The sequence below is a fragment of the Mytilus trossulus genome, chromosome 7 (assembly GCF_036588685.1).
Source record: "Mytilus trossulus isolate FHL-02 chromosome 7, PNRI_Mtr1.1.1.hap1, whole genome shotgun sequence".
In the NCBI taxonomy this organism is placed as follows: domain Eukaryota; kingdom Metazoa; phylum Mollusca; class Bivalvia; order Mytilida; family Mytilidae; genus Mytilus; species Mytilus trossulus.
The window spans coordinates 67255514-67543871 of record NC_086379.1 but is presented as its reverse complement, the minus strand read 5'-3'; the positions used below and the strand labels follow the sequence as shown (position 1 = coordinate 67543871).

The 288358-nt window shown below is 32.4% G+C and overlaps 6 protein-coding genes and 1 long non-coding RNA gene across 9 annotated transcripts; 3 read left to right on the top strand and 4 right to left on the bottom strand.

Annotated features, from left to right (window-relative positions):
• Positions 1–34301: 34301 nt before the first annotated feature.
• On the top strand, positions 34302–49165 carry LOC134726610 (uncharacterized). Its single transcript, XM_063591021.1, has 20 exons — positions 34302–34443; positions 34928–35101; positions 35296–35505; positions 35712–35754; positions 36336–36493; positions 36948–37115; positions 38027–38245; positions 38881–38923; positions 39393–39553; positions 39798–39971; positions 40599–40811; positions 41052–41094; positions 41982–42145; positions 42681–42851; positions 43442–43513; positions 43702–43911; positions 44316–44399; positions 47080–47122; positions 47671–47834; positions 49008–49165. Exons 1-20 carry the CDS (start codon positions 34302–34304, stop codon positions 49163–49165), a joined length of 2814 nt encoding a protein of 937 aa, XP_063447091.1.
• A 16143-nt stretch (positions 49166–65308) lies between these two features.
• On the top strand, positions 65309–71301 carry LOC134725647 (uncharacterized). Its single transcript, XM_063589637.1, has 2 exons — positions 65309–65466; positions 66084–71301. Exon 2 carries the CDS (start codon positions 66097–66099, stop codon positions 70459–70461), a length of 4365 nt encoding a protein of 1454 aa, XP_063445707.1. The 5' UTR covers positions 65309–65466; positions 66084–66096; the 3' UTR covers positions 70462–71301.
• A 52107-nt stretch (positions 71302–123408) lies between these two features.
• LOC134726609 (uncharacterized) lies at positions 123409–197059 on the top strand. The gene is made up of 53 exons (XM_063591020.1): positions 123409–123417; positions 123583–123892; positions 124366–124782; positions 125489–125612; positions 126074–126168; positions 127020–127202; positions 127981–128161; positions 129053–129219; positions 130003–130130; positions 130618–130864; positions 131088–131259; positions 132707–132950; positions 133334–133451; positions 133848–134026; positions 136568–136727; positions 137023–137220; positions 142405–142641; positions 142923–143082; positions 143429–143664; positions 145469–145599; positions 146121–146274; positions 146715–146936; positions 150686–150779; positions 151149–151266; positions 154753–154901; positions 156112–156245; positions 157783–158049; positions 158693–158977; positions 159801–159952; positions 160405–160546; positions 163200–163303; positions 164010–164213; positions 166721–166895; positions 167113–167387; positions 168296–168451; positions 168814–169003; positions 174118–174266; positions 174952–175444; positions 176121–176329; positions 177505–177691; positions 178485–178655; positions 179202–179606; positions 183232–183382; positions 183871–184004; positions 184943–185031; positions 185636–185825; positions 186584–186695; positions 186896–187097; positions 187620–187814; positions 189139–189361; positions 190289–190586; positions 195791–195825; positions 196968–197059. The coding sequence occupies exons 1-53, from the start codon at positions 123409–123411 to the stop codon at positions 197057–197059; spliced, it is 9852 nt and encodes a 3283-aa protein (XP_063447090.1).
• A 5700-nt stretch (positions 197060–202759) lies between these two features.
• Positions 202760–209079, bottom strand: LOC134725646 (evolutionarily conserved signaling intermediate in Toll pathway, mitochondrial-like). Of its 2 annotated transcripts, none has more exons than XM_063589635.1 (5): positions 208973–209079; positions 205702–206349; positions 204405–204628; positions 203636–203849; positions 202760–203052 (listed from the first exon to the last, which is right to left on the bottom strand). In XM_063589635.1, the coding sequence occupies exons 2-5, from the start codon at positions 206333–206335 to the stop codon at positions 202781–202783; spliced, it is 1344 nt and encodes a 447-aa protein (XP_063445705.1). In that variant the 5' UTR covers positions 206336–206349; positions 208973–209079; the 3' UTR covers positions 202760–202780. The 2 variants fall into 2 exon arrangements, with proteins under 2 accessions (XP_063445705.1, XP_063445706.1); XM_063589636.1 differs by lacking the exon at positions 208973–209079 and adding an exon at positions 207621–207727.
• Positions 209080–211609: 2530 nt separating this feature from the next.
• On the bottom strand, positions 211610–242255 carry LOC134725644 (eukaryotic translation initiation factor 4E-like). 2 transcript variants are annotated; one of them, XM_063589634.1, is made up of 7 exons: positions 242150–242255; positions 224272–224477; positions 222686–222749; positions 221472–221585; positions 217525–217664; positions 216738–216792; positions 211610–215499 (listed from the first exon to the last, which is right to left on the bottom strand). In XM_063589634.1, exons 1-7 carry the CDS (start codon positions 242171–242173, stop codon positions 215440–215442), a joined length of 663 nt encoding a protein of 220 aa, XP_063445704.1. In that variant the 5' UTR covers positions 242174–242255; the 3' UTR covers positions 211610–215439. The 2 variants fall into 2 exon arrangements, with proteins under 2 accessions (XP_063445704.1, XP_063445703.1); XM_063589633.1 differs by lacking the exon at positions 242150–242255 and adding an exon at positions 225349–225462.
• A 7647-nt stretch (positions 242256–249902) lies between these two features.
• Positions 249903–253092, bottom strand: LOC134727228 (uncharacterized). Its single transcript, XR_010108741.1, has 3 exons — positions 253057–253092; positions 250993–251138; positions 249903–250176 (listed from the first exon to the last, which is right to left on the bottom strand). It is a non-coding gene; the product is annotated as an uncharacterized LOC134727228 (long non-coding RNA).
• Positions 253093–261415: 8323 nt separating this feature from the next.
• On the bottom strand, positions 261416–285417 carry LOC134725643 (glutamic acid-rich protein-like). The gene is made up of 11 exons (XM_063589632.1): positions 285305–285417; positions 282075–282194; positions 281379–281439; positions 278430–279074; positions 276075–276665; positions 274867–274905; positions 273543–273678; positions 269427–269572; positions 268737–268866; positions 267889–268049; positions 261416–263036 (listed from the first exon to the last, which is right to left on the bottom strand). Exons 1-11 carry the CDS (start codon positions 285344–285346, stop codon positions 262885–262887), a joined length of 2223 nt encoding a protein of 740 aa, XP_063445702.1. The 5' UTR covers positions 285347–285417; the 3' UTR covers positions 261416–262884.
• Between the last annotated feature and the right edge of the window lie 2941 nt (positions 285418–288358).

Below are 288358 nucleotides of genomic sequence, written 5' to 3'. Positions count from 1 at the left end.
CATGATCTTATAACAAAATACTCAACAGTTAAAACTGTTTCTAGTTAGGGCAACATTTTTGGAAAAAACAGCAGAATTAATGGACAATGGTAAGTAAAGCTACACATACAGGTGACAACGAACTTAATGTCGATTGATTATGTAAACAAATGAACTTTTTAAATCTAAACACTGCTTAATGACTCATCACATGAAAAGGTAATTCTAATGCAACAACGTTTGTAACGTTCATATTGATTGGGTAACGTCACATGACAATTGATGCTATGGGACGTACGTGCAAGCTCAGACGGCATATGACAGATTTTGAATACATGTTTTTTTGTTGTTTGTCAGTTTCATTAGAATGGAGATAACAATATTGTATTTTAAGCTCCGACGGCATCAATTGGGGATTTGATGGTTGCAAATACCCGTTTACTGTCTCCGCTAACGCGTCGCCAGTAAACTTAATTTGCGACCATCAAATCCCCATTTGATGCCGTCAGAGCTTAAAATACAATACAGTTATCTCCTAAATGTTATGGGAGGATTGGGCTTATTTCCTTGAAGAGAAGATACTTCATCGATACAACATCTTTATTTAAGGACTGACAAAGAATAGCACACATTATGTATTTTATACATTTTATATGTTAAAAATCAAATTGTATTACAGGATGTCCTTGGATGGCAATATCCACGACAGGCAATATCTTCTGCATGTATGATCCAATGTGTTTAGGTGTAGAATGTTGTCTTAATGTCAAACTGTTCATGTTCCTGTACACTGTTAAAGCCTACGCCAGATATGACCCATGTGACTACACATTGAATGTTGGATTACAAGGTTACAATTATACCATCAGGCTTAATATGGGACATGATGGTAAGTGTTAAGTATATTTTAACCTTGATCCGTTAAGACAACATTTGCACTTGTGATTACCCTGTTGTATACTGTGTTTACATTTTATGTTTCCCATGAATATGGAGAAATAAATGTTTTACTCCTTTCCATCAAAATTGAAGATTGGAAACGGTAGTATTCAGTAGAATAGGAGTGCAGCAAGTTCCAAAATAACGTCAATAAAATCTTGGAAATATAAAATGACAGACAATGTTTGAATGGCCTTTTTCATTAATATCAGATTTTATATTTTATAGCAAATAAAATAGGAATGTCATTTCACGATTGCTTTCACTGTGCTGTGTTCATAACATACATTTTGATGGTTTTTGTTAGTTTGTTGTATATAGAGAAGGTTGTTTATATTGTTGTTTGTTTGTAATTCTACTTAACGCCATACAAACATAATGTTTTTTTATTCATTTCAGGAATTTCGAATGTAATACGAACAGGGTTTAATGTTGACTTTTTGGATCTTGTGTGCTTAATAAAGTAAGATTCTCTCAAAATAAATATTGTTTTTGAAACAGGTTTATAACTCAACATGCTATTTTTATTCAGAGTTTGTTTTTCATAGACCAGGTATCATATTTATACTCTGATTCCAAGACTTTCTAGAAAAGCTATAACATACCATGAATATGCAGATTCATCACTTATATTGTCCACTGTGTATTTGTGAAAAACAAATATTTTTTATAACCTACAACAAAACATTTTTTTTTGGCAATATAATCATCACAGCCTCTAATCTCATTGAGCTGCCACAAATCAACACTTAACAAAGTCAACCAATTCTTTTAATTTCCACTAAAAGATATCAGTGTCTCCCTAAGCAACAAGTACCAATTATATCACAGCTTTATTTAAAACTTTCTGTATAAATAGTTTATGGTATATTTAAATAAACTAGATTATTATTATGTTTTTACAAAATATTTTATAGGTATAAAATACAGAAATCAGATATTGGACTGATTGCCTCTATTGGCGTAGGCTTTTGTGATCACAAGGACACAGATGACTGTGTAGCCTATATAAATCTTCTAGATAAGGCTGTGTTGCCAATACCAATCTGTAAATCAGATGGAAAAGTGTCATGGCCTCAAGGTAGGGTTCAGAGTTTTTATCTTCTAGATGAGGCTGTGTTGCCAATACCAATCTGTAAATCAGATGGAAAAGTGTCATGGCCTCAAGGTAGGGTTCAGAGTTTTTATCTTCTAGATAAGGCTGTGTTGCCAATACCAATCTGTAAATCAGATGGAAAAGTGTCATGGCCTCAAGGTAGGGTTCAGAGTTTTTATCTTCTAGATAAGGCTGTGTAGCCAATACCAATCTGTAAATCAGATGGAAAAGTGTCATGGCCTCAAGGTAGGGTTAATTTTTATGATGCTCCTCCCATAGTTATACCAATTTCTGTCATTTTATCCAATTAAAATCAAACTGTTGCCCATACTTCTTTTCGGTTACACATCCATAAATTTGGTACATCAGTGTATAACAATAATTTACAGATTGAGTTTGCATTTGGTTCCAATTACCATACTTTTAAAAGGGTTAATTTTCCAAGAATGTATCACTTCAGGACAAATTTCAAATTATATTTCTCCTTATACTGAAGCAAAATATCACAGCTCCATGTGTGTTCATGTAGGTTTTCTCAAAATTGTCTCGTATTTCTTATTATCAGACCACAGATGAATTATCACGTTGTGATTGGTTGAACGCCGTCACGTGGTGACCCCCTATGAGACCGTATGGGGTTAGTAAGTTTCATATGGGGTTCATGACGCGTTAATGGCGACGTCATCTATTAATGTTGTTGTGTTTCATTGTTTATTTTTCAACAAAACTTCGCACAAAAATTCCAGATAAATTCGTTATATGGTTAACTACTGACCCCCTACTGATCCATAGAGGGTGAATAAAATTCATAGGGGACTCGGCTTACTGCCTCAACCCCTATGGATTTTACTAACCCTCTATGGATCCGTATGGGGTCAGTGGCAACCATATAACTTTTAATATGTAACCAAATTAAGAAATTTATATGAATGGCTTTAAACTGGTTTCATTTATTTTTTCTTTTCGTGACTTCTAAATTTCTTTGATTGAAAAGTAATTGTTCCTTTGTGGATATTAAGAATGTGTGGTTTTGCTACTAAGAGTCTGTCTGCATGCATATAGATAGTGTGTACTTAGCTGACCATTTAAATTGTTGGTTCACTTATACCCAACAAATCCCCAACAACATTGTATTCTACAAATAAAAATGGATTCACAATAAAGTATCAATAACTATTTCAGATTGTAAGAAAGTTATCCCATTAGATGTCATTTTTGTTGTTGATGAATCAGAGAATGTTGGAGAAGACCATTTCAGAGATTTGATGGATGCCTTGGTCGATTCTGTGGAAAAACTGGCTATTGGTGAAAACTTAGTTCATGTTGGGGTTAGTTTGTTTTCAACTGCCGGAACATCTCGTTCATTGTTACAACTGAACTCAAAATATGATGTAAAGGGTGTTAAAGAAGTCCTGGATGAAGCAGTCTATCAAAAAGGTTCACACTCAGAAATAGATGATGCCATCAAGTACGTCTGTGATGATATGTTTGTAAAGAACAAAGGAGACAGATCAGATGCCCAGAACTACCTTGTTCTTCTATCAACAAGCAAATCTAATTCTGGTGCAGATCCTGTCAAAGTTCAGGCTGCAGCATGTAAAACTAAAGGAATAAGAATTGTTACTGTAGGGATTGGATCAAATACAGATGAAGTTTTACTGAAGGAAGTTGCCTATTCTATGCCTAATTATTATCTATCAACTGATTATGATAAACTACCAGAAACTTTACCTAATCTGGTTATTCAAATGATGGACTGCAGTACAGGTATGTTCACCTTTCTACAGTGTATGTATGTATCTTGATGCATTTTCACTAATGTCCTCTTGAAATCATCCATTATCAAAACTGTTATACCTAACAACAGGCATTGAAAAGGGTTTAAACAGCATTCAAGGACATAGATGCTCATTTGAAACTATAGCATATAAGATTTATTATACTTATTATTACGGCTCTTTTTTTATAACATCCCTCCTACTTCACCTTTTATCAGAAACTTCACCAAACATATACTTACACTATGAATATTACTTTTTTAGCTCACCTGGCCCGAAGGGCCAAGTGAGCTTTTCCCATCACTTTGCGTCCGTCATCCGTCGTCCGTCGTCCGTCGTCGTTAACTTTTACAAAAATCTTCTCCTCTGAAACTACTGGACCAAATTGAACCAAACTTGGCCACAATCATCATTGGGGTATCTAGTTTAAAAAATGTGTGGCGTGACCCGGTCAACCAACCAAGATGGCCGCCATGGCTAAAAATAGAACATAGGGGTAAAATGCAGTTTTTGGCTTATAACTCAAAAACCAAAGCATTTAGAGGAAATCTGACATGGGGTAAAAATGTTTATCAGGTCAAGATCTATCTGCCCTGAAATTTTCAGATGAATCGGTCAACCCGTTGTTGGGTTGCTGCCCCTGAATTGGTAATTTTGTGGAAATTTTGCAGTTTTTGGTTATTATCTTGAATATTATTATAGATAGAGATAAACTGTAAACAGCAATAATGTTTAGTAAAGTAGGATTTACAAATAAGTCAACATGACCGAAATGGTCAGTTGACCCGTTTAGGAGTTATTGCCCTTTATAGTCAATTTTTAACCATTTTTCGTAAATCTTAGTTATCTTTTACAAAAATCTTCTCCTCTGAAACTACTGGGCCAAATTGAACCAAACTTGGCCACAATCATCATTGGGGTATCTAGTTTAAAAAATGTGTGGCGTGACCCCGTCAACCAACCAAGATGGCTGCCATGGCTAAAAATAGAACATAGGGGTAAACTGCAGTTTTTGGCTTATAACTCAAAAACCAAAGCATTTAGAGGAAATCTGACAAGGGGTGAAAATGTTTATCAGGTCAAGATCTATCTGCCCTGAAATTTTCAGATGAATCGGTCAACCCGTTGTTGGGTTGCTGCCCCTGAATTGGTAATTTTGTGGAAATTTTGCTGTTTTTGGTTATTATCTTGAATATTATTATAGATAGAGATAAACTGTAAACAGCAATAATGTTTAGTAAAGTAGGATTTACAAATAAGTCAACATGACCGAAATGGTCAGTTGACCCGTTTAGGAGTTATTGCCCTTTATAGTCAATTTTTAACCATTTTTCGTAAATCTTAGTTATCTTTTACAAAAATCTTCTCCTCTGAAACTACTGGGCCAAATTGAACCAAACTTGGCCACAATCATCATTGGGGTATCTAATTTAAAAAATGTGTGGCGTGACCTGGTCATCCAACCAAGATGGCCGCCACGGCAAAAAACAGAACATAGGGGTAAAATGCAGTTTTTGGCTTATAACTCAAAAACCAAAGCATTTAGAGGAAATCTGACATGGGGTAAAAATGTTTATCAGGTCAAGATCTATCTGCATTATAATTTCAGATGAATCTGACAACCCATTGTTGGGTTGCTGCCCCTGAATCAGTAATTTTAAGGAAATTTTGCTGTTTTTGGTTATCTTAAATTTTATTATTGATAGAGATAAACTGTAAACAGCAATTATGTTCAGCAAAGTAAGATTTACAAATAAGTCAACATGACCGAAATTGTCAATTGACCCCCTAAGGAGTTATTGTCCTTTATAGTCAATTTTTAACAATTTTCATAAAATTTGTAAATTTTTATTAATATTTTCCACTGAAACTACTGGGCCAAGTTCATTATAGATAGAGATAAATGTAAGCAGCAAGACTAGTAAAGTAAGATTTACAAACACATCACCATCACCAAAACACAATTTTGTCATGAATCCATCTGCTTCCTTTGTTTAATATTCACATAGACCAAGGTGAGCGACACAGGCTCTTTGGAGCCTCTAGTTTAAATTTTTAAATCAAATATCATTTCAGATTTTGTTTCAAATTTTGACTACACTGACTATTTAAATCATGATGTAATCACGGAGAGAATAGAAGAGACTGGAAAGAAAGTTGTGAAGAGAGCATGGAAGAAAGTAACAGAGGAATTTTTAAAGATGCTAGGTCTTCCTGAGGTATGGTATTGAATTGTTGGATTAACTTGAAATAAAGAACAGATGTTTTGGAGACAGAAAAAACTGTTTTAGACAGACCAAATATCTAACATATTTGTATTACCATGACAGACATTTTAGCCTTAATTATTTAATTGTAGATATTATCATCTAGTTTTTATGAAATACAGTAGTTATTTTTATGAAGAAGTGTTACAAGGTAATCCACTCTTTTGAGCTCACCTGGCCCGAAGGGCCAAGTGAGCTTTTCTCGTCACTTGGCGTCCGTCGTCCGTCGTCATTAACTTTTAGAAAAATCTTCTCCTCTGAAACTACTGGGCCAAATGAAACCAAACTTGGCCACAATCATCATTGGGGTATCTAGTTTAAAAAATGTGTGGCGTGACCCGCCAAACAAAACAAGATGGCCGCCATGGCTAAAAATAGAACATAGGGATAAAATGCAGTTTTTGGCTTATAACTCAAAAACCAAAGCATTTAGAGCAAATCTGTCAAAGGGTAAAATTGTAAATCAGGTCAAGATCTATCTGCCCTGAAATTTTCAGATGAATCCGACAACCCGTTGTTGGGTTGCTGCCCCTGAATTGGTAATTTTAGGGAAATTCTGTCCATTTTCACTTATTATCTTGAATATTATTATAGATAGAGATAAACTGTAAACAGCAATAATGTTCAGCAAAGTAAGATCTACAAATAAGTCAACATAACCAAAATGGTCAGTTGACCCCTTTAGGAGTTATTGCCCTTTATAGTCAATTTTTAACCATTTTTCGTTAATCTTAGTAATCTTTTACAAAAATCTTCTCCTCTGAAACTACTGGGCCAAATTGAACCAAACTTGGCCGCAATCATTATTGGGGTTCCTAGTTAAAAAAATGTGTGGCGTGACCTGGCCAACCAACCAAGATGGCTGCCATGGCTAAAAATAGAACATAGGGGTAAAATGCAGTTTTTTGCTTATAACTCAAAAACCAAACCTTTTAGAGCAAATCTGACAAGTGGTAAAATTGTATATCTAGGCAAGATCTAACTGCCCTGAAATTTTCAGATGAATCCGACAACCCGTTGTTGGGTTGCTGCCCCTGAATTGGTAATTTTAGGGAAATTTTGATGTTTTTGGTTATTATCTTGAATATTATTATAGATAGAGATAAACTGTAAACAGCAATAATGTTCAGCAAAGTAAGATCTACAAATAAGTCAACATAATCAAAATGGTCAGTTGACCCCTTTAGGAGTTATTGCCCTTTATAGTCAATTTTTAACCATTTTTCGTTAATCTTAGTAATCTTTTACAAAAATCTTCTCCTCTGAAACTACTGAGCCAAATAAAACCAAACTTGGCCATAATCGTTATTGGGGTTCTTAGTTAAAAAAATGTGTGGCGTGACCTGGCCAACCATCCAAGATGGCTGCCATGGCTAAAAATAGAACATAGGGGTAAAATGCAGTTTTTTGCTTATAACTCAAAAACCAAACCTTTTAGAGCAAATCTGACATGGGGGTTAAATTGTTTATCTAGGCAATATCTAACTGCCCTGAAATTTTCAGATGAATCCTACAACCTGTTGTTGGGTTGCTGCCCCTGAATTGGTAATTTTAGGGAAATTTTGCTGTTTTTGGTCATTATCTTGAATATTATTATAGATAGAGATGAACTGTAAACATCATTATTGTTCAGCACAGTAAGATCTACAAATAAATCTACATGAACAAAATTGTCAGTTGACCCCTTTAGGAGTTATTGTCCTTTATAGTCAATTTTTAACAATTTTCCTGAAATTTGTAAATTTTTACTAACATTTTCCACTGAAACTACTGGGCCAAGTTTAATATAGATAGAAATAATTGTTAGCAGCAAGAATCTTCAGTAAAATAAGATGTCCAAACACTTCACCATCACAAAAACATAATTTTGTCATGAATCCATCTGCGTCCTTTGTTTAATATTCACATAGACCAAGGTGAGCGACACAGGCTCTTTAGAGCCTCTTGTTTATTTATATGTGAAATATTTATATTCAGGACTTTTTACAAAGTACAGGACCATGTGTAAGACCAGACAAGATGAAATCACCAAAGCTGAAAGAAGAGTTAGAGAATAGAGGACTGAGTATAACTGGTTCTCATGGAGATCTGGTATCCAGGTTACAAACTGATGATAGAAGTTAGTATTCTGTATTGTACACAATAGTACTTCAGGTATGGATGTGATCTATTATCTTCTTCCCACCTAAAGAGATATTTCTGATATCACACTGAACAGGGTATTATATAAATAAGTGATACGATAAAATTTGGTTGACCTTCCGTGGCAATGTGTTCTGAAATTGCAACATTTCAAATGGCTATTAATAAGCTGTTAATGATGACTTTCTTAACTCCCAACTGACCCATTATTGGCAACAAAGATTTGTGTTTTCTTTAATGATCTTCAAACACTCAAATGTTTTCTTCCTAAAAATGACCTTTTTCAAATTTGATGCCACTCTGAAGCTTACAAAAATTTTGGAAAGTCTGATTTAACAGTAGCTGATATTCTCAATACCATAGTATTCAAACTAATATTTGAATTGAAGCTAGCAAAATCCAAAATAGTTTACCAGAAATTTGTTTTAGCCATAAGAGAAATAGATGAATAAGGATGGATACCAAGTATGCTGCTGTTGTCTTAAAACCTCGAGAAAATGTAACTTTGCATCATGAACTTTAAACCTGTTTATAATGGTTAAATGTTGTTGCTTCCCTTAGTTATTGAATTCCCTATAAATGTGACACTTATTTCATACGTTTCATTGCAGGTTGTGAAATCCTGAATACCACTTTGTCTTTGCCAAAAATTACCAATTCATGGTTGAAGGATCGTCTATATTATTCAATTTCTAATGATTGTCTACATTTAAATGTGTGTATAGATGTTAGCTTCGAAATTGGTAGCTTTAACTATTCCAAAGCTTTCAATGCCTTCCTTGTAGCAGACTTCTGCAAGTTTGTGCTGACCTATGGAATAGAATCAGTAGAAAAATCTATCATTTTGATCAACTACAAGTGGGGTAAGTCTGTGTTAGCTATTCACCTTACTTGGTGTATGCCAACTGTCATCATCTGTCCTTCATCAAAATATTATCCCTTATATCTACTTGGCTGATTAAGGATAAAATTCAGGTGTTGTCTTGTCTAATTAAATAAAATCTGACAGGGCAGAAATGTTCAGAATGTGCAGTTCCAACTGCTGTCCAAAATTTTAAGATTACTTATTGTAGAGTTATTGCTCTCAAATGAGAATTTATACCATTTTGTTTGTGTTCTTGGCTATTATATTGGAAACTATGAACAGTGAAAAATAAATAAAAGTACAATATTATCAGAAATCCACTAGTTTATCGAATGGCAGCTAGATATTGTCTTTCTGCAAATTATAGGAGCCCTGAAATTATGATTTTTGTTTTTGTTTACCTTTCTGTTTTTTTTTATTACTAAAAGTAATAACAGACCTGTATGTTGATCACTATTAAGCCTTTAAAATCTCCAACTTATTAACTAAAATTTGCCAAAAATGCAAGGATAGTGAAACAAGCTCTAGTTCACACCAAGCATTCGGCTCTATCAACCTCTCAGCTATTTGTTATTTATATAATTCAATTGGTGGAAGGGAAAATTTGATTTAATACGAAAAGTTATATTTTTATTTTTAGGTAAATTAGAGACGTTGACAATAACAAAGAATTTTCAAGTTCTGTGAGTTTTTATTTATAATTACACCTTATATAAGAATGCCAGATTTTGATTGGTTGACAGCCAGTGTATTTTTTCGCATATTCTAACATTTTTTCCTCATTTCAAACCAATTTGCCTGGTTTTCACCACTGCCAATGAATTTGTCTCAAATACCATGGTATTTGTCATTTTGGATGTTCCTTTTTGCTCGAGCATCTTCCTACCAAAACATTTTGGATATGACGTAACATAAAGAAATCTAGCTAAAGCATATTAGTACATGTATAATTCCAGTGGTTCTATGACAATATCCACTTATCCTCAAAATTTTGCATAAACCTGTTTATGAATTACAGCTTACAAATTAAAATCTAACATGATGTAATATGTTTAACACACTACCTTCTGCTATCTATGTATACTTTGTGTAGTTTATATGTTGTATGCCTATAGTTGTTATGACTTTGGTAAATAAAGATACTGTATGACATCAATCAAGTAAAATAAAAATATCTTCACATGTATAGAGAGTTTCAACTTTATCCAAATCTATTTGGTGTAATTAGACAGATATTTCATTTTATGGAGGGAGTATTTGCTAAAAATACCAGTCTTGGGACTGAAATTTCCCTCGCCTTCCCAAGTCGGATGGCGAGGGAAATTTCACAGTTCCTTGACTGGTATTTTTTGCCAATACCCTCTCCATAAGATTTGGGTTTTGTTTATGTAAATTCCTGACATTGATTATTATGTTGCAGCCTTAAAATTGATAAAGACACAGACAAGAAAGTATTTAAGCTAGATTTTGGTTTGAGAATATGTTTTGAGGGTGACTGTGTGATAGACGAGATGTATTTAGAGGACCATGAAATGCCTATCCCTATTTGTAATGAAAACTTCACATTCTCAGGTAAAAAAAAACTTGTGAAGTCATACTTTGGTAATGACATACACTATTGGATTAAAAGATAGTAATGGCCCAGCTGGTAAAACAAGGGAATATCTCAAAATTTCTATCAATTGTTTTAAAATACACATAGGTTTTATAACATAACGGTACTATGTACGTTGGCGCTCAAATGTCTTGTTTTATCATTCTAATGTCCTAATATTTTGGTTGAATTTCCATTGCCAAAGATTATAAGGGCTGACATTGAAGTTAATAAAAAAAGGTGATTGACAATTTTTCTTAGACTGATTTTTTTAAGAAGAATAAAATGGAAGATTTGAATTATAAATGGGAAGGCCTGAAGAGGGTTTCAAATTCGGGAGATTCTAACTCCCGTATGAATAATTTTATTTCGGCTGATTAGCTAAAAGTATTTTGGATCACTTAAATGATCTAATTCAATCTTAGCTATCAAAAAAAGAGCAGTTGGCATTTTTATCTGTTGATAATGCTTCATTTTGAAAACATAGTTCTGCTAGAATATAGTCTATAAAAGTAAGAGGCATTTTAAGTTGCATGTATCTCCACTTCTGTACTTGAAAAGAAATCTTCCAACCACTGCTGTAATAGTTTACATTGTGGACATTCCAAATCAGATTGGCATGATGACAGCACCCATAATGCTTTGATTTAATTGTAATTATTGTTTTTGTCTTTAAAGGAGAGTCTATACCAGATTTAGTAAAATCAATTGGAGGTAAAATGACAGAAGATGCTTTTGATTTAGTACTGAAAGTCTTTGGACTAGATGTAAGTACTCTTACTGATAATTAAAATGATGTTTTATATAAAGATCAAAATATGAGGTTTGAATGCTATTGATATAACTATTCTCTAAAGTCAAGAAGATGTGGATGTATAAAATTATAGGTCACTCTACAGTCTTTAACACCCATACTGTAAAGTCCACAAGAAAAGAAATTGAAGTCACAATATGAGAAACAATTCACACATGATAAAAAAACAATTGCCTGATTGACTCCTAACCTGAGACAAACACATATAAATTGTGGTTGGACTAAACATGTCTGTGAGTGCTCAACTATGGCGTACCTTGAACAGTGCTTCAATAGCACAACTTATTCTTAATGTGCCAGAGCCAACTCAATTGCTTACGATCACTTTGTTTGAACTTTGATATCTCCTTTGCAATCAAACAACATCTCTTATATTTTTATATAAGAACAAATTGTAAAAATCAGTTTGTCAGTTTGGCATGGTTGGAGAGGTTAATCAGAAACAAATATAGTACATAGGAGGCATACATATAATCAGTGATTAGATTCTTGTTTGTATGTATATTCTTTATCTATCTTTGCAGAAACACTTCAAGACAGGACCATGTAAAGTTAAGGAAGGACCACAAGGTATTAAAATTTTATTCTATTATTTAACATTCTGGATTAGAGTCTTCTATTTTCTATGTATCAGAAATCCCTTGGTACACTTTTCTTAGGAAATTTTGAATGGAATGCCTTCATATTTGGTTAGCAGCTTGACAGTTTTACATGTGATGAGATTTAACATGTTTTTGTTTGAAAAAATTCTTGTAAATTTGAAAAACTATATATGAATTGGACGAAGAGTATACAGTCAAAATGTGCATTAATGATATGATGATACATATAAACATTACCACCACAAGCTTGCAGCATGAAAATTATACATGGTTTGTTTTTGTCTTTCAGATTGTCCTTTGACTATTAACCCACAAAAGTACCTACCAGCCAGCATCAGGACTATGTTACAGTGTGAGATGACAGATAATTGTTTTGGCTTGGATTGCTGTATAGACTTAACATTCAAACTACCGCTTGGTGATAAGAATGTGACCTTCCACATACCATTCTGGTTCAAGTTTAAACCATGTGAATTTGAAGTTGATGCCAGATTTGGAGGATTTACTTACCATAAATATATTTTGGATTACAATTGGGGTAATAAATTTTTCATGTTATTAAAAGCTAGGAGAAAAAGTAAAAGTTATCCTTTATAACCATAAGGACAAAATGTCATATGAACAATTGCATGTTCTGTTGTGGCCTCAACAATTAGTAGGACTTAGTCTGTTTAGTGAGCTATAAAAGAGTCACATGCAGGGAATTCTTATGAAAAAGTAACCATGTCTGATTCATAACTCAACAACAAACAAACAAAAAATATGACAGACAACTCCTGAATTCCAGGTTCCTAGTTTTGGACAGGCACATAACAAACATTGTGAGGTTTAACATTTTAGTGAGCATTTAACCCTTTCATAACCTGGGAAGTTGGTATGACAGCACAATTAATCAGCAAACTGTAAAAATCAGATAGGAACGATTTGCTCACCAGATCGGACAAAAATAAAAAATTAAAAGAGAAAGACAAAATACTCCTAGTGCTACTTCAAAACCCAATTTAAACTTGTTACAAATCCTGTTTCCCCAGACTAATATAAACAAATACTGTTACACCTCGAACAGTTTTAGTGTAAGACATCATGAGCAATCTGAGAATCACATTTTCATGTGCAATAACAAATATAAGTATGTACAAGATAAGGGACATTCAGTGTTATAGTGACTTTAGTAACGCCAGTATCACTCAGATTACAATTCTACCTTGACATCTAAGTTTGTATTTAGCCTATGAAGTACTTATTTAGTCTTGAGAATTGAAAGGTCTTTTGATAACATTTGTCTTGATTGTCCAACAATTACAATAATAAATGCACACAATAACTTTTGAATTTACAGCATCCAAAAGTTAGTAATTAATTCTGCTACTATTATATTTTATTACAATGGTTTCATTGAATAGATTTCCGTAGTATAATTAGAAAAAAAATGATTATTTAAGACAAACAAATTGTTTCAGCAATTTTCAGTTTTTTGTTTTCGATTTCAAATGTTGATATCAACTAAACATACATAGATGTTGACTACATTCAAAGCAAGGCTTTGTTTTGTGTAAAAGAAAATAATAATTTTAATTTATTCCAGTTTGAAAATTTATTTCAGGTGAAAAAAATGTTTTGTCTATAGGAAATGGTGACCCAGCACCTGTTTCTATTGAGTAAGTTATGTAGCAAGCATTTTAACTTAGTTAGAAAATATAAGCTGATTAAATACAGTTTTGCATACAAGAAACAGCGAGACTTCGGAATAGACTTTACTGAAAGAAATCTATGCTGGACAAGTATGTCACATTATGGTACTGTGGATTCATTCATTTCGTAGAAACAATTGTACATACTTTTACTATTTCAACAATTGATATGGTTTGGTTTTTATGCCCCATTGATGAGCATTATGATTTCTGGTCCATGTGTGCGTTTGTCTTCGCTTGTTTATTCCTCTGTTCCTTTCGTCCATTCGTTTGTCCCTTATCAAGTTAAAGTTTTTAGTCAAGGTAGTTTTTTAATTAAATTGTAGTCCAATCAACTTGAAACTTGGTATACACGTTCCTTATAATATGATCTTTCTAATTTTAATTCCAAATTAGATTGTTTACCTCTTTGTAGCTCACCTGGTCCGAAGGGCCAAGTGAGCTTTTTTCATCACTTGGCGTCAGTCGTCGTCCATCGTCATTGTCCGTCGTCGTCGTTGTTAACTTTTTACGTTTTGAACTTCTTCTAGAGAACCACTGAATGGAATAAAACCAAACATGGCATGAATGTTCCTTAAGAGGTGCTGACCAAGTGTTGTAACTTTGTAGCAGATCCATCATCCAAGATGGCTGCCAGCAGGGGACTTAGTTTAACATAGGACCCTATGGGAAATGCATACAAATGACTTCTTTTATAGAACTATTGAATAGAATCAAACCAAACATGGCATGAGTGTTTCTTATGAGGTGCTGACCAAGTGTTGTTACTTTGTAGCTGATCCATTTTCCAAGATGGCCGCCAGCGGGGGACTTAGTTTAACAGAGGACCCTATGGGAAATACATACAAATGACTTCTTTTAAAGAACCACATAATGGAATGAAACCAAACATGGCATGAATGTTCCTTATGAGGTGCTGACCAAGTGTTGTTACTTTGTAGCCGATCTATCATCAATGATGGCCGCCAGCGAGGGACTTAGTTTAACATAGGACCCTATGGGAGATATATACAAATGTCTTCTTTTAGAGAACCACTGAATGGAATGAAACCAAACATGGCATGAATGTTCTTTATGAGGTGCTGACCAAGTGTTGTTACTTTGTAGCCGATCCATCATCAATGATGGCCGCCAGTGGGGAACTTAGTTTAACATAGGACCCTATAGGAAATATATACAAATGTCTTCTTTTAGAGAACCACTGAATGGAATGAAACCAAACATGGCATGAATGTTCTTTATGAGGTGCTGACCAAGTGTTGTTACTTTTTAGCCGATCCATCATCCATGATGGCAGCCAGTGGGGGACTTAGTTTAACATAGGCCCTATGGGAAATATATACAAATGTCTTCTTTTAGAGAACCACTGTATGGAATGAAACCAAACATGGCATGAATGTTCCTTAAGAGGTGCTGACCAAGTGTTGGTACTTTGTAGCCGATCCATCATCCAAGATGGCTGCCAGTGGGGGACTTTTGAATGAAATCAAACATAGCCTAAATGTTCCTTTCCTTATGAATGAGGTTGTGTTGTTACTTTTAGCTAAATTTTATATTTTTTTTATATGATTTTAAAAACCAAAGTAGAATCAGGTGAGCGATACAGGCTCTTGAGAGCCTCTAGTTCACAATCCACAGAACATAGAAAATGATATTGCGGATGGTGCATCTATGTACTAGGGACACATTCTTGTTTAGTTAATGAGATTAGAATAGAGAAAAATGAGGCTTAATTATTAGTGTCATATTGTTATTAACAATTTTTCTCAATTAGATATTTTTCAGTCCATACAATTCCAATAGTTATAAATCTTCCAATTTTCTTCTGATTATAGCTGTGATCTTCATAAATTCATTTTAATTTATTTAGGTATACACTCGACAAGATGAAAGGTGGTCAGGGCTTCATTATAGATGCTAAGATTATTATATGTTTTCCTATTGATGGTGAATCATTCTGTGCTCCTGATGGGGGAATTCACATCTTAAAACAGCAAAAATTTCCAGTTTGTTCTAAAGATTTTTATGACTGGATAAAAGGTATGAATACCTCAGATTTAGGGTTATTATTTAGTTGTATGAAATTTATACATTATAAAAAATTGAAATCATACAAGATACAGTTTAAAATTGTTTTATTTTTTTAATCTTGCTTTGATATAAAATAGAACAAATTGTTTATGAGAACTTTATACATGTTCAAGTACACTTTTGTTCCAAACGAAATTTATTTTGATATTATAGACTGTGAAACTGCATTGCCAGCCGACATTATATTTGTTTTGGATGAGTCTGGAAATGTCAACCAAGATGTTTTCACTGTGTCATTGGAAGCTATATCAGAGACCACAGGCAAGCTAGCCATAGGAGAAAATCTTATCCGTATTGGAATGTCTATGTTTGGTGGAACTGGTACCTCTAGAACAAGTTTTAATCTAGATACTAGTTTTGACAGAAAAACAGTACTTCAGAATATACAAAAAACATCATTCAACGAAAAAGAAAACACAGATATTGGTGATGCTTTGAGGTATGCTTGTGAAGACATGTTTGTTTCCAGTAAGGGAGACAGAGGAGATGTAAAGAACTATGTTGTGTTGATGACCGATGGTCAGTCCAATAGAGGGGTCACACAGACAGGAGTAAATACCTGTAGAAATAATGGTGTAACAATCATAGCTGTAGGGATAGGGGATGGTATTAGCAGGACAGAGTTGTTATCTGTTGTACAGGATCCTAATCATTTCATCAATACAACTTATGAGAATCTGCATTCAAGCCTTCAAGATATTATTATTGAATCCATTAAATGCAGTGCAGGTATATATCAAAAACTTGTATCCATCATTATTTATCAAAAATAAATTAACCTTTAAAAAGAAGATTTTACAGTTACTTGTGCAAGCAAGTCTTACTTATTGAATTGCTTACTTGTTTCAGATATCTAAATTGTGCAGATTTAAGCGAAGAATAATACAGATTGTGTACTTTTTTTTTTTAAATACACCATATGGGTATTTGGAAATCTGAGCCTGTTGATCTGAGCATCTGCAGCGCTTTAACTAGTGAAGTCTAACAAAAATCACTTTTCTGTTGTGGTTTCAGATTATTTTCTATTATGATGTCAAAATTTTATGGGAACCTTTGTGATGTCCAGTAATGGCAGATTAAGAAAGATGAGGTATATCCTAGATGGATGTATAAGTTAATTTAGAAACAATTCTTACTTAAAATGCTTTATATATATATGCTTTATCTGAAATTGCCAGCAAATTTTCAAAGTTCAAATTTGCTATTTTTTGTTTTAAAAAACAATACTTTTTTACTATTAAATAAAATTGTATTAAACACGTATGTAAATTATATTTATTTCAGACGTTTCATCTTTTATTTCTGGATGGTTAAAACAAGCTGGTATGGAGGTTTTGGATGGAGTGAAAGAAGCTGGGAAACAACTGATACTAAAAAGACTTGGCCTGGAAGATTTTTTCAGTGGACCAAAGTGTGACATGGAGAGAAAACCCTTCACTCCAAATGTTGGAGGATGGAACAATGGTAATTGTTTTGTCAGTAATTGTTAAAGGAGACACACCTGTTCTTTCATGACCTTGTCTATATGAAGTTGTCGGATAAGAACTTTTATGAGAATGGTCATTGATATATTATACGAAGTCTATTATATGAATTAACAAGACCATATGTGCTTTGATTACATTTGTTATTCAAGAACCACAATGGATTTTATATTTTTTATCTTTTTTAGAGTGTCCTTTAGGAATACTTGGTAAACCAGAGCTACCAGACAAGATGGCTTGTCATTTTAAGGATACCTGTACTGGAATAGAATGCTGTATAGAAATTCCTTTTCTAGATGTAACCGTACATCCTTTCCTTATCATAGATCCATGTGAATATACAGTAAACTATGGCATCAACACAATTAATGAAACTATCAGGCTTATTAACTATGAATGGGGTATGTTTTTGATACACATATTAAAAAATAAGTTGTGTTTTAAAGCAAAATTGAAGCATTATGTTTCCACTGGATATGCTATAAATGCAATGTGCACTACCACCAAAATGATTTTTACAAGTCTACTTAAAATGATAGTGTGTTTTGAATACCTCACTTTCACTCTTTGCTATAATATATCATATTGCCCAGCTTTTTGGCTCACCTGGCCCGAAGGCCGCCATGGCTAAAAATAGAACATAGGGGTAAAATGTAGATTTTGGCTTATAACTCTGAAACCAAAGCATTTAGAGAAAATCTGACATGGGTTAAAATTTCTACTAGGTGAAGATCTATCTGGCCTGAAATTTTTAGACAAATCAGACAATTTGTTGTTGGGTTGGTGCCACCAAATTAGTAATTTTAAGGAAATTTTGCAGTTTTTGTTTATTATCTTGAATATTATTATAGATAGAGATAACCTGTAAACAGCAATAATTTTCATCAAAGTCAGATCTACAAATTAGTCAACATGTCCAAAATTGTCAGTTGACCCTTAAGGAGTTATTGTCCTTTATTGTCAATTTTTAACCATTTTTCAAAAATTTTAGTATTCTTTTAAAAAAATCTTCTCCTCGTACACTTCTATTCGTACAGCAAATGTGGAATTCCCTCACACAATGTTATCACACACTATAGTTAAGGTTTTTAAAACATTGTGTATTTTTACCAAACTTGAACAGAAGCTTCTTAGAATCAAGATAGTATCAAGAGGAATATTTTTATTGATTTTATTCCTCTTTTGTTGAACCTGTGATTAACAGCATTAGTAGGTGAGACACTGGGTTCCATGGAACCCTTAAGAAATTTTAGTTGAATGGTTTCAGACTTTGTAGATTATAAAAGAATCATTATATGCAAATGTCAGGCCAGATTTGTGTTGCCCTCGACCATTGTTCAGTTTATCTTTCCATCCTTCCTTCCATTCATTCCATTCATTCCAATAAGATTTTCACATATTATAAGCAAGCTGATTGTGTCTTAGTCTTTTTGTGTGTCAAGATGAGGATTTATGAATTAAGAATCATCTTGAAGGTGAATTGTATCTGAAAAGGATGAGCCATATATATGTTTTATCCCTATATGCAGGAATTCTTTATGGTTTTGTTAACCGAATTTCGGGGGAAAATACCTTGATTGACAATTTGTAGTTATTAAAATTTCTCAATATTTATATTTTATAGGAAAAACAGAAAAGATAAACCTTGCAGGTGGTGTTTTGCGATTACAGTAAGCTTCTTACAGTGTCTTTAACTGTTAGTGTTGCTGTCCAACTATTGGAACTCATTTAAATTTTGACCAAATTGCAATTTGTTTTATTAAACCAAATTGTTTAACTTGTCAGAATTTTGAACAAATTGTTTAGTCCAAATGTGAAAGTGCAAGGGGATAAAATAAAACATACTTACAATCCTAAATGATTTTTGTGCACTTTAATGTTGTTGTGACAAAATGGGTCTATCAGTTTGTATAGTTATACTACAGCTTTTACCGTACTAAAGGTGAACTGTTGTTATTTTGAATTGCTATAAAAATGTCAAAACTAAGGTTTCATATAGTTTTTCTTTCTAAAAGTATTCTAAAATGATTGATATTAAAAAAAAAGTTTCTTGAAATAACTAAAGACTTAAAAGCTTTAAATTAATTTATTACATGAAAGAACCAGGAAGCAACTATAATTTTTCTAACAATAATATGAAACATAAGTTGTTTTGATTCAGGAATAATTCTTGCATGTAATACTCATTTTAACTTGGAAAGATATTATATTGATGAATATCTTTTTTGTTTTAATTTTATCATCTCATCAAAGAAAGTATTAGGTTTTGGAATTGAATATTTTTACCTTAACCATCACCAAAGACAGGTTAGTGCTAGGTAGTATAATAAATATGCCAGATTTATTTTGAAACTACATACATGTGAACCTCCCGACGGGAGTACAAAACTCCCGTTTTCAGGGGTCTCCTCCCGTTAAGGAGAAAAAACTCCCGTGTATGAAATATTTCATGAATGAAAATTTTCAGACGCCATATTTGTTCAATGTCTTACTACTGTATGGGTGTAATTGACACCTGTGTTAAATTTTACCTGTACATCAAAGAAGATGTATAATTATATGTCTTCACTTGACAGCTTGGGTGTCAAACCTACTGGTAATCAACGATGTTTACCTTTGGCTAACTGCCGTTGTGTAATAAAAACGATGTGTATTGGGAATATTGAAATACATTTTTGTTACTTCCCTTTGCTTTATCCTGTTTTCAATTATTTTGCTTTTAAAAATGTAAATTGTAAAATGACTTTAAAAATTAATAGTTTAATCAAATAATCATAAAAGGATGTTGATTAAATGAATTTAAATGTTTTTGGGCAAATAAAAAAATATAAATTTATAAATCATTTTAGCAATCTAGACCTCCTTTCAAGGATTAAATTGAAGTTTATATGATAAATCTGTTTATATGATGTGACTAGAACAAACAATATGTACATTTAGACAAATAAAAGCTCTAGTTAGTTTAATTCCTTATAACCTTGAGATTGAGAATTGTAAATGTTAGTATATACAAGATTTTAGTATGTAAGCTTAGTAGAAAGAGCAAAACATTTTACACTGTTTAAGTCTTTTTAAGTTTTCTACAAATATGACTTTCATAATGCTTAAAAGTCATGCAGTACTACTGTTAGTGTTTGTTATTTTTTTGATTAATTTATGATGTTGCAAATATACATGTAGAGCTTATTTCTTTCTTATTTGTCTATACATTTACCAATGATAAGGAGATGGAGACATGAATAAAAATCTTTACAGATAAGATAGAATAAATATAATGATTTATTTGCAAGCAGTGAACAATCATTTATCAAAAACAAAACAAAACAAAACAAGAAACGGATTCTTCTTAATATTTTATTTTTATATTCAAATAGAAAAGCAAATTGCAATATTAACATATTACAATTTGATGGAAATTTGAAGAAAAAAAACCAATTTCTACATCATATGGTTACATTTACGACAAAATTTATGTTGATAAAAAACCTCCTGATCTGAGTCCTAATCTCCTGACCAAATTTTCCAAATCTCCTGATCTGAGTTTCACAGTCCATCACATGTATGAAACTATCAAATTTGCATTTGTTGAAATTTTGTTTTAGATTTGTCATAAAGAAGCCTGCTGAGATGAAAAAGTTTATAGTGTATCTGTCAGCTAAAGCTTGTTTTGAAGAAAGATGTGTTCCAGATGTTAAGATATTTGATGGAACAGAGATTCCCCAACCTATCTGTGATTTGTATGCTGATTATAACTTCAAAGGTAGAACAGATAGATCAATCAGATCAATCCAGTCACGTCTCAGTCCTTGCAGCTGAACGGACGTGCTGGGTCAGCTCTCCTTTACCCGCTATCTTCGATGAGGGTATACAGTTAGATGTTCAACGACTTTCTACTTAAGATGACAGAAGCCAATCCATGCCGTACAGAGAGACGTAGTAGTTGGCGTACCCGCGTTAACATGCCTCCAAAACCATTGTCTATTATGGGGAGTGTCATGCCGATTAACGTCCGAGGGCTGTATCCTAGGCTGTTGGGTGATACGACCTTCATTTTACTGCCTCACGGCTTTGGTCCTGATAACGCTTCCTGTCATCTTCTGAACTACGTCCGAGATCATCTACCAGTACTCCTTCATCGAGGCTAGCGGGCTGCCAAGCTGACCAAACTGGCCCTGAAAGCAGCCGTTAGTGAAGAAAAACATCAAAATAGTAAACAAAGAAAAATCAACTCACCAAAACCAAGATGGCGGCCTACATATTGCGACCTCCACTTCTTGTTCCTGACCCATGGCATCAAATCATTTAAAGCTCACCAAACGCCTTCGGGCACCGAGCCGACCGTGCGAGGGCTGAAAGGCCAGTCAAGGTCGTTAAACACTTCCATATATATATATAGATCAATCAAAATCTGTATTTTTGACTGAACTATGCAGTCTACTTTCACTTTTCTTTCAGTGAAGATTTTTAGTTAGAAATATGAAGAGAGAGTGTAAAAATATAAGGCATTATTAACACTTGGATAGTTACTGTTTCTCAATTACTTTAAAACTATTGTAAGGGTAGATATAATTAAATATTGTAGGAGTTTATCTCACCTGAGATGAATGCTGCAGAATGTGAAACACAAGAATTGTAGTTAACTTGATGAAAATGGCAGGGTTATCTAAGTTCACTAAGTATTATAGTTCAAATGTGGAAGACCTAGACAAGCCAAATTGTGTTTATAGATATTAAGATTAAAGGATTAAAGTTTGTAATTCCATCTGGCTTATAGCAGTTAACCTTGACCTCATTTTCATGCTTCACTAACTTACTCAAGTCTATAGAATAGTTGGGATGTGTTAGATTAATTCTAATGCAATATCGTTTATAACGTTCATTTTGATTGGATAACATCACCAATTTTTATGGCATCAATTCACAATTAATGCTATGAAAATTTACGCACAAGTGTAGACAACAATTTTCTTGAATATATTCTTCAGAGTTTTCACTTTCTGAATGGGCAGATCGTGTTGGAACAAATATTAAGAGCCAGTTGAAGACTGAATTCCGTACACTTTTACTGGAACAGTTGGGACTGGATGTATTGTTGAAAAATCCATCTTGTAACAGAAGTGATGATATGTATAGCCCAGCTGTAAATGGTTGGAATAATGGTAAGTCATGATAATAAAAATGTTGAACTATTTTAAGATATATACTTAGTCAATAATACTATAACGTTCCTAGTCAAACACATTTACAGAAATGATGATATAGCTCAGATCTAAATGGTTGCAATTATGGTATTCTGTCAAAAGTCCAAAGAATATAACTAGTTTACAATTTAAAATTCTGACAGGGTATTCTCATTTTCCTGTATCCATATCTCCTTATTTGCCTGGTAATTATAATTTTCAGAATGACCAGCACTCACAAACTCTTCTGTCAAGTCCTGTAATTAGCTATTTACCGGATTGTTGTAATTTTTGAATGTTGAGCATTGACTTTCAGATTTTTTGGCCGTGTCTCCTGTTATGAACACATTTTTAGCTCACCTGGCTTCAAGGGCCAAGTGAGCTATTCTCACCATTTGGCGTCCGTCGTCATAAACTTTTTACATTTTAAACTTCTTTTACAACACTGAATGTAATGACATCAAACACAGCATTAATGTCCCTAATGCGGTGTTGATCAAGTGTTCTTACTTTGAATCCAACCTATTATCCAAGATGGCCGCAACCTGAGAACCTATTCTAACATAGAAACCTATGGGAAATTCATACAGTTTCTTGTTATATACCTGATTATTGTAATTTTCAGAATGTTCAGGGCTGACTCCCCCAGATTTGTCAGACCTAGTCTCCTGTTATATACCTGATTATTGTTATTTTCAGAATGTTCATCACTGACTCCCCCAGATTTGTCAGACCTAGTCTCCTGTTATATACCTGATTATTGTTATTTTCAGAATGTTCAGGGCTGACTCCCCCAGCTTTGTCATGCCTGGTCTCCTGTTATATACCTGATTATTGTTATCTTCAGAATGTTCCACACTGTCTGCCCCAGATTTGTCAGACCTAGTCTCCTGTTATATACCTGATTATTGTTATTTTCAGAATGCTCAGTGCTGACTCCCCCAGATTTGTCAGACCCAGTCTCCTGTTATATACCTGATTATTGTTATTTTCAGAATTCTCAGGGATGACTCCCCCAGCTTTGTCAGGCCAGGTCTCCTGTTATATTCCTGATTATTGTTATCTTCAGAATGTTCCACACTGACTCCCCCAGATTTGTCAGACCTAGTCTCCTGTTATATACCTGATTATTGTTATTTTCAGAATGCTCAGTGCTGACTCCCCCAGATTTGTCAGACCCAGTCTCCTGTTATATACCTGATTATTGTTATTAGCTCACCTGGCCCAGAGGGCCAAGTGAGCTTTTCTCATCACTTGGCGTCCGGCGTCGTCCTGCGTCCGGCGTTAACTTTTACAAAAATCTTCTCCTCTGAAACTACTAGGCCAAATTTAACCAAACTTGGCCACAATCATCATTGGGGCATCTAGTTTAAAAATTGTGTCCGGTGACCCCGCCAACTAACCAAGATGGCCGCCATGGCTATAAATAGAACATAGGGGTAAAATGCAGTTTTTGGCTTATAACTCAAAAACCAAAGCATTTAGAGCAAATCTGACAGGGTGTAAAATTGTTTATCAGGTGAAGATCTATCTGCCCTGAAATTTTCAGATGAATTGGACAACCTGTTTTGGGGTTGCTGCCCCTGAATTGGTAATTTTAAGGAAATTTTGCTGATTTTGGTTATTATATTGAATATTATTATAGATATAGGTAAACTGTAAACAGCAATAATGTTCAGCAAAGTAAGATCTACAAATAAGTCAACATGACCGAAATGGTCAATTGACCCCTGTAGGAGTTATTGACCTTTGTAGTCAATTTTCAATCTGCTTCCTTTGTTTATTATTCACATAGACCAAGGTGAGCGACACAGGCTCTTTAGAGCCTCTAGTTTTCAGAATTCTCAGGGATGAATCCCCCAGCTTTGTCAGGCCCTGTCTCCTGTTATATACCTGATTATTGTTATTTTCAGAATGCTCCACACTGATTCCCCCAACTTTGTCAGCCCCAGTCTCCTGTTATATACCTAACTATTGTTATTTTCAGAATGCCCATCCATGTCTCCTTCTGATTTGTTAGGCCCATTCTCCTGTTATATCCCTGATTATTGTTATTTACAGAATGTTCAGGGCTGACTCCCCTAGATTTGTCAGGCCCAGTGTCCTGTAATATACCTGATTATTGTTATTTTCAGAATGCCCAGCCATGTCTCCTTCTGATTTGTCAGGCCCAGTCTCCTGTTATATACCTGATTATTGTTATTTTCAGAATGTTCAGGACTAGATCCCCAAGCTTTGTCAGGCCCAGTCTCCTGTTATATACCTGATTATTGTACTGGAATTGATTGCTGCCTTGACTTCGATTACCTGGATTTACACCTGAATTTTTACCTGTATGTTGACACCTGTAATTATGTCATCAAAGGTGGAATAGAAAAGTTTACGTTTGAATATCAGCTACTGGATTACCAATGGGGTAAGTTTTACTCCTTTTTCAGTATTTGAATACAAGAATTTATGGTACTTCGATTAGAGGCTTTACCTCTCCACATCTAATACAAAATTTGCTACAATTGTAAAAATCACAAATCAGTAGAACTTTATAGCTCTTGGTCATATAAAACTTTAAAAAAAAATCTTATGATTATTTTATTATGATGATGTTCAGTGTGTATATGAATTTCAGTCAATATCAAATGAATATTGATATTTTTCAAGGAATGACTGTAACATTTTTTTCTGTCTATGAAGTACATGTAATGATATAAAAAAAATGTGGTACACCAAATTAACTGTGTCTATTTCAAATAGACAGAAACAATATCAAAGTCATTCCTTATTATTTAATTCTATAAAGGAGTGGATAATGATGAAAACGTTGATGGCATGGCGGTTGCATGACAAAATTATGTCTATGAGCTGATAGACAAAACACTTAAAGCCAATCAGAAGACTTGTTTAATACAAAATTAAATTGTTTACAAATAGAACTTTGAACTTAAGATTAGTATAGTTGTTTCTTTGATAATTTACTTTTCTTTTTAAACTTTTCTTTTAAAATAAGGTGAAGTAAAGGAAGAAAAATTATCAGAAATAATCAGAATAATGTAAGTATTGTCAAAATTGAAATAGCTGTGTTTTGGTTTCATTGATTGTGAACAAAATAAAACATTTTCACAGTAATCTCCTCTTGGTCAATCTATTTAAACTTTTGTAAGTTCACTTTTCCGATTGAATAAATACAATAGCTATTGTTCTATGTGTAGTCTATTAATTGAGATAAAACTTTTTAGTGTGTAAATTAAGGACTGATCCAAAATCGTTTCAAAGTGTTTGCATTGGATTCAAATCTATCTTAAGTGAACTGATATAGTTTTAAGTAATGTCAATATGCGAACAGGGTCTAAATTGACTGTGATTGCCTCAATTCTATTGTTTTCTGAGGTTTTTTAGCTTTCTCCAGCAAAAAGTGGCCACCGTGAAGATATACTAATAGTGCTTTAGTGACGTTAAACACCAAAAATCAATCAATGAATTATTGCACTATTTACAAATATATAATGCTTACCAGGGGTAGTTTCCAAAGATACTAGTTGAGAGGGAATCAAATGTTTAATGATAAAATTAATTCTACCTTATAGAACAATGTTATATTTTCAAAAATGGTATTTTTCATCAATTTTCTAAATATTGAGATTTTTTTTTCTTTTCTCATGTATTTCATTAGGGAATTCCATGTGCCATGCCAGGTTTATTTGCTTGCAATACATTGGCAGATGGAAAACGCCATGTCTAAAAATATTGTAATGTCCAAAGACCTCCAAACATTTGGTTGAAATCGATACAAAGAACATTCGGTGAAATAAAACAAATATATCATCAAAAATACTCCTTGTTTTTGTTATTTGTATTAAATACTTTTCTATGCCTCTGTCCTTTTGTCTTTCTATCCTGCTTCAGGTTAAAAATAATTGATTAATTTTGAAGTCCAATCATCTTGAAACTTAGTACACATGTTCCCCATGATATGATATTTCTTATTTAAATTCAAAATAGAGTTTTGACTCAAATTTTACAATCCACTGAACATAGAAAATGATAGTGTAAGTGGGGCATCTGTGTACTATGGTCACATTCATATTTTTTTTAAAAATCAAATGGATTTTTTTTTTCATCAAATATAATTGTCTATTGTTTGACTGTTCTAAAACACCCACTTATGTTGCTTTTATTACCATATACATTGCAGGTATAAAATAGACAGACTAGAAGAACAAAAGAAACTGATAGTAGATGCTGAGTTGAAGATTTGTTTGGAGAAAGAAGACTGTAGTACAACAGTTAAACTATTTGAGCAACAACTTATTTCACAACCTCTTTGTGACATGGAGATGGGCGGTCAACTATTAGGTATGATGTTTAACCGTTTATTCTATATTATTTGTAGGGTGATAATTACAATGAATTTGATATATTTCACATAAATAATAAGACAAAGATTCAATTTTGATTTTTTTATCAATAGATAGAAAGAGAGTTATTGAATAAACCTAGACACAAAAAAAAAGAGCAGATTGATTTGATAATGTCTTATCTGGTGGAGAGAGCAATCATACCATATCTTTTTCAATATATAAAATGCTTTCTAATTTCCAGATATATCATTTACTGACTGGGTAAAGAAGCAAGGAGAAAACATTGGCAATACTTTAACCAGTGCTGTAGCTAATAAATTACTGGATGAATTGGGTCTTACTAAGTTCATGAACGCTGTTCCCTGTGATAGATATGCTGGAATATTTGCTGACTCTGTAAATGGCTGGAATACTAAAGGTAGGATTCATATAGTATTTCAAAATTGATCAAAGACAAGTAATTAGTAGTAATTTAGTATCAATTCCTCTCTATGACTTCTTACTTTCTACTGGCACTTTAGGTCTCAATGAATAAACTACACAGAGAACAGTAGCTATTGTATTCATTCAATTGGTTAGATGAACTGACAAAAGTTTAAATACCTTGAACAAGAGGAGATCACTCTGTGGAAAACTTTTATTTGGTTCACAATAACACAATTATTGTCCCTCGAGTAAAACGTGTTGCCTAGGACATAAATAACTGGGTGTCCAGCGTCCCTCCAACAGCCTTGTTAGTGCTCTCACCGGTATAATTTTGTCAGATTTCTATAAATTAACATCAGCATTATCTATGACAAGTTTTATAATGACTGCCAATCAACTTTTTTATTAGAGTTATGACCCTTGGAAATATTAGATTTATGGAAAATGGCCTTGTTAGAGCTCTGAAGGGCAAAATTGTTGCCAGATTTTTATAAAACTTATTCTATATGTTTATATGAGTGATTTCTCAAACAACTTCTTTAACAGTTGGCGATTGACTTTTTTGTGAACAAAAGACTACTTTTTTTTGCCCCTTGGAAATATAAACTATGTTCAATTCGGGGAATAATTCTTTTATTGTCATTCTGACACTGTTTATTTTTTAGATTGTCCATCTGCAACTAACCTACCTCCAATAGAAGCCTCAATGACTTGTTTCATACCCAGTTATTGTACAGGAATTAACTGTTGTATAGAGGTGGATCAGATCGGTAAAACTTTCAATGTCTATGCTTTTTTGGATGGCTGCAACCAGAAGCTTACTTTGGGTATTGAAAGGAGAAAAATCGATATTTCACTGCTAGAATACAATTGGGGTAAGAACTTTATATCGTAAATATAAATTGATCTATAATGAGAAAATCTGTATTATTGCTGTGTTCTAAGTGAGCTTTTCTCATCAATTGGCGTCCCGCGTCTTTGTCGTCTGTTAACTTTTCCTCTCAAACTACTTGGCCAAATTTAACCAAATTTAGACCACATTTATTATGTGTCAGAAACCAGTGTTGTGTCAACTATTTAATCACAATCCAAATTCAGAGCTTAGCTTGAATGTTGTGTCCATACTTGACCCAATGTTCAGGGTTTGAACTATGCAGTCGTATAAAGCTGTGCCCTGCAGAGCATCTGGTTGGTTATTCTCTTGAATATTATTATAGATAGAGAAAAACTGTAGACAGAAATAATGTTCAGCAAAGTAAAATCTACAAAGAAGCCAACATGACCAAAATGGTCAGTTGACCTCTGAAGGAGTTATTGCATTTTTTTATAAATTTTTGTAACCTTTTACAAAAATTTTCTTCTCTGAAGCTACTAAGACAAATTTAACCAAACTCCAAACTTCTCCACAATCATCATGAGGGTATCTTGTTTTAAAAATGTGTTCGATGACCAGGCCTGTGAACCAAGATGTCTGACATGGCTAAAAATAGTACATAGGGTAAATTGCAGTTTTGGCTCATATCTCTGAAATCAAAGCATTTAGAGAAAATCTGTAAAATAAAATTGTTCATTAGGTCAAGATCTATCTGCCCTGAATTGGTAATTTTAAGAAATTTTTGCAGCTTTTGGTTATTATCTTGAATATTATTATAGAGATAATCTATAAATTGCAATAATAGACAGCAAAGTAAGAGCTAGAAATAAGTCAACTTGACCAAAGTGGTCAATTGAAACCCTTAATGTGTTATTGTTCTTTATAATCAATTTTTTACAATTTTCATAAAATATAAATTTTTGTTAATTTTTTCCAAAAATTTCCACTGTCACTCCTGGGCTGATTTTATTATAGATACAGTTAACTGTAAACAGCAAGATTGTTCAGTAAAGTAAGATGTACAAACACATCACCATCACCAAAACACAATTTTGTCATGAATCCATCTGTGTCCTTTGTTTAATATGCACATAGACTAAGGTGAGCAACACAGGTTCTTTATAGCCTCTAGTTGGTATTTGAGATGTTCTTTATATCAGGGAGTAAAAACTCAACCAACTATTGTAGCTTCATTATATATTCAAAGAAAAAATAGAATCCATTTTACTAAAATTGAGGATTTATTTAAATGTTTCAATTCAGAATTAAAATCTGCATGTGGAGGTGCTAAAAAAAAATAAAAAAAATTTTTTTATCCCTGGACTTGTTTCATCCATCGGTAAAACCAATTTACAAAAAATGTTACACGTCTTTGGGTGTAAATGCTGCATATGCATAACTATGGAGCCATGATTAGAAGGCATTGGGACATTACATTTGACACCTTGTATAGAATCAAAATTTAAGTGCCATGCTATAGAATTCTATCCAACATATACCATTATTTACCTTTGGCAGTCAACATTCTGCTCCTTGTGTATTCATCTTTCTGTAAAAAAAGAGACAAACTGCCTTCTGATTACTTTTATTTAACATTTGATATAAGATTTATTGTAAATGTTTATTTTTAGGGGAAACAAAAACATTCACACTGATGGACATTATTTTATTTGAGTAAGTACCTATATAAGTAATATAGTATAATGGCTAAATATTAATGAAAGGAAATGTGCACTAAACGCCATTCTAATGCAACAGCGTTTGTAACTTTCATTTTGATTGGATAACATCACTTATTTACATGGCTTAAATTGACAATTGATGCTATGGGACAGACGGCATATGACAGATTTTAAATAACATGTTTTAACATTGTTTTCTATCAGTTTCATTAGAATGGAGGTAACAATACGTGTTGCCAGTAAACTTAATTTGCGACCATCAAATCCCCAATTGATGCCGTCAGAGCTTAAAATATCCTAAATAACAAAGCATGACAAGTTTACTAGACTTGAAGATAGGTGTTTTTTGATTGCTCATTATAGTGTTTACTACTTAAGAAGGTCTGAGGCCTAGGACCTGCCTGTAATGGATTTCAGGTTGCAGCAACAAAAAATGTTTTTCTCTTTGAATCAATCCCCATTGAGTGACTATCATGTTGTAATACACACATTGGGTTTCAATTTCAATTTCCATTGACATCAGTGTTCTGTATGCACAGTTAAAGAGCCAGCTTAATAAATTGTGCATCATCATGGACAATGATCATATATATGTTGTATTTACTTACAACAATGTTCAGGCTTATCTGACAAATAAAATAAGCTGTCCAGTGCCAACAAAAATGCATGAAAATGCTTTTCTTTGATATTTGATTTTGTTGCTTTGCTAAAGTCTGAATACAATCCTTTACTTATTTGGCTCTTCCTTTCATATCTAAATATTTGGTCAATCTTTTACCCATGATATCCACAAAAATTGTAATCCCATTAATATGAATCCACGGTAATTATTATAATAAAGTAGAATTGTGTGTAGAAGATCTTACTTTGATCTATAATGTTTTACTTTTTCAAATTGTGACTTGGATGGAGAGTTGTCTCTGTGGCACTTATACCACATCTTCCTATTTCTTTAGCTTCAATAATAAATAAGTTTTCTTTGATTTCATTCAATATTTTAAAATTATTTGATCAAAATCCTGCTCTTAGACCTGGCTAAATAAATGTTGAAATGACTATAAAAATCAGTTAGAAATTAATCTAGCAAGACAACAAACACCAAACGATATGGAGGGATATTCAATAATAGACAATAGTCTTTAGGGTAAGTCTGTTGCAAGCTTAGAACGAACTACTGTGGATTCATTTTTTGTTCTTGTGTACCAGTATTGTGGATTGAAGAAAACTTGCACTTTTGTGGATAATTGATTTTGTGGTCTTGCCAAAGTCTGTATACATGCCAATACAAAGTTTTTAATTGGTCCTAAATTTAAATTTGTTGTACCCAGGAAATCCACGAAAAATTGGTATCACATGAAAAATAATGAACCCAAAGTAATGTAGAGAAACAATCAACTCTAATAGCTCGCTCTAACAAGACGGACAGACTTTGATCACATTTATTTTGTTTATTGATCTAAACTAAGTTTTGGTGGCTAGTGTAAAAAAAGAAGAAAATGTGCTATAATTGCAAAAAAGACAACTGTCCTCTAGGGAACAGATGATTTGGATATAAGGTCAGTTTTAGAATAGATTTCATTGTTAGTCCTAACATTTCTTACCTGTTAGCAATTGCTCCTTTGTCATGTTGATACATTGTACTTTCATCTTACAATTTCAAAATTTTATTACTCATTCATTAGATTTTACTGAAATGAGAAATATTTGCAAAAGGCTTTATAATGTGTATTATTTATCTATTGTAGGTACTCAATATATGACTTCAAAGGTGACAATAGTTATATGCTGAATGGGAAAATTAAAGTTTGTCTCCAGAAAGAAGGTGGATCATGTTTGTTTACAAAGACTCTGTTTGAAAATACTAAGATACAAAAGCTTGGATGTGACTGGTCTCATAGTGAATTTAAAGTACCAGGTATAATTATTGCTTTTTGTTCTGTAGGCACAACCAAAAGATCCCGAATTTTACTTATGAAAACCTGAATTACTATGTCCCTTGATAACAATTTTATCTTGTAATTTGTTACAAAAAAGTAAAATCAAAGTATAAATTCTTTTTTTTAAACATGAGTTTTGTTATTATTGATTTGAGAAAAAATTAGATAATATTTATTTTATAAATACATTTCAGATTTTTCCCTTCAAACATTTCTAACAGACAACAATGTGGTTGGCAATGCAGATAGTTTAGATCTGTACAAGTTAATGGATGAATTAGGAGTAACCAGAGAACTTCAAGATACACAATGTAGTAGATCAGTGTCCCCTTATAGTCCTAGGAATTCAAACGGCTGGAACTTAGGTAATGAAATATAAGAACTTTACTCATTTTGAAAGAATTGCATACAATATTTGAAAAGCGCTTTACTCAACAATTAAACATCTAAAATTTGTATGGATTTTTTTGCTGGAGAATTTCCTCACTTGAAATCCTTACCCCTTTTCAATTCTGACTTCTATAAAACACTGCATCTCACTGGGTTGTTCCAAAAAAGATTGGTTATTTTTGATTCCCCAGCTATGATATAGTAGATCTGCAATATGTCTTTATGTCTGTGTATCCTTTTATAACGAGAGTGACAGGGTTAGCGCTATAGAACCAGGTTTAATCCACCATTTTCTACATCTGAAAATGCCTGTACCAAGTCAAGAAAATGACAACTCTTGTCCATTCGTTTTTGAGTGTTATGTTATTTGATTTTGCCCTGTGATTATGGACTTTCCAAATTGATTTTCCTCTAAGTTCAGTATTTTTGTGATTTTACTTTTATTTTGGGTGGTGCGTTTGTTCTTCAGTCTGTCTGGCTTCAGGTTAAATATTTAGTCCATTTTTTGGTCAAGTTTTCAAGGCAGTTTTTGATGAATTTTAAGTCCAATCAATTTGAAAATCACATGTTCTGTATGAAATGAACTTTCTAATTTTAATGCCAAAATTTTAACCTCAATTTCACAGTCCACTGAACAGAGAAAATGATAGTGCAAGTGGTGCATCAGTGTGCTATGGAGATGGACACATTCTTGATTGATTACATTTTTTATAGAAGCACTTTTATATGTGTTTAAACAAATTTGTATTCTATACTTTTAGGATGTGAGAAAGCCTTACCATTTAGTTTACCTTCAGTACCTAACACAATGAGTTGTCACCTGTCTGATACCTGCACAGGTATAGATTGTTGTATAGATGTGGAACAGATCAGTAGATCTATCAATGTTTACATCAAACTGGATTCCTGTAACTACAAACTAACAGCAGGAATAGAGAAACTCACATTTAATGTACCTTTACTGAATTATGAGTTTGGTCAGAAACAAAGCTTCAGGTTGATGAATATCTTCAGGATTGAGTAAGTTTATACATTGGAAGGTTTAACCTTAGATGATCTGTTTTAAACACTGTTTAATGTCAGTGAATAAAGGCAACAGAAAGTATTATAGTGCTTTTCAAATTCATCAAAATGTCATTTAATTTCAACTGGAATATTTTTCAGGAATTTAAGTGAATATACCTAGCTAACAAAAACACTTGATATAAATATCTATACAATCATGAAATGAAACTGAAATGAACATTTTATGAATTAGTGTTGCTTCACTATGGATGAAATTGATTGATTGATTGATTGTTGGTGTTTTGTGCCACTTTCACATTATTTGCTATATCATGGAATTCAGTTTATACTGGTAGAGAAAACCAGATTGCCAAAAGAGAACACCCAAGTATGGTAAAAAACTTAACACTTGTAGTAAATCAAGATTAGAGTTGATTGCACCTGTCACATACATGTTTTGAACCTACAACTTTAATGTTGACAGGCTATTGATACTTGAGTTAATTGTGTCAATTCTCGTGGTCATTCATTTTCTCATTTTGTTGGGGATGATTTTTTTATGGCCCCCCAAAAGGACCCTGCAACGAATTTGTTGTTGCCATATAGTTTTACCCTTGTCCGAAATTCTGTCTTTCCATAATTCCGTCATTCCGTCATTCCACAACAAACCATTATATGGAGTTTTTTTCTAAAAGCCTTCAAATATTGGGCTGATTTTTGTTATGTGAGTTAACCATGATAATTAACAGATCAAGTTTAAGATTCATTCCGCTCCACTATTTTTTGCCGAAATTACGGGCTTTGGACTTCAAGAAATTGTTGAACATCACAGTTATACAGACTCTTTTTCTAAATGCTTTCAGATATTCGGCTGATTTTTGGTATGTGAGTTTACCATGATGAGTTACAGATCAAGTGTAAGTTTCGTTCTGCTCCACTTATTTTTGCCTAAATTACAGGCTTTGGACTTTGCGAAATTGTTGAAAATCACAGTTATATGGACTTTTTTTCTAAAAAAAAATGTTGACTTGTAAAGAGAATGGTCGAACTATTGAAAATAAGTTCCCATTTAAATTGCTTTTTTACAGTTATACCATTCTAGATTTATCCATGGAGAAACAGTTTGTAGTAGATATGGATGTCAGTGTATGTTTTGAAGCTAATGCACCATGTGATTTTACAACAACAGTTATGAAGAATGCTAGGTTACCTAAACCTATATGTGACCTGAGTAGTAATTTGTCTTTTGAAGGTACATCATCTTAATTTTTTATCTCTAGCACACCTAATGAAGGTTATTCTAGAAACATTTTTTGCATACCCATTTTGTCAATTGAAAATTCATTATATGATAATACCTGTCAATTCCAATTGAACTCTGATATTATTGCTGTTATTCATTTTGACAGTCCCAGACAAGTCTTCATTGTTCATATATAGAATTGATATAACATTGATGGTCTTTAGTGTTGTTTTCTATCTTTTTTTATTTACCCCTAATTAAGATAAACGGGACAAACCAAATAGTGTTAGATTATGCAAATGCTATTAAATTAGAGATTACTTTGGTTCATCAAATACTTAAAATTGTTATTAATATGTATGAAATATTTGCCACTATGAACTTGATTAAACATTGTATAGATGCACACTTTTAGACAGCATTCAATTTATGATCTAAACCTCTTATATAAGTCTATGTAAGTTATGTTGGGGAAAATGCCATTATATTATAGACATATCCTTGAAAGAATTATCTGAGAACCTCCTGTTGGATGTGACACAACAGTTACCATCCTACGCTGCTGACATATTACTGGAGAGACTTGGTATATCACAATGGATGCAGGATGTACCATGTAGTAGACAGTCATCACAGTATACACCTAATGTCAAAGGATGGAAAATAGGTAGTTTATTTCATTAACATCCAAGTTAAGAATAGTAAACACAACTTTTTTAATATTTTTTAATGATTTGCAACATATCAATCAGAAACTATCCTAAAGTTGTCAAGAAGATTTTTACATATAGTTGAGACCAATCAATCACTTGTTATTAGGCAATTCTAAGCTACTGTGATATTGATGCTTCTATTTTTCAGTATGTCCTTCAAATGTACCTATTCAAGATTTGACAGGAAGTTTAAGTTGTACAATTCCCGATTACTGTACTGGAATAGACTGCTGTGTAGAAATCCCACAGATTGGTCGTACCTTCCATGTCTACTTGTTATTAGATGCTTGTTTACACAGACTTAAAATAGGAATAGAAAACCTGGGATTAGATCAAGCCTACTTTAACTTTGAGTTTGGTGAGTAAAATATTGGGTTGTCTTAAGGTAAATTGATACATTTTTACCTTCGTTATATATTTGTGAAACTCTTGATATGAATAATGTTTATGACCTTTGCTTGATGCCTCTCTTGTTGAATTCACTTTTTCTTTTTTTCCAAAGATAACATGATTTATAAATTGACTTTTTATAAAAGTTTTAATTTTTTTCACCTTTTTTTGCAGATAAAATAAATGAAGTAAAACTTAGCCAGCTTATAAGTTTAAGGTAAGATGAACACGAGATTGATTAGTATAGCTTAGTTTGCAGTAAGCTTAGAAAAATCTTTCCAAACTACTTTAGTTTTATTAATATATAATCAGGTTAATATAATCTGGACACATAAGTAAAGAAAGGTCACAAGTGATGTCACTATGTCATCATAAACATGTAGAAATTTAATTTACGTATTTGACCTAAAATTGCCATTTTATGCTTAATCTTTAGTAAAAGTATAAATGAGAAATATTTTGGGAAAAACGTTGTGGAGCAAAATATCTGGTAAAACTGGTGATAATTATATCTAAATAATCAAATGACAAGATCTCAAAATGAGGCTGTTTTGGCAGCCTTGTCAGTATTTGCTGTCTTGCATTAAATGTAAGAAGTATGTTGCCAACATGTAAGACTACAGAACAGTCAAAAATAGAAAATTGATGTGAAACAGACTAGTTAATGTCTCACAAATACATATGAATGAAGGACATTATTTGGTAGATTAATAGTACTTTTTGATTTTCAAATCAAGGGACCAAATCAGTGGTATTATCATATATAACTTTTCCTTTTATATTCATTCATGTTTCTAGGTATTCAGTAAGTGATCTTGAAGAAAAGAAGAAGTACATTGTAAACATGGAAATAACTGTTTGTTTAGAACCGTCTGGAGCATGTATCTTTACATGGAACATTCTTAAAGATGTTTATTTACCTAAACTTGGATGTGATTGGAATGAAGATTTCTCTGGTGAGTTTTGTGTTTTACCCTTTCTGAGTTACTATGCAGCTATTTTAATTTCACAATTTTCTCATTTACATGGTGAAATTTAATTGCCCTTTTAGTAGTAGAGGGGCATTATGTTTTCTAGTCTGTACGTCTGTTCGTCTGTCTGTTCGTCCCGCTTCAGATTAAAGTTTTTGGTCAAGGTAGTTTTTGATGAAGTTGAAGTCCAATCAACTTGAAACTTAGTACACATGTTCCTTATGATATGATCCTTCTAATGTTAATGCCAAATAAGAGTTTTGACCCCAATTTCATGGTCCACTGAACATAGAAAATGATAGTGCGAGTGGGGCATCCGTGTACTGGGGACACATTCTTGTTAATCAATGATTTTGATCAAATTTCAGCTTTTTTGTATGAATTTATATTATATCATAGAAGTGATTTAGTAACTTTGATTAATTATATTTATTGATAGATTTTTCGCCATCCAAAGTACTGCATGACAATGGACAAAAAGTATTAGATGATGTATCAGATTTGATCCTATCTCAGGTCCTAGAGAAGATGGGTGTGACTGACTATCTGTTAGCACCACAGTGTGATGTGGGGGATTACACACCAAATGTGAATGGATGGGTTAACAGTATGTATTTATGGCAAAATACAAAATTAAATTAAGATATGAATAAATATTTATTTGTTATAATGTATATTCTTACATGACGTCCTTCAAACGCTTTGAGTACACACCCGTGGTAAAATATGAATATATTGGCTTGGCTGTTCGGATTGTACTCCCACGTCACATGATTGTTTATGAATGAAGTACACGACGTCATAGAATAATGACGTAATAATTTAATCATGTTACGGGAAAATACACGCTTAAAATATTTGTCATAAAGGGCCAATCCGTGGTAAAATCACGATATATTCAAGCCCCCATGAATTATTTCTTAAATATAATGTACAAGGAGTCATATTTGCAGTGATAGCAATTGAAATCCTACCATATGAATTATTTAAAGTTTTGTTTTTTTTTACTTATGCTTGGTTCATATTTGTTTTAAATTTGCTGTAAATATGAGAGAAGTTGAACATGTGTTTTCATATTGAAAAGAATAAATTCTTGATTTTGCAGATTTTAAATGAAGGGAATTTCCCATCAGGTGATACAAATTTAGCATGTTTTCCTTGTTTATACTTGGTTATAGATAATGCTGAAATCTGTTTGTCTGTCTGTCCAGAATTGCCTAACTAATATTTGAAAGATTTCAATTCATGACGTTAAATTACAGGTCAAGGCTGTTTCAATGGCATGACATTTACCATTCAAGAGTTATGCGTCTTAGTTTCCTAAAAAAAATGTTTTTCTTAATGAGAAGTAAAAATACTGCTGGACCAAATATTTTGAAGCTTCAACACAATGTCACTATTATAAGGAATATTCATTTATCCTTTGTAGGCTGAACATTTTGTTTCAACTACAAAAAAAAGTATAATTCAGATATTTTTAGTTGTAAAAGTGTCTAAAACATGTTAATATTTTTGCAGATTGTCCAGCAGGTATAATCAACATGACTTTACCAAATCTTCCAACAAAGATTACATGTAAAATTGATGAGACCTGTACAATAGTTGATTGTTGCATCAGTGTAGATTTTCTGAAGAGGAACATACATTTAGAAGTAGTTGTTGATATCTGCTCAAGACAACTTTCATTTTCAGTTGAAAAACTGACACAAGACATGTTCATCTTTGACTATGCTTTTGGTATGTTAGAATTCCATTCTGTAAAAAAAACCATTACCTAATGCAGGAAATTAAACACACTAAAACATTTGTTAAATTGAATTTTCAGGCAATGTAGGCTTTTTGGTTAAATAACAGCATATAACAGCATACATTATAATGACCCATGTTATTTCCCATGCTACCTAGTATCATGACATTAATGTATTTGACCAAATCAAATGTCTGTTTTCAATAAATTTGCCTTTGAATGATTACTGTAAACCTTTACTTGGGATTGGAATTCAAACCATCATATGTAAAAAGATGAAGATCCTATTGATTTTTTGGCTAAATTATTAAAGGTCATGTCAAATGCACTTAAAGCAGTTTAATGTATAAAAAAGAAGATGTGGTATGATTGCTAATAAGACAACTCTCCACAATGCTACTCAAAGCTGTCAATGAGCTGTAAATATTATGTTGATGTTCTTGATAATTATACTCCTAATCGTTGGACACACATGAATTATTTGCCCCTGTTTGTTAAGTTACCAACAAACAACCATTGAACTCGTTTGTTAATTAGAGCTGAAGAAAAAAATTTGTAACATAAAAAACCTGTTTCTGTTATGTGTTTGCTCATCAAGTTAAAAAAAATCATTTGAATCTTTCAGATATTGGAGGGAAGCTGAGGCTTTTAGATTTTGTTTCAGTAGAGTAAGTTAGTTTCATTTCCCTTTAGCTCTTTTATAAAATTTAGGAGTAATGGAATGTTATTCTTTGAAAAAGTGATAAGCATATCATTTGCTCATGGCACAGCTGTTTATTCTATTTGATGTCTCTAATAAATGTTATTGAAACATTAGTTAATATGTTTACCAAAGCTTGTAAACAGCAAAAAGGGGTGAAAATTTGACTGGTGAACTTATGTCAAATATTAAACAAAAGATAAATTCTGCTTTTTGTTTGGAAAAGTGACATTGTTATAAAGACTAATAGGGAGAAAACAGTGGTGGTTTTACTCCATCTGGTAAATTGTTCTTTACAAAATTGTAATTCCTTTGTGTGATTTACCCTCTTTGATTTGCAATATGAATTTTAAAAAATGGAATGTTATAAATGAATGATTGGAACAGGTGTATGGTGCATTCATGACACAACTGAATATTTCTTACTTTTTTTTCAGTTATACCATAGACAATACAAAAGATATGAATGAATTCAGAGTAAACCTCAATGTTACTATACAACTAGATGATCAGACAATCCTTTATCAATCTGTAATAATGAAAGATACACCTCTTCTGAGAACACATTGTGATTGGAACACAGGATTCAGTGTTAAAGGTAAAACATTGAAGTCTTAAACCTAAGAGTAATGCAAATTGAAAACAAATCTTGCAAGTTGGCATCAAAGCATTATATTAGATAAATGATGAATTCATAAAAAACTGCCGTTACATTTGTTGTTGGGCTAACTTTTGTTATGAAAAATGTATTTTTTTAAAAGCTAATTGACATACCCCTATAACAATTAAACTGTCAAAAATATCTTTAAATTGTTCAATATATTTACCATTGTATTTTGCAGATTTTTCCTTGCAGTCTTACATAAACCAGTTCTCTCTACCCAGCAAAGATCAGCTGACTGAGTTAATGGCTGATAAATTGATTGAAGAGTTAGGAATAGGGGGCTTACTTCAAGATACTCCATGTCAGAGGTCAAGCTCTGTTTATAGTCCATCTTTAAATGGTTGGAAAAATGGTAATTATACAACCACAAAAAAATTGCAGTGATATATTGGTATCACATCATCGTCGTCCCAAGACATATGGTTTCTGGACAATAACTTTAGTATAAGTAAAAAGTAATATTTGAAGTTTAAGGTTATTAAGCTCAAAAGGAAGTTTTGGATTGATTTTGGGGGATTTGGGGCCAAAAAAGGGCCCAAATAAGCATTTTTCTAGCTTCCAAACTTGTGGAACAGTTTATGAGTCTGTATGAAATTATACCTCAAAAGGTTAGTTAGGGTTGACTTTGGGGGGGGGTTATGGCTCAATCTGTTTAAGAATAAGGAGTGAAAAAGGGTTTCCTTGGACAATCAAAAGCAGTGTATGGGAGGTAATCCAAACACATTAAAAGTTCATAAAGTAAAAAAAATGTCTTGATTAGATTTTAATATTGCACAAAGATATAAGTGCAGTTCACAAGGGATAACATTCATCAATATTCATGCAATAGCCAAAATTTTAAAAACTATTTTAAACTTAATTGTGCAAGTGAAAACAAAGATAATTTGAAGCTGTATTTACACTTGTGCAATATCATAGAATATCTCTCTGTAATGTTCTGTGGAAAATATTACATGCTATAAAATAAATGTATTTTCAGAATGTCCACTGAGTGTTAATTTTCAAGACCTGACGATTCAAGCCTCCTGTTTCATGCCATCTCACTGTACAGCTGTAGATTGCTGTATTGACGTGGATTTTTTACATCGTTCATTTCACACCTACATTGATCTAAACACATGTGACAACACATTCAAACTGGGAATAGAAAAACTCAAGCTGGATCCCATAAGTTTGACGGATTATCAGTTTGGTAAAGAAGCTGTTTACTCATGATTAGAAAAATAATTATATGTAAAAAGTTTATTAATTGAACATTATAATGATTGATAAAGTAATTTTTGATTGCAGTTTTTTACTGTTTCGTAACTTGCATAAAAAAAAAATCAAGGATATTTTTTTTATCTTTCCTACCAGAACATTTTGTATGGTAACCAGTTTTTAGGTCAACAATGAAACTATTTCTGTTTAGCTATATCTTCTTTCTTTTCAGGAACTACTGAGCAATTCAACCTGAAAGGGATTATAAGAATTAGGTAAGTGCACGTTTTTAGGGGTTCAGCATTTTTTATGAACCACCTAAGGGCATCATGTTATTTAAACTGATCCATTCATTCCTTCTTCAAACTGTCTGTCCCGCTTCAGGTTAAAGTTTTTGGTCAAGGTGGTTTTTGGTGAAGATAAAGTCCAATCAACTTGAAACATTGTACACATGTTCCCTTTAATATGATCTTTCTAATTTAAGCGTTTTGACCCCAATTTCGCAGTCCACTGATCATAGAAAATGATAGTGCTGCCCACTATAGGTTAAAGTTTTTGGTCTAGGTAGTTTTTGATGAAGTTGAAGTCCAATCAACTTGAAACTTCATAAACATATTCCTTATGATATATTATCTGTCTAATTTAGTGTCAAATTGGAGGGTTGACCCCAATTTCACAGTCCTCTGAACAAACAAATAGAAAATGATAGTGCAAGTGGGGCATCCCTGTACTATGGACACATTTTTTGTTGAATGATTATAATAAACATTTTCATTTTAAGATCATTCAATAGTTTAAATGCAAAAAATATAGAATGATAGACCTTATAAAGCCAGGTACATTAGAGTCTGTAGATCTTCAGTGAATTTTTCTTCTTGAGGAAGCATTTTTGAAATTTATTTTCTTGCCCATGATAACATTTATTGAGAAAATGCATTATATATTAATGCAAATATGAATAAAGTCATTGTACTGAAACATCTTTATGGATAACTGCTTCAATGGAAATTAGATCAAGCTTATACTATAGAAAACAGGTTTGAAGTTGTGTAGTAGACGTTGTTGCAGATTGTAGTATACACTCCTTTCTTTCAGGCAAAATAAATGAACTGCAAGGGAATGAGTAGCAATCTTGTAAAATTAAAAATGAATTATTTTGTAGTTATAAAATAGAAGATTTGAATATACAGAGAAAGATCCGTGTTGACTTGAACATGAGTATTTGTTTTGAGTCAAATGAACCTTGCCTTTATGAGATTGTCCTGTTCAAAGATGCTCTGGTACCTAAAATACTTTGTGATTGGGAAGCTGATTTCTCTATTCCAGGTTAGTTGTAATCTAAATATTTATATATAATCAAATTACTGTGTTATGAGCTATGAATGATGTCTGTTCAAGTCGCAAGTCCTTGAATGCTTTGAAAATTTATTCCGGCCAGCAGAGTCAATGTGTCAGACTTTGTAAATGGCATGTCATATCAATCCCTATTGTTGAATTTGTCAATCATAAGACTACTTTTGCAAATGATAACGATTGATATTATTCTGATATACAGACCGAGGAATAAAACTCAAAAATTTCCAAACAAGTTCAAATCTTTTCTTGATTACCCTGCCCCATAAATCAAAAGATGAAAAAGTGATCACAAATGATATGGATTTTGATTGGTTAATTATTACTGATCAAGATAGACTCCATAGGAAACGTAATCAAAATCCAGCTACAGCCAAATTTTTGTATAGATTTTCAAATTTCATTTCGAAAAGTTTCAAGAAGTAAATGATAAAGCAATAAATTTGACAGAATTCATGAATTCTCTTTCATATAGAAATGAAAATGATAATTATTTGAGTTATTATAGACTTTTCTCTGGATAAGTATGTGACTGATGCTGGGGAACTAATGAACAGCTTGACTGAACCATTTATACAGAAGTTGATGGAAGATTTGGGTATATCCAGTTACCAGAGTGATAAATCCTGTAACATCACATCAGACGACTACACACCTAATTATCAGGGGTGGAAATCAGGTGAGTATATCTAGTTATGGGTGCTATTATCCGTGTTACATTACAGTAATGTCCCTACCCACCACATCATTAGATAGTACTATATCCCATTATTTCTCACCATATCAGTGGAAATTCAGATGAGCAATATTTGGATAGATGGAATTTTCTTCATCCTCAGAATTGAAAATCATTTGTCAGATTGTACTTGGATATATTTAGCTTTTGTAGTTATTCTTAGTGTAAATAAGATCTCTGATATGCCATATCTCCTATTAAAAAGCAACTCACATAACACTACTTCTGATGACTTTAAAGAATTTTCCAGTTTGTTCTATGTTTAAACTTCTGCCTTACGTGTACTTGTTTAATTGATATACATGTATATGGAACCTCAAATTTCATGTTATCGTAACAAATAGTGTTATAAAATCATTATCACCCATGCTTAAATAAATTTTCATATTTTTGTCCATTTTAGAATGTGACCAGGCCTTTTCATTGCAAGCTCTACCAATTACAGCTGTGTGTGTACTAGAGTATACTTGTACTGCTGTGAAATGTTGTATGGAGGTTGGATTATAAGTTCTTGTATTTTTTCTTTCCTTTAGAGTGTGACCAGGCCTTGTCATTGCCACCTCCACCTAATACAGCTGTGTGTGTTCTAGAGGATACGTGTACTGGTGTGAAATATTGTATCGAGATTGGATAATACATTCTTGTATTTTTTCTTTCCTTTAGAGTGTGACCAGGCCTTGTCATTGCCACCTCTACCTAATACAGCTGTGTGTGTTCTAGAGGATACGTGTACTGGTGTGAAATATTGTATCGAGATTGGATAATACATTCTTGTATTTTTTCTTTCCTTTAGAATGTGACCAGGCCTTGTCATTGCCACCACTACCAAATACGGCTGTGTGTGTACTAGATGACACATGTACTGGTGTGAAATGTTGTATGGAGGTTGGATTTCTGAAGAAATCATTTTCAGCCTTTGTAGAGATAGACACTTGTAATCACTACCTTAAGTTTGGTATTGAGAAGTTAACAGAACACATTGATCTTTTTGACTATCAGTGGGGTAAGTGTACTTAATTATTTTAACCTTCCTTCACGTAGTAGAGATAGATACCTGTAATCACTACCTTAAGTTTGGTATTGAGAAGTTAACTGAAGACATTGATCTTTTTGACTATCAGTGGGGTAAGTGTACTTAATTATTTTAACCTTCCTTCACGTAGTAGAGATAGATACCTGTAATCACTACCTTAAGTTTGGTATTGAGAAGTCAACTGAAGACATTGATCTTTTTGACTATCAGTGGGGTAAGTGTACTTAATTATTATAACCTTCCTTCACGTAGTAGAGATAGATACCTGTAATCACTACCTTAAGTTTGGTATTGAAAAGTCAACTGAAGACATTGATCTTTTTGACTATCAGTGGGGTAAGTGTACTTAATTATTATAACCTTCCTTAATGTAGTAGAGATAGATACCTGTAATGGCTACCTTAAGTTTGGTATTGAGAAGTTAACTGAAGACATTGATCTTTTTGACTATCAGTGGGGTAAGTGTACTTAATTATTATAACCTTCCTTAACGTAGTAGAGATAGATACCTGTTATCACTACCTTAAGTTTGGTATTGAGAAGTTAACTGAAGACATTGATCTTTTTGACTATCAGTGGGGTAAGTGTACTTAATTATTATAACCTTCCTTAACGTAGTAGAGATAGATACCTGTAATCACTACCTTAAGTTTTGTATTGAGAAGTCAACTGAAGACATTGATCTTTTTGACTATCAGTGGGGTAAGTGTACTTAATTATTATAACCTTCCTTCACGTAGTAGAGATAGATACCTGTAATCACTACCTTAAGTTTGGTATTGAGAAGTTAACTGAAGACATTGATCTTTTTGACTATCAGTGGGGTAAGTGTACTTAATTATTATAACCTTCCTTAACGTAGTAGAGATAGATACCTGTAATCACTACCTTAAGTTTTGTATTGAGAAGTCAACTGAAGACATTGATCTTTTTGACTATCAGTGGGGTAAGTGTACTTAATTATTATAACCTTCCTTCACGTAGTAGAGATAGATACCTGTAATCACTACCTTAAGTTTGGTATTGAGAAGTTAACTGAAGACATTGATCTTTTTGACTATCAGTGGGGTAAGTGTACTTAATTATTATAACCTTCCTTAACGTAGTAGAGATAGATACCTGTAATCGCTACCTTAAGTTTGGTATTTTAACTGAAGACATTGATCTTTTTGACTATCAGTGGGGTAAGTGTACTTAATTATTATAACCTTCCTTAACGTAGTAGAGATAGATACCTGTAATCACTACCTTAAGTTTGGTATTGAGAAGTCAACTGAAGACATTGATCTTTTTGACTATCAGTGGGATAAGTGTACTTAATTATTATAACTTTCCTTAACGTAGTAGAGATAGATACCTGTAATCACTACCTTAAGTTTGGTATTGAGAAGTCAACTGAAGACATTGATCTTTTCGATTATCAGTGGGGTAAGAGCTGATCATTCAATTTACTTATTACTATCTTTATTATGTGCATTCTTCTGAATTCATAATTGATTTTTAGAGAAAGAAAGGACTTCAAATTTTAATAGTTTTAAAATGTGAATGAAATTTCTGTTTTTTTTTAAGATTGAATATTAATTTGATACGAGCCATAGCTTGCTACAGTTTTGAATTTTCATAAAGAATTAATTCCTCAAAAATACTTTGATGGATCAAAACAAACTATCTAACCAATATATGGCATATGGTCGTAAAGCAAATACTTGGAGTACAGAGTTTGTGATTGAAAAAACAAATCAAGATTTTTGATTGGTTGAATTCTGATTGGAGTTAAATCTGGTAGCAGTCGTTTATTGAAATCAATATGACCCTTTAGAAGCTAAAATTTTGAAAAAAGTTCTAACTTTTAATCATAATATGTTGTTATGGTTGAGTTTCAAAATATTTGATGTCTTTTTCTTCATACATGTGAACCTCCCTACGGGAGTACAAAACTCCCGTTTTCAGGGGTCCCCTCCGGCCTCCCGTCGAAGAGGAAAAACTCCCGTGCAGTAAAAATTTCATGAATGAAAATTTTCAGTCACCATTTTTACTATTTTGTTTACAAAATTTATCATTGAGATCGTAAAGACACGAGATTTTTTAAGAAGTAAAAACCCGAGGTTTATCAAACATATCCGGTGTAACCTGATTATGCAACATGTGGAGATTTTAATCCTTGCTAAAGGCTTATTAATAGTGATAATAGTTTGATTGAACAATCATAAGGTGTTGGATAATCAATTACTCTATGTGGATTCTGTTTATTGCACACGCCAAGGATGATTAAAGTTAAATACCGATAAATACCAGCACTGATAGAAAATAGAATGTTGTTGTCTAAACATTTATCAGAAGTTTTTTGATGCAGAGAAAAAACATTCATTGTATATGAAAATACTGGAAAAAGGAATGGTTTCAGCTCAATGTGAGCTGTTTGCTACACAAGCTGACTGAAAAATTATATAAGCAAAATGATATTTTTTTACACCATTTTGTGTTCAAAATGCCAAAACGACAGTTATCTTCGTCTTCAAAGACACCAGTCTCAAAACAACAGAAATATATGACAAAGTTCAACAATGCCTGGTAAGCTGACTTCAAGTGGTGCTTTGAGTTAATGTAAACTAGACAGTGCTTTAACTTATATATTGTGAAAGAGACTTAGAGTTTAAACAATGACAATGATCAGTTTTCTGTCATCATATTAGACTGGTGCTTTTAACCATGCATACCCATTGTTATTATTTGTTAATTTATTATTTATTTATTATGAAATAAATGTATGGCATATATCTCAAGCCAATACCAATGAAAAACAAATAAAAAAAGATCATCATCAGCAATCAACAATGTAAAACAAAAGAAAAAAAGATTCTTATCTCAGCAATCAACAATGTGAAACAAAAGAAAAAGATTCTTTTCAATTATTCCTTAATATATGCAGACTTTAACTAATGCCATTCACAAGGAAAATTGAAGAAAGAAAAAAAACACAAAAAAGACAGTTTTTTACTTCATATGGTTAGTTTTACGTTGAAAAATATGTTGATAAAAAACCTCCTGATCTGAGGTCCAAACTCCTGATCAAAATTTCCAAATCTCCTGATCTGAATTTTACAGTCCATCACATGTATGTTTCTTTTTTGCTCATAGGCATTCAAGAAAAGAAATACCTAATGAATGTGATAAGATTAGAGTAAGTAAGACAATTTTATTATAATTGGTGTGGATTCTTTCTCCGACATTTACTGTATCGTTAGATAATTAAAATTTTAAGTTATGATAAATTATCCAGGAAAACCAATGTTCAGCAATCCTAGGTAAGTAAAATAAGCAAACTTAAAATAAATACTCCCGTGAATAAATGATTATTTCTTAAAACCATCTTTAAGTTCATGCTTTGATTCTGTTTATATAAATAGTAGTTAAAATATAAGTGGTGAAAAGAAGAAAAAAATTACTCATATATAGAGCAGAAAAGAGGTTGGAACTAGGTAAATGATATTATAAGCTCTGCTAGTAAGTACAAACTCAAAATGATTACTTCTGAAAATGGAATACACAAAATGAAATACATGTTTTTGATCAACAAGTCTGTTTTTATTAGTGACTGCTAGAAACTGGATTATTTTATAGACTGTGGCCAGTCTTAAAGATAAATTGTCAAAAAAGCATAAGAACTAAATTTCCTCTTGGTTTATATAAAATTTTATTTTCATAATAATTTTTTCATATATTTTATAGATACAAGATAGAAGACATATCAGTTGATCAAGAGTATGAGATAGATATGAACATGAGTGTTTGTTTTGAGTCACACAAAAGTTGTTTCTTTACCATGACTGTGTTCCATAGGTACAGATTGCCTAAAGTGTTCTGTGATTGGGGAACAGGATTTAGTATTCCAGGTATTTTCATATGATCTTGTACCACCAAATCATTTTACTTCACATAAGGGTTGCATACAAACAAGGGTAAAAAAATAATCTCCTTTGATTTTGACAGTTGTAGAAATTAATCCTTTGTTTCAATACAGTATAAACAAGAATGTCTCTCCAGTACACAAATTCCCAATCTGCACTATCATTTTCTATGTTCAGTAGACCATGAAAATAGGGGGAAATCTCTAATTATACCCCCGCTTAAAAAAAAGGGGGGTATGCTGTTTTACCTCTGTCTGTCCTTCCGTCAGTCAGTCCATCCTTCCCATGAATATTTTTCGTCGCATTTTTCTCAGGAACTACAATACAAGGATTTCTGAAATTTGGTTTCAGGGTTTATCTAAGTCAGCTATACCGTGTGATGCGTTTTTAGATTGATCACTTGACAACTTCCTGTTTACCAAACACTTGTATGATTTTACACATGATAGCCAAGTTGCAAATTTTCCTCACATTTTTCTCAGGAACTACAATACAAGGATTTCTGAAATTTGGTTTCAGGATTTATATAAGTCAGCTATACCCTGTGATGTGTTTTCAGATCCATCACTCGGCAACTCCCTGTTTACCGAACACTTGCATATTTTTACACTATTAATATTATCCACTTGCTGCGGGGGTATCATCAGTGAGCAGTAGCTCACAGTTTCACTTGTTTGGCAATAAAATAGAAAGATCATATCAGGGGGAACATGTCTATTAAGTTTCAAGTGGACTTCAACTTTATCAAAAACTACCTTGACCAAACACTTTAGCCAAAACATTAACCTGAAGCTGGATGCATGGACAAACAAACGGATGAACAGACGAACGAACGGATGGATGAACAAATGGATGGAAGAAAGAACAAACAGACAGACACTCAGACCAAAAAACATAATGTCCATAAATGGGGGATAAAAATTCTATCATAATCCTATATCTTGGGGGTTTTAAAGCACCATTCTTTTTGTATTTTGTATTTCTTTTTGAATATTTTGGAAACTTGAGATTACATGGTTAAGAAAGCTTAATCACAAGAAAAAAAGGGGTGAAAACTTGAAGCGCTAATGTCTGGTAAAATGTTACTTATCTAATATGCAATGAAATGTTATTTGAAATTATAAAAAAAAATTATGTTACCTTTTTGTACATTTTTAGAGTTTTCCCTATTGAGGTTATTGGAAGAACAGAAAGAAACTTTATCTGAGCAGCTACCTTCAGCAGTTAGACAGATTTTACTAGAGAAACTTGGACTGAGTGATTTTCTTCTGGATTTTCCGTGTATTGTAACTTCTAATCAATTCATCAACGGTTAGTTTTTTTCTGTAGAATAAACATTTTTGAAGATTTAAGACCAATGCATTTAATTGTGTTTTTGTTCAAGTCTTAAAATAAGAACTATGCCCAAAAATATAGATTAACCAATATACGGGTAACTGTAGACATGCTACAATTCCCTTTCTTCTATTTGCTTTCTTACTAATTTATATGTTTCCTGATAACTGCCAGTTTACTGACTGCCTCCTGCAGATGTCAGTATAATGGTATTCTCCTAGTTATAGCAATAAAATTGTTAAAGGGGCAAAATTGAAAAAAAAAAACATTATAAGGAAGAGACATGTAGCAAGTCTAGGGTAACTGCTGCTAATTTGCAACTTTTACTTATTATAATTATTTAGTTTATAACTATTGCTTTTTGTTCTGTCTATGAAAGTTTCTAGAAGTCACAAATGTATGACAAGTTTTCTGAAAATGTTGAAACAAATCTTCTATTTGAAGTTTTTAACTGGTTGTCATATGAAATGAATAATATCAAATAAACATATCTCAAAATAAATTAAAAAAAACTTGAAATTATAATGTTTGATGTCAGTTTTAAAGTCAGCTGTTTTTAAGAAACCAAAGAGATTTTTCTCAGATGAATTTAAAATCTTGTCTTATTATTTATTACAGAATGTACCAGTAGTGATTTGACCTTGACCTTACCTTCATCAGTGTCCTGTGTAATATCACCAAGCTGTTCTGCTTTATCATGCTGTATGGACGTCCAGTTAATCAGTCGAGCCATCATGTATGAGATCCATATAGATCCATGTACATATACTCTGTCCTTAACTATAGAGAAACTACATGTGAAGATATCTTTGCTGAAATATACATGGGGAGAAACTCACAAGTTCTCACTTCAAGGTGGAATTATCATAAAGTATGTATTGTTAGAGGAAAAATGGAATTTCTAAAAGATATCTTCCCCATTGCAATGAACTTTTTTCTTTAGTTGCTTTGGTATCGTACACTTCATATTATACTAGATTTTTAGAGGGGGAAAATCTCCTTTCATCCCACTTTTGTTTTCCCAACTGCTCCTGAACTGCATTATAGAACTATTTGAAACTTTTACAGTTTCCTAATCCCATGGTGTACTTTTGCACCTTCAATTTCAATATTGTTTTTCTTTATATTGTATTGTATGTTAAAATTTTAAAGGTTTCCTGTACATTATAGTTAGACTTAAGATATTTGACTTAAAGAGTGAGAAAATCATGTTTATGGTAGATTTGAGTTTCCATATTTGTATTGTTTCTAGGTATAAAGTTTTTGACTTAAAAAGTGAGAAGATGTTCATGGTAGATTTGAGTTTCCATATTTGTATGGAGGAGAAGGACCCAGATAACTGTAAAGTGAATTTACCAATCTTAACCAATGCTAAATTAGCTAAACCTTTTTGTAACTGGAGTATGGGATTCTTACAGTCAGGTAAGCTTTATTTTACTTGTGTAAAAAATAAATGTTAATATTTGTTTAGGTTGATGGCTGATATGTTAATTTTGTAGCTACCATTTTCTATACCATTCTGTTACATTTTGTGATAATTAGCTGATTTTATGAATACTTTGCTTGATTGGATTATACTAGAATTCATTTGATTTTTACAGTAATCTCATTTTAATGGTTCATTGAAGTTCAGGAGTTATGGTTCCTGAAAGATTGACAAAATTGTGTTTCCTGTCCTGTCCATACATTTACTCATGAACTGTTCAACCAAAGCTTTCAAATTTTAATATTTTGTTAGTGATGACAAAATTGAGGTCAAGTTTAATAATAGTGATTTACACTTTTTCTGTTCAAGAGTTATGGTTCTTGAAAGATGGAAACATTGTGTTTCTTGTCCCTATCATGATGTTGCATTTACTCATGAACTGTTCAACGAAAGCTTTTTTTTTAATTTTAAGATGTTGTTACTGATGACAAAATGGAAGTCAAGTTCTATAATGACAATTTTGAATTTTACCGTTCAGGATCGATCGAGTTATAGTTTGTGAAAGATAGAAAAAAAAGTGTTTCCAGTCGTGCCCATGTATTAACCTATGAACCTTTCAACCAAAGCTTTTCAAATTTAAATATGTTTATTTGTTACTGATGACAAAATTGAGGTCAAGTTTTATAATGGCAATTTTCACTTTTTCTTTTCAGAAGTTATAGTTCTAAAACGATGGTAAAGTAGTGTTTCCAGTCATGTTGTTGCATTTATGTAATCATGATCCATTCAAGCAAAGTTTTTCAAATTTTTTATGTTGTTACTGATGACAAAATGGAGGTCAAATTTGATATTAATGATTTTCACTGTCAATGTTCATCAGTAATGGTTCTTGTGATATTGAAAAATGCCAGGACACAAATAAATGTTAATAAATCAGGTTTGCTGTTGCTCCGACAGCCTCTTGTTTTAACTTATTTTGCAGGTTATTATCTTTCAATGCAGATTTTGATAATTGTTTTTATTATTTTTTTCCCCAGATTTTTCATTAACAACATGGATGACAGAGAATTTAATAGCTGATACAGAAACTTTAGAAGAAGGGTTTATTAGACAGCTACTGTATAAACTTGGTGTGCATGAATATATGAAGGATCCACAGTGTGACCGAAATCAGCCTCCATATCAACCTGCAAACAATGTGGGATGGAATCTGGATCGTGAGTTTATTTGTAAATTTAGCAATTTTTATCTAGTTCTGAAGTTATGTACCTTTTGAACTCTTTAAATTTGCAAAGCTTTAACTAGGGAAATTTTGCTCTCAAATACATTCTTCTATATTTATTGCAACATTTTTATGTTCCATTAATAGAACACTAAAACTGTTACTTACATATGAATAGTAAAAAGATCCTATCCCAGACAACATGAGTATGTTGGCCCAACATTGGCACAACGTATATCATTGCATTGGCCCATCGTTGTATTTTAATGTTGGCCCAACGTATAAGTGCAAAGTGGGCCTACGTTGGCCCAACATGATGGCTTCATGTTGGCCCAACGTTGTACGGTTATATGCAATACATAGGGCCAACGTTGGCCCATTGTATGAAAAACGAAATCCATGTTGGCACAACGTTGGACCAACGTAGAAATATCTTTTCTTATGTTGGCACTATGTTGGTCCAAGGTAGATATTTCTCATTTTTGTGTTGGCAATACGTTGGTCTATTGTATCAACAAAATTACAATGGATGCTGCATGATAAGCTGGATATGATAAATACTCCGGAGCACATTTGATTTTTTTATATGTTCGAAACTGCCAAAGTTTAAGGTAACAATTCTGTATTTTTGTATTACCCATTGTTGTTACTGTCCTTGTTTTTTTCTTGGACTTTTCCTCTTTAATTTTATTTATTGTGTGACGCTAAGATATTTCTTTGGCAATGTTTGATGGATCGACCAGATAAACTCTGTGTCATTTGGTGTCTTGTAAAGAGTTGTCTCATTAGCAATCATACCACATCTTCTTTTTTCATATCAATTTCATTTATTCCTTTAACAGAACAAATGACGTATGGCTTATGGTTAGGCGATCATACAAATAGTTTTTTCGGAGATGTAATTTTAGTTGTATTGGTTCCAGATCAAGAATAAAAATTAAATAATTCAGAAGATGAAACTTTATTTATTTTAAATTTGATATCATTTGTTGTCACCTCGAGGAGTGGCCTCCTCAATATGAACTTCAACAGTGTCATTATTATTTATATATGTTATTCTGTTTTCCCTTCTCTGTTTCTTGCCACCTTCTCTGTCAAGGCTTAAGCGCAGCCAATCTTTAGCTGCATCATCTATCTCCTTATCCGAAGACTCTTTACAGCTATGTTTTTTTTTCTGACCGACTCTGTAATAAAGTTATACAATGTAAGTAAACTTGAATTGTGTATTTGCCTAATGCATGCGTGCGTAATCTCCCTTCTAGATATGTAATATAAATTAATGTATATTCTAAATATTTTAAACACTATTTAATACAAAATAAAATCTTAAATTTTAATATTGGTTATTTGTCTAATGGTCAGAAATTCATTAGTCAGACTTGCCAACTATCCCGATTTTCGCGGTATCATCCCGATTTTTAGCCCTCAACCCGAATCCCGATATCGGGATTGTAAAATTAGTCAAAAACCCGATTTTCAACAAATATACCCGAAAAAATTATTGTTTACCGATTTTGAAGTTTTTCTGATCAATTTTAAAAAAATCAATCATTTTACCTGGGGACATATTATGACAAGTTAATGACCCCACTCTAATCAACAGTCACAACAGGTGTCATAATTAGTGGTTGTATGTAATCAGATAATACCTAATGGGTCGTAACAATCCTCAAAATTAATTTGTATAAATTTGGTCAAACAGTCTTTTAATTTTATTCAATTTATCATACAAGCACAATTTGCAACATTTGCCGTAGTTCCACAGCAAAATCATAATTAATTAAAAGATGAGAACTGTAAAGATCTCTCCAGAAAACATCGTTTATCTTGAAATTTGTTTAATTTTTGAAACCAGACATCGTGTGTCTGTTGATCTAAAATCGACGCCATTTTGTATACACTTCTACTGTGTTACTGTATAAGCCTCCGCAGGTAAGAGCACCTCTGAATACAAAGAAAGATAACTCAAATTTAATCCATTTTCTCATTGATACTGATGTAAAGACCATGAGTAAGACTAAATCAAAATCTGTCTTCATCCTTCTTACTTTAGGACATGTAGTTTTAGGTGTTTTGAGTCAAGGTTCATAGATAAGAAGGTCTTTGGAGGGGGAAAGGGGGGGGGGGGGGGGGGGGGGTGTCTCTACTTTGAATCCTTTATTTTTAATGCCATTTTCTCTAATCCTCAATTATTTTGTCAATTTTATAATTTAATAGTACAAGAATCATGCAAATAAAAGTAACCAAGGCGTACAAGCTCATCATTAGTATACCAAAAGAAAAAAGAAGAGAACTTAGACTATTTTAGGAGTAAAAAACAATGCTCACAGAAAAGTCGCTAAAATTGTAACCCTTAAAAATCTTGTCGCGCGCTAAATCCCCCATGGAGATTTTCCAAAGTTGGCAGGTTTGATTAGTATTAGAAGGATTTGTGGGTATAACAAACCCTTATTATTATTATTTCAGAATTCGGTATCATACTTTATATATTCGTAATATACATGATTTATAAAGAATAATTTAGATGTGTATTAATGAACAGTTAAATATTTGATATATATAAAACACTGTCACACATGCAAGTGTGTATATGATCAGGTTTAACAATAAAACAATAAAACTAACAAATTCATTTATATTTTAATGAAGTAGAAATCATTATACCACATTTTTGAAACATTACGGAATAAGGTTATATTGGTAATTTACAATTTGTTTGAAGATACTAATGTTCAGTGGCAAATATTTCATGATAATTAATAGGATTGAAATGATTTAAAATCTAGAAAATATTTCGACCGAAACATATAAACTTCAAGATCAGCATTATAAAATGATAGAAATTAATATATGTTTTGATTTTTAACAACATCCCTCAGATTAAAAAGTCATATTGTATTTGTCATTCTGAATTGTATATATATATCAGATTTTTTAAAATTACAACTTACATGTTACTTTCTTTCTCTTTGAATTTCAGATGACATGATTTTCTCTTTTTGTTTTCTTCGTATCACTGCTTTTTTACAGATACACAACAGGAAATAATCACAAAAGTGACCATCCCATTACATTCAGATTTCCTATAAACTTAATTACCATAGCAACTATCTTTGAAATTTGTCGAACATATGGTCAACCTTATCAGAATGGGCTTGATTAACAGACAGGCTGTATCAAATATCCCTCTGCATATAATTGCTATTATTATGTTTCACAAAGTTTAATGAATAAAGTAATTATAAATAATGATTGCAATAAATTTTAATTTTTAACCAGGCAATCTATGTTTACGATATACATTTTGTTATTACAGTAATGATATTCCAGTATAAATTTTACCTGACTTATATATAGAGTATAATATAAGATCAACGTTGGCCCTTATTGGCCCAACATAGAGTTGTAAATGTAATTTCAGTTGATAAACACTTTCGGTATAACATTAACTTTTCATTAAGCCTGCTGCAATCGAAATTATCCGCCTCCCAAGAGAAATAAAGCGTAAAATATCATATAATCAATTCTATTAACAAAATTTCATATCGGCCCTATGTTGCTACTAACATAATGCCAACAGTTGCCCGATTATTTATAACCAACATGAGATAATAATATGATTAACAACAACAGAACCAACGTTGGGCCAATGCTGTGCAGCCAACACCAACGTGCGACCAATGTACCGACAATTTGCCAACGTTTGACCAATGTTGTGAAGCCAACATAAACTTGCGACCAACGGACCGCTATTTGCCAACGTTGGGCCAATTTTGTGAAGCCAACATGAACTTGCGACCAATGTACCGACGATTTGCCAACGTTGGGTCAATGTTGTGCAGCCAACATAAACTTGCGACCAACGGACCGACAATTTGCCAACGTTGGGCCAATGTTGTGAAGCCAACACCAACGGTCGACCAACGGGGCGACCATTTGCCAACGTTGGCCCACTGTTAGTCTGTTGACTGGGATACTACTAAATAAACAAATCTGAAATGTATTGTAAATTAAAGCCTCTTAGTCTCAATATGACGGCTATTTAGCTTGATTGCTGCAATCACATACCCAATAGACTTATTTTGGTAATCTCAATATAATTTTAAAATGAGAAATTGACAAAATTTTTTGCTTACAAAATTTGAAAAATACTATATTCACATTGCTTTGCTAGTTTAAACATATTTTATTTTATTGTTAAAAAACATTGGAAATAGAATGAGACACAAGTTTTGCAACTTTGCTTTGCTGTAAACATTTCTTTAACATTTCAGAATGTAACAGTTCTGTAGATTTACCTGTGTCACTATTACCTACGGGGATCTCCTGTTACCTGTCTGATACCTGCACAGGTATAGATTGTTGTATAGAGGTAGATAAACTAGGATTATCTGTCAATACCTATGTAGTACTGGATGCCTGTTACAACACCTTTACTGTTGGTGTAGAGAACTATAAACATACTACTACCATGCTGGATATAGACTATGGTGAAATACAAACTTTTTCTTTGATGGGATTGGTTAGAGTCAGGTAAATTAGTTATTGTGATGAAATACAAACTAAAATGATTGTTCGGTTTCACATTTCCCATCAACTGCTTCAAACATTCTTTGAATTATCTCACATTTTCGGTTGAATTATTTCATGTTCATACCTGCCAACTTTCACGATTTAGGCGTGTACTACACGATTTTGACCCTTTGTCACGATTGCACGATCGTGTTCCTGAAAAACTCTCTAAAACACGATTTGGTGAAAATCTACACGAAAAATATGATTGTTCCCGATTTTGAACTGTGTCCAATGGAAGAAAATCGTGTTCAGCCAATCAAAATGTATGTTTCTCATGATCAAATTAAACAGCTAATCAAAAAACGTTTTCTCTCAAGATTATTTTAACATGCTAGATATTGAACTTGTGTTGTGTATTCCTGTCTGTTGGTCAGAATAGTAAAATCGTGAACATGGCAAATGATTTTTCACCTGCAAGGAGGTTCTTACACAGATTAAGAATAAAATCATGGCTGATTGACAAACTTCAATCATGTAGTACTTCCTTAAAGATAATAAATAGTAGTTTATTCACTAATTTATTGACATTACACTTGCTTTAAAATAATTTTATTTATGTATTCAATTAAATTACCAAATCATTTAAAGTAAAATGTATAATGTACTATTCTTTATTTTTCACATGGACACCCCCCTCACATCATCATGAGGAATCCCTAAAATGAGGGGACTACCCTTAGTCCAGGGGTGATTTTACTCTTGTAAAAAGTAAAATAGGAAAAAGTAGATTTATTAACTAAAAAATGGAAAATTCTGACATTATATTTGGAACAGGTTTTCTAAATGAAGGGTCCAATTATTTTTAATAATCAAAAAGATATAAGGCCTAGAACATAATTATCAAAATTCTTGGACATGTGTTGACCATATAATACCAGATAGATCACAAGATGTATAGTTCTTTGGGAAAAGTTTCTTCAAATAATATAAATGTGTGCTCATTTGTACTTAAACAGTGGTTTTTATTGTCCTAACATTGAGGGGGTATCCCTAGGTGTTGTTCCCTACCTGATAAAGGTCCTTCTTTGTGTATAATTTTGAATTGGAAAAGTCAACCACTATTTTGTATTCTTACACATGAAAACAATTCCTGGTCTTACAGCTACATGTTCATATTTTCTGCTGAATCATGCAAATAAACTTAAGAAAAAGGCATGTAAGCTCATCTTACAAATATGACACTTTTTCTAGACCACAAAACAACATGTGCAAAATAGTCATCGCAAAGAATTGTAACCTTTGCGCGTTAAAACCTCCATGGGCATTTTCAAAAGTTGGCAGGTATGCATGTTTTGCATACCACATCTTTTTGTTTTAAATGATATGCTATTTTAAAATATCTGTGAAGTATTCAGTTAAGTGTATTCTAAGAAATCTTCATACAGGTGCATCAAATAGTTGTCATTTTAAGAGATCCATTCAATATAAGTTACTTGTTGCACCTTGTGTTCCCAAGAATAGAAGTTATTATTGTATAGCAATATAATATTTCCCACAGAAATTAACCAAAAGTTAGCATGCAATAAATATCATTATTGCACTAGTGCAATAAATCTTAAAAATTTATGACGTCATCAACGACAAAACCTGAGTTTATACCAATTTTTAAGCAGTTAAGCTGCTTTATGCGAGCACCCTAGATTTATGTTCTACCCAATAAATGCTGAAATATGTGCCACTTTTATTATCTGGCTGGCTATCATGTTATTTATAACTTATTGGACACTTTTTTCATACTTTTTATTCTGGAATATAAAAAATATTACCATAAAAACGTTAACTGGTCGTCGATTTTCCCAAAAGTTTTGAAGTTGCACATAGGAAGTAGTGCTCGATAGAAATCCTTCTATAGTTTATTGTCACCTGTGCTGTTGGCTAAGATGTCAAAGATCAATTGTATGAAATATTTGATCGCCGAAAATCTATAAAGATGAGTTGTTTACAATTCATATATGGCAAAAGTCGTAGGAATATTGTTGGTCATCGATACGTATTACATACGTCAGTAGTATATTAATCAGCTGATATAAGTTGGCGGTAATTTCAAATTACACAATGTACATAGAAGACGAAATTTATGTACCTTTTAAATTGGGAGAATTCTGATGATACCTACATACATCTGAACATCCTGACGGGAGTACAAAACTCCCGTTTTCAGGGGTTTCCTCCTGTCGAAGAGGAAAAACTCTCATGCAAAAAAAATTTCATGAGTGAAATTTTTTAGTCGCCATTTTTACTATTTTGTTTACAATATTTTTCATTGAGATCGTTAAAACCCGAGATTTTTTAGTCGTAAAAACCTGAGGTTTATCGAACATATCCGGTGTAACCTGATTACGCAACATGTGAGATTTTAATCCTTGCTAAAGGCTAATTTACAAGTGATAATAGTTTGATTGAACAATCAAAAGGTGTTAGATTATCAATTACTTTATGTGGATTCTGTTTATGGCACACGCCAAGGATGATTAAATACCGATAAATACCAGCATTGATAGAAAATGGAATGTTGTTGTCTAAACATTTATCGGAAGTGTTTTTATGCCGAGAAAAACATTTATTGTAAATGAAAATACTGGAGAAAAAAAATGGTTTCAGCTCAGGCCGTAGTTTTTTTATTTTTAGTTTTACGAACCCTCCTACCCTAATTTTTGCCAAATAGGAAAAAAAATAAAATTAAAAATGATGATTTATTTTTTTTTCTCCTCCGACCCAGTGTTTTTCATGCAAAAAAAATAAATTTTTAGTTCATAACTGCATGAAAGAATCTAAATTTATGCTCTTGGTGATTTAGTAAGTTTGCTACACAAGCTGACTGAAAATTATATAAACAAAATGATTATTTTGTACACCAGTATGTGTTCAAAATGCCAAAACGACAATTATCTCCGTCTTCAAATACACCAGGTTCAAAACATCAGAATTATTTGACAAAGTTTCACAATGCCTGGAAAGCTGACTTCAAATGGTGCCCACCCAGTTCCAAGGGCAAAGACCAGGCATATTGCACCTCTTGCAAAGTAGACTGCATACCCATTGTTATTGATTGTTAATTTATTATTTATTTATTATGTAATAAATGTTTAGCATACATTGTATCTCTCTAATATCTCAAGCCAATGCCAATGAAAAACAAATAAAAAAAGATCATCATCAGCAATCAACAATGTAAAACAAAAGAAAAAAAGATTCTCATCAGCAATCAACAATGTGAAACAAAAGAAAAAAAGATTCTCACCAGCAATCAACAATGTGAAACAAAAGAAAAAAAGATTCTCATCAGGAACACTGTGGGGATTATGAGGTAGGGATTATTAGCATTAAGTTGAAGGGTAGAAAAAGCTTCTGAAGCGGAGACTGTCGTGACCTAAAAAAAAAATTCGTTAGCCATTTTGTCTATTTATATGGATATCATAGTCGACCTTCCTATGGATAGAAACAAGTGTCTGTGGTAAACATGGTGAAAAATGGGAAATGTGTCATAGAGACAATAACCAGATCTTAGAGCAGACAACAGTCGAAGGTTACCAATATATCTTTAATGCAGGGAGAAAATCCTACATCCACTGGATTGCTTTTGCTGGCCCCTTAACATAATAACAAAAATGTAAACTATTTCAACCAGTCACTTGTTCCAGTGGAACTTTTAAACCAGAGGAAGAACAAAGTAACTACAATGTAGTTAATAAGTTCTGGAGAACTTTTCGACTAGTTAGTTCTTTCCGCCTGGAACTTTCCAACGTTGCAACAAAGCAGCATTTACAATAACTTAAACATCATACTAAAATCAGAAGTATATACAAGAAATTAATCAAATTAAAAAAAATGTACAAAACAATTATGAAAAATTAATATGATATACAGCTACAATCACCACATTAGTGGGTCCTCACCATGGACAGGTACATACAGAATGTGGCGGCTTAAACATCTTAACTGGCACAAAACTCTCCCCTAAAATAAGTATGTGTTACTGTATAATCTCAGACATTGAATCTTTATAAATATAAATTGGAAATAACTTTTGAAAGTGGAAGGATTGCATAACATAAACATTACTGTACAAACATTATTTGGTACTTTAGAAATAGCTGTGAACAATGCCTGAAATAAATATTTTGACTAATTCTTTACACTATTCATCTGATCGTGTCCAAGTTTGCCTTTGGGTTTTTGATTAACTGCCTATAGCACCCTTTGGTGCTTTGATTACTTTCAAATATTATATTGCTATACAATAAAAGGGTTATTGCATGAATATTGGGGAATATTGTCCCTTGTAGAACATATATTGCACTTGCAAGCTCGTGCAATATAAAATTCTACTCTGGACAATATTCCCCCATATTCATGCAATAACCCTATATTATTGTATGTTCTCATCTTTTTTTAGTTACAAAATCCATGAGTTTTTCCATGAAAGGATGTTTGTTGTCAGTGTGAACATCAGTATTTGTTATGAAGCTAACGGTCCTTGTGCTTTAGACCTGATAATACTGGAAAACACAAAACTACCAATACCTTTATGTGATTTCAATCAAGAAATTCCAGGTAGGAAAATCAAGGTTATAAATACATCAATTGAAAACAATATGAATGAAAAACTATAAAGTGTTCTTTTGTTACTATTGGTTTTGTAGACATAAAAAAAGAAGATGTGGTATGATTACCAATGAGACAACAGTACACCAGAGACCAAATGACTTTGATTTAAACTCTATAGGTCACCTTACGGCGGTTAACATTGCAGTTTACTAATTTTTGGAATTTCCTCCATGTCCAGTTTGTTTATGCCGTAAAGTATCCAAACTCTAAATGATGCTTGAGGGATAGCTATTTGTATTAGTTTTGAGACAGATAAGAAAAGATTATAGAATTACCAAAGATCTGATTGAATTGACCACGGAACATAATACAGGAGCTGTAGGTTCCTTTTGAAGGATAGGCAAAAACTAATGAGGTTTATATCAGGCTTTTATATTTATAAAATAGAATATATGGCAAAACTGTTATCATATGATACAGAAGAACTTTAATTTGTATACATAGGGTTTTCCTTGGCAGCCTGGCTAGATAATAACAAAATAGATCTGGGACAACAGCTTCAGTCCTATTATGTTGATATGTTGATGGAAGAATTAGGTATAGCTGGCTATCTACTGAATCCTCAATGTCTAGTGTCTGCCTATCAAGCTGATACTAACATATGGAATGCTGGATGTAAGTATTTTCTTTAAAAAATGTTTGTCAAATAAGGACTTATCATTACTTGTGAGATTTCACTTTTAATAGATTATCATTATTTGTGAGATTTCACTTTTAATAGATTTTATGGTTTCTTTATAATTTGATAACACATTTGAACATTCAACAAACTACCAAATTTTCTAGAGGCTTGCCACTACTATAATGCAGACTTTTATAAGTTAGATATATGGTGTTTATTTTCAGCCTGTGTTGCAGACTTATCATTGCCAACACTACCGTCCAACATGGCATGTCAGTTACCTGACTACTGTACAGGGATACAGTGTTGTTTATAATTGTAATATTAGATATCTCTGTTTTATTTTCAGCGTGTAATGCAGACTTATCATTGCCTACTTTACCATCCAACATGGCATGTCGGTTACCAGATTACTGTACAGGGATCCAGTGTTGTTTATATATACCACTCCTGGATATGTCAGTAGAATTGCATGTGCTGATTGATATCTGTAATCTTAAACTTAGTATTGGACTAGAGAACCTTGTCATCAATGAATCTTTATCTGATTACAACTTTAATGCACAGAACAATATATCTCTTGGGAGCATAATCAAACTAAGGTATTTCATGTAAAAGACCTCTTTTCATACATTTGTAAACAAAAGGTAGATGATTAGCTTCATAGCCTGGCTTGGGCTGACCCAATTTTGTTTAGGAAAACATAACATGTAAAACATGTCGGTTTTGGAAAATGATGCTATCAGCGGTATGTTTCCGATACCATTGACCAGAACTTAAGGAAGTGGATTATATATCCGCCTACTGCACTCAGTTACATATTTACTATTTTACATACCAACTCAGTCTGCTTGTATTACGATACACTTGAACAAAGTGTTGTAGTCAGACGGGAACCAGTTTCCATACCTTGTGTTATTTACAAAAAAAATTCTTGACATGTCCATAGAAAGGCTTGTGTAGTCAGCAGTTTTATTCTCCAAAATTGGTGGTTAGTTTACATTCCCTCATCTTTGTTATTGATATTGTAGTGGGCGATCCCATCTTTGAACTTTATATTTGTTAAAAAGTACTTGTATTAAAAATAGATATTTTATAGGATTTCTTAAAACAGTAGATAAAAAACTAAACATGTATTTGTGTAAATAAAATATTTAATTTTCAGTTATTCTATAAAAGATTTGAAAGCTGAAGAGAAGCTGTCTTTCGATTTAACAGTAAACATTTGCTTGGAGAGTGATGGAGACTGTATATATAACTATGTAATATTTGAGGATTATAAAATATCTAAACAGCCATGTGATTGGACAGGAGGATTTGCAGTTCCCAGTAATTAGAATTTATTAAATTCTTTTTCATATGTGTGCATTCTTTTTTTTCCTCACTAATGTTATAACTGTTAAAACAGGTATGCATTTAAATTCTGTATTTTTTAAACTCTCAAGGTACATTTTATAGATACTTGCCTCTATCTATGTGACTTTAGTCAGTACATCCATCCACATTTATGTTGATGATATGCATTCTACACCCTTAGAGCATCTGTGGTAAACATCCAGAACTTAACCAACTTTAATGATTTTAAACATTCATGGCATAATGGAACTATATATATAAGACCTGTGATTTTTTTATTGAAGAAGTATTGAGTTGATGATTAATAACATACTTTAAAATGTTATTAATTACTCTGAAAATTTGTAAAAAAAAAGTATGATTTATAAGTAGGATATATCAGGGCTAAATTAAATTCCTGCCCCTGTTTTTTGCCAATTCAAGGATTTTATTAGTTAGCAACACTAAGTTCTTTGTGGTTCAAGAACATTGCAGATATAAAAGTATTATCATTCAAATCTAAAATTTCAGATTTTCAACTCAATTCCTGGCTGACAGATCATGATTTATCACCAAGTTTATCACAACTCTCTGATTTAATGGCATCAAAACTTCTAGAAGATCTGGGTATAGCTGAATACCTACAAGAACCAAGCTGTAATCCTGTAACAGATATAGCATTCAGTAATGTACAAAGTAATGGCTGGAATTCAGGTATGAATATTTAAGATACTTTGATTGATACTACACATCAGCTATCTGTTATACACCTTTGTTTTTCAGCTTGTCCAAGTGCTGTGTTACCTGATTTGTCTGATGATGTAGTATGTCCCCTTGACTCTATTTATACCAGAGTTAATTACTTTATACCTATATATTTTTAGCTTGTCCAAGTTCTGTGTTAACTTATTTGTCTGATGTTGTAGTATATGTCGCCTTGATTATAGCTGTACCAGAGTTAATTGTTTTATACCTATATATTTTCAGCTTGCCCAAGTGCTGTATTACCTGACTTGCCTAATGATGTAGTATGCCACCTGGATTCTACCTGTACATCTGTTACCTGTTGTGCACATGTAGGCCTGATCAACAGAAATATATATTTCTTCCTCACTGTTGATCCATGTAACCAAACATTTACCCTTGGTATAGAGAAATATCAGTTTGAATTCTCTCTGTATGAAACAGACTTTGATCTGCCAAAACAATTTCATGTTGGACGTGTTTTAGAAATAGAGTGAGTTTTGACTTTGTCTTTGAAGTGTGTAGATTGATTTTGTGTTATGAATTTATAATACACCACATGCAACTTTTTTCAATTCTATGTGTACAATACTATTTTCTTTATGCTAAAATTGAAAATAAGGAAATGTAATATGATTGCCATTGAGACAACTGTCCTCTGGAAACCAACTTCTGTTAATTTAGCTAGTTAAGGTAATTGTTTGGTAATCAACAATAGAAAAAAAAAATGTTATTATAAAAAAAAATTGTAAACACCAATATAATATAATACAAAAATGACCTTCACTGAATAACTGATTCTTCGGATCCATAGAGGGTTAGTAAAATCCATAGGGGGTGAGGCCGGAGGCCGAGTCCCCTATTTAATTTAGGACATGCACATATAGTCTAGTCTGTCTACAGATTCAATCTAAACAAATTGCAACAGAAAAGATTTTTTATATATCATATGAGATTATCATAGCACATTACCGTTAAAAAAGTCTAACAAAATCGTACGGTCGGAAATCGGTGAAAATTGAAAATAAAAATATCGGTGATGTGCCTGCCGATTCGTGTCAGAAATGGTCCGCCATATTGACAAAGGGAGAAGACTCTTACATATGTGAATTTATAGAAACCAACTTATAGAAGCTGATATCACTGAAAGAATCGCTTACATAAATTTATATTATTATAAAACTATGCTGGTAAGTGATTTTTTAACATACACTTATGTTTTACGTGTATTTACATATTCGAAAATGCGTCAAGAAATGAATTAGACATACGAAAGTTCTTGACGCAGGTCAACCGACAAAGATCACTATATTTTTGTTATTTTAAAGAAAATAAATAAAATCAACTACCTTTACATAGAATCAATTAAATTTAAACTAATAAAGTCCAAAATATATCAATAAAATTAATTTAAAGGGACGTAGTAAGACTCGTCCCTAACGAAAACAAAAAAGTATGGAACGCCAAATTAACAAAAATGGACAGTAAAAATTGCAATTTTGTCGATTTTGAACTAATTACTATAGCCAAAGCATTTATTCTTATCTTCTATTGCATTTTCTTCAAGTAAATAATTTTAAATAATTGTTTCCTTCCTTTTTTAATGAATTATTGTCGAAAATAACTATTTTGTAATTTTATTTCAGCTTTCACTTGAAGAAACCTATGTCCAATTTAGCATCATGATTTTATTGGAGCTAACCACAGTCACTGTGCTAATTGTTAAGCACACGGATAATTTCTAATTTAGGTACTATATTATATTTATCTGCATTGCCTATTTTATTAAAAATATTTTATCACAGTCGAGTCAAAAATATTTGATTGCATATCTTGTTCTATCAAAAGTCAATTCAAACCAAATTCAAAATGAATGGTCAACTAAACAAATGTACGGAATAGGTTACAATAAAACACAATCGAAAATTTCCAAGAAGGGGAAACATTAAACATAGTATACTTTTTTTAATGCTTTACAATAAAATTGTACTTAAGTTCAATATGCTCGTTTCTGTGTGTACTTCGTATAGTTTGTCTTGTTTGTCTTAATGTCCTTTTCGTTTTCTCGGACGCAATTTAAGCCTATTGATTCAACTTTTCTTGTCACCCTTTTTGGCACTTTTCAAATGATTCATTATCTTCAGCTAGAATCCATAAAAAGTTGAGAAATGGACAAATGAATTACAGTGTATAGACACACTAAAAAAGAAACATCACACGGACAAGAAAACATTATTCATTAAGAGTCGATGTTGTTTATTCTTGTTGTTCTGAATAATATTTTAATGTGTTTTGATATGTTATATGACATATACTATAATGATTAAATATGTAACAACAAATGATTTGTGTACTTTTTCTTTTCAGCTTCATCTATACTATGGAGAAATGTATTGTGTGTCTAAAAGATGACCACCCAACAACACTGATCAAATTGCGACAAAAAGGTTGTCTTGGAATCATCAAAGCTAGCCAGGAAAGAGGAGACTGTTTGTCCGCATTAGAGGGTAATTTTGTCCATCAACTCTGCAGGAAAACATATACCAATCCAAATGACATAAAGAAATACAAAAAAGAAAAACTTGTTTTGAGAGAAATTCATACAAATACTCCAAAATTACGATCAAAGTCCCATTTTGATTTTAAACATCATTGTTTATTCTGTGGAAATGAAGCAACAGACTCCAAGAAAAAAGACAAAAATGTATTTCAGGTTCGAACTGATGATTTTGAGAGTCGCATACAAGATGCTTGTGATCTTCGGAATGATGATTGGGCAGCCGAGGTTCGCGGAAGACTGGAGAGCGTAAGCGACCTCCATGCAGCGGATGCTGTTTATCACCAGGCATGTAGTGTAAACTTCCGCACGTGCAAAAACACTCCTGTATTCCGTTCTCCCATATCACCAGACGCAAAGCCTGAAAACAAAAGAGGAAGGCCAGCTTTGCAAGAAGACGGCTTCTACAAAACAGTCGACTTCCTTAAACATCATGACGACGAACAGATTTCCATATCAGATCTTGTTGAAAAAATGGACGAGATGTGTGATGGGAATGCTTATAGTCAGATGTATTTAAAGAAAAGATTGAAGCAACATTTTGGAGATGAAATCATTATTACAGACATACCAGGTAGAAAAAGTGTTGTAACTTTACGTGAAACCGTGACCTGTATTCTTCAGGACTATTACCAGAGACCAAGCAACTTAAATCCAGATGACGAAAAGAGAGCTTTGATCAGAGCAGCTGCCAAACTGATAAAAAGCGACATCCGATCTGTAGATACCACAAAGTCTATCTATCCAACTCCAGCCAACATTGCATCAGTTGATAATAATTTATCATACTTACCCGAAAGCCTGCTGTTATTTCTTTCTAACATATTTTCTGAGAAAGACCCATCGGTGAAAATAGCTTCCATAGGACAAGCAGTAATGCAAGCCTCACGACCTCGAGCACTTATAACACCGCTTCAACTCGGTCTAGGAGTACAGGTGCATCACAACTTTGCTTCACGATTTCTTGTGTCCACATTGAACAGCTTAGGATTTTGTTCCTCATACTATGAAGTCCAGAAGTTTGAATCAAGTGCTGCAGCTGTACAAGGAGTTGATCTTCCAGGCGATATAAGCAACAGCTTTGTACAATTTGTAGCAGATAACGTTGACCACAACACAAGAACGATAGATGGCCTCAACACTTTTCATGGCATGGGCATAATAGCTGGAATTACGCCTGGTACGAAGAGAACACAACCCATTCCTAGAATAGCTTTTTCTACCGAGGAAATAAAGGCATTAGCAAAGATAGAGATCAAATATTACAAACCTCAATCAGATCGTATGGCTGAATTAAGTTATGCTGAGTTGAAAAACCTAAACACACTGGATAAGACTTTCCGTCTTGACCTGCTGTCGGTTATTATTTGGCCTTTAAAGTATCCAATACCAATGTGGTCTGGCTTCATGCAGATGGTTCAGACGGGAGACTACCCAGGAAAATCATCAGTTTCATTCCTACCTATGATAGATTTGAATGCTTCGGACATGACATGTATTTATTCTACATTGAACTTCGTCGCCAACCAAGCAAAGCGTTATGACATAACAGCGATCTTGACTTTTGATCAACCTCTGTATTGGAAAGCCTTATCAATTGTTGAAAACGAAAATCCAGGAAGCACCTTGAAGTCTATGGTTTTACGATTAGGACCATTCCACACAGAGATGAGCTTCCTTGGCTCAATAGGGAATCTTATGAGTAATACTGGTTTGAAAGAGATGTTAGAACTCATATACGCTCCGAATGCCGTCACGCATATCCTTAGCGGAAAAGCTGTAGCTAGAGCGTTTAGAGGTCACATGTTGGTGGATACAGCACTTTATTGTTTGTTGATTGCAGATATATTTAATATTGACGTATCTAAACTTTTGGAAGAACCCAATTCAACCCTTGAAACAACTGAAATGAAGGAAATTGATGAATTATATTCTCAATTATCCTCTGGAGAGCTGTCAGCTTCAGAAGCGGGTGAATCAGATGTCTTGAAAAACCTAGAAGCAACGGTCCAGAGAAAACAGGAAATGTTAAAGCAAAGTCGTACAGCAAAGTTGTGGCTGCAGTATTCAGAAATGGTCCAGGTTTTAAGACAATTTATCAAAGCAGAGAGAACCGGTAACTGGCCTCTTCATTTGCAAAGCATCCAAGAAATGTTGCCTTTTTTGGCAGCATCTGGACATAATCTGTACACGAAAACAGCATACGTCTACTTAATGACAATGCAATCTTTAGACGAAGACCATCCTGATGTTTATGCTAGTTTCATCAATGGGAATCATGTCATCAGACGCAGCAATAGGTACTGGGCTGGAATATCTTCAGATTTATTCATAGAGCAAGTTCTAATGAGAAGTGTGAAAACAGCGGGTGGATTGACGAGAGGACGAGGAATGACTGAAAGCCAGCGTTCACTTTGGCTTATGTCCATGCCAGCATGTGCTGAGATCAATCAAGCTATGCAGGATTTGTCCGGAGTAGGATACTTTTCTAGTGAACAACACAAAGACGAAACACATGCAAGACAAAAGAAGGACACTAACGACATTCAAGCTCTTCTCACGTTCTTGAAAAGTCGTAATCCATTCATTGATTCAGAGGTAGACCGTTCACTACGAAACATTGAGACAGGAGTAGTAGCTGATAAAACCGTGAATGTAGATGATGCCAAAAAGGTTGGAACTTCCATTCTACAAGAACTAGTAGGAAAGAATATAGCTGACCACACGTTTAGGAGAAAGAAACAAGCCATTACACTAGGCAACAAAGTTCAGGCAAAACTTGACGGCGAACCTCTTAGAATCGATTCACAGCTCCTTTTTCAGAGATGCACCACTGCGGCACATGGTATTTTCGAAGATATTTCAGAGATATTTCAATTTGAATTATGTGGAGTTCCTTCGTCAATATTTGAAACCACTGGCCTTCCAAGAGAGCCTCAAAAATCAACCCTTGCCGAATATATGTGGAATTTGATTGGACTTAAACCAAAAGCACCAACTGAAACCCACTTTGTACTTGATGGTGGTTCTCTTATACACCGTTTACCATGGGCAAAAGGAGCTACAGTTGACACCATATGTATGACTTACGTCAATTATGTTAACAATCACTATACAGATGCAACTGTTGTGTTTGACGGATATCCATCAGTTCCAACTACAAAAGACGTAACTCATTTCAGACGTACTAAAGGAATCCTATCTCCAAAAGTCAATTTTAACAATGACACACCAATCAAAACCAAAAAAGACGAATTTCTTTCAAATTCAGAAAATAAACAGCACTTTATCAATACCCTTGGAGAAAAACTTAAAGACGGACATGTTCAAGTTATTCATGCAGAAGATGATGCTGATCTTAAGATTGTGCTTACAGCAATAGAAAAGTCGAAACAACATACAACTACCGTCATAGGAGAGGACACTGACCTACTCATACTGCTTTGTTATCATTCAAAAGATGCCATAAACAAGATTTACTTCAAATCAGAAGCCAAGCAAAACACTCAAAAAATAAAGATTTGGGACATAACAGAGACAAGGAGAAAAATTGGACCACTTGTTTGCTATATTTTGCCATTCATACACGCCTTTAGCGGATGCGACACAACATCTCGTATTTTTGGTCAAGGCAAGGGCACTGTTTTCAAGAAAATAAGTACTAACATTAAACTACAAGATCATGCAGCTGTCTTTTGCCAGGAGTCCAATGTTGAGAGCATTCATAAAGCAGGTGAACAAATATTTGTTGCATTATATGGAGGGTTACTAGATGTTGAAACATTAGATATGCTGCGTTACAGAATATTTGCCTCTAAAGTTTGCGTTGGAAATATATATGTACAAGTGCACACTCTCCCACCAACATCTGACGCTGCTAAGCTACATTGCATGAGAGTGTATCATCAAACGCAAGTTTGGATTGGGAAAGGTGATAAATTAGATCCAAAGGACTGGGGTTGGCATGTTGAGGACAATAAATTGCTTCCAATTAGAGCATTACTACCACCGGCTCCCGAACGGCTTCTTAGGATAATTAGATGTAATTGCAAATTGAATTGTGACACAAAACGATGCTCATGTTGTAAACACGGAATAGACTGTTCCCCAGCATGTGGGGAATGTCGTGGAATGAATTGTTCCAATACAAGTAACATTACAGAACCCGATGAAATTGACGATATGTGAATGCATCAATATGCATGTACATTGCAGAGACATTTAACCATACATTAGGAAGACTTATTTCAAAATTGTCTGTTTTTTTGTTAATTTGAAACAAAATCAAATATTTTCAAAGATAAATTTTTCAGAAACTGTATTTACCATTCTTATACTTTTTGATGATAACGAAAGTAACCAAGTTAAAACAAAGTAAACAATTATTGAACAGTTTAGGCAATTTATAATATTAATTCAATGAATGTTGTAACAAATCTAACATTAATACATTTTATTTAGAAATTCATTTCATTTTTATTTTGGGGGAGGGGTAATTTTGGGCTAATTTCGATGATAGATAAATAGATTTTCATTTAAACTACTGTTTGTTTTCTTTTTCCTATTCGCAAATAATTGTAAATAATTGTGTTTAATGTCTTTACTTTAAAGCTGCCGACAAAATAAAACGTTTGACAACAGCCATATATGAATCTTAAATATATCGATTTTTTTGCATTTTTTTTGTGATTTTATCATTAAAAGGGTTAATTCTACCAATAAGTTCTTACTCTGGATTGTAAATTTTACTTCGGAAATGTTCTTTGAAGTTGTTTTAGTCATCTTTATTCGTTTTTGACATTTGTCTGGCTAACATAGTGCTAAAATTCCGATTTTTTTATTTTTTCACAATTTTCATCGATTTTTGGTTAAAATTAATGTTTTTAGCCCAAAAATGGGGATTTCCGATCGTACGATTTTTCTAGACTTTTAATATATGATTGCGTCATGCTTTGGTATTATAAAACTGTTGAAACCATTTCTGTTGCAATTTGTTTAGATTTATGCATTATTTGCCGTAGACAGACTAGACTAATATAGAATGTTGCTTGCATAGACATGTTTGCCCATGCTCAACCCTCTATCATGCCTGGCACAGTGATGAGACAGCACATCATAAGAAAGAAGTGTACAAATCAGTTTTGAATTTTTATCAATCCTGTTTGAAATTACTTTCAATAGATGATCATGCCATATGATATTTGGTTGTAAATATATATGATAGTGTGGTCTTTTAGATTCCAACCAAATAAAGTCACCTTTGCCTATATTTTAGCAATTCCCTTGAAAAAATTATCTAATAGTTATCAAAGGTACCAGGATTATAATTTGATACATCAGACGTGCGTTTCGTCTACATAAGACTCATCAGTGACGCTCAGTTCAAAATAGTTATAAAGCTAAACAAGTACAAAGTTGAAGAGCATTGAGAACCAAAAATTTTCCCAAAAGTGGTGCCAAATACGACTAAGGTAATTTTCCTGGTATAAGAAAATCCTTAGTTTTTCGTAAAATTCAAAGTTTTGTAAATGGAAATTTATAGAAAATGACCATATAATTGATATTCATGTCCGAAGTGCTGACTACTGGGCTGGTGATACCCTCTAAATCATTCTTTATGCAAATAAAATTGCAAAAAGTCTGTCCTTGCATATCATCTGCTATGTACTACCTGTTTTTATATACCTAATTTTATTATAATAGTGTGTGCAAGAGGCAAATTTAATTTCTTGGAGAGTCAGATTACAGACCAGTGAAATAGCAAAAGAGACAATTAACTGTGTGAATTTCAGTATAAGAGTCTGTTTTATTATTCTTTAATGTGTTACAGTTATAAGATCAGTGATATGGGTGGAGAGAGAGTTTACTTTATAGATCTCAGTATTAAAATTTGCTTTAACGATGGAGGACCTTGCCTGATACAAGCCAATATATTCTCAAATACAAAGCTTCAGAAAGCACAGTGCAGTTGGCAAAAAGGTTTCCTTGATCCAGGTAAGTACACCATAAAAAAAAATGATTGTGAGTTATGTGTGCACTTTGAAATTGAATCATAGTCCAATACATTGTTCTTCACCACTTTTGTATTTAATTTTAGGCATATTGTAATATAAAACAAATGAAGCAAGTTTTTACAACCTTTCTAAATTTTGAGCAGATGTAATTGCAAAGAAGATTACTAGAGTGCAAGTGATCAGTTGATGGTTTTATGGTATAACATAATACTTTACAGGATACTGTAATTAAAAAAAGTATTGAATAATAATGGTATTAAGAGATGATGGATAGTGTAAAGCACTTCACAGTAGAAACTCATTCATTAGTTATGAAATATTTATAAATTATCTTTGGTTATCTCAACAAGATTGATTTTCAAGGCAATCGAGTTGAGAGGTTAATGATAATCTGTTTATCGCTTTTTTTACCTATGATGACCGTGTCAATTTCATGTCAATTTCCTTAGAAATGCCATGTGGTTCCTTAGTTTCTAGCAATAATTTTCCATCTCAAACGAGCAGAATGATGTGAAAAATTATCACAAAAAAAGATCAAAGGAAAAATGCACAAAATAGCGATAATCCAGTTTATATAAATTTCTAAGAGCACTTAATGACAGAATTTAGATTTGAAAAGTATTGTTGTTATTAATAACAAAATGTATTTGATGGAAAATGCCCGTCTCTACCTAGTATATAACAGATTACAAAAAAGAAATAAGAAATTATCCTGGAGCTGTTATGTTCATATTCAACTTTATTCTTACAGACTGGTCCTTGTCAAACTGGTACAAACAGACTGATTTCAAGCCTAATTTTACCTTAACAACAGATGGAGTAGCTCAACTGATGTTAGACCTTGGACTGTCAAAGTTCCTGTATGACAATAAATGTGATAATACAAACCCAGCATCTGTGTTCGTCAATGCATACAAAGGATGGACATCTGGTAATTGATTGGTCCTCTTAACAAGTTATTTGTATGCCATGTTTACCTGATTACCTAACCTGTTACTTTGATTCTACCTATTTATTTTGTAGATTCCTGACAGTTAGATAAATTTACCTGTCTTACCGATTACCTTACCTGAATTATACTTGTATATATTCAGATTGTCCTGACAGTTAGATAAAGTAACCTGACTTACCTGATTACCTTAACTATTACCTTGATTCTAATTGTTTATTTTTAGATTGTTGTGACATTTCGATAAAGATACCTGACTTACCTGAATACCTTAACTGTCACCTTGATTCTAATTGTTTATTTTCATATTGTCCTGACAGTAAGATACAGCTTCCTGACTTACCTGATTCCTAACCTGTTACCTGTATTTACCTGTTTATTCTAAGACTGTCCTGACAGTCACATAGACTTACCTGACTTCCTTACATGTTACCTGTGTTCTATCTGTTTATTTTCAGATTGTCCTGACCAGTAAGATAAAGTTACCTGACTTATCTGATTACCTTACCTGAATTCTACTTGGTACTTCATTGTGGATATTTCAGGATGAAAAGTGTTTCAACTAATAGTGATCGTTTTTAAAATTAGTAAATAATTTAAGTTAGTTTTTAAAGTTACACAAAGGTACAGACATGGAGTTTCCGCCTGTTTTAAAATTTAAACATTTTCATCTATATATATTTCTAGAATTTAGTGATTTTGCATAATGAAATGGACTTCTTGCTTGAAATCCGACTTCCACCTCATCGTTGGTGAGCAAGGGACTAAGACTAACAGAATGAGTACTTATACTTGTAAATAATTGAACAAACTATAAATAAATAAGTATTATTACCTGTATTTTACCTGAGTTTACCTGTAAAAAAAATTGCACGCAATTGTAATCAAAACAGCGCAAACGTAATGATTTTTGTGCGCAATCGTAATGGTAATACACGCAAACATTATGCACCATCCTGACTACCTTGCCTGTTACCTGGATTTAACCTGTTTATTTTCAGATTGTTCTGACAGTAAGATACAGTTACCTGACTTACCTGTTTACCTTACCTGTTACCTGGATTCTATTTGTTTATTTTCATATTGTCCTGACAGGAAGATAGAATAACCTGACTTACCTTACTACCTTACGTGTTACATGTACCTGGATTCAACCTGTTTATTTTCAGATTTTACAGAGTTACCTGACTTTCCTGATTACCTTGCCTGTTACCTTGATTCTACCTGTTTATTTTCAGATTGCTCTGACAGTACAATACAGTTACCTGACTTGCCTGATTACCTTACCTGTTACCTGGATTCGACATGTATTGGTATACAGTGTTGTTGGGATGTAGACTTTATCAGCAGATCATTCCACAGTTACCTGACAGTAGATACCTGTAATTACATCCTAACATTTGGAGTGGAGAAGTTAGAGTTTGAAGTGACTTTAGATGATTATGAGTGGGGTGAATGGAAACAGTTTGGTCTTTATGGAGTTGTTAGTGTCAGGTAAGATGATTATGTTTGAAAAGAAGCAGTTTGAATTATTTGCCAGTATTATGGTAAAAAAAGTAAGGCTTGTGATGAGAATGACAAAATTTCACAGCTAAGTTTTCTCAAATCTAAAGTAGTAATTTTACAATATGTTTATAATAGCTGGATGATCAAATTTGCAAACATTTTTTTGAAAATTAAGCAAGAACCATCTGTTTTGGCAAGACTTTCCATTGTTTTATGGTTTAATCATAAGTTGTTGCAAAAAGGGACAAAAACTATTAAATATACATTTTACCACCACATCAAGTGCGATACAATATTTATCCACTCAAGACAGTTAAAGTTTTTAATTTTAAAAGGTGAGGCTTGTGGAAAGTTTAAAATGTATAATACAAATTTAACTGTTAAGAGTGGATAAATATGGTATTTCACTCTAATGATTTGTAAACAATATGCAGGCAAACTCATTCCTTCTTTTCTGCATCTTCGCTAGCCAAGGGTAACGATCCACTCCCGCTCTCTTCACCCTTGGCGGATTGAGATAAAATTTCGGAGACACAAGGTAAGGATTTTTATTGGTTGCAGTCAAAACTCGCTGCATCCAATCAAAATGCGCCTATAACATGATCATGTGTAAATATAGAAAGTGTTTGTAAACAATTGCCACGTGTTTTTTGTACAACAAGCCTTTACATCCCTAAACATACGACTATATTTAGTGAAAACTTGAATGTTTTTAATCAACAAATAGAAGTTCCTGTGTATGTTTCATGCACAAATGCATGAATGTTGACGTATGCCTTAATTTCCGGCTTTAGGAAGTGTGTAGAATCTAGACGCTACCGTGTTTTTACCTCCAAATTGAAGAGTTCAAGTGCTACCATTGGTCAAGACTAATGTATTCGGAATTGGCGTGATTTTTATCTTCCGATAGATGGCGCAACATTGTTATCACAAATGTTGGCTCATTCCGCGAGGGTGAAGAGAGCGGGAGTGGATCGTAACCCTTGGCTAGCGAAGATGTCTTTTCTGTTGATCTGCACTAAAGATAGTGTTCTATCAAAGCATCATCATCATGCATGGTCTCCTTTTTCATGACGTCACAATAGGAAATTCAGAGGAAAGCAAGGAAACTTGACGTCATAATAGAATTATGACCAATGAAAAACAGATCAAATTAACAAGTTGATTAGATAAAAATAATCCATATGTAAGGAAAAGGATTAATCGATTAAGAATTAGAGAAACCATATTTAATGAATGGCTTTTATTTATTTTGAATTTATTGAACCATAAAACTAATTTTTAGTGGAAGAAGACGTCAAGTCTTCTGAAGACTTAAGGGGCTGACCATTGGCATTGAGTCTCCGTATGCCGCATTCATTTCGTGTATTGCAATTTCAAAACAACTTAAGATTCCTGACACCGATTTTTACACATGATTAGGCATCTGAATCATTTAGTTTGTAAATTATGATTGTAAAACAATCACTATCGTAAATATGACCCTTTTATTTATGTAAATTATTAGATTTCATCTCATCCACATGAACGTTATTTGTTTACTTGTAACAGGATGTTTTAACTGTAGATATTTGTATCACGCATGCATGAATTTGGTATCGGGACAACTCGCCCTGTTTACAAGTTCGCCCTTGAAGTTGCGAATTTGCAATCCTGCAGACAAGAAGATTTTGTTTTTATATAAATAAAAAGGATATATAAAGTGTTGTCTTTATTCATGGTTTTCCTTTGTCATGTGAATTAGATGCCCTTCGTATTACATACATGTGAACCTCCCGACGGGAGTACAAACTCCTGTTTTCAGGGGTCTCCTCCCTTCCTCCCGTTTAGGAGAAAAAAATCCAGTGTATGAAATATTTCATGAATGAAAATTATCAGACACCATATTTGATCATTTCTTACTACTGTACGGGTGTAATTGACACCTGTGTTAAATTTTACCTGAACATCAAAGAAGATGTATAATTATATTGCTTCACTTGACAGCTTGGGTGTCAAACATACTGGTAATCAACGATGTTTACCTCCGGCTAACTGCCGTTTTGTTATCAAAACGATGTGTATTGGGAATATTTAAATACTTTTTTGTTACTTCCCTTTGTTTTATCCTGTTTTCAGTTATTTTGCTTTTAAAAATGTAAATTGTAAAAAGACTATAAATGATTAATATTTTAATCAAATAATCATAAAAGGATGTTGATTAAATGAATTTAAATGATTTTGGACAAATAAAAAAAAAAAAAATTATAAATTTTGCAATCTAGACCTTTCAAGGATTAAATTGCAGTTTATATCTTAAATTTGTTTATTTGTCAATATACCGACCTTGTAAGAGCTGTATAGCCAGTCAAGGTCGTTAAAAACTTTCATTTGTTAGAAGTCAACATATAATATGTGCAACTAGACTAATAAAAGGTCTAGTAGTTAGATTAATTCCTAGTAAAATCTTGAAATTTAAATTTGTAAATGTTAGTATATATTAGATTTTATTGTGTAAGCTAAGAAATAGCAAGACATTTTACACTGTTTTTAAGTCTTTTTAAGCTTTCTACAAATATGACTTTCATAATGCTTAAAATCCATGCAGTACTAGTGTTAGTGTATGTTATTTTTCTCATCACTTGGCGTCCTGCGTCCGGCGTCGTCCTGCGTCCGGCGTCGTTAACTTTTACAAAAATCTTCTCCTCTGAAACTGCTGGGCCAAATTAATCCAAACTTGGCCATAATCATTATTGGGGTATCTAGTTTAACCAACCAAGATGGCCGCCAAGGCTAAAAATAGAACATAGGGGTAAAATGCAGTTTTTGGCTTATAACTTAAAAACCAAAGCATTTAGAGCAAATCTGATATGATGTAAAAATGTTCATCAGGTCAAGATCTATCTGCCCTGAAATTTTCAGATGTATCAGACAACCTGTTGTTGGGTTGCTGCCCCTGAATTGGTAATTTTAGGGAAATTTTGCTGTTTTTGGTTATTATCTTGAATATTATTAGCTCACCTGGCCCTTCGGGCCAAGTGAGCTTTTCTCATCACTTGGCGTCTGTCGTCCATCGTCCGTCGTCGTTAACTTTTACAAAAATCTTCTCCTCTGAAACTACTGGGCCAAATCAAACCAAACTTGGCCACAATCATCATTGGGGTATCTAGTTTAAAAAATGTGTGGCGTGACCCGGTCAACCAACCAAGATGGCCGCCACGGCTAAAAATAGAACATAGGGGTAAAATGCAGTTTTTGGCTTATAACTCAAAAACCAAAGCATTTAAAGCAAATCTGACATGGGGTAAAAATGTTTATCAGGTCAAGATCTATCTGCCCTGAAATTTACAGATGAATCGGTCAATCGGTTGTTGGGTTGCTGCCCCTGAATTGGTAATTTTGAAGAAATTTTGCTGTTTTTGGTTATTATCTTGAATATTATTATAGATAGAGATAAACTGTAAACAGCAATAATGTTCAGCAAAGTAAGATCTACAAATAAGTGAACATGACCAAAATGGTCAGTTGACCCGTTTAGGAGTTATTGCCCTTTATAGTCAATTTTTAACCATTTTTAGCTCACCTGGCCCGAAGGGCCAAGTGAGCTTTTCCCATCACTTTGCGTCCGTCGTCCGTCGTCCGTCGTCGTTAACTTTTACAAAAATCTTCTCCTCTGAAACTACTGGGCCAAATTGAACCAAACTTGGCCACAATCATCATTGGGGTATCTAGTTTAAAAAATGTGTGGCGTGACCCGGTCAACCAACCAAGATGGCCGCCACGGCTAAAAATAGAACATAGGGGTAAAATGCAGTTTTTGGCTTATAACTCAAAAACCAAAGCATTTAGAGGAAATCTGACATGGGGTAAAAATGTTTATCAGGTCAAGATCTATCTGCCCTGAAATTTTCAGATGAATCGGTCAACCCGTTGTTGGGTTGCTGCCCCTGAATTGGTAATTTTGTGGAAATTTTGCAGTTTTTGGTTATTATCTTGAATATTATTATAGATAGAGATAAACTGTAAACAGCAATAATGTTTAGTATAGTAGGATTTACAAATAAGTCAACATGACCGAAATGGTCAGTTGACCCGTTTAGGAGTTATTGCCCTTTATAGTCAATTTTTAACCATTTTTCGTAAATCTTAGTTATCTTTTACAAAAATCTTCTCCTCTGAAACTACTGGGCCAAATTGAACCAAACTTGGCCACAATCATCATTGGGGTATCTAGTTTAAAAAATGTGTGGCGTGACCCGGTCAACCAACCAAGATGGCCGCCACGGCTAAAAATAGAACATAGGGGTAAACTGCAGTTTTTGGCTTATAACTCAAAAACCAAAGCATTTTGAGGAAATCTGACATGGGGTAAAAATGTTTATCAGGTCAAGATCTATCTGCCCTGAAATTTTCAGATGAATCGGTCAACCCGTTGTTGGGTTGCTGCCCCTGAATTGGTAATTTTGTGGAAATTTTGCAGTTTTTGGTTATTATCTTGAATATTATTATAGATAGAGATAAACTGTAAACAGCAATAATGTTTAGTATAGTAGGATTTACAAATAAGTCAACATGACCGAAATGGTCAGTTGACCCGTTTAGGAGTTATTGCCCTTTATAGTCAATTTTTAACCATTTTTCGTAAATCTTAGTTATCTTTTACAAAAATCTTCTCCTCTGAAACTACTGGGCCAAATTGAACCAAACTTGGCCACAATCATCATTGGGGTATCTAGTTTAAAAAATGTGTGGCGTGACCCGGTCAACCAACCAAGATGGCCGCCATGGCTAAAAATAGAACATAGGGGTAAACTGCAGTTTTTGGCTTATAACTCAAAAACCAAAGCATTTAGAGGAAATCTGACATGGGGTAAAAATGTTTATCAGGTCAAGATCTATCTGCCCTGAAATTTTCAGATGAATCGGTCAACCCGTTGTTGGGTTGCTGCCCCTGAATTGGTAATTTTGTGGAAATTTTGCAGTTTTTGGTTGTTATCTTGAATATTATTATAGATAGAGATAAACTGTAAACAGCAATAATGTTTAGTAAAGTAGGATTTACAAATAAGTCAACATGACCGAAATGGTCAGTTGACCCGTTTAGGAGTTATTGCCCTTTATAGTCAATTTTTAACCATTTTAGGTAAATCTTAGTTATCTTTTACAAAAATCTTCTCCTCTGAAACTACTGGGCCAAATTAATCCAGACTTGGCAATCATCATCTTTGGGGTATCTTGTTTTAAAAATGTGTCCGGTGACCCGACTATCAAATCAAGATGGCCGCCACAGCTAAAAATAGAACATAGGGGTAAAATGCAGTTTTTGGCTTATAACTCAAAAACCAAAGCATTTAGAGCAAATCCAACACGGAGTAAAATTATTAATCAGATCAAGATCTATCTGCCCTATAATTTTCAGATGAATCTGACAACCCATTGTTGGGTTGCTGCCCCTGAATCGGTAATTTTAAGGAAATTTTGCTGTTTTTGGTTATTATCTTAAATTTTATTATAGATAGAGATAAACTGTTAACAGCAATTATGTTCAGCAAAGTAAGATTTACAAATAAGTCAACATGACCGAAATTGTCAATTGACCCCCTAAGGAGTTATTGTCCTTTATAGTCAATTTTTAACAATTTTCATAAAATTTGTAAATTTTTATTAACATTTTCCACTGAAACTACTGGGCCAAGTTCATTATAGATAGAGATAAATGTAAGCAGCAAGACTAGTAAAGTAAGATTTACAAACACATCACCATCACCAAAACACAATTTTGTCATGAATCCATCTGCTTCCTTTGTTTAATATTCACATAGACCAAGGTGAGCGACACAGGCTCTTTGGAGCCTCTAGTTAGTAAATTAAAGTTATCTTTTACAAAAATCTTCTCCTCTGAAACTACTGGGCCAAATTAAACCAAACTTGGCCACAATCATCTTTGGGGTATCTTGTTTAAAAAATGTGTGGCGTGACCTGGTCAACCAACCAAGATGGCTGCCATGGCTAAAAATAGAACATAGGGGTAAAATGCTGTTTTTGGCTTATAACTCAAAAACCAAAGCATTTTGAGGAAATCTGACATGGGATAAAAATGTTTATCAGGTCAAGATCTATCTGCTCTGAAATTTTCAGATGAATCAGTCAACCTGTTGTTGGGTTGCTGCCCCTGAATTGGTAATTTTGAGGAAATTTGGCTGTTTTTGGTTATTATCTTGAATATTATTATAGATAGAGATAAACTGTAAACATCATTAATGTTCAGCAAAGTTAGATTTACAAATAAGTCAACATTACCGAAATGGTCAGTTGACCCCTTTAGGAGTTATTCCCCTTTATAGTCAATTTTTAACCATTTTTCATAAATCTAAGTTATATTTTACAAAATCTCCACTGAAACTACTAGGCCACAATCATCTTTGGGGTATCTAGTTTGAAAAATGTGTCTGATGACCTGGCCATTTAACCAAGATGGCCGACACGGCTAAAAATAGAACATAGGGGTAAAATGCAGTTTTTGGCTTATAACTATGAAACCAAAGCATTTAGAGCAAATCTGACAAGAAGTTAAATTGTTAATCAAGTCAATATCTATCTGCCCTGAATTTTTCAGATGAATTGGACAACTGGTTGTTGGGTTGCTGCCCTCCAATTGGTAATTTTTAAAGAAATTTTGCCATTTTTATTTATCTTGAATACTATTATAGATAGATATAAACTGTAAACAGCAAAAATGTTCAGCAAAGTAAGATCTACAAATAAGTCAAAATGACCTAAATGGTCAATTGACCCCTTAAGGAGTTGTTGCCCTTTATAGTCATTTTTTATCAATTTTCATTAATTTGGTTAATTTATGTAAATTTTTACCAAATATAGTTCTCTGTTACTAATGGGCAAAGTTCATTATAAATATAATTGTAAGAAGCAGAATCGTTCAGTAAAGTAAGAACTTCAAACACATCACCATCACCAAAATACAATTTTGTCATGAATCCATTTGTGTCCTTTGTTTAATATGCACATAGACCAAGGTGAGCGACACAGGCTCTTTAGAGCCTCTAGTTTGTTAATTAAAGTAATCTTTTACAAAAATCTTCTCCTCTGAAACTACTTGGCCAAATTAATCCAAACTTGGCCACAATCATCTTTGGGGTATCTAGTTTAAAAAATGTGTGGCGTGACCTGGTCAACCAACCAAGATGGCCGCCACGGCTAAAAATAGAACAAAGGGGTAAAATGCAGTTTTTGGCTTATAACTCAAAAACCAAAGCATTTTGAGGAAATCTTACATGGGATAAAAATGTTTATCAGGTCAAGATCTATCTGCCCTAAAATTTTCAGATGAATCGGTCAATCGGTTGTTGGGTTGCTGCCCCTGAATTGGTAATTTTGAGGAAATTTTGCTGTTTTTGGTTATTATCTTGAATATTATTATAGATAGAGATAAATTGTAAACAGCAATAATGTTCAGCAAAGTAAGATCTACAAATAAGTCACATGACCAAAATGGTCAGTTGACCCGTTTAGGAGTTATTGCCCTTTATAGTCAATTTTTAACCATTTTTCATAAATCTAAGTAATCTTTTACAAAATCTTCACTGAAACTACTAGGCCACAATCATCTTTGGGATATCTAGTTTGAAAAATGTGTCCGATGACCTGGCCATTCAACCAAGATGGCAGCCACGGCTAAAAATAGAACATAGGGGTAAAATGCAGTTTTTTGCTTATAACTATGAAACCAAAGCATCTAGAGCAAATCTGACAAGAAGTTAAATTGTTAATCAAGTCAATATCTATCTGCCCTGAATTTTTCAGATGAATTGGACAACTGGTTGTTGGGTTGCTGCCCTCCAATTGGTAATTTTAAAAGAAATTTTGCCGTTTTTGGTTATCTTGAATACTATTATAGATAGCTATAAACTGTAAACAGCAATAATGTTCAGCAAAGTAAGATCTACAAATAAGTCAACATGACCTAAATGGTCAATTGACCCCTTAAGGAGTTATTGCCCTTTATAGTCAATTTTTAACAATTTTCATTAATTTGGTAAATTTATGTAAATTTTTACCAAATATAGTTCTCTGTTACTAATGGGCAAAGTTCATGATAGATATAATTGTAAGAAGCAAAATCGTTCAGTAAAGTAAGAACTTCAAACACATCACCATCACCAAAATACAATTTTGTCATGAATCCATTTGTGTCCTTTGTTTAATATGCACATAGACCAAGGTGAGCGACACCGGCTCTTTAGAGCCTCTAGTTATAGATAGAGATAAACTGTTAACAACAATAATGTTCAGCAAAGTAAGATCTACAAATAAGTCAACATAATCAAAGTGGTCAGTTGACCCCTTTAGGAGTTATTGACCTTTATAGTCAATTTTTAACCATTTTTCGTAAATCTTAGTAATCTTTTACAAAAATCTTCTTCTCTGAAACTACCAGGCCAAATTTAAACAAACTTGGCCGCAATCATCATTGGGGTATATAGTTTAAAAAATGTGTGGCGTGACCCGGCCAACCAACCAAGATGGCCGCCAAGGCTAAAAATAGAACATAGGGGTAAAATGCAGTTTTTGGCTTATAACTCAAAAACCAAAGCATTTAGAGCAAATCTAACAGGGAGTAAAATTGTTTATCAGGTCAAGATCTATCTGCCATGAAATTTTCAGATGGATCGGACAAACCACTGTTTGTTTGATGCCCCTGAATTAGGAAATTTCGCCGTTTTTAGTTATTATCTTGAATATTATTATAGATAGAGATAAACTGTAAAGAGCAACAATGTACAGCAAAGTAAGACTTAAAAATAAGTCAACATGACCTAAATGGTCAATTGACCCCATAAGGAGTTATTGCCCTTTAAAGTCAATTTTTAACAATTTTCATAAAATTTGTAAATTTTAATTAACATTTTCGACTGAAACTCTTAGGCCAAGTTCAATATAGATAGAATGTTTGTAAGCAGCAAGAATGTTCAGTAAAGTAAGATGTACAAACACATCACTATCACCAAAACACAATTTTGTCATGAATTCAAATGCGTCCTTTGTTTAATATTCACATAGACCAAGGTGAGCAACACAGGCTCTTTGGAGCCTCTAGTTTAATTAATTTACGATGTTGCAAATATACATGTGGAGCTTATTTTTTTCTTATTTGTCTATACATTTACAAATGATAAGGAGATGGAGACATGAACAAAAATATATACAGATAAGATATATAAATATAATGATTCATTTGCAAGCAGTGAACAATCATTTGTCAAAAACAAAACAAAACAAGAAACAGATTCTTCTTATCATTTTATTTTATTCAAATAGAGAGGCAATAAGGGAACTATAAACATTACAATTTGATGGAAATTTGAAGAAAAACACAATTTCTACATCATTTGGTTACATTTACGACAAAATTTAAGTTGATAAAAAAACATGATGTTTTGACCATTCAGTACTTAATAGATGCATAGTTCTTGGGGAAAAGTTTCATCAAATAATATGAATATAAATGACTTTTTTTGTGCTCATTTTTTACAGTGGGTTGTGATGATCTTCCAGTTAGGTTACCCTCATTTGGAGTGTTGTTCCCAACCTTTTAAAGGTCCATCTTTGTGCATAATTCAAAATTGGAAATTTCAACAAGCATCTAATATTCTTAATCTGGAAAATAAACCCTGGTCTGCTAGCTTCATGTATATTTTTTCTACCGATTTAATATATAACTAGAATCATGCAAACAGACTTAAGGAAAAGGTATGTAAGTTCATCATACAAATATGACACTTTTTCTAGACAATCCAGATCTTGCAAAATACGTCGCTAGAAATTGTAACCTTTAAAATTGTTGTTGTGCAGTAAAAACCCATATTGGAACTTTCAAAAATTGGCGGGTATGTAACAAGTCTTACTATTTTTATGCTCCATTTATGGGCAATATGTTTTCTAGTCTGTCCGTCCGTCCTGCTTCTGGTTATAAAGTTTATGGTCGAGGTAGTTTTTGATGAAGTTGAAATCCAATCAACTTGAAACTTAGTACACATGTGTTCCTCTTGATATGATCTTCTTAATTACTGCCAAATTAAAGATTTTACCTAATTTTCATAGTCAACTGAACATAGAAAATGATTGTACGGATGGGAAATCCATGTACTTATGACCTTTTCTTGTTTGAAGAAAAAAAATACATTTTAACGATAAAGGAACAAAGCAGCCTGGGTAAGTGGGGCTGCTTTTATGGTAATTCAAGTTACCTTTTATTCACCTTCTTCCACTTCAGAGCTATCAGCTCTTTGATTTACTCTTCACATTGAATAATCCGCAAAGCGGATTATGTAAAATGTGAAGAGTCAAAAATTAGTTTTATGGTTCAATAAAATCAAAATAAATTATTGCCATTCATTATAAATAAATTTCTATCAAAAATAAGGCTCAAAGAACTTTTTATATTATCTATCTTGACCATAACAACGTACATGCATGTTGGCGTATGAATACACAACGTCAGAGTGGGCGTGTCGTCATCAAAATTGACAACATTGAAAATAAAACTAATAATTTTAACCAATTAGAAGACAGTAAATACACAAAATTTATTTATTATCTAATAGAAAACTTATTTGGGTTTGTACTGCTGGCAGATCTTGTTAGTATCTTCAAGCCATTTCCATGTGATACCAAAGAGAAAGTTTATCCTCTTCTTTTTAAATTTAAAAATGTTCTGTATATGGTCTCCATTCAACAATTTGAAGTATGTTCCACAAATTCTTTTCAACTTAAATAATGCTGTTATTGATGCCAAAAATGTTAAGAATACCATTTATAACTTAACAATTTTGCTTCCTGTTTCTTCTGTGCAGGAACTTTTGGGCCCTTCAACCAATGTAATTTTCATATAGATAAATGTTCAAAGAATTAGGATTCACATTACCTTATTGAATTGATTGTTGATTTCTTCTTTTTCCATAACTTCAGATATATGATAGATGATTTACCAGCACAACACATGTACTTATTCTCCATGACCCTGAGTTTGTGCTGGGAGTCAGATGGACAAGACTGTGATCACCATGTTATATTTGATAATGTACTTCTACCCAAACCCAACTGTAACTGGAATAAACCTTATACTATCCCAGGTAAGATAAATAGTTGAATATTGCATCAGATTATTATTCAAGTTCAAGAAAATGTTGAAAAAACTAATTGAAGGAAAAATACACTTCAGATGTGTTTCAAGCAATGAGTTTGAGAAGAACTATAATATAATATGCTGAGATATTGCAACAAAAGAATATTTATAGCCTAAAAATAAAGTCTTTATTTACTCAAAGGCAATGGTTTAAAGGACAATTCTTATACTTGTTTGCTTTATATATAACATTTCCATATGAAAGTGTAATTTTTGGTGGAAGAAGACGTCAAGTCTTCTGAAGACCTTAGGGGCTGAACATTGAGCCTCTGTATGCCGCATTCGTTTCTGTGTATTACAATTTCATAACAACTTAAGATTCCTGTAACCGATTTTTACACATGATTAAGCATTTGAATCATTTAATTTGGAAATTAGGATTGAAAAACAATCACTATCGTAAATATGACCCTTTTATTTATGTAAATTATTAGATTTCATCTCATCCACATGAACGTTATTTGTTTACTTGTAACCGGATGTTTTTACTGTAGATATTTGTATTACGCATGCGTGAATTTGGTATCGGGACAACTCGCCCTGTTAACAAGTTCGCCCTTGAAGTTACGAATTTGCAATCCTGTAGTCAAGAAGATTTTGTTTTTTATAAATAAAAAAGGATCTATTTCTTATTAAATTGTTGTCTTTATTCATTGTTTTTCTTTTTTCATGTGAATTAGATGCCCTTCTACTTCAAATGGTTTGAATCTATTTATAAAATTATTCAAGACTCAGTTGACAAGAGCAGTTCGTTGCTGTTTGGAGAATTTGATTAAACTCTAAATGCTCACTATGACATAGAAAAAGAAATATAATTGAAATTGAATGTACCTTCTTCTGAATAATTTATTGCAATATAAATATAAATCCCCTTTGACAAGAGAAATCTGACTTTTGTCAGAAATATTGTTTTCACGTGTGCAAAGGTAATCATGTGTGGTGGCCATATTGGTTTGTTTACAACTATGTGAAGAAGTCTCTAGAACCATGACCTAAACATAAATAATTTCTGAAAGCGTAAACTTTAAGCAACACTATTTTATCAATCATGAATATTTTCATAAATTTAAATTTGATTGTTTAAAGAAATAAAATTATAACAATTACGATTTTAGATTAGAGATTCTATACAGACATGCTTTGATCTATTTATAGCCGAATTAGTTTACCTGTGTGAAAATGTAAATAATTTAGTCCAGTCAATCTAGCATAAATTTGACCCTAACCTGAAAGTAATTGCAACAGAAGATTTTTAAGTTTTAATCTTTAGCATTATATCCCAAATATACACAGAAAAAAGTCCCAAAAAATCTAACTGGAGGAAGACTAAAAAAATCACCATTTAAAATTCCTATGGAGTTTTGCATTGAAAAGGGAGATAACTCTTGCAAAAAAGTCAGAAATATCAATAAAAATTGATACAAAATTATAACTTTACCACTTCTATTCATCAGAATGTATTGATTCTTGATTTTTGTGGTCTTTAGAGTATAACAAACAACTCTAAAGGTGTTTTCATATATTTTATCAAGCTATAATTTAGATTTCGTAATTCATTTGTTGACCATTTATTGCATTTTTCAACGTGTCAAGGTAAAGAATCTCAAATTTAATAAAAATAATTAAGCATGTATTCTTCTTTTTGTTGTTTAAAGTTCTCTAGATAAGTAAGTTGCTGAATAAAATTTAATATACCGATATAAACAATACCAAATGTTCACATTATTTTTTCAAAATGGTTACAAAGCTTAAAATTTGCAATTTCTTTTATGAAAAATGCATGAAAAAACAAAACTACCCATAACTATTCAGTTTTTTACATTTCATGAGCAGAAGATTATATAATTTAGTCAAATACAAACTTATAACCCCATCAAAGTATCATACTTTACATAAATTTCAAGAAAAACAACCAAAGACTGACCAAAAAAGACTCATTTTTGCAAGAGTTATCTCCCCTTCCAATGTTTTTAATTTCCATAGGAAAGAAAAAATGCTGATTTTGAGTTTTCCTCATTATAGATTTTATGGGACTTTTTTCTGTGTATATAAAGGGCATAATGCTATAGATTAGAACTTAAACATTTTCTGTTGCAATTAGTTTGAGGTTAAATCTTAGTTTGACTGGACTAATTTGTTTACTATATATATACAAGTAAAGACAAACTATGGATGGAAGATAATAATTAATATAAATACTTCAGGACATTTGATTGATTTTTATAAATATAGGACTTAAAAACTGCAAGTGGAAACAAATTTAATCATTAGCTGATAATTTTTTCTGTAAACATCGTGATGATGTTATTGGTAAAAATCACTCCATCAATCCTCCAGCCCTTTCACATATTAAGCAATAGATCTACTTATTATTGAGAATATTCAATGAATATACATTCAGCCGACGTCTAATTGAATATATCGGGTAATCAGATATTTTTAGCTAACAATTTGGGTATCCCATTGGCCGGAGTCTACTGTACATGCTGTACTACCATAAACATGATAAAGATAGTAAATAGTAATTTTTTTTCACTAATTTATTGACAATTTATTGAAATAATACTGGTTGTAACATATTTTATTTTTGTATTCAGGTTGGGACCATAAATTATGAGTGGTGTCCTTTAAATGAGGGACTGTCCCTAAAACAAGGGGTCAATTTACTGTTGAAAAAAAAAGAACATTTTTAAGATTTTTATTATTTAAACTCAAAAGTGGGAAAATTCATTATATTTGGAACAACCTTTCTAAATGAGGGGTCAAATTACTAAAGAAGATATAAGTTTAGAAACAACAGAAAATTCTTTTGACATGTGTTGACCATTCAGTACTTAATAGATGCTTAGTTCTTGAGGAAAAGTTTCATCAAATAATATGAATCTAAATGACTTTTTTTGTGCTCATTTTTTACAGTGGGTTGTAATGATCTTCCAGTAAAGTTACCTCTCATTTGAAGTGTTGTTCCCAACCTGTTAAAGGTCCATCTTTGTGCATAATTCAAAATTGGAAATTTCAACAAGCATCTAATATTCTTACTCTAGAAAATAAACTCTGGTCTGCTAGCTACATGTATATCTTTTCTACCAATTTAATAACTAGAATCATGCAAACAGACTTAAGAAAAAGGCATGTAAGTTCATCATACAAAAATGACACTTTTTCTAGACATTCCAGATCGTGCAAAATACTTCGCTAGAAATTGTAACCTTTAAAATTGTTGTTGTGCAGTAAAAACCCATATGGGAACTTTCAAAAGTTGGCGGTTATGTAACAAGTCTTACTATTTCTATGCTCCATTTAAGGGCATTATGTTTTCTAGTCTGTCCGTCCGTCCTGCTTCTGGTAATAAAGTTTATGGTTGAGGTAGTTTTTGATGAAGTTGAAATCCAATCAACTTGAAACTTAGTACACATGTGTTCCTTATGATATGATCTTCTTAATTTTACTGCCAAATTAAAGATTTTACCTAATTTTCATAGTCCACTGAACATAGAAAATGATTGTGCGGATGGGAAATTCATGTACTTATGACCTTTTCTTGTTTGAAGAAAAAAAAAGTACATCATAACGATAATGGAAATAAACAGCCTGGGTTAGTGGGGCTGCTTTTATGGTAATTCAAGTTACCTTTTATTCACCTTCTTCCACCTCAGAGCTATCAGCTCTTTGATTAAAAAAAATTGTTTAGTTTTAATTCCTTGCTAGCATAGGAGATAATCTTTGGTAAAATGATATTTATTAAAGGTTGCCAGACTGTTACAATAGCTGACCTTGTTTTTGTGGTTGATGAATCTGGCAGTGTGGGTGAGGAAAATTTTAGAGATACAATGGATGCCATTGCAGAAACCATAGATACATTGGCCATTCGTGAAGACTTGATCCGTGTTGGCATGACATTATTTCAAGGAACTAGAACATCAAGGACATTATTTGATCTGAATAGTAGTTATAATAAATCTGAAATAAGATCATGGCTTTCGTCAGCAGACTATCTTAAGGGAGCTACCACAGATATTGCAGATGCATTCCAATTCGCTTGTGAAGAAATGTTTCAAATAATAAAAGGGGAAAGAAGGAATGCTGAAAATTATCTTGTACTTCTTACGGATGGTAAATCAGACAGAAACAAAGCTATAGATAAAGCAGCTTTGTGTAGCAGTAAGAATGTTAGAATTATAACAGTAGGGATAGGATCTGGCATTGATGTAGATCTTCTCAATACAACAGCTTATCAACCAGATCATTTCATCAATACAGAATACAGTGAACTCAATAAAACTTTGCCTCAGCTTGTTACTAAATCTGTAGACTGTAGTAAAGGTAAGAATTAATTACCCATCTCTCTACCAACCGTGCAAGGTCGTTAAAAACTTCCATCATAAAACCATCCATCCAATAGACATATTTACACTTGTATGCAAATTTGTCAGCCATTATGTAGAATCACACAGGTTCCCGTAAACTTTGACTTAACAATTCAAAAAAATTGACGTCACAATAAAAAAGTGATTGTTGCTTGATGTCAAAAGGTTATTCGGAGGTCATTTGGAGACAAAATTCAGCTAAATACCACAAGTGTAAATACTTTTATACAGACTTATACTAATGGATATCCTATGTCTGCCTGGAACATATTTGTATTGCATTTCCAAGAAGTTATAATTCAAAACTTCATTGTATATAACACCAAACTTCATCTGGTAATGCCATATCATGTGACACATTTTATGTTCCTATGATGTTCTTATCTTGTTTAAAAAAAATCTTTAAAATGGCTTGACCACATACAAGAAACTACTTGACTTTTTCTTCAGATATTGCACCAAATGGGAAATTTAGTTGATTAATATTCCTGAAAAATTAAAAAACATAATTCGTGAGCAAAAGTTCAAAAAATACATCCTGTTTCAGTTCATAAAAAAAAATCTAAACCTAGAGGAAATTATTATTGGACATTTTCTGCAGTAAACATAAAAGGTAATTTCTCTCAAGTTGATCAAGTTTTATTGTCAAATAACAATGATATTATATTATAAAAGAAAAATATTACTTTATAGATTTCTCCTTAGCTGAGTTTGTGTCTGATAGTGGATTATCTACCCTTGATAGTTTTGCTGTATCAAAGTTAATGGATTATCTAGGTGTATCTGAATACTTACTCCAAAAACAGTGTGATGTGACACAGCTACCATATAACTCTTCTGTGAATGGATGGACTGATGGTTTGTGTTACATTAAGTTATTTGATATACAAATAATTTAATTAAATAATATAAGTGAAAAAATAGTACAAGTATGATAGATTTTGAATTACCTACAAAAAAGTGAAACATACCAAACATACATGCCAAATTTTATTAGTGGAAAGAAAAACTGATGCAGTATTTGAGAACATACATAAAAGATGATTTCTCCTTGCTTAATATTTTGAAGGATTTATGATAGTAGTTCCTTCTTCAAAAGTTTATTGAAACTTCAGAAGGTAAGGTCTTTTTCTGACTGATTATCGCTCTGTCGATCAAATATTATTGCTGTTAAAAAATTATGTCAATATTTCATAAATGCAAAACCTGTCCACCGTTATGAAAGTAATTTGCCATTGGACATTAATAGCCATCCATCATCAGTATATTTTGTAAAAACAAACAAATGCAAAATATATATTTCTGTAAAATTATTTCAGATTGTTCAACAACGATTTCTGACAAGACTGACCTCTCACCCTATGGTGTATGTTACATACCACACACTTGTACCAGTATAGACTGCTGTGTAAATCTGCCTGGATTACACAAGAATATTCATGCTTCTGTGGACATAGACACTTGTAATTATAAATTGACTGTGGATATTGAGAAAGTCCATCTGGAATACTCATTGGTTGATTATGTATGGGGACTGGAGGAAAAGTATAATTTGTTTGGAATCTTCAGTTTGGCGTAAGTATTCAAATAATATTTTCACATATCTAGAAAATAACTTTAAAAAAATGCATTAGGAAAATACCTAAATTTTGAATCAGCAAGCTTTTATACTGATAATAATATCTATCAAATGAGCCATTAAGTTTTACCCTTGTTCATCTGTACTTCCCAAAACTGGTTTCCATTCTCTTTGGTTTGCCTCAACCAAATGTTACGAGACTTACACGCAATGCTTATTACCATTAAACACAAATCAAGTTAGAATTTTGATGGCTTCACTTTTCAATTCCTGAGTTAAATCCCCTTATAATTGGGAAATGTGGAATATACTGTTTTCACACTCAAACATTACTTTGCCTGAACCAAATGTTATAAAATTGATACACAATGCCACCAAACACAGATCAAATTGGAATTTGGGTGGCATCACAGTCACTTTTCTTTAGTTTTATCTCTTTATACCAAGGCTTCCAAAACAGTCATATATGCCGGTCATTTGTATAATGTCCGGTAAAAGACCAGCAGGGCAAAGCATGAAACGGTCATATACTTTTTAGTTTCAAAGGCTTTTTCGGTCATTTTAAAATATAAATTCACGATCTTTTTGACCCAACATTTTGCCTTTAACAGCCATACATTTCCGGTCATAAAAGTGACATGATGATTAATTACTATCAAAACAACCCCTACTCCAATACTTTCTAATTATAATCAAGGCTAATTAGTTGTTGGACAGCTGAAAACTACCTATTCAGGTGACAGGTAAACTTTCAGTTAGTTCCGCCTACCGGACATCGTATAAATTAATCGGTCCATTCCCAATTATTTTCGTACATTTCAGCAGCTTGTATCTAACTGATTTAAAATATAAAACGTTTTAAATGAAAAATCGTCAGCACTACGTTGTATGAACAAGAACAAGTGTGCGCATGTGCACAGGTAGGAAATTCAATTATGCATCCTACATTTCTTCAAAAATGCTAAAAGTATCATTGATACCTGTATCTAACGTTCATTTCAAGTATTTTGTTGAAGAAATAACGTGGAAAGAGCTTCTTCGCTCAGTAGTTCTATGTAACGTACACGGATTTTACGTATCCGTTTATGGTCCATGTTTTACCATTGTCAAGTCAACATCCGGTTTTGAAAAATGTGACTTTAAAAACGAAAATAAAGTTCTAGACAACTTCATTTTGCACTAATAAAGAGTCTAATGCAGATATGAGCACGCTGATGTGCACACTTTGAATGATGCAATGCCAATTTTAACAGTTTATGTCAGAACATCAAATTCATATCAAAGTAAAGTTTAATATCGATTTTAATTTAATGTCAATCATTGGGATGGCCATCTGATTACCATAATTACATTTTGTGACTTTGTCTTAGGAATTAAAATTTCGGTTCAGATATAAAATGTCCGGCTGGCTCAGAAATTTTTTGGAAGCCCTGCTTTATACGTGGAAAATTCTGTTTTAACACTAACTTCTCTGACACAACCAAATGTTATGAAACTTATACACAATACTTATAACAACAAAAGACAGTTGGACAAAAAATTAAAATGTTCACATCAAGAAAGATAAATTTGTTTTGTTTCAGATTCACAATTGAGGATGTTGTTGATGACAATGAGTTACTGGTTTCAATGAGTATATCTGTATGTATGGAAAGAGCAGGTCCATGTGAAGTAATTCTTAATGTATTCAAAGATACCAGGTTACCTCAACCAATCTGTAACTGGAAAACAAACTTTTTTATCACTGGTAAGGAGTGTTATTATTCTCTGATTTTGTCTGATATATCAAAGTAAAGTTGATTTTCTGTCAAGACTTTCTGGTTTAGTCTAAGTTTTAGATTACCAAGTATAGTCTGAAAGAATTCAATAAACTTAAATCCCCATTAGTTTCATGTGGTACTATGTATTTTGGTTGAATTCAAGTTTTGCTTCCATATCTTAAAATCATTGTAACACTTAAGGTTCTTTTATTGTCAAGACTCATAATTCAAATAGAATCTATGAAGCAGAAGAGAAATTTGAGCACATGTACTTTTGTTGTATGTTTGAATTGCATATATGTATTATTACAGCTGTCAAATGCTTCATGCTATGTCCCTTTTCAAGAGAGAAGCGGGTGTTTCTTTATATTTAAATCAAGGTTATCAATTTGATTTGAACATTTTACTGTCTTCAGATTTCTCGCTAGAAAACTTCCTATCCAGTAAAGGGTTAAGACCAACTTTAAGTGAGATACCAACAGAAGTATTATTACAGTTGTCAAACAAACTTGGTATAGCTCCATTCTACTTGGAAAACCAGTGTAACAGAGAAGATACTCCATATGTACCTAACCAGGACAGATGGAATAATGGTAATGTAGAATATAGTGAATTATTGTCCAGTTATTTACTGCATAGCTTCACCACAGATAGTCCTTCTGTCCCACTGGTCAATGTAGTTTTGATGAAGTTGGAAGTCTAATCAACTTGAAACTTAGTACACATATTCCTTGTGATATAATCTTTCTAATTTTAATGCCAAATTAGAGTTTTGACCACAATTTTACAGTTATACAAGAAAATGTTGTCTCTTGATTACTGACAATCTTATGTTGTTTGAACACAGTATGTGTAATAATAAATTGATTTATACTTCCTTTTAACTGATAAATTAACTTGATTTTGAGTTATGTCTGATAATCATTTTATATTGCAAAACAATCACAAGAACTATATTTCACTTAAAGTTTTGGTCTGTTTTGATCAAATTCAATATATACAACTTTAACTTTTACCGTTCAAGAGTTATAGTCCTTGTGATATTGAAAAATGCCAGGACAAAATAAATGTTCAAAAACCAGTTTGCTGTAACACTGACAGCCTCTTGTTTTAAAATGCATGGTTGCAGAACTTTGTGATCTTGTCAGAGTGGGGCAACAATTCCCATAAAAATACTCTTTTATTAAATCCTTGTTTTATGAATTAAATAATTGCAACAACATATCAATAAAGTTCAAGGATGTATGATGACCTGTAGTTGTTCTTATTCCATTTCATTGGTCTCTTATAAAATCAATAGCAGATTTTTTTGGGGGGGTCGCAATTTTTCTTATTTTTAATGCATGTATTAGTTTGTGATTAGGTCAGTTAATGGGGAACCACAAGTGGTACTCTGGTAGGTCAATGATATTCGATATGCAGTTGTATAAGCATTGGCAAATCTCATTTCCATGGAGATAATTTGGCTCCGCCCCCTTAGTCATGGTCTATTGACTTTGATAATTAGCTTAGTTATCATATATTTGTTTGTAATTAGGTCATTTCAAGGGGAACCAGAAGTGGTAGGTCAATGTTGATTGGAGATTGTTTAGCCATGTAACTCAATCATGCTTCATTGACTTGGAGGGTTGCCTTCGGCTGTTGTTTGCTCTATGGTCAGGTGGTTGTCGCTTTGACATATTCACCCTTTCCTTTCTCAATTTTATTTTAAGATGTTAAAGTATTGCTATTTTGATTTCAACATTTGCATTATGAAAATTACAAAAAGGCGAGATATATCTCTGTGATAACAGTTTATGATTAAAACAATGTTTTCGGTTAGTCTAATTTGAAGAAAAATACTTTTTACCATATCATAAGATGGTGTTTTTTAGAAAATGACACCTGCTGAATCTGTACCTAGTGCTCAAATGTATAGCATTCTAAATGAAACTGGAATTCACCTAGTTCTTTCTTTTCATAAATGAGAAAGTTAAAAGATGCTTCTAATATGTATGGCTGCAATATCCCCCATGGATTGTATATTCAACTTCAAAGGATGGAATTTAGTACTACTTTTGTGCTTTGTTCGCTAGTAACTGACGACAACCCCAGACAGTTTTTGAATAAAAATACGTTCAGAATTGGGTAAAGCAAATGGTGAACACAGAATGTTAATCTCACAAACAAACAAAAAAAGTGCTTTCTAACAGCCTTATTATACCCCACACAACGAGTTGCAGAGGGTATAATGTTTTTGACCTGTCTGTCCGTCAGTCCTGTTTCTTGTCATCTCAACTCCTCTCAAACAACACAACAGAATTTCACGAAACTTTGTAGATTAGAAGGACATACTATTTAGATGTGCATATTGGCAGGAAATTAATTTTTTTTATACAATTTTTTTTTTCTTACACTTATTTAATTTCTCCAATGACAATGTGGGGACGTGGGGTATGTGAGCGTGCTCACTAAGGTTCTTTAATTAAGATGACAAGACTTTACTAACACACATGATAAGACGGTTAGTGGTATAGATGCAAGGGCTGATACAGCAATTGCAAAATGGGTAGATACAATCTGTAATTAATTAATTAAACAAATCTAAAAAGTTTATTTTGAGTAACCATATGCCGGGAGGAACAAAAAGTGTGCCAATTATTGAAAAACATATGGTTTGGTAAAACAAGAAAACCTCTTTAATGTTCAAAAACATTTCTCACAATCATGACTCAATTTTATTGTTCATGTATCATTTCATTTATATAATTAATTTTTCAGACTGCTTAAAAAAGGAAAGTCTCTCAGCTTTACCTAATCGTACCACTTGTCACTTATCTAATGACTGCACTGGAGTTACCTGTTGTACAGATGTAGATCTCCTCAGTAGATCTATCAGTACCAGTCTAAAACTGGATCCCTGTCAATATACCTTACAAGTAAAGATAGAGAAACTTATTGTCAACATTAGTTTAGTTGATTATCAGTTTGGTAAACAAGATGGTGTATATTTATTGGGAGTTATACGTCTTGAGTGAGTATAATTATGTGGATATGGATATTGCAACTTATTTGAAAAAGAAAAGAGGGGTAGAGGTCTATTAAAAACGGCCCCAAGAAACGAGGGAAGCATAAGAATCATTTTGTGACACCATATTTAAATAAGGTATAGATTGAATCTGAAATTTTTTTGTGAATTCTTAATAATTGTTAAGAAATGTCAAATGAAAATTAACAATTCTGAATAGGCTTACCCATACATGCAAGGCTATTTAAGATTACTTTTAATTTCACCGATATTTCAGTTTGAACTAACTAACCCCCTTAACCATGCATGTATTGGTATAACTCCTATATTGGGTTAGTTTTCATCCTAAATTTCTTTTCAATTTTCTTGATGCTTGAAGTAATGCCTTATCCAAAAGAGGATCCACTATTTACTAAAAAAAAATTGATAAGAATTAGATGGTTGTATACAGGGGTCAAATTTAAGCTTTCTTGTACTGGCCAGCCAGACCAGTGAACTGAAAAATCTACTGGTCCTGCTCCAAATCTACTGGTCCTGCAAAAATGACATTAATTTGACAAACACTAATATAAATGACAGATGTATAATTTTGATGCTTTCGTTTACATAAGTTAGACAGTAACAAAGGAATAGTCTTTATTCTGATTTTGATAAAGGCTTTGGTAATCTCAATGATTTTCTTTATCAAAATCAGGATCAAGGACAGAAAAAATATCAACATTGTCTTCCACGTCATCGAAATCCTCACGATGACCATAGGGTGTCTGACTAGGTCGTCTGGAGCGCTGTCCAGAAATATTTCACATTTCAATAGCCGGGACTGGATCAAATGATGCTATATCTTCAGTGTTAAACATAATGAATAAAAGATCTGATAAAACAGTTGGACGCAATTTTGATCACCAATCATTCTTTACAAGTTTCATCTCCAAAAAAAACCCTTTCTGCATCAACAGAATGAGCAGGAAGGGACAGGATTAAATTATCTTATCGACAAATTTTTTCTGGTCCGCCGGACCACCAGCTGATAAGATCTACTGGTCCGAGGCAAATTTTACTAGTCCCGGACTACCGGACTTGCGCTAATTTCGACCCCTGGTTGTATAAGGGAGAAACAGAAACAGGAATAATTTCTGTAAAGGCAACATTTTGTCATGGTGCCAAATAAAAAGATAAAAAGCTGGAAGATGGAAATTGGGAATGTGTCAAAGAGACAACAACCTGACCAAAGAGCATAAAACAGCCAAAGCCCCCTAATGGGTCTTCAACACAGAGAGAAAATCCTGCACCAGGAGGTGTGCTTCAGCATCAGATTTATTTGTTACAGTATGAATTGAAATTTAGAACTCTAGTTATATTTATTATAGCTTTATTTATCAGTACACATAAGTACTTCAGTATCTGCTAGCAGCAATTATATACCTATATAATTACCTTATAGGAACAACATATATTGTTGATTAATAATACCTGATTGTATTTTATAGCTATGACATAGAGGACCTGAGATACAAGAGACAGTATGTTGTCAATATACATTTGAGTGTTTGTTTATTGTATTTTATAGCTATGACATAGAGGACCTGAGATACAAGAGAAAGTATGTTGTCAACCTACAACTGAGTGTTTGTTTTGAAGCAACAGGACCATGTACAATAAGAATCCCTGTACTAACTAATACCATTCTACCCAAGTCTGTCTGTGACTGGAAAAGTAACTTTATAGATCCAGGTACATACTTGTTATTTTAAAGATAAGTAACCAGTTGTTTTGTATATACAGAACCTTGAACAATCAGTACCCCTTATCAATGTGATTCTACTTATTTATTTAGTAATAAGTTAATGACCAAATAATTTAGCAAATTTTTTTCGATCTTGCTTATTCTCCTTAAAATTTTGATAGATATACAGAAAGTATGCATAGCCAAAATTACCATTTAAACAAGATCTACAAACGTATCAGCATGGCTGAAATTGTTGATTTCCCCTTACTAGGAGTATTTGACCCTAAATGACAAGTGTTTCCATTTAATTTATTTTTTCATTTTGACAAAACTGAAGGAGATATAGAAAAACTGTGAACATCAAAACGTGCACATAAATCTAGTTTAGAGACATGACAATTAAGATCCTCTTGTTTATGTTGACTTACTTTAATTATTATTATAATGGTGTAGACCATGGTATAGAGAATTTAGATTTAAAATAATAAAACCAGAAAAGGTGTTTAGAGGTTGACATGTGGTTTTCAACAATGGACAAGTGTCTATATTTTATTTGTCAAACTCTTTAAGTCGCCCAATTAATGTTAACCCCACCTAATGTATTCATGGGTAAAAGTTATGTTTGCTCAATATCAATTTTTATTTTTTTAGCTCACCTGGCCCGAAGGGCCAAGTGAGCTTTTCTCATCACTTGGCGTCCGTCGTCCGTCGTCGTCCGTCGTCGTTAACTTTTACAAAAATCTTCTCCTCTGAAACTACTGGGCCAAATCAAACCAAACTTGGCCACAATCATCATTGGGGTATCTAGTTTAAAAAATGTGTGGCGTGACCTGGTCAACCAACCAAGATGGCCGCCACGGCTAAAAATAGAACATAGGGGTAAAATGCAGTTTTTGGCTTATAACTCAAAAACCAAAGCATTTAGAGCAAATCTGACATGGGGTAAAAATGTTTATCAGGTCAAGATCTATCTGCCCTGAAATTTTCAGATGAATCGGTCAATCGGTTGTTGGGTTGCTGCCCCTGAATTGGTAATTTTGAGGAAATTTTGCTGTTTTTGGTTATTATCTTGAATATTATTATAGATAGAGATAAACTGTAAACAGCAATAATGTTCAGCAAAGTAAGATCTACAAATAAGTCAACATGACCAAAATGGTCAGTTGACCCGTTTAGGAGTTATTGCCCTTTATAGTCAATTTTTAACCATTTTTCGTAAATTAAAGTTATCTTTTACAAAAATCTTCTCCTCTGAAACTACTTGGCCAAATTAATCCAAACTTGGCCTAATTCATCTTTGGGGTATCTAGTTTAAAAAATGTGTGGCGTGACCTGGTCAACCAACCAAGATGGCTGCCACCGCTAAAAATAGAACATAGGGGTAAAATGCAGTTTTTGGCTTATAACTCAAAAACCAAAGCATTTTGAGGAAATCTGACATGGGATAAAAATGTTTATCAGGTCTAGAACTATCTGCCCTGAAATTTTCAGATGAATCGGTCAATTGGTTGTTGGGTTGCTGTCCCTGAATTGGTAATTTTGAGGAAATTTTGCTGTTTTTGGTTATTATCTTGAATATTATTATAGATAGAGATAAATTGTAAACAGCAATAATGTTCAGCAAAGTAAGATCTACAAATAAGTCAACATGACCAAAATGGTCAGTTGACCCCTTTAGGAGTTGTTGCCCTTTATAGTCAATCTTTAACCATTTTTCATAAATCTAAGTAATCTTTTACAAAATCTCCACTGAAACTACTAGGCCACAATCATCTTTGGGGTATCTAGTTTGAAAAATGTGTCCGATGACCTGGCCATTAAACCAAGATGGCGGCCATGGCTAAAAATAGAACATAGGGGTAAAATGCAGTTTTTTGCTTATAACTATGAAACCAAAGCATCTAGAGCAAATCTGACAAGAAGTTAAATTGTTAATCAAGTCAATATCTATCTGCCCTGAATTTTTCAGATGAATTGGACAACTGGTTGTTGGGTTGCTGCCCTCCAATTGGTAATTTTTAAAGAAATTTTGCCGTTTTTGGTTATCTTGAATACTATTATAGATAGCGATAAACTGTAAACAGCAATAATGTTCAGCAAAGTAAGATCTACAAATAAGTCAACATGACCTAAATGGTCAATTGACCCCTTAAGGAGTTATTGCCCTTTATAGTCAATTTTTAACAATTTTCATTAATTTGGTAAATTTATGTAAATTTTTACCAAATATAGTTCTCTGTTACTAATGGGCAAAGTTCATGATAGATATAATTGTAAGAAGCAAAATCGTTCAGTAAAGTAAGAACTTCAAACACATCACCATCACCAAAATACAATTTTGTCATGAATCCATTTGTGTCCTTTGTTTAATATGCACATAGACCAAGGTGAGCGACACAGGCTCTTTAGAGCCTCTAGTTCTGGATGTTTTTCTTTTGGCAGAATTTACATTTACCAAGTTTATAAAAGAAGAATTTGATTTGAACTCAGAAGATAAACTGACTGATTTCCAGCGAAAAAGGTTAATGGATACCTTAGGACTTTCTGAATTTGTGATGGATGTACCTTGCAGTTTAGGACTGACACCATACATTAATAGTGGATGGAATAATGGTAAGACCAAATGCTTTATAATAGTCACAAAAAAAAATACATTTGATGGCTTTAACATTTTTTTTTTTTAAATATGTCACCCTAAAATTGGGATATCTTGAGTTTTAAGAAGATGTTTAGAGTACAGCTAACCAGACCTTCTGAATTTGAACACGATATTAGTGACTACAAAATTCAGTTCTATTTCTATTTTAAGGGTTATGTCATTTCTTTGTCAATTTTTTTTATTAGATCCTTTTATAGATATATTTATATTGACTTTTTACAGATTGTGATACTTTGACCTCTGACCTACCTCTGTTACCAGGGACAACAGTATGTCATATCCAGGAAAGCTGCTCTTCAGTGTCCTGTTGTTTTAGTGTCGACAAGATAGGACAATCATTCCAGGCCTCTGTTGATATTGATCCATGTAGATCACTGCTGACAGTATCTATAGAAAAATTTACCCTACAGAAAAATCTGTTAGATTTCCAGTGGGGAACTCCAGTGGAAATGTGGCTGTTTGGTCTGCTGAGAATAGAGTATGTTTTGTTCCTGCATTCTTATACCAGATAATGTTAAATACATGTGAGCTTGTTCTAGTACCTAAAGTTTGCCTCCACCAAAATGTATGTTATAAAAATTTTAAAACAATACTTATTACAAAAACAAATGTACTACAAAACTTAAATTAAGTTTAAATTTGGGTAGGGTTACTTTTTTGGTTCTTGATTAATGTTTCATACAAGCAGCGGCATCATCAGTGTCCTATGGACACATTCCCTATTTATTTATATTCTGGTTTAATATGCTAGAGTTACAAAACTTCAGTTGTAAGATTTTAGGTATTTTTAGTGCCACAACTGCAGTTGAAAATAAGTGATATTATAGAACATTTGTCTAGAATAATTTTATGTCATTTCCAGCCTAGCAGTGAATGACTTGGAATCTGAAGGAACCTATCTGGTAGACATGACATTGAAAGCCTGTCTTGATGCAGATGTATCTAAACCTTGTTACCAGTCCATTGTAGTGTTTAAGGATTACAAACTAACCAAACCTGTGTGTCTTCATAATAACAGTTTAACAGTACAAGGTAATAGTTTTGATTTTCTTTAAATTTTATCCTGTATTTAAAAAATAACAGTGGGAGAATGTTGAAGAAGCCTAAACAAGAAATCTTAAGAATATATTTTTTTATGCATTGGTATGTTCTAGAGATTGCGTTTCTGTAAAAATAGACATTGCAATTTCGCACTAATATGGCTAAAACTGAATTGCTTTTACTATGAAGTTTCATAAAAAATAATATTCAAGAATGGAAAGCTTATATGCACCAATATTTTTTTCAAAGGTAAAAGTATAGGGCTGTACAGCATATTTTCAATATTTATATGCCCTGAACTTCTAAGAGTTTAAACTTATACTAAAATTGTGTACTACCTCTTCCTTCTCTTTTGGTCTTCCTCAGGATTCAATTTTTTTATTTTCAATTTTATCATCCATCGGTTAGGAGAAGAAAAGCTAGAGTGAAAATGGCCTGTCACAGATTGTTGACCTCTACCTCATTGTTGCTGTATCATTGTATATTTATATTTCAGACTTCAGTATTGACTCCTGGATGGTTAACAATGGTCTGTCACAGAATGTTGATCAGTTACCACAATGTTGCTGTATCATGGTATATTTATATTTCAGACTTTAGTATGGACTCCTGGATGGTTAACAATGGTCTGCTACAGAATGTTGATCGTTTACCCAATGTTGCTGTATCATTGTATATTTATATTTCAGACTTTAGTATGGACATGATGATTAACAATGGTCTGCTACAGAATGTTGATCAGTTACCACAATGTTGCTGTATCATGGTATATTTATATTTCAGACTTTAGTATGGACTCCTGGATGGTTAACAATGGTCTGCTACAGAATGTTGATCCTTTACCACAATGTTGCTGTATCATGGTATAATTATATTTCAGACTTTAGTATGGACTCCTGGATGATTAACAATGGTCTGTCACAGAATGTTGATCAGTTACCACAATGTTGCTGTATCATGGTATATTTATATTTCAGACTTTAGTATGGACTCCTGGATGATTAACAATGGTCTGCTACAGAATGTTGATCAGTTACCACAATGTTGCTGTATCATGGTATATTTATATTTCAGACTTTAGTATGGACTCCTGGATGATTAACAATGGTCTGCTACAGAATGTTGATCAGTTACCACAATGTTGCTGTATCATGGTATAATTATATTTCAGACTTTAGTATGGACTCCTGGATGATTAACAATGGTCTGTCACAGAATGTTGATCAGTTACCACAATGTTGCTGTATCATGGTATATTTATATTTCAGACTTTAGTATGGACTCCTGAATGATTAACAATGGTCTGCTACAGAATGTTGATCAGTTACCACAATGTTGCTGTATCATGGTATATTTATATTTCAGACTTTAGTATGGACTCCTGGATGATTAACAATGGTCTGCTACAGAATGTTGATCAGTTACCACAATGTTGCTGTATCATGGTATAATTATATTTCAGACTTTAGTATGGACTCCTGGATGATTAACAATGGTCTGTCACAGAATGTTGATCAGTTACCACAATGTTGCTGTATCATGGTATATTTATATTTCAGACTTTAGTATGGACTCCTGAATGATTAACAATGGTCTGCTACAGAATGTTGATCAGTTACCACAATGTTGCTGTATCATGGTATATTTATATTTCAGACTTTAGTATGGACTCCTGGATGATTAACAATGGTCTGCTACAGAATGTTGATCAGTTACCACAATGTTGCTGTATCATGGTATATTTATATTTCAGACTTTAGTATGGACTCCTGGATGATTAACAATGGTCTGCTACAGAATGTTGATCAGTTACCACAATGTTGCTGTATCATGGTATATTTATATTTTAGACTTTAGTATGGACTCCTGGATGATTAACAATGGTCTGCTACAGAATGTTGATCCTTTACCACAATGTTGCTGTATCATGGTATATTTATATTTCAGACTTTAGTATGGACTCCTGGATGATTAACAATGGTCTGCTACAGAATGTTGATCAGTTACCACAATGTTGCTGTATCATGGTATATTTATATTTCAGACTTTAGTATGGACTCCTGGATGATTAACAATGGTCTGCTACAGAATGTTGATCAGTTACCACAATGTTGCTGTATCATGGTATATTTATATTTCAGACTTTAGTATGGACTCCTGGATGATTAACAATGGTCTGCTACAGAATGTTGATCAGTTACCACAATGTTGCTGTATCATTGTATATTTATATTTCAGACTTTAGTATGGACTCCTGGATGATTAACAAGGGTCTGCTACAGAATGTTGATCCTTTACCACAATGTTGCTGTATCATGGTATATTTATATTTCAGACTTTAGTATGAACTCCTGAATGATTAACAATGGTCTGCTACAGAATGTTGATCAGTTACCACAATGTTGCTGTATCATGGTATATTTATATTTCAGACTTTAGTATGGACTCCTGGATGATTAACAATGGTCTGTCACAGAATGTTGATCAGTTACCACAATGTTGCTGTATCATGGTATATTTATATTTCAGACTTTAGTATGGACTCCTGAATGGTTAACAATGGTCTGCTACAGAATGTTGATCCTTTACCACAATGTTGCTGTATCATGGTATATTTATATTTCAGACTTTAGTATGGACTCCTGGATGATTAACAATGGTCTGCTACAGAATGTTGATCAGTTACCACAATGTTGCTGTATCATGGTATATTTATATTTCAGACTTTAGTATGGACTCCTGGATGATTAACAATGGTCTGCTACAGAATGTTGATCAGTTACCACAATGTTGCTGTATCATGGTATATTTATATTTCAGACTTTAGTATGGACTCCTGGATGATTAACAATGGTCTGCTACAGAATGTTGATCAGTTACCACAATGTTGCTGTATCATGGTATATTTATATTTCAGACTTTAGTATGGACTCCTGGATGATTAACAATGGTCTGTCACAGAATGTTGATCAGTTACCACAATGTTGCTGTATCATGGTATATTTATATTTCAGACTTTAGTATGAACTCCTGAATGATTAACAATGGTCTGCTACAGAATGTTGATCAGTTACCACAATGTTGCTGTATCATGGTATAATTATATTTCAGACTTTAGTATGGACTCCTGGATGATTAACAATGGTCTGCTACAGAATGTTGATCAGTTACCACAATGTTGCTGTATCATGGTATATTTATATTTCAGACTTTAGTATGGAGTCCTGGATAAGTGACAATGGTCTGCTACAGAATGTTGATCCGTTACCACAGTGGGCAGTTCTACAACTGATTCAGATGTGGGGTTTATCCAGATTTGTTGCAGACAATACCTGTTCTGATGTGCTGCTGGATACAAGTTCAGGTCTGTACTTGTTTTAAGTTTTGAATTGTTTTACATAGTCTGTCTTCATCAATACCAACCTCACAAGTTATAAAGAAAATATTCACTGGATTTTTTTTTTAAATGTCATTGAAATGATTTCTAGATCATATTGTTTTTTAATCTTTTTCATAATTACAGTACTATAAACCACATTACTGTAAATTCAAAAGATCAGGCATAAAACTCTATTTTATTAATTGACAATACTATTCTACTACAACATTTATTAGAACTGCATTTTTTAGTCTTATTTTATCCTCCATTGTTTAAGATCCTCAATATGTGATAAATAATTAAATTATGAATTTATTATTTCTAGCAAGCTAGGTTATGCCAGGTTCCTTCACATAGTCTGTACTGCTGGTACATAAATAGTGTAGAATATATACCATTAAATATACAATATTAGGTCAATGTCAGAAAAATATCAACTTTTTAGCTCACCTGGCCCGAAGGGCCAAGTGAGCTTATGCCATCACTTGGCGTCCATCGTCGTCTGTCGTCGTAAACTATTTCAAGAATCTTCTCCTCTGAAACTAATGGGCCAAATACTTCCAAACTTCAACTGAATGTTTCTTAGGGTATCTAGTTTATAAATTGTATCCGAGGTTTTGATTTATCAACAAACATGGTCGCCATTGCTAAAAATAGAACATAGGGGTCAAATGCAGTTTTTGGCTTATAACTCAAAAACCAAAGCATTTAGAGCAAATCTGACATGGGGTAATATTGTTTATCAGGTCAAGATCTATCTGCCCTGAAATTTTCAGATGAATCAGACAACCCGTTGTTGGGTTGCTGGCCCTGAATTGGTAATTTTAAGGAAATTTTGCTGTTTTTGGTTATTATCTTGAATATTATTATAGATAAAGACTGTAAACAGCAATAATGTTCAGCAAAGTAAGATTTACAAATAAGTCAACATGACCGAAATGGTCAGTTGACCCCTTTAGGAGTTATTGCCCTTTATAGTCAATTTTTAACCATTTTTCTTAAATCTTAGTTATCTTTTACAAAAATTTTCTCCTCTGAAACTACTGGGCCAAATACTTCCAAATGTTAACTGAATGTTCCTTAGGGTATCTAGTTTATAAATTGTATCCGAAGTTTTGATCTATCAACAAACATGGTCACCATTACTAAAAATAGAACATAGGGGTCAAATGCAGTTTGGCTTATAACTCAAAAACCAAAGCATTTAGAGCAAATCTGACATGGGGTTATATTGTTAATCAGGTCAAGATCTATCTGCTCTGAAATTTTCAGATGAATAAGACAACCTGTTGTTGGGTTGCTGCCCCTGAATTGATAATTTTAAGGAAATTTTGCTGTTTTTGGATATTATCTTGAATATTATTATAGATAGAGATAAACTGTAAATAGCAATAATGTTCAGCAAAGTAAGATTTACAAATAAGTCAACATGACCGAAATGGTCAGTTGACCCCTTTAGTAGTTATTGCCCTTTATAGTCAATTTTTAACCATTTTTCGTAAATCTTAGTAATCTTTTACAAAAATCTTCTCCTCTGAAACTACTGGGCCAAATACTTCCAAACTTTAACTGAATGTTCCTTATGGTATCTAGTTTATAAATTGTATCTGAAGTTTTGATCTATTAACAAACATGGTTGCCATGGCCATAAAAAGAACATGGGGGTCAAATGCAGTTTTGGCTTATAACTCAAAAACCAAAGCATTTAGAGCAAATCTGACATGGGGTAATATTGTTTATCAGGTCAAGATTTATCTGCCCTGAAATGTTCAGATGAATCAGACAACCTGTTGTTGGGTTACTGCCCCTGAATTGATAATCTTAAGGAAATTTTGCTGTTTTGGGTTATTATCTTGAATATTATTATAGATAGAGATAGACTGTAAAGTGAGCAATAATGTTCAGCAAAGTAAGATCTACAAATAAGTCTATCTGACCAAAGTTGTCAATTGACCCCTTAAGGAGTTATTGCCCTTTAAAGACTTTTTTCACAATTTGTTCATCATGTTGACTTACTTTAAAAAAATCTTCTCCTTTGAAACTGTTGTATCAATTTCAGCCAAACTTAGGCTAAATGAGTTTCATAGTATCTAGTATAAATTTTATATTTTATTTCCTTGTATGTCAAGAAACATAGCTTCTATGGCTAAAATAGAACATACGAGAAAATGATTTTTTTTTTGCTTTTGAAGAAAATAGGTTGATCCAAAAACATTTAAATAAATTGAAAAGCCAAAATAATCATTGATGAGAGATTTAACCAAAAGAATTAAGGTGAGCGATTCAGGCTCTTGAGAGCCTCTTGTTTGTATGAGTCTGAGAACCTGGAGAAGGGCAAGGTTCTACTATATAACCTCCTTAGTTCTACTGAGCCCTTCCCCAGTTTCGTGCCGTGTACAGAAAAGTTGATGTTTTTCTGACATTGACCCAATATTGTTTTAATACTGCAACTTATATAAATAAATGCATAGCTTTTTAAATTGTAACACAATATTCAAACTTATTTTCATCCCTTAATGGACCCCTGATTGTGGAGAAAGTGTTCCATGATGAAATTGACATTATACAAAATATAGCGATGTTACTATATTAAGGAAATAAACACAGATAATTGCAGTATACACTGTGATATTTGTACATTGTTGATTACATATTTTACAGATTGTAGTTTGTCAGTACCAGATCTACCAGATTGGTTATTTTGTTCGATACCATCAGCATGCAATAGTATAGAATGCTGTGTTGATCTGCCAAGACTGAATAAATCTGTAGCAGTTTCTCTAAAGATAGATGGTTGTAGAAATACATTACAACTACAGATTGGACAATTAACTACAAAGATCAAGCTAAATCAGTTTGTATTTGGTAGGTAGTCAACTATAATTAACACTACTGGTTAGGAAGTTGTCTGTAATGGAAGTTAATCGATTTTCTGAATTTACGATTAACAAATGATTTTTTGCAAGAAATTTTAATCAAGTTGAAAATAAAAAGATGCTTAAAAATAGAAACAATTTGTCAAACTATGTTTTTCTATTATCAATACATTAACAAAGTTAAGAAAAATCATGAAAATAAATCTCTGGTAATTGACTGGAAAGGGTTGAAATAGTTCCCTTTAAAAAAAAACTGGTTTACAGTTATTTACTGTCCAATGCTAATTAGTGTTTTCCCCAAATACCCATCTTTATGACAGAATTATGTGAAATATTAGCAATCAAACCTTTAAACTTTAAAAGAAATATTATTGTTTGATTTGTAACTTTCTGTTTGTAGGTAAAGACCACACATTTTCTCTATTTGGTGTTGTGAAGATCATGTAAGTGCAAATGAATGAAACTGTGTCCTTCATCATTGTATGTTCTCATTTTCTTATTTAAATAAATGATATACCAGAAGTTCAAAATTTGATTTCCTCCAAAGGATGCACTCATACTTATGTATAAAAAGATGAATGATGTGAACTCAAATCATGTAGTAGACAACAAAAACTATCAGCAAAGTAATTTTTCATTGATTTTTATTTTAAATCTGTTGATTTTGACAGCAAATTCAGGACACAAAAGAAAGACACAACCTCATGGAATGCTCAGGAAAAAACATAAAATAATAGAATTACGGGGTACAATGAAAATTTTAGTCTTGCTTCAAAGCTAAATAAGTAAATTATAAAAATTGATCACACAAAATCTTTACTGTAAAAAGAATTATGTAACAAGAAAACATTTCAAGGAAACTCACTCTTTTTCAGATATAAAATAGTTGATATTGGTAACCAGTATCAAGTAGATCTGAATATGTCTGTTTGCTATACAGATTCACAGCTATGTGATTTTAATATACAGCTATGGACAAATACACTGATGGACGAAAGCAATTGTGATCTGGCTGCAGGTTTCCTTGATTCAGGTTGGTCTTTAATTTTAATTATGTGAACACTTTTGTTTTCCTGTTTTCTTGTTATCCCCTTTCAAGAAAATTACAGGTTAGTTTTTGTGTATTTACAATCCATAAAAGGAGAGTGCTAAGCTTGAAGGCAACATATATAAATGTGAAAGTACTTTTATTCATGAGATACCAATTTTCATGGTTTCTCTTGATGAATTTATACATGAATTTAAATGTCCAATGAAATATCAGAACTACTGTCCAATTCAAGACATGGAAATATCCCTTTGAAAGTGTGACTACATGGATACTACTGAAAATCAAAAATAAACAAATCACTTTCTGATTTATGAGACTGGTGTCAATTTTTTTTATTTTCAAATCAAGATATTGGCTATCTCTAGAATATAAAATGTATACGGTTTAATTTTTTTTATCATTCTTTTTAATTTAGATCACTTTCTGAGTTATGAGACTGATGTCTTTTTTTTTTATTTGCAAATCAAGATATTGGCTATCTCTAGATTATAAAATGTCTACGGTTTAATTTTTTATTATTCTTTTTAATTTACAGAGTTTTCTCTGAACACCTGGTTAGGGAACAGAGGATTAGATTTGAGCTCTAGTCTCTCAGATGTTGAAACAGATGACCTGATAATGGAGTTAGGTTTATCAGATTACATGGATTTCTCAGACAAATGTAACTTGACATCCACACATTATATGGGCAGAGACAATGAGCAGAATAATGGTAAGTGTGTTCAAATTAGTAATTTGTCTTGAATGAAGTTATTTTTATTTGGTAAAATTTCAAAACATCAGTGTGGTAAAAGTACAGGTAGTTCATATATGAATTGATCATCCAAATTTCTGTCGAAATGAAACCTCAAGTAGTTGTAGAAATAAAACATATAGCAGAAAGTAAAATTTGAACATTATTTTAGTCTTCAATTCAAAAAACTCACTTACCCGTACCAAATAAGTCGGTCATTAAAATTTCTTTTGAAATATATGGTTTTTCATGCTCAGGTCCAAATATGTTATTGGCCTATGACATTGGACATTTGATTGATCATAAAGACTGTACAATGTTTTCTGCAAATCATAATATGATATAATCATAGTTGTTTGTTTGTTTCTTGCATGCAATGTTTGGATTTTGAAAATTAAACCCACATAGAAATAGGAACATATGAAGATGTGTTTTATGTGTCAAATGATACAACTCCCCATTCAAGTCACAATTTGTAAAAGTAAACAACCATAGTTCAAAGTACAGCCTCTATATGGAGCCCTGGCTCATACTAAACAGCAAGCTACAAAGGACCCCAAAATGATCAGTGCAAAACTGTTCAGTCTTTCTTACCTTTTTGTTGGTTGCTTAAATGTGCTGATTTTAAAATATTTGTTTTCCAGAGACTTCCAGCAATGTGACACTGCCATCCTTACCAGATGAGATAACATGTTATATATCACCAACTCAGTCTGAAGTATCTTGTTGTGTGGAGGTTGATATTCTAAAGAGATCTCTACAGACTAGTCTTACTCTGGATACCTGTACTTATAGACTGACTGTGAGAATAGAAAATCTACACCATGAAATTAATCTGTTGAACTACCAATGGGGTAAGTACAAATGAATAACATGAGTGCCAATGAGACAACTCACCATCCAAGTCTAAATTTATAAAAGTTAAATATTATACGGCCTTTAACACATAGCCTTGGCTCACACCGAACAGCAAGCTATAAAGGACCCTAAAAATGGCTAGTGTAAACCATTCAAACAGGAAGGCCAATGGTCTAATCTATAAAACGAGAGTTGAGAGGCACTAATGAACTTCAACTACAACCACTGAACTTAGGACAGGTGCTAACAAATGCAGGGGTATAAATGTTTTAAAAGGAGCTAATCTTCTACCATCAAGTATATGTATTAGTTAGTTATTTTAAAAGTAGTACAGAGAAGACATCACAAGACAAATTCATACCCAAGTTTATGTGCGATAATTTTCATATGTTTGTACCAATTTGGTTATCGTTATCTTTTATTTTCCTGTGATATCAGCGTTGTGAAATATCACTATTTCATTGGATGGCACTTGCTAGCTAGTTTTCTCTGTGCATTATCAAAAATTTATAAGATATAAAAAAAAAAGATGTGGTATAATTGCCAATGAGACAACTATCCACAAAAGACCAAAATGACACAAACATTAACAACTATAGGTCACTGTACGGCCTTCAACAATGAGCAAAGCCCATACCACATAGTCAGCTATAAAAGGCCCCGATAAGACAATGTAAAACAATTCAAACTAGACAACTAACGGCCTTATTTATGTAAAAAAAATGAACGAAAAACAAATATGTAACACATAGACAAATGACAACCACTAAATTACAGGCCCCTGACTTGGGACAGGCACATACATAAATAATGTGGTGGGGTTAAACATGTTAGCGGGATCCCAACCCTCCCCTAACCTGGGACAGTGGTATAACCGTACAACATAAGAACGAACTATAAAAATCAGTTGATAAAGGCTTAACTCATCAGATAGACAAAAAAAACAAGTGGATGTGGCCGGGTACTTATACATTGACAAAAAAAGACACTATGAACAGATCTGAGAGTACTCGCAGTTATCTGACAGCTAGTTCAAAGCCACTTAAAACTTTAAAAAAAAAATCATACCTCTTAGACACTCAATCCGTACACATCCAGCATACAATGGATTTAGTATAAAGATGTCATAAACAGCCAGAGAAAAACATGACCTTGTGCAATGCCAAATTACAGGTATCAACAGATTGTAGATCCATGAAAATGTATATTATGTATATAACGTACTAGTAATATTTAGTTAGCTTTTAATCTACTGATAACAAAATCAATATTTATACCAATAAAAACAATATTCAATGATTTTTTTACAGTTTTGAATAGGTAACCTTTTAGAATTAGTTTATTTAAAGGAGCAACAAGTTTACATGGATCATTTCTAAATTTCTGGGCACGGTTATTAACATTTCCATAAAAACAAGGATGTGCTATCCCATTTGAAATAAGTTTTCTACAGGTACAACCAAACTTCAAAACCAAATCTTTATATCTATGGAAAAATTTAGTAAAGGTTTTAAGTAATATATGGTAACGATATCCCTGGTTTAATAATTTACCAGTAATACATAGTTTGTGTTTGTTAAAATCAAAAACGTCACAACAGACACGGGCATAGCGAACAAGTTGTGAAATATAAACACCGTAAGATGGTGCCAACGGAACATCACCATCTAAAAATGGAAAATTAACAATAGGAAACAAAAAATCGTCTCTTTTGTTGTAAATTTTAGTGTGTAGTTTCCTGTTTAAAACCGAAATATCTAAAACCAGGAAAGGACAGTTATTACCGAATACATTTGATTTATTTAAAAGTAAGTTCCTTGGGGTAAATTTCAGCAGTATATTGAGAAAATTCTTGATTATTTAGCGAAAAAATATCATCAAGATAACGGTAAGTGTTGGTGAATTTATCAATTAAATGCAATTTACTGAGAGTTTTGTTTTAGATTTAATAGATGAGAAAGCTGTTAGTTCATGTAGAAGCTATTTGATGTATACTTTTTGGTAGGGATTTTCAAGGGGGGATCTTTTTATCCTGGGTTGGAACCCCCATTTTAAAAGTGGCTTGATTTTATTGAAAGAACTCACACTTATATGTTTTTCTTTTTATTAACTTGGTTAGATCCTTAAGTACTATCCTTTAACTTTGAATGATGATTTTTTAAAGTACATGAAGCTATGATAATTATACCCCCGCTTTAAAAAGGGGGGGGGGGGGGGGGTATACTGTTTTACCTCTGTCTGTCCTTCAGTCAGTCTGTCCGTCCCATGAATATTTTTCATCACATTTTTCTCAAGAACTACAATACAAGGATTTCTGAAATTTGGTTTCACTGTTAATCTAAGTCAGCTTTACCGTGTGATGCGTTTTCAGATTGATCACTTGACAACTTCCTGTTTACTGAACACTTGTATGATTTTACACATGATAGCCAAGTTGAAAATTTTCGTCACATTTTTCTCAGGAACTAAAATACAAGGATTTCTGAAATTTGGTTTCAGGATTTATATAAGTCAGCTATACCGTGTGATTCGTTTTCAGATTCATCACTCGACAACTTCCTGTTTACAGAACACTTGCATATTTTTACACTATTAATATTATCCACTTGCGGCGGGGTATCATCAGTGAGCAGTAGCTCGCAGTTTCACTTGTTTTTATTGTCTGTATAGTTTCAGGCTTTATCAAAATGATATGTTGCAGGATTTTTCTTATTTCTCTAGTGATTGCCTGACATGTTTTTGCACATTAAGTACTGGTCCATTCTTTATTTTTTCAGGAAGAACTGAAGATGTTAGATTACATGGAGTTTTCAGGCTTAGGTAGGTTTTGCGAAAAAGACAGAATATTAAATATTCCAAATCGTGTGCAAGCAATAATGAGAAGATTGTTTCTAATAACAAAATGTAGGTTATTTTATTTTGATAATTTCAACTGTTATTACAATTAACATATTTTTATACCCCCGCTTTAAAAAAGGAGGGGTATACTGTTTTACCTCTGTCTGTCCTTCCATCAGTGCGTCAGTCAGTCAGTCCATCAGTCCGTCCGTCCGTCCCATAAATATATTTCGTCGCATTTTTCTCAGGAACTACAATACAAGGATTTCTGAAATTTGGTTTCAGGGTTTATCTAAGTCAGCTATACTGTGTGATGCGTTTTCAGATTGATCACTTGACAACTTCCTGTTTACTGAACACTTGTATGATTTTACACATGATAGCCATGTTGAAAATTTTCGTCACATTTTTCTCAGGAACTTCAATACAAGGATTTCTGAAATTTGGTTTCATGATTTATATAAGTCAGCTATACCGTGTGATTCATTTTCAGATTCATCACTCGACAACTTCCTGTTTACCGAACACTTGCATATTTTTACACTATTAATATTATCCACTTGCGGCAGGGGTATCATCAGTGAGCAGTAGCTCGCAGTTTCACTTGTTGTTGTCATTTTGAGGGCTTCTTAGTTGATAAGATTACCATGCGTTGACTTACATGTGATGGGTTGGTTTTTTTCAAGAGAGGGTTGGGGGAGGCTATATTGGAATTTACCTCTTCAGTGGAACCTAATGTAAATGGTTAGACAGATACTGATATAGAAAACTACCTGGTGTTGTGCATTAAGGAATACAAGTGTGGTCCAACAATTTCAAGGGGAGATAACTAATTTTAATTTTAATTTGTAGTTGATACATATTTTTGTTTTATTTTACTGAAGGTTGTAAAATTGGGCAAATCCAGTTTTTTCTTGTATAATATTTTAATATATATTGAATTGCTTATAGGTTTACTCTGTACAACATTCCTTCAGAGAAAAAGTTCTTGGTGGATGCCAGTATTAAAATATGTTTTGAGGCTACAGATTTTTGCCTTCAAGAATATACAGTTCTGAACAATGCTGACTTCTTGTACTCTAATTGCAATAGTACTGATGTTCCATTTGGAGGTAATATTCATATTATTGTCATTATCTGAAGAATTATAATGGTTTGAGGTTAAGGTAGTGACATTTTATTGTCTGACTGTTGTTTACATAATATCCAATGACAAATATTTTATGCACAAATGCAAGAAAAGGCTTCTGTTTAACAAATTAAAGATATAGCTCATGTAGTTGCTCCTTATTGTCTCCATTAAAGTAAAGGCATGACAATTTTTAGGCAGTGGATATTGTTAATTTGTTGAGAATTAACATTGGCAGTTTTGCAGAATGTTAAGTTGGTCATAAAGAATCAAATGTTAAAATTTTATATTGATATATATTTCCATTTTAGGTTTAGCCTTTGAGTTTTGGAAACCATCACAATGCACAGTTTACAATGGAAACTTTTCAAATGGTTGGTAGTCTGAAATATTTTTGATAACTTTATACTTTTGAATTAATAAAAGGCAAACATTGTTTAGAATCATTTTCTAAACAGTGTGGTCCTGGCCATTGATTGACGACCTAAATTATCCCATTGACTGGGACAGATTAGGTGAACGTTTGTCTGTAACGAGCATTGCTCACTTCTTACTTATTATAGAATTTAAACTGTGGGGTCACCAAAGGTTCTTAACGCCTTTAATAATAAAATAATTCGAAAAATTATTCAGGAATAACCTTTATGTTTTGATTTATATTATTGATATAAATCAACACATCGTATTATTATGGATTCGTTTTTCGAATTGCTTTATTTAGGTGTTGAGAACCTTTGGTGACCCCACAGATTCAGTGTCTTTAACAAGTACATAGTGAGCAGTGATTGTTACCGACAAACGTTCACCTAATCTGTCCCAGTCAATGGGATAATTTAGGTCGTCAATCAATGGCCAGGACCACACTGTTTTGAATATGATTCTATTTACAATTTGTGATTACTGTTTCAAGCTGTGGAAAGCTTAAGGCAAATGTACATCTTTATACCTGTCTGTTTGTCTATCTAGGACATATGTGATCTATGGACAGAATCTTCTATAAGTTATTAAAATGAAGAGATAACTGTATTGTATTTGAAGCTTTAAGGACGTCCATTAGTAGTTTAACTGTTGCAAATTTAGTTTACCTGGCGAAGCGTAGTGGAGACAGGTAAACAGGTATTTGCGACAGTAAAACTACCGATGGAAGTCCGCAAAGCTTCAAATACAATACAGTTATCTCTATTCTTATGCAAAACAAGTTCATAATTAAATTTCAATCATTGTTTCAGCGTAAAATCTTTAAAGAAAATTCTGCAAAAAGATCTTCTTTGGTCCCTACACTAGGTGACGTCATAGGTATGCTTCCGGCATAAACATTAACACCGGGCGTTTCCTGGCTTCTGGCTTCTGTGCCGCTTCAGAATGTAATATATTTTAGATAAAAAGAAGAATTTTAGGTGCAACATGTGAGTTTTTTGGCTTATTATTGTAGAAATTACATGTCAATACATTCAGCAATTCAAAATGTAGGCTTCCTTAGTTACAGACAAGGAGATAGAGAACTGTCATCCAATCTGAACCATTGATAAAAAATAATTGCATTAGAATGTTCTTTTTACTGCTTTTTACCAGAAACATGAGGATGTTTATAAGGAAAAAAAGTGACATAACATTTTGAAATAAAATTGAAATGTTTGTCTAAATTAGCAAATGATTAGTTTAATTGACTTCAAGCTTAATTACTTGCAGGTTGTACTGATGTACCAGTGTATGTGTCAACTGTTCCAGGATGTAAAATGTCCAGTGATTGTCACAGTGTAGAATGTTGTACAGAGATTAACTTTATGACTGGAACCAGAAATGTATATACTACATACCAACTTACTCAATGTGATGAGATGGTGACCAGTATTGAGAGACAATCGTGGACCAAAACTGGACTAGATTCACTGACAGGCGAGTACAAAATAGTTTTTACTGTAGTTTACTTTTTAAACATGTCAAAAGCCAGTTTGTTTCTTACATCAAATATACAATCGAAAGAGCATCAACAATATGAAATAAGGAGAAGCTCTTTGGTTGCAAGTGAGACAACTACCCATTGGAGACCCAATGACATGGTATTTTTTTTACTTGTACTTTTAGATTCCTTTCTCATTGAATTCTCTTATAAGCATTTTTTTCTTTTCACAGGATCAACAATTTCAGAAAAGGTGAATGATGTATTTGACATGAGTATGGCTGTAGTAGAAAGTTCCTCTACATTGTTTAAAGTTACATTGTCTTTTAAAATATGTTACCTTAGGGATGATAGTTGTAAGACCCTGATATTGGCAGAAGATGTTACATTGAAAAAACCTGAATGTTCTGTAAGAAGGAAAAGGAGAAAAAGAGATGCATCTTTTGGGTAAGTTCAAATATATGTATTAGTCCATCAGACAATTGTCAAAATTTCTTCATTCTAGTAAGATGATTGTTGAAGATGTATATAATGTGGCATAAAGTTGTCAGTCTGTCCATCTGCCCACACATTTCATGAAAACATATGTATGCTTAATCAAATCTTTATAAAACCTTCACAAAATGTTAGGCTTTATGACGAAAAGCTTTCTTTGCATTGAATGAATTACAGAATTATAATTCCAAAGTATAATAGGCCTCAAATTATTTCAGATTTAAAAAAAAAATTTGCACACATCGGTTGAATTTATAAATCAATCAATTAACACCTTTCAGATGTTCTCAAAATTTTGTCGTTCATTTTCAGTACATGTATTCTAAATTCATGCTTATTACATAAACTAAAAAAAATGAACAATATGTTGTTGAAACATAAGCTTGAAAGTTGTTCAAATAATTCAAACTGATGCAGTTTTATTATTGAAATGTGATATTTTTACAGGTTCGATCCATCAAACTTAAAAGGAGGGCTGAAAAAATTGTATGATGATATGGCAGCTTCACCAAAAGTCAAAGACTTCTTACAGCAGGCAAAAGATTATGAAGTAACTTGATATTTAATGTTCTTAAAAAAAGTTTCTTGAAAATTTTAAATGAAATAAGTAGACATTCTGAGCATAGATTTGTAGCTTTCTTTCTGTGGTAATTATAACTGTGTAAATGAAATAATTTACAGAACACATATATCTGTTATAAACCTCTTAGTGTATGCTAAAATTAGAGGAAAATTCAAAATGTGCTATCAGGCTATCAAACAGTTTCATTACTGTATTTTAATTGTCAGGATCAGCTGAGAGCAGGCAATCTAAAACCCAGTCAGTTAAAGGATGATGAGAGTATAACAGGTCCAATGTCCACATTGAAAGCTTTGGGATTTGAAAACCCCACTACAATTGGTTCTCTGTGGACTGTAGATTATGTGGTTGGTGCAACAGGAGGTTTGTACAGTAATTACACAAAAAATAGATGTAAATGAAAAGAGATCCATGGAGCTATCAAAAGAATTTGAATCTTACACCTTTTATGGCACAAAATTTATATGAACAAAAGACTTGGGATCATCAAGCAGGGAAAGTCTGAATCACTTTAAACAAAATACGTCAAAAACTTTAAATAGCTACAAAATCTTATTTCTATAGTTAGAATTAAATTTACCATTTAAAGTGGCCAATTGTCAAAAGGAGAAATATGAAATAAACATTTTTTTTACAGGATAATGTTTGGTTCTTTTATCATTTATATTAAAGTGTTATTTTACCATCTTTGGAAATAATTCTTATTTTGTTTTCATTAACATATTTCAGGGGATGATACTGGGTTATTATTTTTCTGATATAAAGATAAATAGTGTCAAGCAAATAACTTAATATCTTAACCTCACTTTCTCTTAACAGAAATTTGTTTTGAGTTGTATATGTTAGTGGCAATAAGTAAAATAGGCATTAAGCTTAAATCCTGGGCAATAAGCTAACGCCTAGGCAGTAAGTTTATTGCCTAAATGATGTTAGGCATTAGTCTTAAATTATATCCTAAAAAATGTGTGCAGGCATTAAGCTTAATGCCTAAAATATAAACGTGAGTAAATAAAAGTCCTTTCTTTTAAATAAAAATATATTTGTTACATAAAAACATTATGAGAACTGGGGCCTGTTTATTCAAAATGTCCTAAGATCAGTTTTATAAGATATTCTTAGGACAGAAACTATGATAAGGTTAGGACAGACTTGCAACATGTTTTAGCATGCACATCAAAGCTATCTTAGGATTATCTAAGCTAGGATGTTATGACTGCTGTTCTAAGTTTTGGCATAAAAGAAAATAGCAAATAAAAAAATGACATATTGTATCAAATTTAACCGAAAACTTTAATTTAAAAAACGATTAATTATTGGAAAATAATTATTTATTTTGAATTAAAGGTAATAAATAATTTTGATATTATAATTGTACATTTCAACTCTATGAAACAAAACACAAGTAAAAAAAATTATAATTACGTTTTATATTAAAATTGGAACTAACTAATTGTAAATAGTTAAAATTAAATATATATTTGGTAAAAATAATTTTAAAATATGAAAATTTTGTAGAAATTTGTGTTATCTAGAGTTAATCACCAAATATGCATAATTCCAGAATTCACTTATTGCCTAAAATTATGTTCAGCAATGGGATGAATAATCATCATCAGATTTCAGGAAATAAGCTTAATGCCTGAAAAATTCAGGAAATAACTTTTATACCTGGAGTTAGCTTATTGCCTAGGATTTAAGCTTAATGCCTTATTTCACTTCTTGCGGCTAACATATATATATAATACACATGAAGAAATTTGCCACACCTTGACCTAATTTTAGGTGTTCCAATGGTCAGGTAAATTTTTCATATTAAATCTCACTCTTGCATATTAGTCAAGATAGGTCAACAGTATTTGGTAAGTAATTTGTTTTTTCCCATCCGTGATAAATGTCATATAGTACAAGACACAAATGCTAATCAGACAGCTGTAGCCTAGCTTTTTGTATACAGCTTTATTTTTAGGCTTTGATGGGTTTAGATTATGATAAGGTAAGTTATTCTATTATGCTACTTTCCATTGTAGCAAAAGCCATAAAAGAAATGATGTCAGCAGCAAAAGATATTGCAGGACGCAAAGATCAAGCATATGTAGTAGGACAGGGCCTGTCAAATGTAGGAGTAGACATGTTAGGAGAGAAACTGGCCAAAATGACAATAGGGGAAATAAAAGACATGTTGGATTTGAGAAATTTGGACCCTGTTATTATTGTCAAGCTATTTGGTCAGCTTAAAGATTTAGCAAAAGCTTTGGTAAGTATATAATATTTGAAGAAAAAAAAATATGCATATAATTTATATTTATAAAATTTTGAAAATACCAAGATGAGGAATTAAAAATCATAAGTTGTAAGGAAAGCTAAGATAAAAATCATGTGAAAAAGAAAAAAAAGTGAAAATAATAATGTCACACCAAAAAAATCAAGCAAAATGAATTAATGTCATGAAAAACATGATGTGGACTTATGTGCTTAAAGAGTAAAGTAGTTTCTGATTCTCTAGTTGAACTTTTTATGTTGTATATACATTTGTAAAAGTAATAAAGAATAGAGCATACATTTGTATATAATGGAATTGTAGGTGTGACTATAAAATTTATAACCTTTCTTATGATCTAATTAAAATTTAAAACATCTTCGTAATTGCTCTCATTTGTTGATAGGCACCTATGTTTTATTTTGTTTGTTGCAGCTTACAGAATTTATTGATAAACTGCTTGAAGATCCATCAAGCATTTTGGATCAATTTGATGTTGAAGTGAAGGGGGATTTTAGTTTTCCTCGCCAGAATATCAGATTAATCCCACCTCTTTATAAAACTATTCCTATTGGTCCACTTAAACTCAGATTTGGTAAGTAGTTGCTAACATATGAGGCAGATTTGTAAGATGTTTTATTTTCAATAAATGAAAAAATCGCTAATTTTAAAAATAAGGAGATGCATAATGATAACCAATTAAACTACTATACAATGAAGTTATAATGAAGTGGATGTGTCCAACCCTCCCCTAACCTGGGACAATGGTGTAACTGTTCAACATAAGAATAAACTATAAGATTCTGTTGAAAAAGGCTTAACTCAAACAAAGTTAAATATTTATGTCAGTAACCTTTTTTCAGGGACTATGAATAGACTCATAATTTTGGAAAAGGTTTAATTCCAAACAATATTTTTAAAAATGTTATTTAATTGTCTGTTTTTAGAGTTTGGAGCTACTGCATATTTCGGCATGGGATTTGAAGTGGGAATTAAGATTTTGGGGATGAAAGGATTTGCTTCTATCATTCCTTTTGGTGGAGCAAAAGCTTATGGTTCTATCAGCATATGTTTCTGGATATTATGTGGTAGATTACAACTGGATGGCTATATAATGAACACAAGATTCCCTTCTACAGCAGAAATAGCCTTTTTTAAATTCCCAATTGATGTAGGGTAAGTCGAAAAAAAGTTTACTTTTTAAAACACTTTTGATCTACTAGTATAATAATTCATCGTATAAGGTATGGTTTATATCATTGAAAGAATAGAAAATTGATTTATAATAGTTGTTATCCTATCAAAGAAAGGTGAACAGAATGTTATCAGAACTTTTTTATGCACAGTGTGGACACAGGATTTGTATAGTTGAGATAAAAGATAGAGACTATGTGTAATGGTTTATCTATACTTGATATTTACAGACTGTCTATGTATCTGCAACTTATACCTTTAGAGATGAGACTGAGTGGCAGAGTAACATTGGAAATTAGAATCTTTTGGGGAATTAAATTTACCATCACCCTTTTCAAGAGAACAATATGGAGATACAGAGCTGCAAGCATTAACAAAAAAATTATTGACAACACTAAAAAGGAGGAAGATCTTTCCCCACCTGAGCTTGCAGAAATAACAGCACCTGTTGAAGAACATAAAAAGGTAAAAGTTCATTCACATTTTTAGCTCACTGCTCATAAGATAAACTGTACTAAATGATTCTTACTAAAGTAAACAAAACTTGTACAAGTAAATACGATGCTACTACAATATTGTTTCATTAAGGAGGATCGCAGGTATGAAAAATTCAGCAAACAATTTAAAATTTGCTTTTTCATTACACATTTTATTTATCACAATATTAGTTATCACTTTATAATATGGTACAAAAATCACAAAGACAAATCAATTTGGTTTGGCCACAGATGACTTTAAAAATGTTTATAACATTGAAAAAGCTCAAAACTTATCTCCCTTTGGTGTGAAAATGTCATTTTTTTTACGTTTAAATTGAAATATCTTTTTTAACTAATCAGTGACCTATATTTTTATGCCCCACCTACGATAGTAGAGGGGCATCATGTTTTCTGGTCTGTGGCTCCGTTCGTTCGTCCGTCTGTCCGTTCAGGTCAAAGTTTTTGGTCAAAGTAGTTTTTGATGAAGCTGAAGTCCAATCAACTTGAAACTTAGTACATATGTTCCCTATAGTATGATCTTTCTAATTTTAATGCCAAATTAGATTATTACCCAATTGCATGGTCCATGGAACATGGAAAAGGATAGTGCAAGTGGGGCATCTGTGTACTTTGGACACATTTTTGTTTATTATTGTTTTCAAACAAGCTGTTCATAAACTATATAATTGTAAAATTTAAGGGATTTCTGCAATTTAGTTCTTTTTTATTTCGATATTACCAAAATTTCTCCTATCAGTTCAACAGAAAAAAAGGACATTCACAAAAATGTATGCTTCTTTTGGAGGCAGATTATGAGCTTAAATGAACAGTGACCCTATATTTTTATTTTATATTTCTATTAGGTATAAGATAAAGTTTAATCATAGAAAAACATAGGAAAATCCTATATTAGAAAAAAAAGTTGATTTGGACCTGTGAGCCCCCTTAAAAGCAACCGTGTGGAGACTGTATATTCCATATTAGGTTGTAGGTGGGGGCTCACTTCAATATACGGTTAGTAGTGGTGTTACCTTCCATTATTAAACAATACAGTCTTGAGGGGAAATCTTATAGGTTTCAACATGTTCAACAGACTAAAATTGATGATGAATGATTGAAATTAATTTTTAAAACATATTTAAAGCTAGCATGTTGTTATTTGTTTTTGTATAGACCAATTGAAGCATGCAGGTTCTTAAAACTAACAGCATTGAAGACTTGATCACTTTGATAGGCCTCTCATCCAATATGGAATTTACTGACCCCATAAATATTGTATTTGGTGACTGGCATACTATGTAACTAATAAAATAAGATAAACGTCTCTTGTAGGCTAAGAGATCAACAGCTTCATGCTATGTAAGACAAACTCCATATCTAGATTATACAGACCCTGAATATGAGATATCCATCAGAGCCGAGGATGACAAAAGTTTAGTCAGATTGTACTTAAATATAGGGACTGTTCCTGGTGGTTTTAATGTACTCTATGAATATGAACTTGGAGGACCATCAACAATTATTAGAGAGGCAAGTGATTGTTATTGTATGGGTTCTTTATCTTTATATTAAATTTATGAAAATGGTTTATATCAAAATCTACAGATTAGAGAGTGGTCTTTAGCTAGTACCTATTTTTTGTATGTATTGTATGTATTGTATGCCCAATTTCTTATAAAATACTAAGATAAATCATATTTGCTTGCAAAGGATTGTTGTTGATATTCTCAAGAATACATTAATTTTTCAGCCATTGAAAAGTGAAGGCACAGGAGTTCCAATCTACTTTACCCTGATAGCAGAAAACAACTCTGGTCAAAGGTCAGAAGCATTCTGTAGTCTGCCGACCTATGATGTGACTATACCTGGTGGAAGATTTCAGGAGGAATTTATGTCTACAAGTAACCCTGAGGTACTGAGGGCCTTTGTGACAGTGTATGAGGACTCTGAACTTGAGACGGTACAAGTTGGAGCAGGATATGGGAAAGGAATCTTTGGGGACCAGATGGTGCCCTGGGATGATGTTGACCTTGATCATAATCAGATAAATGACAATTTAGGTAAACTTACATGAATAAAAGGAGCTGTGGGGTAAAAGTTTATTGTACAGCACCACAATGACACACAAACACAAAACAAAAAGATGTGTATAGATTAACATACAGTCTTCAATAACAAATCAGTGTATTATGCACAAAATGGCAAGCTTCCAGAAATTCCTGAATTCCCAACGATTTATCTGGAAATTACTGAATTAATAGGAATTAAATGGAACAATCTTAAAATCTTCTGCAACTCAATTTAGAAAAAATGTGTCATACTTACCATTGTTCAAGACTTTGATTTTGATTTTTATGGTTTCTTTTTCTAAGTTTCAGTGTAGTTTGATAGATGTCATTGACCTTTACCATATATTGCCTTTCATTTAAATGATATTACCAAATTGATGGCTAAATTGGTCAGTGTGTAAAAGTGTCAAAAATACTTTGAAATTAGAAAAGTTGTAATTTAGCTTCTTTACTTTTGTTGTCAGGAGAAGATCCTTTCAATAAAAAGGTTTTAGAGCAGATGTTTACTGGATCAATGTCTGGAAGGTTGGTTGGACCAAAAGCAGCACTAGATATTATTAAAAGTAGTCCCGGAGATTGTGCCAGGGCCTGTGCAGATTTACCTCGTACTAAGTGTATGAGTTTTAATTATGACTTTAATAAAGGAATATGTGAACTTATGGAAGCCATTGAGGGACATCACTATTCAAGATCCAAGTCTGGAGTGTTCGAACATTATGAGAGACTTGGTATTGGCAAGTCCAAGCAGTTTGTATATGAAAACCTACAACTCCAACATAATAAATTATACTACTATAACTTGAGACTGGTCAATGTTTTAGGATATGAGAGTATTATCAACACACAAAGTATCATTGTTGATACAACTACTCCTGAAACAGGTATTTTCAACTTTGTTTACTGTAAAGACATGCTTCTGGTAGAAAATTCTGTATGTCCAATGCTAGTTCCCCACCAGATAGGTGTTTGCTAAACCCCTGAGTGAAAAGGTATATTTCTATTTCCTACGTCTGCTTGCCTTAAGTAGTGTATTGGTATATTTCTCTAGTCTTTAAAATAGAATTCCAGAAAATATAGTGCAAAAAGCTTCTCAAAGTTCATAAATTGGTCAACAATGTTCTCTGAAAGGATGAGCACTTTTGGCTTCTCTGACATGACTAGTAGCAGCTGTTACATTGCTAGTGACAACTAAATATTAAGTGGTAAATCGTTAACAAGGCAAATTATGACTTATGAAAAACAGAATATATTCATGCTCATCTGTGATAAATATATTCCTTACTACTCAAACAAATAAGGTTTTTAAGGGAGGGCATCAATATACTATTAGCAACTGGGTTCTAGCAGCTACCATTCATTATCTAGGACATCCTTATGGATTTTTTATGATAGATTTTTGTTGTTGTTTGTTTACTTGCTTTTCTTAGAATCTTTGCAATGTAAAGTTTGATATAAATTGCATAGACAAATTAAGGCTTGAAAAATAGCTGTTGATCATTTTAACAAGCATTGTACATTAAACAATTTGAATTCTCTTGTGTTTTATAAGATGAGGATACAGTCATAATCAATATTAATATTTTGTAGGCTTTATTTCCAATAAGACAGCTGATTACCTTGAAATACTTCCCTGTTTGGATTTAATACCTGAAGACAGACCTGAGTGGAAGTTACTCTGTAAAGGGGTACATCCTAAAATTCAGAATCATAGGTATGTAATCATGTTTAATATTCATACATTATTTGATTACTGTGGATTCTTCATTATTCCATGGATATCAATATTGGTGAATTTTGTTGGTATAGGTGAACCATGAAATTAAATGTTCAACGAATGACAAAATTTCCTTTAGGCTTGTATGCAGACTTTTGCAAAACAAGGAAATTACATATCCACAAACATGCAAGTTTTCCTTAATCTGCATAAATAAATGAATCCACAGTACAGATTTAAAAAAAAACATTCAAAATAAAAATTTATAACTGAAATTGTCTGCATTCAGAAGTTTGTTACCTATTTGAGCAAGTTACTGAGAGCTATATGATCAATTGAGTTCAGAAAGAACGGTCCCGTAGTGATTCTTTTAATGTAGATTATATAATGCATAGATGCAGGCTAAGAGACACACTCTCATGACTTGGAAAATATATTAACTTATTTATGTATTGTAGACTTGTCGTTGATGGAATTGGTTCTCGAACAGTATTCAATGGACCAACACCAATGTTTGACTTGAAGTTCACCAGGGCAAACAAATATATGTCTGGTAAGTAATTTTGTAATATTGCAGTATGAGCATAGTAAAACCCATACCTGGACATTGTTAAACCATATTTTTAGATTCATTAATATTCGTTGGAAACCAATTTCCGTTGATTTCTGTATTAAATGTTCCAACGAAATACAAATTTTCCAAAGGATTTTTTTTTTTTTCCAAAACCACAAAATCAAATATCCACAAATATGCAAGTTTTCTGCAATCCACGGAAATAAATGAATCCACAGTATCTTTGAACTGTTGAATTTAATTATATTGATAAAATACTTAAGACTTTCCATCTGATCTAGATGAGGTTTTTATGCCCCACCTAGAGGCATTATGTTTTTCGGTCTGTGTGACTGTTCGTTCCTCTGTCCAGCTTCAGTTTAGAGTGTTTGGTCAAGGTAGTTTTTGATAACATTGAAGTCAAATTAATTGAAACTTAGTACACATGTTCCCTATAATATGATCTTCCAAATTTTAACACCAAATTAGAGTTTTGACCTCAAATTCATGGTGCAGTGAACATATGATGATTGCTCTTGATCCATAGAATTATATGTCGAAAAATACCATTGTCAATTGTGGTATAATGCATAACAAACTTTATCACATGTATGTGTGCCTGTTGCTAATATAAGCTAGATTGTTTCAATGTTTATAAACATCAAAGGAAAAGATAAAGAAAAAGTTAGCCATTTTAGGATGCCATCCTTGTATGTGAGTTCTTTTTGAACACAGTTATTGAAGCATCTCTTTAGAAAATTTGACTATGCAACACAATATTATATTGAATACTGTTAATCATTAACTACATGTGACCAATTACAGTTCATTGCAAGTATATTTCTTTTCAGTCAACTGGGATGGATTTATTGACAGAGAATCTGGAATTCTGGGATACACTGTACTTATTGGCCTGACTGAATGCACAGATGATGTACATGCTGATCATGATCCTCATAAACATTTATTTGATAAATCACAGTGGACACACAGTGCTATGATAAGTCCTCCATTGCCCACTACTACATTACCAGGTAATTATACTGTTATTAGGTAGTAATATATGACCTCAAACTGACCTTCAAACGATCATTTGGATTTGTTACTTGTTTTATGAAATCAAGTTATCGTCAAAGGAATTTAGTGACATGACATATTTTTCTGGAAATAGACTTCCATTAAAAAAAATGTAGTTCTTAAATATTTACATATTGAATAATCATACTAGTATTATTGATTGTACATCAATCCAATGATATGCCATTTTGCCAGGGGAGATAATTTTGCACAAAAGTTTTCAAATCAGGATGAGATATATAAACAGGATTTTGTCTCAACTATTAAATGTTTTTGTCCTAGAATTTGTTGTCTTAATCCTCAGCATTTTTTGTAGGTTCAGTACAAAGCTGAATTTCAATTAAAACTTTCTTCATTTTTCCATATTTTTCACTGATAAATTCTTCCTCCTAAGTTAAATTGACAATTTTTCTTCCCAAGTATATACAGATATTGCTTGAAAGAATCCTAGGTCCAATTGGCAGTAAACACACTTTAAAATTGACACTAACAATAGCAGGTGAGACACAGGGTTTTGCAGTATCATTTACATTTTTGACAAATGTTTAGTGGCATATATTTCATGCATATTTAAAATGAGAACACATTTACAGTAAGTAAATAGAAGCCATTTAGGTATGATGTTAGTACAGAACATAAGAACGAACATTTGCCTCCATTTAAGAAATGCATTGTGTAAACTTACTTTTGAACCTGTTAAACATACTTTAAGAAAAAAAATGTTTTCATTTTTAGATGGTCAATATTTTACAACAGTTAGAGCATTTAATGATGCAAAGTATGGAGGACCACTAACAACAACGGTGTGTCATTCTATTCCATTGACAATAGATACTTCCAGACCAGAGGTTTATGATATATATGGAATAGAATATGATGAAGATTTACATATACTGAGAGCATCCCATTCATCTGGGTAAAATAATTATTTTATTTTGAAAATTTTGCTCTCAAGCCATCTTTTAAATAAACACACACACACACACCTTTATTAGTGGGAATGATTTGGTTGATCATTTAAGAAATCACTGATCAGTAGCTTGACAGTGATGAGTTGTAATGTGTCATATCCTATTGGAACTTTGGTACAACTACTTCCTGCAAACAGTCCCTTAGTTTGACATGCTCGATTAAAAATAACAGATTTGTTTGTTTTCACATATTTATTTGTGAAGCATTTTATTGTTTTTCTTAATTTTTTGAAAAGTATATTAAGATGGACAGACACTTTAAACAGCTAGCAAAAGTTACTAGCAATACAAGGTCTACTAAAATGCCAGTTGGACTAGAATAGAAATTTGATTCCTTACACCAATTTTCATGAATTTCATGGGTAAAGATGAACCATGAATTAAAATATTTACCAAGGAACAAATTTTATATAGGTTTTTATGCAGACTTTTGAAAAAAACACAAAATCAAAAATCCAATATCCAAGAAAATACAGTTATTCCTCAATCCACAAAAATTAATATAAACAACGAAATAAATGAATTTAAAGTAGTCCAGTAAAGTTTGTGTTAATCCCTATAATGTTAATACCTATAATTGCAAAAAATACCAAAAAAATCAACTGATCAAGTTTATTTTCCTGACTCAGCTAATTTGAAAAGGTTCAGTTTAGAAAGTTTAGAATAACCACAAAGGTAAGGTTATAGTGAAGATATACATTCACCATGGAAAACATCTTACCTCAATACATTTCTTGGAATACGATTGGTTAAACGCAACCATGTGGAGAATGTGTATATTGTATAAGGTTAGTATATGAGTTAAATGGAAGTAACCAAATGTCATTCTCTTTCAGTGACCCTCATTCAGGTTTGGTGTACAATGATTTATGTTTGGGTCATTCTGAAAGAGACTGTGATGAAATGGACTGGAAAAGAATGGACCACAGTCCAGACATTCAGTATGCAGTAAAACTCACAGATGGTGTTCGTATCTGGGTCAAAATCAAGGTCATCAATGGAGGTAAGTTTTACAAGAGTATTATTGAATTAAATTAAACTAAATAAACTGATGCTATTATGTTAAGTAGAGTTATTGATGTATTAAATCATCAAACATCACATAACATGACTTTGTGATTAAATGAATAGCCAACTGAGATCTTCTTGCTCAGATTTTTTTAGCATTGTAGTAGGTAGTCAGATATTAAACTTTATTTTGTAATAAAAAGGAGATGCACAGGACTTATTGAAATAAGTGATAGAGATAATTGTCTTCTACTCCAAGAGGACCTGTCCTGAGCCTTTGACAATCTTGTTGTTCTACCAAAAAAAATTCCTGGCATGAAAAAGCATTTCATTTACCAGTTATATCCCTTAAAAAACTGGATACATCATGAAAAAAGACATGTTTTGCCTATATCATTACCATTTTACTGACCCTCAGACAAATGGGCTGGTGGTATGTACATTTGTTTCAATCCTAAGCAAAGACCTGTACTGTACTTGAACAGTTACTTGAACAATTATAAAAAAAAACAGAAGTCCAAGGAAGGCAGAGAACACAATGGCCATAGAAAAAAGACAAACAGAAAAGCCATGGTGTGCAACATACTAAATATAAAACTCAAAAGATTAAGCATCAAGAATTTCATCTAAAAGGGATGGAATTCAGATGCTGTTATGGAGAGAAGTTTCAGTTCCACTAATGATAAACAGTTTTGTCATGATTGTATTTTTATTCAATTTAATTTGAAAATTAAGATGAAACCATCAACATGGATTCTGAATTCTTGTCTTTTTCTAGTTGATCTAAGTAGAATTGGAGTAGCAGACCAATCCATCATTGTAGACAAAACTCCACCTGTAGCAGGTCAAGTATTGGATGGTTCAGTCCTAGGAGAAGACATGCAATTCACCAAAGATCAGAAAGTGGTAAGACTATTTTGATATCCTTATCATGATTCGTCAGAGGTCTCAAAAATTAATAGTTTCTGTTAATTATGGGAAAAAATTAACATGATTTGTCAAGATCTGTTGATATTTATATAGTCTACAAAAATTTTCGATTTACGGATGGTATTTTTGTCTTCTGGTTACAACTTTACCAATTGGTTATTTTTTTGAGATTTTGACTTTTTTTACCTCGCATGAGATGTTCTAAAATCATTTACAAGCATTTTCAACTTCTACTTGATGAAACAAGGGTTTTCCATTAAAAGTGTGTTTACCTGATTTCTTATGGCGAGAAGGGAGCTGCAGACTATAAACCAGTGCAACCTAGACTGATTGTGGTATTCAGATTTATTTTATTTAGCACCTAAACCTGTGATTCACTTATTATTGCTCTATTTGAGTTAATGAATCCACACTTTTTGAAAGAAGAAATAAACAAAATTACATCTTAATGATTATCTTATAGCTTTGCTCAAATTGGAAGCATTTTTATGATGCCGAGTCGGGAATATCAGTGTACATGATAGGAATTAGTTCTACAAAAGATATGAACAATACAGATATAGCTGACTTGACTGAAATCAATAGACAGTTACATATCACATGCCTGCCTGTCACTGAAGACTTAGAACATGGCAAGACATATTATACCATTGTCTGGGCTTATAATGGTGGAATAGCACAACAGAAAGTTGCTACTATATCTAATGGAGGTATGTGTTCATTATTTAGTATTGTTTACACAAGTTAAAGATACCTAAATAGAAATAGCTTACCAGGGATCTATTAATCGACATTGTTTTGGTTTATTCAGAAAATAATGCAAGAACTTTCTTTTTTTTCCAAATTTTGTTTACACATATTGATCCTAAAAATTGTAGTTATCTGCCAAAAAAAATATTTAGTATTTAACTAGTTATCTTTTGGTTTCTGCAGTAACTGTTGATTTGACAGCCCCAGAATCAGGAGAGGTCATTGATGGTGTTCAGACAGATTTTACAAATCTTCAGTATTCACCCAGTACAGCTAAAGTTGGGGCTCAGTGGAAGGATTACCATGATCCAGAATCTGGTATACAGCAATATGATGTACAGGTGGAAATTTCAAGGTAATTTACAGTTTATAGTTAAGGTAGCACAATACAAAGATTTCATAACTCCAACTCCCAAGTTTTAAAATGCTGTAACTTTCTTAATAATGCTTGAAAATTTATAAAAGTGGTGGTTTTGGATAGCTAACAGATTACTCTTTCAAATTAATGCAATGTTAGTATTATACAACAATTATATAACCAATTATAATGTTAACTGTGTCTAAAATATTTTCACCAAATTTCCACTTTCAAATGAAATTAGCTTCTGCATAGATATCCCTAGAGGGTTGATTTTATTATATGTTATTCCTATGGCCATTATCTACAAAAGGGTGTCTCAGATTTTAGATAGAATGTATAGAACAAATTTTACACCTAATTAAACATTATGTTCTTTTATGTGGTAAGGATGTTTACACTAATTAGAGATTTATGAGAGAATTGAATACCATAGAGACAATCTGAGACACCCTTTTGAAGCCTATGATGTGTTGATTAAGATTTCGTTAAAATTTTCTGTATAGTTAAAGAGATGATAGAGCTAAATTCATTCAAGTGAACTTACCCAGATTTTGCCACTATTACATAATAATTGATTACATAATGATTGCATATTAAAAATATTGCATTCATTTAAAAGATTAATCTTTTTTCTATCTATATATATATATACCTCTTTTATTATTTTCTTTGCATTCATAAGAAAGTTACAGCATTTCAAAGGTTAGTGATTGGAAGTAAAAAAATCTTTGTATTGTGCTACATTAAAGCACAGTAAGTGGTTACTTATTCCCATGTAACAAACTTAATAAGATCTTATTAAAGTTAGGAGATCTGCATGAAGTTTTAACCAAAAATCTTTTCCTAATTTGAACATGGATATCTCCCACCTAATTTTTTGGAGGAGTGTAAGAATCCGTTCCATTATTAAAACTTCTCTGTTCTTATTCTTTTAAAAATATTCCTGGAACTAAGTTTACTAAATTCAGATCAAAACAATAAAACATTCTGGGCCAAAACAAATAATCAGTTTCTGTGGATTCATTAATTTTCTTGGATTGAGGAAAACTTTTACATTAGTTGACAATTAATTTCATGGTTTTGGTAAAGTCTGCATATTTCATTTAGAAATTTTTTAATTAGTGGTTCTCTGTACCCACAAAATCCACTAAAATTGGTATCTAATGAACATAATTGAATTTACAGTATGTGTTCAATTAAAAAAAAACTTCTTACCATTCAAAGAGTAGTTCTGTGCAGTTATGAAATTTCAAATTTGAGGCTTTGCTTTAAGATTCCTTAATAATAAGGTTAAAACAGTAGTTTAATTCTTCATGCATAAATCCTTTTGAAAATGATCAACCTTGACAATAGTAAATAAAAATGACAGTCATATTGTGTCGAAAAATGTGGAATGAGTGAGTACATTTTGTTTACTGTAATTGGTGTTGTTATCTTTCAGTAATAACACAAATCACTATGAAGTGGTCAGGGACTGGACAACCTTCTCAAAAGAAATAAACAGCATAGAATGGGTGAACTTTAACCTTAATCACAAGGACCATGTCAAAGTGAAGTTAAGAACCACAAATGCTGCCATGAACTCAATAATAAATGAGACTGATGGATTTGTTGTTGACCTGACTTCACCAGTTCTTGTTAATCTAGGAGATGGAACTGTGCTGAATGAAGATATAACATTTCAGGTCTGAAATAGAATGCAGTAGCAGCCCAATAAAACAAGGAAACTTACCTTGTTGAAATGATACTTGTCTTCATTAAAAGTGAAAAGCTATAAACTACCCAAAATTCAAGACAAGTTGTGCATAAAGAATATATGTTTTTTCTTTTTTTCTTTTGTTATTTTTTTTAATACAAATTTAAGATAGATTATTAATCATGTTGCAGAAAATTTAGTGTTTAAATAAATAATCAATCAAAGGTTTTTCTTTTAACTTGTAATGTCTACTAACAAACTGGAATACAGGGTGATTATGAAATGATATAATAAAAAGAAGTTTTTATTTTGGTTAATCTGTAATAGTGTATTGGTGATAGAACAAGTAATTATTCCATCTTTATTTTTCAGTCTGATGTTACAAGCTTATCCAGTAACTTTGAGTTTATAGATGAGGAGTCTGGTCTTGATCATTATAAGGTTCAGATATATCAGCACCATGAAGGACTTAGGTCTCAAATCCTTCCAGGTAAACTATAGAATAAACAAACATTTAGCTTACCTGGCAAAAGAGCTAGTATTTGTCAATATGAAGATTATTCTCTATTCGTCTCAACTGTTCCCTTATTTTTCTAAAAAAACTGTTATAAAATTTGTAGCCTAATTTTAGCCAAATTTTACCTTGCTATTGAATATTAAAAGGCAAAAACAGTTCTAAAACCCAAACTTCATGAGATTTTGAGATGCAAAATATACATGCGATGTTTCTGCACTGATATGCGATGCCTTAGTCTAATATTTTAAAGGATCAGGTCCTGCCCCTGATCTAAAAAAGTATCAAAAATGTCAACAATAAAATGTACAAATAACCTCTACAGTTAACTATACGATATGGGTTTTGCTGATTCAATACAATATTTTACAGCAATTTATGGTGAATGGTTAAGTCTTGGGACTGATGTCAATATAAACCATTACACACTGACAGGTCTGTCTTTACACCAGGGTGGAGTCTACAGTATGAGGGTGGGAGCTGTTAACAAGGCAGGATTTGTAGCAGCATTTGAGACTGATGGTGTTGTCATAGATACCACACCTCCCGTTGTAAGTTTTGTTTGTCAACACGTGAGAGTGTTGACATTACTGTAACATCTTGAATCCAAATTTTGTGAAAAGTGGTTTCAGTAAGCATTTCAACAATTGTAGTTGTCTACTGACTTCCTCTTTGTTAAAAGCAGTTTGAATTTTCTGAGTCTTGCTAATTCTTTTGTTGTTCTAGTTAATTAAAGGGATGCTAAATATTGTATTTTTTGTCATTTTTAGCTCACCTGGCCCGAAGGGCCAAGTGAGCTTTTCTCATCACTTGGCGTCCGTCGTTGTCCGTCGTCGTCGTCCGTCGTCGTTAACTTTTACAAAAATCTTCTCCTCTGAAACTACTGGGCCAAATCAAACCAAACTTGGCCACAATCATCATTGGGGTATCTAGTTTAAAAAATGTGTGGCGTGACCTGGTCAACCAACCAAGTTGGTTGACCCGGCTAAAAATAAAACATAGGGGTAAAATGCAGTTTTTGGCTTATAACTCAAAAACCAAAGCATTAAGGGCAAATCTGACATGGGGTAAAAATGTTTATCAGGTCAAGATCTATCTGCCCTGAAATTTTCAGATGAATCGGTCAATCGGTTGTTGGGTTGCTGCCCCTGAATTGGTAATTTTGAAGAAATTTTGCTGTTTTTGGTTATTATCTTGAATATTATTATAGTTAGAGATAAACTGTAAACAGCAATAATGTTCAGCAAAGTAAGAACTACAAATAAGTCAACATGACCAAAATGGTCAGTTGACCCGTTTAGGAGTTATTGCCCTTTATAGTCAATTTTTAACCATTTTTCGTTAATTAAAGTAATCTTTTACAAAAATCTTCTCCTCTGAAACTACTTGGCCAAATTATTCCAAACTTGGCCACAATTATCTTTGGGGTATCTAGTTTAAAAAATGTGTGGCGTGACCTGGTCAACCAACCAAGATGGCCGCCACGGCTAAAAATAGAACAAAGGGGTAAAATGCAGTTTTTGGCTTATAACTCAAAAACCAAAGCATTTTGAGGAAATCTGACATGGGATAAAAATGTTTATCAGGTCAAGATCTATCTGCCCTAAAATTTTCAGATGAATCGGTCAATCGGTTGTTAGGTTGCTGCCCCTGAATTGGTAATTTTGAGGAAATTTTGCTGTTTTTGGTTATTATCTTGAATATTATTATAGATAGAGATAAACTGTAAACAGCAATAATGTTCAGCAAAGTAAGATCTACAAATAAGTCAACATGACCAAAATGGTCAGTTGACCCGTTTAGGAGTTATTGCCCTTTATAGTCAATTTTTAACCATTTTTCGTAAATTAAAGTAATCTTTTACAAAAATCTTCTCCTCTGAAACTACTTGGCCAAATTATTCCAAACTTGGCCACAATCATCTTTGGGGTATCTAGTTTAAAAAATGTGTGGCGTGACCTGGTCAACCAACCAAGATGGCCGCCACCGCTATAAATAGAACATAGGGGTAAAATGCAGTTTTTGGCTTATAACTCAAAAACCAAAGCATTTTGAGGAAATCTGACAGGGATAAAAATGTTTATCAGGTCAAGATCTATCTGCCCTGAAATTTTCAGATGAATCGGTCAATCGGTTGTTGGGTTGCTGCCCCTGAATTGGTAATTTTGAGGAAATTTTGCTGTTTTTGGTTATTATCTTGAATATTATTATAGATAGAGATAAATTGTAAACAGCAATAATGTTCAGCAAAGTAAGATCTACAAATAAGTCAACATGACCAAAATGGTCAGTTGACCCGTTTAGGAGTTATTGCCCTTTATAGTCAATCTTTAACCATTTTTCATAAATCTAAGTAATCTTTTACAAAATCTCCACTGAAACTACTAGGCCAAAATCATCTTTGGGGTATCTAGTTTGAAAAATGTGTCCGATGACCTGGCCATTCAACCAAGATGGCCGCCACGGCTAAAAATAGACCATAGGGGTAAAATGCAGTTTTTTGCTTATAACTATGAAACCAAAGCATCTAGAGCAAATCTGACAAGAAGTTAAATTGTTAATCAAGTCAATATCTATCTGCCCTGAATTTTTCAGATGAATTGGACAACTGGTTGTTGGGTTGCTGCCCTCCAATTGGTAATTTTTAAAGAAATTTTGCAGTTTTTGGTTATCTTGAATACTATTATAGATAGCGATAAACTGTAAACAGCAATAATGTTCAGCAAAGTAAGATCTACAAATAAGTCAACATGACCTAAATGGTCAAAGTTCATGATAGATATAATTGTAAGAAGCAAAATCGTTCAGTAAAGTAAGAACTTCAAACACATCACCATCACCAAAATACAATTTTGTCATGAATCCATTTGTGTCCTTTGTTTAATATGCACATAGACCAAGGTGAGCGACACAGGCTCTTTAGAGCCTCTAGTTTTTATAAACATATTTCAATAACCTCCTCAGATTCTTAAATTTGGCTTATTTAAGTATAGCATATATATTAAACCATCTTTTTGTTGTGGAGGGGAAAGAATAACACAATTCTAGCTTCCTTTTAGTAAAATTAAATATTTCCCAATATGACTTTTTAGATGCATTGGATGTATGTAGGAATTCTGTCTGGTAGATTTGAAACAGTTGTAAAAGGATATGTGTGGCAAGCTGATACAACTGGGATTAAGGTCATCTGGGCAGCAGATGATCATGAGTCAGGCATTACAAACTTTAAAGTAGCAGTAGGAACAACTCACGGTCAGTTTCTTTATTTTGATTTTTTTAATGATCATTGTTTTAAATTTTTTTTTTTTTTTTATTTTATTGTAAAATATCTCATAATAGTGATTTCTGTTTTAAACTGGTTTAGTTACAATTACTTATGTGAGATCTTATACAAATAAGACCATGACATATGTATATTATACTCAATGACATTAAAGGTAGTTTTTCAAGGTAAAAAATGAAGCAAGACTGCAAGTTTTCACAATACGTTTGCCTTGGTTTTTGGTTAACTGCCTACAGCGCTTACAATGCTTTGATTTTTATAAAGGTGGTACAGATATCCTGTCTTGGACAGTTTTTGGAACAGAGAAGGATATATACATACCTGACCTCACACTACAGCTGACAGACCTAACAACTTACACACCAGTGTATTATGTCAGTGTGAAGGCAGAGAATGGAGCAGGACAGGAGAGTAATCCTGTCACATCTACACCTATTGTTGTGGTAGATGAGGACAAACCAGGTATGTATGACAGGGATACAGTGTCAGGACAGGAGAGTATTCCTGTCACATCTACATCTATTGTTGTGGTAGATGACGACAAACCAGGCATGTATGACAGGGATACAGTGTCAGGACAGGAGAGTATTCCTGTCACAACTACACCTATTGTTGTGGTAGATGAAGACAAACCAGGTATGTATGACAGGGATACAGTGTCAGAACAGGAGAGTAATAGTAATCCTGTCACATCTACACCTATTGTTGTGGTAGATGAAGACAAACCAGGTATGTATGACAGGGATACAGTGTCAGAACAGGAGAGTAATAGTAATCCTGTCACATCTACACCTATTGTTGTGGTGGATGAAGACACACCAGGTATGTATGACAGGGATACAGTGTCAGAACAGGAGAGTAATAGTAATCCTGTCACATCTACACCTATTGTTGTGGTAGATGAAGACAAACCAGGTATGTATGACAGGGATACAGTGTCAGAACAGGAGAGTAATAGTAATCCTGTCACATCTACACCTATTGTTGTGGTAGATGACGACAAACCAGGTATGTATGACAGGGATACAGTGTCAGAACAGGAGAGTAATAGTAATCCTGTCACATCTACACCTATTGTTGTGGTAGATGAAGACAAACCAGGTATGTATGACAGGGATACAGTGTCAGAACAGGAGAGTAATAGTAATCCTGTCACATCTACACCTATTGTTGTGGTAGATGACGACAAACCAGGTATGTATGACAGGGATACAGTGTCAGAACAGGAGAGTAATAGTAATCCTGTCACATCTACACCTATTGTTGTGGTAGATGAAGACACACCAGGTATGTATGACAGGGATACAGTGTCAGAACAGGAGAGTAATAGTAATCCTGTCACATCTACACCTATTGTTGTGGTAGATGACGACAAACCAGGTATGTATGACAGGGATACAGTGTCAGAACAGGAGAGTAATAGTAATCCTGTCACATCTACACCTATTGTTGTGGTAGATGAAGACAAACCAGGTATGTATGACAGGGATAAAGTGTCAGAACAGGAAAGTAATAGTAATCCTGTCATATCTACACCTATTGTTGTGGTAGATGAAGACAAACCAGGTATGTCAGGCATAGTTAGTTTCTGGAAAAATGAAATAATTTATTATTGCGGTTAAGTTGTACAGTTCATGAAGGATAAAGAAAAAAAACTCCAAATCCCTGAAGTCTTGATAAGTTTTTATGCAAAAACCTACAATTATCTTAGACCATTCCAATTTTTTAGACAAAGAAAAATAAAGAGTGACGATATTGGACGAGATTCCTTGTTTTAGACTTACACAGAGACTTGTGGAATTTAAGTTTTTTGAGGACTCTACCATCCTGCTGATAGCTTGAAATTGAAACAAGTGGGCCATTTTTCATACATATTGAAAAGGATAATAAAATTGAGAATGGAAATGGGGAATGTGTCAAAGAGACAACAACACGACCATAGAGCAGAAAACAGCCAAAGGCAACCAATGGGTCTTCAAAGCAGCGAGAAATTCCAGCACCTTGAAGAGTTCTTCAGCTGGCACCTAAATAAATATATATACTTGTTCAGTGATTATGGATGGCATGCTTAACTCTGAATTATACACAAGAAACCAAAAGTAAAAATCATGCAAGACTAACAAAGGTCAGAGGCTCCTGACTTGGGACAGGTGCTGATTAGTCCAAATAATTATGACATCTTGAAAGGCTATTCTATTTTTAGCTCACCTGGCCCAAAGGGCCAAGTGAGCTTATGCCTTCACTTGGCGTCCGTCGTCCTGTTGTCGTAAACTATTTCAAGAATCTTCTCCTCTGAAACTACTAGGCCAAATACTTGCAAACTTTAACTGAATGTTCCTTAGGGTATCTAGTTTATAACTTGTATCCGAAGTTGTGATCTATCAACAAACATGGTCGCCATTGCTAAAAATAGAACATAGGGGTCAAACGCAGTTTTTGGCTTATATCTCAAAAACGAAAGCATTTAGAGCAAATCTGGCATGGGTAAAAATGTTCATTAGGTCAAGATCTATCAGCCCTGAAATTTTCAGATGAATCAAACAACCCATTGTTGGGTTGCTGCCACTTAAAATTGGTAATTTTAGGAAATTTTGCAGTTTTTGGTCGTTATCTTGAATATTATTATAGATAAAGATAAACTGTAAACCGCAAAAATGATCAGCAAAGTAAGATCTACAAATAAGTTAATATGACCAAAATTGTCAATTGACCCCTTAAGGGGTTATTGTCCTTTAACGACAATTTTTCACAATTTGTTCATCATATTTGCTAACTTTAAAAAATCTTCTCCTCTAAAACTTCTCTACCAAATTCAACTAAACTTCAACTGAATGATCAGTAGGGTGTATAAAATAAAGTTTGTGGTTTATTTTCTATTTCATCAACAAACATGGCCGTCATGGCTAAAAATAGAAAACAGGGTAAAATGCAGTTTTTGGCTTATATCTCAAAAACTCCAGCATTTAGAGCAAATAAGACAAGAAGTAAAAGTATTTATTAGGTCAAGGTCTACCTGTCCTGAAATTTTCAGCCGAAATGGGAAACTGGTTTTTCAGATATAATGCCCCTGAATTGATGATTTTAAAGAAATTTTGCAGTTTTTGGTTATAATCTTGAATATTATTATAGATACAGATAAACTGTTAATAGCAAAAATGTTAAGCAAAGTAAGATCTACAAATAAGTCAATTTGACCAAAATTGTCAATTGACCCCTTTAGGAGTTATTGCCCTTTAAAGACTGTTTTCACAATTTGTTCATCATGTTGACTTACTTTTAAAAATCTTCTCCTTTGAAACTGCTGTATCAATTTCAGCCAAACTTAGGCTCAATGAGTTTCAGAGTATCTAGTATAAATTTTATATTTCATTTCCTTGTATGTCAAGAAACATAGCTCCTATGGCTAAAATAGAACATAGGAGAAAATGATTTTTTTTTTTTGCTTTTGAAGAAAAAAGGACAATTCAAAGAACATTTAAATAAATTGAAAAGCCAAAATAATCATTGATGAGAGATTTAACCAAACAAATTAAGGTGAGCAATTCAGGCTCTTGAGAGCCTCCTGTTTTTTCTTTGACGCCTTACGTTGCAGGAAGGCATCAAAGCAAAAATTTAAAAATAGGCTTCCAAGACGTCATAAATATTCGGACTAGATGCTAATCTGTTTCCAATTTTAGATAAATTGGTGTCAAAACTACTTCCTTTTTTAAAGATTGGTAAACTATTATTGTCTGCAGTGTTTGCACTGTAGTTGATAAGGTAAAGGTCTCTGTACTTTTTTATTTGTATGTTTGAAACGGTTCCAGGGGCATTGGTCGGAAAGGTTGTTGGTCCGAAGGGTCCGTGGTCCGAAGGGTCTGTTGTTAGAAGGGTTGTTGGTCCGAAGGGTCAATAGTCTAAAAGGTCATTGGTCTGAATGGTCATTGGTCCAAAAGACTGTCTATTTACTATAAAGATTTAACAAATACAGAGGGGGAAAAGGTTATGCTGAGTACAAAATATTTGGTTTTCTCTGGTTAAAATTTGCCATAGTTTGGGATTATTCAGCCTCATTTCGGCACAACTCGGTAGCTACATTATTGAGGGTCGGATAGGGGGCCCCAAGAGTCCAGAGGCAAGAATGGAAATCAGTGGTGGGAACCGGGGGTAAAGGAGTGCGGGCAGACCGGAACCATGTCCCCCCTCTTATCTATGTTGATTAACAAGGAGTTAATTATTCCCACTTCCCGTCCCATTCACCCTGGTTCCTGTACCTCACTCCTGGGTTCCCGTCCCCTCCACTCCTGGTTCTTTGTCCCTTGTCTCCCGGTTCTCATCCCCATATCTTCCGGGTTCCGGCCCTGTCGGAGAAGGCAGAGGCAGAGGCAGCCAAAGAAGTAAATCAAATTAAAAAAGAAGCTCATATTACAGTAACTAAACAAGATATTAAAACAGCAGCAAGAATTTTAGTAAATAAAAAGTGGCAACATAGATGTGATAATAGTGATACAGGAAGATTTTATTACAATTTTCATCAAACTGTCAGCAAAAAATCAACATTTGATTATCCAGATCATAAAAACAGCAAAATTATTAGAAATCTAAGATGCGGATGCTATTTAAAATATTATCAAAACAAAATCATTCAAAATATAGACCCCAAGTGTGAATGTGGTCAATTAGAAACTGTGGAACATTATTTACTATTTTGTGAAAACTATGAAGAGGCAAGACAAAAACTTATACATGAGATGTACTTTAACACAGGATCATTGCATATTGATTTGGAACTTTTATTGTTAATGGAAAAAACTGCAATGTCTCCGTATCTAATGAAACACTAATGCGTTTGTTGGGTGACTTTATTTGCGAGTCGCGCCGGTTTGATTAATTAAATATTAATATATTTATTTTAATTTTTTTTTTTTTTTTTTTTTTTTTTTTTTTTTTTCCTTAATTATTTAATGTAAATTTTTAATTTTTGTCTAAATATGTTAAGCACAGTTGCCACCTAAAAGTATATAATTTAAAGTACAAGTGAGTTGTTTACCAGACTGAAATATATATACACGTGAGATTTGAATAATTACAAGGGAGACAATCCAGTGTCAACAGCGACACCTACAGAATACTGAATACAGGAGAAGGAGATGATTATTAATAGAGTATTACCGACTAGTATCCTTTGGACCAAGGACCCATCGGACTATTGACCCTTCGGACCATTGACCCCTGGGACTATTGACCCTTCCGACTATTGACCCTTCAGACTATTGACCTTTTGGACCAATGAACTGATCCCGTTTGAAACACATCAAAACATAATGACATTCAGCTTTCATACTTAAAAGCTATCTTGTGAGTTTGATTTGGTATATTTTTTAGAAGTCACAGGAATTTATTGGAAATTCTTTTGAGTATTGTGAATATACTTACTCTGAGACCATTGACAGAAATCTTGATATGATTGTTGACCATCATGTGTAGTTCACCATATTATATCGTCTTTTTGTTTTAATTATTTTTGTTACTTTTACATTATTTTGACTCTCATGACAGATTCATTGTAACACAACATTTAGTTTCTTATACAGCACAGAGCCAAATGTTTGAAGACTCAGTAATGTTGCTAAAACACAGTTCAATTTATATGTTTTGTTCATGCAGGTTTGGTGATAGATGGACCTAAGGGTACTGATGGAAATACTCAAATGCTGAATGAAGATTTAGATTATCAAATGGATCTTTCTACTACAACACTACAGTTCAGTGGTTTTGAGAGTCATTTACATGGAGTTGTGGATTATGAATGGGCAGTAGGTACAACTCCTGGTGGAGAAGATGTTATGTCCTATACTACACATGGACTAGTACATTCAGGAGAGGCAGAGGTTGTTGGCAATGGTAAATTGTTATCAAATAAATGAAAATTGACATAATGTTAAACAATTTAAATGGGATAAAGTAACTGCCTTGGTTATGTACAAAATAATAAATTAAAAAGAAATATGAAGGGCAATATTTTGTAATGTTAGAATCAGTTGATAAGATTTTCAGAAGAAAATGTCATCTTGAAAGCCGTTTTGTTCTGCTTGAACAGTTTTTCAGAAATTGTCATTTTTTATCACTAATTTTGTTCCCTAACCAGATGAGTATTTTGTATTTCTTTTTTTGTTATTTGACAGGAATATCCAGTTCTGGTTTTGCCCAAGCCAATGTACAACTTAAACCAGAGATAAAATATTACTCCAGTGTTCGTGCTGTTACCAATGATGGCAATGTTTTAGAGGCTGTTTCTGATGGATTCATTGTAGACACTACACCACCTGTGGTTACACTAGACAGGTAAAATACAATAAAAGAGTTATAATGGACTGTTCCACTTTACAAACAATAATTGTATAAGACAACAGATATGTCAGTCTTTTTGAGAGAAAAATAAAATTGTAACTCTTAAATGATGTACAATGGGAGGTAACACTCACTATACCTAATTGATAACACCTTGTACAAGATTGCATCCCCTTGCTACTTTGTCTGGGTTTTAATTAACTTAAGGTTTTAAGCAATAGAGCAAATTCCTGCCACTTTTTATGATATAATTAGGATTTTTTAAGTAAATCTTAATTGTGTACTACATTTTTTTTTTTAAATAATATTTTTTTTTAAGATTTCAAAATTATTTTTATAGATTAACAGATAAGGATGCCTCTGAAATAGAGGATGGTTCCAGTATTTATCAGAAAACAGTGGATTCCTTGTCAGCCCTGTGGCATTATAGTGATGAAGAGAGTGGCATACAGAGGGCTTGGTTCAGTGTAGGGACCTATCCTTTTGGAGGAGATGTGGCTCCAGTTACAGAAGTTAAAATTACACCAAATCAACAAAGTTCACTTCCATTGTCTACTGTAGCTGCTGATACTTCTGGTAATCTTAATTGTTTGGAATCACAAGCCATATTAAGGGTTAAAACAAACAGTCCCCCCCCCCCCCCTTTCTTTTAAAAATTATGTTCTCCTAAGGTTTATTTGTTGCGTTGATATTTCATTTGTCATTTCCATGGCCATTTATAGCTTGCTATGCAGCATGAAATTAGCTCATTCTTGATGGCCCTCGGGTGTCCTCTAGTTGTTTCTATATCGTTTGGTCTCGGGTGTAGATTGGTCTTATTTGCAATCATAACACATCATTTTGTTTTATACCAGTATTTTTATGCCCAACCTACGATAGTAGAGGGGCATTATGTTTTCTGGTCTGTCCCTCCGTTCATCCATTCGTTCATTAGTTCGTTCGTCCGTTCGTTCTTCCCGCTTCAGGTTAAAGTTTTTGGTCATGGTAGTTTTTGATGAAGTTAAAGTCCAATCAACTTGAAACTTAGTACACATGTTAACTATGATATGATCTTTCTAATTTTAATGCCAAATAAAAGTATTGACCCCAATTTCACGGTCCAGTGAACATGTAAATGATAGTGCGAGTGGGGCATCCGTGTACTATGGACACATTCTTGTTAACTCTGTGACATTATACATAAGATTTCAACTTTCTGTAATAACTGGGTCAATATCCCTAATGTGTCTCAAATAGAGGAATGCAAAAGTTGTTTGTAAATAAAAAATCTTGGTGTAGTGAAATTGGACATGTTTGTATTTTAAACCAGTGAGTAATCTTAACCATGAAAATATAGTATATATACCAATACAATTAACTCAACTGCCGGTTACCATATCTATATAAATAGGGTGCAAACATTAATCCACCATTCTGCCTCTGATAAAGGTCCTTTTTGGACCGAAACCGGTCAGGCTATGAAACATCACCAGGTGCTGTAATTATGTGTATTGGTATATATACTATATTTTTATGCTTTTACATTTTTCTCACTGATACACATAATAAATATGGCTTCTACTAACGAAAGCTCCATTTGGAGTTATTGTGTTTAGAGACTTCTTATGTCAGTACACCTTTCCTATATTGCCTGAGTAATCTTAACCATTTGTGTTGATTATGAAAGTAGAGGAACATAGAATAAATGTATAAAAGCTATGAAGCTGTTAAATGTGTTCAAAGTATTAAATTTTCCAAAAAACTGATTTTGTGGAAAAAGGGATAATTAACCATAAGGAGCAGCATCCAGATAGGATTTTTATGGTATGCTAACTTATGGGAAAATGAATCTCACTTTGTACTCCAAAAGTTAAACCACATATGTGAAAATGTCATGGCTTACATATCCAAGTTTACAATATAGACTGAGCTTCAAGAGAAAACATTATCATTACCACCTATGGGAAATCAATTAAAGATATTGATCATGCTGCTGAATCCACAGATGTTAAGGAAGGAATGCTTTAATAATATTATTTTTCTCCTCATCCTCAATTTCAAGTCTACAAACATGATTTTGAATTGACATTTCTCAAAATTTAGCATCTACCATGCTTATGTGATTATGTCACAGTACATAGTAGATCCATTCATTTAATGATTTCATATACAACATGCATAACTTGTTCATGAAAACCAAGTCAAGATTGGTGTAAATTAATCTTTTACTAGATCTGCTATATTGCTGAAGTTCAGTCAAGATCTCAAATGTTAAACAGTTTGTTTATCACGTATAGAAATAAAAGATAAAGTCTGTTTTATACATACCTTGATCATTTACTTATATAATATCAACTATCATACACATTTATCCCACAATGTTGACATATTTTAATTTTAGGAAAACCCAACATTATATCTGTATATAGTGAGAATAAGGCAGGGTCAATTGGTAAAGTAATGTTTGGTTCAGTGATCATAGATTCATCAGCGCCAAATCAGGGAGTTGTCACTTGTCCTGAATATGTAGGGGTAGGTGTTATTACATTAAAATAAATTGAAAGATCAGCACATAGTTTGGACATTGTAACTTGTCTCAAATATTTTTTAACTTAGCATGCACTTAAGTAAAAGTTTAAAAAAATTAAATTCTTAACCTAACATACAGAAAACAGAACACTAATAAAGTTTGTCTGTCAAATAATATATAGTTAATTTGATTTAACTTTGCCTGCTAAGTTTCTTTTGCTTTGACAATAAGTTAGCTACACTACCAGTATAATTAGTGAGTAACTCAACACCATGTTAACGAATATTAGAATGTACCAATACCATAACACAGAGTCATCATAATTTTCACCTACATAAATACTTTTTATTTTAACTTGTGTGACACACTCACCTACCCTGTAACAATATAATGTCAAATAGTACCCCATTGTGACTTTACTTTTAGTATATTTAGATCAGAATTGACTAGGAAGAAATAGTTGTGCAAGGTGGTGAGTGATTCATCTGCTAAAAAAGTAATTCATACCTTTGTTTTATTTTAGGCCAAGGTTCCAGTTAAGTGTTCATGGACAGGGTTCCATGACGGTGAAAGTCCAATAGAGAAATTCCTTATATCTTTAGGTTCTGAAGAAGGGTTCTCTGATATTTTCCAGAATAGAGAAGTTGATGGACACACATTTAGTTACCTCATAAATGGTTTGTATTTTATTTTACAGACCAACATCCCAGATGGCCTCTATTACAAGACCTACTTATTGTATTTATTGTTAACTTGTTCTTGTCCTGAACATACATGAAATATTTGCCACTGGACCATAAGCAACCAATAATCAAACAAATCATTTCAAAATGCTGAAAAGTTCATGTGTAAACCGATTTTTGTTTGACATAGTATTTGTATTAGCTTTATATTTTAAAGTGTAGATTTGGGGGACTGACGGGATATGTTTACTAAACATTTAAGGTTCTAATTATTTTACCTTAGCAGACTGCAATAAATCTCTCCTTACCTTTAGGCCTTGTTTGGACTAATGTGTAGTGCAATCAGCAATATATGTAAGTTTATGGATTTTTTAACTTACATCTGATGACCCTACCCAGTATGACCAACACTACAATGGATTTGTTTTATATAGATGCAGATGAGTTGATGACACATGAGAAGTCTTACTATGTTACTATCACTGCTGTTAACACTGTGGGACTTCAGTCATACAGTTTTTCTAGACCTGTTGCCATAGATACCACACCTCCTAATTCTGGTAAAGTGATTGACCTTCATACGACCTACAGAATGGATGTGACTGACAATTCAGCCACAGTACAGATGAATGCTAAAGCTTGTACAACTGATGAAGGTATATAATATATAAATTACGTGGGTGTTATATTAATTTTTTAAGAGTTGTCTTATTATTTGTTATATAAATTTTGGTAGTTGTAGTAGAAATAGCTCACTTGACTGTCAATAAATTGAATGTGTGTTGTAAAAGTGTTTTTGGAAAGATTAGAACTTGTTCTAAATCTTTACTTAGGCACCACCCTCCCTAACAGCAGGACAGGTTAGCTACTGTTAATAAATGTATTCACACTAAAATATAGTTCCCTATAGTTCTCATGTATGTGCACATAATACACAAATAAACTGAAAAAACTGGGTATATTATTGGAGCAGTTCATTCAAGAATGTATGTCATTATGTGTGTTGATGTGCAGGCTTTTTTAGAAACATTTTGATTAGGTAAGTGGGTATTGATTCAACTAGTATGATTGACAACTGTCATTATTACTAAACAATCAGAGACAAGGTGGACTTTTAATTACAATGCCCCACCTCCTAAACTGCCAATCAAATTGACCACATTACCTATCTACATCAGTCTTACATAATTGTAGACCACTCCAATATGCATTTAATTCTTAATACACAAGTATTTGAACTCGTAATTGATTACACAAATGTGTGTATTATTTGTTTGATATTTATAAGGATGATAGATTTATTTATTGCCAATTACTTTTGATCTACATTACATAAAGTAATTCTGTAAATTATATATGAAAGATAAATGATTAATGGATTAGCAAGATCTTAAAAAAATTTGTAAGGGTTCCGCGGAACCCAGTGTCTCGCCTATTTTTGCTGTAAATCGCAGGCTCAACAACAATGAGGAAAAAAAATCAATAAAAATATTCCTCTTGTTACTATTTTATGATTGTAAGAAAATGTAAGTCCATTTAAAAGTAAATTACAGAAAAAACGGAGTAATCTTTTTACAAACTTTACTTCTGGATACAATCTTATGATCATAATAAGCTTCTGTCCAAGTTTTGTACAAACCCAGGATAGTTTAAGGAAGTTATTAAAATTTTAAAAACTTTAACCACAGAGTGAATGTAATGGTTCCCAGCAGAAAAACTAAGTCCATTTAAAAGTAAAATATGGAAAAAATGGATTTATTTATTTACAAAATTTACTTCTGGATACTATCTAATGATCATAAACAAGCTTCTGTCCAAGTTTGGTACAAACCCAGGATAGTTTAAGAAAGTTATTAAAATTCTAAAAACTTTAACCACAGAGTGAATGTAATGTTTCCCTGCAGAAAAATCTAAGTCCATTTTTAAGTAAAATATGGAAAAAATAAAAATTTTATTTTTACAAAATTTACTTCTGGATATTATCTTATGATCATAAACAAGCTTCTGTCCAAGTTTGGTACAAACCCAAGATAGTTGGAGAACGTTATTAAAATTCTAAAAACTTTAACCACAGAGTGAATGTTTTGTTTCCCCGCAGAAAAAACTAAGTCCATTTATAGTAAAATACGGAAAAAATTGAATTTTATTTTTACAAAATTTACTTCTGGATACTATCTTTTGATCATAAACAAGCTTCTGTCAAAGTTTGGTAGAAATCCAGTATAGTTTAAGAAAGTAATTAAAATTTCAAAAACTTTAACCACAGAGTGAATATTTGTTGACGCCGCCGACGCCGACGGAATGTAGGATCGCTTAGTCTCGCTTTTTTCGACTAAAGTCGAAGGCTCGACAAAAATGAAATATGAATATGAATATATAAAAGGTATTCAAGTATGGCCTATAATGTACTTGATAAATTTCCAATAATCATCTGTAATTAATCAACAATTTAGATTAGTTCACTTTTTTATCAGGAATTGGCTTGAAACAGTTTTAAAATTTATAAACTTTTAATTGTAAAAAACCATTGTTTATTAGTTTATTTCCCATCAATCATTATGTCTATTTTAATCATTTGAATTTTTATTAGAAGTAAATATATATTTTTGCAATCAAGAAAGAATCCACATTTCAATAACATTAGTTTTTTAATTAGTTTACGTTGAAAAATAAAATAGGAAATGCCCTGTGTTGAAAAATACATTTAAATTTGATCAAAAGGCACTCTAAAACTTTTAATTTTCAATGCCATATAACCTCTGTTTCAACTTACAAAATGCCCCAAAACAACATTTTTTAGATTATTTTTGTTGGCACTTTAATGCTTTTAGCTGTTGGTCTAAATGTATGTCCTACAAGGATATTTGGTAACATTTACTAGAAGAATTGTTTTTTTGAAACATGTTCAGAACCGGCAACATAACTTCGATTAGATATAAACTGCAGTTTAAATAAAATTGTGCAAATTTAGAGACCCATATTATTTAATTTGAGCACCTTTATTCACATACTGGAAAAGCAAGTTTCCTTCTAAAGACCTGCTGTAAATGCAATTATCAGCAATAGCTCTTTATAAATGTTCATTTCCCCCCACCATACCTTAATATGAAATTATTCAAACTACTGTTCTAATCTTTCCATGAGTGATATCCATCACTTTGATTTATACCACACATAGGGGCATTATGTTTTAGGTCTGTGTGTGCATTTGTCATTCCTTCCTTTCATCTGTCTGTCCCCTTTCAGGTGAAAGTTTTAGATCAAGGTAAGTTTTTGATGAAGTTGAAGTCCAATCAACTTTTTAGAAATCAAAATTTATCAAAATTATAGAAGGTTTAACCAACATATGACAAAACAAAACAAAAAATTGAAATTGTGCTGACAATTTGCATATAGGCTACTTTTTGCCTATTTAATCAAATATGTAATAAAAGATATAAAATTGAGAATGGAAATGGGGAATGTATCTAAGAGACAACAACCCTTCATGTGCTACTTTAAGAGTAAAATGAGGTCCAAAAAAAGATATACACAAACTGTTTTTTGTTTAATTATTTGTAATTATTTGTTTTATATAAATGTTTTTTAAATTTGTGCAATTTGTTTTACAAATAACTCAATTTTATTTAATATACTCGAATGTAGTAGAAAGACGTCATTTTTAACTGCATATTTATCAAATTAAAAAAATTGCACTATTTACATTTTCGTGAAAATTTGCATACATAATCTTCTTACTTTATCAAACCAAATTGCAATTTAAAACAGATGTGTCCATGATTTGTTTTCAAGTTAGACAAGTTTGAATGATAAAATCAGTAGAAAACTGAATCTTTTTACCGATAATTCATAGTTTGATGTCACAAAAATAAAAATTCACGTTAGCAATGTCATTACCTCCCCTGTAACTGTATCGTATGCCCTTAAATGCAATCAAAACCCTATGGAACTGACTCGATATCTTAATATCATTCAATGGAATATATGCTCAGATATTTAAATCACAAAATAATGTTATACTGGTCAAGAGAATGTCTAAATGATATAACTTTTGCAAGGTGCAGGAATCTGATATCTGTTCTTACAATATCAATGATGTCATTATTTAAGTCATCTTTAAAAATTGGAGTTATCTACCTTTGTTTAGCTTTGTAGTTCAATCAACTACAACCAATGTTTTAGAGAGTGCAATATATTTGATTTTACTTCCCACTGATAATTAAAGCAATTTTTACCCTTCAGTGCTTTCAAGATACCAGGATTATAATTTAGTATGCCAGAAGTATGTTTCGTCTACATAAGACTCATCAGTGACGCTCAAATCAAAAGATTTTAAAGCCAAGCACTTTTACAAGCACTTTGATTTATTTATATGATTTGAAATTGTTGAACAATTTTATTTCAGAATGTGATGCTCTAGATGCTACATGTTCAGAATCTCTGACCTCAGTATCTGTTACCTGGCAACCATTTATTGATGAACAATCTGGAATTACAGGGTACTCCATCTGTATTGTCAAGATATAAAATAGTCATATTCATTCTAAGAAATATTTAATTATAAATTAGATATCATTAATTCAAATATTGTGCATAAATTGATATTGTTTTACAAGAAGCATTTCAAATTTTCGAATTATAAGAATCATGACTTATGATATTTTCAAAAGTAAAATAGGATTGGCAATGTGTTAGTTAACTGTTAGATTTGACTACTGATATCTTATACATCATGGATGTTCAATTGTTTTCTTATCTCTTAAAACTTTTGAATTATTTTCTTTTAATGAAATTTTAAAGAAATTTGCTCGTTGTTATTCACCAAGATTACTGTTTTGATTATAACTTTTTTTTTCTTTTTCTGACAGATATGAAATAGCTGTTGGAACCACATCAGGAGGTGGACAGATTAAATCTTTTTTCAGCATCAACACTGAAGCCAATTATTATACAGTAACAGGACTGACCTTAAATGGCCTAACAAAGGTAATAATTAAGTAAAATACTTTCTTGAATCAAGTTACTTCAAATCATTAATATAAATTTTATACATTTGACTGTCATTCAATCTGGAAGGAGTAAAGTATCGTAATGTGTGTTCTGAATTATCAAAGGGACAAAATTCAGTGGTTACATGGATTGACCATAACAATAATGGATCAAATGGAATAATCATTAGTGAACAGATTTTTTACTTGTTTTTGTCTCACCTTCAAGAATTGTGGCAGAATTTAAGACACATGGATGCTAGCCATTCAGCAACGTTTGCTCTTTTCATAATGTATATTATTGCTAATCTTCGCAGACGATATAGGCTCAGTCTTTATATGATCCCTGAGTTGTCAGTTGAAGTAGAAAAAAGGCACTGACTGGGAAAAGAAATGTGAGTTTGTATCCCCTTCTTTGCAGTCCAGTGAACAATTATACTCCCTAACAAGGGAAATAATTCATATATTATTGTAATTTGAAATCTGATATTTAGAAATTCCGATATTTGGTATATACATTCATTACAAAGTATACATGTATATGAGGGTCTGGATGGGGGGTCTGTTATTCTGTAAACATTGAATTTTCATCCCTTTTTTCTCTAATCTTCAAAAAATTAACCCCTTTTTTTCTCTAATCCTCAATAAATTAGACTATGCATTTCTCTAATATTCATTTTTTTTTTGCCCGTTATTCTCTAATCTTCATTTTTTAAGGACATTATTCTTTAATCATTTAACCCCATCCAAACCCTCGTATACAAGAAACAGATTTTTTTCATATTTACAACTTCAATGTTGTTGAACAGTTGACGGTCGTTACTTCTATTTTGTTTTGATTTTTTGCATGCATTGTTTGAAGGTTTCATTTTAATTTTACTATTTTTGCAAATAGCAGAGAACAGTTTGCCTCAGCATATCAATCCAACAATGTTTATCTAGTATATATATCCATTAAAGGTACCAGTTGGGAAGGAATATCCAGTATATTGTTTTTATGTCATCCGGATAGATAAATTTTGTACTGCCAGGCTATGATTTTCAAGAACATGTCTCATGATATTTTTGTAGGTATATGTATCCATCAAAGGTACCAATGGAGCAGGATTATTCAGTGTATAACTTGATATTTTTGTAGGTATTTGTATCCATTAAAGGTACCAATGGAGCAGGATTATCCAGTATATATTTTTTGATATTTTTGTAGGTGTATGTATCCATTAAAGGTACCAATGGGCAGGATTATCCAGTATATAATTTTTCATATTTTTGTAGGTTTTTGTATCCATTAAAGGTACCAATGGAGCAGGATTATCCAGTATATAATTTTTAATATTTTTGTAGGTATTTGTATCCATTAAAGGTACCAATGGAGCAGGATTATCCAGTATATATTTTTTCATATTTTTGTAGGTTTTTGTATCCATTAAAGGTACCAATGGAGCAGGATTATCCAGTATATTTTTTTTGGATATTTTTGTAGGTGTATGTATCCATTAAAAGGTACCAATGGAGCAGGATTATCCAGTATATAATTTTTCATATTTTTGTAGGTTTTTGTATCCATTAAAGGTACCAATGGAGCAGGATTATCCAGTATATAATTTTTAATATTTTTGTAGGTATTTGTATCCATTAAAGGTACCAATGGAGCAGGATTATCCAGTATATATTTTTTCATATTTTTGTAGGTTTTTGTATCCATTAAAGGTACCAATGGAGCAGGATTATCCAGTATATTTTTTTTGGATATTTTTGTAGGTGTATGTATCCATTAAAAGGTACCAATGGAGCAGGATTATCCAGTATATAATTTTTCATATTTTTGTAGGTTTTTGTATCCATTAAAGGTACCAATGGAGCAGGATTATCCAGTATATAATTTTTAATATTTTTGTAGGTATTTGTATCCATTAAATGTACCAATGGAGCAGGATTATTTGGTTTATAACTTTTGATATTTTTGTAGGTATGTGTATCCATTAAAGGTACCAATGGAGCAGGATTATCCAGTATATTTTTTGGTGTATGTATCCATTTAAAGGTACCAATGGAGCAGGATTATCCAGTATATAATTTTTGATATTTTTGTAGGTATTTGTATCCATTAAATGTACCAATGGAGCAGGATTATCCAGTATATTACTTTTGATATTTGTGTAGGTATTTGTTTCCATTTAAGGTACCAATGGAGCAGGATTATCCAGTATATAACTTTTGATATTTTTGTAGGTATTTGTATTCATTAAAGGTACCAATGGAGCAGGATTATCCATTATATTACTCTTGATATTTTTGTAGGTATTTGTATCTTGTATCCATTAAATGTACCAATGGAACAGGATTATTTGGTTTATAACTTTTGATATTTTTGTAGGTATTTGTATCCATTAAAGGTACCAATGGAGCAGGATTATCCAGTATATATTTTTTTGATATTTTTGTAGGCGTATGTATCCATTAAAAGGTACCAATGGAGCAGGATTATCCAGTATATAATTTTGGATATTTTTGTAGGTATTTGTATCCATTAAAGGTACCAAAGGAGCAGGATTATCCAGTATATATTTTTTGATATTTTTGTAGGTATTTGTATCCATTAAATGTACCAATGGAGCAGGATTATCCAGCATATTACTTTTGATATTTTTGTAGGTATTTGTATTCATTAAAGGTACCAATGGAGCAGGATTATCCATTATATTACTCTTGATATTTTTGTAGGTATTTGTATCCATTAAATGTACCAATGGAGCAGGATTATTTGGTTTATAACTTTTGATATTTTTGTAGGTATTTGTATTCATTAAAGGAACCAATGGAGCAGGATTATATAGTATATAACTTTTGATATTTTTGTAGGTGTATGTATCCATTAAAAGGTACCAATTGAGCAGGATTATCCATTATATAACTTTTGATATGTTTGTAGGTATTTGTATTCATTAAAGGTACCAATGGAGCAGGATTATCCGGTTTATAACTTTTGATATGTTTGTAGGTATTTGTATCCATTAAAGGTACCAATGGAGCAGGATTATCCAGTATATAACTTTTGATATTTTTGTAGGTATTTGTATCCATTAAATGTACCAATGGAGCAGGATTATTTGGTTTATAACTTTTGATATGTTTGTAGGTATTTGTATCCATTAAAGGTACCAATGGAGGAGGATTATCCAGTATATTTTTTTTTATATTTTTGTAGGTATTTGTATTCATTAAAGGTACCAATGGAGCAGGATTATTTGGTTTATAACTTTTGATATTTTTGTAGGTATTTGTATTCATTAAAGGTACCAATGGAGCAGGATTATCCAGTTTATAACTTTTGATATTTTTGTAGGTATTTGTATTCATTAAAGGTACCAATGGAGCAGGATTTTCTAGCATATTACTTTTGATATTTTTGTAGGTATTTGTTTCCATTTAAGGTACCAATGGAGCAGGATTATCAAGTATATTACTCTTGATATTTTTGTAGGTCTATGTATCCATTAAAGGTACCAATGGAGCAGGATTATCCAGTGTTAGTTCATCTAATGGTTTATACTTATCTTACCTTAGTCAAGGACTGCCTCCTTTATTACATATTGGCATTGCTGATGTCACAGAATTGTCAAATGTGGATATGTAAGTTTCCATTTGTAAGAACTGCTTTGCAGAAACATTTTTTCCAACATATCTATTGTATTTGTTTTATTTTCTCTCCTGTGTTGTACCCATTGTATATGTTATTGTTCGCTGTCTGTACACATCTATACATAGATTTTCAATTTATCTTTTTTTAGGATTGTAACAATTACACCTTGCAAACACAACTCCTCTGAGTCCATTTAAGAGCTCTTGTACTTGGTTCTATTATTTGTCATTATAACAACACTTTGTGAATGCAACTGCCCTGAGACCATTTGACAGAAAGCTTTTGATCTTGGTACTTTTGTTTGCGTCATATATGTTCTTACCTTATGTGTTTTAACTTGTTGTACCACCAGTGTGATTTGGACATTTTTATGTGAGATATGGAACTTTGACCATTTATTGGAGTACTGGAACAACAACACCTTTAGAACATAACTTCTCCAAGACTGTTTAACAGAAAGCTGTAACATTTGATACCATATGTAAAAATACATGAAATTCAAAAAAGAACATCTATTCCATTGACAAAAATCAACAAAAGCCTTTACTAATGTTTTGTTAACCAATTTGAAAACATTTTAGTTATAAGTATACTTCCCTAGATTTTTGCTTAAAAAATCAAACCAAAAAGCATATTATATTATTCATCTCCTTTATTTAAAATTACATTTATGGCTATGTTTTATATTTGACACTATTATAAGTAAGTAAATATCAAAAATAATCTTTATTGTTAAGCGGAGTATTTTTACAATTTCTTTTAAGGTTTACAGTTAGTATGCATCATTCTACACTTATTGACTGGTTATATTAATAGATTCTACCACATAATTGAGTGTGATATTATATTTATCTACTCAGAACAAGTTAATTTTCAAATTTAAAACTAGAGGCTTACTGAACATTTGAATTGTTTAAAATTTAACTGTGGAGAGGGGATAAATATTGTATTGCACGAGATTTGGTGGTGGAATCTTGCAAGAATTAGAGAAAAGGTAATATCAGATTTTATTGTCCCTGATAAAACAATATTGCTCTTGAAAGGCAAAGCAGAGGACAGTAGTTGGTATCCCAAGGACAACCAACTTGCTTTTCTCCTCATTTACAGTCACAATATTCACAGCGTTCCTAATATATTTATTTCCACTGTTTGAAGTTTTATTTCGATACATGTTTTATTGTTGCATGTAATCTCTTTCAGTGATTTCCAGGAAAGTTTTGACACATACAGGGCATCATGGGATGTGTCAGGTGACCCTTGTCCTGTCATTAAATATGATTGGCTGATACAGAGGCTTGATGGGAAGGTTGTCATGGATTGGCTGAATATGGGAGGTATGAAATACTCAAAGTTTGATATGAGCTGTTACTCTTAATAAATATTTATAGATTATTTATGTTTTTTAAACGAGATGCATTTTCTCATTCTCATCTCATCGAGGGGTGGAGCCCTGAGATGATATGAGAATGAGAAAATGCATCGAGTTTAAAAAAACATAAATAATCTATTTATCGCTATTATTTGTATTTTTCGAATATCATTTAATTTAAATTTCAGTAAAAAAAAGTATCTTATGCGATGATAATGCATTTTCTTTTGTGGTACTATTTTTTTTTGGCGTAGGCATATTTGATATAAATATGTAGTCTCTCAGGTAGTTCATTCATTTGAAAAAAGGTGTCTCATCTGGCGTGTTCAAATATGGCGAGGACCATTTTCACTGTTGATAAGCTGTAATTTGGTGTCTACGTATCAAAATAAAGTGAACGGTTGAATATAATTATAATGTATTTTCAAAGCAGACATAGAAATATACATGTATGAAGAAATGTCCATGCAGACAGACCTACGATGATTTGAAGTAGACTTATGTAAAAAAAGGACATTTGTTATCAGTTAAAAACATGATTTGATTACTTTTATTAACTTCCAATAAATTTTTTAACTGCGAAATTCACGGTTAAATATTAAAATGAGAAATCACCTTTGACATTTCAGCGCAGTCATCCGATAACATTTTTTTGTATAGTTCCGGCTAATCTTTTCTGATTGGCCGATATTCTAGCGCATGAATTAAATTAATACGCTGTTTCTAAGGACCTTAGAAACTAGCGATAATTTTCATTCTCACTCTACACGAGTGATATAAAAATTATCACAAAAAAACATCAAAGGAAAAATACAGATAATAGCGATAAATATATTTATTTTTTACAAGTATACTTTTCATCATATATTTGGGAAAAAGGCTAGTAGAATTAGGTAATTTCAGCATCATAGTTATTGTGACAGTTGGAGCAAATTCGGTCTTGCTTAACAGTCTTGAAATTTTAATGCAACATCTTAATTCCTGTGATTATACTAGGACAAGGGAAGATTGTTCTATCAAATTAAGTTAAAATCTGAATAAAGATTACAACTTACTACAGTATGGAAATATTGAAATAAGAATTTCATTGGCTAGCGCTAGAGTACAAGTGGCTTTGTCTTTATATTTTTCTATGTTAAATTTTGTTATTGGATGTCCTTTTGATTTTTTGATTTTTTAAGCTGTTATGTTTTTTTGGGATTTGTTTTTATGAAATTATGATTTGGAATGTCACCTTGGTATGTTTTTGTCAACATTTGATTGTTTAATTGATAAATTCAATGAAAATATTGCTGCCTATGATTGCTGTAGCAGTTTAAATTTAGGTGTGCTATTTATAAAGGAAGCCTCTTGTACAGTCTTACCTTTATTTTAAATTAATGAAAGTTTGCAAGAATATAACTACACACAAAAAAGACTTTTTGTTTTAGCAACTAATGATAGAATAAATGTTTACAATGTGTTACTTGTAATCATTGTCAAATTTTTCTCTATGATTACAGTTAAAACTTCTGGAATGAATGACGAACTTGAGATGTTGAATGGAGAATTATACTATTCTCTACTCAGAGTAACCAATGCCTTGAACTATACCTACATGATCAGATCCAATGGTGTCACAGTCAAACAAGAACCTCTCATCCCAGGAAAAGTATTTGATGGAGACCTGATAGGATATGATCTAAATTTTATCAACTCTAAATCCATGGTAATGGCCAACTGGGATGGATTTGGATTACCAGTAGATGCTCAATTGGATGTCATATCAGGTAATTTTCGTAATTTACTAACTATTATTTGAAAAGGGGGCCTGGTGGAATAGAAAAGAACATTTTGAAGCATAAATTTATAGGATTAATAATATTCAACCTTATCATAAACATTTTAAAATACAATTCCTTTAAAGATGTGTTTGTATTGCATTTAAACATCTTGCCACAATTACAAATTTTTATACCCCGGCTTTAAAAAAGGGGGGGTATACTGTTTTACCTCTGTCTGTCCGTCCCATGAAACTTTCTTCACATTTTTCTCAGGAACTACAATACAAGGATTTCTGAAATTTGATTTCAGGGTTTATCTAAGTCAGCTATATCGTGTGATGCGTTTTCAGATTGATCACTTGACAACTTCCTGTTTACTGAACACTTGTAAGATTTTACACATGATAGCCAAGTTGAAAATTTTCGTCACATTTTTCTCAGGAACTACAATACAAGGATTTCTGAATTTTGGGTTCAGGATTTATATAAGTCAGCTATACTGTGTGATGCGTTTTCAGATTCATCACTCGACAACTTCCTGTTTACCGAACACTTGCATATTTTTACACTATTAATATTATCCACTAGGGGCTGGGTATCATCAGTGAGCAGTAGCTCGCAGTTTCACTTGTTTATTACTTTTTTTCAGGCAATCAAGGTCTCCATGAAGATATTGTTGAATATTTGGATAAAAACCAAGCAGTAGAATTTTATGAAGTTGCCTTAGGAACAGACAGACGGTTCTCAAAAACAAGAGACAACATTGTTCCATTTACTAATATTGAAAAAGATAAAAATGTTACCTTTTATGACCTTGACCTTGTTCCAGGAACAGGAATGTATTACTTTACAGTCACGGCTTACAGTGCCTCCCACTCTGTTGCTATAGTAACATCAAATGGTTTTCATGTGGGATTTGGTGGTAAAATTACTCGTAAGTAAAAAATTATGATTTTACATGTTAAGCAGACTTCGTTGAAATGTTAGGGTAAAAAACAATATTACTGGTTTTAGTGTATATCTGAATATGTAGTGACAACCATGCAAAAGTATTAACAAACTGTTTGAAGTTTATTTTCAACAATGAATCAGTGTTGTGTGCAAAGATGTTAAGCACAACATTCTATTCAAGTTTGAAATAAATTCTGAAACCAAAATCAATTCTTTATACACAAAACACAAATAAACAAGATTCTTACTCTGACTGACACAATAGAAAGAGTTGAATTTGTTTGAGTGTTTTTTCTTTAATTTCATATTTGTTCAAATATTTCATTTATTTTTTATGTCAATTCACTGTGTCCTGAATATGTTGTTTGTGATACCTTTTAATTGAAACTTATAATTATATATTTGAACTTAAGAGTATTGCGTATGTTCTTTCATTTGTTTGATCATTTTTCTCAATTTTCTTTATTGTTACTATTTTCCCCATTATTCTCCATCCCCATCATGACCAAGTTATGGGAATTAGGAGATGGAATTTAACCTTTTAGTTCTTCTTTCTTTTTTTTTTTTACATTAATATTGAAAATTGTAAGGGTCTTACTTTAGTATAACAATTTTCAATATTAAAATTAATTAATTTGTCAGAATTTTGTAACTAGATTGACTTCACATTACATCAGATTGATATAATAAAAAAATGCATTCTAAGAATTATAGTGGTCCTCCTTCCATGCAGATGATATTGCTTACTTTTAAAATAGACAGAACAACTTATGCATATTTTTAATGACAATTGTAAATACTTACAGCTGGAGATATTGTAATGGGAGACATTGTGACGACAGACACTTATTTAGAAATTCAGTTTGCTGGTTTCTCCTCTACAGTAGGCATGCTTATGTATTACGTAGCTGTGGCCAACATTTCAGGAGAAGTTGCTGAAACTGATTGCAAACGTTATGTAAGTTTTAGTGAATAAAGTTTTACTGTAGTTCACTTTTGGTTAAATTAAATTAGTTACAAAATTTTTTTACAATTTACAAAAGTGTATTTTTTTTAAAGCTGTAATAATGAAAAACATCTAAAAGATTTTTAATTTTATGTTCTAAAACAAAACAATAAAAAAATGTCTAACTAAAACCAAGAAATGTGTTTTTTAGAACATTGTAATTTACAATATATCAATCAAGATAATGTGTTGCATGTACCATCAACTCTGAATTATTGTTACTGTTAGATGTGGGATAAGGGTCAACTAGGCAGCAACCACACAATAATATTAAACAAAAGACAAACTTTCAGTAATCAACTTGACAAAATCGGTAACCTTATGATAAAAGACAAAATGTATATTGATATAATAAATGGTCGCACAAAGTAGTATAGATCAATAATGTCTAACTTTTGAAACAGATTGCTGGTGGAAAGGCAACAGAAGAAGACAAATCCAGGATATTTAATGTGTTTCCTGTCACAAATATAAATCAGAATACATTTTACAAAGTAGAGAATTTAGATCTAGAATTAGGAGAAAGTTATGTTGTCTGGGTTTTAGGTAGGTTGTCTTTAAGATTGGTTTTTAAAATTCCTTTACAATATTCTACAAAATGCTATTTTTTATTCCCCACCTACAATAGTAGAGGGGCATTATGTTTTCTGGTCTGTGCATCTGTTCATCCGTCTGTCCCTCTTCAGGTGAAAGATTTGGTCCACCTACAACAGTAGAGGGGCATTATGTTTTCTGGTCTGCGTCCGTTCATTCGTTTGTTCGTCCGTCCGTCTGTCCTGCTTCAGGTTAAAGTTTTTGGTCGAGGTAGTTTTTGATGACGTTGTAGTCTAATCAACTTGAAAAACTTAGTACAAATATTCCCTATGACATGATATTTCTAATTTTTCATTACGGTCCACTGAATATAGAAAATGGTGCAAGTGGGGCATTCATGTACTGGGGACACATTCATGTTTTTGAATATATACAGACCACTTTAGAGTTGCAGAAATGTTAATATAGAATGAAAGTTCTTCAGATATAAAGCAAAGTTTTTCAAAATATTTGTATTCATAAAAAGAAACATAACATGATGAAATCAAATATATATAAATTGCCATGCTGACTAAATAGAGGCCATTTGGCTTTCTAATCTTATGCTTCTCATCCATCTTATCAGAGATGCTTCAATTGTAATACATCATTTTCCTTAGTATGCCTATTTTTATATTCTTAAAGTTATTTGAAACCAGGGCTTCCAAAACGGTCATATATTCTGGTCATTTGTATAATGTCCGGTAAAAGACCGGCTGGGAAAAGCATGAAACGGTCATAATTTTTTTAGTTTTCAAGGCTTTTTCGGTCATTTTAATATAATTCACGATCTTTTTGACCCAACATTTTGCCTTTAACAGCCATACATTTCCGGTCATAAAAGTGACATGTTGATTAATTACTATCAAAACAACCCTTACTACAATACTTTCTAATTTTAATCAAGGCTAATTAGTTGTTGGACAGCTGAAAACTATACCTGTTCAGGTGACAGGTAAACTAATTTCAGTACCAGACATCGTATAAATTTAATCGTTTCATTCACAATTACTTTCGTACATTTCAGCGGTTTGTATCTAATTGATTTAGTTCAAAAGATCAAATTTATAATAAATACATTTATAAACTTGATTTGATGAAACATTTAAAAAGGTTTTACATGAAAAAATCGTCAGAACTACGTTGTATGAAGAAGAACACGTGTGCGCATGTGCACAGGTGGGAAATTCAATTATGCATCCTACATTTCTTCAAAATTCTAAAACTATCATTGATACCTGTACCTAACGTTCATTTCAAGTATTTTGTTGAAGAAATAACGTGGAAAGAGCTTCTTCGCTCAGTCGTACTATGTAAACGTACACGGATTTTACGTATCCATGTTTTACCATTGTCAAGTCAACATCCGGTTTTGAAAAATGTGACTTTAAAAAGGAAAATAAAGTTCTAGACAACGTCAATTTGCACAAATAAAAAGTCTTATGCAGATATGACCACGCTGATGTGCACACTTTGAATGATGCAATGCCAATTTTAACAGTTTATGACAGAACATCAAATTTTTATCAAAGTAAAGTTTAATATCGTTTTTAATCTAATGTCAATCATTGTGATGGCCATCTGATTACCATAATTGCCTTTTGTGACTTAGTCTTGGGGATTAAAATTCGGATCAGATATAAAATGTCCGGCTGGCTCAGAAAAGTTTTGGAAGCCCTGTTTGAAACCTCAAATTAAAAAAAAAAGATGATGATGCAGGATGGTTTTTATGCCCCACCTACAATAGTAGAGGGGCACTATGTTTTCTGGTCTGTGCCTCCGTTCGTTCGTCCGTCTGTGCGTCTGTCTGTGCGTCCTATCACTTCAGGTTAAAGTTTTTGGTCAAGGTAGTTTTTGAAGAAGTTGAAGTCCAATCAACTTGAAACTTAGTACACATGTTACCCATGACTTGATCTTTATAATTTTAATGTCAAATTATAGTTTTGACCCCAATTTCATGGTCCACTGAACATAGAAAAATGATAGAGCAAAGTTCAGGTTAAAGTTTTTGGTCAAGGTAGTTTTTGATGAAGTTAAAGTTATATCAACTTGAAACTTAGTACACATGTTCCCTATGATATGATCTTTCTAATTATAATTCCAAATTATAATTTTTACCCCAATTTCACGGTCCACTGAACATAGAAAATGAGTGTGAGTGGGGCATCCGTGTACTATGAACACATTCTTGTTTATAACTAAATGGATAGTTTTCATTATTAAATTGATGTACACAAACTTTTTTCTGAAAAATTTCATATTTAAAATAGTTTGCAGCCATATTTTTATCTCATAACAGACCGAGAGAAAAATAATGGACAATTATACAATATGTTTGCCTAAAAAATTATTAATTTATACACAAAAGACTAAGTTTATGATATATACATGCATTGGTTCAAGAATTGGATAAACAATATTTTTCATCAGTCACTCATTTCATATGACTTTTATCTAGCTATGAGTGGAACATAAAAGTCGTAAACAAAAGTCATCCATTTCTCTTCCACATTTTTTTTTTATATCTCAAAACTTATTTTACTGGTTTATATATTTTAAATAACCTTCTTTTCATGCTTTCATAGCACAGGTCTTAATTAATCGTATGTTAAACCTTGATTTTTAGGAATTGACAAGTCTGGTGAGTGTAGTTTAGTTAGTCATACATTCATGGTGGACACAACACCTCCTATAGTTGGAGAACTTACAAGTGGGCCTGACTTCAATATGGTGAGTTTGTATTTCTATACATGAATATTTAAACAAATTAAGAAGGAAGATGTGGTATGATTGCCAAGGAGACAACTTTCAACAAGAAACCAAAATGACACAGAAATTAACAACTATAGGTTACCGTATGGCCTTCAACAATGACCCAAGCCCATTCCTCAAAGTCAGCTATAAAAGGCCTTGAAATGATAATGTGAAATAATTCAAACCAGAAAACTAACGGCCTAATTTATGTATAAAAAATAAACAAAAAACTATTATTTAATATTGCTAACCAAAGAAGTCAGATATGAATAGATTAAATGCACATAACATCTGTTACTTAAAATTGGTGGTTAAAACAATGAATATGTTTTATTATATATTTGATTTGCTTAGATGGCAAAAAGCTTGTATGCAAGTTTTCGTTAAAAATTTACTGTGGGCTCGAAACTGTATTGTATGCCCTTAAGGGGTCACTTTAAACTTAAATTACAACACATTTACACAGACATTCTAGAGGTGGAAAAAAATGCTTTTCTAATTATATTGCATTAAATGAAAGTCACATGAAACATTGAAATATAACACAGTTAACTTCATTAAATCAGAAACATGGATGTATCATGAACCCAACCAAATGTTTAATTCAAATAATGGTTAGTGATACACTCATTGAATTTATTATGATTTGATTATTGATTTTCATTTGAAATACATTTTCCAGAACGTAACGTACACTCCCGAGAGTACTACATTGACAGTAACATGGGAAGGCTTTAGTGATCCTGAATCTGACATTGCATTATTCAAAATATCACTATGGAATAAATCCTCCTGCACAGATCAAAGCTCTGAAGTACTGATGGTGGATTGGATAACTTTGGGTTCCAACTATTCTCAATATATTTTTACAGAACTTCAACTTCAGGTATAATAAAGTGAACTTCACTTAATATTGTACCAAACACCTTAACTAATAATAATTTGGCTTGTTTAATTTTTATAAAATTTTGACAAAATATTTACTTTGACAGACACTAATTTTGATCATTGTGAAGCTTAATATTAACCTTAATAACAAAACCAGATTGAAACGTTCAACTGATTTGTACAGAGTTCATGTAACAAAATATTTGTTCCGGTGTGACATTTGTTCCGCCGGAACAAATTTCATATGAAATATGTTCCACCGGAACTTATGTCACAGAAAATATGTTCCAGCACTATAAAATTTGTTCCAGAACTAATTTTTTAAACAAATGTGAAATAAGTTCTGGAACAAAAATTACAGCACCATGAGTTTTGTTCCAATACTAAAATTTAAAAGAAAAGGTGAAATAAGTTATTAGTTTTGAACAAAGGTATTTTATAGAAATCAATGAAAATGTTCTGCTCGTACCTATTTCACAGAAAATAAGTACTGTGCTTGCATGGGGTACATTTGCAATTAAATGCATGACTGTAGGATGGAGATAAGAAATAAAAGTGATGATAATGTATCATAATTTGTATCTATGCTCAGGGACTAAACTTGAGAATTTCAAACTGGGAGCCCAGACCAGATATTTTATAATTATTTTCTAAATGTTCAACTTAACTTTATCTGAAAGTTTAGGGGCCCAGCTCAAAATCTAGGAGCCATGGGTGACTGGGCTCCCTTTAAGTTTTTTCCCTGATGTTTTATCCTTTATGTGGTATTCGACCTCCTTGTTTCCTGTTGATCTGTCATGGGTGTTATTATCAAACATGTACTTAGCTATGGTCAATGCAGTTTTTAAAGAGTGTGTCTTTTGTTTCTTTGTCTTTTAAAATAATTGATCAGTCACTTTGTCCTTTTTTAAAAAGTACAAATGTTCATCTTTAACTATGATACCTTTTTTGGGGGGAATGACTTTTATTATTATTTTTTATTCTACTTTTTCCTGGTTCATAATTGTCATTTTTAGTATTATTAATTGAGTATGTTATTTAACTTTTGCTGAACTCCACATGATTCAAATTGGATGTTTACACTTTTCATTTATTTCATTATCAATATAATACAGACTAAATACATGTTTTTTTATAATGACTTTAAACTGACTGATGACAAGTGCTCAGTATATAAGATAACTTGTTTAACCAGTGGAACATATTTCATAGACAAGGAACTTATTTCACCAGGTGAGGAACAAATTTCACCAACCTAGAACTTATTTCACCAGGTAAAGTGTGGAACTTTTTTCATATAGATGGAACAAATTATATAGAAATTGTCTGTGTAAAAAGTTCTCCCAGAACAAATTACCTGTGAAATTAGGTCCACTGGAACTTTTTTCACAGGAACAAATTTTGGCTCACATTATCTCCCTATAAGGTTATGTACCACTTCTAGGAGGCTCGAGGGTACATTTATTTTTCATTACAAATTGTATATTTTACTTTATTAGTCGTTACTTTATCATATGGTATAAAAATCATTCAAAAAAATCAAATACGTTTTGGCCCAAGATGACTTTTAAAATGTGTATATATCATTGAAAAAGCTCCAAATTATCTTCCTTTGGTGCAAAAATGCCATATTTTGGCATTTAATTTCAAATGTCTTTTTGACCTCATAGGTGACCTATAATTATTTTTTTTAGTTTGATATTAACTTTATTTTTCATGTTAGTACCTTTACAAAAATGTATGCTGCTTTCAAAGGCAAATTGTGAGCTTGAATGAACGGTAACCCCATATTTTTATTTTATTTTTCTATTAAGTATATGATAACGTTCATTTATAGAAATATATAGGGAAATCCTATATTTAAAAAAAAATTATATATACCTGCGGTGTTAAGTGCATATTTCAGATATTTGCAGTAGAATTCAATACATTAAACAATTTCCAACTCCTCTTTGTAAATATGTTCTGAATTGAACATATCAAAACAGCAATGCCTATTGATTTTTTGGCATAAAAATATAAAGATAAAAATGAAAGAAAAACTCAACTACAAGGGTTTCAATACTTTATGTTTGTCATTTGAAAGAAAGTTTGTATAAAATGGTGATGACACAGGTTTTTTTAAAATATGCTTATCGGAGCTTTTATGATACTTGTAATATAAAGATCATAAAGAAATATAGACAAAACTATAATAATCTTTCAGAAAATATTATCGGCAACATCAGAAAATCTCTCTGAATGTGTATACATGAAGTGAAAGCACCTTCAAGAATATTAACAAACACTGAAAAGAATTCTCTATGGTTTGGGGTCGTAATTTTATTAATCCTTGTTCCACTTCACCTTTTATTCATAAGATGAGACCATGATTTACCTGTGTTAATAAGACAGCTTTATAAGATCTTTTCATTTTATAACATTAGATTTAATATTTGCTTCTTTGAAAATTTCAAAAAAGTAGTGTTTTAAAAAAGTTACTTGCATATATATTATCTTTTTCAGGAAAACACTCCTTACATTATAAAACTTATGGCGAGTAATAATGCAGGACTATCAGTCAGTATAACATCTGCCCCTGTATTATATGACTCTTCAGTACCAACAGCAGGGCATGTGGTTGATGGAACAGATTTCAAAGATAGCAGAGTTTGGTTTGGATCTTCTTCAAGTATTACAGGTAGAATTTACAACAGACTTCTTAAATATTATCTACCTTTGTAAATATATTGACTAACAAAAAATAGCAGCACCCCTTCAATTCTTCTAACTTTGTATTTAACTCACCTTCTAGTATGAATATTTCCAAGCTTTTTGTGCTAGTCTGTTAAGATTTTCTGAAACCATATGGTCAATAGGAACCAAAGGCATCTTGTACCTTTTGATTTTCATTTTAGGAACATTTTTACATCTTGCTAACCCTGTTGGTCCATCATGTCCTGTTCAAGCTGTATCCATGAAAAATGACCAAGGTTGGAAAAAGATACAGCAGATAGGCTTCAAAGATCCCAGTGGTCAACAATGGTCACTTATCCACAGACAAGAGAATGTCCAGAACTTACTGTATGATGATGTCATTAGTATAAAGCTGGCAAGAGATGTTCATGCGAGACAAATGTTTGCTGGGGCATACATCAGACCTGCAGAATTCGAAAATGGTGGAATTTATCAGGTACTGTATATTCAGAAATTATTGAGAGGTTTTTATAATTGAGAAAAATGCAACAGAATTGTAAATGCAATATATTGAACTTGCATTTTGAAATATTTCATACAAATTAAACAGGATTCTTTTCAATATCCCAAGAATTAAAATCCCATTGTAGTCTAAAATTACAAAATAGCAATAATAAACACACACAATAATTTCTGAATTTATAGTAATACTAAATTTTAAATGAAAGTGAAGTTTTGTTCTATACCGACTTTTGAGTAAAGTATTTTTAAATGACCCTATCTTACCCATAGCAATACTGGTACTCCATCTATGCAGAAGTCTGCTCACCAAAGACTTGTATTTATGCTTTGGCAAACTTAAAACCCCAATAATGGAGTAATATTTTGGGAACAACTTATTGCATACTTTCATATAACCTTCTATATTTATGAGATCACCCTAACATTTGTAAAAAATGTGTTCATAATTAAGGATTGAACCACCTGTTATAACAGTTTTTCAAATAACTGGTGATTTCTTGCATTCCTTCAAAATAATCATATAAATCATTAAGAAAATGAAAGATATAACACCAAGAAAGTCTGCTTATTTCAAATAAACCAGGCTGTCTTTCAATGATGCTGATCTAAAGATGATTTATTTTGATAAAGTATGCATTTGATATGAAACAATTTTATCTGAAGATTTTTCATTTTAATGGAAAAAGTTGAACATGGGTATTAGATTATAAATTGTACTCTTACTGATAATTTTTTTTGATTGCTGTTCCTTCAGAACACTAACACAAGAGCCAGAAAAATTCTATTTTTGTTACATAGCTGAAATGTCATGATCATGTAGGCTCATAATCATTGACGATGATTCCACTGTGCAAATTAAACTACCCATTCCTTGTGTTAAAGGTATCAGTAAAGGCTGCCAGTGGTGAGGGTATACCTGTTACTGGGATCATGTTATGGGACGGCCCTGCAGATGGTATAGCTACTTACAATTATATAACTGAAGATGATTGGACCCTTTATATATGTGACTGTTGTCTAGAGGATCCTACTGCAGAGGTTTAAAATTATATTCTGATGACACTATCATATTCGTATACATGTGCAGTACATTTTGTATTTGCATTTATTTTCAATATCATGACTAATTTTTCTTGATAAAAACATTGTTCTTTCAAAGTTTTCAAAGGGTAAGAAAGATCAATCATGATATTAAAGTTATCAAAAGTACCTGCATTATAATTTAGTACGCCAGACATTGTTAATAAATCTGAGAAAATTTTGAGATTATTTAATCTTTATTGCATCACAAAGCTTTTACATGACGATTTACCCCATGAGTTGCATTTCACATTAAAGTTTCCAGATCTAGCATTTTAGTATGAAAGTTAACATTTTACAATCCCTAATGTATTTTGTAGACCTGCTCTTTTTGTAACTGTTCAACATCTTCTGCTACTACCACACCTACTTTTACTACAACTGATACAGTGACTACTGCACAACCTCCATATCAGATTGTAAAGAATCCTAATGAAACAGTAGTAACTCAACCTGTGGACACAGAACTTCCTGTAACACAGTCAGCATGTGGTATACAGATATTGACAGGTATGGTAATATAGAAAAAGGGAATGCCTGTCGAAAGATGTAGTGTATATTTATTTAAAGTTCTGTTGATAGAACAAAGACTGAAGCCATTAAACCTAAAAATGGTGTGAATAGTCCGGCGGCTACAAGCATATTTCAGAGGAATTGTGCACATCCTGTTACAAGCATGAAATTTGGCATAGACCTTCTTCAACTATTACTCTTTAATTTCAGATAGGGAGGCAATTGAAAAAAATGTCTCACTTCCGGTAAAATCCAAAATGGCGGACGTCATACTTAAATCTGCCCAATATCGAAGACTAGTCTGTAAAAATGTGTTATTATCATGCTACAATCATAAAAGTTGGTACAAACCTTTGTTTTTTTACTACTGTTGGATAAATTAAATAGATAAGATGTCTTCAGAAACCCTTCTTCCGGTTAAAATCCAACATGGCGGACATTGTACTTAAATTAGCTTACTTTTGAGGGAAGGTAATTGAAATGTGTTTTAAGGTATTGCTACTATCATTACATTGTGCAGGAACCTTTCTTTGGTGCTTCTGATGGATACAATGTATAAGACATATGTCTTAAAAACCCTTACTTCCGGTAATATCCAAAATGGCGGACATAGAAATATCAATTTATTATTCAAATATTCAACTTTTTTCAAGATGTAAAGAAAATGATTTTTTTTTGTGCTGGTCATTAAACTTTTGGCTTTAAGTAATCCCCAAAACCACTTATTTTATCATGTTGTAAATTTTTAAACATAAAGTTGACACTTCCGGTAAAAATATGACGCAAATTTCAAAAACGAGTCCTCAATCCATTTCTTCGATGTAGAGTTTTGGATAGATTGATTAAAACAAAATAAAATCACTATGGTACTAATACATATTTAGAATTACTACTTTAATGGCCAAGAATACATATTTATTTACATTCACCACCACATGCACACAAGGTAGTTCACAGTAGACCCGATTTTCAACAATAAAAATGACCGTGGCATCCTTTCTTACATCCACAATGTACAAGCATCTGAAAAAATGATGAGGCCTCAGAAATAGTTTTTTTTTAAAGGGACACTCTTTGTCCCTTCGCATTTCATTAGACTAGGAAGTATAAGAGCCAATCCCAAGCTCGTCTCACTAAACACCTGCATTAGTATATTGCACGTTTTACATGCTTGAAAAGACTAGACCAAGTTGTGGGCCTCACTTATAGTTAGCCTTCCGTTTTGTGCAAAAAAATGATTTTCTTGCTCTGTTAATCATGTAAGCTCCATCTGATAAATTTGTGCGATCTTACAGTAAAACCCTGATGATTTAGGCTGATCAGTCATCATTCTTTATGTTTAAGTCACATCTTCAAATACCATTAATGTCTCCTACGCATTCTTTTTTTTTCCTTTTCAAGCAAAGAATGAACCGTATCACAACCGGTAAAGGTATAGGTCTGAAATAAGTGTGTGTGATCACTCATTGCCTAGTGCATTGAAAAGGCCATGATAGATATAAATTAAAATATTTTTGCCTCCCTAAACACAATCCATAGTTCGTTTGCCCCTATGTCACGGAATAGCGAAATAGTATTGACAGAATCATCAGTGACTGTTAATCATGACTCGTTCAAGTTCGTGTTTCACTGCATCAGACATATGCACCATGATTTTAGTTCCTGTCTCTTTATGTGAGCATGGTGCTACTCTTGAAATACATCACGTGGTGGATAAAATAGAATATCTTGAGCATTTGTTGCTACAACTACCATACTCATCAAAGACTTCATCCACTCTTGTTACTGTTTCAAGGTATTTTATTAAGGTAAGGACATAATACCCAATCATCATACTCGTTAGAAAACACCTTGAAACTGTAACAACAGTGAATGTAGTGTCGGATGCGAACATAGACAATACTGGTAGTTTGTAAGCTGCTAAAAGAAGCAAGAGCAACATTTAGGGGTAAGGGGATACACAGACGAATCCAGGGTTAAAAACATCCTCAAAATAGTTTTCTGAGAGATGACGACAATAAGAAAGAACTTTTAAGTTTTTATTCACAGCAGCTTGCTCACTACAATTTTGAGTACAAGGTAGTTGTAGCAAAAATTTCTCAGGATGTTCAGTGTTATCCACCATTTGATGATGTTTCAAGTTTAGCACCATGTTTACACGACGAGACTGACACTAGAAACAAGATCGATGTGTCTGATGCAGTGAAACACAGACTTAACTGAGTCATGACTCGAACAGTCGATACTGATATGGTATTGCTGTTTCGCTATTCCGTGACATAGGGACAGACAAACTTTGGTGTGCATTTGGAAGGGGAAAAAGCATAAGATATATATCAATCCATGACCTTTCAAATGGTCTAGCCATAAAAATATTGTGAATTGCGGCCTAACGAGTTTGCTGATTGGGTATTATGTCCTTACCTTAATAAAATACCATGAAACTGTAATACGAGTGGATGGTATCTTGGATGTGTATTGTAGTTATAGCAACAAATGATCAGGATATTCTATTCTATCCACCACGTGATGTATTTCAAGTTCAGCACCAAGTTCACATTTAGAGGCAGACACTAGAATCATGATGCATGTGCCTGATACAGTGAAACACGAACCTTAACGAGTCATGATTCGCACAGTCGTTAATGATGATGCTGTCACTACTGTTTCGCTATTCTGTGACATAGGGGTAGACGAACTATGAATTGTGTTTGGGAGTGCAAACGACTTTGGATTAATATCTAGCAATGGCCTTTCAAATGCACTAGGCAAGGAGTGATCTGACACATTTATTATTATCCATGCCTTTACCTATTGTGATATGGTTCTCTCTTTGCTTGAAAGAGAAAAAAAGACTATTTGGGAGACATCGATTGCATTTGAAGCTGTGACTTTAACATAAAGAATGAAGATTGATCAGACTAAATCACCAGTAATTTACTGCAAGATCGCACAAACTTAACAGATGGGTATACCATGGTTAACGAAGCAAGAAATAACTATTTGTGCAAAAAGGGAAGGTTTTTTTAGGCTATTTCCTCAACTTCGTCTAGTCTTTTCCAGCATGAAAATCATGCAATATACTTAGGTAGGTGTTTAGGGAGACGAGCTTTGGATAGGCTTTTATGCTACCCACTCCAGGCGGGGACAAAAAAGGAAAACTTTAAAAAAAAACTCTTTTTGAGGTCTTATCATTTTGTCAGAAGCTTGTACATTGTGGAAGTATGAAAGGATGCTGCGGTCATGTTTTATGTGGGAAATCGGGTATCCCGTGCACTGCGATGTGTGCATGTCGTGGTGGTCGTTATTTTTGGCCTAACATTGTAGTAATTTTAGATGTTTTAGTACTATAGTGATTTTATTTTGTTTTAATAACTCAATCCTAAACTCTTCATCGAAGAAATGGATTGAGGACTCATCTTTGAAATTTACGTCATACTTTTACCGGAAGTGTCAATTTTATATTTATGCACTTGCAACATGATAGAATAAGTGTTTTTGGGAATAACTTACAGCCAAAAGTTTAATGACCCACACAAAAAAAAAATCATTTTCTTTACATCTTGAAAAAAGTTGAATATTTGAATAATAAATTGATATTTCTATGTCCGCCATTTTGGATATTACCGGAAGTAAGGGTTTTTAAGACATATGTCTTATAATTGTATCCATCAGAAGCACCAAAGAAAGGTTCTTGCACAATGCAATGATAGTAGCAATACGTTAAAACCCATTTCAATTACCCTTCCTAAACAATAAGCTTATTTAAGTACAATGTCCGCCATATTGGATTTTAACAGGAAGAAGGGTTTCTGAAGACATCTTATCTATTTAATTTATCCAACAGTAGTACAAAACAAAGGTTTGTACCAAATATTATGATTATAGCATGATAATAACACATTTTTACACACTAGTCTTCGATATTGGGCTGATTTAAGTATGACGTCCGCCATTTTGGATCTTGCTGGAAGTGAGACCTTTTTTTCAAATGCCTCCCTATCTGAAATTAAAGAGTAATAGTTGAGGAAGGTCTATGCCAAATTTCATGCTTGTAACAGGATGTGCACAATTTTTCACAAAGCCGCCGTACTAGAATTGTACATTGACTCTTACAATACAGATTTAAGATTTTGTGTTTAATTATTGATTGGTTCATATACCTAATCATGATAAAAATGAAATTCCAGAGCATTCATAGTGAAAACTTCATGTGGGTTATCACCTAAATAATTCATCTGATTAAATACAATCAATTTCTAATCATTTTCTATGTCCTGAAATTTTTTTTGTTGTTTGTGGAAGTTTAAAACATAGTATGAAGATGAGTTGATGGATTTAGAAAGGTAACATTATTTATGTCCCGCTGGTAGTCAAAGAGGACATAAAGGTAACTCTTGTCCAGCGTACCGTAGGTATGTCCTGATTTGGTTTCCATTCTCTAACATTAGTTTTGCTCAACCAAATGTTATGAAACTTTTACACAACAATTGTAACCATCAAACACAGAACAGGGTATAGAATTTTGTTGTGTCACATTCACCGTTCCTTTATGAATGGAAAAAAAATCTTTATTTGTCTTTTCTGCACTCTTACTTACTTTGCCTCAACCTTATGTTCTGAAACTTAAACGCAATGCATATTTCCCCCAAACACATATGAAGATCGACTTTTGGTAGTGTATTATTCACACTTCTTGTGTCATTTCCTTTTATAAATTATAAATTGGAAAGTTTCCTGTTGCCAATCTCTAATTTTACTTTGCTTCAATCAAATGAAATGAAAATTATACACAATGCTTATTATGTGACCACACATCATTCTCAGTTTACCCCCTTACTGTTTGTTATTGAACCATGAGAGCACTCAAACCCCCAAGCAATCTCTAATGACAACATACAGAATCAAATGTCATGAGGTTTGATTAGAATACAAAGTAGTGTGAATTGTACATTGACCCATGCAAATTTACATTTAGGGGTACATTCTAGTTTGTAAATATGTTTAGTATAAATTTGGTCTAATTGTCATTTTTGCATACATTTGGGTTGCTTTTAATATCCTTCCAACTACTGTTGAAAATACCTTATTTAGATTTGACATTTTTGTAGGCAATGTTCCTCAGATAGTAACATGGTGTCAGGCCTACAACAATACACAAAGATTGATGAAGACCAAAGTTGATTTATCATTTGACCCAACAGCAGCATATCATAATTATAAGATAGAAATCAGTCCACAGAGAGATGATGAAGTCAATGTATGTTTTTTTCATCTATATTTGTATTGAAAATTTAATAGCATGAACATTTTCCAAATTTTCTGTCCTTATAAGATTTTGTTCCTAACAAAAAATAGCACAATAGTGTTGAAAGTGGCATTAAATAACAATCAATTTATTAAAAGATTTTGAAATAATATGAAATTTTCATAACAACTTTTGTATAGATAAAGGACATGACACCTAAAACTTTCAATGATGTTGAAGTTGGAAAAAAAGAGTAAAATGAAAATGTAGAACTAACAAATATCTCCTGATCTTAAAATTATTTCATGGTTCATTTATCAACATTAATACAAAAATAGAGAGAGTTGGTATATATTTGCCTAAGACAGCTATCCACAAGAGTTCAAATGATGAGGATGTAAGCACCAGTAGATCATTGTACAGCTGTCAACTGTAAACAAAAACCATAACTGTAGTGATAGTCAGCTTAAAAAGGCTCCAACATAACAAATCAGGACAGTTTTTAGAATGCATGATAAGTAGAAGCTTATAGCTTTGTAATTCATTGAGCACTGAAAATTGGTGTTCAACGAATGAAAAGTAATGCATCCACAGTAACTAATTATCTATTTATTCTTTGTAATGTGTCTTTGAAACCCTTATAATCTTAATTTTACATCTTTTTCATGGTTCTGTAAAATACTTTCTACAATTGCAGATAAACTGGTGTCTAAAAGTATTTATTGATGATGAAGAACTAACAGAAATCTGTGGTATAGAACCCCCTAGTACTTCTGCCAAACTTGTACTTCACGTATGGAATCGTAACAACTACATACCAGATATATCTGACCTGTTTAATGTTTTCTCAGCTAAAGCTTACTTCAAAGACCTAATCATTCCACCTAAAATTGGCAATAAATGTCGCTATGGTGATCCATTCAGAGGAGGTACTAATCCAGTGATAAAGTATGAGGCTGGAATCGGTACAGAAAAGTTACAAACAGACGTTGTACCGTACAGAGAGATATATAGGCCATGTATACCATGCAATACACAATGTTCTTTACTTAACTGTCAGTCTGATTGTGATCTCAATCAGCATACTGTTGTGACCTTCACCCTGAATGACCTTGATCTTGAAACTTTTGTTACAGCAGAAAATGGCACTGGGCATGAGTACAACAAAACTCTTGTATACTATGAAACAGGTATTATATTATATTTTTGGTTGGGAGTTGTCTCATTGGCAATCATACCACATTCTCTTTTTTTTGTGCATAATTAATTGGATGAAATTACATAAAAATATATGATGATAGTTACAGAAATTCATTGTAATATACAAGGTTATTAATTCTTATATTTTAAGTGGGAGTTGGACATAAATCTGAATCTATTACCACATAACAAAAGTTAATTATTGGAAGATATAGTACTTTGTTTGACTTATTACAGTGCAATATAGTACTCTTTAATTAATCCACACATTAACAAAACACCCCAATGACATTAGGCATATGTTCTAATATAACTTATTTAAATACAAATGCATTAGCTAAAAAACATTTAGAATATAAAAAATTTTAGTCGATCATTGATGCAGTAGACTCCTGAATTTTCTATATTCACTACGGTAAAGAAGCACCAGACAAAAACTGTGCTGATATCGGCCATTTTAAAACTTGTAAAGGTTACATTAGAATTGGAGCGTAAGAATATTTCAATTAAACTGAACTTGCTTAATACTAACAACCTTTCAGTAGCAATGGCCAGCACATTTTCACCAGTTGGTCAAACTGTAACTTTTAAAAATGAAATCATTTGAATAATGAATGGGCAACACGTTTGATATGCACATTAATAATTGAATATTACCTATTTCAGTGAGAGCTGTATTAGGATCAGGCCTTACTGCTGTTGCATCATCAGGTGGATTTTACATTGATCTAACCCCACCAATTTTTGACCCTGATGCCATGCTTCAGATCTATATTGATGTGAGCCAGGGAGAATTTAGACCTGTGAAGTATCAGGCATCTAACGACACAATCAAAGCTTATTGGTATTGTTATGATACTGAGAGCTTGATAATGGTATGGAGTGTATAATTTTGTTAGATGGTTAAAGCACAACCATTTTTATACCCCTGCTTTGAAAAAAGGGGGGTATACTGTTTTACCTCTGTCAGTCCGTCCTTCCCTCCATCAGTCCATCTGTCCATCAGTCCGTCAGTCCCATGAATATTTTATGTCACTTTTTTCTCAGGAACTACAATACATTCTGAAATTTGGTTTCAGGGTTTATATAAGTCTGCTTTACTGTGTGATGTATTTTCAGATTGATCACTTGACAACTTCCTGTTTACCGAACACTTGTATTATTTTACACATGATAACCAAGTTGAAAATTTTCGTCACATTTTTCTCAGGAACTACAGTACAAGGATTTCTGAAATGGGTTTCAGAGTTTATATAAGTCTGCAATACCGTGTGATGTGTTTTCATGTTCATCACTCAACAATATCCTGTTTACTGCACACTTGCATTTTTTTTAAATAATTAGAATAATCCACTTGTGGCGGGGGTATCATCAGTGAGCAATAGCTCTCAGTTTCACTTGTTATACATTGTACTTGTGATTCAGAAAAATGTATGTTGATATGTATATATAAAGCAATAATTATAAGAAATGAATCAATCAATCTATCCATCAAATGGTTTAATGTAGTTAAGTATGAAGTTAGGGTCACACTGACTTGAAAGTTAGTTTCTTATGTTGTGATTTTTTTTATGCCCAACCTACGATAGTAGAGGGGCATTATATTTTCTGGTCTGTGCATGGTACGTTCATTCGTCCGTTCATCCATCTGTCCGACTTCATGTTAATGTTTTTGGTCGAGGTAGTTTTTGATGAAGTTGAAATCCAATCTACTTGAAACTCAGTACACATGTTCGCTATGATGTGATCTTTCTAATTTTAATGCCAAATTAGAGTTTTGACCCCAATTGCACGTCCACTGAACATTAAAAATGATGGTGCAAGTAGGGCATCCATGTACTGTGGACACATTCTTGCTTTAAATACTGTAAATTGTGAATGATTTCATTGAGACGAGAGTCACAAAATTACGGAATCACTTTGATTTAGATTTAGAATAAGTATATATTATATAAAAAAAACGGAGATATTAGATGTATTAAAGCTTATAAGACAAAAACAAATAAATACTGATTAAACAAAAGGTAAAATTTGTTCTTCCCTTTTACAGGACAACAAATGGGCCATAGGGACAAGCATTGGCAGTGAAGATATTCAGCAATTTGTATCAATTGGTGTTGAACAGATAGCAATAAATAGTTCTTTAGAGGGAATGTTAAAAAATAACCACACATATTACGTCTCTATAAGATGTGAAAATGGGGCAGAACTTGTCACACAGTGGAATGATAAAATAGGTCAGACATTAATAAAGAATTATTAACACTAAAGAAAGAAACCATATTATATTGTATTTACATAGCTGGTGATTTCAAATTTTATACAATGAACTTATGGGGTTAAAATAATATTGTATTTACATAGCTGGTGATTTCAAATTTTATACAATGAACTTATGGAGTTAAAATAATATTGTATTTACATAGCTGGTGATTTCAAATTTTATACAATGAACTTATGGGGTTAAAATAATATTGTATTTACATAGCTGGTGATTTCAAATTTTATACAATGAACTTATGGGGTTAAAATAATATTGTATTTACATAGGTGGTGATTTCAAATTTTATACAATGAACTTATGGAGTTAAAATAATATTGTATTTACATAGCTGGTGATTTCAAATTTTATACAATGAACTTATGGGGTTAAAATAATATTGTATTTACATAGGTGATTTCAAATTTTATACAATGAACTTATGGAGTTAAAATAAGGGACTTAATTTTGTTATTTCTAATTAAAGAGATGTGATTTCAAATTTTGCTTTTAAATAGAGCAGGTAATTTTTGGATGGTTTATCCAAAGTGCAAAACCAGCATATATTATGTGATTATGTCATGGTGGTAGGGAAATCAACTACTCCTGCACCATTTCCTTTCAACAGAGATCTTTAAAACTTAACAGAAATTTGGTCACCAATTATGGAGTTTTTAAAGATTATTTGTTATACTTCCTTTTATCTAAATGCTCATTATAGAACTTTCTATTCAACTTAGCTAATTTTTAAGTTTTTGATTTATTTTCAGGTGTTATAATTTTACTGAACCCGCCAGATGTTGAACTTATAAATGCCACAGTTATAGGAGCTGAGAAGTTTGATCAGCCTGTCACCCCTTCTGATTCTAAACGTGGTACAGACCCTGGCACTATTGGTTTCTCGTTCACTATCAGTGAGGATGAATCAGTTAAACGTTATGGTAAATATAAATACTACTTATTGAAATAATTTAGATAAAAAGATGTAAGCTATACATCTATGAGACAACAACACAAGGACAAAAATGACTAAAAGATATCTAGAGGTCAACATATAGGCTTCAATAATAGACAGTTGTCTCTGCAATATGGTAACAAAGTTCACAAATAATTTTTTTAGGAAACTGTCCAAACTAGTATCCCTGATGACTGTTATGTAAGGGTTAAACTTTATTAATTATAGAAGTGCATAACATTCACATTTTCCAAAGATTACAAATTGTTTTGTATTTATCTCCTAGTAGAGCAGAAATTTTTAGAATTATATCATTTAAATATCTGTAAAAACAAACAAATATATTTTTTCTGTAGATGATCTATACAAATCTGGCAATTTTGCTGGGAAAAAAAGCTCTGGTCCATACATATATTGTATTTTGGAAACGAAAACATGATATCAACTACATTTTGGTAATTTTTGGTAAATATTCTACCAATTTCATTTTTACACCCACATCTTCCTTAACGTTTTTGTGTTTTGATTTTAGACATCTGTTTGGGGTCATCAGACGACAAAGATGATATATTTCCGTGTACCTATGTTTCTGTTAATATGTCTGGAACTATCTTGATCAAGAATGGGTCCCTGTATTTAAACCAATACAAATTGTATGACTTGCATGAGTTGAGGAGAGACCAGAGTAGCTCTTCCTCAAATACATTCCACATGGAGCCAGGGAGAACTCTGTTTATAACACTTAGAGCTTGTAATGATGCCTACCTCTGTAGTAATAAATCCTTGGGATCAGTTACAATGATGGATGATAAAGCTGTGATGAAGACCTCAGTGGGAGGTGAACCTCTGGAAGTGGAGTATGATATGTCTAGTAACAGGAGGAAGAGAAGGAGTATAGACCAGAGTAGTTCATTACTAGTCATTACAACACCTGAGGGTAAGAATTATCCAATTGTTCCATTAATGTATTTTGTTCAGAGGTTAGTTTCTACTGACAAAAGTATATAAATGGAACCATACAATAATACAGATAAAAAAAATAAAACTACTTTTTATAAATTTCATGCATATGAAGTGCTTTTCTGTATTTATTTGCACTAGAAATACTCAAATTGTTGAATAATTGGAGAGCTATATTGTATTTGCCACAGTTTTTAGTATTTTTAAAATCTTACCTCCTAGGTACATGTTTTAGTAATGATATAACTGTTTTCAAATTTGTTAGTTTTCATGACTTGCATCTGGACCCAGTATATTAATGGAATCTTAAGGTAATACAGATTAAACTGTATCAGTATTTTTCAAGACTTGTTATATGAATGGGACCATTAGATAATACAGTTTTAATTGCTCAGGAATAGATAAGAAGAGTATATTGATGGAACCATTAATTAAGATACAGTATGAACCACGGTGGGTATGGTTGTCCTGCGAGAGAATGTACTGTGCTGGTGATTCGGTCCTGACGGGTGCTGGTGATCAATAAAAAAATGTAAACAAAGACGAAAATGATGATTTTTGACGTTTTCACTCATAAAAAATGGAAGAAAACAGTTGAGATTTTTCCAATTTCGTTTCTTATGGGTTCATATATAAACCATTAAAAAAATGACCCTCTAAACTGTTTCAGTAAGCCTAACACAAAAATGCTCATTTTCAGAAAATCTCGAACTGAAAAAATAAAACAAAAATGCTCATAGAGTCCGCTTTCTATACCGCAATCCACACGACAAAACAATTTTGTGAAAAAACATTGCAATTTATTAAAATTTAGCATTTTCTCAATTCATTCATGTCCTGATACTGTGCTGGTGGGTCCTGTCATTGTGCTGGTGGGTCCTGATACGGTGCTGGTGATTTTGAATAAGAAGTTGGTCATATTTGAAACAAATGTAACAAAATCATTAAAATTAGCCAGATAATTGTTGCCAACAGGATCTATGACTCCTATTTTAGCTCTTGTGCATCCATTTGGCTGTTTAATATGTGTTTTCAAATGATCTGAACTTGTATTACATAATAACATAAAAGGGCAACATCTTTCGTCCAATATCAGATAACAATAAATAGTATCTAAAATAAGTTAAAAATTCCACAATACTATATTTTTCATTTTATGTGTCAATTTGTTCGAAAAAAGTCGAAAAGAAGAGACTATTTTTAATGTCATGATTAAATGTCGCTTTCTAGATCTATGCTTAGCATTTATTTCAGATGACATGGATTCCTCACCCTGATGACCCTACTGCCTTTCATAACTTTATCCGTATACATATATTAAAAGATAAACAAAAGGCTGCATGCAACACGTATTTTTGTATTTAAAATGATTCGTTGTAATGAGAATATTTGTGGTGAATGGAAACTGTGAGGGTCACAATCTTAAATTGCTTATAAATGTTGCTGGAACCAGTTTCGTTATCTGATCTGAATTTTCTGAAATGTGCAAGGTAGATAGACATTTTGATTTTTTTTACTCAGTAATGAACCATTGTGTTGATCCCATGCTAAACATAACAAAAATCTCTGTACAAAGGTCTGTGAATTTCTACAAAAATAGTGATTTTATTTTCACTAAATTCTCTTTTTCTACTAAATAAAATAATGAACTATAAATAATAATGCTTTGCAAGAAGTTTCCCCTTGATATATGTACAAAATTATATCTCTATTATTCATTTTCTGTGCTGTTTTGATACTATTGCAGTTTGCACATTTCGGAATTGAAAGGCCACAGGAGGGGTTATAAACCGTACACGAAAAGTTAAAATATTGATATAAGTACTTAATTTGCATCTTTGAACCCCCACCCCGGCTTGTTTTTTTAGGAGCCTGGGGTGTCTAAAAATGGTCGATTACAGACAGCCGAGTACGCATTTTACTTTCCAGGCGTGTTATTGTTGATTGTTAAAGTCCTGAAAACGGATAGATGGAAACAAAAATGTTTGATATATCTGGCTTTAGATTCAGTTTTTTAAAATATAAATTAAGGCTACATTTTAATATAATAATTCTATGAATTCATAATATAAAAAATGCAGAAAAAAAATGAATGAAGTGAAATATCTTAGTAAGGAGTCATTACTACAGAGATGGTGTGTTTGACACACAAAACTTAAAAGCTTAGTGATATTACCAATATTAAAATAAAAGTGTATTTTAGTTAGGTATTTTTTCCATTTACTCATTTTCAATTATAATCAAGGCACATTTTATTTTTATTCATGAATAATATTTATATATAGAAAAAAAGGACACATTGTTCACTTCCTCCCCCGTAATTCTTTATCAAAAATATTTATTTTGAAATGAAAAAAAGCTAAGAAATCTTAATTTTATTAGTGTTCTCTAGGTTATCTCGTCTTCATTCTCTGACATATTCTAGCCTGCCCTTTCATAAAATAGTGATTTTTTTTAGTGTTCTATCGAACTTTCGAAAAAAAAAACCTGAAAACCGTTTAGACAATAAAAAATTGTTGGAAAAATCTTACAACAAGTGATTCTTAATATAGCTATAAGATACATTTTTCTTTTACAATACAAATTTCAAATCTTACGGGAAACTATTCCAAGCTTTCACTGTAACCTCGCTCGCTCTAACTTATCCCCATCCCTCCCCCCAACTCCCCCCCCCCCCAAATAAAAACCACACACACCAAACAAACAAACCCGCAATACTATTGTCATTCTTATAGTCAGCACTCAATTGTTCACAAACAAATGTGTTTTAAGCTGCTAAAGACATGATTCAAACGCTCAGAAAGTCCTTTGTTCTATATTTTTGCTTTCAATTTTTATGCAAAACCTTTTACATAAATATTTTATGGGTTATTGTTGAAGGTCGTACGATGACGTATGGTTGTTAACACATACTTCCTTTGGTTTCTTATGGAAATTTGTCCATTGACAACAAACATACCACATCATCTACTTTATATAAGTATTGTATAAATTACAATGTATCTTGGTGATCTGGCAAAATGATCGTAATCCCGAAAATCGTAAACATATTTTCTTATCTTAAAAGGGGGCAAGAAAGGTCCATTAACAGGCAAATAAATAAGATTACAGTTAGTTTAAAAAAAATTAAAAAAAATAGGAGTATTTTTTCTCTCATAATAACAGTAAACAGATTCACAATAATGTCAATTTCAAGAAAGCAGACAACAGCTAATAAGTCAATAACAGTACAGCATCAATGATCTTGAATATATGCCACTTTTAACTAAAATATAAAAGCACAGAACCAGGACATAGGAGCACAGAACCAGGACCGTTTTTCTTATCACCAGCACAGCGTCAGGACAATTCCGTTTAACGAACTTGCACGACTTTTGCAATATAATATTGTTGTAATATACTTTGCATGGTACTTATGACACATCAGAGAAAAATTAAGCAACAAAACAGTCGTTTTATTGCCGTTCTGATACAATGTAAACAAACCCACCAGCACAGAATCAGGACCCACCAGCACCCGTCAGGACCAAATCACCAGCACAGTACGTTCTCTCGCAGGACAACCATACCCACCGTGATGAACTGTTTTTGTTATTTTTCAGGACTTGCGTCAGGACAGAGTATATTAATGGAACCCTTAGATAGTTATGATTTAACAGCTGTTTATGATTCAGTATCTTCCACACAGTTCCAACCTTACATAGTTAATCCTAGTGATACAATGGACTTAGTAGACAGACTTCTATATAGAAGGTATTTTAAGTGCATTTTTTATACAGTTAAACTGTTTGAAGTTACATTCCAGTTTAAACCAATCTAATAGTAGTCTTTAAAAAATAAATGAGGCCAGCCTTATTTTTTTTCAGATTAAGAAGTTGACTATTTTTTGTTGTGGTTAATGTCTTTTTCTTTTATAGAAAGTTTTTTTTCAGGGCATGAAAGATCTGATTGAAAAGATTATTTCCCACTAACTAATTAATAATTTCTAATATTTTTTGTATCACTATAAAAAATCTTTTTTCATTTTCTCAACTGATACTGTTTTCAATTCTATAAAGTGAAAAACTATACTGTTCACTTTTCATTATATTATCATACAAATTGAAAAGAGGCATAGTCATTTTGTGATTTCTATATAATTATTAATCTGTAAGAAGTGACTATGTTCTTTATCTAGGATATTGTATTATTCACTAAATACTTATTTCCAGATTATTAATCAATGAATACTTCTGTTTTAGATTATCCAGCAGTACATTTTCCTTTTCTCTGGTACCTATTGGACATTTACCTATGCCAGGACCAGTCAACATAACTTATTTTGATTCTTCCATAGACAGAGATCAGAGAGTTATGTTAACCCATTGGAATCCAGGTACTATTTTAAGTTTAAGAATCTTAAAGTTGACGATTGAATAGCATCAGATATTCCATGCATTTAAGACCAGCAATCTGTTAATGTGACATGAATATGAACAGTAAAAAAATCCAACTAAACTGATCAGTAAATAAAAATGATTATTCAAATTCCATACCAAGACTTCCAAGTCGGTGTAGCTAGTAGTACAAGAACTCAAAACAATTATATCAACAAGAGGTCTTGTCTATATCTGTATGACTGTAAGGAATGAAAGAATGGAAAAGTAAAATATGTTTTCTTTAAGTTAATGTTGTGATACTGATTTCAATTGAAATAAATTGTCATATCTACAAATTTTGCAATCTATTTCACAAACCAATACATTGAAACACATGTCTACATAGCCAATTTAAATTAAGCTTTCTGTAGACACCTTTGCAATAACATTTTGTAAACCAGAAACCATAAGATACTTATTATCTCCCTTATTTCAGATAAAAAAAAATTGTGAAACCATGTAAAGCAAGCTATCTAACAGTATCTCCCCAATTTATAACAAAATATTACAAGATTATTTATTTGGGATAGATGGAAAGAAAAACCATCTTTATGAAACTGGAAAACACCATTTATATACTGAAATAAATCTCCCTTATTTATAGAAAACTGCAAAGGAATCATATAATTTAGGATATCATAAAGGTATACACCAGAGGAGGCTTTATGATATCAACTCCTACTAAACAGTTTGGTGGTTATTAATGAAACTTGACATAGTCAAAGAACAATATCTATTCATATGTGCAAACAATAATAAAATCCAAGTCCAACATGTTACAGGGGAGATAATCATTTTTAGAGTTTTGGAATGAATTGTGTCTTGTACTTACAAAATCAGGCATGAACTTATATTAGTTCTCATGTTAACTTGACAATTCCTCACTGTATTTAAGGTAAACAGCAGTGGGAGCTTACTAGTAAAACATGTGGTGACTACAATGATACAGAGATCCTTAATGTAGATGGCAGCACTACCACTATGGTAAGAAATTAAACATTTTGTTTCTGACTTAAATGATACATTTTGTACTTAATTTTCAGATAATAAAAAGTGTAAAGATCATGATTCTCCCTTAAGCAAAGATGACCATAGACTTTTTTTTGTGTGTTCTGTTTAAATCCTTTTGATTTATGCTGTCAGATATATTGCATCTTTGAATTTTCAAACTGTTGGTCTCAATCTAAAACATGGACATCTTTTCATACATTTGTTTACTTATGTATTCTATGACAACTTTTCAAAATACATTATAGTGCAAATTGAAAAGAATTTGACTTTCCTCTGTCTTTGTTTGTTATGCCCCACTTACTATTGTAGAGGGGCATTATGTTTTCTGGTCTGTACGTTAGTTCGTCGGTCTGTTCATTCGTCCTGCCTCAGGTTAAAGTTTTTGGTCAAGGTACACATGTTCCTTATGATATGATCTTTCTAATTTTAATGCCAAATAAGAGTTTTGACCCCAATTTCACGTTCCACTGAACATAGAAAATGATGGTGTGAGTGGGGCATCCATGTAATGAGGACACATTCTTGTTATGCTTGGATTCGACAGTTTAATTTTTAAATTATATTTGTAAATATTTAGGTTTGCAGAACTTGGAATACAGAACAAGAGAATGTCAACTCTCTTAACAGTCGTAAGAAAAGATCCACTACACAGCCAATGTATCTTTCAGAGGAAACACAGTTCTCTCTTTCTATTGTATCAACAACAATATACAATACACCACCAAGATTGGTCAGTCCTGAAATTGTTACCATGGAGGAGGATTCAGGTAGGATAAACTTCCAGGAGTATTCTTTATTGATCTCTTTATATACATTACACAGTCTAAAGTGTTATGACCTTAAGCCTACACTGTTTATAGTATCTCCTTTTTTACACCTGTATTTTTTAGAATTTAGTGGCTTTTAGGAGAGTTTAATTTAGATTTTAAGTCTGAACACACAATTCCCAGTTTTAAAAATAAATCAATTACTAAAAAACCCATGGAGAAGTTACATAGAAAGATTATAAGCAATGTGAATAAAATGTTTCTAAGCAAGTTAAACTTTGAAATATTTTTTAATGATTTAGTCAAATATAAAAAAAAGGTCTTTCTAGCTTGCTTTGTAATTCCACCTGACTACATAAAATGTCTCTTTATTGATGTAAAATGATGTATTAACTCTTAATTATCAATTAGGGGGGTAGGACCTTTTTCGGGACATCAGGATCAGATGTTTTTAAGCTTGGGATTTTGGGATTGATCCTTTCGGGATCCTGGAATTCTTTTTTCAAATTTCAGATGTCAAGATTTAATTTTTTTTACATTCAGGACCTCAGGATTTTTAAGCAAGGGCATTCAGGATCGGGACCCCTCTGACCACCACCCCTCATCAATGTTTATTTATGTGAAGAATTTTTCACTACTGTACTCTTTGAATTTTTTGCTTTTCTCATTGACTAGTTACCATCACATTAATATGTAACTTATAAATGAACCATTTTAAAAATGTGATGGTTGACAAAACCAATAATTTGCCATTTCAGGAACCTTACAATATTTTCTGGAGGCTATTGATGATGAAGATGACACCATTGTATTTTATCTTGAGGATGCAGAATATGTGATGGGTACTCCAACTCTAACAACTAATGGCCTGTAAGTTTGATTTTTATATTAGTGACATTGTTTTTGGAGAGATAATTTGAGTATGTCATTATGGACTGTAGCTACTATTCAATGTAAATTGTACTTAAATTATTTACTGATATAAAATTAATATTATTAGTAACTTATTATGTTTTCTAATATTCCGTGAACTATGGAAAATCATATCCTTTACAAATTATTTTTTCCAGATTGATGTATACCCCATGTACAGATTGTGCTGGGACAGAATACATACACATCCTCCTAACAGAACATCAGACAGATATCCCAGCAGCCAGATCTAATATCACAATAATTGTTCATGTAACTTGTAAGAATGAACATCCTGGTGTTTTTCTTACTCAGTATGGTAGCTCTGTATTGTTTGAGGATAAGAGTGAACCAGTTGTGGTAAGTCCTCTAATACTACAATAACAGTTCATATCATCAGCCAGAATGAGCACCCTGCTGTTTTTCTTACTCCGTTTGGTAGCTTTTACTTGAGAGTGCAAGTGAGCCAGTACATGTAAATTATAATGACATACTTAATTCATTTAGAAGTGAAAATAAGCAAAAGGTGTACAAATTAATATTTTAGTTTTAGATATTTTTTATTTTTCTATAAGATGTTATTGGCTTTTAACTAAATGTCAGTAACTGTCTTTTTTGTTGTTAAGGACATAGAAATAGACCCTGCCATGTATTAAACCAAGCCACACTCTTTATGTGCCTGTCCCAAGTCAGGAGCCTGCAATTGAGTCACTTCATATTGTCTGGGTTGATTCTTCCAAAGAATGACCTATCGTTCTGAAAGAACTATAACTCTATATATTATAATTTATATAAATTGAAGAAAATTTTGGTGTTATTTAGGCCTTCCCCCTTAAAATACATTTAGAAAATGTTAATAAATTAATTTTTGGGGGTTTTCAGGTTTATTTAGAACAGAAAACAAATTATTCAGAACACAGTTGGGTTGACCAGTTCACTGCTTTGTTTGGAGCCTATGACAAAGATGTTAATGATGTTCTAACTTTGATGGTTTCACAGCCTGAGCATGGGAGTGTTACAGTTTCAGAGCCTATACTGATACCTCCTGAAATAGGACTTTGCCCTTCACATGCACCTGTATGTATAATGACTTAACAGAGAATAATCCTTTTAGAATGTAGTCAATTAAAAACAAACATTTTGTGTTCTTTTATAAATGAGAATTTTGAAAAATAAACAAAAATAGAAGAAGTTAATTTATGCTCCCATCTACTAACAAATTTAAAAAGTAAAAAGAAAGTTAAATGTAAATTATCAAAGTCACTAAAGATTGTTGTGTAAAGTACACAAATGCGTTGTATACAGATCGTTTTATTCAATGTCTAGCCTGATTGCTATACAAATAACATCATAATACATAAGTGTCAGTAGCAATGTTAACTTGTATGATATCAGCTAAATTTCTTTTAGCATTCTGTATGTTCATAATATAATACTCCTATAGTTGATTATTATTCCCCACACAATGTTTTTGGTATAATGTTTTTGACCCGTTCGTCTGTCTGTCAGTCCTTTTCTTGTCATCACATCTCCTCTGAAACCAACTAACAGAATTTCATGAGACTTTGTAGATATGCATATCACCAGAAAATTATGATTAAGGTTCTAGGAGTTATGCCCTTTTGAACTAAATGGCCTCAAACTACTACAGTTCATCAGTCTTGTTCTTGTCATCGCAACTCCTCTTAAACCACAAATCAGAATTTTTGTAGATAATTAGGTCATACTAAGAAGATCGCATATATAATAGGAAATTATGATTCAATATTTTTCTAGGAGTTATGCCCCTTTGAACTTAGAATTTAGGCCTGAATGTACTAATGTGACAGGTTGTAATAGCCACTGCTTCTCTGAAACCGAACAACAGAATTTCATGAAACTGTTTAGTAAATTAATGAGGACATAATATGTTAATGAACCACCATTTCACTGTCTACTTACGACTTTGGTCCTGATAAAGCTTCCTGTCATCGATATTACTACGTCCCACCAACTCTATATCGTCATGGTCAGAGGGCTTCCAAACTGACCAACTTCGGCCTGAAAGCAGTCGTTGTGAAGGAAGTACACTAAAACCAAACAACAATAGTAAAAAGCAAATCAATCCAGCAAAACCAAAATGGCCAACTTGCTCCAGCTTGACAACAAAAAACATTTAAATACTCACCAAATGACTTTTGGCACTGAGCTGACCATGCAAGGTCTGGAAAACCAAGGTTAACACTTCCATCACCATCAATTTCATGATGATGTGTAGATTAACCAAAACATTTTGTATGTCAGTTAAAATCTTTTTATAGCTTCAATTTGAAAATTGCTGCTTTCAGTTGTCAGTGAGGGAATATGTCTCTATAGTGTAGAAAAATCTTGTTACACTTTATCTTTCTCTTCTTTTTTTCAGGTTGAGAGTGAACCCTGTGGAAATTTTAGTCAAGAATTACCAAACAATGCTACAGAAATGAGTTGGATCTATATCACAGTGACCTATATTCAACCTGACAATTACTATGGTTATGACTATATAAAGCTGTATGTGACGGATGATAGGAACAGCTCATCTGAAGTGGTTACCATACAGGTTGCTATAATGGAATCACCCTGTCAAAACAAAGGGGAATGTCAAGGTATGTTTTGGGATGATTCTAAAAAGAAATTCTGTTTTGCAACTCATTTCCAATTACTGTTAATTATGAAATTATTGTGTGCATTCATTATTGCGATTTTGTCATTTTTTACTAAAGTGCTATTTAAATGTTCGTGATATTGAGAAAAAATCCTGTAAAATTATTTATAAAAAATTTCAAAATGCAAGTTTAGATTATTGCAATAATTTCTGAATGTACAGTATGTAAAAATAACTAAGATGTGATATGATTGCCAATGAGACAACTTAACACTAAGACCAAATGACATAGAAGTTATAACAACTGTAGGCCTTACCCAGAGTCTTGAATGTTAATTGGCACCAGAAGTCTAAGCTTTTGACTAAGTCAGTCTGAGTCAGCCAGTCATTGCAATTCAGTTAATGTATCTATTGTTTAGTCAGGGACATACCACAATTCAGTATTCTGCAGCCCAAGTCATGATCCCATTTATACTATTCTGTAGAATATCAGTTTCCTTTTGGGATTTCCTTCAGTTCCTTTATCGGTGCAATCTTAATTTTTCTCAGGAACTACAAATCAATATTTCTGAAGTTTGAAATCAAAAATCATGTGAGAACGCAATATCTTGGGATGCCTCGTCACATTCATTGCTCATTTACTTCCTGCCTACAAAGTATACCAAGTGGGGGTACCATTTGTAAGCACAGTTCATGGTTGTTTTGTCACTGTCCTTTTGACATTACAAACGATTGTTAACCAATTAATCTTCAATACAGTGAGAACATTCCTCATCCTAAGTCAGGCTTAGCTGGGCAGTAAACTGTATATTTACCTACATACGTATGCCTTTGTTTTTTATGCTGTCTCACCCGTAATGATGAATGAAAGGAGATATGAAGTAAATATTTATAAGGCATCAACCCATCAATTTGAATTCTTTTCCAGCAAAGGATAACAGTAGCTATCCCTGTGATTATACTCACAGAGCAGAGACTTTTGATCTCTATTACAACTGTGTATGTTCACAAGAGTTTACCGGTGTACATTGTGAAGAGGATGTGGATGAATGCCTAAGCAAACCTTGTACAGATTCCTACACCTGTACCAACAAATATGGTGGATATGATTGTTCTTGTCCTGACTGTGGATTGGCTACTTGGGCTAAAGCTGTGATTGGTGTTTCTATAATTTTAGTATGCGTTATTATAGTAGCAGTTATAGTGTGGTGCAGGAAGAAAATAAGGTATACATGCATGTTTTTTTTTTATTAAGAAAACTTAATGTTAACCTGACTTGAAAGTTTTATATTTGTAAAATGATCAAAGATTAAATCAAAATACAATTACAGTCAAACCTGTATTAAGCAGTCACTCATAGGAAGCATCAAAAGAGACCATTAAATAGGGGTGACCATTTAAATGAGGTTCTGAAAAGAACTCTGGTTTAAGAGTGGGGGAAATTGTTTCAGGGTTTTTCATTGCTAGAGTTATTGTTTTTGCGAGCAAATAAGTAAAAAAAGAAAGGCAAAGCTGCATTAAATCTCATTAGTCAATAACAAACTGACATCACCATGGCTAAAAAAGAATAAGACAAACAGGTGCAAACAACAGTTCACAAACCACAACACAAAAAACTAAAGACTGAGCAACCAAAAAAAACTCTGGGGTGATATAAGGTGCTCTGGAACAATAAGCAAGAACCTCCTCTACATGTGGCACCCATCTTGTTGCTCATGTTAGTACTAACCCAGTAATAAGTCTTATTTGGTATGTCACATTTGGGATGAGAGAAGGGAGGGGAGATGAGACAGGATTGTAGTTACTTTCATCTATGAAACGGTTATTCCATAACGGTCAAATCACTTGTGATGGTGTCTGTTAAATCATTTCAATTTAACCTTTTTACCAAGAACTGAATTCTAGTGCTCTACAATTTGAAAAACACATTTTTCACAGTTAATATTCATGGATAAAAAAGTCAATGATGCAGTTTTAAATGGAAAATGAAAAGAGTGAAACACTATAAATTCAAAAATTCACCTTCTTTTGTGCAACCTCAGTTGAACAGGTTCTATTCTCATTTTGAATTCAATACTGAAGATGTAATATCACTATTGATTAAGCCCTATTAGTAATTGAGCATATCTCCTTATTTTTAGCTCACCTGGCCCGAAGGGCCAAGTGAGCTTTTCTCATCACTTGGCGTCTGTCGTCCGTCGTCGTTAACTCTTACAAAAATCTTCTCCTCTGAAACTACTGGGCGAAATCAAACCACACTTGGCCACAATCATCATTAGGGTATCTAGTTTGAAATATGTGTGTCGTGACCCAGTCAACCAACCAAGATGGCCGCCACGGCTAAAAATAGAACATAGGGGTAAAATGCAGTTTTTGGCTTATAACTCAAAAACCAAAGCATTTTGAGGAAATCTGACATGGGGGTAAAACTGTTTATCAGGTCAAGATCTATCTGTCCTGAAATTTTCAGATGAATCGGTCAATCGGTTGTTGGGTTGCTGCCCCTGAATTGGTAAATTTGAAGAAATTTTGCTGTTTTTGGTTATTATCTTGAATATTATTATAGTTAGAGCTAAACTGTAAACAGCAATAATGTTCAGCAAAGTAAGATCTACAAATAAGTCAACATGACCAAAATGTTCAGTTGACCCGTTTAGGAGTTATTGCCCTTTATAGTCAATTTTTAACCATTTTTCATTAATTAAAGTAATCTTTTACAAAAATCTTCTCCTCTGAAACTACTCGGCAAAATTAATCCAAACTAAGCCACAATCATTTTTGGGGTATCTAGTTTAAAAAATGTGTGGCGTGACCTGGGCAACCAACCAAGATGGCCGCCACGGCTAAAAATAGAACAAAGGGGTAAAATGCAGTTTTTGGCTTATAACTCAAAAACCAAAGCATTTAGAGCAAATCTGACATGGGGGTAAAAATGTTTATCAGGTCAAGATCTATCTGTCCTGAAATTTTCAGATGAATCGGTCAATCGGTTGTTGGGTTGCTGCCCCTGAATTGGTAAATTTGAAGAAATTTTGCTGTTTTTGGTTATTATCTTGAATATTATTATAGTAAGAGATAAACTGTAAACAGCAATAATGTTCAGCAAAGTAAGATCTACAAATAAGTCAACATGACCAAAATGTTCAGTTGACCCGTTTAGGAGTTATTGCCCTTTATAGTCAATTTTTAACCATTTTTCATTAATTAAAGTAATCTTTTACAAAAATCTTCTCCTCTGAAACTACTCGGCAAAATTAATCCAAACTTAGCCACAATCATTTTTGGGGTATCTAGTTTAAAAAATGTGTGGCATGACCTGGGCAACCAACCAAGATGGCCGCCACGGCTAAAAATAGAACAAAGGGGTAAAATGCAGTTTTTGGCTTATAACTCAAAAACCAAAGCATTTTGAGGAAATCTGACATGGGGGTAAAACTGTTTATCAGGTCAAGATCTATCTGTCCTGAAATTTTCAGATGAATCGGTCAATCGGTTGTTGGGTTGCTGCCCCTGAATTGGTAAATTTGAAGAAATTTTGCTGTTTTTGGTTATTATCTTGAATATTATTATAGTTAGAGATAAACTGTAAACAGCAATAATGTTCAGCAAAGTAAGATCTACAAATAAGTCAACATGACCAAAATGGTCAGTTGACCCGTTTAGGAGTTATTGCCCTTTATAGTCAATTTTTAACCATTTTTCATTAATTTAAGTAATCTTTTACAAAAATCTTCTCCTCTGAAACTACTTGGCAAAATTAATCCAAACTTAGCCACAATCATTTTTGGGGTATCTAGTTTAAAAAATGTGTGGCGTGACCTGGGCAACCAACCAAGATGGCCGCCACAGCTAAAAATAGAACAAAGGGGTAAAATGCAGTTTTTGGCTTATAACTCAAAAACCAAAGCATTTTGAGGAAATCTGACTGGGATAAAAATGTTTATCAGGTCAAGATCTATCTGCCCTGAAATTTTCAGATGAATCGGTCAATGGGTTGTTGGGTTGCTGCCCCTGAATTGGTAATTTTGAGGAAATTTTGCTGTTTTTGGTTATTATTTGGAATATTATTATAGTTAGAGATAAATTGTAAACAGCAATAATGTTCAGCAAAGTAAGATCTACAAATAAGTCAACATGATCAAAATGTTCAGTTGACCCGTTTAGGAGTTATTGCCCTTTATAGTCAATTTTTAACCATTTTTCGTAAATTAAAGTAATCTTTTACAAAAATCTTCTCCTCTGAAACTACTGGGCCAAATTAATCCAAACTTGACCACAATCATCTTTGGGGTATCTAGTTTAAAAAATGTGTGGCGTGACCTGGTCAACCAACCAAGATGGCCGCCACCGCTAAAAATAGAACATAGGGGTAAAATGCAGTTTTTGACTTATAACTCAAAAACCAAAGCATTTTGAGGAAATCTGACATGGGATAAAAATGTTTATCAGGTCAAGATCTATCTGCCCTGAAATTTTCAGCTGAATCGGTCAATCGGTTGTTGGGTTGCTGCCCCTGAATTGGTAATTTTGAGGAAATTTTGCTGTTTTTGGTTATTATCTTGAATATTATTATAGATAGAGATAAATTGTAAACAGCAATAATGTTCAGCAAAGTAAGATCTACAAATAAGTCAACATGACCAAAATGGTCAGTTGACCCGTTTAGGAGTTATTGCCCTTTATAGTCAATCTTTAACCATTTTTCATAAATCTAAGTAATCTTTTACAAAATCTCCACTGAAACTACTAGGCCACAATCATCTTTGGGGTATCTAGTTTGAAAAATGTGTCCGATGACCTGGCCATTCAACCAAAATGGCCGCCACGGCTAAAAATAGAACATAGGTGTAAAATGCAGTTTTTTGCTTATAACTATGAAACCAAAGCATCTAGAGCAAATCTGACAAGAAGTTAAATTGTTAATCAAGTCAATATCTATCTGCCCTGAATTTTTCAGATGAATTTGACAACTGGTTGTTGGGTTGCTGCCCTCCAATTGGTAATTTTTAAAGAAATTTTGCCGTTTTTGGTTATCTTGAATACTATTATAGATAGCGATAAACTGTAAACAGCAATAATGTTCAGCAAAGTAAGATCTACAAATAAGTCAACATGACCTAAATGGTCAATTGACCCCTTAAGGAGTTATTGCCCTTTATAGTCAATTTTTAACAATTTTCATTAATTTGGTAAATTTATGTAAATTTTTACCAAATATAGTTCTCTGTTACTAATGGGCAAAGTTCATGATAGATATAATTGTAAGAAGCAAAATCGTTCAGTAAAGTAAGAACTTCAAACACATCACCATCACCAAAATACAATTTTGTCATGAATCCATTTGTGTCCTTTGTTTAATATGCACATAGACCAAGGTGAGCGACACAGGCTCTTTAGAGCCTCTAGTTTTGGCCCCCCAACAAAGTTGTCTGTACCATATAGTTTTACCCATGTCTGAAATTCCGTAATTCTGTCATTCCATCTTAGTAACAAACCATTATACAGAGTTTTTTTTCTATACGCCTTCAGATATTGGGCTGATTTTTGGTACGTGAGTTAACCATGATAAGTTACAGTTCAAGTTTAAGTTTCATTCCCCTCCACTAATTTTTGCAGAAATTACGGGCTTTGGACTTGGAGCAATTAATGAAAATAACAGTTATACAGACTTTTTTTTATAAACGCCTTTAGATATTGGGCTGATTTTTGGTATGTAAGTTAACCATGATTAGTTCTAGAGCAAGTTTATGTGAGTTAACCATGATGAGTTACAGATCAAGTTTCGGTCCGCTCCACTAATTTTCCCCACAATTACAGGCTTTGAACTTTTAAGAAATTGTTGAAATCACAGTTATAGACTTTTTTTCTAAAGGCCTTCAGATATTGGACTGATTTTTGGTATGTGAGTTAACCATGATGAGTTACAGGTCAAGTATAAGTTTTGTTCCGCTCCGCTAATTTTTGCGGAAATTATGGGCTTTGGACTTTGAGAAATTATTGAAAATCAGTTTGACTGTCCCTTTGGTATCTTTTGTCCCTCTTTTATACAGATTTTTTTTTATATGCCTCCAGATTTTGAGCTGATTTTTTATATGTGAGACTACCATCATGTTTGTGTCCACATGTGTTTTTATTGAAATTGCAAATTTTTCAACTTTTTGGGACGGGGCCCATTCGTGTTGCTTTGACACATCTAGTTATATCATATGCATTTCAAACTACAATGTATATTGACTAGATTCACTCAAATTAAAAGATGTTATTTTTTATGTTATTTTTCAACAACAAAAAATGTTTTACTTTTATTTATGTAGTTGATGCTAGTCATAAAACTTTTACATTGCACAGTTTTTTGTAGAATTATGAAAAACTGAAATAAATTAATTAGTGTGTTGTCTTGTTTATATGTAGTTTCATTTTACTTTTTCAGGGACTCAAATAAATGGGCCAGGGTGCATCCTTCTTGTAAGTTTTTAAAAAGAATATGAAAGGCTGCATATGCTGAATTAAAATATATTTGAATTTTAGATATTTGCTCAAAACTTGGGTTTCTAATTTGCATTTCTATACTTTAGGCACCTTATGTTTTTGTTTCAAAAGAAAAACACATGTTTTTGTAAAACATTTCAAATATATTTTTTCCTTAAGTATGCTCTAATTTATAAAATGTTAAAGATTTTATCAACACTTATTTTTTCATGAAAATGGTATGGCAAATAATCTTCTTAGAAAATTAAATCAAATTTCTTTTTTCAAAAACAGGCATCTATTAAAATCAGTGGGGAAATACATTATTATATCACATTTTGACATGCCGAAAATACTAATTTGCCTTTTCAGAATCTAAAGGACTGTTGGTAATCTCAATGTTCGTACATTAAAATAAAAATAACGATGCGTCATTGGATGCATTTCCATTGATTTGGTGTTCACTGTTGAAAATATTACCCAGAATGCATTAGATTCTGAAAGGGCAAATTTGAGTGAAAGTGATCAAATTACTCCCCTGTATCTGTATTGTATGATTTTACTTCCAAATAGACAGTGCAGCACTTAGCTTGCATACATGTATTTTCTATCAAACAAATAAAATCCCTAGGCCTTCTTTTTGGAGTTCACAGATTATTGTATCATATTGTAGAATTTAACACATTAGGAACATTTTCAGCTAACTGCACTTTTTTAGGCAAAGGTGATGTAGTAATTTTGAAGTTTAGCAATTATCTTTTGCACTTGTTCCACTGTGTTAACATATTTAAGTGAAAACATTTGAGTTATGCTTATGGCCCTGAGAGACAAACTAAGATTTTCAACTAATAAAAGTAGATGGGTGACTAAAGTGTTAGAATAATGTTAAGCCAAATGTGTGGGAATGTTGAAAAAGAACTATTTTATTTTGTCTATTACAATTCTGAAATTGTTTAACTAATTTAAACCAAGGATTTGTATAGTAAGACTTCCTATACAAACCCTTGTTTAAACTAATACATCATCAAAACTTCACACACAATATTGGTTCAAAATGAAGTTATTTAAAGAATTATATAGTTTATTAAAGATACTTTCGTTAAAATGATTTTATACTAGTTTTTGCTTGTTTTTTTCAGATCATTCTAATTTCAAGCAGCAAAGGCAGGTCTCCTTTTTACCGACTGAAGATAACAACCCTGACAATATCAAACTTGTAGATGTGTTATGAGTTTGCCTGTGATAGTTTGATCAACATCAGTATTGAGATGACTTATAAAGACTTTGAAACATAGAAACTTCAGATATATTTTAAGATTTATAACTTGTCATATTTTTTCTCTGATAAATAATGAAGTATAGATTTATTTATTTTTTTATGCATAGTTAGATACTATATGTGTTTTTCTCAGTATGTTCATTTTACCTTTATAAATGTTATCCTTAAACTGTCAGTTCAAAATTTAAGAAAAATAGCATAATTAAAATAATTCTGAGTTGACTAATTTAAAGTTGAACACACATTTATCACATGTTAAAGAAGAAGGATGTATTGACCCAGTAAAACTCAGTTTCTAGAGACCTGTGATCAGTTTAACAAAAAATCTTACATCTAAAGTTGATGGTAAGTCATGCACAATTCTGTATACTTACAATCAAGTTTAGCAGCAACATTTTTGGCGAAACTGATTATTTTGATAATAATTTGCTTTAAGTATAATTTCTTTTATTGGTATTAAGTATTTCACTGTACAATAACATTGGAATTGCTGTAATGATTCAGTGGGAGCAATGAAATTATCAACAATGAATAAACAGATCAAAAACATATTATTTGTGCATAACAACTACAAACACAAATTTACTGGAAGTTTTGGTTATAATTGAGTTTTTTTATATGAATACATCATTTACCAAATGTTAAAAAAAATACTTATTATAAATTGATTTTACTTTAATATTTAAAAAATTAACAAATGAGAACTCAAAAAATATCAACCGTAGGATTTTCAAAACTTAATATTAATATGGCATTTTATCTGATTTTGTTTTGTCTTCTAACAGTTCATTGTCAATCTTTTGCCATGCATTTTTTATATATATTTTGTTCATGATTTGAGTGGGAAAAAATGTTTTAAATAAATTTTCTGTGCAACACCAAAAATCTACGATGACTTGTTTTAAGAAATAATAAATACAATCCAATTCACTTTTTGCAAAATTCATTTATTGTAAAATATTTTCTGCTAATAAATATTTTCTGTTGTCCCTCTCTATTATTTGTTTTGTTTACTTTTCCAATGTGTTAACAAACAGAGCATACATGTACAAAACAAAACAAATGTTTTAGGTTCAGAATAGTAGAGGAAATTTCCCCAAGTTTGTGTTTATAGTAACTAACTATCCTTCTATCTAGCAATAAAATAGTGACAATATCTTTTCAGTCAGATAATGGTAAAGTAACAAGATGACTGATGTATATATAATGCACTTATTGTTATTTCTGTTCATCTTTAACAACTGTTGATTGACCATTATGGAATATCTGATTGATTGTTGGTGTTTTAAAAGCCACTTTTGGACTATTTCATTGCGGTCAGTTTTGATGGATGGAGGAAGCTGGACTGCCCAGAGAAAACCACAGACCTTCGTTAGGAAAACTAACAATACTACACTAGCGGGTTTCTTACACACAACATCAGTAACTAGTGATTAGAACTACTTAAGACTACTGTGGATACATTTATTTTCGTTGGTACCAATTTTCGTGGATTAAGTAAAACTTGCATATTCGTGGATACTTAATTTTGTGCTTATGCAAAAGTCTGCGTACATTCCTTCAGAAAATTGGCAATTCGTTGTATATTTAAATTCGTGGTTCACCTGTACCCACGAAATTCACGAAAATTGGTTTCCAACGAATATAATTGAATCCACAGTACTAGGCCACCAAGGCCCCCCTGTTTCACAGATGATGATAATATGTGTCAATTGTAACCACACTCCTGTCCTCCTTTTATACAAAAAACTTGTTATTGGCGTTATTGCCCTTAAATGACAAGTTGCACCATTTTTTTCATGTTTGGACATAACAGATAAAGAGAGAAACTTCAAAAACCAAATAGAATCAACAAGACAAGATTGAAAAATAAGTCTTCATGGTCAAAATTATCAGAAGACTCTATATTAGAGTAATTGCCCTTTCGTGATGAATTTTTTTTATCATTTGTTTTTTGTTTAGTTTAAACATATTTATTTATAGTGGATTTGGAAACAAGTTTTGCAACTTATATAAATCCATTTCCATTTTTTTGTGTTTTTGTCTTATAATTGAAACAAGAGGGCACACACTGAATGTCTTCTTTACTAATCATTGATAATGTTGATAGTCCCAAATATAAAGCTTTACTACAACTATCATATTAACTTAACATGATCCAAATAAAAATGAAAGGTCATATAAACCAAACATTAGGCAGCAACCATCTGATTTTCTGGGGGGGGGGGGGGGGGGGGCTATGGGTTTTTTGGGAAAAAAAAGTTTGTTTCCAGGTTTTGGTGAAAAAAATAATTTGTTTTGGACCCTGAGAAAAAAAAAATTGTTTGTTTCACCCTCAGCTGCCACTATATGTAATGCTAAAATTGAAAGAAAAAAATTGTTTTCGGTTTGTCGCTAAAAAAAATAGATTGTTCTTTGCCGAAGGCAAAAAAAGAGTTTGCACAGAAGAAAAAAAACATAGCCCCCCCCAGAAAATCAAATGGTTGCTGCCTTAAATACATGTACACCTTACAATCATTCAATACACTGAATAATACCTATTGCTTAAATTTTCTAAGAAACAGACTTAACCAAGAAAACTAAACATTGACAAATGAACCATGAAAATGAGGTCAAGGTCAGATGAACCATGCCAGGCAGACATGTACAGCTTACAATTCTTCCATACAACAAATATAGTTGATATATTGCTTTTAGTTTAAGAAAAACAGACCAAAACACACAAAAAATAACACTGAGCAATGAACTGTGAAAATGAGGTCAAGGTCAAATAAAACCTGCAAGACCTACGTACATCATCAAATATTTCCATACACCATATATAGTTGACCTATCAAATATAGTTGACCTACTGCATATACTGTGAAAGTACTTTTATTCATTGGGTACCAATTTTCGTGGTTTTCATGGATGACTTTATCCACGAATTTAAGTGTCCAACGAAATAAAACAACCATTTGTCCAAATCAAGACATGGAATGATCCCAATGTACGTTTGATTACTGATATGATCTAGAAAATATTGCCAAATCTGAGAATACTTTAATAGCAGTCACAGAACTACAACTGCATGCAGGATTTTAATCTTTCAAACCATTAAATCTTTAATAACCTGAACTGTACAACTTTTGATCTTTTATTTCTCATAAAAATATGTTTGATCGATGATAGTCAGATTTCCGGTATTAATATGCTAGTTTGATAAAGTGTTCATTTTATATCCTCATCGTACATATAGGAAATACCAATTTCATGCTGGGCTTGATTTTGATAAGAATTATTTGACAATTCAAGATATGTTTACAGCATTTGTTTATATTACTGTTTTCTTTAGGTGACATTTTAATGGCTTAATTAACACCTTTGATGGTCTTTAATCTGTTGATCACTATATTATTGGTTAATTAGTGTTATCATTTCAATTTACACGGTCAATGTTTACTTTGCAATTTCCTTCAATCCAGACTATTTGAAACCTTCGTTTCTTAAGGCTTTAATTTTTCAATTATTTTTTTTTAGAAAACTATAATCCACGAATTTAAAAACCCACGAACATGTTAATATTCCTCAAATCACGAAAATTGATACCCACGAATTAAAGTGCTTTCACAGTATTAGAAAAGACAAACAAAACTCAAAAACTTAACTTTGACCACTGAACTATGAAAATGAGGTCAAGGTCAAATAACACCTGCCGGCTACATTTGTACATTTTGCAATCATTTCATACACTTTGGCTTATACTATCTGAGATATAGACCACCAAAACTTAACCTTGTCATAGATGTCTTTCCTCCTTCACTGGACATGACTAAAAACTAGCAACATAGCGACTGTAGCCTTCCAGAACACTTGTGTTCAGCTCTAATTTTTTTAGGGTTCAAGCTGTTTGTTGATGTGTTTAGTTTTTTAGATACATGTTGGTTGTCTGTGTCAGTGTTGTTTTGGTGTTCTCATTTTTTTTCTTTGTCATTTTGACACTATATAAGATGTCACTGTGGTAGGAGTTCCAATGAGACAATTCTCCATCCAAGTCATAATTAGGTTGGGAACAACCTCTCAATGTAATAACTGTCCCTTTTATGAGAAGTATGTTCATTTCAAGTGATGTAAAAGTATTTTTTTGTAAAAACACTTTTTAATACAAAAGGGCACATATTTATATTATTTGAAGAACCTTTTCCGAAAGATTTATACATCTATCTGGTATTATATGTTTAAGACATGTCCAAGAATTTTGCAATATTCCTGGACTTTAATATATATATATATATCTTCTTCATTATTAAATTCAAAATAAATGAACCCCTTTTTTGGAAAAGTTGTTCCAAATATGAAGAATCCCCTCCTTTTTAGAGTTAAATAAATGTGGAATGTGTCCATAGGACACAGATAATGCCCCTGCTAGCATATAACTTTATAAAGGGACATAGCTGTAACAGACAGTAACTCAAGTATTGAAAAAGTGACGCTACCCAAATTTGTACTGGATCTGAGTTTTGTAATAAAATTCATTGTGTAAACCATTCATAACATTTAGTTGAGGCAAACTAAAATAAGTGAACAAAAAAAGAAAAATTCAGCAATATTTTCATTCGATAGGGGCATAACACTTGCACAGAAAAAATGATGCCACCAAAATTCCAATTTTATCTATGCTTTGTGGTAATAAGGATTTTGTATAAGATTCATAACATTTGGTTGAGGACCTAAATGTAGAGTACGGAAACTAGTAATTCAATTTTTTTTTACTTTTAAAGGAGCAACCCTAGAGCGTTATAAGTGATGCCACCAAAATTCAAATTGAATCTGTATTCTGTGGTAATAAGCATTGTGTATAAGGTTCAAAACATTTGGTTAAGGGAAACTAAAGGTAGAGAACAGAAACCAAATTTGGTTTGTACAGATGAACAGACAACGGTAAAAATTAATACCACCTATGCTACAGCTGGGGCATTTAAATCCAAGTTTTTCTTTTGTACAACAGTAAAATGACCCCTTGTCTGAGGGACAGTCCTTCATTTGAGGGATAATTCATTTGAAGGGTAGTTCACAACCTGATAATGTATTTAAAATACTTTTTTAAGTTAATACAATTACAGGTCATAGTATGGCCTTTAACACAGAGCTTTGGTCCAAACCAAACAGCAAGCTATAAAGGACCCCATGACGTGTTAAACTTTTCAAACAGGATAACCAAAGATCTTATATACTTACAAACGGAGAAATTCCTATGAAGCACACCAACAAACAACAGGCTACCAATTCCCTGACTCAGAACAGGTGCATAACCATGCAGAGGGTATGGATAGTTTGTTCTACTGGCAAACAATATTGCAGTTGAAGGCAACACTTCTTCAGTTTTGCGTGCGTTATTCTAACAACATTCAGCATGATTTTGAAGAGAAATGTAAGAAAGAGGGAAGGAAACAAATGTTAATATGCTTGGATCCGGCATTGAAAAAAAGACATGATTACTTTTCCAGATGCTGAAAGCCAGAAAGTTAAAAAAAAAATATGTTTACAAAAAGTGTTGTGCTGTTGAGTCTGAATTAAATTGGTGTGGCCTAAGATGATGTGACAATACTTTACACTACACTTAAAATTTTGGTACAATGTTTACTGTTGGATAAAAATAAAAAACTCATAACATTAACCTAAACACTTTATTTGTTAGCTAGCACTTGACTGTTTTTGGTTTTGATCATATTTAACAACATCTGTCCCTTGACCTACTGTTTTAAGTGTAAATACAACAGGAATATGTTCTAAGTTTGGATTTGAATCTTGCAGGTATCTTATCCATGACACCAGAGAATCTCGAGTAGAACTTCCTGTTATGCACATTCCTAAAATAACACCATCTTCCTGTTCATGCACTGACTTCTTTAATACTATTGATGATGGCTTTTCTTCTTCAAAGATGGTTGTCCAGTTGAATAAATCTAGAAAAAAATGTTGAACTGATTTAAACATCATAATTTCAATTGAAGATTAATGATTAATTTGGTAGAAATGTTAAAGCCACAGTAGTTTATCAATATTTTCAATGAAATGTGTAAATATAATGGTAGTACAAAAATATATTTTCCAATTTTGTATTTGACTGAAATCCAAACCTATACATATCAACATCACTATCTACATGTAGGTAGCCTTGAACCATTTATAGAAGAGACACAATTTTAATTTATCATTATGATCACTTTTCATCATATAGTTAGTTTTCTCGTTTGAACTGATTTACATTGTCTTATCAGGCCTTTTATAGCTGACTATGCGGTATGGGCTTTGCTCATTGTTGAAGGCCGTAAGGTACCTACCGGTATAGTTGTTAATGTTTTTGTCATTTTGATCTTTTGTGGATAGTTTTCTCATTGTCAATAATACCACATCTTCTTTTTTATATTGATCTTACATTTCCTTTTTAAGCAAAGAAACAATATGAATGGCTGCCAGTTCACATTTTAAAATGAAACACTCAAATGTATTTAAATTCTTCAAATCTATTAAATAAACTGAAAGTACCTTCCTCTTCATCGACTTTAACTTCAGGCTCAGGTTCAGGGTCAGCTCTTAATACAAAATATGTCTGCATTACATTTCTGAGGTAAACATTGTAACCACCATCTACAAAAACAGCTTTGTCAGGAGACAGTTTCCTTATTAGCTCCCTTTGTTTTGCACTTTGTGCACTAACAATAAATGTATCTTCATTTGGATTCTCTTCTGTTTCAGTTGTCTGAAAAATAAGTGAATTAAAATTCTCACTATATGGATAACAGAATATTTGTTTTTATAAGGCTGTACACCATGCTGAATTTTAGTACAAAATGTACATACATCTGGAGTGTATTAAGTCAGACTTGTATAGAAGAATAACATGGTTGTTTGTGTAATGAAGGAATGTAATATTGTTTGTCTATCATGCCTATGAAGAAATAACATAAAAAATGTAGAACACACTAAATCACCAGCGTATTGGGTTATTTTATTGATTGATTGCTTAATGTCCAGTGGCAAATATTTCAGGACAAGTGTGTACCATATCTTTGAGGTTATTTTGAATAGACACAACAAATAAAGCAGTCATTCTGTATAATTTAATTCTAAGTTCCATTTTTAAGGAGTAAATTATGAAAAAAACATTGATGACATCATATTCACATAAAAAAAATATGTTTATAAGCTGAAAGAGAATAGACATTCAGTCAATCAGAAGATGTGTTACATTTAAAGTTTAATTACTGTTACATAATTGTACACCCATATAGCATTGTATGAATACTATACCTACTTTCCACACAGTTAGTTCATTGTTGATGTCAAAGGCCATACGTTTCAATGCTAGTTTGGCTAATTCTATTCTGTTATCTGGTAGAAGTTTAGGAATTGGCCATGGATTGGCATGTTTAAACTTAGGCAACCAATACATTGTCCGCTGTAGTTTTCTGGTTACATGTGAGTACTCTCCAAATATAGATAGAATCAGATTATAAAATTGAACATCTGGAATTACACCTGAAAAAACAAAAACACAATGAAAATATAGTTTGTTGAAGCCGAAACTAAAGTTAAATTTTTTTATAATTGCCTCGTTCAGTTCACAATAATGTGTCAAGTTTGTTGTCAGGGGCAGATCTTAACAGTCATGACAGTATCTGCTTGAATTTATTCACAACTTCTCAGACATGCATTTGTATTGATGGACATCTGTCTATTACTGAATACTGTTCATTGACCTTTAGATATTTCAACTTTTAGATATTTACATGTAGGTCCGAGTCCACAATTATTTCGTAGTGCATTTCTTTTAGACAATAAATGCAAATTTAAAAAAATCCAACCTGCGCTTTCTCAATAAAAATATTACAGTGTGTTGTACTACTTTTGGGACAAATTATATAAAAATTATAGAAAACTTCATCAGCTCTAACTCAAAATATGGACAATTTTATGTTAAGGGGGTCTTGAAATCTTTTGACAGCTTCCAAAGTGCTATTTTTAACCTTTTTCAACTGGACCAAATCACTTCTTACATATAACTTTAAAATTCATGACTCAAATATTTTGACAGTGTCATTTCATCACTTGACTTGCTATTTGAGGCATAAAACATGGAGAAATACATTTGGAAGGGGTATAAAAAATAATTGGCAAATAACACACTGTCCACACTAGGGACTACATTCGTGAGCAACGAAAATCAAGGGACGACAATTGTGGCCAATTATGCTGCTGATTATGACAATTGTGACCAATTATGCTGCTGATTTGCGGTTTCATTTGTGTATACCACACTTCAATTTTTTATTCATACTAATAAGAAGAAATAAAACATTATTTAAACTACCAGTATAAACATGAACTGAAAAATGTCACAATTTTTATTTGTAACATCACAGAGTTGATGCATCTATGTTTTTTGTAATTTGTATTGTAATATATCAAAACAAATGTTGCACAAAAACAGAATACTTCTGACTTCTGATACATAAAGAAAATATAAAAATAAAAATTGCATGAATATATATATTTATCAATGTACAAATGTATGGTAAAAACAATCAGTCAAACCAATATAAGCATCTTACCATTTTTTCCCATTGTATCAAGTACTTCAATTGCACAATCTTGTTGTTTGGGATATCGTCTAAATTCTGCTTCAATTTTTGACCGTGGTTTTAATCTCTCCTTTGGAAATACATTCATTAAAGCTTTATATGCATTTAAATCATAGTTAAGCTTGTATTCTTTCAATTTATCTCTGGCAGCAAATATAAATTCTACATGACCTCTTCTATAGAGACCTTCTTTATCTAAATATATATTACAAGCTGTCTTGAATGTTTGCAAAGTCTTAGGTTTAGATTCTAAACTATCAAATATCAATGCTGATTTCTTGGTATACTGTATTGCCTGTGGAGTTTTGGTGTATGTTTTAGGAATGAATCTCATGTCAATTTTATTTTTTCTGTCCCTAGGGTTTGGTTGGTCTTCCTCAGGAGGTGGTGGGCTTTGAATGTCTTGGCTGGCTTCAAACTTTGGCCTCATCAGTCCTGTATCAGTTTCCTTTTTAATGATTTGAATGTTTTCCTTATCTGTTGAGATTATATCTTTATTCTCCTTACAACTGGGTACAGATGAATGGTACAATGAGGAGAACAACTTCTGTCTTTTTATAACAAGTCTGGCAATGCATTGCATTGGTTCAGTAATCTTCAACATATTTCTTTTTAAACCTTAATAAATAAAAAAAATTATATGTTATTGACTGATATTTTCATGCTAAAAAATTTTAAAACATCTAAAGAAAAAGACATGAATACAAGATAAATGTAGCGAAAACTAATTACTACATGTATGTACGAATACATGTTTATGATCAATATATATTTCACAGCTAACTTTTGTCAGCGTCCATATTTACAGACATTTTACTAGTATTAGTAATATGTTTTAAATAATATGTATGAATCTCAACAAGCAAATCATTATCAAACTTATATATGTCTGCTAAGCAGTTGGCAGAGTATGAAATTAGCAGGGGCCCACGGGCCAATGGCCCCTAAAATTTGGTGTGGACTACTGAAATTTCTGTTTTTCTTGTATAGGACTATACATGTGGGCTACACAATTTATTCTGTGGGCTACCATTACCAAAGTCTTAAGTTCTAGCCCTGGTTGGGCATACAGAGTAAACATGTATATCTCCCAATTGATACGATATTCATGGGCATGTATTTCCTATCATGATTTCCTTGATAGAGGGTTGCTGCTCACAAGGAAACTATTAAACAAAGACTTCCAAATGGTGCAGTTGAAATCATCCCCTTTTAAATTTTACAGATGCCATCACAAGTTGGTTGACCGTTATGGAATAACCATTTCACTGCTGATATCAGATATGTTTCTTATATCTTAACTACAACCCCCTTCCCTTTTCATGAAGGTGACCCACTGCATTCGACTATTTACCGAGTTTGTTATAGCATGAGCGGGTTTCACTAATTAGCGACAACAAGCATCAAGAAGCGACAAGAAGCGACAACAAGAATTATTTTAGGGACAACAAGCGACAAGAAGACTATTTAGCGACAAGAAAAAATTTTTTTTCTGAACATGCATGACATATTTGCCACTGGACGTTAAGCAACCAACAACCAATCAATATATCGGACATTGTCTTAGTATAAAGCTGGTTTAGTTAATTTACCGAACGTGCAAGGGCTGTATAGCCAGTCAAGGTTGTTAAAAACTTCCATTTGTTGTAAAGCTGGCATTTAAGGTAGCGCCTTCCTCATATTAGGAACAACATTAGAATAAGATGTGGCTTCACCCTAAGGAAATAACAGTGCACACAATGTGGAACATCAAGTGGATATTTGCCCACCCAAAATAGATGCACTGCCTCCTCGCTTCTGGAGCCGACTGAGGGCCTTGGAATCATATAAATCAGGCTTCAATCTCTTCATTTTTCATTTATCTCTTCATTTATGTAAGTTTCACCTACCTGCCAACCCTTTATTTTCTGATAATTAGACAGTTTTCACAGTGACCTACGATTTATGCATTTTCACTTTCACTTTCAAATGGACGTCAAGTTACGAGAGAGTTCGTGGCCTGAGACTCAAATATGCAAATATTTATATTTTTTTACCTCCTTTTTAGGAGATCAATGTTTCAAATTTAGAAGCAACCACATGTTTTTACCTCCTTGACAGGAGATCAGTAATTAGCATTTAGTTTCGACCACGATAACAATCTGAAGCTCTCAGACATTTAGGTAACTTGCATCATAAATGAACGAGGTGTTAAATTATGGTGGTTTGCACTGTTTTCTCATGGTCACGTGATAATCTTTGAAAATGAAAGGCCAGATGCAGAAATTGTAGGTCACTGTGAAAACGGTCTAATTATCAGAAAATAAAGGGTTGGCAGGTAGGTGAAACTTACATAAATGAAGAGATAAATGAAAAATGAAGAGATTGAAGCCCGATTTATATGATTCCAAGGCCCTCAGTCAGCTCCAGAAGCGAGGAGGCAGCGCACCTGTTTTGGGTGGGCAAATATCCATTTTTTTATATGGGAATATGGGACAAGCTCTGACGTCCCACGGCCCCAGCTTGTCTGGCAAAACAGCCGTCGGACGTCAGAGTAATCTCGGACTACTGCTTTATATACCCTTCCAAAACACCTGAGAGTTTTTGGTGGGGTTCAAGTTGCTCAGTCTTTAGTTTTCTATGTTGTTTTTGTGTACTATTTGTCTGTTTATCTTTTTCTTTTTTAGCCATGGCATTGTCAGTTTATTTTCGATTTATGAGTTTAACTGTTCCTCTGGTATCTTTCGCCCCTCTTTTGGTCCAAGCTGAAGCATCACAATTTTTATGTTTTGTCATAAAAATTTATGCTTGTAAATTTATACATCTTATGATCTATTAATAATTCAAGAATCCTGGGATACGTTTGCCAAAAACATGTTCACGTCCATTCAGGTTTGCCCCCTTTCACCAGATCACTTTCGCATCCAAAGTCCGTTTACACACTACACTTTTGCATCCTTTTTATTGCTTTTGTAATTCCCAATGCAAATAGTGATAAGATCTGAAAAAAATCTTTTTGCAAATTTATTCACAGGCACTGGTTTCTGTCAATGTGAGGTTTACTATCCATACCAGTACAAAAAAAAACATTTTTGTACTGGTATGGATAGTAAACCCCACATTGACAGAAACAAGTGCCTGTGAATTTGGAGAACTTTGCTGCATTTTCACAAATGAGACATTCATATGGTCTTCAATGTTATTTTTCTTGGATTGAATTATGTATAGTCTAATTGAACTGATGAAGAAACTCATTGCATACCAAGCAACCCAACTATATGGGAAGGTTAAATTTTCTTCTGCTAATTTCACCGACTGCTAGCCGGAAGAAGCACAGTTTTTGAAAATGTGACACAAAGTCCGGAGAGGAACGTGTTAATCCGGAAATTGATATAGAGAAGATAAATTTTATTTCAAAAGAGGACCCATTATAGGCATAGTCAGTACGTGAGTTTTAGGGTTACACTAAAGGAAGATTCTTCAAAAATGGTCTGGTTAGATTTATGATACAATATCCATGCCACATCAAAGACCACTTCTTCTTCTTCTTCTTCAATATGTATAAACTTCCAATTGTGGAACACCTCCACAACGGATAAAAAAAAAATTAGACTCACTGTACAAAGATAAAATCTAAACTATTTATAGGACTGATTTATGTCGGTTAAAAGCTCATTAGAGCTTATGTTTGTCTATGTTTTATATACCATGCCGACTCTAAATAAAGCTTATTTATTTATTTATTTATGATAAAATAATTTAAACTGCAATCAGCTATTTAACTATACAGATAAAGCTATACGTATAAACGTTAGCTTTATACGTCAATGACCCCAACTAACCTATAAGCTCCGCCTCCTTGTTGTATTTCACCAATAACGTCATGTCACGACCATGACAACGTAAAGTAACAATGGTCAAACTTTTATGAATTTAAACTTTTATGCATTCAAATTGGTTATTTGTATACCATGTTTATCAAATGATATTAATTAAGTTCATAATCTCTTTCTTATTCCTTAATCTGTCAATGTCTTACCGCCTGGACTACGCTCATAGGGATATACACCAAAATGGTACCACAAGGGGAAATTCTAAACCCTTTTTTTTTACAATTTTTTTTACATATTTTTTTCATTTTTAAATTTTTTATTTCGATTTCAGTATAAAGACAATATACGTATAGTGTCTTGAAATATGAAATTTATTTGTATTCGGCACGAAACGGGAAAATGCGAGGTAGAACCTCGCATTTTCCCGTTTCTAAGCCTCATACAAATAAATTTCATATTTCAAGACACTATACGTATATTGTCTAATTACGCAAAAAAAACATCTGAAGACATCCGACAGAAGCAACAATTTCTAACTAAACTATGATTTGTCTTGGTTTCCTACCAATAGCACTTACAATGCTTTGATATCAGTTTATTTTTTGCAGTTATGACCTTGAGCTTTGACCTCAAATTTAATATGATTATACCCATCTGTATGTCTTCCATCGGAACATGTTTTATTATCAAATTAAATTTGAACACACTCATATAACCAACACCACATTGTCACTGAGAAAACAATAACAGTCCTTTCAAAGTTAAAGTATTCAAAATTCCTACTATAACTACCAGTATTAATTTTTTGTGTGGATATGCAAATTAACATTTTATGACCTTATTAACTAAAAAGCTTCAGAAGATTCTGTTATGTTGTTTTAGAGGATATGCGCTACCAAACTATATTTTGAATTTGTATATCTAAATTCAAAGGGGCATAATTCCTCAGAAAAAGTATTAAATCATAAATGTGTCATTATGCACATCTACATATAGTATGTACATTGTACAATGTACTATTTATCAATAAAGTTTATTACAATTCTGTTATGTGGTTCGAGAGGAGTTGCGATGACAAACTGTTGCAGTTGTATATTTGCCAAAATTCTAAGTTCAAAGGCAGCATAACTGATAAAAAAAATAGTTGAAATTATAATTTCCTGTCAGTATGGAGATATCTACAAAGTATCACGAAAGGAGAAGGTTCCATAAGGCACTTAAAGTTGAAAATGGACCCTGTTTTCACCTTAAATTTATTGACCAATATCACAATGCAATGAATCATAGGTCATATAGTGACAAGGATAACAAACAAGAATAGGAAACAAGCCAAGTATCTGAGTTCAATTCACAAATAGTACTCATGAAAATGTATAACTGTAACATATAAAGCTTATCTCAATGATTCTTGACTGGGTCATCCATACTTTATCTGATGTACAGATGTTGTCGATAGTTTATGTAGTTCATACATGTTTCTCAGTTTAATATAGATTTATAGACCGTTGGTTTTCCTGTTTGAATGGTTTATAGCTTGCTGTTCGATGTGAGCCAAGGCTCTGTGTGTAAGTCCATACCTTGACCTATAATGGTTTACTTTTATAAATTGTTACTTGGATGAAGAGTTGTCTCATACCACATCTTCCTATATCTATTTATATTATCACCTATGGTCTACCTGGAGACAAAATTTCTCAACCAATAAATTTATTTGTGTCCATGTTTGATATAATTGTCTGAGCTTATGGTTTTAGTTATAGTGTAAAGTCTGAGACTGATGGTCATCTTGAGTCAATAGATAGGGCAACTCTGGAAGCATTTTGATTGATTGATTGTTGGTTTCGTAACGTCCAGTGGGAAGCATTTTGAAAGAGAACTAACAAACTGAAGTGATATGTGGTTAAACCTGAGAGAGGATTTTCAACTGAATAATCCAAATGTTACAAGAGCACTGACAACCAACTAACAAACCCTAAAATTTTTTGTGTTCTTCATATCCATGGAAATCATAAAACAGTAGTGAGTTAACGATAAAATATGGAGTAAAAAATAGAAGAAACATCAACAAGTTTTCATTTCAATTTATTACAAATATTTTGGTGTACAAGCTTCTCAGTATCATCATGCTTACACACACAAAATACAATAATTTCCAAAACATACAAACAATGCAATGTTTACAAAACATTTCATCCATATTATCAAATTATCAAATGTTCTGGGGGGTTTATGGAAGGGTAAAATTTTACAAAACAGAGATTATACAAAATATATTTAATGTCCTGTGAATTTAGTGGTTTTCATGGGTTACAATTTTTGTGGATTAATTAAGTAAAAACTTCTGCTATAAGTCTATAGAAATTTTGTAATTCGTTGAATTTTAATTAAAATTAGTGGTCACCTTTAACAATGAAATCCACCGAAATTGATAACTTATGAGTAATAATGAAATAACAGTATTTAAAACACAATTATGTAACGCTGAAACTAACCAGAAAGTAAACAATTCACTTATGTTGTAAAAAACAAATTTAGTTTAACATACAAATAGTAGTTTAAGTTACAACAAATCCTGTTAAGCACATAGGTTATTTGTGTTGTCTGACCATTCCTTTCTACATAGCACACCAAGGCGAATAGATCGTTAACTGTTCTCCAAGGCTTGTTATGGTGATCAATATTATTGTTGTATATAAACAGGCCAAAATGTAATGTAAACAAAGCACTACAGTTTTATACATGTATCTGTATGTTTGACAGTTAACAAGTAACAACTCTCAACATAGAATAACAATAGCACTGTCATGACAAACAAGGGAAATATTGTAGAAAAAAACTCTGGAAGAAATACATTAGACTATTCTATTACTTTACCCCAATCCCAGATTGAGATCAATTCATGTTCCTTTAAACATGTATGAAATTCTTAAAAAGCACTTTAGAAACCTTCAGCAGCTACCAACAGAAATTAAACTATCTACATTTTCTCCATTTTAAGAAATAGGTCTAAATAAGTTGGCTTTAAATTGCCTAATTTTAGAAAATTTGTGTGTATCAACAAAATAGCCTAACAAACAAACCACTTTAAAAAAAAAAATATTACAATATTAATAACTTTTGGTTTTTTTCCCAGCCACATTCTTATTTTATTTGGGATTTTAATTCTACCTATCATAGAGAACTAAGAATAGTACTTAATTTTTCTAAATATAAAATAGTTGCTGTTGAAAAATAGGCATAATACCAATAAGATTTACAAATAAAAACCCTAAAAATAAACTGATTTTGTATCAAATTTTCTATATTTATTTATAAATTATCGACACCAAACCAATCTTCTGTTATTCCTTCAGTACGCTGCAAGTTTTAACACTTTTCAAAAGAATCATTCAAAATACATTCCATGTCGATGCTTTTTGGGATATCTTTTTCTCTCTCTCATCTCAAATTTGTAAACATATTTATATTTGAGAATTAAACCTGCCACTCAATCCAGTAAGTTAAGAAACTAAGAAACAAAAAGAAAGAAACAAAAAATAAACGTCTGGTTTTCCAGCGAATTGTATTAACACCAATTTAAATTCTGATTAGTTCAATAAAGCATTTTTAATACAAATTCTACAATATACTACAATGAATGTACAGAATTATTGTTCCATCAGGACTGTTTAACATCAAAATTCCTACAAATTAAAAACATTCTTTAAATATATTCCTGAAGTAGAACATTTTTATTTAGATACCAATCTAAATGTAAATATTACATTCAAATTATTTTAGGCTTCCAGAATTATTTTATAATTGAAACTTCAACCAGGTATAAAATCCTTTAAAACAAGTATCGGTTGTAACAAGATGCTGTTACAAAGTTCCCTTAGACCTCCATAATCTCATGTCAAGGTTTTGGTATGTGTTTCAAAAATACATTGTTGCTAAGTGCTTTTTCAATTAATATTTTTCAGAATTCTAATTTTGGAGACTTAAAAAAAGGGTTCTCAGAAACTTGTAAGCATAAATATAACTTTAAGTCATTTAAAAATATTAGGACACTTATGAATCAGGAATATTTCAAATTGACTTTAAACAGCGCCATGTTAATGCTAGATTGACATGAAAGAACATAAAAATAAACATTAAACCAAAGCAACAAGATAAACAGTCCTATTTCTAAAGGTTGTCACATACAAACTAAAAAGCATCACGACTGATTAAATATGTCAGCATAATATACAAATAAAAATACAATCTTCAAATTAATGAACAAGATATTTTTTTTACAGTGAAGTGACATGAAAATATGATAAAACTTGAATATGAATGACCTCATTTGATTTCTCATGCTTGATTTTTACATAACACATATATTCATTATCACAAGCAATCAAATTTCTGAGAAATTTACCTCCTAAAATGCTAATAATGAATGCTTTATAAAATTCAATCAAACAATGTTAACTAAAAGATTTTGTCAGATATTTTCAAAAACAGTTGTATTATATGCCAATATGGCATTTGTGAAAATACAACAAAACTAAGTAAAAAGTGCACATTATCTAGCTTTGAGGAAAATACAGCTTTTTATGAATGATGTTTGAAAAATTGACAAGAGAAAAAAGAAAAAGAAAAGAAAAGAAAAAGAGGCAGAAATTGAAAAAGGAATTTTACCTTTTTTAATTGTGGGATAATTAAACTTATCGGTTGTTCTAGCATTACAATGTATGGAAAGATCCTATTTATAAAAACAAAAGGTTTCAAAAACATAAAATTGATAATGGACTTTTAAACTGGTTAATGATAAAGTAGCAAAGCCAAAATAATCAGAGATCATGTTCATTCTCATTTCTGTTCAATATTACAAGATAAATATTGACCAACTTAAAATAAATCAGTTAAAATAAAAACACATTTCGATGAAATTTCAGGAAGGAAGAATCTTTAATAATAAATAATTCCGCAAAACACTCTCAACTAAATAACCTATTCTTAATAGGAAAAGTAAATCTTAAATGAAGAAATGAATAAATGCAGTTTCGAATGGCACTTATTTAAAAAGAGAATGTACCACTTCACTGTATCCTTAAATAACAAGCATTATGTAACTTCTTCCAATGATCAATTTTAAACATGACTTTTAATTCATGTATCTTACAAAATCATCTCTTTATAGACAAAAATATACATTAACTACAGTACTAAACACAATTCTAATGGAGAAAAAAAAAAAAGAGTATATCTTGACAGGAAATAGAAGTTAAAGTTGGAAAGTTAAAATAAACCAAAACAGAAGCTTTTATTTCAAAATTCTTTTTTTTTTCTCTGAAATATTATGAAATCTGTATTAAAATAGAATTATGTTCTCATAGGACTTGAAAGAAGCTTAGGCTATTAAATACAGAGAAAACAGAAAACAAGAAAGGTATGAAGATTTTAAAATGGATGTTCTCAACTCTGCATTCCTTACTTAAATACTTTATTATAAAATACTCAAGTCTTTATATTGTTTCAACTTGAACAAAAAAAAACCTGTGATTCCAATCTCATATCATATTTTTTGTGATTGTGAGATACACTGAACTTCTGAAGATAATTACTTTTTAAATCTTATTTATATAGAATGTTCATAATGTTAGGTTTTTTTCAACCTACAAATCCTTCTCTATCATAGCATGCAATGAAACCACAAATACATTTCACTTTGCACAATAAAACATTGGTTTTTTTTTATAGTTCCCCCAAAAGAAAAATATTAACTGCTTTAACAACAAAGACAATGATACAATTCACCTTCAATAAAAACCATTAAATCATTGTTTACAGTATAATAAATATGATCATCTATAAAGAGATGTACGGTCATCTTTCACACAAAACAATCACACCTCCAGCACAGCTACTGTTATACTCTGTATCTATCTTTTGCTGTAGAGCCTGATTTTGAGATGGTGTCTCTATGTGCCTGAAATTTACAACATTTTCATATAGATTAGACTGTCGGTTTTCCCGTTTGAACGGTTTTACACTAGTAATTTTGGGGCCCTTTATAGCTTGATGTTCGGTGTGAGCCAAGGCTCTGTGTTAAAGGCTGTACATTGACCTTTAATGGTTTCCTTTTTTAAATTGCTATTTGGATGGAGAGTTGTCTCATTGACACTTGCACCAAATCTTCCTATATAACTAATAACTAAACATATTGAAACTTCAGCAATAAAAGAAAAAGGAACTATATGGTAACCTTAAATGAACACAATAAAAAGATGATTCTTGTTTTACAAATACAAATAAATAAAGTAATAGATGTATAATGGTGTCAATTCATAAAGATTATCATCTAACTAAGGGCATTTAGTTTATGTCACTTGTGCAGGAAGAACCAACAACATATAAAGATTCTGTGAATCTTCTATTAAAATTCATCAAGATGGTAATGAGTTGTGGTTACAAAATAACCATCCCATTAATCATGATAAGTTTGGTCCATGTTTTATCGTCACTTTTGTATCTTTGTATAATGCTATGTTCTTCTGTGCATCTTTGTAGCTATTGCCGTTTATCAGAATAATATAGACTGTTTCTATCCTCAATTTTATGTTTGGTGGTTGAAGACATCTTGAATGTTCAGTAGGATTTTTATTTGTGCAATTCTTTAAAGTTGGTTAATATTTTATTGTTCATATTTGTTATTATATTACAACTGTCCTTTGATTTACAGCATTTCATTATCAAATGCATTACAAGGTAAGTTAACAGATACAACTAAATAAAATAATTATAGAATAATAGAAGAATTCAAATAGGGAAAAATATTCAACGAGTGACTAAACAACACATTAATTTAAGAGTGCACAAGTTAATTATCAGTGTTGTTCAGTCAAAAATAAATTATTTTTCTATATTTGATTCTTTGACTAGTTATTCTTTTTATAACACTGGCAAATGGCTTTTTTAAGGAATCTAAGGAACTATATCTTTTCTATGCATTCACAATTTGTTTTGATCCAAAAAATCAAGGACTTGACAACACCTATTCATGTATGAAGTCTGAGGAGTGGTTTAATTCACCTGTGAAATTATGTTTTATTTCACTGAGAAATTATGCAATTGATTGCAACCATTGTAATAATTGTATTTATTAGCAGCAGCTACAGGTAGGGTCAAACAACTAATGTGTCCTTAATTCCAAATTATATAGTTTACCTGAAATCCTATTACTAATTTGTTTGGTATTCGTAGTCTCTCTTTTAATTTTCTTCTGCAAAAAAAATATGAAGTAGAAATACCACCCATGACCATAATGTGTATAACTTTACAATTGTGTTTGTATATAGTAAATAATTTTAAAAACAATAAATATAGAGAATCTATTTACAATTTGCGCTTTGAGATAAATTAAAAAAATCCCTGAAAATGGTTTCTTTGTGTTCAATAGTCTATTTGCCAATTCCCACAACTGATCCTGTGATTAGAGATTCCCTTTTTTTTTTAGTTATCTGCCTTAAATAAGAGGGACATATAATTTTTATTGACAAAGGAGAGATAGACCAAAGGTATCTGTGCATAATGTGTGCTACATGTACCTGAAAGTTTTTCAAATCTTTTAATAACATTTAATTTGTTATTAAGTTAAATACTTTTGATACCAAAAGTTATTTTTTAATCACACTTTGTTAAAATGTTTCAACTTATTGTGCTTTGCATGGGCAAAAGCCAATGTATCCGTCATAGAACCAGTCTACCATAGATAAAGTGAAGTAATTTGTTTAAAAAAAGTATGTAATAACCGAATCAAATCTGTAACTTGCAAATAGAGTATTCATTGAAAAAAATCCTGGTAATGGTTTCTTAATGTTCAATCCAATGCTATCAAGTAATCAATAGTGTAGGTGATATTATTGCTTTGTTGTATAATGTGGATTTATAATTTATTAAAAATTATTATTCAGTACAAATTCATAGCACTGCATGACTTTTTGTGTATATGTACCCTATTTTCATGGTAGCATCCTGTCTTCTACTATCCCTCGTCCATAAACTCAATTTGTCTCCTTTATTCCTAATATTAATAACAGCACCATTAACATCTTCACTAAAATCTTCAAATGCTTCACCAATTAGACATAATAACTGAAATGAATATCAAATACAAGATTATTCTCATTTCGGAATGATTGAAATAAAAAAAAACTGCATTATCTCACAACGATATAAACCAGATGCTCCGCAGGGCGTACCTTTGTACGACCGCAGAGGTTGAACCCTGAACGGTTGGGGCAAGTATGGACACAACATTCAAGCTGGATTCAGCTCTAAATTTGGATTGTGATTATATAGTTGACACAGCATAGGTTTCTGACACAGAATGAATGTGTTCTAATGAACTTAAAATTTTTGTTTTCTCTTAGAGCAATTCACTATGCTGTTGAATATTAGTCCTCTCAAAAAAATGTTTGAAGAAATTTTCTTTTTATTTATGAAATTTCAAATGAGAAAAATTGAACCCAATTTTTTAATCACATCCCCCTTTCCCTTATTCCAAAACTAATCTCAATTAAAATATTCTAATGGAGTTTGCAACAATAACTACTCATTTAAATACATCATAAAATATTAAGATGTAAAAAAAATGCTTGTTATCACTGAATGGTAAAGATCATATAAATTAATCAGTTGGTAGTAAAAAGTGAATATACATTGTATATTGTATATAACAAAGATTTAAGTTGATTCTGGACAAAGAAAGATAACTCCAATTAAAAAAAAATCTTGCAATAATATATTTATTGCTTACTATTCTAGACAAAGAAAGATAACTCTAATTAAAAAAAAAAAATGCTATTTCACAATATTGTGAAATTAGATATTTCTTGCCATTGCACAATACTGTGCAATTGAAAAGACTTGCTATTGCACAATACTTAATATAATCATTTTAGATCCTGATTTGGACCAACTTGAAAACTGGGCCCATAATCAAAAATCTAAGTACATGTTAAGATTCAGCATATCAAAGAGGCCCAAGAATTTAATTTTTGTTAAAATCAAACTTAGTTTAATTATGGACCCTTTGGACCTTAATGAAGGCCAATTTGAAAACGGGACCAAAAATGAAGAATCTACATACACAGTTAGATTTGGCATATCAACAAACTCCATTTATTCAATTTTTGATGAAATCAAATAAAATTTAATTTTGGACCCAGATTTGGACCAACTTGAAAACTGTACATTTTTAGATTCAACATATCAAAGAACCCAACCGATTCATTTTTTGTCAAAATCAAACTAAGTTTAATCAGGGTTTTAGCTAGGATTTTGAGGGCTTTAGTCACTTCTGCGCGTGATAAAAATCAGGCTTATTTTTTATAATAGCAAGGGGTCTAGGATGTTTATCAAACTAGCTATACATATATGTCCAAGTCCTTCAAGGACTAGTCTAGGATCTTTGAAGACTTTAGGATTGCTAATGTAGGCAGTTATTGGCAATATTGAATGAATTGACTGATGTGATGCTTAGATATGGAGATAAGAACAGGGATCTGGTAATATGGTTCACAACTTCACTTCAGTTATTTTCAGGGCACATCCCTGATCAACAAAAGTTGGGTGCCTCTATATTTTAAACCACTGCACAAATGAACTTGTAACGACTTTTTCACTTCACAATCATTTATATCCTTGAAAATACGTTTAAATATATATTTGGAATCAATTTCTTTAATATTGGATAGAAGGATCTGCATCTATACGATTCTAATGACTGTAGACTGTAGATCACGTTTACTTTCGATTTTTAAACGAAATGAAATGAAAACGGGAAGTGACAATTGAATAATAATTTCAGAATAAAACCGGATTCATCTACGAACTTTTACGCATGCGCAATACGTAGAACAGGAAGCACCTGTTTGCAAGTGAAAATATTTACGTTTTGAATAAAGTTTATTCTTTTCAATCGCAGTTGTCGAAAGTTTTTCATGAATATTTATATAAAGTATGACGAAAATACGTTAAAATGACGAAACTACGACAAGCAAACTGCAAATTATGATCGTAAGGGAAATATTGAAATTAAAATAAAGTCGAAATGTCCGGGAAGATTATCAATTTTGTTCAAATGACGAAAATACGACAGATTTGTGAGAAATGATTAAAATGAAATGCTGACTGACTGATTTAACTTAAATAGATTATTATGATGGTCATTTATGAGGTTTTATAATAATAATTAAGGGATTAGTGACCCATCTGATTGGCGATAGGCGGATTACTTGTCATCACAACTTTTAACACCTTTGGTAAACGTTAATTACCTGAGGGTCATAAACTTGTCAGAAACATAAAGACAGGTAGAATTCAAGTAATTTGATGTGTAAATATTTTTATTACACTTTCAAAATTTAAGTGACGAAATTGATATGAAATATTTTCGTCATTTCGAAAACCTTTTCGTAAAATACGAAAGTGACGAGCGCTAGCTAAATCACTGGTTTAATTTTGGACCCTTTGGACCTTAATGTAGACCAATTTGAAAACATGACTAAAAGTTAAGAATCGACATACACAGTTAGATTCGGCATATCAAAGAACCCCAATTATTCAATTTTAATGAAATCAAACAAAGTTTAATTTTGGACCCTTTGGGCCCCTTTTTCCTAAACTGTTGGGACCAAAACTCCGAAAATCAATACCAACCTTCCTTTTGTGGTCATAAACATTGTGTTTAAATTTCATTGATTTCTATTTACTTAAACCTAAGTTATTGTGCGAAAACCAAGAATAATGCTTATTTGGGCCCCTTTTTGGCCCCTAATTCCTAAACTGTTGGGACCAAAACTCCCAAAATCAATACCAACCTTCCTTTTATGGACATATACCTTGTGTTAAAATTTCATAGATTTCTATTCACTTTTACTAAAGTTAGAGTGCGAAAACTAAAAGTATTCGGACGACGACGACGACGCCAACGTGATAGCAATATACGACGAAAATTTTTTCAAAATTTGCGGTCGAATAAAAATAATGCATCTTTAAATTTATATAACTTTCATATTTTAAATAAATGGGGAATAGAAGACGCCCTACTTGCATATAATGTTATAAAGGGACGTAACTCAAGAATGTTAAAAGTGTCCCTATCTTAATTTGTACATGATCAGACTTTTGTGTTAATATGCATTATGTATGAGTTTCACAACATTTGTTTTAGGCAAACTAAAGTTAAAAAGCAGGAACAAACAATTCAGCAGTTTTTCAATTTGTAAAGAGGTGCATAGTTGTAGAACGGTACAAGTGTTGCTGTCAACATATATTTGTTGGGGCATCAGGGGGCATAAAAATTTGTGCAAAAGGTCATCTAAATGTGATCTGTCCTGAATTGTCTAGATCTTATCATCTTCTACACCACAACACATGAATTTAATGAAGCATTGTTAAATGATGTGATAATAAGTCTAACCAAAGATCACAAGTGTTGTGTACTGTCCAGACTTGTTTTTATTTTTCAGAGGTTTTTTAACATAAAATAAAAGTGGACATTCAGACTGGATAGCAAATGCAATAGCTTGCACTTTTTGATAGTTGTCAACTTGTGTTAGAAAATTTAATATGCTTAATTTATAAAAAAAAATTAAAACTATAAAAGAACAGTGGTCCAATGCCACAAGTAAATAGCCAAAGCATATATATTTAATCTATCAAAATGCAAGATAAAAGTCCTTGGATGTTCCAAATTTCAAGTTGGAATCAGTACAACAGTGTCCCTAACAGTTAATAGGGTAATTTTTAATAATAGTCTGCCATACTATACATGCTTTTATGTGGTAACCATTTGTCTGTTATAAGTATTCATCAACAGACTTTTTGTTAAAGAATGAATCTGTTCATTTCTGCAACTAAATGGTATGTTACCAGTCCAAGAATTAAAATACTTACTGTTTCCAACCAAAAATTATCTAAATCTGTTGATCGTTTATTTTTTTCTAAATTAATTAACCATCTTCCTCCATCTTTATTTACATCGTCTTCCCACATTGGCTGAACACCATCCTTAAAAAATAAGAAAAATATTTGTACATGTGATATGTCTAAATAGTATGTTGGCATCTTATAATTGTAGAAATGGCTGTTTCTAAGATTTCTAAGAATCATGCAAAAGGAGACCATTCGATTGAATAATAAAAAAAACTTTTTTTCCACTAGTACTGGAACCAACATTTTGTTTACTAGATTTAGACACTTCGGTTGTGAATTGAGTCTCAAATTACTATCAGTATCATACAGACTTAGTTTTTATTCAAAGAAGTCCATTTCCCGAATAAATGTATGTTTTAAGTTAAAATAAATTTTATAATGTTAATATGTCATGTTGTAGATCTTTAAAAATATGACAGACTTGTGTCATGTGATCAGATAAGCACATACTATCATAATATATACTGCAGCTGTGCTATTTGAGCAGTCAAATTGCATTGGCTGTATATTTATATGTGATATACAGTCACTGACCGTATATCACCTTGTTTATGACATTGACAATGGGTTTCCATAGAGTTTTATTTTTGACATGAATCTTTACGTTACAATCCATTCTCTCCGTTTGAAGTCACGGCACCAATGTAGGTTATTTGATCGTAAGTTATCTAAGTCTAAGGCGATAAAGGTAGAACTACGTCTGCCATTATACGTTTCTATTCAATACAACATAAAGTATAACAATTAAGCGACGTCACAAAGATAGTGGCCGTACCGCAAAAAGGTACGTTAATATGAGCGCAATTCTTAACAGTCAATAAAACATACAGGTTCCCCGAAAATTTAACGTTGTCCGCTCCAAATCAAAAATTGATGGTTTTTACCCTAAATAGTTCATTTAAAACAGTTATAAGAGTTGGAAGTATATAAAGAATAACCATACATTGTCTAGAAATATCAATGTCATTTGTACTCTGCTCGAAACAGGTAGAAATGCTCGGCACAGCCTCACTTTCTACCCGCTTCTAAGCCTTGTACAAATAACATTGATATTTCGAGACAATGTATGGTTATTCTATATATAACAGGTTGGTAGGTGTTATAACATATATAGTTAAGTTATACAAGTAATAAAAGCTAACAAGGAAATAAATTCTTTTTCCTTCAGTATTTACCTTAAATAATGAGTAATCACAGCCTGAGGGTAATTTGCTTGCTTTCTGTACATGGTTATATAATCTAAAATTATAAACATTGTACATGTTAAAATCAGAATATATTATGTGTTTACAAAACACATTGTCCTAGTGAAATTTATTACAATCTTAAACTTGAACTTGTCTTTTAATATAACCAAACAAACTTAAAGGTTAAGCTGGACTTCAAACTTGAGCTTCAAACTCAGAAGTGATTCTATTGTTTTTCTAATCATTGTTCTACTACATTTTTATCCAAGGGGGTGTGGGTGGGGTGTAGGAAGAATATGTAATTAAGTCTCCCAATAATAATACAGATATCCTTGACATCATGGGTATCGCACTACGTTAATTTTCTATTTTTGATGTCAAGGTCTATATTTTTCTGGGTGTGTCTATCAAAGTTTGAAATTTTAATAAATAAATATAACATATTAAAACAAGCATTCCCCTTTATATATAATTAATATCCTTCTGTCATTTAACATGTTAAAATAGCTCCAATATCAGTATTTTACTATAATTCATATTTGGACATTATTGATTTCAAGATTTCCTCATCATTTTGGAATAAACAATTAATGTAATAAACAAAATAATTGTTTATAGGTTAGTGGGCTAGAAGACATGTCACACTAAATGGTGTGATCCATCAACTGTTGACAACCCAGTCACAACACAACCATTTCTGACAAATAAATTCTATTTTTGATCCTACTATATACCTTTTCTCTCAGTTTTCATGCCTAACCATCACAAAAATAACTTGTGACTTGCATTTTAATTAACATACTTAGTACTTTAATATTTATTTTGTTTACAGTGTATTCATGCTTTCATTTTACTTCACAATAAATCTTTTTACTTTTAATGTAATTCTAACATTCCTGCTAAATGTACATAAAACTTATTTGACAATAATAAAAAAAAACATGCACTTTCAAATACAATATTTTTGTTTTGATGACTCTATAGAGATGCAGCTTTTACAGTTTAAAGACTGTATGCATATAAGATTTTAATATTTGAAAATTGATATTAAAATACTTATTGTTACTTAAACAATAATTACAATTGGCAAAATCTTTACCTCTATGTAAATAGGCAAAATCTTTACCTCTATGTAAATAGGCAAAATCTTTACCTCTATGTATTTATTTACATCTTAATAAAGCATGTGCACAAGAAGCTTGATACCAAATTTTAAGAAGCTTTCATTTGTAGATCCTCAGAAAAATGGGGAGAAAAAATCAAACATGGCCATTGATAAGTGAGTGGTTATGGAGAGAAAAACAGGCAGATGAAAAAAAGATAGACAGACTGATGTAAAAGTTTATACACCCCCTACTTTGGAGTGGGGTATAATTATAAAATCAAGTCTTTCCTTAATAACTGTACTTCTTTTTCTTTTCTAAATATGGAATTTCAATAAAAAAAAAATTAAAAAAATTATGTTATATTATATACAATTAGAACTAATACTCTAGATCTATGCTCTATATTAAAATTTATGAATTCTATTTTCACTTTAAGCTTTAATTTAAACTACTAAATATATCATTTACCCCCAGAAATCTTCTACAGTATCAAATGCCGTAACCAGTTTTAGATTCGCTGTCCATTCTTTCGTTCTGTCATTTTTGAAAAACCACAAGGCCCATTTATTTTGAAGTGGATGTTTGATTAAGAGTTCTGGTGATAAAGAATCGTCTTCTTCGCCTTCAACTTCTTCTACTTCATCAACTTGTTCTTCTGTATCATTCCGTAACTCCTGAAATATTAATGTAAGTATTATCTTATTGTTCCGAATGAATACCAAGTCCATTTTGGCCAGTAAAAACTAAAAATAAATCTCTCAAGACTGTTAAAGACCTCAATTCCATGTCAGACTTTTGTAATCACAGTCCATTATCATCTGTAACTTTCCATTCCATAACAACAAATTTTCATTTAATAGTAAAGAAATATGAAGTCATGAGAGTTTCTCATTTATGTAGAAACGAATAAAAGCAATGTCTAGCAAAAGTTGCAGATTCATTCTTTTGTCGAGAAACAAATAAAAGCAATGTCTAGCAAAAGTTGCTGATTCATTCTTTTGTCAATACTGACCAAAAAGCTGGTCGTCCTTCAAATTTAAAAAAAAGTCACTGTTTCAATTCAAGACTAGAAATGAATTTATATAATTCAATTGAAATTTTCTATTTTTTCTGTACCTGCATAAGGATATGTATCTGACAAAATAATAAAATAATATATATACATACATAATTCATTATTTGTAAGTGAAAATAACTTTATCTTACCGTAACTTTCAGGTAATCCATGACTTTAATTGTATACAACTTGTAAAATAGGAACACATATGAAATAAGTACTTCTCGCAAATAATACTAAAATCTGACAAAGAAAAGTCTTTTATTCTGTATGATAATAAGGTCTTTTTAAGGGTTTATGAGCCTTTTAAAACAAGACCTTACAAAAATGATATGTAAAAAATGTAAAATATAAATCATAGTCTCAAAAGAAAATATGTATGAAAAAGTTAAAAATCTTAATAGAAACACATTAGATTGGCTGTCAAAATTCCTTGGTGTTAAATCCTTAGTTCCCCAAAATACCTCTTTAAAACGTTTTCCTCTTACCCTTAATTTTCTGCCAAGACTCAGGTGGTATAGCATATTATAATCCTGTGTAAGACAGTTATATACTGAACATCAGATGTACCAACCACTGTGACCTGACAAGAATATACCTTCTGGGCATGACAATCATTTCTAGACTACTTGTGAATGAAAAACTAACGTTGTCCTACTTCCTAACCTAAATTTGTTTTTTTGAACTACATCAATCTATCATGAGCTAAATCTTGAGATTCTTGTACAATTAAACATTAACTAAACAATAAAATTGCAAATGTGATAATTTTTCAACAGAAAAGATTTGAAAAAGAATTAATATGGTATACATGAAAACCAACTGAAAGAATAGAACATATCTACCTCACACAAATTTTTAAGCATTTGTCAAAAAGTTAATTTTGACAGTATTTATTTATCATAAGATTTTGATATAAATGGGGATAAGTACTGAAGATGTTTTAACTAGGACTGTGCATGAAGCATATGATTTACATATACATAATGATATCATGTAAAGCACATGCTAATGTTTCTTACAAACATGATGAATAAAGGGAGATGTAACCAATAAACCAGATGCTCCGCAGGGCGTAGCTTTATACGACTGCAGAGGTTGAACCCTGAACGGTTGGGGCAAGTATGGACATAACATTCAAGCTGGATTCAGCTCTAAATTTGGATTGTGATTAAATAGTTGACACAGCATAGGTTTCTGACACAGAATGAATATGTTCTAATGAAATTAAAATTTTTGTTTTCTCTTAGAGCAATTCACTATGCTGTTGAATATTATTCCTCTCAAAAAAATGTTTGAAGAAATTTTCTTTTTATTTATGAAATTTCAAATGAGAAAATTGAACCCAATTTTTTTAATCACATCCCCCTATCCCTTATTCCAAAACTAATCTCAATTAAAATTTCTAATGGAGTTTGCAACAATTACTACTCATTTAAATACATCATAAAATATTAAGATGTAAAAAAAATGCTTGTTATCACTGAATGGTAAAGATTATTTTAATTTATCAGTTGGTAGTAAAAAGTGAATATACATTGTATATTGTATATATAACAAAGATTTAAGTTGATTCAGGACAAAGAAAGATAACTCCAAATAAAAAAAATTCTTACAATTAGATATTTCTTGCTTACTATTCTGGAAAAAGAAAGATAACTCTAATTAAAAACAAAATTGCTATTTCACAATATTTTGCAATAAGATATTTCTTGCCATTGCGCAATACTGTGCAATTGAAAAGACTTGCTATTGCACAAAACTTAATATAACAATTTTAGATCCTGATTTGGACCAACTTGAAAACTGGGCCCAGAATCAAAAATCTAAGTACATGTTTGGATTCAGCATATCAAAGAACCCCAAGATTTCAATTTTTGTTAAAATCAAACTAAGTTTAATTTTGGACCCTTTGGACTTTAATGTAGACCAATTTGAAAACAAGACCAACCAGATGCTCCGCAGGGCGTAGCTTTATACGACCGCAGAGGTTGAACCCTGAACGGTTGGGGCAAGTATGGACACAACATTCAAGCTGGATTCCACTCTAAATTTGGATTGTGATTAAATAGTTGACACTGCATAGGTTTCTGACACAGAATGAATATATTCAAATGAATTTAAAATTTTTGTTTTCTCTTAGAGCAATTCACTATGCTGTTGAATATTAATCCTCTCAAAAAAATGTTTGAAGAAATTTTCTTTTTATTTATGAAATTTCAAATGAGAAAAATTGAACCCTTATTCCAAAACTAATTTCAATTAAAATATTCTAATGGAGTTTGCAACAATTACTACTCATTTAAATACATCATAAAATATTAAGATGTAAAAAAACTGCTTGTAATCACTGAATGGTAAAGATTATTTAAATTTTTCAGTTGGTAGTAAAAAGTGAATATACATTGTATATTGTATATAACAAAGATTTAAGTTGATTCTGGACAAAGAAAGATAACTCCAATTAAAAAAAAATCTTGCAGATATTTCTTGCTTACTATACTGGACAAAGAAAGATAACTCTTAATTAAAAAAAAATTGCTATTTCACAATATTGTGAAATTAGATATTTCTTGCCATTGCACAATACTGTGCAATTGATAAGACTTGCTATTGCACAATACTTAATATAATAATTTTAGATCCTGATTTGGACCAACTTGAAAACTGGGCCCATAATCAAAAATCTAAGTACATGTTTATATTCAGCATATCAAAGAGGCCCAAGAATTTAATTTTTGTTAAAATCAAACTTAGTTTAATTTTGGACCCTTTGCACTTTAATTTAGACCAATTTTAAAACTGGACCAAAAATTAAGAATCTACATACACAGTTAGATTTGGCATATCAAAGAACCCCAATTATTCAATTTTTGATGAAATCAAACAATGTTTAATTTTGGACCTCGATTTGGGCCAACTTGAAAACTGGGCCAATAATAAAAAATCTAAGTACATCTTTAGATTCAGCATTTCAAAGAACCCCAAGGTTTCAATTTTTGTTAAAATCAAACTAAGTTTAATTTTGGACCCTTTGGACCTTAATGTAGACCAATTTGAAAACGAGACCAAACATTAAGAATCTACATACACAGTTAGATTCAGCAAATTAAAGAACCCCAATTATTCAATTTTGATGAAATCAAACAAAGTTTAATTTTGGACCCTTTGGGCCCCTTTTTCCTTAACTATTGGGACCAAAACTCCCAAAATCAATACCAACCTTCCTTTTATAGTCATAAACCTTGTGTTTAAATTTCATAGATTTCTATTTACTTATACTAACGCTATGGTGCGAAAACCAAGAAAAATGCTTATTTGGGTCCCTTTTTGGCCCCTAATTCCTAAACTGTTGGGACGGAAACTCCCAAAATCAATACCAACCTTCCTTTTGTGGTCATAAACATTATGTTTAAATTTCATAGATTTCTATTTACTTTAACTAAAGTTATTGTGCGAAAACCAAGAATAATGCTTATTTGGGCCCTTTTTTGGCCCCTAATTCCTAAACTGTTGAAACCAAAACTTTCAAAATCAATCCCAACCTTTCTTTTGTGGTCATAAACCTTGTGTCAAAATTTCATAGATTTCTATTAACTTAAACTAAAGTTATTGTGCGAAAACCAAGAAAATGCTTATTTGGGCCCTTTTTGGCCCCTAATTCCTAAAATGTTGGGACCAAAACTACCAAAATCAATACCAGCCTTCCTTTTATGGTCATAAACCTTGTGTTAAAATTTCATAGATTTCTATTCACTTTTACTAAAGTTAGAGTGCGAAAACTAAAAGTATTCGGACGACGACGACGACGCCAACGTGATAGCAATATACGACGAAAATTTTTTCAAAATTTGCGGTCGTATAAAAATTAGGAATCTACATACACAGTTAGATTTGGCATATCAAAGAACCCCATTTATTCAATTTTTGATGAAATCAAACAAAGTTTAATTTTGGACCCCGATTTGGACCAACTTGAAAACTGGGCCGATAATCAAGAATCTAATTACATTTTTAGATTCAGCATATCAAAGAACCCAACCGATTAATTTTTTGTCAAAATCAAACGAAGTTTAATTTTGGACCCTTTGGACCTTAATGTACACCAATTTGGAAACGGGACCAAAAGTTAAAAATCTACATACACAGTTAGATTCAGCATATCAAAGAACCCCAATTATTCAATTTTGATGAAATCAAACAAAGTTTAATTTTGGACCCTTTGGGCCCCTTATTCCTAAACTGTTTGGACCAAAACTCCCAAAATCATTACCAACCTTCCTTTTATGGTCATAAACCTTGTGTTTAAATTTCATAGATTTCTATTTACTTATACTAAAGTTATGGTGCGAAAACCAAGAAAAATGCTTATTTGGGTCCCTTTTTGGCCCCTAATTCCTAAACTGTTGGGACCTAAACTCCCAAAATCAATACCAACCTTCCTTTTGTGGTCATAAACCTTGTGATAAAATTTTATAGATTTATATTCACTTTTACTAAAGTTAGAGTGCGAAAACTGAAAGTATTCGGACGACGACGACGACAACGTGATAGCAATATACGACGAAAATTTTTTCAAAATTTGCGGTCGTATAAAAATTGAACCCAATTTTTTAATCACATCCCCCTTTCCCTTATTCCAAAACTAATCTCAATTAAAATATTCTAATGGAGTTTGCAACAATAACTACTCATTTAAATACATCATAAAATAAACTGTAAATAAAATGTAAAAAAACTGCTTGTTATCACTGAATGGTTAAGATTATTTAAATTTATCAGTTGGTAGTAAAAAGTGAATATACATTGTATATTGTATATAACAAAGATTTAAGTTGATTCTGGACAAAGAAAGATAACTCCAATTAAAAAAAATTCTTGCAATAAGATATTTCTTGCTTACTATTTTGGACAAAGAAAGATAACTCTAATTAAAAAAAAATTTGCTATTTCACAACATTGTGAAATTAGATATTTCTTGCCATTGCACAATACTGTAGCAATTGAAAAGACTTGCTATTCCACAATACTTAATATAATAATTTTAGATCCTGATTTGGACCAACTTGAAAACTGGGCCCATAATCAAAAATCTAAGTACATGTTTAGATTCAGCATATCAAAGAGGCCCAAGAATTTAATTTTTGTTAAAATCAAACTTAGTTTAATTTTGGACCCTTTGCACTTTAATTTAGACCAATTTTAAAACTGGACCAAAAATGAAGAATCTACTTACATAGTTAGATTTGGCATATCAAAGAACCCCATTTATTCAATTTTTGATGAAATCAAAAAAGTTTAATTTTGGACCCCGATTTGGGCCAACTTGAAAACTGGGCCAATAATAAAAAAATCTAAGTACATTTTTAGATTCAGCATATCAAAGAACCCCAAGGATTCAATTTTTGTTAAAATCAAACTAAGTTTAATTTTGGACCCTTTGGACCTTAATGTAGACCAATTTGAAAACGGGACCAAAAGTTAAGAATCTACATACACAGTTAGATTCGGCATATCAAAGAACCCCAATTATTCAATTTTGATGAAATCAAACAAAGTTTAATTTTGGACCCTTTGGGCCCCTTTTTCCTAAACTGTTGGGACCAAAACTCCCAAAATCAATACCAACTTTCCTTTTATGGTCATTAACCTTGTGTTTAAATTTCATAGATTTCTATTTACTTATACTAACGTTATGGTGTGAAAACCAAGAAAAATGCTTATTTGGGTCCCTTTTTGGCCCCTAATTCCTAAACTGTTGGGACCTAAACTCCCAAAATCAATACCAATCTTCCTTTTGTGGTCATAAACATTATATTTAAGTTTCATTGATTTCTATTTACTTAAACTAAAGTTATTGTGCGAAAACCCAGAATAATGCTTATTTGGGCCCTTTTTTGGCCCCTAATTCCTAAACTGTTAAAACCAAAACTCCCAAAATCAATCCCAACCTTTCTTTTGTGGTCATCAACCTTGTGTCAAAATTTCATAGATTTCTATTAACTTAAACTAAAGTTATAGTGCGAAAACCAAGAAAATGCTTATTTGGGCCCTTTTTGGCCCCTAATTCCTAAAATGTTAGGCCCAAAACTCCCAAAATCAATACCAACCTTCCTTTTATGGTGATAAACCTTGTGTTAAAATTTCATAGATTTCTATTCACTTTTACTAAAGTTAGAGTGCGAAAACTAAAAGTATTTGGACGACGACGACGACGACGCCAACGTGATAGCAATATACGACGATGCGGTCGTATAAAAAGGTCATATCATAAGCATCAAGTGTGCTAAGTTTCAGGTTGATTGGACTTCAGCTTCATCAAAAACTTTAACCTGAAACTCCCACTTTCATTTTCTATGTTCAGTTGACCATGAAATTAGGGTCAAAAGTCTAATTTGATTTTAAAATTAGAAAGATCATATCATAAGCAACAAGTGTACTAAGTTTCAAGTTGATTGGACTTCAGCTTCATCAAAAACTACCTTGACCAAAAACTTTAACCTGAACTCCCACTTTCATTTTCTATGTTCAGTGGACCGTAAATTGAGGTCAAAAGTCTGATTTTGCTTTGAAATTAGAAAGATCATATCATAAGCATCAAGTGTACTAAGTTTCAAGTTGATTGGACTTCAGCTTCATCAAAAACTACCTTGACCAAAAACTTTAACCTGAAACTCCCACTTTCATTTTCTATGTTCAGTGGACCTTGAAATTGGGGTCAAAAGTCTAATTTGGCTATAAAATAAGAAAGATCATATCATAAGCAACAAGTGTACTAAGTTTCAAGTTGATTGTACTTCGACTAAATCAAAAACTACCTTGACCAAAAACTTTAACATGCGGACGAACGAACGGACAAACGGAGCCACAGACCAGAAAACATAATGCCCCTCTACTATCGTAAAAGGGGGATGCTGATAGGGGAAGTTAAAATCAAAGCATGTGTTCGACTTGTTAAACTATTTTGTTTGTAACTGGATTATCAATTTATTTTTTCATTCTAAATTATCATAAGCATTTGCTTAAACTTATTCGAATAATTCTATAAATGAATCATCTATCTTCAGATAGTATTCTCCTGTCCAGGGTTCGAAATAAGCGAAATTGCCCGAGGCAAGTAAAATCTGCAGCGGGCAAGTGAAGCCCATCACATACATGTAGTTGTCCGCCGGGCAAGTTGAAATTTTGTGTTTGTGTTTCATTCTATCATGTCAATTAATATAATTAGGCCTAAATTAAAATATTGTTTGTTTCCCCAATCGTGACCCTGCCAAGCCAGGTGTGGGTAGGTAGGATGGGAAATAATTTTATTTTTCCAAAAAGCTGGAAAAATATCAGACGATCTGGTAAGCCTGAAAATTCAAATGAATAAAATAATATTTGACTTAGTTTTGACAATAAAATTTTATGAGTAGCACCAATTTTGCAGGGTCGGTCGGGATTGGGGAAACAAACAATATTTTATTTTAGGCCTTATATATGCAATAGGTCTCAACCATATATTGTTAATGAATTTGTGCCAATAAAATATTTGTATTTGTATAACTACGTCAGATGTAATTTTCTACGATGTACAGTGTGTATTATTGTATTACTATTTTCGTCGTCTTTATTTATTTCATATGAGCATGCCAGGAAAATCGTAAACATCGTAGTTTATCCCGAATAATTCTATTGGTCAATTCCTATGCGTAAGCCAATGAGCGCCGGCGTTTTAGAATGTTCAGTCGCACCTGCTCGAGGATTTCCGCTACTAATCGTGAAAGGAAGTCGATACAACGATCCAATCAGAACACTTTTTGCAAACGACTTTTTAGTTGATTTAAAAATGCAAGTAGAAACAACAGGCTGACTCTCTTTACAAAATTAATGGTTTCAAATTCATTCAATGTAGAAACACGCTCTTATAGTATTGCTGAAAAATGTAAAATAAATTATAATTGCATTGTTTAGAATGAAGCATATTTTTTACAGGAAATTTGACAATATATATTGCGTCTGTTTCTACATGTACATCTGATTTTTTTTTGTAAAAGTAAGTTTTTGTTTAAAAAAGGGTGTATAGAAACTTGAAATCATCTGCCAGGAGAGGTCTAGAATGCAGGATTTGGCACCATTTACCCCAGAGCTTCTGGCGGCCCCCAGACCCCTCGCCATAAGCCTGACAAGCTACACTCGTCGGTGCAGAGGGGTCCGCATTAGTCAGGCAAGTTAACAGAAACAAGAGCAAGTTAATCTAGATATTGACTTGCCCTTTGGGCAAGTCAATGGTCTTTTCTTATTTCTACCCCTGCTGTCTGGTTTGTTGATCTACCTGTACAAGCTCAGGTGCAAGTGATTAGCGTTTCTTAATCCGGATATCCCTCAGGCGTTAGAACTGTATTGAATTATAATATAAACTAGAGGCCTTCAAGAGCCTGTGTGGCTCACCTGTTACTGTATTTACTGATGGCGACCATCTTTGTTGGTAAGCAGGGTCATTAGATACTTTTTTAAATAGATAATAATTGTGGCCAAGCTTGGTTAAATTTTGCCCATAGTTTTAGAAAGGAAGATTTTTGTACAAGTTACAAAATTGACGGAAATGTTCAACATTGACCTTAAAGGGCAATAATCCCGGTAAATCCTGAAGGGGTCCTCTAACAATTTTAATCATGTTGACTTATTTGTAGATCTTACTTTGATGAACATTATTGCTGTTTACAGTTTATCTCCATCTATAATAGTATTCAAGATAATAACCAAAAACTGAAAAAATTACCAATTTTAGGGCAGCAAACTGAATTCAGCTGACTAAAAATTTGTGAGGGGATAGATCTTATTTTAATGGACATTTAATTTTTGAAAGATCTGCCCTAAATGTCTTAGTTTCAAAAATATAAAGCAAAAACTGCATTTTACCACTACATGTATGTTCTAATTTTAGCCATGTCGGCCATTTTGTTTGGAAGGCGCGGTCATCGGACACATTTTTTAAACTATATACCACAATGATAACTGTGGCCAAGTTTGGTTAAATTTGGCCAAGTAGTTTCAGAGAAAAAGATTTTTGTACAAGTTAAATAAAATGACAAAAAGTTGTTAAAAATTGACTATAAATTGAAATAACTCCTTAAAGAAGACGTGACACAATTTTTTTTTTTTTTTTTTTTTTTGATTAATTCATAAATATTGGTAAAAAAATATTTTGTAATAAATTTTTCTTGTCAAAACATCATTTAACGGCCTTTAAATGGTCAAAGAATCCAGCGCTTGTCGTAATCTTTGATTTTTAATGAGATACCGGTCACGTGATCGTGATGACGTCAGTGGATACAAGCCGAGAAAATGTCTCAATGAGGACGAAGTCGATCATATTTCTGCATAATTAAACAATGGACAGTGTTAGCATCAGTTTTCAAGGCAACTCTCTAACTTTAGATTTTCGACCGTATCATTTTGAGTCGTTACTTGTAGAAAAAAATCAAGTAGAAGATATAAATTCGTCATCCGACATTGACGATCTTTCAAGCAATGTCGATATAATATAAAAATACTATATCAATAATTAATTTCACCAAAAATAAAGATACATTTCTTAAAAATGTTTGAGTGAAATTTAATTACATTAAATAAGAGAAAGGGATAGGTCATAAAGAATGTAGGACAGAAAGTCACAGGACAAAAAGTCACAGCCAAATAGTCACGGACAAATCGTCACAGTACAAATAGTCACAATTTATTTTCGAAATTATTTTTCCAATAACAAGAAAAAAATAATTTAGGAAAATACAAAATTTTTGATTTATTATATATGAAGTAACTTTGTTACTTAAAATTATTCAATAGATATCAATAATCAAATAATTGTTATAAAAATAACATGTCAAAGTGGCTTGATATCTGTTGTGAACATTATTTCTAAACAACGTTGTACAGTTTCCCGGATTTTGCAAGCTGATGACGTTGATGAGTACTTTTGTTTTGGAGACGTTAGACACGGGGTGTGGTGAAGTAAGGACACGAAAAGAAAGGATTTTATAGTATGCTGTATTGAAGTGGTTTATAGAATATAGAGCTCCAGTGATTTAATACATCGGTCTGGCTTGTTATTATTCGTATATATTCAAATGAGCAATCCTTGGACATACTCTTAACTTTTCCGTCAGAAGAACTGTTCCATAGCATAGCATATATTTACGGACTTTATTCAGATTACTATTAAGTATTCAGGAACTGTGACATTTTATACCGATTTGTGATCATAATTTTATATGTGTTAATTAAATCATCATTTTCTACAACTTTCTCCGTTATCTCAAATATTTGTAGCTGAACATTATAATTCTATTTTCGATATTTGTTTATGAAAAGAATCCACCGCTCGGACATTCCTCTTTTCATAACACTGGTGGCAGCGAACTTACCTACGTTTTGTGACAAGTAAATTGTGTTTTTAAATAAGATAAGAATAACGTTGGATTGAAGTATTTGAATACTGTATAGAAAGTTACCGTGTGCAGTATGAAGTGTGGATTTTACTGAAGCAAAAGACAACCGATTTTTTCAAAAAGAGGAGGAAATTGATATAAAAACAATGACAGATTCATATTCTCTTCAATTTGATGGAACAGGTTCATTTGAGGGATTTTGGATGCAGTTTTCAATTTATGCAGAACGTAATTGCTGGGACAATTATGACAAGGTTTGTTATTTTTTAATTGCATTGAGGAACCAAGCGTTACAATACTCAGCACACTTGCCTATTGATATTCGTACTAATATTGAGAAACTGTATTCTTCTATGAAATGGCGATTTGGGGATAATGAAACACCCGGGATGTGCCGACTTAGACTGAGAAATGTGTCCAAATCGGAAGATGAATCTATTCAGGAATATGTTTGTAGAGTTGAGATTATGGTAAGGAAATCGTTTCCTGGAATAGACAATAATTTGTTGGTAAAGCTCACTACAGAATATGCTTTATCGGGATATACTGATTCCAGCGTAGCGTTGAATGTAATGATTAAGCAACCTGTCAACATTGGCGAGATTATAGAGGAAATGTATTGGCAAGAACTTTGTAAAGAGACTTTTCGTAAAGATACAGGGAATTCAAAACAACATGAAAATTTAAATAGTGACTTTTGTAAAAGAACGTGTGAAACCACGGACTTGCATTGTGTTTCGTCCATTAAGAAAGTGAGGACTTCTGTGAAGAAAATAAAGTGTTCAAAATGCAAAGAGAGAGGACATGTTAGACGGACATGCCCTAAAATAAAATTAATAGACCTGGTGACTGTTGGAAATCGTTTGAGGAAATGTATAAACAAACCAGAGATGAGAGACAAAGAACTGACATCTGGCAATATATTTAGTAAGGAATTGTGTTGTGCTAATGTAAAACGTTTGAAAGCATGTACTAAGAAATTCAAAATTCTTGATTCTAAACAGTCAGCCAATAGAATTAGGAGACATGGAGTTTGTTGTTTGTAGTATTACGATTATTATACATACGTGGTCTGATGAACTGTTATTTATTTCGAGGACGAAATTGTTTTAAAAAGGAGGGCAGTGTTGTGAACATTATTTCTAAACAACGTTGTACAGTTTCCCGGATTTTGCAAGCTGATGACGTTGATGAGTACTTTTGTTTTGGAGACGTTAGACACGGGGTGTGGTGAAGTAAGGACACGAAAAGAAAGGATTTTATAGTATGCTGTATTGAAGTGGTTTATAGAATATAGAGCTCCAGTGATTTAATACATCGGTCTGGCTTGTTATTATTCGTATATATTCAAATGAGCAATCCTTGGACATACTCTTAACTTTTCCGTCAGAAGAACTGTTCCATAGCATAGCATATATTTACGGACTTTATTCAGATTACTATTAAGTATTCAGGAACTGTGACATTTTATACCGATTTGTGATCATAATTTTATATGTGTTAATTAAATCATCATTTTCTACAACTTTCTCCGTTATCTCAAATATTTGTAGCTGAACATTATAATTCTATTTTCGATATTTGTTTATGAAAAGAATCCACCGCTCGGACATTCCTCTTTTCATAACAATATCTATAAATGGCTTCAATTTGGCGTCAGATATATCCTTTGCATGATAATTTTTTTTTTTTTTCATGAAACAAGCTTCATGAAAAATTTCTTAAACAAGCAAATGAATAAAAATAATAGAATAACTATCACCTTACCAAGTATGACGGGTGTAAAATTTGAATCACTAAAGCTGTCACCAATAAACAGGGGTTTTTTTTTTGGGGGGGGGGGGGGGGGGGGGTATTAAAGGAAATATTTTAAGAAGTTGTAAAACAGTAAAAATAAATCCATATGTCTCTTCTCCTCCATAATAATCCCATTTAAAATGTTCTATGAGTACTGTCTTATTTTTTTTTAATATTTTTTCTGTGTGGTATATCTTCAGTCTTTAAATTGTTTTGTATTTTGTGACTTCTATCTAACTTCGACAAAGTTTGGCATAGGGGCCGTATAATATGTAAAATGAAAGCTTACAGTATTGACGGAAACTTATTGAATTGGTTTCAGGACTATCTTCACGACAGAAAACAGAGAGCAGTAATGCATAACAGTAATGCATAACAGAAAAACACGATAAACGATTATGTACAATTGAAACGTTTCATTTGTACGGCCCAATAACGCAATTGAGATGTTCCCATTCATTTATAACAATGATCTATTTAGAGCTAATATTATAAATGATCCTTCTTGTCATTGTGGGTCAGATATTGAGGATGTCTACCATTACTTCTTTGTTTGTCCAAAACACACATCATGCAGAAAAACCTTATTCAATAATCTTAACTGGCTATCTGAAAACATTGTTTTAGATACAAAACTATTAATTTGCGAACAAATTGAACTTTCGAATGAACAAAATATTCAAATTTACAAACATGTTCAAAATTTCATACAATGGTCAAACAGCTTTTGTTAAGCCTTGATAGTCTATGATAGAGCGTTACTGTTACTGGCACGGATCATCATGATCGTCATCATAAGAACACACGTCATTGTCACATTATCATATGACTTTTCAAACTTTCCTTTTCTCTTTTTTACGAATGAAATCTAGTATTATTCTATAAACTGTTTGCCTTATGTGTATGTCCATTATATCATACTAGTATAATTGTAATTTTAAACTGTCCATGTTGTATGATTTACTTGTGTCTAATCCAATTTGCTTTAATTCGGCAAATAAAATAATGTTTCAACTAACTCAGTCTATACATAATCTACTAAATCTACTACTCCCAGGTCTGTATCAATTGGATGTATTTGCATTATTTAAGTTAAAACTATGTAATACAGCTTTATGTCTTATGCAATATAAAGACTTGCATACATTCACTAGCCAAAATATTCGTTGCACATTCAAATCACCTTTTGCGTATAGTTTTTCACCGCAATAACCTTGCATCAATGGTCTGTCATTTTAAAAGCATCACATAGCATCTCTTCACAATTATTTTTTATTAAGAAATAAAATGATTATTAATTAAAGAATAAAATAATAAGGGTAAGTACTAATAACTTATTGCAATACACCTTTCATACCTGCCTTATTTCTATTAGAAAACTCATAGAAATTTATGTACCAACTACAGGTTATGTTTTAGTTATGGGGACTGACAGGCTTTTTTTTTATTATTTTTTTACTTTAGAAGCATTACTTCTTAATTCTCTATTTATTTTGCTTATTTAATTATTGTTATCGTACTCCATTGTTTACAAAGTAAATTCACAAACCCAATATTTTCGATCCGCCTCCTTTTAAAAGCTGCACTGTCCAGTCCTTTTTTTTTCTCTATTCTGTAATACCCCATATCCGACAGTTAGGTATTGACTATTGTTTATTCAAACAGGTTAAACAGATATGCATTACGTAACTTATATCCGTAACAATTGCCAACCTCACCTGTGAACCAAGTAGGTGAGCCCATGGATGTACACATATTCGGCGCATGTTACGCAATAGCGCGTATTGACGATGTCTTACATATCACCACCCGGGGGTATGACACCTGTAGCTTTCAACTTCAAAGGCAAATCAAGCGTTGTAGAGAACGTGTGCCGTTACCTGTAACTTCTGATCAATGTTGATGACTTTTAATTTATTATGTCCAATTTCAGTGTACACACCTGCACACGTGAACAGGTAGTAAGGTACACACAGGAGGTACAAAATAACAATTTTTAATATTGAGATATTTTTGGCTATACAATTATACACAAATATGACTAAACTATATAAAAAAAAATTATAAAGTGAACCAAAAAATATTTGCGAAGAAAAAAAAAAATTCTTCAGCCTTTCTGTGCTTTTTATAAGCTCCCTGCGTATAGGTATAGGTGGACTGGGCTCAGCTGTTGTTGGTTGTTTCAATGGAATATCAGGTACTGAATTTTGGAGTTTTGGCTTCATGGTAGGACATCCCTCGAGATTCTTCTTAACTTCTGGGTCACGATCGTAACAAACATTTGTAAAGTGGGCGGAACAAAATCTATGACTAGTGCTTGGTAGGAAGTCCTATCTCTTCCTGGGTTAGATGATGATCTACTCGGAAAACGAAAAAAAAAATCAAACTGTCTTATGCCTTCTGTTGCATCCACTGGCAGCACACAGAACCATTTTTAATCACTGTCATGCTTTTTTTTTTAAGACATTCGAAAATGAAATTGCGCTAATTATGCCTATACACCCGTCAGTCAAATATGATTGATGTAACCACTGACGTCACAGCCTCGTTCTGAGAGACTTCCGGGATTGAAATATGCATAATTAGTAGGTCGACAGATCGATACATTAAGATTCATTATTTATCCATTTTAACGATAATTATATTGCTTTCGATGTTTTTTGGGGGGTAATTATGTATAAATAAATATTTATTTACCAAAAAAAAAATATAAAAAAATCATGTCACATCTCCTTTAAGGGGTTGAAAGACAATTTTAATCATGTTGACTTATTTGTAGGTCTTACTTTGCTGAACATTATTGATGTTTACAATTTTAATTTATCTCTTTCTATAATAGTATATTCAAGATAATAACCAAAATCTGCAAAATTTCTTTAAATTTAACCAATTCAGGGGCAGCAACCCAACAACAGGTTGTCAGATACATTATACACAACATCCCAATAGATCTCCAGACACTAGTGACGACTGACACCAATAAAGAAAGAGACATACAAGATAACAGCAAATAAGATAGAATATTTTAAAGTGTTCAGGGCTATATGGTAAAGTTTTACACTCCTACCTAGGAGTCTACTCCTGTATTCGGAAGAAGTAGAAGATACGTCATTTCTGGAAAAGATCTTCAATTTTGCATGCCAGCTGTAAGACATCATTTACCAGATAGAAGGCGAGCCTGTTTCAATGCTTTATTAAAAGTTTCCAGTACTTTTATAATTATCATTCTGATGGAATAATTTATGTTCCACAGGAATGTTATCTTGATTCCAGTACGACTGAGGGAGTGCAGGTCGACCATCTTATTAGATTTTGATTTCCCAAATATTTTGTGCAGTATAAAATCAAACTTTTTCACCCCTTATCTCAACATGTGTCAGAAATGACAATGCATGATGATAGAATTCACATTCAGAGTTCGTGAAAATGGTCGGTCCTGACTGTCGGTCAAAATAAGGCTCAGACCAGTGTTTTGAAAGCCAGTGCCAGTCCCGTTGACCGATGAAAAAACGGCTGTAGCACTGCCTTTTTTTATCGGTATTTAGTTGTACCGCAACTAATTCCAATACGTTTTTACATCGGTCATCAGATGTACCTGCTGCTAATTTCCGCTACTGGTTTCCTATTATAACAAACTGAAACCTACAGAAAAAACTAAAGCGCTGATGTACATGTGGCCTGCTAAATTTGTTAGATAGATAGATAGTTTATTCTCATAAAACCATGCAAGTACAAAGGTTACAGAGAAGTTGAAAAATAATATACATAAAAAAAACAAATTATGCATTTAAAATGCATAAAATTCAAAAAATTTCGGATGAGATAACATATTAAAGAATATATATATATAGATTTTGATAGTCAAGTGTAATAGTTAAAATTGTATAAAGAAATACTCCCTATAAGTATAGGTATGGTATATAAATTATGGTTGTTAAGAAGGAGTGAGCTTACTATTAATACATCTTATAAAATTGCTGAGATTTCTAAGTGTCTTTGGTTTTTTTGAATTAAACAGTTCATGTTGACATCCCTGGCAAACAATCAGTGATTGAACCCTTTGATGGAGAAAACAAATACTGAGAAAGTGATTCAGAGGATGAAATGGATAGTGAAGATAACTTTTAATAAGAACAAGCAGAAGAACAGAACTGGTTCTTCATAGTTAATTTGTCTGTGGCTGTAAAAAATAAAACTAATAATAATGAAGTAAAGTTATTTTTTTATCAAAAGTGTTATTATTTTTATTTCAGGATAAAATTGACAGAGTTTTTAGGACAGGCTAAAATTTTGTAGGACTGACAAATCTTGCTTCGTCAGTCCCATGGGTAAAAAAAAAATTTGAACGCCGCAAATTGGTATGAAAACCATACCCCAGAACTGTCCTATTCCAAGAAACATACAGCTTTTAAGAATTCTGATGTTGCACCCAATCAATTTAACTTAATGACATTACCCAGAAAACTACAGTGCAAGTAGAAACAAGAAAGCACAAAGAGACTAGTTGCATCAAACTAATTATTGAACTAACAGCTTAGGATAAGGAAAAGAGTGCCAAAACTCAATACAGTCCATCCCTGGATAATTTTTTCTCATAATTCCTGGTAAAGTAAAATGTTCTCTACCAACTGAGCTGAAGTATGAATCTACTAGTGCCGCTAATGGAGAACAGTAATAAGTTTACTTTTAGTATGGAGTATGACTGCTAGTGCTACACAAAGAGCAAGGATTAGGATGTTCCCATCCATAATTTTATCTTCCATCATTCTAAAACTTTTCCGGGATATTTCGATACTTAGAATTTGGAAAATGACTACTTTAGAAATGATGTAAAATGAAGCCATTTCATGATGACTTTGCCTTCTTGTGAATTGACAGTAATTTGGAAATTTTGACATGAATATGTTGCACTATTGCCTAGCTTGTTCGGTCCGGTTTTGCTGAAATGAAGCGTTATCAAACTATCTGGGAGTCAGACTTGTTTATTAATCTGAAGCAATGTTCTATGGAACTTTTGACAATGTTATTTTCATTGATAAAACTATAAATACGTGTTATGTACCTCTTGAGGTTCAACAGATGCCATGTTGTCTGAAATCCAATATGGATTTTTAATCACATGGTTTTACCGGCATCGAAAACGAGGCTGTGTAGAGTATTGCCTTATGTCAGTTTCTTGGCAAATACGCAATGAATACCTATAAAAGAGATTTTATTTTACAAAATAAATGTGAAAATTGTTTTAATAAGAATTTAAAACTTGAATACACACAGTTTGTTAACGAAATTGTAACAGAAAGCCGAAACCAGGGGGACATAACCGTAACCTTTTATATTTATGGCGCGCCAATTTCGCACAATTAATTTTAGGCACTGGCTATGGTTACATTTAAATTTAATCGCATCCCAATAATAAAAAAAAGCCTAATTATTGTTACGTTAGAGACTAACTGCCGAAATGCACGGTTGGTCATAATAAAAAACAGAAAAAATGGTCACAGTTTATCCTTCTTAAAAAATCCAGATAAATTCTTTATTAAATTTTTTTTCGGAGTTACCTCCCCTTAATAAAATAATATCTGAAATAAAATCAAGGATTTGTATAGTCTCACTATACAAATCCTTGAATAAAATGAAACAAAAATATTCCATTTTGTAAATATTCCATTTTGTAAAAACAAGTGATAATAACCTTTTATCGCTATTTTGCGCATTTTTCTTTTGATCTTCTTTTGTGACAATTTTCATATTGACATGCTTCTCCCCGGAGATGGAAAAAATATTGCTAGAAACTAAGCAGGCACGTGCATTGCTAACTAAATTGACATTGAAATTGACAACGTTGTCATAGGTAAAATAGCGATAAACAGATTATCATTGGTCATCTCAACTTGATTGCTTTTCTCACTTTCGCTGTACCAGCTGAAGCGAGAAAATCAATCTCGTTAAGATGATCAACGATAATCTATAAATATTACAATAATTTGTTCATTTGAATGAACATTCGTATAAAGTAAGTTCACATTCCTGCACTGTTTGCTGACCTAATTAAAGCCAGTTTTTAGAACTATTGTGTTCTGCCATTTTACAATATAAGATAACCATATCACATTAATGAATTAAAGATTTCTAGATCTAATCTTGGTTATTCTGGATAAGAAAATTTTCCACATTTCAAATGAAACATATAAAGAAACGTGCGTAGCCTTTAAAAGATTTTAGTGAAAAGATCTGAGATAACTACAAGGTACAACATACCGACTATCTCGTATAGTCCAAGGAGGAATTAATGAAAAGTTGTAGCTGAGATCACTCAGAGTACCTGTCGGTAAAATACTGAATCCAATTTCCACGGCGCTTTTTTGATGATAAACACCGACGAAATAATGCATTTTTTTGTCAGTGGAATTTCGCTTGAAATCGGAATTTCTTACCATCTGTACTGTATAGTAGAACTCTTGTTTTTTGGCACTGGCTACAGTTACATGGAAATGTAACAATAATAAAAATATTATTGTTACATTGGAGACTAATTGCCCGCGGAATACAGAGTTGGGTAGGAATTAGGTTGGTCCCCTCCGTAAAACATTCAGTATGCCTTCGGAATATACAAATATTAACGGTCGGTATGAGCTAATGATGGCCTTGAACTTGAACGTTTCGGTTCCCGGTTTGACGACGTCCTCATACGGTACCAGTTGAAATGGCGTTAAACGTCAGTCTACTGAAGTAATTTCTTGATCAGTTCGTGGAAACATCCCAAACTCATAAATTCTTGATTTTAAAATAGGGGGAAACATAATTATATTTAAGCAAAGGCTTTTTATCGGGCATCGGCAAAATAGCAAAATTAATATGATATTTGACCAGCTCTGATTAATATAACCAGAGACATATAATACAATCAATTAAATAATTGTATTATATGTCTCTGATATATAACTGAGCTAATTCTATAGAAATATATTGCATCATCATAAATTTGATAAAAAAAAATATATATATATATATATACAAATATAGACAACCGCGTAGCTCCAAAAAATATTGCTTTTGAAATAATAGCTAGCTATTTGAATTGTATACCATATCTTTAAATAAAATAGTTTTCAACTTGGCTTCCGCTTGATACCAGGGACTTACTATTCTAACGGGACTCTTCTCTATTAGTTTTAATTAATTTTAATTAATTTATTATCATGTATACATAATGATAAAATGTCCCTATGCTAACTTAATATATTCTATTTTTTCCATCGCCGGCAAAATGACACTAAATTAATGGTGCCGGTAAAATAGCCATTTCTATATTTATGATATATTGTATTTGCATATATATTATATTTGTATTGATGAGCATCATTTGCTCAAAGTAATAAAAGAATTGAAAAAAAACCACTATAGAAATAGGCTATTTTGCCGGTTTGAACTAAGATATTTTACACAGTGCCGCCAATAGTAACTGCCTTTTATCTAACAACAAAGAAATATAGATTACATGTCGACTGCTTTCCTCATTCAATAATTTTCGTGAAATGTACGAGCTTATCATATAGATAGCCGATAGAGCAACAATATAATTTATAGGTCAATAAATGAGGGGGGTTAGGACGAAGGGGTCCTGATCCCGAAAACCGGGCTTAAAAACACGAAATCCCGAGGTCCAGAATTTAAATAAATTAAAATCCCGACATCCCGAAATTCGGAAAAAGAAATCCCGGATCCCGAAATCCTGAGCTTAAAAAAAAAACGATCCCGATAAGGCCTCCTATCCCTTCCTCTTGAATCTCATAAAGGCTGAATTTTTTTTTTATTGGTGGTACACCAGCAGGCTTTTGTTTGATATACATGAGTGTGGGGGGGGGGGGGGGTGCTAAATCGCTGTTATTTTGAAAATCTCTCCCTTTAAGCTTTCATTTCTTGAATTACACATTCCAAGCCCCCCCCCCCCCTCCTTTTTCCACTTTGTTTAATCCCACATCCCTACTTTTATCTATCCCTGTCCGGTAAACATAAAAACAGTTTTGCTATAATTATGCACTGACCATGACTGATTTGATTAATAAAATTGAGAAAGGAAATGGTGAATATGTCAAAGCGACAACCACCCGACCATAGAGCAAAAAACAGCCGAAGGCAACCAATGGGTCTTCAATGTAGCGCACCCGTAGGTGTCCTTCAGCTGGCCTTTTAGGGATTTTTTTTTTATTAATATTTTTACTGAAGGGAAATGTCAAAATAGACCATCATTTCTGTTACAAGTATTAAGATAAGTAAAAAATTTATGCCCTCCTTTCAACTGGTGTATTGTAGGTTTCCCCCCCCCCCAAAAATTTTTAAAATATGAAGCCTATTCTTGTTTTGAAGCATCCCATCTGGACAATTATAAAGTACATGCCATTCTTTCAACTTCCAATTTTGTTTACAGTGCTTTATTTTTTTGTATGCTATAAATCAATAAACATTTACAGTAATGACATGAGCGCATGGTACGACCGTCACATTTTCACAGAATAAATTTAATTTGAAATTTATAAAAATCAAACAGGAGATTACATTAATAGATATAAATAATTCACCAAAATTTCATAACATTTTCTGACGCATTGTTTAGTTATTGTCCGAAAACTGCAAAATCCCACCTTTTTTTAAGTGAATAAAACCCCACAACTCAGAAATGTAAAATCTAAAATTTATTAAATTATAAACATCAACAGATATAAACTATTCACCAAAGTTTCTAGTCCGAGATTATTCCGATGATGTCCAACTGTTGTTTTGCCAGACAAGCTTGGGCCGTGGAGAGTAATCTCGGACTACAAAGTTTCATGAGAACTGCTGAAAGCATTTTTTAGTTTTTGTCCGAATCTAGAAAAATCCCTTTTTCTGACAAATATATGACTCTGTAACTCAGAAACGTGAAACCTAAAATTTATAAAAATCAAAAGGGAGCTCTTGTAAATAGATATAAACAATTCACCAAAATCTCGCAAGTTGGTGAAAGCCTTCTTTTTAATGAAAAAAACCTCAACTTGGAAACGTAAAATATATTTATCAAATAAAACAAAAGGGAGCTCACGTCAATAGATATAAAACAAAGTTTTATGAAAATTGGTAAATGGGTTTTAAAAGTTAAAGTCCAACATGTTGACGACGGACGGACAGACAGTCAACTGAATACCACAATATGTTCCGTAAACGGGCATAAACAAATTATCTTGACTCTTAATGTCTTTTCTGTGGCCATCTTAACTAGTTGAAAAGATATAAAGGTGAAGCTATATCTTAATACAGGAAATAAAATACTATATATAATACCCGTCTTAGAACAATTACCCTCAAACTAAATCCCAGCCTTCTCTTTGTACATGTAGTACAATTTTAGATAGATATTCTTAAACACAAGTTACTGTCTGGAAACTACAAAAAATGCCGGTCTCTGATCCTGGATTCCTGTATGTTTTGAGCAATTAGCTTTAAACTCAATCCCAGCCTTATATTCACAGGCACTTGTTTCTATCCATTGGAAGACCCACTATCAACGTATATTTACGAGAAGGTACTCAACTACTTTTTTCACCTCTCCGCTCAAAACCCTTATTTCTCTGTCAATTCAGTCTAAAATTGTTTGTTCCATACACCATTCGATTCATGAAAAGTTTATCTTTCAGATGATATGCATTGTATTTACCCTTAGAGTACCCCTTACCCTTAGTACACAAGATTTGTCAATGAGTTTTCATGTGATCGTTTTTGCATATCATCTGAAAGATAAAGATTGTCTTAATTTATAAGTTGGTAGTAAAAGTGAATATGCATTGTAAATTGTATAAAACAATGATTTAAGCTGATTCAATTACTATTCTGGACAAAGAAAGATAACTCTAATTTTCAAAGAATATTTCATAAAAACTGTGCAATTGAAAATTTCTTGCTATTGCGCAATATTGTGCAATTAGATATTGCTTGCTATTGCACAATACTGTCAATTGAAGATTTCTTGCTATTGCGCATTACTGTGCAATTGAAAATTTCTTGCTATTGCACAATACTGTAAAATTGAAGATTTCTTGCTATTGCTGAATACTGTGCAATTGAAAATTTCTTGGTATTGCACAATACTTAATATAATAATTTTGGATCCTGATTTGGACCAACTTGAAAACTGGGTCCATAATCAAAAATCTAAGTACATGTTTAGATTCAGCTTATCAAAGAACCCTAAGAATTCAATTTTTGTTAAAATCAATCTTAGTTTAATTTTGGACACTTTGAACTTTAATGTAGACCAATTTGATAACGGGACCAAAAATTAAGAATCTACATACAGTTAGATTTGGCATATCAAAGAACCCCAATTATTCAATTTTTGATGAAATCAAACAAAATTTAATTTTGGACCCCAATTTGGACCAACTTGAAAACTGGGCCAATAATCAAAAATCTATGTACAATTTTAGATTCAGCATTCAATTTTTGTTAAAATTAAACTAAGTTTAATTTTGGACCCTTTGGACTTTAATGTAGACCAATTTGATAACAGGACCAAAAATTAAGAATCTACATACAGTTAGATTTGGCATATCAAAGAACCCCAATTTGGACCAACTTGAAAACTGGGCCATTAATCAAAAATCTAAGTACAATTTTAGATTCAGCATATCAAAGAACCCCTAGCATTCAATTTTTGGTAAAATCAAACTAAGTTTAATTTTGGACCCTTTGGACCTTAATGTAGACCAATTTGAAAACGGGACCAAACAATAAGAATCTACATACACAGTTAGATTCGGCATATCAAAGAACCCCAATTATTCAATTTTTGATGAAATCATACAAAGTTTAATTTTGGACCCTTTATTCCTCAACTGTTGGGACCAAAACTCCCAGAATCAATCCCAACATTCCTTTTGTGGTCATAAACCTTATGTTTAAATTTCATAGATTTCTATTTACTTATAGTAAAGTTATGGTGCGAAAACCTAGAAAAATGCTTATTTGGGCCCCTTTTTGGCCCCTAATTCCTAAACTGTTGGGATCTGAACTCCCAAAATCAATCCCAACCTTCCTTTTGTGTTCATAAACCTTGTCTTTAAATTTCATTGACTTCTATTCACTTCTACTAAAGTTATTGTTCGAAAACCAAGAATAATGCTTATTTGGGCCCTTTTTTGGCCCCTAATTCCTAAACTGTTGGAACCAAAACTCCCAAAATCAATCCCAACCTTACTTTTGTTGTCATAAACCTTGTGTCAAAATTTCATAGATTTCTATTTCCTTAAACTAAAGTTATAGTGCGAAAACCAAGAAAATGCTTATTTGGGCCCTTTTTTTGTGTTTAAATTTCATAGATTTTTACTAGTTAGATTGCGAAAACCAAATGTCTTCCGACGACGAACAACAACGACGCCAACGCGATACCAATATACAACCAAAATTTTTTCAATTTTTGCGGTCGTATAAAAATTTAAATTAAACATATACCTATTTGCATTAGGGTCCAGTATCCAAAATCTAAATGTTTGGGTAGATTCAGCATTTTAAACCACCAACAAAACATATATTTTTTTAACTATTTTTTTACCCTTCGACCTTAATATGAGCCAATTTGAAAACCATGATAGGCCAAAAATCAAAATTCCAGGTACACTGTTAGATCCAGCGTATCAAAGAAACTAACAAAATTCATTTTATGTTGAAACCAAACAAAACTATATTTTGGACCTAAATGACCTTTGTCATTTCGGGGCCTTTTATAACTGACAATGCAGTATGGGCATTATTCATTGTTGAAGGCTGTACAGTAACCAATAGTTGTTGATTTCTGTGATTTCTCTTGTGGAGAGTTGTCTCATCTGCAATTATACCACATCATCTTTTTTACATTCAATGTGGACGAAATTCCAAAAGGACTCAAACAGTTTCATTTTGGACCTTTTGAACCTTAAAATGGACCAATTTTAAAAATTAGACACAAAATGAAAATTCTGAAAACACAGTTATATCCAGCATATCAACCGAACTAACAAATTCAATATTTGTAGTAATCAAACAAAATTAAAATTAGCTCAATATGGACCAAATTTAAAAGGACTAAACAAGAATGTGTCCCCAGTACATGGATGCCCCACTCGCACTATCATTTTCTATGTTCAGGGGACCTGAAATTGGGGTCAGAACTCTAATTTGACATTAAAATTAGAAAGATCATATCATATGGAACATATATACTAAGTTTCAGGTTGATTGGACTTCAACTTCATAAAAAACTACCTCGACCAAAAACTTTAACCTGAAACTGGACAGACGAACAAACGAATGAACGCACAGACCAGAAAACATAAGTCCCCTCTACTATCGTAGGTGGGGCATAAGAATTAGAAATAGTGTGTACACTGTTAGTTTTGGCTAATCAAAGAGACTAAATAATATTTTTTTTAATGAATTAAAACAAAGTTTTTTTTATTTTGGACCCTTAAGACCTCAATGTTGACCAATGTAAAAGCGGGACCCAAAAATCCAAAATAGCAATATAGTTTGATTCAGCAAACAAAAGTACCACACAATTTCAAGACTTTGAATTAAACCCAATTGAAACAATACCGTTTGTATAAATTGCTTAATTCTTAAAATACATTCTACTTTTGCCCAAACAAACAAGAGACTACTATATTGGACTAATGTCAACAACAGGGCACTATCAATCCATATTTTCTGTCACATAAACATTATAGAAGATATACAATCAATTTATGAAATAATAAGTGGTAGAAAAGTAGAGACAATAACCTCGTTTTGGCCAGCAATAAACTCAGTAAACAAATATAGATTTTAATTCTTAAACTCATTATTTTTTAGAAATACATTTATGGAACACAACTGGATCTTTTCTACGAAAAAAATAACATAATTTTATCCCAGTGTTTCAGGTCATATTTTGACAAAATCCATCCATATATCTGCAAATAACAAAATTTTGCACAAATTCTGACACCTCAGGTTGTATTGTCTGACTTCACGTTACTCTTTTGTTCATTACTTCACATTTTGGTAGTTTTAAACCATCAGTTCACTTGTTTATCATTGTTCCTGAAAGAAAAAAGTACATAGTATTGTACATGTATATAATAAATGGTGATGTACAATGTATGTAAAACAAAAAATATGCATACATCATGTCCATTAATGTGGCATGGAAAAAAATCCCCTTCTAATTTTTATACATTTTGTATATATCTCTTGTTATATGTCATGGTATTTTCTGATATTTTTAATGCAGCAATTAAAAAAATGCTGACTTGTGATTTATCATTTGGCAGCAGTAAAATTTCATATCTCTGACTTGTGATTAAGCTAAGAAACACTGATGATGAATTAAGACACTTGCAAGTGAATAATTCAACCTCATTGAATCCCTTTCATGTGATCTTCAATTAAACCCTTAGCTAGAAATGGATTATGAATAGTTGATGTGTGTTAGGCTATAAATCAGTTATTAGAAAAGAATGTCAACATTGAAAGTGAAATAAAGGTAAAATCATTAGATTGACTGATTCGATCCACAAACAAATCATTCTTATACAGGTAAAGTCGAAAACTAGCTTATTTTTTTTAACCTTACAAGTTTAAACATGTATATAAATACTTGTACATACTTGTATATATCAGTTAGACTGAAATGGGTGATCTTAAATCACTGATTCAAGTAACATTTTGTCCAGAAATGTTGAAAGTAAGAGTTGTCTTTCTTTAATAATCACCAATTTTCAAAGTACTAGTAGTATAAATAAAACACTAGACTAAGTGATTTAATCTTATTGTACTTTAAATATACTGTACAATATTTATGAACCAGGGACTAATTATGTTCATATATGAAATCCCATTTAGTTCATTTAAAATCACCTCAGTAAATAGTTTCTGGTGTTTTCTTTCATTATCAGGTATGGAATGTCAGACCTTTTTACTAGGGTCATCCCTCTGACATACAAGTTAGAAAGCTAGTCCTACTGTACCTAGGCCCTCTCCTGTCAAACACTGGTAGACCATTTCTGAAAGACAATTATAAACATTGATTTCAAAAATTCAGATAACAAAAATTCAAAGTGAGGTCAATAAATAGTCTTTTAATCAAAGCAAGTTTTAGATCTATGGAATATAAAAAAAAATTCAAGACCTGCTTTCTTTCAAATTCCCTAATGAGATTTGTTGACCTGAATTTTCATACTCTATTATATAAACAATGATAACTACAGATATTCAAATGATTTAAAAGGATGTTCAAGCTTAAACAATATAGTTAGTACTATAAGATTAAAACACTTGTGACAATATACATTGTTAGAGGAGGATGACCAAGTAAGTCACCATTATCAGGATTCTCACTACAGATTTTTTTTTTACATGGTGAGTCAAGCAGTGAAAAGATGAAATTTTCTTGATACACTACATATGCAAGCCCACTAAAAAAAATTAAACGTTTGCAAGAACAATGTACATAATGTATGAATATTACTGAAACATACATGATGATCATCTGATGAGTTGAGCCTTTTCAACTAATTTTTAGGGTTGAAAACCAATGTGCACATCTACATGTAAACAGACACTGACAGTTTTTCTAAATACTGTTTCAGTGTTCGTTTTATATGATTTTCACTGACTGCCCAAGAGCAGCTGTTCAAGTCATGCTTCAGTGATTCCCTATATTTTTCCAAGCATAAGGAAATAAGGAATGGCCCGGCCACCTGAATAAACCCTGCAACTCCACCTCTGATTTTGACAAGCTTTAAATGCATGATATTTTCTACATGTATGTTTTAAATCATATTAATGTGAAAGTTGAGGTCTATTTCTGTATATATACATGTATTATTGTCAGTGGCGGATCCAGAACTTTTCATAATGGGGGGGGGGGGGGGGGGAGGGCACTGACTGAACTAAAGGGGGTTCCCACTCCAGTCATGCTTCAGTGACTCCCTATTTAATCAACAATTTTTTTCTCACAAAAGTGGGGCCCCACAGGACCGCCCCCCGGGAACCGCCTATGATTGTACACTTTAATGAGATATGTCTCATTGGCTGTCATACCACATGTTGTTTTAACAAAGATAAATTACATTGAATTAAAAAGGCCAAAATTTAACTGACAGAAAAATGTAAACAATTACAAACCATGAATGTACATGTTCGAAGGGTATACATATTTTGCCTTGCAAAAGTCTGCCTTGAGTCACAAGCCCAATGTCTGAGTTTGGTACATGTAAATTAAAAATAGATACAAATTTAGTAAAATAATTTTTGAGGCTCTTAAGGAAAAATGTGGAAATTTCTGGTGGCTGTGCTGAAAGCATTAATATGTGCCCCACTGTTTTAGGGTTTGTATGACAGAATGATTTATTGTCGGACATTTTGAGGGTTACACAAAGTTTGTGATACATTGCTGAAAGGCTTCAAAGCAAAAAAAAAATATAAAAGCCTTTCAATACCTTATAATTATTTTTACTAACAACAAGTGTTATCGGATACAGACAGCCTGAGAACCTTTACTATAAACCCATGTCTTTGAGTTGTAGACATGTTTTGAGGATCACCAGTGATCACTGCTTCTCAAAGTGCTTCTGTGTACGCCTTTCTGAGCCCCCTGCCACAGGTTTCACATCATAAAAACACAACTTGTACAAATCTTTCTTTGTGAAAATAGAGGAAATTACTGATTTTTTACGTCAATGCCTACAAAAAAACGAGCAGCATGTTTATGTTTTACTTAGAAAGCTTGCAAAGTTGTTTTTAACAATTTTTTGGGCTGAAGTTGCGAGTTTGACACAAAAAGAAGGACCTAGCGGCCACTTCAAAAGCTTGCCCATTAGTGGGCGATAAATAGTTGTTAAAAAAAATTATACCACACGAATCGGGTGAGTTTTGGCTATCTTACTTTCAATTTGGGCAACTTGAAATTACTCCACTCACCTGTATCGTGGCTTTCTGTTACCCACTACCATCTTCGAAGCGGCAAAGAGGAACAAGAATGCGGAACTGCGCATGCTCGAGATCGTTCATTTCAAATAGTAAAATTAGCCCATACCGGACGGTATTGTCAAGAATTTCAATAACGGCCGGGAAACAGACTAGGTAGGAATCCGATTAATTACGTATGTAACAATAATTATTGAGTCTATGGTTACATTGCGTTATTGTTACATTAATTCACTGTAATTTACGCTATGGCTAGTAATATGAAATAAAATAAAACTTGAAAACTCAGTTTATTTGAATTTTACAGAATTGCATACAATTCATAAATTTTTATTTGAATTTTACGGTTTCTACAAATCCAATATACGTTGTTTTTTGGAACATGGTTTTAGTTTGAGACGAATCATGGTGAAATCGTATTCCGTTTTAATGGATTTGAATGCTGTAAATAGATTCATAATTCTTCATTTTAGCATTACCAAAGTGCTTTTATCTTAGGTTTTTACTTCTTGATTTTAAAGTATGTAAATACATAGCTTTTGTATTGATTTATCCGGCTTCTCGAACCCCTGCTTTAATATAATGCATTTAATATTTGCCACTGGACGTCAAATACCAGTCCATTCATGTGTCCATACTATAAATAACTATAAATTTGTATCAAAAAAATTTTTATCTTCATTCTTCATACATTTCCTGTATTCAAATATACATGTACACATACCTAAAACTGAGATTATTCCAATTCTTTTTACAATAAAATTGGGAATATCCAAATAAATTTGAGTGTGAAAATAGTCTATTGTTTGAAAATCGATTCATAGCAGCTGTCCATCATACTGGTATTGCGGCTTAATTTAGTAATATAGATTCTAACTTTGTCCGCTGTTAAATGATTACTATTTTTCATGTATAAATGTTGGGATTCCTTCCCCCAAATGAAATCGATGACTGTTTCACATTTGACAAAATGTCTAACATTCTTATCCTTCAGACTCATGCCTCGTTCACACTTACATTTAGTTCGAATTGAATTCGAGTCGAATGCGAATTGAATTTTTAATTCGAATTGATTCGAATTGGCTCATGTGCGAAGTATCCAATTCGCATTAGAAACATGGTTTTGTTAATACGAATTAAAAGTTAACGTCGTTTGGACAGTAAAGTGAATTTGACGCGCATTGCAATTCGAATTAGAATTGACGTTAGGACGTAAACAAAGGCAACAGTAGTATACCGCTGTTCAAAACTCATAAATACATGGACAAAAAACTAAATCGGAATAACAAACTAAAACCGAGGGAAACGCATTAAATATAAGAGGAGAACACTGAAATGTAACACACACAGAAACGGACCAAGCATCAGACAAAATTCCACGAGAATAACAAATATAACATCAAAACCAAATACACGTAAAACGTTTCAAATGCGAATTAAACTAATTCGAATTAGTTAATGCGAATCGAATTCGAATAACGTGTGAACTCAGCAGCAGTACATATATATGCAAAATCCAGGCAGTTGCGTATGTTAAAATGTGAACTCTGGAAATGCCCGCATCGGTACGTAAGCCAGACAAAGAAAAGATGGACCTCATTATCGACAATTATGCCATATATAGAAGAGACGAAATGACAAGATAAGGATATATATTAGATGTGTTGCCTATAAACACTCGAAAAGAACATATTTATGATTTAAAATTGAGAATGGAAATGGGGAAATTCCGAATGTATCAAAGAGACAACCCGACCATAGAAAAAACAACAGCAGAAGGTCGCCAACAGGTCTTCAATGTAACGAGAAATTCCCGCACCCGGAGTCGTCCTTCAGCTAGCCCCTAAACAAATATATACTAGTTCAGTGATAATGAACGCCATACTAATTTCCAAATTGTACACAGGAAACTAAAATTAAAATAATTATACAAGACTAACAAAGACCAGAGGCTCCTGACTTGGGACAGGTGCAAAAATGCGGCGGGGTTAAACATGTTTGTGAGATCTCAACCCTCCCCCTATAACTCTAGCCAATGTAGAAAAGTAAACGCATAACAATACGTACATTTAAAATTTAATTCAAGAGAAGTCCGAGTCTGATATCAGAATATGTAACCAAGGAAAATAAACAAAATGACAATTATACATAAATAACAACAGACTACTAGCAGTTAACTGACATGCCAGCTCCAGACTTCAATTAAACTGATTGAAAGATTATGATTTCATCATATGAATATTAGGCACAATCCTTCCCGTTAGGGGTTTAGTATCATACCATCATAACATATAAATATATGAGAAGAACATAACCCGTGTCATGCCAACAACTGGTATTTGAATAAATGTGTTTAGTTCCGATACAAAGACCCTATAAGTGAATCAATATTAACGCCAACATATGCAATCTTTAATGACCTGACAACAGTATCGTAACTATATCCCTTCTTAATAAGTCTATTTAAAGGTTTTGTTAGTTTCTGCGGTGAATACTGACAATTTTGTGCTTTATAAAGAATATTTCCATAAAAAATTGGATGTGAAATACCTAAACGTATAAGAAGTCTGCATGTTGAGCTATATTTACGAATGATGTCCTTATACCGATGATAAAATTAAGTAAATGTATTCCGTTTTTATGGATTTGAATGCTGTAAATAGATTCATAATTCTTCATTTTAGCATTAACAGAGTGCTTTTATCTTAGGTTTTGACTTCTTGATTTTTAAGTATATATATAGCGTTTTTATTGATTTATCCTGCTCGAAACCCTACTTCCACCTCCCCGTGGTGAGCAGAGGAAAACAGTTATATACATGTTATGATTGACAATTCATAACATTTGTACAACTGGCTAACGGAAGAGGTTGATAAATGATAAATGAAATATAACATGACTGGGATAGAGAGTTGTCTCATTGGCTCTCATACCACATCTTCTTGTATCTTTTCATCTGTAATTTACCTGTAAAAGATTTGGCGCAAATGAAAGAAAAATCGGTGCAAATGCAAAACGCCGAATAAACCATATGAAAAATCGGGATGAAGTCCTTTGTTAGTTCCAGATTTTAATGTAAAGTTATGATTTTACACTTCACTGTCGTACAATTATATCAAACAGAAGTGCTACTTAATTATAATGAATAAAATGCTTCGCTTAGCGCCTAGGGGTAAGCGCAGGCGGTCGTATCCGCAGAGGTCAAACCCAAAAACAGTTGGGGCAAATTTGGACACAAAATAATATTCAAGCTTGATCTAGTCATATTTTGACATAATATAGGTATCCGACACAAAATAAAAATGGTCAAAGATCTTACCAATTTATTACGCAATTGAAGATTTCTTCTTGAAACTTTTCAAAACTTCGAAATTTGAAATTTTTTGAGAAAAAAATCCCCCCTCACCCCGTACCTTTTTGAAACCCCTCTTGGCGCGATAACCCTGAACCCAGCATTTTCTTTGGAATCTTGTAGTACGATTTCAGAGATATCCCTTTTTTCTTGACAATGGTGGCCCCGAAATGTAGTGCTCATTTTATAACTTGTTTTCCAGACGTGTCTGTAGTAAAATTTTAGATTTCAATAAAAATAATTTATGTAGAACTTTTCAGAGAGATCCCGTTTTCTTGACAGTGGTGGCCCCTAAATGTGGTGCTTATTTTATAACTTGTTTTCCAGACTGGTGTCTGTAGTAACATTTTACATTTCAATAAAAATAATTTATGTAGAACTGGCAAATCATCATTAAGTCAGGTATTTCATCACCACAATTTAATTAAAACCTGTCCCTAATTATTATATCATCGAGATTTGGTTCGGAAGTTTAGCTGCATCTGTGGAAATCTCACAACCACATCCTGGCAGTTTACAGTGATGTTCTTTATAAAGCCTGTTAATTGATATCCTATCCATGTAAACATAATACCTTCGCCCAACACAACCTGATAAAACCACCGAGATTGAACCCTGAACAGTTGGGTCAATTTTGGACACACTACTCAAGCTCGATATGGTCTGAATTTGGCTTTTGATCAAATTTCGACATAAAATTGGTTTCTAACACAATAAATGTGGTCAAAGATCTTCAAAAATTGAAATGGGAAATTTAATTAACCTAGTATGATCTGATATCCAATCTTGACCTTCATGGTTAGATTCAGCATATAAGAAACACAAAAAATGTAATTTTAGTTGAAATCAAACTAAGTATAATTTTTTTATCCTTCAAACCTTAATATGGACTAATTTAAAAACAGGGGCTAAACTATGGACAAGAGTGCACACGCTGAAATGTCTCTCTTTCTTCACTAATCATTGATATTATGTTGATAGTCCTAAATATAAAGCTTTATTACAACTGTCACATACACCCAACATTAACAAAGAAAACTAAACATTGATGATGATCAACGAACCATGAAAATGAGGTCAAGGTCAGATGAACCATGCCAGACAGACATGTACAACTAACAATTCTTCAATACAACAAATATAGTTGACCTTTTTCTTATAAATTAAAAAAAGACCAAAACACAAATACTTATCACATAGCAATAAACCATGAAAACGTGTTCAAGGTCAAATAAAACGTGCACGACTGACATGTAGATCATATAATTTTTCCATACACCAAATATAATTGACCTATTGCATATAATATTAGAAAAATAGACCAAAACTTAACCAGATGCTCCGCAGGGCGCAGCTTTATACGACCGCAGAGGTTGAACCCTGAACGGTTGGGGCAAGTATGGACACAACATTCAAGCTGGATTCAGCTCTAAATTTGGATTATGATTAAATAGTTGACACAGCATAGGTTTCTGACACAGAATGAATGTGGTCTAATGAACTTAAAAAAAAATTGCCTTTGAGCAATTCACTATGCTGTTGAATATTAATCCTCTCAAAAAAATGTTTGAAGAAGTTTTCTTTTTATATATGAAATCTGAAATGAAAAAAATTGACCCCCAATTTTTTTTTCACATCCCCTTTCCCTTATTTCAAAACTGATCTCAGTTCAAATTTCTAATGAAGTTTGCAACAATCACTACTCATTTAAATACATTATAAAATATTAAAATGTAAAAAAAGTGCTTGTTATCACTGAATGGTAAAGATTGTTTTAATCTACCAGTTGGTAGTTAAAGTGAATATACATTGTATATTGTATAAGACAATGATTTAAGTTGATTCAACTACTATTCTGGACAAAGAAAGATAACTCCAATTGAAATCCAATTGAAAATAAATTTCTTGCTATTGCACAATATTGTGCAATTAGATATTTCTTGCTATTGTGCAATACTGTGCAATTGAAAATATTTGCTATTGCACAATACTGTGCAATTGAAGATTTATTGCTATTGCTGAATACTGTGCAATTGAAAATTTCTTGCTATTGCACAAAACTTAATATAATAATTTTGGATCCTGATTCGGACCAACTTTAAAACTGGTCCCATAATCAAAAATCTAAGTACATGTTTAGGTTCAGCATATCAAAGTGGCCCAAGAATTCAATTTTTGTTAAAATCAAACTTAGTTTAATTTTGGACCCTTTGGACTTTTAAGTAGACCAATTTTAAAACAGGACCAAAAATTAAGAATCTACATACACAGTTAGATTTGGCATATCAAAGAACCCCAATTATTCAATTTTTGATGAAATCAAACAAAGTTTAATTTTGGACCCCGATTTGGACCAACTTGAAAACTGGGCAAATTAAAAAAAAATCTAAGTACATTTTTAGATTCAGCATATCAAAGAAACCCAAGGATTCAATTTTTATTAAAATCAAACTAAGTTGAATTTTGGACCGTTTGGACCTTAATGTAGAACAATTTGAAAACGGGACCAAAAATTAAGAATCTACATACACAGTTAGATTTGGCATATCAAAGAACCCCAATTATTCAATTTTTGATGAAATCAAACAAAGTTTAATTTTTGACCCTTTGGGCCCTTTATTCCTAAACTGTTGGTACCAAATCTCCCAAAATCAATACCAACCTTCCTTTAATGGTCATAAACCTTGTGTTTAAATTTCATAGATTTCTATTTACTTATACTAAAGTTATGGTGCGAAAACCAAGAAAAATGCTTATTTGGGTCCCTTTTTGGCCCCTTATTCCTAAACTGTTGGAACCAAAACTCCCAAAATCAATCCCAACCTTTCTTTTGTGGTCATAAACCTTGTGTCAAAATTTCATAGATTTCTATTTACTTAAACTAAAGTTTTAGTGCGAAAACCAAGAAAATGCTTATTTGGGCCCTTTTTGGCCCCCAATTCCTAAAACGTTGGGACCAAAACTCCCAAAATCAGTCCCAACCTTCCTTTTGTGTTCATAAACCTTGTGTTTAAATTTCATTGATTTCTATTCACTTATACTAAAGTTATTGTGCAAAAACCAAGAATAATGCTTATTTGGGCCCTTTTTGGCCCCTTATTCCTAAAATATTGGGACCAAAACTCCCAAAATCAATCCCAGCCTTCCTTTTGTGGTCATAAACCTAGTGTTATAATTTCATAGATTTCTATTCACTTTTACTAGTTAGAGTGGGAAAACTTAAACTATTCGGACGGCGACGGCAACGTGATAGCAATATACGACGAAAATTTTTTCAAATTTTGCGGTCGTATAAAAACAGATCAAAACATAAAGCTTAACTATAACCACTGAACCATGAAAATGAGGTCAAGGTCAGATGACACCTACCAGTTGGACATGTACACCTAACAGTACTTCTATACTAGACCTATTGCTTATAGTATCTGAGATATGGACTTGACCATCAAACTTACAGATCCATGAAATGAGGTCGAGGTCAAGTGAAAACTGTCCGACCGGCATGAGGACCTTGTAAGGTATGCACATACCAAATATAGTTATCCTATTACTTATAATAAAAGAGAATTTAACATTACAAAAAAAAAATTGAACTTTTTTTTCAAGTAGTCACTGAACCATGAAAATAAGGTCAAGGACATCGGACATGTGACTGACAGAAAGTTCATAATATGAGGCATCTATAAAAAAAAAATGAAGCATTCAGGTCTTCCAGATTCTAAATATAAAGGTTAAAAAGTTGGCTAACGTCACCAGATTACTTTTCCTATGTCGAGCTTTCTGCAACAAAAGTTGCACGCTTGACAAAAATTAAATGTACAAGAAGATCCAGCATATCATAGAGCCTCAATAATTCAGTTATTATGAAATTGAACGAATTTTGGCCCTTGGGACCTTAATGTAGACCAATTTAAAATTGGGTCCCAATATCCAAAATAAATACAAAGTAAGAACCCCCAAAAAGACTTTCAGTCAATCCCATTGAAATTGGTTAAAAGATTTGTATTAATATTCAATTAAAATTTCTTGCTATTGCACAATACTTAGTTAAATCTCCTGCTATATCAGAATTTGTTGCTTTTATATAAAAGTCAGAAATAATCAATGGAAAAATATCCCTAAAAGTGTAAACCAAATAAAATTTGGAACCCCCCTTTCTGTCATTTTTAAAATTTATTTCCAAAAGCTTTTGTCTTGAAACCCTAGAAAAATGATTGGTTTTGGTCACAAATTTCTAAACTTTTCAGGCAATTACACCTAAACTCAATTCCAGCCTTCCCTTTGTGATATGGAACCTCGTGGTACAATATCATAGATATTGTTCACTTGCACACATGATTATGACATCTTTACTTTCAATCCAATGGATGTGTAGTTTTTTTGGTGTACTAATTTTAAAATACTTAAGGTCTGAGAGAAGATTTATTTGTTAGTTGTTTTTGGCTTTGAACTAGCTTCCAGTGACCTCAAGAACTTTTAAGGTGCTTTGTGCTATGTATCTTGTTTTTATGTTAGTTGTTGATGTGCCTTGATCAAATCTTTTGAATTCAGACAATTGTTACTGAGTTTGTTCTTATGTTGTGCTGTTACGCCACTGTATCAGGTAATGAAGAGGGTTGAGAGCTCACTAATCACGTACTTTATGTGCCTATCCCAAGTCGGTTTGTTGTTTGTTTTTTTGGCAAATTGTTGGGTTAAAAATTAGGCCTAGTTTTCTCTTTGAAATGTTTCCCATTTTTCATGTCAGGACTTTTTTTATAAACACACTACAGTGCAAGTTTTTTCTCATTGTTGTATGTCCTACTTTTAATTGCTGACTACTGCTTCATTGATCTGGGATAGTGTCTCATTGGCAATCATACATTTATTTATTTAGCAGTTACTTTTAGGCTTCATTGATCTGGGATAGTGTCTCATTGACAATCATACATTTTTTTATTTAGCAGTTACTTTTAGGCTTCATTTATCTATTTGTATGTGCGTGATACTGAATAAATAAACTGATAATATATAACATTTTATTTGATATTTTATGATATTTGTCATGATCAAAGAAATTGAAAATGTTACAAACAGTAATATTCTTTGATGGTGTCTTAACAATAATCAAGATACAGTTTTGAATATGAATTAAAAGAACTTTGAACAGATTGATACAATGCATTGAGTAAATGCTGACTACATATAAAATAAAGGTGAAATAATTCTTTGAGGTTACTGTAAATTCAGAAATTATTGCGATTTTGTCATTTTACACTTGAATGCGATTTTAATTTTTACGATTTTGAGAAAATTCATGTTTAATTCAGTAAAAATATATCAAATTGCGAGTTTTAATTATTGCATTTACAACTCTGTCAAATTATTAGCAATAATTTCTGAATTTACAGTATCTCAACAATCTAAGCTTCACTGTTTATTCATATAATTAAAATGTACAATTTAATTAAAAGTTCTTGTAACTCTTTAAAAGAATCACAACATGCATTAAAAAACGAAAAAAACAACTGATAAAATTATGTGAAAAAGAAATATTTTACATATGCATGATAGTTCTATTTCTATTCAGAAATTGTACATCTATTTTGTCATTTGCAAAATCTGATATATTATTTGTATCTATATATAAAATGAATGACTCTTTCTTATCAATGAATACACACAATCTTATGGTAGATTGTCTTAATCAAAATCCATAGGTTTTTTTGAATAATTTGTTAAACTGTTTTTTCAAAAATAAAATAAAACACACCAGGCGTTTTTCATGCTATAAGTATTCAGATTTTGTGTAGAATATGCATTGAAAACCCAATTTTGCAAGTAAAATTGAAAACTTTATCATATAGTTTTAAGATAAAATATGACATGATAACTCTAATAATATGCTTTTAGTTAAGAAATCCAAAAAAAGGGTTACCAGGCTAGTTTGCTGTATAATAAAATAGGTACAGTCATAAACACATTATACTTCAAATGTTACTTACTTTATCTTTCCTAATATGGCAAAGTTGGAAGAAATAATAATAAAACTAAATTGTTCTGTTTTTTTTTGTACAATACAGCTGAAAATATGACAAAATTAACTTTTCTTTATTAGAATAAAAAGTCTTCCACATGAATTTCATTCTATTCTCAAAGTTTGCACATTTCAATCATTATCTGCTATTTGAAAATCCAGTATGGAGGAAGACATCCCAGCTACCTGTATATAATCCATAAAGCAAGATTATAAAAAAAATAATACACTGGATCTTATGACCATTGCTTAAAAAGTAAAATGCACAATGTATTTTTATCTAAAGAACACATTAAAATGTATGTGTTCTGATCTCTCGCCCCCTACATCAGTTTATCTTTTTTTTTAAAGAATTTCTGGATAAACTCAAATCCTGAAATTAAAAGACAATGCTCTATCACGCTATAATCTTTTACAAAAAAGAAGTTGATTTCTTTAAAATCCTTTTAACCATCTATTCACTTCCATCTTCACTATCATCATCGTCGTCGTCATCCTCCTCGTCATCATCATCATCATCGTCGTCGTCGTCATCATCATCTTCACTATCTTCATCATCGTCATCATCATCATCATCATCTATTTTAGCCTTTTTCACCTGTGGACCTTTAAAGAAATTCAATGGTATTTATGAAGTACTGGTGATAAGGAATGGAACTAAGATTTCATGTAAAAAAAACTCCCCGATACTCAAATATCTCAAAACTTTTTATTATAAAAGAAAACACGATATTCAATACAAAGGAGCCATAACTGTAAGATAAATGAAGAATGTGTTATTTTTTATATAAAAATTTATAGTTATTTATAGTATGGACACATGAATGGACTGGTATTTGACGTCCAGTGGCAAATATTAAATGCATTACATTATTTGATTGATTAACAACACTTTCAATACTATTGTGGTTTTTCGAGGCCATCCAATTTCATTTCAAGACACCAACCTTTGATAGGAAAAGTGATAATCCTAATCAATTAATATTGAAGTTAAATGCACCTACCCTGTGTGGGATTCAAAATAACAACCTCAGTGTTGGCTGGCTAGTAATTCAACTACTTAGACCTCTCAGACTTACGCCCCTCAAATGCATTTCAGGACAAGAATATGTTAATGTAATAGAAATAGGAAGCCTTATTTGTACTACCAAAATTGGAAGACGTGGTATGATCTCAACTGAGACACCTATTCACCAGAGACCAAATGACCCAGATGTGAGCATTATCATATTAGAGGGTCAAGTTAAAATGGAATTTTAATGTGCTAGTTCAAAGGTAATAGTTTGCAGGTAGACATGTCAGCCTACACATTTTTAGTGGAAGAAGACGTCAAGTCTTCTGAAGACTTAAGGGGCTGACCATTTGCATTGAGTCTCCATATGCCGCATTCATTTCGTGTATTACAATTTCAAAACAACTTAAGATTCCTGACACCGATTTTTACACATGATTAGGCATCTGAATCATTTAATTTGTAAATTATGATTGTAAAACAATCACTATCGTAAATATGACCCTTTTATTTATGTAAATTATTAGATTTTATCTCATCCACATGAACGTTATTTGTTTACTTGTAACAGGATGTTTTAACTGTAGATATTTGTATCACGCATGTGTAAATTTGGTATCGCGACAACTCGCCCTGTTTACAAGTTCGCCCTTGAAGTTACGAATTTGCAATCCTGCAGACAAGAAGATTTTGTTTTTATATAAATAAAAAGGATATATAAAGTGTTGTCTTTATTCATGGTTTTCCTTTGTCATGTGAATTAGATGCCCTTCGTAACATACATGTGAACCTCCCGACGGGAGTACAAACTCCCGTTTTCAGGGGTCTCCCGTTTTGGAGAAAAAACTCCCGTGTATGAAATATTTCATGAGTTAAAAATAGATGCCATATTTGATCATTTCTTACTACTGTACGGGTGTAATTGACACCTGTGTTAAATTTTACCTGAACATCAAAGAAGATGTATAGTTATATGGCTTCACTTGACAGCTTGGGTGTCAAACATACTGGTAATCAACGATGTTTACTTCCAGCTAACTGCCGTTGTGTTATCAAAACGATGTGTATTGGGAATATTGAAATACTTTTTTGTTACTTCCCTTTGTTTTATCCTGTTTTCAGTTATTTTGCTTTTAAAAATGTAAATTGTAAAAAGACTATAAATGATTAATATTTTAATCAAATAATCATAAAAGGATGTTGATTAAATGAATTTAAATGATTTTGGACAAATAAAAAAAATAAAATTTACTAATTATTTTAGCAATCTAGACCTCCTTTCAAGGATTAAATTGAAATTTATATAATAAATTTGTTTATTATTAAGTAGAAGGTCTGAGTACACAGTTATTTCGTAGTGCATTTCTTTTAGACAATAAATGTAAATAAAAAAAATCCCACCTGCGCTTTCTCAATAACATTTTTACAGTATGTTGTACTACTTTTGGGACAAATTATATCAAATTTATAGAAAACTTCATCAGCTCTAACTCAAAATATCGACAATTTTGTGTTCAGGGGGTCTTGAAATCTTTTGACAGCTTCCGAAGTGCTAATTTTTGACCTTTTTCAGCTGGACCTAATCACTACTTTACCTAAATATTTATGACCCAAATTTTTTTACAGTGTCATTTCACCCCCCAACTTGCTATATGAGGCATAAAACATGGAGAATTAAATTTGGAAGGGGTATAACAAAAATTGGCAAGTAACACACTGTCCACATTAAGGACTATATTTGTGGACAACGAAATTCAAAGGACGATAACTGTGTACTCGGACCTAATAGGATAGAAAAAGTTGACCAATCTTTATAAAACTTGGTATGACATAAGCTTGATATATTATAAGACTGCTCACAAAGTTTCATAACAATAGGATATATATTATAGACACTATGATTAATTCTATATTCAACTTTACGTGTTAAATTTGGACGTTAAAATTGAGAAATTTCAACTATCAACATTTGGGGCTTTTAAAATTAAAATATTGCAAAAAAATACTTTTAAAATGTCTTAATATATAAAACATCATGTATTTAAAGCAATAGAGTACTCATTTGATATATCAGACTTAGCATAATTTTTCAAAAGTCAAATTTATATGAGCCTGTGCCTAAAAATGGAGGTTTTCCAATGAAGGGGAGCCTTACATGAAGATGTAATATTTTCCAGCAATTTTAAATTTGTGAAGCTTTTTGATTATAAATAATCCTTGCATATGTACTTATTGTACTTTAAATGGAAAGAAAACTTACAAATAACATATCATATTAGGTTAAAAGGGTCTTAGGCCAAGTATGACTAAAAATAATTTAGGGTCAATTTAGACCGTAGCACATATTTACATTTAAAAATGCATATTGAAGCTATAAGAAATAAAAAAAAAATGTCTTTTCTATCATTTCTATACTCAGGTGACATGATACAATAAATCTGAGCACAAAAAGCCTCTTACATTCAACTTTTTGAGCAGACAGTATGGTCTGATACAAAGATTTTTCCCTTTTTAGTGAAAAACTTGCATGCAATTTTAGTCTCAACAGGCTTATAGTTGAACCACATGGTATCCTACAGGGGTAAAGAAAGATATTATGTGAAATGAAACAGGTACAAAAGACATTGGTAAATGCTTTTTATACAAATTTAGTGAGGTCTTTATTATGGACTTCAACTTTTATGTGCCATGCTCCTCACATTTAACTTGATCCAAACAGGGTGTCAAATGAGGGTCATTTATACAACACACTTTACTCATATTGTCTGAGATAATCTTCTTTTCTGTAGATTCAGAGTTCAGAAATGAGTAAAACAACTGGATTAAAGCATTGAAACACAAAAATTGACACATGAAAACATGTCAGATAGAAAGTCAAAATGCCACTTATGCATCAAAATTGAAAAAGCTATGAAATACTTATTTTGACCATATAATGCCAAAATTGGTCATTTTTGCAGAAATTCTGTCAAATAAAAGTTTAAATCCCTTAGTTTTATGCTATTTGACAAATTGACACCATCAAATCATTCAGGGAAGTTGCCAAAGTACAGATTCTATATTTCCTGATTTCACCTCTTAGGTCCGAGTACACAGTTATTTCGTAGTGCATTTCTTTTAGACAATAAATGTAAATAAAAAAAATCCCACCTGCGCTTTCTCAATAACATTTTTACAGTATGTTGTACTACTTTTGGGACAAATTATATCAAATTTATAGAAAACTTCATCAGCTCTAACTCAAAATATCGACAATTTTGTGTTCAGGGGGTCTTGAAATCTTTTGACAGCTTCCGAAGTGCTAATTTTTGACCTTTTTCAGCTGGACCTAATCACTACTTTACCTAAATATTTATGACCCAAATTTTTTTACAGTGTCATTTCACCCCCCAACTTGCTATATGAGGCATAAAACATGGAGAATTAAATTTGGAAGGGGTATAACAAAAATTGGCAAGTAACACACTGTCCACATTAAGGACTATATTTGTGGACAACGAAATTCAAAGGACGATAACTGTGTACTCGGACCAGAAGTCAACAAATGTAGTTGTCTCTTTAACACATTCCCCATTTCCATTCTCAATTTTAATTGAAACCTTTATAATTGTTGTTGTGCAGTAAAAACCCATATTGCAACATTCAAAAGTTGTCGGATATGTAACAAGTTTTACAATTTTTATGCTCCATTTATGGGCAATATGTTTTCTAGTCTGTCCGTCCGTCCTGCCTCTGGTTATAAAGTTTATGGTCGAGGTAGTTTTTGATGAAGTTGAAATCCAATCAACTTGAAACTTAGTATACATGTGTTCCTCTTGATATGATCTTCTTAATTAATGCCAAATTAAAGATTTTACCTAATTTTCATAGTCAACTGAACATAGAAAATGATTGTACGGATGGGAAATCCATGTACTTATGACCTTTTCTTGTTTGAAGAAAAAAAATACATTTTAACGATAATGGAACAAAGCAGCCTGGGTAAGTGGGGCTGCTTTTATGGTAATTCAAGTTACCTATTATTCACCTTCTTCCACTTCAGAGCTATCAGCTCTTTGATTCTTACTCTGAATCAACCAGTATTTGCCCTGTAAATACCCTTGAATGTTGCCTGTTTATTAGAGAAGCTGATATTATTAATATGGGATCACAGACACAGTTTTTTTCTATTGGGTGTTTTTACTCATATACTAAACCCTTTTTTTTTCCATCCCTGGTTATATTTCAAAATTTAAAATATATTTTGTAGGTGATATTGCTCTTCTATTATTTGTATTCACCATCCAAACAGTCTGGTTAATTTTCTCATATTTTTTTCCTCAATTGGGATAGTTTCAATTTAAAGTTCAACCCACACACCCTTATTGTTGAAGCACAATAAAAACCATAAAAGATCCTTAATACCATATTTTTTTAATACATTCCAATTTTTAATTCAATTAGTACCTTTGACATCTGAGTCCAGTTTCCTTTTCTTGGTTTCTACTTTTGGAACTTTATTTCTTGCAAAATAAGCACATATTTTATATCCATCTAATTCTTGTCCTTGTACTTTTTCAAAGGCAGATTTAGCAGCATTTTCAGAAGCGAAATGAACAAAGCAGTATCTGTGAAGAAATATACATAATGTTCGATATTGATAAATCCAGCACCAAAAGTTGGAAGGCTTATTTCCTTAAATCAAATTATTTAATTTCTTCTAAAGATTAAAAATAAACTTCTATAATTGCTATATATGTCTTGATCTGAATTTTGTAGCAATTAGCATTGTGTATAAGTTTGATAACATTTGGTTGAGGTAAACTAAAGTTAGAGAACAGAAACAAAAAAAATCAGCAATTTTTATTTGTAAAGGGGCATAACTCCACAATGGGAAAGATGACTTGATCTGTGTTTTGTGGTAATAAGCATTTTGTATAAGTTTCATAGCATTCGGTTGAAGCAAATTAAGTTAGAGAACGGAAACCAACTTTGGGACGTATCAGACAGACAAGGGTAAAAGATAATGCCCCCTCTGCTACGACAGGGGCATAAAAATATACTAGTCTGGCTTCATTTCTTCCAAAAAAAAAAATGTTCCTTTATTTCAAAATCTTGTAAATTCAGTAAATTTAATCGGATATTGACACTGTTTTCAACTAACAGAAGCGCCATGTTAACACTTTCAACCAGGTATTCAACAAAGAATGATAATGTAAAAGGCATATTAAAATCCCGGTACTCGTCGTTACCTGTAAAATGTGATTCGTATCACAAGCCTAAGGGTTAAAATGTTTGGTTTGAGAAAATCTTACCCAAAGTGTTTACCATCCTTTCTCTTAGGAATGTCTATTCTTGTAGCTTTAGTGAATAGTTTTCTCAGCTGTGGTTCTGTTGTACCAACTTTATACCCAGAAACATATAATCGTAACGGATCAAGGGAACCTAAAATAGAATGGTATTATCAATCAAAATTCTATTGCTTCCTTTAAGGGCATACACAGGCAAATTTCACTTGCATCAATTTTCACGCAAGTGTCATGTATAAGTGCATTTGAGGTGAATCTCTTGTGAAATTCATGTCAGCAAAAGAGTAGGTCTGGTATGGGCCGATTTTGGCCTCAAATTTCAGGTTCATCTAACGAAATATTTTGAACACTTTTTAAACACTTTAGTGTCTATTTCAATTTATTCAATAAGGGTATGTGAAATATTTTAACTGATTAAGGATAAGGAGGCTAGTGGGTATAAAAAAATCAGAAAAAAATTAAACATTTGTTTTTTCATTACAAATTTTATTTTTTTACACTAAATAGTTATTATTTTATAATATGGTACAAAAATCACCCAAACAAACTGATTTGGTGTGGCCACAGATGACTTTTAAAATTTTTATATCTTTGAAAAAGCTCCAAATTATCTTCCTTTAGGCCAAAAAAAATATATATTTCTGTCTGTCCATACCCATAATAAGAGGCCATTGTTATATTTGCAATTGGTCATACCTTGATCTTTTTCTACTCGCTTATTATTTAAACTTTTACTGCCAACATAGTCCACTTGTATTTCGTTTCCATCAATTTTCTTATCCTTTATTAGACTGAAGTTTTTCTCAGCTAACTTTTCACTGGCAAACTCAAGAAAACCATAACTAAAAGAGAAGAAAAATTGTCCGTTAATTTTAAGATTTATCTAACTGTTCAACTGCATATGATTTGAATCAACAAATACATTAAAATGAGATATTTTCTACCTTTAATTATTTTTAGCGCCTGCCAATTTGGATGTCTTAATGGATAACTAAAATAACATTGTAATGTGACGTTTGACAGTATGCGATCCAAGATACCATGTACCATCTTTTAATCACATGTTAATATAGCATCACTGCTTGACCATAAATAATAAGTGTTTAATATTCAGGCTCAAAGTGATGCTGATGTTGAAATTGATTTAATTTTGTGTTTTTATGCAACTTTTCAGCACAGCTTTTTGGCTATTTTTGTGGTGGCCAGTTTTCATTGGTGGAGGGAGCTGGAGTAACCTGAAACCACCGACCTTTGATAAGAAAACTGAAATTCCTTTTCAATTAAGATTGAAATCAAGTGCACCTGCACGAGCAGGTTTCGAACTCACAAGGCCAGTGTTCACTGGCTAATGATTACAGTAGTATCAACTTAGACCACTAGGCCACCAAGGTCCAAGAATAATGTTGATATCTATATATATACAAATTCACAGTTAAAACTTAATTTGATTAACTCTTTAAAAGAGGTGAAGTTCAGAATATATTACTATCAAGCCAGTTTATAAGGGTTTTGATTGGATTCTATGTAATCTTTACCCCAAAATTCAATGTGGTCTAAAAATGGACAAAGGGGAAACTGACATTTCAATAAAAAATATAACAGTATAAAATTCTACACTAACACACGTCTTTCTAGTATCTACATATAAAAATCAAGCTATTAATCTAGTGTTGCGGAACTAGCTCCTGTGCCTAAATAAAAGTAATAAGTTCTATTGTTTTACAGCATTTATTAAGTGCTAAGCAATCCTAAATGTGAACTATGACCATGAACCATTCACCAACACCCGATCAACAATTGTCAGGTAGAGCTAACACATATTCTTTAAATATCCATATATCAATTTTAGTATAATAACAGTTCAAATTGGGATCATAACTTTATTAAGTTCTGTAGCTGATTGTGTTAGAAGTTTTTTTCAATCCTCAAATTTTGAATGAATTGTAAGCCTTCGTTTACGGTAGCAATGTTGGAAGAACTTATAAAATTTTTGTTTCCAGTAAAGTTTCTGGTGAGTAATATGTTTTAAAAAGAAATCATTTCTAGGGTGCGATATGTTTTATAAAGAAATTATAACTAAAGCAGAAATAACATTGTAATGTGACGTTTGACAGTATACGATCCAAGATACAATGTACCATCTTTTAATCACATGTTAATATAGCATCACTGCTTGACCATAAATAATAAGTGTTTAATATTCAGGCTCAAAGTGATGCTGATAATCGTATCAAAGGTCTAGGTCATCATCTGGTAATCTGATCAAAGTTCTAGTAAGCAATTAAAGGTAAAGTTGACAATAAAAATAAACAGCTGTGCCATGAGCACATGATATGCCCGCCGTCTTGTGTGTGAAGTTTTTTGCAATTATCATAAATAGTTTCTTAGATACAACGCAACATATAACAGAAAGTATGCATAAATAGACATAGAAATATTACTGACAATTAAATAAAAAAAATAAAACATAGTTTATAAGTTCTATTGTTTTACAGTAGAACCACTTACTAACACCTGATCACAAATGGTCAGGTAGAGCTAACAACCATTTCTTTAAATATTTTTATTTATTAGAACAGTTAAAAAAAAACCAATTTTATCAAGATCTGAAGCTGATGGTGTTGGGAGATTTTTCTGTCCTTAAATTTCAGTCTACAAATGTAATTCTTCGTTTACAGCACAATATTGAGTAACTAGTAAATCTTTGTATACAGTAACATTTCTATGAGCGATATGTTTTAAAAAGAAAACATAACTATAGCATATATGTAACAGAAACAATATTGTAATGTGACGTTTGACAGTATACAATTCAAGATACAATATACCATCTTTTAATCACATGTTAATATAGCATCACTGCTTGACCATAAATAATAAGTGTTTAATATTCAGGCTCAAAGTGATGCTGACCATGATGATATGACTTAGGTACAGAATAGGATATTACATGCTGACCATGATGATATGACTTATGTACAGAATAGGATATTACATGCTGACCATGATGATATGACTTAGGTACAGAATAGGATATTACATGCTGACCATGATGATATGACTTATGTACAGAATAGGATATTACATGCTGACCATGATGATATGACTTAGGTACAGAATAGGATATTACATGCTGACCATGATGATATGACTTAGGTACAGAATAGGATATTACATGCTGACCATGATGATATGACTTAGGTACAGAATAGGATATTACATGCTGACCATGATGATATGACTTAGGTACAGAATAGGATATTACATGCTGACCATGATGATATGACTTAGGTACAGAATAGGATATTACATGCTGACCATGATGATATGACTTAGGTACAGAATAGGATATTACATGCTGACCATGATGATATGACTTAGGTACAGAATAGGATATTACATGCTGACCATGATGATATGACTTAGGTACAGAATAGGATATTACATGCTGACCATGATGATATGACTTAGGTACAGAATAGGATATTACATGCTGACCATGATGATATGACTTAGGTACAGAATAGGATATTACATGCTGACCATGATGATATGACTTAGGTACAGAATAGGATATTACATGCTGACCATGATGATATGACTTAGGTACAGAATAGGATATTACATGCTGACCATGATGATATGACTTAGGTACAGAATAGGATATTACATGCTGACCATGATGATATGACTTAGGTACAGAATAGGATATTACATGCTGACCATGATGATATGACTTAGGTACAGAATAGGATATTACATGCTGACCATGATGATATGACTTATGTACAGAATAGGATATTACATGCTGACCATGATGATATGACTTAGGTACAGAATAGGATATTACATGCTGACCATGATGATATGACTTAGGTACAGAATAGGATATTACATGCTGACCATGATGATATGACTTAGGCACAGAATAGGATATTACATGCTGACCATGATGATATGACTTAGGTACAGAATAGGATATTACATGCTGACCATGATGATATGACTTAGGTACAGAATAGGATATTACATGCTGACCATGATGATATGACTTAGGTACAGAATAGGATATTACATGCTGACCATGATGATATGACTTAGGTACAGAATAGGATATTACATGCTGACCATGATGATATGACTTAGGTACAGAATAGGATATTACATGCTGACCATGATGATATGACTTAGGTACAGAATAGGATATTACATGCTGACCATGATGATATGACTTATGTACAGAATAGGATATTACATGCTGACCATGATGATATGACTTATGTACAGAATAGGATATTACATGCTGACCATGATGATATGACTTATGTACAGAATAGGATATTACATGCTGACCATGATGATATGACTTATGTACAGAATAGGATATTACAAAATTCTTAAGTTGAGTATACTATGAATTCAGAAATATTTGATGCATTTATTATTGAGATGATCAACATGATCAAGGACTGAACAAAAATGACAGAATATTGCAATTTTAATGGTGTGGCATTTATACTGATACTTGTATGAGATGTCAATAAATAATAAAATTGCAAATGGAAATGGGGAATGCGTCAAAGAGACAACAACCCAACTATAGAGCACACAACAGCCAAAAGGCCACTAATGGGTCTTCAATGCAGCAAGAAACTCCCATGCTTGGAGGCGTCCTTCAGCTGGCCTCTAAACAAATTTGTATACTAGTTTTTCTTATTGTAATACTCACTCAGTTAAATTATTATACACTTAAACTAAAACCTTGCCATCATTTCTGAATTTACAGTTAGGTTTATTAAAAGTTAAATTTACCTAAACATTTGTCGATTAGCATGAAAACTCCGTCTAATTCTTATACTCTGGATATCTTTAGATAGTTTCTTTAAATCCTCCTCCTTTGGAAAAGACTTAAATTTTCCAACATACAGAGTTCTCTTGTCCATTTCCTCTGAAAAAAAGAAACAGATAGATGACAAACCAAAACACTTAGTTGTTGCAGGATCACAATGAGGGAACCCAAATTTCACTTATTTTCAGTTTTTTCACCAACATTTATTAACGATCCAAACAACAGTTCCATTCTGTGCTTATTTTGTAGATGTATCCTTATTTACTATATAGTTAAACTAATTATATTTAAAATCCATATTGGATCACAAAAAATGGGTTTGAACCAACCTCCAAATAATTGATGATTATGTAATGAGGAGTACCCAAATTGCATCCTTGCTTTAATTAACACCCCTAAATGATGTTATAAGCATTGTGTAATTTGTAAAACATTTGGTTATATGGTGAACTTAAGTTAGAGATGGAAACAAGAATTCAACATTTTTTATGATTATAATTGGGGCATTAGTCCAGAAAAGTTATAGTGATGCTATCCAATTTTGAATTTGATCTGTATCTTGTGATAATAAGTATTGCCCTTAAAAGTTTCATAACATATGGTTGAGGCAAACTAAAGTTAGAGAACAGAAACAAAATAAAAAATCAGCCACTTTTATGATTATAAAGGGCATCACTCCAGAACAGTTATAGTGACGCCACCAAAATTCAAACTTGATCATTGTTTTATAATAATAAGCATTGTGTATAAGTTTCATAGCATTTGGTTGAGGCAAACTCAAGTTAGAGAACAGAAAACAACTTTGAGACTAACGAACATATGTACAGAAAAGGGTTAAACTTAATGCCCCCTCACCTATGGCAGGGGCATAAAAATACTTGTGTTCTCTGGCAATCTCTGCTAAAATTATTGGGTAGGAAGGTAGGCAATATAATTTAATTTTACAAACATTTTTTTGCTGGTTACTTCTGGGAAATCAGTCATAGACTTTACCAGTGCTGTTTCCAAAATGGTATAAAAAGTGTTATGGTAGGCACTAAAAATAGGGTAGGTAGAGTTAGCAGAAACACATGTAATATATTTTTTGGCCTTATGATAAAATCAGGAAAGATGAAAAATAATATAAAGAATTACTACCATATAATGATTGTAAATTTGGAATTATGAATAAACGTTGTTTTTTTTTAAAATCAATTTAATACTCACACAAAGCAATAAAAACCTACACTGTCTTAGAGGAGTATTGAAATTATCTTAATCAATATAATCACAAAGAAATTAACCTACCCCGTCTTTCAGCATTCTGGTTGCTATAAACTTCTGTCACTGAAAAGAATTAAAAATAATAAAATTTCAGCTCTCTATCAAAAGTAGAAGCTGCTTTTTTGTTGTGCTTGTACATTTTTGTAAGAGTGCTTACTTTATATCTCGGTCCAGTTCTTTGTTCTTGTTTTCACCTTTGTTGATTTAATTTAACTATTAAATGATACAAGCAACTCAGACCTAATACGGATAAATCAGCATGTGCAATACTGATGAAGTATCAGTTTGAGCTGTTCCGATTGTACTCCTGCTTCCAAAGCTTTTTTATGAATGAGCTACATGTACCAGACGTCATAGAACGATAACATTAGAATATAAGCCATGTTTTGTTTACACATAACACATATAAGTACACTTTTACAAATTCATCCAAACACATCTAAACATGTTATTGTAAATAGATTTAGCTGCCCCTTATTCAGTTTGCCCTGTTCTTTTACATCAATTTAATAGTGCATTTATTTATGAGAATGGCAGATAATGACTATACCTAGAACGCTTCGATCCAAAACAATAGGGTATCGCTCAGGGTAAAATATTTGTCATAAAGGGACAACACTGTGGTAAAATCATGACAATAATAGACATATTCAAGCCCCCCTGAATTATTTCTTAAATGTTCTCTTCAGGTTCCAATTTTCCTTTGCCTTTCTTAAATTTGAAAGTATTGTTATGCAAAATAACATTTGTATTATATTTTAATTAACTTAACATTATTAAATAAAAAGTTAAAATGATGTTCATCGTTTTGTAAAGTTTTGTAGTCTTGAAACTTAAGTATTTCACAGCCTTTTCGAGTAAGACTTTTGATTATTTACCCTAGCTAGTTCATTTCCATTGATCAATCATCAGAACACAGATGATAAAAGAGTAAGAAGAATATTACAGTCTGATTTATTCTTCCCAGTTGGTCTAGCAAAATATTGCGTTTAATTTTTTTATTGTCAGAAATCTATATGTTTTTTTTTTTTATCAAATTCTAAACATTTTAAACATTCTAATATTAACATTCTAAAAAGTGTGTCAAAATTGTTAGGCAACCTATTTATATATATATTTTGATTTATATTTTGATTTCAATCAAAAGTTAAAAAAAAAAAAAAATAACTAATATTTTATTAAAAGTAACCTCAGTTCATTGGTTGTGAGAAGGCTGTATTCATTAAACATACCTTGACTAATTGTTATCTCTGTCTTTTTACTTGGTTCTGTTTCAGATTTATTTTTGTTTCCACTTGATGCTGTTTCACTTTTAGAAATTGTCACTTTTTTTTGTGATTGCACTTTTTTATTAGAGTTTTGTTTTTCAGTTTCTACTTTTTGTTTCAACTTTGTCAATTTTGTATCTGTACTCTTTTCAGATTTAACATTTGCCATGGCTTTTTCTAATAACAGTTTTTCTAGTTCAGCTTCATCAAAGCTTTCTTCATCATCATCATCACTGTCCTCCTCATCATCTTCATCAAAATCCTCATCATCCTCGTCATCATCCTCTTCCCCATCTTTCATTTTATTTTTCAATTCTTGTTTGAACTTTTCCAGTAAAGATTTTTTAGTCCCACCACTTCCATCCTCATCTTCACTGTCATCATCATCATCATCTTCATCATCATCGTCCTCGTCTATATCACTATCATCATCATCATCAACTTCAAAATCATCTATTTCATCATCATCATCATCGTCGTCCTCATTATCATCCACCAACTCCTCTTTCCTTTTAGCTTTCCCTGCTGGTGTTTGTGACTTAGGTGTTTTGCCCCCTAAAATTTAAACAGTTAAATTTTCATATGGATGTACAAATATTCACATGAGTATGTGCCAAAACTATTTGAAGCACTAGCCCTATGGGCTAGTTAAAAAAAAAATACTAGCCCGAATTTATATGTACTGGACCAAATGAAATCTGTGTCACCAGTGAGGATCACAAAGTGATCCTGACAAGCTACGGGGGTTTGAGGGCATGCCCCCAAGAAAATTTTGGAATATAAGATGTAAAATCCTGCATTCTGAGGTTACATTTTTGTATCTGGAAGTGTATATAACTTTTAAAAAATGTAGAGTTTTTTCTCCATGTAATATGAAAAATTCTACTTTTCTTAAAAAAAAAAACCCTTATCAAAACTGTTGACTAGACTGTTCAAGACTCTTTTCTTTGAATTTAAGACATACATGTGCATGTAAAATAAATGTATACATGAAAATATAAATCCCTTGCCATCTCATTTTGTTTAAATTAATTTCTCATTCAAATTTGACTTTGGAAGTTAAAGAGATCATCCTTTCTGATGAAGACCAAGAAAAGAAGAAAATCAATCAGTTAAAATTTTATTCTTCATATTTACTTTACATATTCTTTTTCAATTTGCTGAACAACTCCTGTTCAAATACAAATTTGCTTCATTTTCCATGCTCTTACAGTAGCTACAGAACATAACTAGATTCTTGAACTGGAGCCAGATTCAAAGACCCGTTTATCCTCGTATTTTTTTAGCCCCCGCAACTTGATTGGAAGTGCGAGACGGCCTTTTAATGGTGCACTATCCAACATTGAAGCCATGTATAACAATATTTGTGACCAAAATTATGTGTACACTTTCGAAATAAAAACAAAACTGGTTCAACTTCTTCATGAAATTAACGGTAACCAGTCACCAAAGTTGGCCTAATAACCAATCGTCCAAAATACACAAGATGTCAGGCGGGCAGTTACAAATTAATATCTTCAAAAATGTTTTTTAATTTTCTGTTATGATTATATTTTATTCAGTTTATGCAACATAAATCAATCAATAATTACCAAAATTTGACATTTTGAAAACACGTGGTACTGTCTGTTTTCACACTTTTTTTTATTTTGAACACTTGGTTAATAGGGAGACCGTCAAAACTGGTTTATGGTATTTTAGCAAGGAAGAGAGTATCATTTTATTAATATCGATGGGGTTGAGTGGCATTCTGCGTTAACTTACAGTAACGATTAAAAAAGCACACACAGATATGCACTAGACCAGTCTGACTATCGACAGTGTCCATTTACTAGTTGGAGCTTATTTAAACAGACACTGGCTTCAAGCTACCCCTTAACGTCGCAGACTGTGAGAATTCTAAATTTTTTAAATTAGTTGACCATTTTAAAATTCAAAATACAGTTCAAATTCTGGACCATTTTAAAATTCAAAATACAGTTCAAATTCTGGTAATCTACATTTGTTAAAACATAGTACCTGAAAATGTACTGGTTTCAAACTATCACAGTTCGATGTTTAGTGAACTGTGAAATTGAAGTCATAACCATAATTTGACAACACATTGAGAAAGTCCATATCATGATGAAAGTCTGTACTGAGTTTAAAGTTGATGTGACTATAACTTCATCCTAAACTACATTAATCAAAAGTTTAACCTGACACTGGACGGACGAATGTACTGAGAGACAGAATGACAGTCATATAAGGCACAGACCAAAAACTATGATGTTCCTAAATAATTGAACATTAATTTTGAAGTACTCAAGATTAGTTTACCTTTTGGTGTTGCTGCTGACAATTTCTTCTCTTGTTTTTGTGGAGTCTTTCCAGGAGTAGGTGAAGACTGCTCTTTAAGTTGAACATCTTTAGGTGTTTTACCAGCAGCAGGTGTACCTTTTACTCCAACTTGTTGGGTTTTAGGTGTTTTTCCTGCAGATGGGGTTTTCAATGCTGTGCTTGGCTGACCTTTTGGTGTTTTCCCAACCACTGGTGTTGCTTGGCCTTTTGGAGTTTTCCCAACCACTGGTGTTGCTTGGCCTTTAGGTGTTTTCCCAACCACTGGTGTTGCTTGGCCTTTTGGTGTTTTCCCAACCACTGGTGTTGCTTGGCCTTTTGGAGTTTTCCCAACCACTGGTGTTGCTTGGCCTTTTGGAGTTTTCCCAACAACTGGTGTTGCTTGGCCTTTTGGAGTTTTCCCAACAACAGGTGTTGCTTGGCCTTTTGGAGTTTTCCCAACAACTGGTGTCGCTTGGCCTTTTGGAGTTTTCCCAGCTGTAGCTATCTTGTTTTCTTGTTGGCCTTTTGGTGTTTTAGCCGTGACCGGGGTTTCTTTACCTTTCTTTTCAGTATCTGGTTTAACCTTTGGAGTTTTTGGTGCAGGTGTGTTGACTCTCTGTGGTTTTTTGTGTTTGAATTCAACTTCTAAAATACATAAACATATAAACATATTTCAAGACTGTATAACTGGGCAGCTTAACCCTTTCCTCCATAATGATGCCTTTTGACACCACCCCCCTTTACTCCATGATGACGACTTGTACCTAAATTGAAACGCTTGGACTAAAAAGTGTCTGCATCAGACTTAATAAAATTTGTATGGAATATGAAAAGGATATTCATAAGAATATCAGACTAAAAGGAGTAGGTCCGGTAAGGGCCGATTTTGGCCTCAAATTTCGGGTTCATCTAACAAAAGATTTTGGGACGCTCTTTAAACACTTAAGTGTCTATTTCAATTGATTAAATTAGTTTATGTGAAAGATTTTAACTGATTTATTCATTGAAAACGCTCTGATGCAAGCTTAAACATTAAGCAGATGCTCCACAGGGAGCAGCTTTATACGACAGCAAAGGTTGAAACCTGAAGGGTTGGGGCAAGTATGGACACAACATTCAAGCTGGATTCAGCTCTAAATTTGGATTGTGATTAAATAGTTGACACAGCATAGGTTTCTGACACAAAATGAATGTGGTCTAATGAACTTAAATTTTTTTTTGCCTTTAAGCAATTCACTATGCTGTTGAATATTAATCCTCTCTATCAAATATGCCAAAATACGTCACTTTTCAGATGGTTTTAGTCAAATATGAAAGTGGCCGCATCCGCGATCATCCTGAACCTTTGAATATGTTATGTATTATCACTAAATACAGCTTACATTTCAATATCATGAATGAACACAAATGTGGCCACTTTCATTTAAGACGGAAACTGTCTAAAATTTAACTAAAAAATTGTGAAGATTTCAGTAATTTAGCATGACTTTATGTTAGTACACAATATACATGATATATGTGTATTGCATTGCAAACAGACCATATGTATGTAGCAGAAGCATTTTTCTTCTTTCTAATAAATAGCTAAAAGATTACATTTTCACAATTTTGTAAAACTGCTATATTTTGGGGCCAAAAAGAGGTCTAACTGAACCTACTCCTTTATTTGATAGAATTTTTTTTTTTTCGCAATGCTTTAATACTTCAAAAATATTTTAAATATTTTGTTGAAAAATCCTATGCGAATTGAGTATGCAAAACAAAAATTTGAATGGAGGAAAGAGGATATGTCTTCAGCCAAAATCATACAATTGTTTTCAAAATTGCTCTCATATACATTATGTACTGTTGGTTATAAAAGAACATAGTTATAAGCTTTTGGTAGTTTCTTTTACATAAAGCATAGTAATTCTAAAAATAAATATCTTTGTCTTATCTAAAGTCATTTCTTGATTAACCCGAACACAAATAGATATTATTTACACTTTTGGTATTGATGAATTTTGTCTCAAAATGAGTTTAGATCTGCTGCGAAAAACCTTCTGATGTCAACTTTAACGGAAAGTTGTGCGATTCCAAGTAATTGTGGATAAATTTGCATACAACTAAAAAATTAAGAGATAACTGTATTGTATTTGAAGCTTTAAGGACGTCCATCGGTAGTTTTACTGTCGCAAATTTAGTTTACCTGGCGATGCGGAGACAGGTAAACGGGTATTTGCGACAGTAAAACTACCGATGGACGTCCGCAAAGCTTCAAATACAATACAGTTATCTCTATTCTAATGCAGAACAAGTTCATAATTAAATTTCAGTCATTATTTCAGTGTAAAATCTTCATTAAAGAAAATTCCGCGGAAAGATGTTATCTTCTTTGGTCCCTAAACTAGGTGACGTCATAGGTATGCTTCTGGCGTCAAACATAAACACTTGGCGTTTTCTGGCTTCTGTGCCACTTCAGAATGTAATAAAATTTAATAAAAAGAAGAATTTTAGGCGCAACAAGTGAGTTTTTATGTTTATTTTTGTAGAAATAACATGTCCATACATTCCGAAATTTAAAATGTCGGCTTCCTTAGTTACAGACAAGGAGATAGAGAATTTTACGCTTGCTGTCATCCAATCAGAACACTTGTTACAAATTAATTGCATTAGAATACCATTTATTCCAGCAATGTGTCGGACATTGATATCTGTTGTTTATATTGCTACAACTAATTATCACCTTTGTTGATGGATTGTCAGTGTCTGAGAGTATCCCCATGGTAAGCAGTTTATCATTACAGCAATGCTTAAATTGTAAACTTTTATTTATGTAAATTTTTGAGTTTATAAATTGAGTATTTTGCACAATTTTAAAAAACTCCTTTCAACAAAGATACATAGATTGTTAATTTGATATTTTAGTTGTTTAAAACCTCAAAATAAAAATTGTCTGGCCTAACTTACCCTCATCTTCATCACTTTCATGTTTTCCATTTTGAAACAAATCTACAGGTTTTACCAAATCCTAAAAATAAATTTTCCATGTTACAATATTTTATCTTTATAAAATGCTCAAACAATCTTTGAACTAGTAATTAAGTCAATTAGTATTCTGGAGTGTATTTATTATTTTTGCTCCATAGAAAGTTGACAACTATCTTTTTTTTTATCTTTTTTTTTATAGCATGTTTATAATTTATGACCCAAATTTCATTGTATCAATAGCAATGTGATCTCAATCTTTTGACTCTAAAATCATAAGAGCCTTTCTCCTTTACATAGTGCATTATCAAGCCAAGTTTGTAAAAAAATATTCCTTATGGACAGAATTCTCTTCTTTGGAAACTGAAATGTTACAGTTAACATCCTAACACAAGGACAGCTACACAGCATTTGACATGTCTTATGTAAGCCAAGTCCAATTTTGTCTCAACTACAAATGAAGGTTATAAACTTCATAACCAGTGTCACCATGAAAAGTAGTTTTGAGCTGTGATTTTCAATTAAGATTTTATTCTACCTGTAATAATTAAACTATTGTAGAAAACTTTTTGCCAAATTATATGCTGGTCATTCAGAGATTTTACCATACTTTTGTTGGTCAATATCAACAGACCCTCAGGATGAGTAATAAAACAAAATTGATCAACCATAAGATACCTGATCATTGCCACTATCACTACCATCACTATCTTCATAGGCTGTCTTCTTCCTTGGTGGAGGAGCTGACTTGGGGAAGTCTTGAGTTTTCTGTCGAGTTCTCTGTGATATTGGAGGTGTCTATGAAGAAGAAAAATGGGAACAATTCAGACTAAGTCACATGTTCTTAAATAACTTTTATAAGTGAAGATTACCTGGTATCTGTAGTCAATGACAATCATTCCACATCTTCAAATTTTTATACAAGATGTATATTCAACCACTACATAAGATAAGATCCATATCTTTGTGTTGTGACAGGATTGCTTCCCTTGAACAGTAGATACTCAGCTGAGAAGCAAGTGGTTGAGCTAGGTAAGAACTTCTCTACTAAACTTTTAGGTCTGTTGGTTATAGAGTAGTCAGTTAGAGCACAAACTTGTTATACCAGAGTTCGCGAAAACCGTCGGTCCTGTCGGTCCTGACCGCCAAAATGAGGCTCGGACCAGTATGTTGTCCACTTGTGACGGTCCCGATGACCGATGCAAAAACGGCCGTTGCAGTGCCTATGTCGGCACGTTTTTTACATCGGTTATCAGATGGACCGTTTTTTCATTGGTCATTAGATGTACCTGCCAGTAATTTCCGGTACTGGTTTCCGATTTTTATTATAAACAAACCAACTGACCAAGGCGGCGAGCCACATGTGGCCTATCAAATTTGTTCAAGGAGCTGTTCCTGGCAAACGATCGGCGGTGGAACCTTATATAATAAATAAAGTTAATTTCCGTTGAAATAAGTTATTGATTTTATTTCAGGATAAAATTGACAGATTTTGTAGGACCAGCAAAAAATTTGTAGGACCGGCATATAATCTTGCTTTGTCAGTCCTATGACTGACGGATCAAAAAAAGTTTTCGCGAACTCTGCTATACAGTTCAAAAGGAGACAAGGTGATTCTGTCCAAATGACAAATTGATTTGTCCCAAAAACATGGTGTTATAATACTTAACAATAATATCACAGTATATAATTTTAAGACATAACTCGTGTGTACTCAATAAAAGTGCAATCTAACTTCAGAAAACCGATAAGCATGTCGTGTAAGTTATATGCAAGTTACTTGTCGAAAACAATATGGAGGACGTAATTATTTAAAAGGTAGACAACTTTTAAAATTTGCATACAAATCGATTTCTTGAGATAACTTATGTTTATTTTGAGTACAAAATGTATCTACATGTACGACTAAAACATCTCAGACCTTTTAATGATACAAGTTTTCACAGTATAACACCATGCAAAATCATGTCTTTGGGACAAATCAATTGTCCGTGGGATAATACATTTTTGTATATTGTAATTTTGGTAACAAAACATTTCCGCATCCATTTTGGATATTTCAAGACCAAGACAATTAGGCACCTCATTTTTTATATATTCGTCCAGCAAAAAAATCTGGTCACATTGTGCGACCGTAAAGATTAGTCCCTGACATCCAAGACATCTTCCGTAAGACGAGAAAGCAGACCATCCTGCAGTCCAGAAGGTGTTGGATTACATATACAAGATATGGATACAGAATTTGACGTCGACCACTGGTGTGTTTTTATGTCCTAGGTCTGTACGTATTAACAATGACGTTGAAGGATGGTACAAAAGTGTCAACACCAGGCTCTGCACCAGCAGACCAGTGCCTTTTTATTCCTTGGTTATTGAACTGTTTAAGGAAGCCTACAATATTCTGCTGCAGCTAAAGTTAGTTTCTGAAAGCAAGCTTCAAAGACAAAGGTACCCAGGGTAGTCTTTTTGCTTTTTCGGACCAGTATTGCAACAACAGCATCTCCACATCCAGACTACTGAGGAATGTGCAAGTGAATACGAACCACCACCAAAGTGAATTTAATAATTCTGGTTCACTATATTTAGATCAAAGATATAAAAATTTATATGCCATGTGTCGATTTGTCTATAAAAGTTGTTGATCAATTTGTCTGAGTGATGAGGCATCTTTTGAGATTTGGGATGCCGATTTGTCTGCGAAATGAACAGGTGGCCTGTATAAAATGCATTTACTTGTTCTTGTAATCCTTGGGAAATAGTGGTATCCTTCATACCTGTGACTGTGTGTTCGCTTTCGAGACGCGACGGCCATACTTCCATGACGGCCCTAGGATGTGTCGGCCATACCGTCATATCGTCCATGGGACATATCGGCCACACATTGTAAGACGTATCGTCCACACTTTTTTTTTTTTTTATTGAGTTTATTACATAAAATATAATACGAAAAATAAGTATTTGTTCATAATAATAACATAAATATGATTGTGTAGTAGTTTTTTTCTGCACATACGATCTTATTTATTCTTGTAAGAGTTATCTTTGCTTGATCATCATCGCTCGTGTTTACAACTTGTTACGGCAATATTATGTAAGTATATTGATTATTTTTTCATTATCAGTTGTAAACATTTTCTAAAGAATCATTTTTATTGTAATGAGATATAAAGGCAGCATATTTTATATGAAGTTTAAACTGTAGTAATGTTGACTTTCGCTGTCAATGTCGATATATAAATACAAGCACATGTTACAGATCTTTTTATTATATCTGTAAAAAAAAATATATATTATTTTAAACTATATTTTAATATTTTATTAGATTAAACACATTCATTTACGATAAATATATAATGAGTAAACAAATGATATAACAAAAATTAAGATGAAAAATAATGAAAAAAACAGTATAGTTTATTTAAAAATTATAATAACCATGTATAAGTATGAAAATAATTCATCTATAACATCTAAAAAAAAAAAAAAAAACCATGGACGATACGTCTTTTCAAAGTATGGCCGTTTTTGTACTATGGCCGTTTCATCTTTTCGGGGTATGGCCGTTTCATCCTATTGCCGTCATGGTAGTATGGCCGTTACGTCTTGCATCGGTGTGTTCACTATAATCTATTCAGATATCATCGCACGAATTCTGTTTATTTTACAATTGTCATATCTATTGTTTGTTTTCATTTCATAAACATTTTAATGTAAATCATACTAAATGAGTTTGTGCAAATAAAATGTATGGGTTTAAAAAAAGAACATGGTTATTTTACATTGTACAGTAACACTGTACACAATCCAGTCAGTATCAATAAACTGTCCCTGTTTTGAACTGGTCACGTCGTAGTGGCTTGTTTCCATTCGCATTTGATCTATAAGCTTCAATGTATGAACTCTTTTACCTTAGATTTCATTGACTGTGTTTTATTATTCTGTTTAACCATTTTGTGTGCTTCACCATGTGCTCTTCTACACGTGTGTTTTGGGGTCGAATCTACCTCAATTCGTCCCAGAACCATCGTACTACTCCCTTTCGTCACATGTCGGTTCGCCCTACATCTACATAATACTTCTTGACTTCAATATGTTGAAGATTACAAGAAGGCACACACATACTAGGGAAACAAATAAAAAACTAAACTGGGCTACAGGCTAATTGGTATGGTAGGGAATTCCACAACCTTATTGTTCTAGTAAAAAATGAATATAAATGATAGTTTGTGGGAGAGAATGACTGTATAAATTTATGTTCTTTAGATGGTATTAGGTATGTATTTACTGGGATGGAGACTAATTGGTGTTGAATTTTATATATCATGGTGACGGATGCAAGATTTCTTCTGTGTTGTAATGTTGGCCATCTTAGATTTTCAAGCATGGCTGTTACGTACGCTGCTTTGATATAGTTGTATTGGTTGAGTGTATACCAGGCAGCTCTTCAATGTACCATTTCAATTTTGTGTATTTGTTGTTTCTATCAGGGGTCCCAGACTACACTACAGTATTATTTTTTTTGTCTTACGTATGTTTTGTAAGCCAGTGTTTTTGTGCTGTTAGTTTTGACGTTTCTTTTAATAAATCTCAGTGATGCATTTGCTTTGTTCGTGATGTCATTTATATGAGAATTCCATGTCAGATCGTTTGTGATGGAAACGCCAAGATATTTTGCTTTGTTTGTTGATTTTAAAATATGATTATGTAAGGTTTATTTATAGATGATTGGTTTATGTTTTCAGGTTTTCTTGTTATGTGGATGATTTCACATTTGCCATTCTGGGTTAAAGGACATTTATAAGCTATTCTTGCTCCCAATGTTCCAATTTATGTAGGTCTGATTGAAGGGTGTGACAGTCATCTAATGATGAGATTGTTAGATACACAATAGTGTCATTTGCAAAGTGGTGAACATTACTTTTGAGGGTGTCTGGCATGTCATTATTGTTAATTAAGAACAGACATGGCCCGTGCCAGAGCATTGGGGGGAACGCCTGACAATACAAGACAACTATTTGATGTGTGACTGTCAACCACCACTTATGGGGATCTATGTGATAACCATGCCTCTATCCAATTTGTTGTTTTGTTATTTATTCCCATGCGTTTCAGTTTTAGGATAAGTCTTTGGTGGTCCACCTTATCAAACGCTTTTGAAAAATCCATGACAAATACGTCAGTTTGTTTACCGTTTGCAATATAATCAATGTTTGCTGTGTAAAAGTTAAAAGTTGTGTTTCACAGCTAACTTTTGATTTAAAACCATGCTGCAGTGGGTAAAGTAAATCGTGAATGTCTAGATGTTTCATTATGGATGATACAATTGTATATGTTACTAAGGATACAGGTTAGAGAGATGGGCCTGTAGTTTTCAGGTTTAGATTTTGCTCCCTTTTTGAAAACTGGTGTAACCAAGGCCTCTCTCCAGTCGTTTGATACTGTGCCTGTATTTACTGATGAGTTAAACAAGTCAGATATTATAGGTGAGATTCCATGATGAACTTCTTTTAGAGAATGAGGTGATATTTGTCTGGTCAAATTGCTTTTGATGGGTTTAGTTGTTTTTTTTAGTAATTTAGATGTTTCTTCTGGGGTGATGTTTATTTGCTTCATTTCAAATTTTTGTGTTGCTGATTTTAATGATTTTAGTTTACAAATATGAGATAATTTCAAAGGTTTAGGTGTGGTAAATGCTGAGTGAAACTGATGGTTTAGTGTTCAGCCTGATCTTGGGGGTTTGTTTTTGTAATACGATTTACCTTTAGTGGTGATACACCTATATTTTCACTTTTTTGTTTTTTTATGAATGACCAAAATTTTTTGCTTGGTTTTCTATTTTTCAGCTTACTGTCTTCAATTATAATGTTTTCTATGTAGTTCCAATATGATGCCCCTGTATATATAAATCAAAACAAGGAAATTCACGCAAATTGAAGAAATTGCCAAGAATGAAAACTTATAAGTTTCTATGTAGGTATGAGGTGAAAGAAACAGTCCGATAAACCGATGATCTGACATTGAGATTTTCATCGAAGATAATATTGAAATATCAGTGTACAGTCGGTATGTTAATACGCAACCGACGGACTTTATCAAAGGATGCGGAAACTATACAAAATAAGTTTAGCTGTTTACCGTATACAATTCAAAATTGAAATGGGGATTGAGTCAAAGAGACAACAACCCAACCATAGAGTAGACAACAGTCAAAGGCCACCACTAGGTCTTCAATACAGCGAAAATCTCCGCACCCGGAGGAGGCCTTTAGCTGAAACAAATATGTATACTAGTTCAGTGACAATGGACGTCATGCTAAACTCCGAATTATACACAAGAAACTAAGATTAAAATCAGTCAAGACTATCAAAGACCGGAGGCTCCTGACTTGGGACAGACACAAACACGCAGCGAGGTTGAACATGTTTTTGACATCTCAAACCTCCCCTTATACATCTATCCAATGTAGTAAAAACAAACACACAGCAATATGTTAAATTCAGTTAAAGAGAAGTCTGAGTCAGAAAAGGTAACAAAAGAAACTAAACAAAATGACAATAATGACTTCAAAGTTATTGTGAAACTGCCTATTCTAGAGGTGGCGTAAATCAGATGTGGATATTTAAAAATTCCAAAGATCTTTTAGAGTACATACAATATAACTCTCTTTCATCTTGTAACAGTATTAACCATTTCACTTCTCTACTCTTTACACAAGTATTCCACATTCCAAACTAAAAGACAAATTGAAAGAGTTGGTATTGCTTTGCTTCATAAAAAGGAATGACCAACGTAGATACAAGTATCTTGTCCTAGGGAGGGATAAATCCTTCTTTGTAAAGGATCACTCTGATTCAAACAAAAAATCTCTGAAACTGATATTATCAAGATGCTTGATTTCTTGTTGGCAACATATTTGTTACGTTCGGAGGACGTGTTTTTCAACAGACTTTCAGCATTCCAAT

What these genes read in the sequence shown, in the direction of transcription:
- LOC134726610 (XM_063591021.1), top strand. Translation starts at nt 34,302, where the DNA reads ATGGAGAAACAGTTTGTAGTAGATATGGATGTCAGTGTATGTTTTGAA. An exon ending in CTACTTTAACTTTGAGTTTG is followed by an intron (nt 35,506 to 35,711) that starts GTGAGTAAAATA and finishes CTTTTTTTGCAG; the next exon opens with ATAAAATAAATGAAGTAAAA. An exon ending in AGCTGATTTCTCTATTCCAG is followed by an intron (nt 42,146 to 42,680) that starts GTTAGTTGTAAT and finishes GAGTTATTATAG; the next exon opens with ACTTTTCTCTGGATAAGTAT.
- LOC134725647 (XM_063589637.1), top strand. Translation starts at nt 66,097, where the DNA reads ATGGAGAAATGTATTGTGTGTCTAAAAGATGACCACCCAACAACACTG.
- LOC134726609 (XM_063591020.1), top strand. An exon ending in GGCAAACAAATATATGTCTG is followed by an intron (nt 126,169 to 127,019) that starts GTAAGTAATTTT and finishes ATTTCTTTTCAG; the next exon opens with TCAACTGGGATGGATTTATT. An exon ending in TACCATGGAGGAGGATTCAG is followed by an intron (nt 185,826 to 186,583) that starts GTAGGATAAACT and finishes TTGCCATTTCAG; the next exon opens with GAACCTTACAATATTTTCTG.
- LOC134725646 (XM_063589635.1), bottom strand. Translation starts at nt 206,335, where the DNA reads ATGTTGAAGATTACTGAACCAATGCAATGCATTGCCAGACTTGTTATA. An exon ending in ATGAACTAACTGTGTGGAAA is followed by an intron (nt 203,850 to 204,404) that starts GTAGGTATAGTA and finishes CTTATTTTTCAG; the next exon opens with ACAACTGAAACAGAAGAGAA. An exon ending in TAAAGTCGATGAAGAGGAAG is followed by an intron (nt 203,053 to 203,635) that starts GTACTTTCAGTT and finishes ATTTTTTTCTAG; the next exon opens with ATTTATTCAACTGGACAACC.
- LOC134725644 (XM_063589633.1), bottom strand. Translation starts at nt 225,384, where the DNA reads ATGCTATACCACCTGAGTCTTGGCAGAAAATTAAGG. An exon ending in GTCTTGGCAGAAAATTAAGG is followed by an intron (nt 224,478 to 225,348) that starts GTAAGAGGAAAA and finishes TTAATATTTCAG; the next exon opens with GAGTTACGGAATGATACAGA. An exon ending in GATGCTACCATGAAAATAGG is followed by an intron (nt 216,793 to 217,524) that starts GTACATATACAC and finishes TTTTTTTTGCAG; the next exon opens with AAGAAAATTAAAAGAGAGAC.
- LOC134725643 (XM_063589632.1), bottom strand. Translation starts at nt 285,346, where the DNA reads ATGGTTAAACAGAATAATAAAACACAGTCAATGAAATCTAAG. An exon ending in AGAGATAACAATTAGTCAAG is followed by an intron (nt 274,906 to 276,074) that starts GTATGTTTAATG and finishes AATTCTTTTCAG; the next exon opens with TGACAGAAGTTTATAGCAAC. An exon ending in CCAGAATGCTGAAAGACGGG is followed by an intron (nt 273,679 to 274,866) that starts GTAGGTTAATTT and finishes TCTTTTTTTCAG; the next exon opens with AGGAAATGGACAAGAGAACT.